Raw genomic sequence first — 228,362 nt, forward strand, 5'->3', positions numbered from 1 at the left:
CTTCCCGTCTCTACTATGTAATTTAAGAGCCAGATACACATCAGACATAACCCGCTGGCGAAGCCTTCCAAAATCGAATTTGATGCTCCTGAAAAAGATGTCGTTTATTTCAGTCCAGATCACCCACCATGACAACCATACCTGCCACAATAATCTCCCTTTTTTTTGTGTCGTAAACTCATGGGACCAATCAAGAGGTCCCGAATAACGGAACTCGGTCGAGTTTGAACAGACGATGCACCCCAAGTTTGAAAAAATAGTTCTAGAACGATCGGGCAAAACCAAAATAGGTGAGTCGTGTCCTCTACTGCCTTCTCGCAAAGAACACATGCTGGGAAATTGAAACCCCATTTTTTTTACATTAATTTGTGTTTGAACACGATCCAGAGCCTGTAACGCCCTAAAATTTCAAACTTGCAAACCTTTCAGAAAACAGGCAAGAGGCTAAAAAAAATCTCTTTCCTTCAGAGTTTGTTTATAAAATCAGAGGAAGACTTCTTTGGTTAATTCATAAGACAAGCTGTCAATTTTGAGCAGATTAGCTAAAAGAACCAAAACTCACAAAATTCGGTTATCCCAAGGAAAATCTGTTACAAACCCAAAACGTCTAGAACCCGAGCTAAGAGTAGAAAGAAGAAGTTTTGAAGCCATCTTGCAATCGCGTCATCGCCCGTGGTATACCTAATCATCACCTGTACCCATAGAATGAGTTAGTTTCGCGAAAAACTAGTAGGTGCACAAGAGAGACTACAAGAAACTGAATTAAGTACATTTAATTCAGTATGCTAAGCAATTTAAAGCAGATATGCAGTTAAACAGGTAAGCAGTGCACAACAAGTAAGCAGTGAAAATGCGTAAGTAGTGCAAACGCGTAAGTAATGCAAGCGAGTAAGTAAGCAGTGCAAGCGAGTAAGTAGTTCAAAGCAAGGAAGCAGTGCAACTGACAAACGCAGCGTACGATCTATTTGATCGTAAGCTGTGAATTACCACGCAACAAGCTTGTTCTCGTTCCTAGAATGAGGTCTTTGCATCTAATCAACATCAGGACATCGTCTGTCGCTCACTACTTTTAACAAACGCTTTGTCCTGAACAACCTTAATATATTCTCATCTCTCAAAGCCTTACGCGGCCAACTGTCATCGGTTATAACTTACCTAAGACGTCATACTTCTCAGAAAAACCCATCCTTCCATAGAAGGTCCAAAACATGATCTAAAATCACTAAAGATCTGATTCTCACATCTGAGTCCTGCATGTAATCATGCTAAAACAAAAAGTCAAAACTATAGATTTATAACTGACTAACTCGAACAATCTCAGAAGATCATCACAGCTCACCATAACTTTTTATGGTAAGCAAAAACACAAGATCTACGTCGGATCACTCGGTCTGAGAGATATACGACCTGACAAGAAATTACCGCCCTAGAGGGTATACCTGGTCTTAGACCATACACTTCCTCACAGGAGTTTACCGTCTTTGCGGCTACCCGTTCGTGGACAATGTACATCCTCATAGAGATTCTACCACTCTAGTCGGATTACCCGATTTGGGAAATGTACAACCTCACACGGAATTACCGCCTTAGATGGTATACTTGGTCTTGGACCATATACTTCCTCACAGGAATTCACCGTCTTTGCGGCTACCCGTTCGTGGACAATGTACATCCACACAGAGAATCTACCGCTCTAGCCGGGTCACCTGATCTTGATCATACATACCCTCACAACGAAACCTTTGGGAAGCCGGTCCCCAACAAATGCCATATCCAATGAAAATCATTGCGATACATGCATCAAAGCAAATGACCGCTCTTAGGGTTGATAGCCACTATTACAATCAACAAGATCAACGCCGGATCACCTGGTCTGAGAAATGTATAACCTCACAAGGAATTCCGCCATAGATGGTATACCTAGTCTTGGACCATACACTTTCTCACAGGAGTTCACCGTCTTTGCGGCTACCCGTTCGTGGACAGTGTATATCCTCACAGAGAATCTACCAACCTAGCTGGCTCACCTGGTCTTGATCATACACACCCTCGCAGATAATCTTTTGGAGATCAGGTTCTCAACAGATACCATACTCAGTGATACATGCATTTATACAATCGACTGCTCCGAACAATTGATCGCTCTTGGGATCAGTAGCCACAATATGGGCACAAGCATGTATATCAACAATATACATCATATTACTTCACATAGTAAAACAAAACACACGATCATCCATTCCTCCAATAAGGTTCCATGAACCATGAACATATTATCACATACTTCCACATTTCTTATCACGTGGCATATCAATTACATCACACAGAAACATACAATACTAAGCATCGTGCTATTGCCACAAGGAACATTGCAATCCTCAAATAAGACCTCAAATCATGCATAAACGACACATGAGAACACACATATATGACAATCCAGATGATTCTATAGGCTAAAAGTAACTAACTCTATCCGACAGTCAAAAAACAACTGAATAAGACAAACACTCATAACAATGCTCGCGATACATACAATTATCATCAAATGACCCAGTCCATCAGCAAGTAATTAAATTAATCGTAAGATATAAATCATTGCATCACAAGCCATTCATAAGCAATCATACGACAACAATTATATCACAATATATAAGCAGCTTATAAGACAAGCAACCACATCAATCATAGTTGCCACCAGTTTGTAGGTTACGAGCTGTATGCAATCACATCAATCATAAGAGATGCAAGCCAACAAGTGCTACACTACAATAAGCACCAAACAGTTTCACAAACGGGTAAAGCAAGTCACATGCTAATATATAGCAACTGACGTAATATTATTATAAGCATTTAACTAGTATGAGAAGCCAGATGTTACTTAGCAAAGAACTGCGTAACCAGTTTAACAAACTAGAGTAACGCCTCGATAGGCGGGTACAACTCAATGAGTAGCATACTGAACTACCGAGCAAGCAATCAACCAGTGTGAACAAACTTTATGTTTCGATATTACTGGCTTGCAGGTACACGTAGGCAAAACGTAGAAACAACTGAAACTAGTTCGGGCGTCTGTTATTCTATGTATTTTCAATAACCCGAATAGCTAGTTGAGTCCGCTCCAAATGGGACGGCTTTAGCCGAGAGAGGATTCCCCAGAGGCTGATAAGCAGTGTCACGGATGCATCCAACTTCTGTAGAAGTGTTGAACTAACTATTGTAGCCCCTTTCTCCTAACTTCAATGACTGAGGCGGCCGTATCAACTGCCCGTAGGGTGGTTGTTAACAACCTTTCCATTGGAGTTTTGTACCGCTCTGTCCTCTCCCTTGACAGACAACAAGAAGTGAATAGGTACGTTAGGGGTTGCTTAACTAACGACCAATTCTATGTTGTGGTCTTTAACCCATTCGAGCATCTTGCCTGTGAAGGTGAATGTGAGGCCATTTTATGTGATTACAGGATTGTGCATTTAGCACTGTTCGAGGTCGCTCGATCGTCTCATCCGATCATCGTAGATGTGTCGTGCACGACTACAAGTACTCTAGGATGAAGGGGGTATAGCTCCTCAATAGGAGTGTTTCACAAAGATGTAATGTTTATCAACTTTACTTTTGATATTCTTTATCTTTTGAAATAGCAGTACTTTGTGCCAATATTATGCATGCGATTTTCTAGAATCTCATCCGCTATCGGGATATCTACATGCCTCGCATGACTCGATATCGGTCTCGATAGATGGGATGTGGGCTTCTTAACAGAACAGTCGCTAAGAAGTTCGTTCGAACCCCCAAATCAGGATCATTCGAGATATGCCGAAAAGGCGAACAGAACCAGCCAATCACATCCTTCCAAATGCTTCGATTTGGGACAATCTTTGATGCTTTTGCGCAGCTCCCTAAATCTCAAGTCTACTATGCAGGAACTGCGTACTCGAAGAGCCAGGATCCTTGCGAGGTATCCTTCCTTAGACGAGGATGTATCGCTCGCTCTCGACTGAACTCTTGTCGCAAGAGGGAGAGTGGTAGATGTCTCTTGCATCCTCCACGATGATGCCTCAAACGTATATGCAAGAGCGAAAACCTGAGCATCATCTGCAATAGCAAAGCAGTAACAACACATATGCAAAAGCAAGAGACTAGGCGCGAAGCGCGATGGCAAAGTAAAGACTGTAGGCAGGAGTGCAACGCAAAACCTTTGCGCGATGCTCGACGACAAAGTAAGAGACTGTAAGCAGGAGTGCAACACAGAACCTTTGCGCGATGCGGGACAACAAAGTAAAGGACAAGGATCGTGAAACTACGTCATTGAGTTAAGTGCGTACTCGTATATATATATATATATATATATATATATATATATATATATATATATATATATATATATATATATATATATATATACGAGTACACACTTAAATATGTATATATATATATATATATTTAATTGTCCTTTTTAGTTAATTGAACTCAATTCAATTGTCCAAGTCTTTTGTACAATATTTTTCTAGCCTTGGGAGTTACAAGGTTGCTCGCGTTTGCGAGTGTAAATGATGGACGACTTGGGTTGCGGAGCGCGAGCAGGATCCGTAGCACTAGCTGCAAAAGTAACGATCTTAGCAAGCTAACACCAAAAATAGAAGGTCAGGGGCATTGCCGTCATCTTGACGTAAGGGAAGCAGAGGCAGGGGCATTGTGCCCTTGCGCACCTGCTATAAACGCAAGAAGCAGGGGCTACTGACCTGCTGTCAGCGGACTACGAGGAGGCTTCACCCTGCCTGTCGAAAAAGCAAAGAGGCAAGGGCTTGGTCCCTGCTTGACGAACACGCAAACAAGCAGGGGGCGAAGCCCCTGCCTGATGCCAGGGAAGAGGGAGCAAGGAGGGGGGCTCGACCCCTCCCCTGACCAATAGAGGGAGGAAGGGGGTCTAGGCCCCTTCCCAGCGAAACACGGGAAAGCAGGGAGGGAGCCGACCCCTTCCCTGCACAATAAACAAGTAGGGAGGGGCTCCACCACTCCCCGCTAACCAAAACGCAGGGAAACGACAGGGGCTGACCCCTACCGACCTATCCGAACATAGGGAGGTGGTAGGGGCTCGACCCCTGCCCACTCAATCAAGAAAAAGAGAGGGAGACGACAAGAGGGCTTCGCCCCTACCACTGTTTCTGAACTCAGGGAGGTGGCAAGGGCTCGAACCTTGCCAACCTACCAAGAACCCGAAGAAAGGAGGTGGCAGGGGTTCGACCCCTGCCGACCTGCCTGAACAAGAGGCAGGCAAGGGGCCTTGCCACCCTACCAACCATAGCACAAGGGTCACCTGAGAGCCCCCCCCCCCCCCTTTGCTTGAGAGGAAGCGACGCAGGCGGCAGCCCTGCCACCTGTCGAAAAAGAGAGCGGGGGCGACAAGGGCTTCGTTCCTACTGACCTGCTAGAGCATGCTGACGACAGGGCCTCACCCTTGTCGTCCCTCCGAAGAAGAGACAGATCAGGAGGGGTGCTCGGCACCACCCTCATGGTAGACCCAAAGCGAGAGAGAGGTAAGGGAAGGCACGACAGGGGCCACTGGCCTCCTGTCGACCTTACAGTGAACGTAGAGAAAGAGGGAGAGAGGCGTAGGGGTTGGAAACCCTTGTTGACCGAGCAAAAACACACGACAGGGGGCGTCGCCTCCTGTCGGCTCTTCGAAAGGCGAGAGGCAAGGGCAAAAGCCCCTGCCAACCAGTCGGACACAGGCGGTAGGGGGTGTCGCCCCTTGCCGGTCTGCCGACTGAAAATGAGAAGAAAAGGGAGAGAGGAGAGAAAACAGGAGTGTACCTGGAAGTCGGCGGCATCGGCGATGGCAGCATCAGAGGGAACAAAGGCAGTCAACGACGGCAGCGGAGGGGGTCTCCGGCGACGGTCGTGGATGCCGAAGGTGGTCGGCTCCGGCGGTGAGTTCCAACGAGAGAGGGTCGGGGGGGGGAGAGCAGAGAGATGGGAGTCTGTCGAGGGAGAGAGACCGAGAGAGTGACAGAGGGGGAGAGGATGTAGAGACTGAAAGACGAGAGGGGGAAGGAGGTTTCGAGAACCTCCCCCCTTCGTCGCTGCGTGCTTTTAAAAGCACGCAGCCGACCTATCACCTGGGTCGGATCCGACCCAGATCCAAACATTTTTTTTCGGGTTATTACAGAGCCACTAGCTACGTCAAAGCTTTTGCCCTTGGAGCGAGCCCCTTACCCCACAAACAATCAGTGGGAAACCAGTCCTTCCCAGATAACAACAAGGAATGATAAACTTGCTTCATGGAAAACCTATCTCCGCTCGCCATGGCCCAGTGAAGCCACGAGCGGCCATGGACATACCTAAGATCCATGCCACTGAAGGAGCGAAGTGTCTTCCGCCACTCCAGCCAGAGGGACGAATGACACACTGAACTGGGCGTCGAAAGAAGGGAGTCAGGTAGACTACCATATTTTTTCCTAACAAACGTACCCCAAGGAGATGGAGACGTAGAAGCAACTCAAGCCCACTTCAAGACTAAAACGATGCTCCTCTTTCTCAGAACCGGAATCTCCAAGACGCCTCGCTGCTTCGGGAGAACGATCTGCTGCCAAGAAACAAGTGGGTACTTTTTTGTGAGATGCATTCTCAGACCAAAGGAAGTGCGAAAGCAAGCGGTTAATCGTTTGTTCTACTGTTGTCGGTATAATGGACATGCTCATACAAAAATCTGGTAATCGGGCCAAAACATGATGAATTAGCGTCAATCGTCCCGCAAAAGATAAATATCGGGCCTTCCAAAACTGCAATCTCCCTTGCACCTGCTCTATAGTAGACATCCAAGACGAAGTTTCCGACGGTTGCATTGAGTGCAACGATAGACTCAAGAAATTAATTGGAAGGTCTGATATCGGGCAGTTGAAGATCCTTGCAGCAGCCGATTGGAGAAGAGGGTCAATATTGAGTAAGATCAGAGCGCACTTACTCTCATTCAGGCGAAGACCCGAAATTGCAGCAAAGACTTTGAATTGTGTGACCAACAAAACCAAGAATGCTCAAGGAATCCAAGAAGCCTGTTTGTTCTGCTCTTTTCATGAGAATAGGTAAACCTTTTGCCGCGATATTAAAAATGATAGGGGCTAGGGGACAATCATGTCGCACACCTCTAGCCAACTTGAATTCTCCCCCTCTCAGTCCGTTGATGCAAACTGATGACACAAATTTCGTGACCAACTCCTTAACCCATGCTATAAACCGGCTGCAAAACCCCATATTTGTTAGAGATTCAATCAGAAAATCCCATGCCAGACTATCATAAGCCTTATGAAAATTCAATTTTAGCAAGAAGTACGGTGCTCCAGTCGACTGTAAAGAGTAAAGAAGCTCAGTTGCACAAATAAAAGACCCTTGCACACTTCGATATAGAATAAAAGCCCCTTGGTTCAAAGAGACAAACTGATCAATGACATCGTGCAACCGATTTGTAACGTCCCAGAAGTTCGACTTGAGACAAGTAGATTTGAATGAAATTGCCTTCGAAAGTCAGAGTTTGCAACAAAGATTTTTAAAGATACCAAAGGTTTTAGATAAAAGCACAAATCGATTCTTCTGAGCACGTTAGCAAAAAGTCCCAGCACAAACCTATTTCCTAACTAAGCCAAACAATGAGCAAAAGATAAAAAGAGTTTATCCATATAAAAATGTTTAGTCTGTACAAAACAAGGGGAGTCATCCACCCTTAATAACAAAAGTACAAAACCCCCAAAAAAGTAGCTAGAAAGCCAACGAGAGAGGTGAGACTTTGATCATGTAGCATTGCACCGCCGGCTGTCAGGAGAGCCTACCTGTCACCTACACTCATAAAAATGGGGTCAGTCCTGAAAATTGGTAGGTGCGCGAAGCGAATAAGATGAACAACAACTAATTTAAAGCATACTCAAATCTAAGTAGATAGAAACTGATCCAACAGGTAGTAAGTAGGTGAATAACAAAGCTAACCAGAATATCATCATGAGCTCAAGCAGGCTAGTATTACAGTGATAACAATGTAACTGTAAGCAGTCACAACAAGACTTATCATGCATACCTTCTAACTATCGCAAGTAACAAACTAGTAGCAAGGTAAAATTGACAGTCAAAAACAAGAACGAAGAACAATTGTGAGCATGCCATATTGTGTTCTGATTATTAGTTGGCCATTGTGGGTACGCACAATGTATAAAACGTAGAAATAGTCAAAATTCATTCGGGGGTCCATTATGCTATGTATTTTAGTATACCCCGAACGACTGACTGAGTCCGCTCCTAAAGAGACGACCAGTGGCCAAGCGAGTAAATCTCCAAAGGCAAACTAGACCCAAAGATGCATCCAACTTCTGCAGAAGTGTCGAACGACTACCACCTAGGATACTTATGGTAACGTCATTTTTCTTACCTTTGATGACTGGGAAAGCCGGACCTTTGCCCGTAATAGCCATTAATGACCTGTCCATCGGAGGTTTTGTACCATCCATCCCGAACAAGCACGATGAGTGGTTTTTCTTCATCATCGCCTTGCTCTACATGCTCTGGTCTATTCGACCTACTCGAGCATCTTGCCTGTGAAGGCGCATGATTATCATTTAGTGCAATGTCCACAATTATGCTTTCTTGCACACCATGAGGCCTATCCACCTCGTGCTACTCATTGTAGCATCACATATCATCGCCAAGAGATGCGACTAGGCTGATAGCCACGGGCCACAAGAAGGCACTCAAAACAAGCTAAAAAACTGACAACAATCTCTAAAGATACCTACCAAATAGAAACAATAGCATGATCACAATTTATATAGTGCAGGCAAGAAGTAAAGCAATAAGAGCATAAACAAGAAGGTCAAGCACAAGGCCAAGGCGCGTAAAGCCCGGTGCACAGAAACTAAAGTGCTGAAACATAAATAGCCAAGGCGCATAAAGCGCGGGGCGAAAGAAAGTAAAGTGCCAAAAAGTAAGAAGGATAAGGATCGCAAAACCGCGTACTTATCATACATGCACAAAAGTATTGTCTTCCATATGCTAATGCCCACTTCTCTTTTTTTACATATAAAATACATCTTTTCTCAAAAAGAACTCAATATGCGGCAACATCGATGACTGAAATTCCTCAAAGACTATGAATTCACGCTTTTCTATCACCCTGGTAAGACGAATGTCGTAGCAGATGCCCTTAGTCGCAAGATTGTTGGCACTCTGGCCAGCCTCACTGCACAATGGAAGCTGATGGAGGATTTCGTCAGCTGGAAGTCATTCTTGGCTGATCCCGAAAAGATTAGATTGTCATGCCTGACGATCCATATCGAGATCATTGATCGCATCGTAGTCGAACAGTTCAAGGACCCCCAGAACTTGGAATTAAAGGCTCGTGCCGAAAAGGATGACACTTTCTTCCATTTAAAAGAAGATGGGGGAATATGGATGGAAGAAAGGATCTGGGTTCCAAATAACCCTGAGCTGAGAAAGGAAGTACTCCAGGAGGCTCATAATAGCAAGTATACTATCCACCTTGGAGGTATAAAAATGTTTCGGGACTTGCAGAGAAAGTACTGGTGGAGGGGTATGAAACGTGATGTTGTTACGTTTGTCTCAAAATGTTTGATCTGCCAGCAAGTAAAAATCGAGCATCAACGACCTGGTGAAAAAATGCAACGGATTGAGATTCCGGAATGAAAATGGGAAGGCATTATGATGGATTTCATCGTAGGATTACCTCGATCTAAGAGACAACATGACTCAATATGGGTGATTGTGGACAGACTCACCAAGTCTGCTCATTTTCTGCCAATCAACACTCGGTATTCAACTGAACGATTGACAAAAATCTACGTTCGAGAAATCGTCAGATTCCATGGAGTGCCGATATCGATCATATCTAATCGTGACCAGAAGTTCACCTCTCACTTCTAGGAGTAGCTTCAGAAAGCTCTGGGGACGAAACTCATGTTCAGTAGAACATTTCATTCCCAAACAGATGGACAATCAGAACGAACCATATAGACTCTTGAAGATATGCTAAGACTCTGTATGCTGGAATGGAAAGGTGATTGACACTCTCATCTAGCGTTGACTGAATTTGCTTATAATAATAACCACCACGCTAGCATTGAGATGGCACCGTATGAAGCCTTGTACGGGCGACTCTGTCGATCACCAATCCATTGGGGCGAAGTGAGTGAGCGAACCTTGGACTCGCCCATTGTGTTGCAACATTACACTAAGCAAGTTCACATGATCAGAAAGAAGCTACTGACTGCTCAGAGTCGACAGAAGAGTTACGCAGATCAACGACGTAGGGAGCTCACTTTTGCGGTTGGAGATAAGGTTTTTATCAAGGTCTCTCTAACAAAGAGTGTTTCGTTTTGGAAAGAAGGGGAAGCTCAGTCCCAGATTCGTTGGTCCCTTCGAAATTCCGAACCGAATCAGAGAGATTGTCTACCGAGTAGCATTGTCACCGTAATACACGCAAATACATGGTGTATTTCACGTGTCAATGCTTAGAAAGTACGTTCATGATCCTTCTCACGTTATTCAACATGAAGATATTGACATTCGAGAAGATATGATGGTGGACGAAAGGCCAGTAGAGATCATGGACCGACGGAAGCAAGTGCTCAGAACGAAGGTCATTCCTCTTGTTAAAGTGAGGTGGCAACATCATGGAATCAATGATTGCACTTGGGAGCCCGAAGCTGATATGCGGGATAAGTATCCTCAGCTATTCACTTTGTACTCTTAGCTGAATTTCGCGGATGAAATTCCTTTAAGGGGGTAATGATGTAAGACCCACAATTTTTCAGAAAATATCTTAATAAAATTCATGAGGCATTTACTGTTAAAAATAGCATTTTTTTTCAGAATGTGAAATGAATCAATTCCTGTGAGCCAGTTTTACTTAGGCTATTCATCGATTCGCGAATATATGCTCAAACACTCTGAAAGCCATAACTTCCTGCCTGAACGAAATCAAAAGATTTTCTCCAGCCAACTTTCTTAGTTACGTCAATACGAAGAGAATGACGTACTTAGAATTTTTCAGAAAAAAAATCGCCGAAAACCCGAAATTTTTGCGGGACCCACGAAAATATTGGTGGGACCCACAAAAATATTCCGTAAAAAATATCTGGTGGGACCCACAAAAATATCCCATGGAATATCCATGTGGGCCCCACACCAAGGAACCTCTTGGTATTAAAAAGAAGCCAAGGGCATAAAGGTAAAGGAGAAACTTGGGGGCCAAGTTTCATTTTTTATAAATAAAGCCCCTCCCCTTTAGAAAAAATCGTCCCCCCCCCCCCCCCCCCTTTCTAGCCTTCTCTCTCTCTCATCCTTCCTAAAACCTCTCCTACCTGACCTGGTCTGAGCCTGCCTGACCTGGTCCTAACTCACCTGACCTAGTTCAAACCCAGTTTACTTGACTTGAACCTAGTTAGGTTTGAAGTCAAAGTCAAAGTCCTTTTTCGTTCGAAGTTCAGAGTTGATTCTTTTCGAAGTCGAGCCTCGTTCGAAGCATTTCGGAGCCGTTTTTTCCACGATTTGAAGTAAGTTTGCTTCATTAATCCATCTCTCTCAAGTATTTGAATGTTTGTATATAGCATATACTTTCTGAAGTAGTATCTTGCTTTAGTTTTTGGTTGAGCCCCTTTTGGATACTTCGGTGTTCACCTGCTCACCTCGTAACTATCGGCGGATATATATGTTCAAATACGCATTATATGGGTTTTTAAAAATGGTATTTCGCCTTAGTTCTTGGTTGAGCCCTTCATAACACTTCGGTGTTCACCCGCTCGCCTCATAACTATCGTTGGATACGGATTTAGGTGTATATTTGTTGATTCTGCCGACGCGTCTTATATCACACATGCTATGTAATTTACTTTTGTCGTCGCGTCGTATGATGCCAAGACTCCTGTTTTCTGCAATTTTCGATTGATGCACTTTCGATTAAGCATTTACTTATGTCGTCGTGTTGAAAGACACCAAAGCTCCTGCTTTCTGCAAATATATATGTAGAATATTTCGTTCGGTTAAACACTCTGAACAATAGTATATGCATTTCTTTACGCCGTTGCTGTATAAAGCACATGCTTCTGCTTATACTACATATATGGCGCGTAAATGAGCGTTCAAATGGAGATCAACTCCAAATCGCCAATGTGATTCCCTTATCGCTCCTCGTTCAAGATTCTGCTTGACGAATAAAGTTTCTATTGGAAAGGCTTCGCTTTTTGGCAAAATGTTCTTTACGTAAAGACTAAGTGATTTACGTATGGCCTGGCTATGGCCCAGGGTTCCTGCAACCTTGATGGATGCAAAGTACGCACAACAGTGCGCATCCATTTCCCGAGTTAAGCGTAGCGATTTTCCACCAAAGAGGGGAGATGCCGCTGAAATGGATAAAAGAAACACACACTTTCTCCGTTAAAGAGAGGAAGTGCTGTTGAAATTTCTGAAGAAGTCAAGAATGGCTCAAAAAGAACGTAGTAGGATACTCTGTCATACAGCAGAATGCTACCCAGTTCATGAAATGCCTTTTACAACGTAGAAGGGTTCGTCGCACCACTGCCGATAGAGCAGGGGAGGTGCTGACGAAATGGTTGGCAAAAGAGTTGTCGGAACCAGTTGAACGACATAATGATGGTTATTGATGGAACGATGCCAGAACGGCTCGTATCCTTGTGCCTACGAGGGCACCTTGCTCGTAAGGGTCATTGAGCCAGAGTAGAGGTTGCGTCTTAACCAGGTTTGAACTTGTTGCGTAAAAATACATCGAGTACCCGATCTATTTAGATCGAGTCTTATGTATGCTCATTGAGAACGATTACACAACCAGACCTGTAAGGGCCGAAGAGCCGAAGTGTGTTGTTTCCACCCAGAAGAGGTGTAATGTTCGTGGTGGCCGTAGTGTCAATGGCGGTGTTCTGCATGCATATGAATAAGACTTAAGGTCGCACATACCCCGCGGTTGAAAATCGTGTTAAGAGTACCCCCTTAGTTGATGACTGTGTTGGGGCAGACTGAATGAGGTCGGGTACATACTTCCGTAGTGCTAAGGCACTGGCTGCCTAAATGACATGCAAATATCTGTCCAAGTAATTGTAAGACTGGCAAACCCCTTCAGGAATTATGCTCTTTATGGAATGACAGTGATGGTACAACCTTGAGTGACACGTATTTTACTTTGGACCTGATAGAGTCCACGATAGCCTCAGTCACTCATGGGTTTTGGGGTCGTGGTTATCCTTAAGATCTAAGGATTGAACCAAACTACTGCAAGTACATGATGCATTCAAATATGGGCCTAGTAGGGTTCTCACAGGTTAAGCACACTGCCCTACTATGGATAGGGTCAACAGGCCTCTGGGTATCTAAAATACATAGAATAATCAACCCCCAGAACGTTGAGTTGATGCTCGGACAATTGCTTCGCCCGCGTACCAACGGTGGAAGAGGTTAAATATCGAAACAATGCATTAGCTTAGGTTCAGCGATGCTTGAATGTATGAGTGTATGGACGTTGTTGAGTCAGTCATGCGTAACTTTTGTGAATGTGTCATGATCGATATACGACTGGGCAAAGACCCGTATTGTATCTGCACGGCTAAGCGAAACTCGAGGAGTTGTCCTTAGATGTGTGGGATACATATGTCTCAAGTATGAAGACTTGAGCTAAATATCCTTTTGAGACCCGAAAGAGCTCAAGGCTAAGTCGTGAAGACTTAAACAAATGTTCAACTCATAGCCCTGAGGAGGCTCTTACGATATACGTTAAGCCTTGGAGGCTTGAGCGTCATTATTACGAACTGCGACCCTGAGTGGTCTTCGCATTTACTTGAGTTAAATGGATACGTGATTGTTTGCTTATCAGACCATCAGTGGTTCTGACCCCGTTTAATGGGGATTTCAGGTGTTAGACCTTCGTAGCGATATGCGAAGCAAGACGACATCGAGTTCCAGGGTTTCTATAGATAGAGTTGTACTGCTTCTTTTTATTGAACCTATACTACTTTTCCAAGCAGTAGTGTTGTAATAAACATGTGGTTTTCGATAAAATGAAACTTTGGTGGTCAATGAGTTGCTTGGCCACATACCTGTAATGCGTTCGGGGTTTTCTAAAACTGACGACTCATTATCGTTTGATTCCACTGCTAAAAGTTTTTCTAAGTTCCGCTGCAAAGAAAAAAAAAATCATGAAAATGGCTATCTCCCCTTTTTCACATTGAGAGCCCAAACATGCACGATAACAAACAGTGCATTTTCGGAAGATAACACTCAACATTTTAAAAGCATTGGATGCAAATGGCTCTCTCCTTTTTCACTTTAAACACAAAGAGGGTATGGTTTAGACATAAAGCTCCATTTGTGTCTAAACATTTTAAAAGTTTGCATCAAAACATTGTTGCGTCCAAAACAAACCTCTTTTGAGGTTGGCCCGTACAACAACATGCGGTAGGGGCAGAGCCACAAAGCGGCGAGGGGGGCACATACCACCTCTTCGGCCTTTTGAAAGTGCCTTGAGGGGCCGGGTCCCACCAATAGGGTGCTCTTCGTGGACCGGATTGATGCTCTCTCACGACTCGACTCTCTCTACTACTTTTTAGAGAGCGGTAAATACAAAAAAGGCGAGCTGGACAAACCTGCCTCAACGAGACTCATGAGCTCATTATATAAATAAATATATATATATATATATATATATATATATATATATATATATATATATATGTGTGTGTGTCTGCGTGCCCGTGTGCATGCGAACATGTGTGAATAATGAATTAAATACATCACCATAATTGTTTGTTTTTTCTAACAAATTTTAATTTAATTTATTAGTATATATTTTCCCAGTTTAGTATACAATGGTGCGCACTCCTCTCTCTCTTTCTCCCCCACCCTCCCTCCGAACCTAAATTTTTGGCTCCGCCCCTGCCTATGGGTTGAGCCTGTCATACTGATTCCATTACAATTGCCACATGGATGACCTTACATCCACCAAGTATAAGTCCCTTGAGACTTGGGTCAAAGACGGGTGGTCGGTGGGGCTCATTATCCTTAAAAAGAAAGGAAAAATTTCATATAAGGGCCTACCTTTGGTTGTAATTTTAAATACAAGCTTTACATTTATAATTTTTTTTTATACAGGCCTGACTTTTGTTGATAACTGTCAAAAAAGGCCTCCAGTTAAATAAATAATGACATGTAAGAACATGTGAAAATTTCTAGTTTTCAACATTATCCTTTTAAGTTAAAAAATATTTTTTACTTTTTATAAAACAATAAGGATATCATTGTAGTTTAAGGAAAATGGTAAAACATTTTGGCAGTTGTCAGTAAAACTGAAGCCCATATCAATAAAATAAAAAATGTGAGGTTCATATTTGAAATTATAACTAAAAGGTGGTCCTTTAAATAAAAATTTTCCTAAAAAAAAAGAGTTACAAACAAAGTAGTTTTAAAGTTACTTGGTTTGAGTTAGTTACTTGGTTTCAAATCTTAAAGACTCGAGATTTGTTTTTTGAACTACTTCGAGAGGTTGGTGGTACAAAGATTTCAAGAATACTATTTTTTGAGAGTCACTCTACGCCCACCAACTAGAGTATTAAGTAGAGCAATCAAAGCCGATTTTTACGGATAAATAAAAGCGAATTCGTAGTCCTTTTGTTTACTTCATGAAACTAATTTTGAGCAAATTGATAATAATAATTTGTCTTTCAAGTACGAAGGCTCACATCCCTTTATTTTCTACTTGTTTTAAATAAAGAGAATTTACAAAAAGTTGCCTAAGTTTTAAGGTGTTTACAAAGAACCGCCTAATGTTTGGTAAATTACAAATAACTGCCTGAGTTTACAAAATAATTTACGAGCAAACACCTCCTTCGTGATAATGAATAAAGAATGTTAAAATAAAGACTTCTTTATCCTTATTTTCTCCTTCTCTCTCTCTCTTCCTACCATTATTTCGTCATTTACCCTCTCTCTCTCTCTCTCTCTCTCTCTCTCTCTTCTTATGGTAAGATAGAAAAAGTAGAAAGAAAGAGATAAGAAAGTGAAAATTGTTTCACTAAATATCAATATTTTTTTTCTTTTTAAGAGTAGAAAAGTCTTTTTACATTTATCTTATGTTAATTATTGTGAAAGAGGTACCTGCTTGTAAATTATTTTCTAAAGTCAAGCTGTTACTTGTAATTTCTCAAAAATTAGGCGTTTGCTTGTAAATACTTGAAAAGTTAAATGATTTTTTTGTAAATTTCTCTTTAATAAATTGCAAAAATATACGCGTGTGAGTGTAATAGTTCAAATGTTCAGCTGCTTCTAAGATGTCCTTGTGGAAATTACGGTGAAAGAGTGAGAAAAAAGAATATTTTGCTTCTCCTGTTCCCTTCTTTTACTTTGAATATTCTGACTAAACTGCCCCTGAGTGACTTATGAAAATGACAGAAATGCCATCTCTCACATTTAGTGGGACCGAAATTTGAGGGTTTGATCCAATGTAGTCTACTTCAAATTTATTATTCGTTGATTTAAGATCTGTTTTTTATTTAACCAAATTTGTAGATTTTTAGTGAGAAATGACTTATCATTCATGAATTAAAATGCACGAATTACAGATTCTTATTGTAATTCATGCATCTTTCAGATAAGAGCTTCTATTAAAATTCATGAATTTGAAATTTTAAAATTTAAGATCTCAAGATATCAAATCAGTTCAGAATTGAAATCTAAGACGTGCAAACACAACTTTAGCGGGTCACTTGGGTCTGATCCTATTTTTTCTGAAATGTTCTTTCCAATAGATTTAATACTAAACTTGTAAACTTTTCCTGCAGTTTGGATCATGCTGGACTCACATGTTTGTGATTTTGAATCTGTTTAGATGTGTATTTGAAACCAAGAAATGGGTCCAGTGTATTTGCTTTGCTTATAGAAGTTCTGCTCATCTGATCCATGGTGTTTAATTAATAATGGTAGAAGAGCCCACTGGGGGAGCCACGTTTGGCTTAGGGTGGGCACTTTCCCACCCTAAATTTTCAGTTTGAAAAAGAAAATAATGAAAATTAATAGAGAATGACCCTCTAAAATTATGGAGTACCCCCGTAAAATTGTAGAGTGCCCCTCAAGTTTTTTTATATTTTACCTTTTTCTTTCTTTTTGCCCTTAGAAAAAATCAACTTCAATTCATAAAAATAGAAAAAAATAGAAAGATATATATGCCATTTACTTCTTCACAAAAGTGCATTTACACATTTTTTTAAATTTTAAATTTAAGCCTACCTTTTTCTCAAAAAAATCCACTTAAATACCTCTTTTTATTGTGTTAGTAAATTTTTTTGTAGTAGACAAATAAAGAATAAAATTCTTCTTTTTATATAATTGATATTGAACTCTTGCCAAGAGCGTTGTCTTTATTATCAATTCTAGAACTTTATATTTAGTTTTATATAATAACTACTTGATTTTTAAATAAAAACTTAAGAAAATCCACCTTCTCTATTTGTGAATATTAAACCATTAGATTATCATTTTTAATCTAAAAACAATTGAACACACGTTATTTTTTCAAAACTCATTCTAAGAAAACCTGTCATTCTATAATTTTTTAAAGTATTTTCAAAGAAAATGTTGGATATGTAAAGGCAGAGAAAAATGGGATTGAGTTCCTCTAAATACATATCTGTGCCCCTCTAGAAAAAATTTCTAGCTCCGCCGCTGCTGGAAGACTCTGCTTCATGATCACTAGGACCATCATTAATGCATTACGTAACTTCAAACCAACTCCACCTACTATCTCTTACCAAGTTTCATTATTTGACATAATTTTGAAAGCTTCGCCCAACTGTTAAAAGGATTTGAAGAGAGGTCATTGAAATCTAGAAAGGTTCAAGTACAAACATGGACCTACGCTTCTCTGCGCTCCATCAATTCTTTTCATCTTTGTTGGTTTCATAACTTTATCCTCGATGATATGTAGATATGAACATACAGCCGATCTAGAAGGGAAAATATGTTAACTTGGCAATTCCCGTAAAAAACAATGACTTGTATAATGCCAAAAATTAGGTTTCTCTGCGCTCCATCAAATCAAGTTTTTTGAAAAATTTGGGCGAACCAAAGCAGGATTCTTACCAAGTAAGCAGGAATGGACACATTTATCCATTTAGACTCGATCAAAAACATGTTGAAGTATGTTTTATTACAGTAACTAGATCTCTCTCTCTCTCTCTATATATATATATACATATATATATATATATAGAGAGAGAGAGAGAGAGAGGAAGGGGTATATCTCCGACCACTTAGGTCAGGGACTAGAACCAAACTCCTCAAATTCCACATTTAATATTTTTAACTTAATCTAAATATGATGATGAGTTTATCATTACTTATTTACTACAAAACATGCCTTGTTTTGAGTTGACTTTATAAAAAAAATTGATTTTTTACCATCAAACTTTTGGTGTCACATGAGCCATTGATTTTTTATGACTCAAAAAATATATTTAAACTTGAAAAGTGACTGATTTAATGTGTTTTCGACTAAATCAAATTCAAATATCACATTTACAATGTTAGATTATACAAAAAAATACATTTACATATGAAATTAAGGCTATCATTCAATCCTTGGTCTGGTTACCCTGGTAAATGAGTCAGGAACAGTCGGACCTCCTACCGACAGGCAAGTCCCATCTCCCAAACAAATCTCAAAGAGAGAGAGAGGTAATGAATTATAAACACTCCTATGTATTAAAGTCAATGATCCAATCAATATGACGTGAGTTGTGTAAAATAGTTTTCCAAAAAAATGAATGGCAATAGTTGTTTTGAGTTTACAACTTTCTTTTCAGATTGCAGTCTTCAAAACCATTGATAGAACCTGATCTAATGATTGTAATGAGTACATTTCAGTGCCCATATATTTTAATGTTCATATTTTAGATGTCTAGATTGGATTTTATATGGTCTTAAATTAACAATCTTAATTTTTTCAACTCATATATATATATATATGTATATATATATATATATATATATATATATATATATATATATATATATATATATATATATATATATATATATATATATGGGTTCATCAAATTCCATTTTGGGACTGAATGGTTCAAAATCAAACTTTATCAAAATACCACTTATTTTCAAGATCTTTGTTCAAGCTTTTTTGGTCTTCAACTATCTTTCCTTGAAAATCAAACCTTTAAAATACCTTTTAAAAAGCCATTTTATCCTCTCTCTTTTTCAATACAATTTCAAAGATCTAAATTTAACTTAAGAAGGATATCTGATCTTGTGCAAATCTCTTTGTTCATTTTTTCAAAATATCTTTTCAAAATTCATGCATCACTTTGCAGGGCTTGTGATGAGAAAATCATCATATAAGTCTATCTTCATAGACTTTACAAAATCTTGATGGCCATTCAGAGCTCCTCCTTTTCAAAATATTCTTCTTTTATAGAAAATCTCTCTTTATTATCCTTTTTCTAAAATTGTCCTTTCAATTATCTTCTATTTCCAAAATCATTCTTCAAAAATATCCTTTTTCAAAATTAGGACTTAAACCATTCTTTTTCACCAGGTCTTTTCAAAACATGCATTATCTTTTGACATTTCATAAAATGCCTAAAAAATTCAAATAGGCCCCTCAATCTTCTAAAAATTACCTTCCAAATGATTCTTAAGTTTATTCTTTAAACTTTGAGATTTTGACTTACCTTTTCAATCTTTTCAAAACAACCCTCAAAATTCAGCCCTAAATCTTTGGCCTGAGATGTCCCTATACTCTGAGGTCACCTTTAGTTTTCAACATTATTTGTTTTCAAACTTAGGTCATTTTCTTCATGTTTTTTTACACTTGCACATTTCTTTTCCAAACATCATTCATCATCATCCATGCCATGCTTTATTGAATTTCAATGTTATCTTTGCATTTCCAGGATCTTTAGGATAATAATTAGACATGTCAACGTATAAGGCTATCATTCAATCCTTCCCCTGGTAAATGAGTCAGGAACGGTCGGACCTCCTACCGACAGGTAGGTCCCATCTCCCGAACAAATCTCACATTTAAAATCGGTGGTGAGTTTTTAGATTAAAATCTTTTAAAAAAATGGTTATGTTGAAGTGCAGACATAAATTTTTTTGCATGAAAACCGTTTTGGCGATCGTGATGGGGTGCCATTTTTCTCTCTTTTCCAAAATAGTGATCACCCAGTTGAAATACAAAGCAAAAAATAAATTTGCATGAAAACAAAAGTGGTATGTGTGAACCTGTCCTATCTGATTGAATCCTAGTCTTATATCTTTGAAGTGTCTAATAATTATTCTCTTATGCTGACTTTATATGTGTGAACCTAGAGCCTTAGGTTGCTACCCCAGTCAGCACTTGCATTTCATACAGGATTTAGGCATGGTTTGTTATATGTTCTTCTATTCTTTGTTTACAAACAGTGTATGCAAGTGTTTTCCCTTATTCTCTCATTTGATTCTCCATCGTAGGCCATATTACATTAGGGTCAAGTTGTTTTTGTATGTTGTGCATGCTTTTAAACACCTCTTTACCTATGTTGTCTCGGTCTTCACATCGACGGGCCTACCCCAACGCATCAGTCTGAGAATAGGCCTTACGACTAGGCCACCTGTTTGGGTTGGAAAGCCCCTTTACCAGTACTCAAGGCATTAGTCTAGGTATATAAGCGGGTGCTCAAGGAAAGACGGGAGCCCAACCCTAGTTTGCCCTCAAAGATGGCCTAAATATGCCACGTACGTCGAACTTCGGTTCGGGTATGTAGGCATACCCTGATGATTTCATTTCCCTTTTATTTCTAAGAGTCCTATCATCTTTTTAAAAACATTTTGCATGCTAGGACATGTCTTAGTGAGTGTTGTGATGCGCATCCATTGTTTTGTGCAAGTAGGTCTTGTCCTACATTCTCTCTTTGTTTATTCTTAGCAATATGGTTTTCTAAACTCGTCTGATAGATAACCAAGGCCTCCTATTCTTGTTTTCAAATCCTTCTTATTTCAAAAAACATTTTCCATCTCAAATTGTCTTTTCTTTTCTCAATCTATCTTTGTCTCAAAAACCAAGTTGTTGTCCAAAATTTCAATTCCTCAATAGTCTTATTTCAAAATTCTTTTCAAAATTTCTATTTTCAAAAATCTTATTTCAAAAATTTTCTTTTCAAAATTATAATTTTTTCGATTTTCAAGAACTTTCTTTCCAAAATTCTCATCTTTGCAATTTCTTTATTATAAGGCCTCCTTGTTCCTAACTATCTCTTCAAAAGTCTCCTTATTTTTTAAACTATTCTTTCAAAATTTTCCAAATAAGGGAAGTTGAGGTCATTTTCTCAGGGCAGATTTTTCGAAAATTTCTCAAGACATTCATTATTTATTCATTCTTCAATCCTTTTGATTCTTTCAAGTATCATCTATTCTATCCTAATCTTCCTTTTAAATCTCTTCATTCTTGAGTTTCAAGGGCTCTCACAAGACTTTCCAAACTGCTTCTCTCATTTTTGTCTGGGATCCTTGCCATTTTTTTAAACAAGATTTCTTTAATTTTTATTCTTATTTTGTCTAATTAATATTATTTCTTTCTTTTCAAAGGAGATATTATTATATCATGGACTCAAGCAAGAGGAAGGCGATTGTTGACGACACTAATAAGGGTCCCTGACCTCGTAAATGTGGGAGAGCTAGAAACTATATCCACCTTTTTACCCCATCCTACCAGCTTAGGAGCCCTCCAGTCCCTTTCTCTGACAAACTGACCTCGCCTAGTCCTGAATATACCTCATCTAGTCTGGCATATTCTCCTAACCTTGAATATATCTCACTTAGCCCTAGATGCTCTACATCTAGCCCAGGGTATACCCCAGCTAGCCCTGAGTATACCCCTTCCACACCTCCTCACCCTTGGGGCCCATCTTGGATAGGAAAGTCTAGTCACCCTAGCCTACTCCCTCCACTTTATGAGCCTTTTTTAAACCCCACACCTCTTGAGGTCATTTTCCTTGAGGAGGAGCCTATTCCCTCTGCCGAGCTCGTAGAGCCTCCTACCTTAAGTTCCCCACAAATTATGCCTGCTTCTGCCCATCATGCTTCACCCAACCAAGGAGATCAAAGAGGGAACCTGCCTATAGAGGTGTCTGAAGTCAGAACCCAGTGCAGCTAGTTTAGGATCCGAGGTGTTTGAGGTGATCGTCCTCGACGATGACTAGAGATGGAATGAGGGAGCCGTCTGGTCCACTTCGTAGTTTGTGGGATCGTTAGAATCCCTTTTCTCTTGTAATGGACTTTCGTGCTTGGATCCAGGATATGCTAGCATTGTCCTTTCTCTTTTGTATATCTTTCTTGTTATCAATGCAAATTCGGATTTGAACTTTATTCTTGGGCACTATTCATTCTTTGTACACAATCTTCAAATTTTTTTTTCTAGCAATTCTTTATTCTTTCAAATTCTTCAAATTTGTCGTTTTCTGATTTAGGGCATTCCACTCTTCTCAATGAATCTTTATCATTTCCAAACTCTTTCTATTCTTCCTAACTTTGGACATTCATTTTTTTTATCTTAGAATCTCACTCACTTCATTGCAAGAAAAAGTGAGGACCTACAAGGGCCAGCTCAGAATCAAGGCAGATCGCCAAGAGTTTGCAAGGGCAGGCAGATTACAGTTTTTCAAGTCAGTCAGAATGGAAGACAAGGCTAGCCGTTTTTTAGCTACTCTGCTCGATGCTGGGTCAGGAGGAAACACCAATATCCAGCAATGTATGATTCCTTCCTAAAGATGATGGGCAGAATCCAAGAAGAAAGTAGAGACTTTCGATCTCAAATCAATCTTGAGAAGAACTTCACCAAAAGACCTTGAATCAACTCGTTAGACGGAAAGTATACTGATGAAAGGGAAACCCAAGCCCAAGAAGTCCAAGAAGTTCCAGGAGAAAGTTGACCTGGAAAAATCTCGATGCAAAGACCTTGAGAAGAAAATCAAGGATGTTATTGCCCGAAGTCGAGAGAAGAGGATCTATTCAAGGGCTGATTTTTATCTCGAAGATGATGATTTAGGAGAGCTACTTCTCAAATTCATCAAATTTGATGGCAGTGGCGACGCTAATGCTCATTTGGCAAACTTCTTCGTAGAATGCCATCGCTTTCGAACAAATGATCGAGCTCTTTTTCGGTGTTTCCCGCATAGCCTCAAAGGAGTTGCCGCCAAGTGGTACTCAACGTATATCAATCCCTTGGAGTTGAGGGAATTTGACAAGGTTATCAATTTGTTCATCGAAAGGTTCCCCTATACCAAGGCATCTACTACTATTCTTCAATTTTTGAATGTCAAGCAACAAGATGGTGAATTTGTTCGAGCCTTCATCCACAAATGGTGACTGGCTTATATCTAAATGCAGAATCCCATCGTCGAAGATGAGGCCCTTTATATCATCTTTGAAAACTTTTCTCAGGCTATCCAGAGCCTGATTTCCATGATGTCAGTTACCACTTTTGCAGAATTGATTGAAAGAGCTGAATGGATAGAAGCTCGATTGGAAAGAGGAGCCTATAGTGGAGTTATCTTGGAGCCTCCTCGAGCTCTTGAAAGCCAAGCCAGCATGGCATCCTCTTTCCAGATTAATCAAGGTTGAGATCGCAATCCAAAAAGCAGCCAAAACTGCCATAGAGAACGACCTAGGTCACAAGGCTCGAAGGCAATGCTTTCCTCCAATGCCAGAAAGCATCACAAAAGGCACCCCAACTAGGTCTCGAGGAGGCAATTCACAACCCTACAACAGCCTCTTGAAAAAGTGCTAGAATTCTTTGTTGACAACCACATAATTCAACCTCCTAAGGGTATCAGTCTTCCCATGATTAGGAAATAAAATGAACCATTATGTCATTTTCATCAAATGAAGGAACATACTCTAGAAGATTGCTTTGTCTTCAGGAATCTTGTTCAAGACCGTATAGACAAGAAGCTTTTGGAAGTGATAGAAGTTACCGGCAAGCTAACTCTAGTGCAAATCTTCTCTGACAGAAAGCCTTTGTAGATGTCCTCTTCTAGCACAAACACTTCTTTCAACAATTATCTTGCAACCTTCCTTATTTTTCTCTACTTTTATGACAAAGAATCTCAGTGAATGACAATAAAAGTTTGCCTGAGAATTTGTCTCTACCTTGTTATTTTCATTCTATTCTTATGGTTTTCAGAATCAGTCAAGCTGACAAGGATCCCTATTTTCCCTTTTCAATTTCTTTTAAAACTACTTTTTATAAATGCTAGAATCTAATTTTCAACAATACCTTTTCCAAGTTTCTTTGTCAATCTTGGCATTTTCTTTTATCTTATCTATAGTTGATGTACTTTGGGTGCCCTCGAGCATCTTTTTATTCTTTTCAACTAATATTTTTTGTCCGCATTTATTTCTTTTTTTTGTGGTCTCTTTTGAGACCTGGGTACATTGGTGTGGTCTCAATCGAGACCCAATGCCCTTCGATCTTTATGTCCTTTTCTTCTTTCTCTTTTTTGTGGTCTTATTTGAGGCCCAGGTCCTTCGTGTGGTCTCAGTAGAGACCTGGTGTCGCTTCAGACAACATTTTTTATTCAGGATAAGGGATAAACATGAATGACTTTTTAAGTTCCCTCATATTTTACCAATTTTTCTTTGTTGATTGAGGAATCTTTATATCAATCCCTCCCCATTTAGGTTAAGGGGGTAAACCTGAGCCCTCCTCTCACTTCTTGATGGAGAATTGTCTTTTTCCTCATTCGTGAGGATCCTTTTCCAAAACATCTTTCATCTTTTCAATTTGTGCTTTCAAAAAACCTCTCTTTGGGGATAGAGAAGTCGGGTTTTCAATCAATCTTCACACCTTTTGCTTTCAAACTTTCCAATCCTTACACAAAGTATAGGACAATGTCCTCTCGCCATATTCTCTGGAAGTGGCGATCCCATTTCAAACAATCAAACCTTTTAACAATGTTCAAATTCACAGTTTTCAAGGTTGTCAACCAAAGCCTTTGGCAAGGTTGCCTACCCTGATTCCTCTCTAAGGAGTGCTTTTCCAAATGTCAAGTTTTCAAACCAGTTTATCACTGAGAAACCCTCATTGGTAGGGAGGACCTGGACGCAGATAAGTTTTCTCTGTGATACAATTTCATTTAGGCCACCGCTTTTCATCGAGACTCCCAATTTCAGGAGAATTCTGACGACTATTCATCATCTCGTTGATACAATCTTTTGATTACACTTTTCAAAAAAAACTAATTTGGGGGAAGGATTTTGCAAAAAGTATGTTTCTTTGATACAATCTTTTCATGGTTGTGCTTTTCATTGAGGACCCCACATTCGTAGGGAGGGTCTGGACACTGGTCCGTTTTCTCTTTGATACAATCCCATTTAGGCTGACCGCTTTTTGGCGAGATTCCCAGTTTTGGGAGAGTCTTGACAGGGATTCAACGTCTTGCCGATACTTTCTTTCGATTACGCTTTTCAAAAAAACCCATCTCGGGAGGTCCCTGATGAGAGATCGCTTTTTCTGATACAATCTTTCTACAGCCGTGCTTTTCAAATGAGAAAGTTTTGACTAAAACAATTTTTTCTTTGATACCAAATTTCTACTTTTCTTTGGCCACCACTTTTCAGCAAGATTCCTAGCTCTGGGAGAGTCCCGATAGAGATTCAGCTTCTTGTTGATACAATCTTTTTTTATTACGCTTTTCAGGGGAACTCGTCATGGGAGGACTCTTGATTGAGACCGTTTTCCCTGATACAAATTTTCTACCGGCCACCTTCTCAAGTGAGAACTCTAGTTTTGGGAGAGCTTTGACGAGAGTTCGTTTCTCTTTGGAATGCAACTTTTCAAACCCATTCAAGGATTGAGTCCAGAGCTTCTCTTTTAGGGGAGAAAAGAGGAGTCTATCTTTTTGAAGCAAAGAATATTCATATTGCATGTCTCTATCTCATTCCCCTTGAGAATTGAGAGGTTATTTTTGCCAACTTTTGCCAAAATCTTTCTATCATTAGGAATTCAAATTTCAATCACAATGATTTCGAATATCTTTTCTCCAAATTTCAAACATTTTCACATGGACTTTCCTCTCTTGTCTCTAGTATTTTTCTAGAAGCGTGAGGTCTCTACAAGAAAATGAGAAAACTCAACACTTCTTCATTAAACCAATGTTGAGGACTTAAAGAAGATTTTCAGTATAACATGTAAGAAATATTCAACAAAGTTGAAAAGCTTAATATGATTTGGCAATAATTTTTGGTAATTAAACTTAAGCAGAGTAGTTTGCTAGTAGTCAAGCATGTTGATGCGTAAGGCATGCGAGGCGTAAGGAACCTGAGCAAATCTCTTGTGGCCCTACAGATGGATGGGAGAAGAGGGGAGCAAAAAAAAAATCAAATCAAAAATTCAAAAGCAAAAGCAAACACAAAAAAGGTAGTCAAGAGGCCAATGAGCCCAAATGAGAGGTGCACCAAATCAAATAAATTGCCCGAAATCATACGGGAACAAGTGAGCCTGCACGAGGATAATTGCAAAATGAAGGGTATATCTTCAAATAGGAATGAGTGCAAAAATGAATTCATGAGAGGTGCACTTAGCAGAAAATAGGATTGGTCAGGCGCGATCCATTCTGCAGGAAGGTTCACAAGAGATGAATCAGGCGGCCCCATGTCTAAACATCAAATGTCAAGGCTCGAGAAAATCTTCACTGCCTATGTTCAAACCCCTTCAATTATTGTCAATCCTTGTTATGCTTTAAAGATGCTAAGGACAATTTCCTCACATTTATGCTCAGAAAATTTGGATGATTCTCTCCAGAAGTTCAATGGTGAAAGTGTGAATGCCATCTTCACTCTGGTAGGATTGTCGCTTTAGAGGAGAATACTCTGGCCAAAAGGGGATAAATCTCCTGCATGTACGAGTACTTTCTTTTCAAACATTTGAAAATGTTTCGCTTTAAGATGAATTTCCTGGCCTGCTTGGAACATTTGTTTTAGGGGCATTTTTGGCAAAGAATTGGCAAAACTACCTTCTTATTTCTCAATTCGAATGAGAATGTGTGCATCCTATGCAATATTCTTTGGGATATTCTTAGCTATGCCAAGAGTATCCTCCTGTCGATGTTTACTTCAAAACGCTTCCCCACCGGCATTCCCGTTCAGGTTAAGGGGTAAACCTGAAATCCTCGAAAGAGGTCTTTCCAAAAGCTTTTGCCTTTGTCTCATTTGTGAGACACTTTTTAACTTTTACTTTTTAAAAGCTTTTGCCTTTGTCTCATTCGTGGGACACCTTTTAGCTTTTACTCCTCAAAGGTTTTTCTTCCAAAAACCCGTCTAGGAAAAGGGTGCAATCCTGAGTGCTTCTCACAAAGTGCAAACCCATTCAAGAAAGGGCTATATAACCTGAGCAAACATTTTCAAAACTGCAATTTCTCCTCGCCCATTCAGGAAGGGGCTATAAAACCTGAACAAACATTTTCAAAATTTCAATTTTCTCTCCGCCCATTCAGGAAAGAGCTATAAAACTCGAGTAAGTTTTTCAAAATTATTTTCTCTGTCCATTCAGGAAAAAGGGTATAAGCCTGAATTAACCCATTCAAGTTAAGGAGTCGACCTGAACTTCTCATTCAGGTTAGGGAGTAGAACCTGAAAGTCCATTCAGGCATCTTTATTCCCAGTCGAGATTTCCTCACCCCTAGTCAACTTCTTTTACCGATCGAGGATATCTCACAATTGCTATTTCCATTTTCATCTTCTTCCCATTCCTCGTTAAGGATCCTCACCACTTATTGATTCGTGTTTAGCAATTGAGGTTCCTCAAACTGGGGCATTTTATTTTTGTTTTGTCCTCACCCCTAGACAAATTGGTTTTGTCTTCCTTTCAAAAAAAAATTGGAGTGTTTATTCTTTGCCACTAAGCCCGGCTGCCACTAAGTTCGGCTTTCAACCGGCTTAGTAGCAAAAAGTGGCATCTCTAAACACCTTAAAATTTTTCACCGTCACTAAATCCTCCATTTCTGTCAATAAAGCTCCCTACCATCACAAAATCTCTCGGTCTTGGCTTTTATGATGATTTTTAGTGATTTTCACTCATTTTTACTTATTTTCAGCATTTTAGGTTATTTTGTCCTTTTTTCGTTGGTTGAAGCATCATTTTATGTGTTTTTCTTCATTTTTAGGTCATTTCATGTCTTTTTTGACTTTGTGTCTCTCATCTTAATCAAACTCACAAATTTCTTTATTTTCATGCTTTTCTAGGTTTTTCTAGCTTAATTCCTCTTATTTTCTTCATTTTCTCGTTTTCAAGTCAAAATAACCATTTTGCCCCTGCTTTCGAAATGCACTACTTTTAAAAAATCCTAGATCCTAACTGAGGCCTTGAAACTTTCAAAAGTATCAAGTTTTGAACCAAAACTTGGCCTAATGACCCTATCTTTTGACCAAAATCTTGTTTTCAAAACCAAAAAAGATTAAAATGCCCTTGTCTCTTGGTTTTCGATAATCAAACTTGCAAAAGCTTTCAAATGCCTTCTATATGCATGAGATTCATGCGAAAAACCTAGTGAATCAATGTAGTCTACATTTCCAACTATTTTTTATTCAAAATTATCTTCAAAATCCAATTCTATTCGAATTTCTACAACTTTCAGGGTTAGAAGGACAGAACAATCATTTCTACCCTAATTTCCTCAAATAGCCTATGATTGATAGTAGTTCGTGGTTAGAATCTCATCTTTGGGATTGGATATTGAAACAAGATTTTAAGATCCAAATTTATTCAACAAATGGGATTTGAAAATCATTTTATCAAAATGGATTTGCAAACTGAATTTGAAATTCAAATCACATCAGCAAGTGGATTTTGAAAATCCAAATCACATTAACAAGATAGATTTGAAGTTCCAAATTACTTTCACAAATTGGTTTTGAGAATCCAAACTTGAGTAATAAATCGGATCCGAGACTCAAATTCAATTAAGAAACTGATTTTGAAATCCAAAGTCCTTATTTAAATCGGATTTGAAACCCAAGTTTCAAAATCCATTTTAAAAATAGTTTCAAAATCCAAATCCAAGATACAAAATGGATTTGAAATTCAAATTTCAAAATACATTTCAAATATGGTTTTAAAATCCAAATCTGAGCTTTAAATCGAACCCGAATCTTCAAAACAAATTTCAAATCCAAAATGTTATTTCAAGTCTCAATTTCAAATTCGGATCTTTGAAATCAAATCTGAATCTTGTTTCAAATCCAAAGTCCATTTAAATCTTCAAAAGCTAATTTCAAATCTAATCCGGATTTCTCAAGTCAAATTCAAATCAGAATAACAAATTCAAACCCAAATCCAGTTTTCACTTCCATTTGGCTCTTCAAAATCAAAGCTAAATCCAAATATCGTTTTTTTAAATCTTGATTTGGATTTTAAAATATCCATTTCAAAACCCCAATTTTCAATTTCAACTTCCAATTTCAAGTTAATTTTTAAAATCAAATCTTTCAAAAATCTAAAACCCATTTTAATTTCAAAGTCTAAAATCTAAAAAAATAATAAAAAATTAATTAAAAAGATTTGTTATGTTGATGGGCCTCCGGCGGGAGACCCCCGGTCTCACGCTGCTAGCGTGAGACCCGCCGGCCCATTCTGCCTTCCCCTTTTCCCCTCCTCTCGTGACCTCCCTCTCTCGAACCTCCCCGTTCTTCCTCTTTTTAACCCCCTCTCTGCTCTCCCTCATTTTTGGGATCTCTCTTTCCCTCACTTCATCTCTCGCATCTCTCTTTCTTTCTCACTCTCATTCTCTCCCACCGGCCGCAGCGGCTGCCGCTACTGCATTCCCCCTTCCGCCTTCTTCTTCCTCGGTTCTCCCTACCGCCGGAGGCCGCATTCCCTCTTCCTCAATCCTTCCTCTTCTTCTGTCCAGCCCCACCATCGGCCACCTTCTGCCGACCGCCCACCTGCTCCCAGCTTTCTTCCCTTCTTCTTCTTCAGCTTCTTCTTATTTCAGCCGAACAGGGGCTGCCGTCCATCTTCCCAGCCGGTCTCCCCAGCTGACCCCCGCCCCCCCCCCCCACTGGCAACCCAATCCCAGCGACCGTGGTGGCTCCAGCCAGCAGAGGCTCCTCCTCGGCGTTGAATCGCAGCTGCCGTCACCGGCCCAGAGGCAGCACCCCTTCAGCCGACCCCTGTTAGCAGCTGCTTTCCCTCAGTCACAACCTGTACATCCACCGCCGGCCACTCCCTTTTCAGTCACACGGAGGCTCTTCCCATCCCTCTCCGGTAGCAGTAGTGGCAGAGCTCCAGCAAACATTACTATCCCCAACAAAGGGCACACTAGAAAGCACTCTAGCATCTCGCCACCTTCATCGCTGCTGCATCAAGTGGTTTTGGGTAAATCATCTGATCCGTCTGCATCTTTTGATTCCTCATTTCCTCGTCAGTGTTTGTATTTGGACTTTCATTCACTGCCTATTCTCTATTTCTATTTCCTGTTTGCAATATCAATGACGACGGTGTGTTCTCTGATCTGCCCCTCCTTCTTCTTCAGTGTTGCGCCAACCCCGCAAGAATCAGACCAGCAACAGCAGCATGCTGCTGTCGGCCTGCTTTGGCTGAGCCAGCCAGGCCAGCGCTGGCCTAGCCGGCGCCGGCCAGGCTAGGGTCATGTCTGACCGGCACAGGTTGGGCCTGTGCTAGGACCGGACCTAGTAGGGTTTTGGTTCCATTGGAGCCATACCGTGCTCCTTCGGGCCTGGGTCTGAACCCAGGCCAGGCTGGATGAAGACATCTGTGGCCCGGTCCCTCTTCCTTTTATCTCTTTGTCTTTAGTTTAACCATCATCAGCAACATTAGCATAGTGTTAGCATCCTCCGTAGCTTGCATATTATCATGGTTAGCATGGTCATTAGCATTGTTAACATCTTGATTCGCATGTTACCATTAGCATGATTAACATCGTCTCGGTATCTTCGTTTTTTTAGTTCACATACTTCATTAAATTAGTTATCATCTTCGTATCCCATTTAGCATTTTGTTAGTCTTTTAGTTAATTTATTAGCATAGTTGGCATCTTATCACTTTAATTAGCATTGGCATGCCTAACATTCCATTAGCATTCTAGTTATTATATTAGCATTAACACAATCGACATCCCATTAGCATTTTAGTTAGCATGTTCATGTTGTCATGGGTAGTATACATCTTGAAACAAGGTGGAGGGCACATTACTCATGATTCGGTTGTCATGCCTTTTGGGTTTGTAAGGGTGGAGGAAACAAGGTGGAGGAAACAAGGTGGAGGGCACATTACATCTACCATTAGGTTGTTAGGATTTGATTCTTTGAAAATTTTGAAAAATCATAAAAATATAGATATGTCAAATCATCAAGTTAGTTAGGATTTGATTCCCTTTTATTTTTGAAAATTATAGGAAAAGAGATAAAATCATGATTAGTTAGGATATTGTCCTCAATAGTCATGTGACTAGTTGGAATCTTGTCTTAAATCTTGTCTTAAGCATGTGTTTAGTTAATATATTTTCTCGATAATCATGTAATTAGTTAAGGATATTTTCGACAATAATCATAATGATAATAATGGTGGTTTGTTATGATATTCCAATAATGATTATCTTACATGACTAATGCCACTAATCTTTGTTGTCTTTGATTGTGTTTTCTCTTTTTGTTATTATTATCATTTTCCCCTTTATCTCAATGTAAATTTAAAAACCTAAAAATAGTGGAATACCTTTTACTTTTCTGCATTTAGGATAGGTGGCTGAGCATATAGTTTACTTTAAATAATTCCATGTTAATATGTTCATGCATGTCATGTCATCATGTAGGCTAGTTTGCTTCCTTGCATTAGTATGCATAATTTATACTTAAGAGGTTTCTTCAAATTTGAGAAATACTCTTAAACACATAAGGCACCAGTCTATGGTTTAACATGATCACAATTTGCATGAAATTCTCCTAAATATTTAGGCACGTATGCACCCACATGCATCCTTTAGAAGCTTTAATTAGGGTTATGCTAACCCCGCATAAACGGCATCAGTATAGATTCAGGGATTAGCCTTAACCCCAGTTAAGACTTCTTTAGAACACCCTGCACACACTTGCACCTAGTTTTAATAAACTTTAGTTTTAAAAAACCGGCATTTTCCTTCAAATTAGGTCATTTCATCATGGCATAGCATGATTTTGAAAATGATTTTCAAGTTCTCTCTTTCAAAATAACCTCTTTTTAAAGGTGTTCCTCATTCTCAAACTCAAATTATCCTTTCAAGAGAGAGATTTTCAACTTTCCCTCTTCAAAATACCTTTGCATGAAGTATGTGCAAAAGATTTTATATTTTTTTTAAGTTAAACCTTTAAAATTAATCTTTCCAAGGTGAATTTCAAGGCATTATTTATAAATACCTTCATTTTAACATGATTTTAAAGGTTACTTTCTAAAATCAATCTTATTTTTCACTTGATTTTAAAGATAAGATATTTCAAATGCCTTTTGTTCCAAAATCTTTACAAGATAAGGATGGCTTCCAAAGATTTTCCTTCTAAAAAGGTGATTTTCAAAGACATTTTCAAAAGAATTTTGATTTTGAAACCTTTTTCAAATTCTTCTCTAATATTCAAGAGTTCTTTTTGAAATCATCTCAAAATCATCAAATTTTTTATTTTCAAAATCAAACTTTACCAAAATACCACTTATTTTCAAGATCTTTGTTCAAGCTTTTGGTCTTCAACTATCTTTCCTTGAAAATCAAACCTTTAAAATACCTTTTAAAAAGCCATTTTATCCTCTCTTTTTTTTCAATACAGTTTCAAATATCTAAATTCAACTTAAGAAGGATATCTGATCTTGTGCAAATCTCTTCATTCATTTTTTCGAAATATCTTTTCAAAATTCATGCATCACTTTGCAGGGCTTGTGATGAGAAAATCATCATATAAGTCTATCTTCATAGACTTTACAAAATCCTGATGGCTATTCAGGGCTCCTCCTTTTCAAAATAATCTTCTTTTATCCAAAATCTCTCTGTTATCTTTTTTCTAAAATTGTCCTTTCAATTATCTTTTATTTCCAAAATCATTCTTCAAAAATATCTGTTTTCAAAATTACTACTTAAACCATTCTCTTTCACCAGGTCTTTTCAAAACATGCATTATCTTTTGACATTTCATAAAAAGCCTTAAAATTTCAAATAGGCCCCACAATCTTCTCAAAATTACCTTCCAAAAGATTCTTAAGTTTATTCTTTAAACTTTGAGATTTCAACTTATCTCTTCAATCTTTTCAAAGCAACCCTCAAAATTCAGCCCTGAATTTTGGGCCCGAGATGTCCCTATACTCTGAGGTCACCTTTAGTTTTCAACATTATTTGTTTTCAAACTTAGGTCATTTTTTTTTTACACTTGCACATTTCTTTTCCAAACATCATTCATCATCATCCATGCCATGCTTTATTGAATTTCAATGTTATCTTTGCATTTCTAGGATCTTTAGGATAATAATTAGACATATCAAGGTATAAGGCTATCATTCAATCCTTGCTCTGGTTACCCTTGGTAAATGAGTCAGAAACGACCGGGCCTCGTACTAACAGGAAGGTCCCATCTCCCGAACAAATCCCGCATTTAAAATCAGAGGCGAGTTTTCAAAATAAAATCTTTTTCAAAAATGGTTATGTTGAAGTGCAGAAATAATTTTTTTTGCATGAAAACAGTTTTGCCGATCGTGATGAGATGCCATTTTTCTTTGTTTTCCAAAATAGTGACCACCCAGTTGAAATACAAAACAAAAAATTTTGCATGAAAACAAAAGTGGCGATCACGGTGGGACCTGTCCTCGTCTGATTGAATCCTAGCCTTATATCTTTGAAGTGTCTAATAATTATTCTTTTATGCTTACTATGTGTATGTGTGAACCTAGAGCCTTAAGATGCTACCCCAGTCAGTACTTGCATTTCATACAGGATTTAGGCATGGTTTGTTATATGGTTTTCTATTCTTTGTTTGCAAACAGTGTATGCAAGTGTTTGCCCTTATTCTCTTATTTGATTCTCCATCATAGGCCATATTACATTAGGGCCAAGTTGTTTTTTATGTTGTGCATGTTTTTAAACACCTCTCTACCTATGTTATCCCGGTCTTCACGTCGTCGGGCCTACCCCAAGGCATCAGTCTGAGAATAGGCCTTACGACTGGTCCACCTATTTGGGCTGGAAAGCCCCCTCGCCAGTACTCAAGGCATCAGTTTCGGTATATAAGCGGGTGCTCAAGGAAAGACGGGAGCCCAACCCTAGTTTACCCCCGAAGACGGCCTAAATATGCCACGTACGCCAAAGTTTGGTTCGAGTATATGGGCATACCCTGATTGGACTCCGATGATTTCATTTCCCTTTTATTTCTAAGAGTCTTATCATCTTTTTAAAAACATTTTGCATGCTAGGACATGTCTTAGGGAGTGTTGTGATGCGCATCCATTGTTTTGTGCAAGTAGGTCTTGTCCCACATTCTCTCTTTGTTTATTTTTAACAATATGGTTTTCTAAACTCGTCTGAGAGATAACTATGATCTCTTATTCTTGTTTTCAAATCTTTCTTATTTCAAAAAGTATTTTCCATTCTCAAATTGTCTTTTCTTTTCTCAATCTATCTTTGTCTCAAAAACCAAGCTATTATCCAAAATTTCAATTCCTCAATAGTCTTATTTTAAAATTCTTTTCAAAATTTCTATTCTCAAAAATCTTATTTCAAAAATTTTCTTATAATTTTTTCGATTTTCAAGAACTTTCTTTCCAAAATTCTCATCTTTGCAATTTCTTTATTATAGAACCTCCTTGTTCCTAACTCTCTCTTCAAAAGTCTCCTTATTTTTTAAACTATTCTTTCGAAATTTTCCAAATAAGGGAAGTCAGATGTCATTTTCTCAGGGCAGTTTTTTCAAAAATTTCTCAAGACATTCATTATTTATTCATTCTTCGATCCTTTTGATTCTCTCAAGTATCATCTATTCTATCCTAATCTTCCTTTCAAATCTATTCATTCTTGGGTTCCAAGGGCTTGCACAGGACTTTCCAAACTGTTTCTCTCATTTTTATCTGGAATCCTTGCCATTATTTGCCAATTTTTTTGCCCCTATTGGGAATTCTGAAATAAGTGATTTGGAAAATGATAGATTTCAAAAGCAAATTTTGGTGAAAACTATTTGAAAAACTCAAATTCTCCCAAAGATGAGATTCTAACCACGAACTTGTAATGAAATGGTGGTCTTCAACAAATGCACAAATAACTCACAAACAAGTGTCTATTGGAGACACTACAAGCATGACCCTTGAAAGGGTATAAAGGGAAGAACACTTGAAAAATAAATAATACTTTATTCATGAACAAAATGCTTAAGAAGCATGGTTATATACATTGAAGGGGTTCACCCCTATATATACAAAACAATGGGAGAGAGAGGAGAGCTCATTTTGAGCTCTCCAAAAAGAGACGTTGGATTCCAACGTCTCTTAATATAGCTGTTGGACTACAGTCCAACAACATTTATTATTATAGCTGTTGGACTATAGTCCAACAGCATTTATTATAGCTGTTGGACTACAGTCCAACAGCTACTTGCACAGTCAAGTTCCAACAGGAACTTGACTGGATCAAAATATCTAGTTTCTATTGAACTAGATGCTAAAAAAGAAAATAAAAAAATAGAAAAAGAAAATATAATAATATTAAATAATATATATATATATATATATATATTGCAGTTTACATTTTAACACTCCCCTTCAAACTTACGGTACAATGAGCGAAAGTTTGTCTAAGAAGAAGTGAAATCTGGGAGCAGCGAGAGGCTTGGTGAAGAAGTCTGCTAATTGATATTCTGATGTAACATATGGCAGATCAATGGTTCCATGTAAGTATTCCTCTCTGACATAGTGACAGTCCATCTCAATGTGTTTAGTGCGCTCATGGAATGTCCGGTTGCTTGCAATGTAGATCGCACTTTTGTTGTCACAGCACATCTTTGAAGCTTGCGTTGCTTTAGCTCCCATATCTGCTAGCAATCGTCTGAGCCAAACAACCTCCATAGTGGTGGTTGTCATGGCTCTGTATTCAGCTTCGGTGGAGGAAAGAGAGACTTTCTGCTGCTTCTTGCACCTCCACGAAATTAAGGTTTCACCTAGGAACACACAAAAACCAGTAGTTGAATGTCTATTATTGGGATCACCTCCCCAGTCAGCATCAGTATATGCAATTAAATTTAATGAAGATGAAGCAGACAAGAAGAGTCCTCGTGAAAGAGAGGATTTTAAGTATCTAATAATACGCAAAATCGCTCCCATGTGCATGGAGGTGGGAGCATGCTGAAACTGACTAACTGTATGAACCGCATGAGTTATATCTGGCCTAGTAATGGAAAGATAAGAAAGAGCTCCAACAAGTTGTCTATAAGGAGTAGGATCATCAAGAAGTTCTCCATCATCAATTTTCATTTTAACATTGACAACTTCTGGAGTGTCTACTTTCTTATCATCTGTAATTCTAGACCTGGAAACGATATCAAGAGCAAATTTAGATTGAGATATCAAATACCCCCGAGGGGAATAAGCAACTTCAATGCCTAAAAAATATCTTAATAAACCTAAGTCAGTCATTTCAAAGTGAGTTTTAAGAAGAGATTTGATATTTGCAACTCCCTATTTGTCGCCTCCGGTGATGATCATATCGTCCACATAGAGAAGAAGAATAATGATGCCTGCATCAGATTTCTTAACAAACAAAGCAGTGTCAGTTAAACAAGGTTGAAAACCAATATCAAGCATAACATGACTAAATCGGTCATACCAGGCTTTTGGAGCCTGTTTAAGACCATAAAGAGCTTTACCCTTAGGGATACTAATACCAGGTGGGGCTTCCATGTATACTTCTTCAACGAGATTCTCATTCAGGAAAGCATTTTTGACATCTAATTGAAAGATAGGCCATGTTCTAATGGAGGCCAAGGCTATTAAAGTTCTAACAGTGGTCATACGGGCCACAGGAGCAAATGTTTCTTCATAATCGATGCCATACTCTTGGGCATATCCTTTTGCTACTAAACGGGCCTTATATCTTTCCAGGGTCCCATCACTTTTGGTTTTGACTTTGTATACCCACCTACAACCTATAGGTTTCTTACCCGGAGGAATATCTTGTATCGTCCAAGTATTGGCCTTTTCTAGTGCATCCAATTCTATTTTCATGGCTTCTATCCATTCTATATGATTTTTTGCTTGAGAATAGGATGATGGTTCAACATATGATTGTATTAATGTAATGGCGGCCCTATACGTGGGTGAAAAAGATTCATAAGACACAAATTTTTCTGGAGGTTTAGAGATTCTAGACGTTCTTCTAGGTGGGACTTCAGAGTATTTTTGTAATGCACATGGAAGATTTTGCTCTCTACGTCTTGAATATTGTAGACTAACATCCCTATGGATTTGCTCTTCATTATCATCATTTTCAACAACAATAGGACTTTGATCATTGTCAAGGTCATATCCAACATCACATTCATTGGATTTTGAAGTTAGATCAATTAAAAACGAGTATTCAGTGACATCCTTGGATTTTTCAAATTCAAAGAAGCTTTCTTTTTCCAAAAAAGATACATTTCTTGACACATATAATTTGTCATTTTGAAAATCGAAACACCTGTAGCCTTTTTGATTATCAGCATATCCTAAAAAGGCACATGGGATTGCACGAGGAGAGAGTTTATCATTTCTGTTAGTGAAAACAAAACATTTGCATCCAAAGACTCTTAATCTAGAATAATCTGGAGTTAAATTAACAAGCTTTTCTATTGGAGTTGTATTCTTTAATGAGGAAGATGGCATCCTATTAATGAGGTAGGTGGCAGTTAGGACCGCTTCAGCCCAAAAACTTTTTGGAACTTGATTTGCAATTAGCAATGTCCTAGTAGTTTCCATAATGTGCCGATGTTTGCGTTCGGCTAGGCCATTCTGTTGTGGAGTGTGTGGACATGATCTTTGATGTGTAATACCATGTAAATTGAGATAGTCTTTGAATTCGTTGGACATAAATTCTCCTCCTGAATCAGTGCGAAAAACAGAAATATCATTTTGAAACTTATTTTTAACCATTTTATGAAATATTTGGAAGTTAGCAAAGACATCAGATTTATGTTTAAGAAAATAAATCCAACTATGTTTAGAAAAGTCATCAACAAAAATGACATAATATGTATAACCACCTTTAGAAATAACTGGTGCGGGGCCCCAAACATCCGAATGTATTAACTCAAGTGGTCGTGAGGAAACAAAAGTTCTACTAAGAAATGGTAACCTTTTCATTTTGCCAAGACTGCAGTCTTTACAAGAAAAATTTTCAGAATTACAAAATTTTTCCAAACTTGGAAAATATTGAATTTTAGACATATGAGGATGGCCAAGCCTTTTGTGCCATAAATCCAATTCTAATTTCTGAATATTATAACAAAATGCATTCTTGGGTAATTCCAAAAAGTCCATGTAATAAAGTCCTCCTTCTCTATGGCCTTCCCCAATCAGCTTCCCTGACTGGCGATCCTGTACCCAACAACCATGAGAAAAGAAGGAGATATTACATCCATAATCAGATATTTGCGAGACAGATAAGAGATTCAAATTAAGTTTAGGGATATATCTAACTTCTGGGATAAAAAATCTTTTGGATTTTTGAAGATTTTCAAAACATCCTATTCCTTTTACTTCGAGAGATGTGCCATCGGCTGTAAAAACCTTTGACACACTTGAGTCATTTTTAAGACATTCGGATAGACTATTAACATTTGGGGTCATATGAAAAGAAGCACCAGAATCTAAAAGCCAAGGAAAGTTACCTGGACTGGAGAAAGATGCAACTGCCGCTCCAGTTGAGGCTTCGGTTGAGGAGGATACCCCTTTGAGAAGAGGTTGAAGGATTTCCATCAGTTGAGCCATAGACACAGGTGCATCTTGATCTTTTGACTCAGATTCAACAGATGCAACTCTTTTTTCTTCTCTTCTTTTTAACTTTGGACATTGAGGCCTATAGTGCCCCGGTTCATGACAATGATGACAAATAACTTTTCTTTTATCAAAGTCGCCGTTTTGCCTTCCAAAATGAGGCAGCTTGTAAGTACGAGTATGATTCCCCGGTCTAGATACAACTAAAACGAAGTCATCATCAACTTTTGGAGTACTTTTTCTAAGTCTATTTTCCTCCATAGTGAGCTCTTCTATAGTATCAACAATAGAAGGAATTTTTCCACGATGTAAAAGGGCCGATTTGGTGGATTCAAACTCCGGCCTTAGACCATTCACAAATTGATAGAAATGTTCCATATCGAGTTGCTTTTGGCGAAGCTCGATGTCTTCGGCACAATGCCATTTGGGCTCAAGAAGAGCCAACTCTTCCCAAAGTTCGGACAACTCATTATAATATTCTCGAATAGTTTTATCTTTTTGAGTCATTGTCTGAACTTTATCTTGTAAATTGCATACATGTGCAATATCTTTAAGGGAATACATGTTTTTGAGGTATTCCCAAGCCTTATCGGCATGCTCAAACTTAGCTAGACTAGAGCATTTTTTAATGTCTATGCTATTGATGAGCCATGACATAATTTTTGCATGCCCTATCCTCCATTCTTTCCATTTCTTTTCATAAGTGGCTAACGCCTTACTCTTCTCTTCTTCCGTTAGAGGAACCTCTTTATCACCCTCTTTCTTGGTAAGAGATAGTTTAGGTTCCAAATCGGAAACATCCACTATACCCCATAAACCTTTTCTCCAAATGTGGTGCTTCACAATCGAAGCCCACATTACATAGTTAGTATCATTTAGCTTCATATGAATGATGGTGATCTTATCATTGTCATCCATCTTTTACAAGGGTAAGAGAGGAATAAATAGGAGGAGAGAGAGAGAAAAATAAAAAGAAAAGAAAAAGAGTAGACAAAGGAATAAGAGAGGATACAAAACCAATTTTTTTTTGTAGCACAAGTTCGCCTTTCTTCAAACAAATCTTCTTGAGCCAAGAACAAGGTGATGAAACACCTTTTGTAAATGTGGCACGGAAATCGAGGCGGAAGCACTTCAAGATCTAAGGATTTCGTAGCTTTGATACCATGTAATGAAATGGTGGTCTTCAACAAATGCACAAATAACTCACAAACAAGTGTCTATTGGAGACACTACAAGCATGACCCTTGAAAGGGTATAAAGGGAAGAACACTTGAAAAATAAATAATACTTTATTCATGAACAAAATGCTTAAGAAGCATGGTTATATACATTTAAGGGGTTCACCCCTATATATACAAAACAATGGGAGAGAGAGGAGAGCTCATTTTGAGCTCTCCAAAAAGAGACGTTGGATTCCAACGTCTCTTAATATAGCTGTTGGACTATAGTCCAACAGCATTTATTATAGCTGTTGGACTACAGTCCAACAGCTACTTGCACAGTCAAGTTCCAACAGGAACTTGACTGGATCAAAATATCTAGTTTCTATTGAACTAGATGCTAAAAAAGAAAATAAAAAATAGAAAAAGAAAATAATAAAAGAAAAAGAAAATATACAACAACAACAACTACGCCTTCATCCCAAAACAATTGGGGTCAGCAATATGAACCAAAAAAGAAATTCATTTTGGGTCTTCCACATGAATCCTTTTCCTCCAATCATTTCTATCCAACGCCATGTCCTCGGTGAGGTTGTAGAAATTCGAATAAAGAAATAATAAAAGAAAATATAATAATATTAAATAATATATATATATATATATATATATATATTGCAGTTTACATTTTAACAGAACTACTATCAATCATAGGCTATTTGAGGAAATTAGGGTAGAAATGATTGTTATGTTCTTCTAACCCTGAAAGTTGTAGAAATTCGAATAGAATTGGATTTTGAAGATAATTTTGAACGAAAAATAGTTGAAAATGTAGCCTAGATTGATTCACGGGGTTTTTGGCATGAATCTCATGCATATAGAAGGCATTTGAAATCTTTTGCAAGTTTGATTATCGAAAATCAAGAGACAAGGGCATTTTAGTTTTTTTGGTTTTTGAAAACAAGATTTTGGACAAAAGATAGGGACATTAGGCCAGGTTTGGTTCAAAACTTTATACTTTTGAAAGTTTCAAGGCTTGTGTTAGGATCTAGGATTTTTCAAAAACAGTGAATTTCAAAAGCAGGGGCGAAATGGTTATTTTGACTTGAAAATGAGAAATTGAAGAAAATAAGAGGAATTAAGCTAGAAAAACCTAGAAAATCATGAAAATAAAGAAATTTCTGAGTTTGATTGAGATGGGAGACATAAATTCGGAAAAGACATGAAATGACTTAAAAAATGAAGAAAAACACATAAACGCTTGAACCAACAGAAAACATGAGAAAATAACCTAAAATGTTGAAAATAGGTGAAAATGAGTGAAAATCCCTAAAAATTGTCACAAAAGCCAAGACCGGGAGATTTTGTGATAGTAGGGAGCTTTAAACCCTGAAACCCAAACCCAAACCCAAATCCTATAACCTTAAAACCCTATAACCCTTAACCCTAAAACTTAAAAACCCTGGTAATGCACTTAAAACTTGGTATTTCGTGAGCAACATATGCACCTTGTCTCCAAACCCTAAAAACCTAAAACCTAAAACCCAAACCCTAAATCCTAAAAACCTTGGTATTTCATGAGCAATGCACTTAAAACTTGGTATTTCGTGAGCAACATATGCACCTGCCCTCCAAAGGCCCATCAGTGTTTCACACATGACCACTTCACAATTTAATGAAATTTAAATGACATCGCAAATTTTGGTGAACAACAATCACACTTAGATATTCAAATTTGTATTCACGGTACAACATCAATGCATATTCATAGCAAATAAATGAATGCACATTGAAACAAACAAAACAATTTTACCATGCCAACCGAAAATCCAAACCTTTTATAACCAATTCGATTAAACATCTATTAGGTTCCGGTTTGACCAAATATCCAAGACAGATCAAATGTACTAATTTCTAAAGAGAAATCAGATTTAATAAAATTCATATTGTAGGATTGTAGGGTTTCCTAGAAAATCAGATCTCAAATAAGTTTTCAAACCAGAATTTTTAATACCCCTGAATTAGATCAGACTTAAAAGGGATATAAAACCAACCCATACTAACAAAATGAGGTTCAAATAACTGATTCAGATATAACATAATAAATAAAAAATATCAGATTTATTAGACCTCAACTAACCTTTCACAATGCAGTTTTAACATGGACAGGTGTGAAGGATAGAATAAGTACATCTTTAATGTATGAATTGGATTGTGCAACAAATAAAATTGAAACCTTATGCTGACAGACTAATCTGATCAGGTTCATGCTCACAGTTTACAAGTCGCGCATATGCAGACTAATCTCTCTGTGCTGAAAACATACAGGGACAGATTTAAGTCATTACAGATAAGCAAAATTAATGACTACTAACGTCTGGAAAATTATCATACATCAACAGATTTTAACAATTGACTTACATGAGCAGATTTATCTAATTGTTTAAGCACTACCAACACACCTTGATCTGCTGACGTGCCTAAATCAGCGTTAGCACCACCACACCCTGACGAGTTTTAGTAAAAGAAGTCTATCCAAGTTCAGCACTGAAAATAGTCCAGAAAAATGGGTAATTGACAATTTTTTTCCTAGTCAAGATTTTAAATTCAGACCTATTCAGACATCTTTTTCTTAAATCTAAAAAAATGATTTTTTTTATATCAGATGTACAGGTCCAAACATAACATAGATGTTGATATGACTGTGTAATAAAAACCCAGATTCACGTACACAAGCATTGATCCATAGATTGAGTAAAAATGTCTGCATGAGTTCTGTCAGGAAAAGATAATCCCAGATTGAAGCAAATCACTTTGTTTAGCAAGGGCTCATATAACATAGATGTTGATATGACTCATGTTTGGTAAGAGTTGACTCATACTCAATTGGCTCTTTTTCCATGTAATTGAAATGTTAGTACAACATGCCTTTTTTTGAAAATCAACTGTAATGGCTCATATAACTTACATAAAATCATGAATTCTCATGGTTCATACTTGCATTCAATCATCCACAAGTTTCACAGGTACTATTCCATGCTCATATAAATGATTAGATCAAACCATCGAGCTAGGGTTCACAAAGCCCTATAGGCCATATGGATGCGTATATACGTAAGGCCTGGGAATTTTGATGTGCTAACATAAATTTGACTCAAGATAGAGCCAAAGTTCATACGTACTACACTAATATGAATTGAATATCATATTGTATGTAGAATGTGACTTATGTTCACTTATATGCATGATTTATGTGATACTTGGATCCTCCTTCAAAGGCAAAGTGTTCATAAAGGGCTAATAATGCCAGAATAATTCTGAAAGATAAAACAATGCATGCTTACACACATACTTAAAGAGATTTGCCTTCTTAGGTGAAGTGTTCATACGAGCAAGGGGATTCGCCTTCATAGGCAATGTGCTCGTAAGCACCAAAAGGGCTAAAGCAATACCGGATGAGAGAGAACATATAACTAAAACATTAAATGTTAGTTACTCTTAAGGGGTATGAGGGCACTCGATGCCCATAAGAAGCACATGAAATAATAAAACACTTGTTAAGAAAGAAAAATCTTGTGTCACCCATCCAGGTCTATACCTACCTTGGAGAGGGTAGGTGGTACAACTTCGTTTGACATTGTTGTTAATGAAATATGCTCTTTGAGTGACAATGACTCGAGGTTTCTGGTCATTAGAGGTAGGGGACAAGATCTATCACAAGTATATCCTAGGTTGGCAGTTTTCACACTTCTTCAGAAGGTTAGGATGCATCTTTATTTTTTGCCTAGGCTAGATTACTCTCTCATCTATTGCACGGTCTTAGATGCCACTCGATTTTACCCATGTGAGTACCTACAATGTGGGTTAAATATCAAAACATAAGATTTTTTTGCTCACACTAATTATTGAGTTACTAAACTTAAAGCATGTTTTTTCTTTTGATTAATCTATGCATACAATTGAATTGTCTTACTGTTTAGTTTTAGAATTATGTTTCTTTTCATAGGTTTCTGCATATCTATCGAAATGTATAATCTAAATTCACTATCACTTTTAGACTTGTAAATATTATATTGTAAATGTTAAATATTTTGTTTTTACTTGGATTTGGTATGGATTCCTACTAGGCTTTTACAAGTCTGACCTTTTTTATGGGTAGATGATTTCAGGTAAATAATATGACGCAGAGTGGATGCGGGATGCTACGACGTTGTTGACAAGCCAATCATTTTTCTTTCTCGGGGACTGAATTCAGATGCATGATATTATTGTTGGTTTTGTAATATTTCGTTCTTTGTAATAAAAGTACTTTATATGTGTCATGTTATCCACATTCTTAGTTTAGTATAATCGTTGTTAAGTAGAATGTAATTCGCTTGAGGTTTTAAACCCTGTTTTGAAATGTTTTCACTGTTGTTTCTAAATATAAAAGAAAAGTTTTAATTTTCACATAATTTTAAAAAGGGTTAAAATTTCAGGGCATTACAGTAAATTCATACATAAGTGAGTCATCTTCACCCACATGACAATCTTACTGTCTTCATGCTTATGGTTGGGGCGACTCTGGCCCTAGCAAGGGCAATTGTAACTTCCAAAATTTTAACCCAAAAAGTATAAATTTTTTTTGTTGGTACTATTATGTAATGGTGCAACGACTTTACCAATGATTACGTTCCAAGCACTAGGTGACCCACTTATGTGTACACGCAAGTGTGTCTTAGCTTCCTAGTACTAGTTCAACTACAGAACTACCGAAAGCAAACAGATTGATGATATTACATAAAAGAAACTGATATTACATAAAAGAAACTCGTTATAAAACCATAGAAATATTATTTTTCTTTTTGGTTAATTTTAGACGGGTTACATGTATTTAAATACATCACATTCAACCATAAAGTAAAATAATTGGTCCACACGACACCCTTGCAAACACTCCATAATTGCTCATTCATTACTTATATTTATATGAAAGTAAGGGGGTCAATAGACAACACATTACCAAAGCGTGTATATAGAATACCAAGTATGCATATAAATAACATTAATTCAAAATAAGGTCATGATAAACATAACAGTTAACAATTCAGAAAATACTTTACCTGGGGCACCATCAATTGCACATTAATATTAAATACACGGTTCAATCTAGATATGATATTAATGTAGTTGCATAATTCAAAGTGTTTCTAATCAACTAATGTATTGTTTCTCATGTTTATCAACCCTATCAGTTTTTCGAAGGGTGTCTCACAAAATAGATAAGACTACTCGTGTTTATTATGTTGTGTTTTAGTTTTTTTCTAAGTGATTGAATGAGTCGAACTCACTAGGAGTAGTCCCAGACTGAGAGAAGCTCTTCTAGTGGCTACAACCAAACATGATCGATCCTACACTTCTGCAAAAAAAAAATGGACATATAGCCTAAGACTAATATTTGGTAATCCTGACCTCCTAACTCTAAGGACCTGGGGACCAACCGAGCTATTATCACTCAAAGCATTTTTAATAATTCAATGGTCTAGGGAGTTTGTACCACATACCCTCTTCAAGGTAAACCTAGGCGTCCTGGTACAACATACATTTGTGAGGCATACCTGAAATCCTGAGTTAGGGTTATTTTTATTAGGTCCCATGTCACTGCAGCTATCTTATAAGGACAACTCATTGTATCAAGTATGTCCTGGTTCTCATTTGAAACTTCAGCTCAACATGCAATTATGAGCAACCATGTGCACACATATGTTTTTTCATAGTCTAATGCACAAATACCTATATGACATACTGTATTGACATTTAAATTATATGCCTCATGCAAACATATGTTGCACAACACAACACTATGTGCATTCATAATCCTATGTGCATCTCATACACACATAATGCATGCCATAACATCATACATATATCATAAACATACTATGCATCATGAACACATATAGTTTATCATAAACATATGATGATCCTTAAATTATAATAAGCATATCATTCTTATTTAAATATGTAACCATCTCATGCATTCAATTTAGCCTTATAACCGAAAATTATAGCATTTGCATAAATATATGATCATAATCAAGTACATGTACATTTAACACCATTAGAAGCATACACTGTACTTAAACAAGTAGTGTGTCCTAGTTCAGTCATGGACATCGTCCATGTCTAGTTGCTTCATCTTCTGAACCATGACATACATGCAATCATGAGTTCCAATTGATAACTGTATGCACATAATTTATAAGTTGATGTAAATTTTGTCACAACCATAATACTTTGCAATTAATTCAACATTTTTATAGTGTATGCTCATATATGTTAGCTAAATACAATAAAAAAACCTTGTCTCATACTCATTCATATCACAGAGAAATACATCACTTATCGAAACTAATTTTTTGTTCATTAAACAAACCTGTTTGGTTCGGTTTTACCGAAGAAGCATCAACCAACAAAAATCCAGAATGAGTAAAATTCTGTATTTTTTATTGTAGCCAGATGGGCATGTCTGACAAAATCTTCCACATAAATTAGGTCTAAACTTCATGCCATATGGGAATTGAAATTTACACACTATAGCTTGTTCTTGTTTTTAGACACACTACAGTTTGAAAATTATAGGTCTCTTAAACCAATTTTTGTGATTTTTAATTCACAAACTAGAATGACTCTGAGCTTAAAATTGTTACAGTGCCTTCATCGGTAGGTAAACTAACATTGATAAAAAAATTGGCCATAAACATCGACTATATTAGGAAAAGTAAAATCAACAAGACTGTGTAGTTTTTACAGAATTTCTGTTAGGACCAAAATTTTGCTTTGACTTGTAGATGTATTTCCCAGTCCAGACCTCAAACAAACCTTTTATTTTTTTGAAACTTTCAGTGTCTGAAATATATCTCTAAAATTTAAGATTTTTTTAATTTACCATTTGCGAGAACCAGTAAATTCTTTCAAACTGGTCGAAAAATAATTTACATAACTGAATGAATTTTAACTACATATAATTGCATTCATGTATTTCATAAAGAAACAACATAAGCATGCATCCTATTGATTTTTATTCAGCATAACATTGTTAGAAAATAATATATATATGTATATACTTGAATATATATATATATATATGCATACATATACATACTCTTCTTAATACAAGAGTATATATATGTATATAAGTATATGTATATAAATACATATTTAAAGTATATATATATATTTTTGTAATTTTTATTTTCTTATTTCTATAATTTCTCATTTTATTTATTTTGCTTTTTCAATTTTTGTTCTCTTTTTGTACATAGTCAGTAGCTGACTGTGTACAGTGTACAACAGTCAGCCACTGACTGTGTACACAGTCTGTCCAATAAGAGCCGTTGGGCTGATTCCCAACAGCTCTAATTAGAGCTGTTGGGAATAGCCCAACGGCTCTTTCAAACTGTAATGCATTATAGATAAGGGCAATGAGTCTATTGTATGAATATATGAATGAAAGGGTTTTATCCCCTCATTGCAATAACACAGTGCATTTGAAGCACTTGTTCTAAGCTTTTTAATGCTATTTTATTGGCATATGTTTTGAATATCAAGTTATTTGGAAACTTGATTGTGTGTGAGACTTTTCACAAACATATCATACATAAACATGCATACATCAACCTTAGAGATCATATTTATAATGAAATTTAATTCAAGATCAAATTCAAAATTCATGGATTTCATATAGCTGATTTTTCAAAAGAATGCTTTTGTAAACCAAAAAGTGTTTTCCACCGAAGTAAATTCTATTATTTATTTTTTTAATCATTCGAGCATATCTAAGACCAGACCATCAAGAATCTAATTAAACACATGTTGTACATGAATAATGTAATAAAAAGCATGGATCAAATTATACCAATCGGTTTTAGTAAAAATGAATTTCTAAAAACATATATTTAAAATTCCAAAAATAGTTTTTTACAAAACCACGTGTTAGAGGTTGGATTCGACATCAACCTCAATCTAATCATGGGTTTGATATAAAAATATACATCATACATGCATCAATATACATTCAATGTTCAGTCCCAAACCGATTTTAAGAAAGAGACATGAAGCTCTCCAAAAACTATTTTTCCCAAAATTGTTTTTGGAGAATTTGTCTTCCAAGAACACTATGATATCAACCCCACCGATATGATGGGCTAATATATATATGTTGCTGAGTATATGTTGATCATCAACAACATGAACATGCAACCTAATATCTTGTACACAAGCCAAGGTAAGTGTACCTACCTTGAAAAGCCAAAAAAGACGAAATCGAACACCGAAACAAGATTATGCTATTGTGAAGAGTTTCTCCTCTTCGTTGAAGACCGACTTTTGATGTGTACACATTCTATAGAAGCCCAATTAGTTCTAGTCCAAACCTCCAAGGCTCCTCCTAGGGGTGTGGGTTTTGGCAAAGAAGAGAGAAAGAGGCAGAGGTAGAGAGGGGGAATAAAGAAAGAAAAGTAGTGGGTGTGTGTGTTTGAGTAGGGGTTTATATATACTCTCCCTTTGGATCTCCTACTCCTAATGGTAAGCCTCTTATCCTCTATATGGATTCCTAATTGACTTGGGGAAAGATCTCAGCCAATTAGGTTTCCTAATCCTTTAAAAAAAAATTATTTTATTTATCTTTAGCTTTTAGTTTTTTATTACTATTATTAGAACAAGGAAGGTAAGGGCATCCCACCCCCTTGGGAATTCATATGCATATGGGAGTCCATACCATATAGACTCTCTTTTATATGAGAGGGCACAATCTAAAGAGGATCTGCCAAGCACAAGAGACCAACACAAGAGCATATTTGCTCGAAAGGTGGGTACTTTGCAAACCCACAACTTTATCATCCTTCACAAAAGCTTGAGAGAGAAAATACAAGTCTAATTGACTCTCCCATACTTGAAGGTGCACATCCATCCAGCTGAATCCAATGCAAACTCTCTGCATCATACATAATGCAAATGTCACGCTTCACCTGTGAGCTTGACACACAACTGGTAGAAATATTGGCTTGCCCATATTCTCTTAACCAACTAAGCAATAACCTTGTGCTTTTTCTTATCATCAACAAGATATCCCATATCACCCTGTCAACAACTTTGTTTTACGCTCGGTTCACCACGCTTCAATTGTATACATACACATACATGTGACAAGCCAATTTCTTAGACTCTTCTAATGAATACTACCCTCTTACAGTGTGCACTAACTCAAAGGCGTAAGTCATCATGAATCTTTCTACTATGATACCGTTATCATGGGCATAAAATTTTCTGCGAGCCCGTGCAGTGCCAGATTGCCTAGTCTAGCTAGCCTAACCAAAGGCCTCGCACAAACTCATTTATCTATGCCTTACACAAACTCATTTCATTAGCTCTGTGCACCGTCTCATGCACAACTGTTACGCGGAAGCTGATCAAATACATAACTCCATGCGTAACTGTATGACTCAAGCAACTTGCTTTGCACATATTTTCTTAAGCGCATAGCTACCGTGCATCAATGAATGCACAAAGGGGTCTTCATCCAAGTTCCAGGAGGGGGCAGCGCACACACCCTTTCTAACACAACCAAAATCCAACAACACTGTTTAACTCAAATCTCCAAAGACATCTTTTGGTTCGCTGACATACTGTTTAACTCAACAACACTCAACATTTGTGCTGCCACCATCTAGGGATGGCAGTGGACCGGGGGAAAGCGGGCCCCGCCCCGCCTCACCCAATTTGGACCAGGGATGAAGGGTATGAAATGGGGATGGAGGCGGGGACGAAGGTTAAAATCCATCCTCGTCCGGGGGTGGAGGCGAGGATGGATGTGCACTTTTCCCCGCCCCGCCCCGACCACTTTTCCCCACAATATCCCCGCCCCGCCCTGCTTCATCCCCGTTTGAACCGGGGATGGAGGACATGAAACGGGGATGAAGGCGGGGGTGGAGGATAAAATCTTGAGGCGGGGCGGGGGTGGAGACCTTGTCCCCCGCCCCGCATCACACCAACAACTATACCGTTGACTATCGAATACCATGCTACCACTGAACGCCACAAATAACTTAATGCATACCGTATGTACATTCGATGTGTTTTTCGCAGGAACCCGCGGCTTGTTGGTCCAAATACGCTCTAGGCTTGGTCCAAACCAGTTTCGTTATCGCGAGGGTTTGTTCCTTCCTTAGATTGACGGAAGGGCTCAAGCCCACGTGGATAAAGGCAGCCAGACTATTAACAGGTGGCAACACTTGTACGAGCCCCACGCCACGCGAAGGAACGTGGGGAACTTTGACCGTCCGAGTTGCGTCTCTCTCTCTCTCTACCGTCGTCACCGCTCACCCTGCGTTCACCCTTCGGTGATCCATCTGTCAGCGCAACTCAGGTGTAATCTCTCTCTCTCTCTCTCTCTCTCTCTCTCTCTCTCAAAATAAAGGGTTGGGGTCGGGCGGGTGCACATCGTAGCCCTAGAAAAGTACGTCCGTTTCTCTGTTGTGCGAGATTGAACCCACGATCCCTGCTTTCAACCAAACCAGCCACCTCTATTGTTTCTATTGCAGTTTAATCGAAGGTTAAAAGGGCGTAGAGTTGCTGATTTGTGTGGTATGAACAGAGAAAATAATATGATAAAATAATGATCCCTTGTTACAGGTGAAGGTGGTTGATTTCCGGGTCAACAGGAAAAAAATAAGAGAACGAGGAGGAGGTAGACTTCTTGTGTTTCTCTTGAGTTTCACAAAGAAGAGGAACAGGATGGCGAGGTTCCGTGGGAGTTGCGTCTTGCTGCTTCCTTTGTTGTTTGGAATTATGGTTTGCGTTAACGCGGGCGATACCAACAATGTCTTTCAACCATGCGATGACACCCTGATCCAGAAATCGGACGGATTCACATTCGGGATTGCCTTCGCCTATAACTATTCATTCTTCTCCTCCGATGGGACCCAGCTTTCTCCATGCGATCGTCGCCTTTCCCTCTCTTCTGCTCAGGTCGCTGTATTCAGACCGAAGGTCGACGAGATCTCCCTACTCACCATAAACACCTCCACCTTTAGTCCGGTCGGTATCCCTTCCAACCCATGTGAAATCGTGAGAGGTTTTGATTCATGTTTGTTTATGCAGATGTCTGATTCATTTATTGGATTATTGCTTTTTTCGCACTTTTTGAGAAGGACCACAATTCAAAAGGACGTTGATTGTGTTATTGCTTAGCGTGTGGGTTGTGTGTTTAAGAAATGCACAACATTTGGTTATCTGCATTTTATATGTGACATACCTCCTCCCTCTGCCCGATATGGTTGGACGAGCGACGAGATCTGATATCATTTTCTCTTGTCAAGTGATGATCCTATTGCTTTTGTGATAACAGAAGATTTCGCATTTCTCCTTTTCCTTTCTATTTTCTTCCTTGAAGAAAATCATTCAGATGGACTTTACCGCATACGGGCTCTGCTTTGTGGAATTTTAATAGATGCATATCATGTGTAAAGGAACTTAGTGACTTTGAAACCTAGATTTGTTTTCTTCAAATCTGAGAACATACCATGTCAAAGCATAACCGCCTGACTTGTTTTGAATCCCCACCTGTTACTATGACAATTCTCTCCATTAAATCCTAAAATGTGTTTCCATGATTCACATTTGCTTTCCTAATATCATGTAAATGTCATTCCTGTTTGGTTTAAATATTCCATTGATTTCTACAAGTCTTTCTCTCCCATCAATGTGTTTGTTCATGAGGAGAGAAACTAGGATGTTCCTATTTGGTTGTCTTCCCTTGCAATCATATGCTATCTAACATGCATGCTTCAAAGCTGTATGTACGACCATATCAATTATATCGAATTTAGGTTATGGTTCTGGGTGTTCTGGGATGCTGTTGTAAATACACAAATTATGTACCAGACACCATGCAATATATACTTCTGCATATATGTTTTACGTTTTTTATATTCTGTTGTTTATATTTTCATGAAGTACCCTATCTGTAATCTTAAAAAACTTATACACATGCAACACAACCAGCTGGGCCCCTGCACCCTTCATTTGGACACTTAACCGTGTAGCCATACTTGTATGTGAGTGCTGTAGCTAATTGTTCTTTCAACTTTTTATTACATGTTTTAGCATTTTTGAGAGCACTGTTGATAATTATATTGCTTGCATGAGGGATTCCCCTCAAAAAGTTAAACACAAAAATGTGAGATGGTAAATATATGGAATACTTTGCTTTGCTAGATATTGTAAAAAAGCCATGTTCTGCCCTGCAATGTCTATGACATCATGCTTTGGATGCTTTTTTTTTTTTTTGAAAGGCAAGGTGGGGTTAGGCAGACCCCCACCAGTTATTATTCAACGCCCCACCACAAGGAGACGTGCACTGACAGCTCCTACCAACCATGCGGAGCCCTCATTGGTATTGGATACTTGTTTTAAGACATATGCATGCAATACTTTTTTTGTTGGATTACATTTTATCTTAGAAGTTTTTGCATTTATACCTATGTTACTCAGACATTGACACATGCCAATGTCGGACTCAGTGAGTCTTGAAAAACTATATATATATATATATATATATATATATATATATATATATATATATATATATATATATATATATATATATATATAGAGAGAGAGAGAGAGAGAGAGAGAGAGAGAGAGAGAGAGAGAGAGGGCCGATTTTGTAGGCAATATACTCAAGGTTGCCACATCCAATTGCTTTTTGTGATATGAGCTGGCTTGCTGATTTAATCGGCACCAACTCCTTGGCAAGGCCACGAAAGGCCTCCTCCTTTTCTCTCTCTCTCTCTCTCTCTCTCTCTCCTCCTGTCTGACAACCATCATACCTGTCCGGTGACCAGACGCAGACCCTTGTCCTCCTTGCAGCCTTCCCATGCCATCTCCTCCTCCCTTGGTTCAAGCCCTCCCCAAGCCATCACCTTATGCTAAGATGAACACTTTCCTCCTTTGGTCTCAACGCGCCCTGTGCCATTACTGCGCAAGAACGTCTCTCTCTTGACGATTTTGTAGGACATCATCGTGAAACTTTGATCATAACCCATACAAAGAACAATTCAAAAACTGCAGAGATAAACCGTTCTCAGCAACAAAAGATGTAGAGGGAGAGAGAGAGAGAGTTTAGAAAAATTCCGATCCCTTGGAAGAATTTAGTGAGATAACTTCCTTTTGTATAAATCCCTACGTTTATTTGTTGGATTTTTGGGTGGGTATCAAAAGAACCGGGTCACATTAAACCGGTATGCCCTAAATGGAAGAAGATGGTGGCTATGTCTACTACTTTCCAATCAACCAACGAGGAAGGTCCATCAACTTCCAACCATGCTACTTTGTCTCTCAATCAAATTGTGGAAGCTCTTCAACCACTCCTCAAGGGATCCGTTTCCGGAGCCGCCATGACCACCTTCTCTCCTCCCGGTAAGTTTCTTTGGCTCTTAGACTCGGGTGCATCCTTTCATATGACTCCAAATGTTTTTGCACTTTCTAAATACTCAAAAAATTTGTCACCCTCTTTTGTCTCTACCGCGGATGGGGCTTCTCTTGAAATAAAAGGAATTGGTGATTTTGAAAGACAAGGTTTTTCTATTCTTAAAGTTAGATTTATACCAAAACTAAATTTAAATTTAAATTTGTTTTCCGTCTCTCAACTATCGGATCATGGGTGTGATATCAAATTCTCATCAAATAAATGTTGGATACAGGATCGCCGGTCCGGGAAGTTGATTGGGGAAGGCTCTAGGAAGGGAGATCTTTACCTTATGGAATTTCTTCAAATTCCAAAACCCTCTTTTTGTAATGTTGCCCAACATAAAGATATAAATGTTTGGCATAAACGCCTTGGGCATCCAAATATTGTCAAGCTTTCTTATTTACATTTTGCTAAAACTTTATGTAAAGACAATTTCAATTATAATGATTGTATTCTTGGTAAAATAGGAAGCTTACCTTTTGGACAAAGAACTATGTTTTCAACTAAGCCTTTCGAAATTGTGCATTCGGATGTTTGGGGACCGGCATCCGTTGTATCTAAGGGAGGTTTTTCGTATTATGTTATTTATGTGGATGATTTCTCAAGGTATAGTTGGATATACTTCCTCAAACATAAACATGAGGTTTTCTCTACTTTTAAGGTTTTTCACATGATAATACAAAATCAATTCAATAGTAAATTACAAATTCTTAAAACCGATCCTGGGGGAGAATATCTCTCAAATGATTTCAAAAGTTATATTGAAAATAATGAGATTGTTCATCAAAGGTCTTGCCCCAAAACTCCTCAACAAAATGGGTTGGCCGAACGAAAACATAGACACATAATTGAAACTACAAGAACTTTGCTCATTTCTCAAAAAATTCCAAAAAGATTTTGGGCCGAAGCGGCTCTTGCATCGGTTTATCTCATAAACCGACTTCCATCCAAAAACTTGAATCAAATATCTCAATATGAAATCTTGTATAAAAAAGAACCCGATTACAATAGGTTAAGAATTTTTAGTTGTAAATGTTTTGTTCTCACCGATAAAAATGATAAATTATCTCCCAAAGCTATTCCTTGTGCGTTTTTGGGATATTCGGAAACACAAAAAGGTTTTAGGTGTTATGATATTAAAAATGATAAACTATATGTTTCGAGAAATGTAACCTTTTTAGAAAACATGAGTGGTTTTGAAGAACACAAAACTCATGAAGATAATGTCGATTACTCTTTTTTAGTTTGAACTATTATCTAGAAATGAAGATTTTTTTAGCGATGATGAATTGAATGAGAATGAGGATATAAGTGAAAGTATTCCTCAAACCATTCATGATGAAGAATAAATGATAAATGAACCAATTACCTATACACACAGAGATAAAAGCACTTTTAGAAGTGCAATAGAGAAATATAGTGACCTTAGTGAATCTTCCAACCACTCTCGAAGAACTGAAAGATCTAGGAAAAATCCTTCTAGATTTATATCCTATGAGTCTTTTTCTCCAAAGCATAAGGCATGTCTTAGTGCCATTCACTCATATCAAGAACCTAGAAATTTTAAGGAAGCTAAGGAAATGATAGAGTGGAGGGATGCCATGGACAACGAACTTAGAGCCCTCAACAAAGCCAAAACTTGGGTTTTTCAATGTCTTCCAAAAGGAAAGAAAACAATAGGATGTAGATGGGTTTTTAAAGTCAAAACCAAGAGTGATGGCACTCTCGAAAGATATAAAGCCCGTCTTGTCGCAAAAGGATATAGTCAAGAATACGACATCGATTACGAAGAAACCTTTGCCCTCGTTGCACGAATGGTTATTTTAAGATGTTTGATCACCATTGCATTTATTAAAAAATGGAATATTTACCAAATGGATGTTAAAAATGCCTTTCTAAATGGGGACCTTAATGAAGAAGTCTACATGGATGCTCCTCCTGGTATGAACGTACCAAAGGGGAAAGTCCTTCGTTTGCAAAAAGCGCTTTATGGTTTAAAACAAGCCCCTAAGGCTTGGTATGATCGATTTAATGATGTGATGGTTCAAGATGGGTTTACCTCATGCTACACTGACACTGCTTTGTTCGTCAAAAAGTCTAATGCAGGAATTGTGATTTTACTGTTGTATGTTGATGATATGTTGATAACAGGTAGTGACATAAAGGGCATCAGAAACATTAAAACCACTTTAAAAGAAATGTTTGAAATGTCAGACTTTGGGTATTTGACTTACTTTCTTGGTATCGAGGTAGCCTACTCTCATAGAGGCTATTTTTTGTCTCAAACTAAACTTGCTTGTGAGATTCTTGACAGATCAGGTATTACTGTGAGACCTCTGAAATTGTGGGATCAAAAATGAAGATTGATGATGGGAAACCTTTGGAGGATCCTACCCCCTACCGGCAACTTGTGGGATCTCTAATGTATCTTAGCATCACAAGGCCGAACATCTCTCATGTCGTGCATACTGCAAGCCAATTTCAGCATGCTCCTACATCCGTTCATATGAGTGTCGTTCTCCGAGTTGTCAGATACATAAAGGGAACTTTAAACAAGAGCGTTTTTCTTTCCTTATCTTCTGAGTTAAATTTAATTGCATATACTGACTCTGATTGGGGAGGTGACCCAAATAATCGTCACTCCACTACAGGCTTTTGCATTTTTTTAGGTGAATTCCTGATCTCATGGAGATGTAAGAAACAACAGAAGGTGTCTCTATCGTCCACCGAAGCAGAATATCGAGCCATGGCTTCCACAACTATGGAGATTGTCTGGATTCATCAGTTGTTGCAAGACATGGGAATTTCAATTCAAGAACCCACAAAGTTGTGTTGTGATAATAAGAGTGCAATCTATATTGCTAAGAATCACATTTTTCATGAGCGAACAAAGCATATTGAGATGGACTGCCATTATGTCAGAGAGGCATATCTACAAAAAGTCATCGATCTTCCTTATGTGACTTCAGAATATCAGTTGACAGATTTCTTCACCAAGGCGCTTTGCTCTTCAAGATTCAACTTTCTCCTTAGCAAACTTTTGGTCATTGTGCCCTAAGTTTGAGGGAGGGTGTTAAATTGTATCTCTCTTATGTAAATATTTACATATATATATAAAGAGAGATACATATACATATATACATGATGTATATATGTATATGTATCTATCTTTATATATATATATGTAAATATATATATTTCTCTCTCTTCTTGTAAAACCTGCAAGGGTATTATAGTCATTTCCCTTCTTTTGCGCATATTCATAATTATGAATATGTTGTAATATTTTTGTACTTTTACTTTTTCTTCTTTTCTTTTCTTTTTTCTTTTTTCTTTTTTTGTTTGACTCAAGTCAACTTGGAGGGGGCTCAACACTAGCTGTTGAGCCTCTCCAACAGTTAGAATTCTAACCGTTGGAGGGTCTCCAACAGCTAGTGGAGCCCCTCCAAGGCTCCTTGCTTGCTTATAAATAGGGGAGTTCCGCCTTTGTAAAAACCACTTCTTGGAGCTTTTGTTCTCCATTCTTCTCAATAAAATTCTTTATATTTTGTATGCCTTTGTGCATTTGAGTTTCTTTATTGTACCTTGGTGTACATTTGTTCTAAGTGTTCTTGTGCATTTGTGCACATTGGTGGTGTTGTGCTTATCGCACACTTTATCTCCTTTTTGAGATATTTTCACAACCACCCGGTATGTATTCTTGGATTTTAGATCCGGGAGCATCTTTTCATATGACTCTCCATGAAAATGCTTTAACCGATGTATGCACCAATTCAAAAATATCTTGTGTCTCTACGGTCGATGGGACTTTTTTAAAAATAAAAAGTATAGGAGCACTAGAACCCAAAATTTCTCAATTTTTTTTGTTCCAAAAGTTAGAGTTCCAAAACTAAACTTAAATTTTTTTTCAGTTTCTCAAATTGCCGATCATGGATGTGAAATATCTTTCTCATCTAATGGTTGCTTTGTGCAGGATCTCCAGTCCGGGAAGCGGATTGGGCATGACTTTAGGAAGGGAGACCTTTATTTTATGGATTATTTGAGTCTTTCTTCAGACTTATTTTGTACATATGTCCAAGACAAGTGTTGAAACTTGGCATAAAAGAGTTGGACATTCAAGCTACTCAAAAATGTAATTTTTTTCTTTTGAGAACAAATTTTGTAAAGAAAAATATATGACATGCAAAGATTGTATTCTTGGGAAAATGAAATCTATTTCATTTCCAACTAGAACCTTTGTTTCAACAAGACCTTTTGAATTGGTGCACTCGGATGTATGGGGTCCATCTCCGGTTAGGTCTAAGGGTGGTTATTCATATTATGTAACATTCATTGATGACTTTACTAGGTATGTATGAACCTATTTTCTTAATTTTAAATTGGAAGTTTTCTCTTTTTTTAAAGATTTTTGCATAAAAGTTAAAAATCAATTCCAAAGAAATATATCTATTCTTAGATTCGATTCGGGTGGAAAATATCTATCTAATGATTTTCAAAATTACCTAAAGTTAAATGGAATTTGTCATTAAAGATCGTGTCCTGGAACATCTCAACAAAATGGGCTAGCAAAAAAAACCATAGGCGTGTTGTAGAAACCGCTAGAACATTACTTATTTAATAAATCGTATGCCATCATCCACTTTGAAAAATATCTCTCATTATGAAAAACTTCTCAACATGGCACCCGATTTCAATCGCTTACGTGTTTTCGGTTGCAAATGCTTTGTACTTTTACACAAAAGAGATAAGTTGTCTCCAAAAGCAATTGAGTGTGTTTTCCTTGGATACGGTGAAAATAAAAAATGATATAAGATGCTTTGATTTCAAAAATGACAAACTTTATGTTTTCAAAGATGTGACATTCTTAGAAGATGAAAATGGTTTTGAAAGTCTTGATAAGAAAGATGAAATTGACTATGTATTTTTGTATGATCTTTCTCCAACAGAAGATATGCATCCTAGTAATGATTCATTGAATCATTTTGAAATAATAGATGACACACATCATGAAAATTCTAATATTGAAACATCGCCAAGTAACAATGACATCATTGATAACTCTAAAAACCTTCAAGTTTATACTCGGCATGAGCAAAATAAACCTATTAGTGCCTTCAAAAAAATTTCTCAAAACAATGAGTCTCTAAAAGAAATCTCTCTTAGACGATCTACTAGAGAATCCATTCCACCAAATGGGTTTGTGTTCTATGAAACACTAACACCTAATTATAGGGCTTGCTTAATAACTTTACACTCCCATCATGAGCCTGCACATTATAATCAAGCCAAAAATATATCGCATTGGATTGAAACCATGAATATAGAACTAGATGCTCTTAAGAAAGCTGACACTTGGGAAATAGTTAAACTTCCTCCCAACAAGAAACTTATTCGATGCCGGTGGGTTTTTAAAGTTAAAACTAAAAGTGATGGAACTTTAGAACGATATAAAGCAAGATTAGTAGTTAAAGGATACTCACAAGAATATGGTATTGACTATGAGAAAACCTTTACACCCGTAGCTAGAATGACTAGTGTTAGAACCCTAATAGCTCTGGCGTTAACGAAAAAATGGCATATATATCAATTGGATGTTAAAAATGTCTTTCTTAATGAAAAACTAAATGAAGAAGTCTGTATGGATCTTCCACCAGGATTTAACATTGAACAGGGAAAAACTCTTAAACTTTTAAAAGCATTGTATGGTCTTAAGTAGGCTCCCAAGGCTTGGTATGATAGATTTAGTGATGTCATGACTAGTCAGGGTTTTTGTTCATGCTATACTAACATTGCTCTCTTTGTGAAAAATGTATGGACTAATATTGTTATTCTTCTATTGTATGTAATTGATATGATTATAACAGAGAATGATCAAATTGGTGTTCGTAATGTTAAAAATATGTTAAAAGATAATTTTTATATGTCTGACTTAGGATTCTTAAGATATTTTTTAGGAATTGAAGTTGCATACTCTCCCCAAGGATATATACTTTCTCAAACGAAACCTGCTGCAGATATATGTTCTAAATCTGAAATTTCAGATGATAAGAAGGTGGAAACTCCTGAAGTGATCAATGTTAAATTTAGATTGGAGGATGGGATTCTTCTAGAAGATCTCACACTCTGCAGACAACTCATTGGCTCTCTCACCTATTTGTCCATTACCAGACCAGATATTGCTCATGTTGTTCAATTTGCTAGCCAGTTTCAACATGCTCCTACAACTGCTCACATGAGTGTTGTGTTAAGAATCGTCAGATACATCAAGAATTCCATCACTAAGGGGTTATTTTTATCCTTATCCTCGTCATTAAATTTACTTGCTTATACTAGTGCTGATTGGGGAGGAAACCCTAATGATCTTAACTATGGTTTTTGTGTCTTTTTAGGAGATTCTCTGATTGCCTCGAGATGCAAGATGTAAAACCTTGTAAATTAAAAAAAAATCAAATCTAGATCCAGACCCAAAACACACCCCGTGCTTCTATTTAAGCATGAGGGGGGGGGTCCCCTTTTTCTCTCAGGAGCCCCCCTCTCTCGTTCTCTTTTCCCGATATCTCTCTCTTCCCTACCCTCTTTCGACCTTGACCTACCGGAACTGGAGCCCTCCCTGCACCGGTGACCTCCTGATTCCCCCTCTCTTCGCCGACATTTTCCCCTCGACCCTCCCATCTCTGTCTTTTTCCCCTCTTGCTGAGGCATGACTCGAGCACCTCCTTCGCTCACCTCTCGACTCCTCTCTCGCTCTCTGGTGCATCACCGGATGTCGCTTCCCTCAGGTACACGCTTCCCCCTTCTCTTCTCCTGTTCCCTCTTTCCCTGTTAACCCAACAAGGGAGGGGCGCCGCCCCTCCCTGCTCCCTCTTTCCCCTCTATGTTATGTAGTTGCGGTAGAGGCATATTTGATGGTTATAATAACTATGCTAGCTGTGAAAATTTTCAGCCGCGAAATTCTTCCTACACCAAACCAGAATTTCAACAACAACAACTTTAGGTTCAATTTCATGAAAAAATCAATGGAAGAAATAATATTGGCAGTACGGGCGTATACAACTCTGCTTACCAAGGTGAGAAGAGCGGTGCTAATGAGGTGGTGGTGAAAGGAAACAAGGTTCTCCAAAATATATTCACCAAGAGAACAAGGTGGACACTTAAAGAGTTTTACCAACATACCAAACGAACACACACAAGACATAAAATGGGCTCACACACAAACACCCACTAAAGGGGCAAACACAAGGAATAAAAAATAATATTTATTGATCAAGACCATGCAAGAAGCATACTTTAAAGAGGGACTATGTGTAACGACCCCAAACTGACCATCAAAAATGTAGTTTTTTTCTTTTTAATCATTGCGGAAAACATCCTAAGGATTCAGGGACATAGAATAAAAATTTAATCCATGAATTAAAATTGAATTGACTTAATCAAATAGTTTTAATGAAGATTCACACAGTTTCCAAAGCCAAAAATAGACTATCTCATATACTTTCGAACCCGGGCCAACAAATCATAACCCTCGTGCTCTCCAGCTAGCTGGTCTCTCCATCATGATGCTTCAATACCTGAAAAAGATTTTTAAAAACCGGGTAAGAATCGAAGTTCTTGTACAAGACCCTCTCGAAATCCAACATTAAAGAATTTAACATAGATCAAATCAAACACTGGTTTAAGGGGACTCTACAACTATCACCCATTTAGAACATTCTTGCAATATAAGCATGCTAAATTAAACATGTAGGGATACATGAATCAATGTAACATGCATGAATAACCTTTTTAAGTTAAATTATCAATATTTCTTTTACATGCATGTTCTTATTTAATACACACAAATTTTAATTTTCACTTTCTTAAAACCCGCAGATACTAAAAAAATAGGCAAAGTTCTTGAGGTTCAAGGCAGTTCCAGTGATAGCTTAACACACAAATTGTTTTTTATTTACTAGGTCCTACACTCGCTCCTTGACCGACGTCAAGAATTATCACCATCAATCGGAATATTATGAATCATCACCTAATGCTGAGACGACAAAGAAATTAGCATCCATTGATGCTACTTTCTTGGTATATCAATAAGTACAACTGAGTCAATACCACCCCTTCAGACAAAGTGACATAAGTTTCCTACAACCGTGGCCAAGAACATGAACCACACATCGGGTTCTTGGGGACAACAAATACATACGGTGTTTAGTGTCCTCACTGTACCCCATAACCGCCATCCAAGGTATCCACCCTTTCAAAGGGGACATCAAGAAAGAAAATTATTACATTGTTTGGTTTATTTTACCTGTCTGAATTAAATTTAGAGTCATGCAAATCAACTTCTATTAACATATTCGGGCCCTTGCCCTGTCACTTTTAAATAATACCAAAAAAAAATCTTTTGCAAAATATTTTCAGTTTACCATTCCATGAGCGACACGTGCTCCTGACCTCAAAAGGCCCATTTGTGGTCCACACGTGACCACCATACAATCTAATAACAATTTAAATGTTATTGCAAATTTCAGTGAACATATTTAAATTGGTATTCACTATGCAACATAAATGCATATTCACAACAAATAAATGAATGCACATTAAACCAAGCAAACCTGATTTATCATAACAGCCAACAATCCAAACGTTTGTGACATACCAAGTTCAGCATCTAAAAATTCCAAATTTGTTTAAATATCCAAAACAGATCAGATTTGACAACTTAATAAAAAATCAGATTTTTAGCCAACTAAAAGCAAATTCAGGATACTTAAAAACAGATTTATACTTGCAGCCGATATATATATATATATATGCTGAAGAACGTAGAAAAACATAGGCATATATACATGTTGAAGAATGTAGAAAAAAGCACGTACATATATATGTTCCAGAATGCAGAAAACACAGATATATATGTTCAAGAACGCAGAAAATCGCAGACATATATATGTTCAAGAACGCAGAAAAACACATACATATATATGTTCAAGAACGCAGAAAAACACAGACATATGTATCTTCAAGAATGCAGAAAAACACCGACATATATATCTTCAAAAATGCAAAAAATCGCAGACATATATATATATATATATATATATATATATATGTTCAAGAACAGAAAAATGAAGGCATATATATTTACTACGAACCCTGTCAAAGAACGCAAAAATATATATAACCCTACTGCGAATCCTGTTCAAGAACAAAAAAAAAAAAAACAGGCCTATATATATGTATACCTGCTGCGTATCCTGTTCAGGAACAAAAAAAATACGGACATATATCTGCATATATAAATGCAGATTTGAGTTTTCTTAACCCCATGCGATTCAGACCGAAACTCTCGAGTTTGCTGTCAATATATATATCAAATCAGATTTCACTGCTGGTTCTGCAAAAGAAATGTAGATTTTTATCTTAAACTCAATTTTGTAGATTTTTATCTTAAACTCAACCACAGATTTAAAAGTTTATAAATCCACTATGTACTCGGTTCAAGAATGCAGACATATATATATATATATATATATATATATATATATATATATATATATATATATATATATATATATATATATATATATTTCTGTTGGGAATGTAATGAAGTGCCAAATGAGAGAGATGAAATCTCCAAGAGAAAGCACGCACATACACAAGAGGCCACAAATGGGCAAAATAAACCACAAAAAGTGGTCAAACACACAAAGAAGTAAAAAAATATATTTCACTCATAAAATGCTTCATAAGAAGCTTGAAGAATACATGGGGTCATGCCCCTTATTTATACACAACAAGGGACCCAAGGAGGGGCTCCCATAGAGTCGTTGGAGCCCCTCCAACGGTCATATTTATGACCGTTGGAGGGGTCCAACGACTCTATGTGGACCCCTCTCCAACAATAAAAAAAGGAAAAACAAAAAAAGGTAAAAAAGAAAAGGAATAAAGGGAAAAAGAAGGAGAAATCATATCTAGAATATGCGTGTACATGTGAAATGACAGAAATACCCCTATCGGGTATTTACAAAATAAATATATATATTTATATATGTAGATAGACACATAGACATATATATGATAATATATATGTGTATGTGTCTTAATCTATATATATAGATATATATATGTATATACATCATATTTTAACACCCCCCCTCAAACACACGGTGAAATCACCGAGAGTTTGCTAAGGAGGAAGTAGAAGCGAGGCGATGGCAAAGCTTTGGTGAAGAAGTCCGCCAACTGATATTCGGTAGGAACATATGGGAGTTGAATGGTGCCCCGTAAGAACTCATCACGAACATAATGAGAGTCCATCTCAATGTGCTTTGTTCGTTCATGAAATGTGTGATTGCTAGCAATATAGATAGAGCTCTTGTTGTCGCAACACAGCTTTGAAGGAGTTGAGAATGAGACACCCATATCTTTAAGTAAGCTTTTTAACCATACAATCTCAGTTGTGGTAGTGGCCATCGCCCGATATTCTGCTTCGGTAGACGAGAGAGAGACTTTATGCTGCTTCTTATACCTCCAGGAGATAAGTGACTCACCAAGAAACACACAATAACCTGTGGTAGAAATACGATCATCGGGGTTACCCCCCAATCGGAGTCAGTATACGCAAGTAAAGTAAGATGTGAAGAAGAGGATAAGAATACTCCCTTAGTTATGGAATTTTTTAAGTATCTGATAATCTGCATTACTGTTGCCATGTGAATAGTAGAAAGAACAGTCTGAAATTGGCTTGCACTATGAACTGCATGTGAAATGTCAGGCCTGGTGATAGATAAATTTGTTAGAGATCCAATCAATTGACGGTAAGGCGTGGGGTCTGCTAAAGGAGTGCCATCACTGGCTCTCATCTTGGCATTAATCACTTCTGGAGTCTCCACCCTTTTGTCATCTGTCAGCCCAGACCTAGCAATAATGTCAGAGGCAAGCTTCATCTGAGATAGGACATACCCCTTGGGGGAGTATGCAACTTCAATTCCTAAGAAATACCTTAGAAAACCCAGGTCAGACATATCAAAATTTTTCTTAAGAATATTTTTAATAAGGTCAATACCTTTCTTATCATTACCTGTGATAATCATGTCGTCAACATATAGCAACAAAATTGTTATGTATTCATTAGAAGATTTAACAAACAAAGCAGTATCTGTGTAGCATGAGGAAAAACCATTATCAATAACTACTTTGCTAAAAAGATCATACCAAGCTTTTTGTGCTTGTTTAAGACTATAGAGAGCTTTGTTCAATTTTAGAATATTTCTTTTCCCAATTTCAAGACCCGGCGGAGGGTCCATAAGAACTTCTTCACACAGAGTTCCATTTAGGAACGCATTTTTAACATCAAGTTGATATATCGGCCATTGCTTGATGGAGGCTAAAGCAATTAAGGTTCGTACACTAGTCATTCTGGCTACAGGAGCAAAGGTTTCTTCATAATCAATCCCATATTCTTGGGCGTAGCCTTTTGCAACCAAGCGAGCTTTGTATCTTTCTAGAGACCCATCACATTTGGTTTTGACTTTATATACCCATCTACACCCAATTGCTTTTTTTCCTAAAGGTTGAGGAATAATGCTCCAAGTTTGGGCTTTGTTAAGAGCTTCTAATTCGATTTTCATAGCTTCAATCCAATGTGGATGATCTTTAGCTTCCTTGAATGAGGTAGGCTCATGATACGAATGTATTAACATAAGACAAGTCCTATAATTCGGAGAAAAGGATTCATAAGACACAAACTTTTGTGGTGGCCTACTAGTACGAGAAGTTCTCCTAGGTGGATTGTTGTCAACAGATTCTTCTAAAGAGAAGTCTTGAGAGTATCTATCAATAGCAGGTTGATGTTCATTTCCTAACCGTCGGGTATATACATTTATATCATTAAGGTTTTCAGTTTGGGAAACGTTATCATGTTGTGGTATATCATTATAATGTAAGATGCCATCACAAGTAGTATCACAAATAATTGGCTCAGGGGACTCAATTCTAGGAGCTAAGTCAAAAAGAAAAGAATAATCGATGACTTCCCTAGATGTGTGGATATCGAAACCATTTTGTTCTTCAATAAAGTTTACATTTCTCGACACATACAGTTTGTTGTTTCGAATATCATAGCATCTATAGCCTTTTTTATTCTCACCATAGCCAATGAACACACATTCAAGAGCTTTAGGTGACAATTTATCTTGTCCTTGACTAAGTACAAAACATTTGCATCCAAAGATTCTTAGTCTATTAAAATCTGGAGTAATTTTAAATAATTTTTCAAAAGATGAAACATTTTTTAAAGAAGAAGAGGGCATACGATTTATAAGATATGTTGTTGTAAGAAGAGCTTCGGCCCAAAAGTTTTTAGGAACATTTTTAGACACAAGAGGAGTTCTTGTGGTTTCAATTAAATGTCTATGTTTCCTTTTCGCAAGACCATTTTGTTGTGGAGTTTTAGCATAAGATCGTTGGTGCAAAATTCCATTTGTTTTAAAATAATTTTGAAAATCTTTAGACATGTATTCACCTCCCGAGTCAGATCTAAATATGGCTATATTGTGTTGAAATTGATTTTGAACAAGAACGTGAAATTCTTTAAAATTAGTGAAGACATCGGATTTATTCTTAATAATGTAAACCCATGTGTATCTAGTAAAGTCATCAATAAAAGAGACATAGTAAGAATAGCCCCCTTTGGACATAACGGGTGCCGGTCCCCATACATCGGAATGCACAAGTTCAAAAGGTCTTTTTGACACGAAATTACTATGTGAATATAGAAGAGAGTGAATTTTCCCAAGAATACAATCATTGCATGTAAATGTATTTGTATTACAAAATTTTTCCAAAAACGGAAAAAGGTATAACTTGAAAATACTAGGGTGTCCAAGTCTCTTATGCCAAGTCTCAATATCTTTAGATTAGACATGATTACAAAATGATTTGGATGGCAAAGACAAAAAATCCATATAGTAAAGGTCCCCTCTTCTATGGCCTTGCCCAATCCGCTTCCCGGACCGGAGATCCTGCACATAGCAATGGGTTGGTGAAAAAGAGACATTACACTCAAAATCGGTAATTTGAGAAACGGAAAAAAGATTTAGATTAAGTTTTGGAATAATTCGGATTTTTGGAACAAAAAATTCTTTGTTTTGGTCATAAATTTTCTCAAGATCTCCAATGCCTTCAACATTCAAGGATGTTACATCGGCGGTGGATACATAAGATTTAAATTTATTGAGACTTGGTTTTAACAAAAGTGATGCATTTGGAGTCATATGGAAAGAGGCACCCGAGTCAAGAATCCAAGAAGTCATACCTGGAAAGGAGGAGATAGCGGCACCGGAAGTGGAAGGTGAAGAGGATGATGTAGAGGAGTTCATCTTTATAAATTGTTGAAGAGTTTCGGTTAGATGAGCAATGGACTCCTTTATGTCACCATCCTTCTTTGAATCTTCATTGATGTTTGGAGGAGTTTCCCCCACGGAAGCCACCTTCCTTTTGAATTTAGGGCAATCCGGACGAATATGGCTCGGTTCATTACAATTATGATAAATAATTTTTCTTCCTCCACCATTATTCTTCCAAAAATGTGGTGGTTTATATGATCTAACATTGTTGCCGGGTCTAGACACGACATGTACTTCATCAACATCTCTTTTTTAAGGCCAAATGGGTTTCTTCTTGACATAAGTCGGCCAAAATGTCACTTAGAGGAGTAGAGGCCCTATGAAGAAGAGATCCTCTAAGTTGCTCAAATTCAGGACGAAGCCCATGAATAAATTGAAAGAACCTTTCTTTTTCTATTTGCTCTTGTCTCATGACAATAGCACTTCCTTCCCATTGCGGTTCGAGAAGAACAAGCTCATCCCATAAAGAGGATAGAGCACTATAGTAGTCTCTAATACTCATATCACCTTGCTTGGTAGCTCTTACCTTCTCTTGTAGAAAAAAGTGCCTAGCAAGGTCTCTTTGGGTGTATATTCCTTTCATAAAAAACCAAGCTTCATTAGCCTTTTTGAATTTTGCAAGATTTGCACAAATCTTCAATTCGACATTATTCATGAACCATGCTAAGATTTTAGCATGCTCACTTTCCCAATCTTTCATTTTTGAAGAGTAATCAAGAATAGCTTTTTCTTTTTCTTCTTCATTCAATGCTTTTTCTTCGTCTCCTTCAAACTTGGTTAGCTTCAATTGTGGTTCCGGAATGGTTCCACATACGTAACCCCAAAGTTTTTTTACCTTTGAGATTATTTTTCATAGCGGCCGCCCACATGCGGTAATTGGTCCCATCCAAATTGAATGAGAGATCGATTTTTGCATCTTTGTTGGCCATTTATAGAAAAAGAGTATTGAGACAAGAGAGAGGAGAGATATTACTTGTCAAGAGAGAATCCGATGAAGCCTTCTTCAACCAAGGCTCTGATACCATGTAATGAGGCTCTGATACCATGTAATGAAGTGCCAAATGAGAGAGATGAAATCTCCAAGAGAAAGCACGGAAGCACGCACATACACAAGAAGCCACAAATGGGCAAAATAAACCACAAAAAGTGGTCAAACACACAAAGAAGTAAAAAAATATATTTCACTCATAAAATGCTTCATAAGAAGCTTGAAGAATACATGGGGTCATGCCCCTTATTTATACACAGCAAGGGACCCAAAGAGGGGCTCCCATAGAGTCGTTGGAGCCCCTCCAACGGTCATATTTATGACCGTTGGAGGGTCCAACGACTCTATGTGGACCCCTCTCCAACAATAAAAAAAGGTAAAAAAGAAAAAGAATAAAGGGAAAAAGAAGGAGAAAGCATATCTAGAATATGCGTGTACATGTGAAATGACAGAAATACCCCTATCGGGTATTTACAAAATAAATATATATATTTATGTATGTAGATAGACACATAGACATATATATGATAATATATATGTGTATGTGTCTTAATCTATATATATATATAGATATATATATACATCATATTTTAACAGGGAACCCTTGTTCAAGAACAGAAAAACGCATAAAATAGAGAACATATATATATTTCTGTTCAAGAACGCAAAAAACACAGACAAGAACACATAAAACACAAACATATATATGTTCAAGAACACAAAAAACTGCAGGCTTATATATATATATATATATATATATATATATAGAGAGAGAGAGAGAGAGAGAGAGACACACCTGCCTCGTACCCTGTTCAAGAACAGGAAAACGCAGGCATATATATATATATATATATATGCAATACAAAAAGTATGTATTGCTAATAGCAGATATGAAAAACAACACCTGAAGTTACAAAGAAGAAATGAAAGGGTTTAACGTAAATCCAAGAAAGCCTTTAACTAATTATAGGATCAGATCTGAATCAGATCTAGGTCAGAAAGAAATAGGGAAGAAACCCAAACAGATTTAAGGAATGAGAAAAAACCCAAATCAATTTTCCCTTCTCTTTGCCTTTTTTTTTTAAATAAAGGGAATAACCCAAAACTGATATTAGGTTTAGGTTTTGATCAACAAAGGAGGAATGTCACAGCAGGGAGAAAAAGGAAGAAAGAAGAAGAAAAGGAGAGGAAGCCAAAGATCTTTGCAGACTTACATGAGTGGGGAGATTAAGGCCCTGTCGTGCTCTGATACCATGTAAAATCAGGTCACTGCACAAGAGGGAAGGTGAGGGAAAGGAGAAGAAGGCTGCAACAAATATTCTCCACACCCTACCTCATGGGTCGCGGGCTTTTTTATATCAAAATTAAAATACATAACAATAATACCCCTGATAATATACAAGATAAAATTTACATAAGAGGTGCAACAATGAAAACACTAAATACATGAAGGGGCGTTACACCCAAACACACCATTATGGATCTGGATCCAGATCCAGAACATCACGTCTCAATACCATCCCTGGTACGCTCACTTGGTTGGGGCCTTCCTCTGGAAGTCTCCCAAGGCCTGAGATCATCACTGGCTTCTCCCATAGCGCCTAGTGCATAGTTGATATTCGGTCATCTTTTCGGGAGCCTCACGAACAATCTGAGCCTTTTCCACTCAAGTGCCCAGGTCTACAGAGGACCCAAGATCACGTGTAAAGAGACACAACTTCACTTGAGCTGCCATTGTTGCGGTTTCACCCAAACATCCCTACCTTGAGTTGGCTTGAGGCTCAAGAGTAGCACATTGCGGACTGCTGTCTTTCTCCTAAGGGCGCAACACATGTGTGTGTGTCACAGTCACAAATTGTTGTGATTTTATCATGAATTTTTCTTAAAAAACTGGGTATTCTATTGTTCTTTTAAAAACATTGGCAAGTGATGCCAGGCTAAGGGTGATCTAGCATTAGTCCTGGTCTAACTGCTATTGAGCCGGTAGGCTATTTGGTTTTACCGCTTTCTTTTATATCCTTACATCTTAAGCATCTTAAGGATCTTACATTCTACTCGAGTTCATGAATTAGGTAGAAAAATTGCTAGTGTGTTGCTCTTTTGGTAGGGAACTTTCCTTCTAGTCATTTTATCCAGGTGCTATTTATCTTTGTTTCCTTCGTGTTTCTCGGATAGATTGACTTTGCCTCTTTTCAACTAGCCTCGCTTTGATGCTCATCTGTGGGGTTCTGGAACATACGCAACTTCTGTCTGGTGTTTGGAATGTTTATAGATTATAAAACTGCTTCGGTGGTGTTTTGTTATCTGCCTGTATTTGTAATTTGACTTCCATCGACTAATTTGTCTTTGTTGTAGGATGGCGTTGGTGGTTATATGGTGGCATTTGCTGGTCGGAAATATGCAGCACGCTCTGTCCCTGCATTTGTTGCAAACAGCAGCTACGCCGTTACCAGCTTTACATTGGTATGGTTTGGGTGTTGATGGAGGGCTATAATGCCTCAGCTTAGTATGGTTATTAGCATCTGATGATGTGTTCCTATGCATATTTGCAGGTGCTTGAATTTCAGAAGGGAAGGCTCCAAAACTTGTATTGGAAAAGGGATGGCTGTGCATCATGTTCAGGGAAGTCGAATTTTGTTTGCTTGAACGGGCAAGACTGTGCTATCAAACACTCGGACTGTAAAAACCAAGGGGGGACGGTCGATTGCAGTCTTGGCATACAGCTGGCCTTTTCTGGTACGGACAAGCATTATACTGCTCTGAACTCATGGTATGAAGTAAAAAATCTACGACAGTACTCTCTATACGGCTTGTACTCCAACCTGAAGAACTCTCTCACCAGCCAGTACAACAATTTCTTTTAGACAGCCAATGCGGCTTCTCAGCTCGGCAGCTGAGTGATGACGTGTTCTTCCTTCTGTTTCATGTATGTGGTGTGGTTATTGGTGTCTACGAACGACTTTCGCTTGTAATCTTTCTTTTCTTGCTAATTCATTTGGCAACTGGTTTGAGTTTTTCAGTATGTTTTTTTATGAGAATTTCTTTCTTTTCTTGCTAATTCATTTCGCAACTGGTTTGAGTTTTTCAGTATAATTTTTTATGAGAATTTCTCCTTGCGTATCTTGTTTACTTTGAGGTTGGTCTGTGTTGCCTGACTCGGTTCAGCGTGCTAGTCGGCTCGAGTAGTGTGATCCATACAAAATTCAGACTGTGTTGTCATCATTTCATGTTTTTTTTAGAGGGTTAGGCAGACCCCAGTTATACAACTATACCAATGGGTTTTGAACCTGAAACATCCCAACGCAAGGTGACGTGCACTAGCTGCTCCTACCAGACAAGCCGAGACCCCGTTGGTTACATCATTTCATGTTGCCATAACTACAAACTACAGATATGCTTTTGATATTGGCTAAAAAAGATGGTGTTTGGGAAGCAAATTTTTATTACACCGAACGTGGCAGCGGCCAGCTGCAATCATATTTCTTAAAACAAGATGTGGGTCAAACAGTTAGTGATTTGGTTTTCTCATATTGAAGTGTTTAACATATGAAAACGACCGTCACCGGTTTAGCTCTAGGAAGGCAAGTGTCTCGGGCTTGAAAGTGAAAGACCCCCGTGACACACCCTGGTGCTCCCCAACACCGAACGCTGGTCTCTTGAGTGCATTGTGAATGCATGCAAGCAGTCACTCTACAATCACATAAAGAGAGAGAAAGTAAAGAGCAAGAATGCAAGAACTTCTTATAGCCAAAATAGAGCGTGTACAAAGAGGTCTTGTGTCTCTTGGTACACAGGGGCTCTTAAGACAAAGCTCATTACAACACTTAAAGATGGCGAAGAGGTATTATATCAAGTAAACAAAGTGAAAAACTTGGTCTGGAACACGTTCCTCCACCTAAGTTGGTGCCGTTTTTGGCATCAATCGGATAGTACTCCTCCATGAGATGGTGATGCTTTCTCATATTGAATGCTTTTTCCCAAGTTGCTTCACTCTTCGGTACTTCTTTCCATTGCACCAAATACTTCTTTACTTCATTGATGTAGTTGGAGTGGTTGAGGATTACTTTTGGTTGTTAAGGGTGTGTGTTGTAGAATAGGAGCACGTTGATGTATGCTCCATTGTGGATCTTTTTTGTCTTCATGAAATGACTTCAAGTTGAACATGTGAAAGATTGGATGCAACTGAAAATTTGTTGATAGGTCTGACTTGTACACCAAGTTCTCAACGTGTCCTGAGATAGTGAATGAGTCATCATTTTTTGCAAACGAGGCATTGGTGGTGTCCTTAAAAGATAGTTGTGTGTTCGGAAAAGAGCTTCCCCAATACTATGAGAAAACCAAATTGTGTTCTTATCATTTTTTTTTTGGGGGGGGGGGGGGGGGGATTTTGAACCTGCAACATCCCAACACAATGTGATATGTAATATGTACTGGCTGCTCCTACCAGACAAGCGGAGCCCCTATTGGTTCCATCATTTCATGTTGCCATAACTACAAACTACAGATATGCTTTTGATATTAGCAAAAAAGATGGTGTTTCGAAAGCAAATTTTTATTACACCGAATGTGGAAGTGGTCAGCTGCAAACATATTTCTTAAAACAAGCTTGCATGTTCGCTAAAAGGACACCAAAGGGATGGTGGACAAGGCTAGCTAGAGGGGCGGTGGTCATCACTCGCCGGAGGTGGAGTTCCACGGTTGGGAGGCAGCGAGAGTGAGAGGGGAGATCCGGGGTTAAGTGATAAAGGCAATGAGAGAGAAACGTAAGGGGTGAATTGTAATGACCCCAACCAGCCCTCATAAAAACAATGATTTTTTTTTTAAACAATTGTGGAAACCAACCCAAGGATTCGAGGTCTCACGGATTTAATATATCAAACTACCTACCAAACTGTGCATTGAATCAAATGAAGAATAATTCAAACTTTATTAATTTAATAAAAATGTTAAATAGTTTAGGACACCAAAATCGTCTATCTCAGTAGAGCCACTGTGTCATGAATTAGAAACCAGTCACAAGGCTCACAGTCTCCAGCCAACTAGTTAGGATATCACTGAGCATCCAGGCATGTAAAACAGTTTTAAGAAAACAGGTAAGAACCAAAGTCCTTTGTACGAAATTCTCTAAAAATCCAAACAGTAACTCACCATTCATGTATAAATTTTAGAAAAATATTACAATTAACAACTTACCAAATTAACTCACCATTCAAGCACTTAACCAAATATCATGCAATAACAAATATTATACAAAACAAAATAAACATGAATGCATGAACTAATGTTGAATAGTAAATATGCATGATTCAATGCACATGCATGAATAACTTATTAAGTTGTTTATTAGAGTTATTTTTGCATGCATATTTCTATTAAATGCACATAAGTTTAATTTTCATTTTTTCTTAAACCTGCGGATACTTAAAACATGCTCAAGTTTCTGAAGTCCAAGTTAGGTTCTAGGTTCCACACATGTTCCTTGACCGATATCATGAATCAATATCATTCATTGAAACATTATAAATCAACATCTAATGTCAGTACATAAGGAAAATCAACATCCACTTATGTTACTTTCTTGGTATACCAATAACTGTAGTTGAGTTAACACCACCACCCTTAGGCAAAGTGGTTGAATCTTCCTAAAATTGTAGACGGGAGGTGAACCACCATATCATGTTCTGGAGCACAATCGCATACAGAGTTTTAGTTTCCTCACGGTCTCCCATGACCGTCATCCAAGATTCTTACACTATGGAAGGGATATCAAGGAAGACATTAATTATAATGTTTTATTTCTTTTACCTTTTAAAAAAATTTCAGGTTCTTTACAAAAGAACCGTTTGGCAAATCCACATGCAAAATCGATGTCGAACCTTGACTCACACAATATTAACAATGCAATTAATTTTGAAAAAATATTAAATTTTTAGAAATAAATTTTATAATGCATAAATAAAATTAACAATAAGTAGAGCAACTGATGCTCCTAGCCTACATGGTCCACAATGGTTCGCATCTGACTACCGACACATCTCAGTAGTGATTTATGCATCTTTGCAAAATTTCAGTGAACATGCAACGCACTCATTATTTTCAAATATGTTTACAATACACATTCAAACACACAAAATGAATATATATAAGGCCAAATGCATATGCATGTTAGTCGATGCTCGCAAAACACATTAACATGATCAATTCCATGCATAACCAATCAAACATGCATATATGATCATATTTGTATAAACATCATATAAATTTCAGATTCATGTTTATTTCTTATTGGACCCTAAAACAAAAAATGGTTTATAACTATAATATATATTTTGATTTTTACTTCAAAAAATTGCCCCAAGCACAGGGTCCTAGCCGTGCTTCCTGCCATACTTATGATCACTATTCTGTCAACATAAAACTATGAGCCCCAGGGAGTCACCAAGCTCCGGTTTACTAAAGAGGTAACACCTATGGAATTTGAACCTAGACTGCCCTTCAAACAGCTCAGGCCCCTTCGGTCTCTCTCTCTTTGTGTATAGAGATATGGAACCCTATCATATAGGGAAAACGTGCCAACCCTAGCCACTAAGATTTTTTTGGGTGTTTTTTCAAAATTCTGATGTATTCAACGTGATTGATTTCCTAGAAATTGACACGTTGATTTTTAAACCTTATAAAAACTTATCCATGTATCAGAATCAAATTAATGGGCACTTAGACCACAAATTTTTGATAGAAAAGTGTGATTTGAGTAATAAACATTAATAAAATTCACGGGTTGTTAATTGTTGAACCTTATAAAAAACTGCCTGAATGCTAGAATTGGATGATTCAAGAGTAATCTGCTCATTTAGATTAAAAAAAACTCACAAATCTATGTTTCTACGTGGTTCATATACTTGCACCTTTTCTCTACTCTATGTATATACATACAAACATATGTATACACATTCGTGACATATGTATATAACGTAACATTTTTTCATATAATTCAATGGAAAAAACCCATATCTTACATTGGCTTGCCCTCCGTTTTGTAAAACTCGAGACATCCATTTTTACCTTGGGTTAGCGCACTCTTGTGCCCAACACATATGTCATGGTAGTAAATAGTCTAGTTTATTCAGGCATTAAGTATCTGGAGTCCAACACGTCTTGTATATGACCTAACGAGGGCAGGGCAGCTCTGGTGGCAGTGAACTTGTGGCAAAAAGAAGGAAGAGCGACGAGCAAGATGGGTGCGGTGGCGGCTAGGCTCTCCTCTTTGATCATCTGGTGTGTTTTGCTATTTGGGGTCCTGTTTATCGTTCAGGTCAAGTCTCTCTCTCTCTCTCTCTCTCTCTAATCTTTTACCCTTTTATCTTGGATTCCGTCGGTTTATTGGGTTTTCTTGGACGTGTATCTGTTATCTTTATCGACGCCCCAAAAGATCGATTCCAATGTCGTCTCTTTCTTTTCTCATGTTTATAGCTTGTGACGAGAGATTTTTTTATTCATCATTTTTTCCTACGGTGCAAAAATCTCTACAACTCCGATGTGAGATTTCAATATTCATGCAAAAATCATATGATCCGAAATCACACATTTAATGTAAGATTTCAAATCTCACTGGTTGGAGAGAAACCAAATCATATTTGACTCAGTTTCTCACACCAACCACCTTTTTTTTTGGTTGGGCATGAGATTTGGGGCCATATGAGAATCACTCTCATTCAAATGAGAGAGTGATTCTCATGTGATCGAACCAAACATGCCCTAAGTATCCTCTTAGTCTGATCTTCTAAAGTTAAGCGTTTTATATGGTGCTCTTCTCATCAGTATGCACTTATATTATAAAATTTTGTATTTTTCTTAGTATAGTGAAATACTTCTTTTGTTGCTGTCATGTGGATGTATGATTTGGTCAAACCACATAAATCTTGTGCCTTGTGCTTTTGTGCATTGTTTTTCTGTTTTCTTGTGGTTTGTGTTTTTGATATCTTGTTGATCACGGGAGTAGGGACTGTGCCTATTTCCTTGTGTTATGGTGGTGTCGTTTTGGGATTTTGCTTTACTATGTTTCAAGATTTCTGTAGCTGCTAAAGGGATAAGTTTATTAAGAAAATAAATTATACATGGTTTCTTACTATCATATCATATCTCAATGTAAATTTTCTTTTTTCCCTTAGGGCCAACTTGAAAGAGTCTTGACAATCTTTCTTTAACTTATTTCTAATGAAACATCCTTTATTATTTTCATGTATTATTCTATCAACTTCTTACTTTTCCTATCATTGGCAATGTGTTGCAAAGCATTTTTGATGTCCATGGTATTCTCAGTTTCAAAAGTGTTCTTATGAGAGACATATTTCCATCCATCCATCTTTTACATGTATTTGGTTGGTTTTATCTGATTCATTGTAATTCTTTTGCACAAGTGGTTGCTGAATGTGTATATGGAACTGAAACTCTTTCAGCTCTTGTACATTGACGTCTATAGCAGGGTTTTAAAACCCGTGACTCGGGACTCGACTCGTTCTTTATTGACTCGTGACTCGGCAGGTCAACTCGGTGACTCGGACCGGGTTTTGTTAACTTTTGATTTTAAAAGAAAAACAATTTATAATTTGTCTCAAACCATGTTTTTCAGTAAACAAGAGATCCTTGGGTTGTGTTAAGGCATGTAATCACTGAAACTGGGAGAGAGATGTGACTCTTTCTTAGGTTGCTTTTGAATTGATAACAATTGGCATAAACTAAATTAGCTTGGTTTTTGCTTGTATTACTTCTTGGGTTTGTCATTTTCCAGTTAAACCATTCATAGAGAGCATTAGCATTGAAAAATGCATAGGCTGATCTCTGCCAGACTATCTCACAGGAATATTCGCAACTTACCAGTTACCCTTGTGTCATGCCCCTTTATACAACATTCTTAATGAAAAATTGAACAACAATGGCATGCCATGTGTCCTTTTTGTTGTCCATGTGACCATATATAAATGTACATCCTTGACAAATGAACAAAGGTCATTAAAAGCAACTAATGCTGTAGCAAAAAACTCTACGATATCCTGCTAAATAGCCTTCAAATTTCTTTTTTAGACAAAGGACTATGGAGTAAGTTGAAGAATAACTATGGTGTAAGTTGAAAAATATGAAATTAAGTGGCATGACAAAAATTCTTGAAAGAGATGCAACATATAAAATCCTGGTTGTTCACTCCCAAACAGAGCTAAAACTCTTTTCCCTATGAACACTGGCTCCTAATGTTGTTTCTTATGAATTAGCGGGATTTTTGTATTTTGATGGTTCTGTGCATTGTCAAGCAATCAAGAACTTATGTGAAGCTCTGTTGACATTTGTCTTATTGGTAGAAATTTATGAAAACGTTACGAATCCTCTCTTGAGTGACTTCTAGCTACTGGCTACCACAAGGCCAATTACTAGTTTCCAACATATACTTAGTTCCTTAATTTTATGCTTCTGATAATACACGATGAATATTATAGTTGATTATGCTATGATAGTGATACTTAGTACCTGTTACGAAGTTAACACACACACACACAAGGAAGATCCAAGAGCACACATACCACAAATCCAATGAGCACATCAGTCCACCAAATCAGCCAACACAAGGACCACTAAGGACACACTCACAAGAGACCCTAAGGGTCTGTCTGATTGCTTGTCCAAGATTGGACAGACCCTTAGAACATAACAGACAAAACATATGTTCTATCTGTAACAACCGTACTTCGTCCCATGTTTGTTTCAACTCAAATAAAAAATCAAATTTCAAACATCCCAGAACTCGCCCGAGTCAAGTCGAGTGAGGCCTGAGTCAATTCGGAGTCTTGTCAAGCCGAGTTTGCCTTGTCGGGTTGACTCGTTGGAGGGCCGAGCCGAGCCGAGTCAACGAGTTGACTCGGCAAGTTTTAAAACCATGGTCTATAGAACATAATACACAACATTTCCATCATAGGGAAGTGGTTCAATTGAAGTTTAGAATGTCAAGCTATGTCACAGGGATTCGGCTAGCAGGGTGCCGCACCCGCGTCGACTCGACTCGACGCGGGTGCGGTCAACCCGACCCTGGGTGCGTTGACCGCATGGTCATTTTGGTCCATTTTTTTTGTTTTTTTTTTTAAATTGCCCTATGAAATGGGCTGTGGAATTTAATTTTTTTTTTGCCCGGGCCAAGGCCCAGGCCCAAGCCCAGGATAATGATCATTCCATCGTCCTCGTATGTCTTTGGACTTACGTGACGTGGTCGATGTGACCTTTCATTTTCAAAGAAACGTTTTTTGTTCGACGCTTGGGAGATTGACAGGCGTAACGCGACAACTAGTCACTGGTTGTATGTATGGGAAGTCCCTCCTTTTTGTTTTTGCTTTTGCTTTTGGACGACGCTTCCAGCTTTTTGAAACGAAAAAGCCATGGAGTGCCAGGTTGTCACGCGCTCTGAGCCTTTCATTTCAGTTCAACACTCCAACCAAACTCAAAATAGCTCTTTGTTTTCTCCTGGCAGACTCACTCGACTCGACTATAGTATATAACTGGTTCTTTTGGGTGACTCTTGAGTCAGACTTGCTTTTAATAAGTTAGTCGAGCATTTGAAACAAGTTAGTCGAACCTACATAGTGCGTACTCAAGGCGGGGCGACTCTTGACCCACTCAGAAGTCACCAAGGTTACACGGGATGGGTATTTGCCTTTTTAACAGGGCTTGGATTTTGAGCACTAGAGTTGGCCACTTCAACTCCCCATGCGAGTCCCACAAACACCATCCTCATAAGGACAGCAACTTGTGACACGCACATTCCCAAGTTGGATCGACCTGCATCGGGGGGAACCCCCGGACCCCCCTTATATATATTTTACATTTTTGCCCCTGCCGCACCCCCGCACCCGGTTTTTTTGGAAATGCCGAATCCCCGCACCCGCACCTGCACCCATGTGACATAGATGTCAAGCTGTTGTTAGCCTCCCACTTTCCCTTGAAAGATCTTCCGTCTTTGTGGCATTTTCTGAGAGATGAGGTTAACCACTAACATGAATTAGACTGTTTAAAGCATGCAGTTAATTTCTAACTTGATATTTAGTTTTTTTTGACTTGGTGATTCAAGTGCAGAATGCTTACAAGGTAATAGCATTGGTGCATTACAATAGTTCAATTTTACTTATTATATATGGTCAATCAATTGTGGTGCCTATGCATTCGCCAAAGAAAGTAGGTTTTACATGGGTGAAATTTGGACCATAAACAAATATTTATGTAGGAAAATAGTGACGTGCTAAACCTATATCCAATGGAACCAAATACACCACCTCAATTCTAAGCATTGGGTTAGAAAAGATAGTCATGTCCAATTGGAATATGCAAGTCAATCATTTTTTCTTAGTCCACATCTGAAATATGGTTGGATTCAAGCAAAATCTCTTTTCTAGTTCCACACCTAATTATGTAAATTTCAGAAGTAATAATAATTTAGACGATCTTATAAAATCAATTAATTACATATGAACCATGGGCACAAATATTAGCTGGTGATTATGTTTTTGTTTAACATCCAATAAATTGTCAAAATTAATATGATTGGTTTACTTATCACATCATGCATTTTATGCTCACTGTATGACTAGTAAATACATTGGTTATAATATCTTTGTATATCTTTGTGATATTTTAAAAACTTAAAAGTTTAACTGTCAACTATATTATTATTTTGATTATAAAATTGAAGATTTATTGGGTTTTTTTCTAAGATAAAAATCCCTTTTTAAGTTGCTTTACTGGTATAATGTTGATGTCATAACTTAGTTGAAATCATTTATTGATGTAATTTATTCCATAGCTGCAAATTTTGTTCTCGGCAATTTCTCAGTGAGGTTTTGTCTTAGGAGTTTTTTTCTTAGGACAATCTTGCAAAAAATCTTGGATGTTTAAAAAAATAAAAACTTAAATAAAAATTGAAAAGGATAAGCAATAATAGGTTTTTAGCAGTTTTGCTTTTATAAAAACATAAAGTAACAGTTAAAACAACTTTTAAAAATAAAATAAACAAAACTAGCAAAAATATATACTCAAAATACGCACAATAAGATTTTTAGAATATCATGATATTATCAGGATATTTATGTTATAACCGATATTTAAAAATCTTATGATATTTTTTCGTTAATAGTGTCTGAAGTTTTTTTTCTCTTAAATATCATAATATTTACAAAATATCAGCGATGTATGGGCTGTGATTTATTCCATGGCCAAACCTAGAAACTAATCTATTTTTTCGTTCGTCCAATTTGAATACCTCTACAAGGTAGATGTTAAGGAATTTGTGTTGTTATGACAAGTCATTGAGTTTAGGCTTGGAAAGGTTTTGTATTTTTTTCATAAATTATAGGCATGATTGGAAGCAGAAGCATCCCATCTTTCAAAAAGAAGAGGATGATTATTCATATTTCGTTTTGTTATAAAGGTGATGGAATGGGGGGCCATAGGCGGAAGTCATAAAATTGGGTGATTTAGCATATCTACTTCCAATATATCACTGTTGGGCCACATCATTATGTTATTTGATTCAATATATACAATCCAATTGGAATTGGATTTAGTAGTAATCTAATATACATAAAATGCTCAACTTGAATAGATCCAGTTTAATTCGACCCACTTAGTGTGAGGACTTTTTGTCCTAGCTGGGAATTGTTCCCTTGTCTTTTATGTGACAAAAAAGATACCTTCTTGTGAAAAGTGGAGCACCATATTTAATCTTGGTTTAAAATATAAGATTACCTTCAGATTCATACTTGATCAAGGATGTAACTGCTTGCCCTCAGCTTGCATATAATAGGGTGCTAATGAGGTCAGTTATAGGTTGACCCTTAGCCTGAATTGGAACAGTTGACATGTGCACCACAGATCATAATCATGGGGATCACCTATATTTTGAAAATACTGCAATATTTTTTTGTTACATTGGAAGAGTTTGAAGCAACAATATCATGATCTTTTCAAGGTTCACAATTTAAGTATAACTCTTGGTCTTCATTTTTATTTCTTTGCCGACATGAGTGTTAAGGACAAAGAAACTAGAAAGGTATTAGGTAAAGGAAATAGAAAGAATATTATGATAGATATGAAGGTATCATTCAACCAAACAACCTGGGAGAAAAATTTAGTCAGCTCTTTGATTATGATGTACAGCAGCCCATGAATGGTTAGCATGTGGAAAGTGCACCCAACTTTTTGCAGTGTGCCAAAAAGTGCTCAAAATACTGAAAACATTAAGAAGCTGATGATATTATACAAGAGACATGCTAAGTCTATTTAAAATAGTATATCAAATACTCCACTCTTTACCCAATCTAGTGAAGAATTCACCCAACTGACAGGTTGTTTCGTATGACAATTCTTCAACGGACTTCCATGTTTTCTTATGTGATATTTCAAGGCCAAAGAATCATCAACTTCATGTGATGGAGCCAGACTATGGTTGAAGAAGTGAAGCCATGCATTATAATGATTCCTGGGATGTTTAGGCCAAAAGACAAAAATGTGGCTAGAAGCATGTTTATAAAGTTAAATACAAATCCAGTGGGAGATAGAAAGATTCAAAGCAACGTAAGGATCTAAGGGTACAATCTGTTAAATTGTAATTTATAAGACAATGTATTTTCTATATATATTTTCTATATATAAAAGAAGATACATATACATATATATATTTCATATATGTATATGTATTCATCTACTTGTATATATAAAATATATATTTCTTTATTGTATTGGCTGTAGGGGTATTTTAGTCATTTCTACATTTTACGCATATTCATGTTTTTGAATATGATTGTAATTCCTCCTTTTTATTTTTTTATTTTTGTAATTTTTTTCATTTCTTATTTTTGTTTTTTTTATATAATGTTTTTGTACACAGTCAGTGGCTGACTGTGTACAGTGTACAACAGTCAGCCATTGACTGTGTACACAGTTTTAAAAATATAGACGTTGGGCTGATTCCCAACGTCTCTAATAAGAGCTGTTGGGAATAGCCCAACGCTCTTAAGTATGCTTATAAATAAGGGCTATGTGAGCCCATTGTATGCAAGTATTAGAGTAAGGAGTTGTCTCCTTAAGCTTATAAATACTGTGCATTTATTGCACTTTCTTTGGTGTAAAACTTATAAACACTGTGCATTTATTGCACTTCTTTTTGTGGTGTAAAGCTTATAAACACTGCATTTATTTTGTGTATTGAGTATTTGAAGTATCAATTTATTTGAAAACTTGATTGTTTGCAAGGATTCTTCACACAACAACATGGTAGATTACGAAGAAACTTTATTCCAGTTTTGAATGTAGTGTGTGCATTATTTTATCGTTGGTCATATCATATAATGCGCCTCTTCATCAACTTGGTTAAAATGCATTTCTTCATATAGAAGAGGAGGATTATATGGGGAAACTTATAGGATTTTACCAAATCAAGGATATATTGAGCAGGAGGTTCAAAATGAAAGATCTTGGTAATTTAAAGTACTTGGTGTTGAAATTGATATAAACAAGGATGGTCTTGTTTTGACACAACATAAGTAGACTCACAATCTTCTAAAAAAAGGCTGTGATGGTTGATGGCAAGACTTTGATAACGCTGAGTCCCATTAATCAATAGCTCAGCTTGAATGATGGTGAATTATGTGAAGATCCTACAAAATTTAGGAGTATTGTTGGTATGATGCAATATCTTACTTTTACTTGGCTAGATGTAGTCTATGCTGTGAATCAGGTATCTCAATTTATGCATCAAACCAAAACAGGTCACATGGAGGCCTTAAAGTGAATCTTTTGCTACTTAAAAGGATCTCTTGGTGATGGGTTTATTTTAAGAAAAGAGGCCAGCCATAAACAAAAGGCTTTTGTACGATCAAATACAGAGGCTGAGTATCATGCAATGGCTGCAACATCCTCAGAGTTATCATGGATAAGACACTTATTATGTGACCTGAATGAAAGGGTTCCCAGATCTATTTATTTTGTGACAATCAAAGTGCCATTAAAATTTCTTTGATCCTTGTGCATCAACATATACAACTTGAGGGAGGCTATTGACAAGTGACCCTGGTTCTGAATCTGGGTAATCCAAACTGGATCCAGATTTGGGTAGTCTTGTTACTTTATGTATTTGTTTTTGTTATTCCTATTTTACCCTGCCTTGTGTAATGTCTATATGTAACTAACTTGGGGTATTATTGTAAATTGGCTGTATTTGTAATTGAATCATATATATGTAAAAGGATCTCACGATATCCTCACATTGAGAAAATGTGATTTGAAGAAACCCCTATAGATACCTAAAAATGTTAATCCGAATATTATTAAGCTCTAGATTGTTGATGAGCTATATAACAGGGATTCGGCTAGCAGGGTACTGCACCCGCATCGACGCGACTCGACGCAGGTGCGGGTGTGGCACCGGGTGCGATCAACCCGATCCTGGGTGTGTTGACCTTACCCAGGGTCATTTTGGTTCATTTTTTGGATTTTTTTTAAAATCTTTTTGCCCACGCGCCGAGGGGAACCCCAGACCCCCTATATATATTTACATTTTTGCCCCTGCCGCACTGTTATCGTCGCAAAAATTTTCCCCTTCCCTTGCGGGAGAGAGAGGAAAATTGCTTTCGCGAGTCAAACTTGACCGGATTTTGGAAAAATTGTTTTGAAATACTCGTCTCCGTTTTTGAAAATAGCGGGAAAATCCATGGGATGGGGCTCGACCTGTCGGTACGAGGTTCGACCGTTCCTACCGCCTTTAACAGGGGTAATCGAACCAAGGACCAAAAAATGTGCTTGACTTAGTTAAATCATCGAAGTCGTGTTCTATCCTAAATGCACAGAGAATTCAGGCATGTGTTATGAGATTTTGTAAAATGTAAGTTGGAAAAATATGATGTATGCTTAGAAAACATTTGGAGTTGAAAAGCATTTCTCAGAAAAAATATGGAAATCAATCTCTCAGGAAACTCAGATGAAAGGATTTGGAAATCACCAGAAAGTTTATGAGGTGAGAAAATTATGAATGGTTGAAAATCCTGGGAAAGTAGAAGTAATTCTTGAGAAAAGATGAACATTTTTTAAAAGGAAAATATTTGTCAGGAAAACTCTGACTTTGAGAATTTTCTTGGGAAAATGATTGAAATTTATGGAAAAATTCTTTGGAGAAGGAAATCAAAACTCAGGAAAATGAAATCCTGAGAATCTTGGCCTTGAAATATTTGAAAATCAATTTTGATTCTTAAGAATGATAAAAAACCCTTTTGAAAATGAATCTTGAGAAAATAATATTTTCTAGGGAAAATCATGGGAAAACTTGATTTGGAAAATCCAACTTTGAAAAATTTCAGAGTTTCTTGAAGAATCGATTTCCATGGAATGAAATTTTCTCGAGAAAAGGCTAGAGAAATGCAGGTGATTTCATGATGTAAATGATTTGAATGGATGAATGTCATTTTGAGCAAACATCTTTTCAGGAAAATATGCAATTTTAAAACTAAGTAAAATTATCACATATTCCGACTGTGGCCGTAAATATGTTTATAATTTACTTAGTTAATTCTAAAATATTTGATAAAATAGAAGGTATGCAGTGAAATTTTGGAAGATAGCCTAAGAGTGTAGGCTCAGTGTGACTAGTAGGAAGATGTTGAATCTGGGTTTCGTCCATATTCCGACTAGGGCCGTAAATATGGACTCTACCGAGTTCAACTCTCTAAGAGTTGGTGCTCATGCCATTCGTGTCCATCCATAGTGGTTTTGAAATATAATGTATGAATCACATATTCAGGATATTACAGAAATTCAAACTATATGAAATGCATATTAATCTAAGCAGAAAAATAAATATTATTCCAAAGTTTACATTTGACTGTTACATTGTTGACAAAAATAAAAATATAACTAAATATTTGATAACTCCAAAAGAAACCATATCTTCCAGATTTTCTTGCAAAAATGAGAATTAGTACGAGAAATACGGCCTACAAAAGATAAATTTACAAATGTTACATTAATAAGAATGCCTACTGGAATATATAATACAATGGCTAAAATATGACTGAAATGCCTATGTTAATATCTAGGTATCATGCTTAAACTTAAATGAGCAATATATACATATATTTCTAAATGCTTAAATTTATGCTAAATGAAATGTGGTAATGGAGATGTATTCACAAGAGAAAATATCTACATAAATGCTCATATATGAAAGCAAGTGTATATGAAGGGATCCACATATATATATATATAAGTATATATATATACACACACATATATATATATATATATATATAGATATAGATATAATGAGAAAATATACATAGTAATTGAAATTCCATATGTACATAGATCAGAAAATACAGAGTATACACAGTTTCTGCACATGATTTCGCAAAGCCATAATTCCCAAATTATAAACTATTTCTCAGTAAAATGTGGTATGGAGATTCCCTGTATATTAATAAATGAGCATATCGAAGATGGTACAGAAATCATGAATGGATATTGACATATCCATCCATGAATATGGCTCATTCTTAAGACTGCACACCTGCAGAAAAGGGAATGGGTATGGATACAAGGTGCTACTGTAAGTGATAGCTGTGTCAATAGGTGAACTATGGCTAAAGTATACTGGTGAAGGGTAGCTGTAGATGAGCATCTTAGTGCCATATGGTAATATGAACAAGTAGGGCAGGGATGTTGTGAATGTTTGGCCTACAGGGACAACTTATGTAATAGCTGAAATGAGCAATGGAATTTACAGATGCTTCCCAATAACATAGGTATAAACCAATCAAGACCAGAGTTACCGGAAGCGCCTAGCTAAAAGGGGAAGCGCGCTTCCCCGAAGCGCGCTTCGGAAGCGCGGAACGTCGCGCTTCCGAAGCGTGGGGGGAAGCGTCCCCCTTTTTTGGGAAGCGCGCTTCCCTTTAATGGGGGACGCGTTTCCCTTTAATGGGGACGCGCTTCCCTTTAATGGGAAGCACGCTTCCCCCTCGCTTCCCCCACGCTTCCCCTGTTTTTTTCAATTTTTTTGTATTTTTTATTTTTTATTTTTATTTTTTTCGCTTCCCCCTCACTTCCGAGACGCTTCCTATGTCGCTTCCGAGACGCTTCCTAGGTCGCTTCCGAGACACTTCCCGAATCGCTCCTAAGTGGTCCCCCGCTTCCCCGCTTCCTAAAATTTTGAAAGTGCCTCGCTTCCCGCTCCCGCTTCCCGCTCCCGCTTCCTCAACTGGCAACCATGATCAAGACATCTAAACCACTATAAACAGCTGGTTTACCAGGAAAATAAGATAAAGTTTCAACCTACCAGTATGCATATTCTAGGATGATTTCCAACTAAAGAGAAAAAAAAATCAATGTATACAAACAAATGGGAAATTACAGTTATCATCCGCTATCTTGAAACACTCCTGAGACACTTTTGAGCAACTAAAAGTCTGCCAAAATATTATTTGAGGAACAATACAACCAACGCCAGCCAAAATGAAACTAGAGGGATATCAATCAAACTGCTATAACGTCAACCGAATCTCCAGCCAATATTATTTTTTAAAAGAGAACGATCATAAACTTCATCATAATGCAATCATCGAGATGGTTGATGGGATATGGCTCAAATGAAGTGCCGGATACAGGTTGATTCCTGCAACTAATTTCAGTAGTCAACCGCCAAGGGACATTTCATCAGATTGAAGGTTTCAATACATGGATGCATGTCCATTTGCACTGTTAGACAGCCATGACAGATTTGTCTTAGAGATATGAGCATTCTTATGGCTGTAGCATAGTTTTTTTAGCTGCTGTAACAGAAATTTAATAATGCTAGTATGAGTATATCTAAATGCAATGGGCGATACAACAGAGGCCGAAATCAAATCGGCAATGACAACACTCATACATATACTCCTGAATCATCAGTCCCAAACTATAACAAGCATAACGTCCAACAACAGGTTGATGAATGATAACCAAATCACTCCTCCTGACAGTATATCAGAATGATATGCCATTCAAGTAGCTTTTAGCAACATTCAGTTGATAAAACACACAGAATTAATCCTTTCTTATAAGCTATTCTCTAAAAAATAAATAAATAAGAAAAAGTCACTGCCGTGACCTACTGCCAATGAAAATACAAGTAATCTTAAAAACATGGTTTATTACATAAGGTTTAAGGGGAAATGAGGTGCGGGAACAAGATGAAAGAGGCGTGCTGTGTTAAAATTCTGAACATTGTGAGAAATATACCATCGTGATGTGCAGAAAATTAATAAAACACAGAAACAAACAGGAAGAAATGAAGTTCGAACATTTGGAAACAGAGATACCAAATCATTATCATGAATACCATCACCTAAAGAGATTGGATTTCTGCAATGAATAAGATATATCCGAGCCAGGTGATAAAATTTTTTTTTTGCGAATACCATGTTAGAGCAAAAGAGTAAATCACATGATATATGTTGGCCTCAGCTGCAATAGGCCATTGATATTATTGCAGAGCATGTAACATCGATGCTACTATTGGTAGTTCAAGGATAAACAGTGTTGCGTTTTGGGGTGAATCAGGGAAATAAGGAATGAGAAAAAGTAAAAAAAAAAAACCAAAGAAAAACGGAATAGGGAAAGGGGAAATAGCACCGATCAAAAGGGGAATGGCTCACCGTGAACCAGAGGAGTCGATTCTTCTTTGGGTTTGCAGATTGAATGCCTTCCAGATGTCACCTTTTAAAAAACCTCGAGGTTTGCTGGAGTCGTGAGTTCTTCTTCTGCTGGAAGGAAGGAAGCAGAGTAATAAAAAAAAAGATTCCAGCGAAAAAGGGGAGGAGATGCAGTCGGCTTCCCGCTAGTTGGGGGGAGAAGGGGCGATCCTGGGAAATGGCTGATGAAGTCTGTGGGTCCTGATAGCAGAGCAAAACAAAAAGAAAAGCAATGGAGAGATCGGGTTCAAAAAAAAAAAAACGCAGATTGGCCCTCCTCTTCTTTCCATACCCAAATCCCCTTTTTAAAGATTTTCGAACCTCTTTCTAAAAAATCACATTTTCCTTTTGGAGTTCCGTTACAGTTTTTGAAACTTTTGAAAATCCGTCGTTTTGGAGGGGGATGAAATCTTAGGTTTTTAAAAAAATTTGGGTTCATTTACCTAAGGTTTAGGTAAAATGAATTTTTTTAGTAATGTTTGTCTACGGCGCCATCTAAGGCTGCTGTTATAAAAATAAGATAAACGGGAGTTTTTTTTTTATGGTAATGCTACCACAATCGGTTTTAAAATCTTTTTGACATAAGTTTCATTTTTGATTGGAAAATTTTCCTAAATTTTCTTGCAGGGAGCTCCAGTGGGGCGCCACCTGTGTGTGGGCCCACTAACTGTTTTATAAGATGACTAACATAAAAAAAATACAAATAGGATTTTGCAAAATTGGTGCCATCTCAGGGTGGGTCCCGTTTGAAACTAAGAAACTTACTTGAGAATCTGAGTGAGATGCTAGTTCAAAGGCGGGTCCCACACCATTTATTTGAAAACAAAAAGCAGAATAAATAACTTCTTTTTGGAATTTTATAATACGAGATAAAACTTTTGTCTTTTTTTTTTCAAGAATTTGGAAGAAAATGGTTTTTCAGGACAAAAAATATGTATATAAAGAAAATGCAGAAATTTTGTAAAAGAGATTTAAAGTCTTTTTGCAAAAAGTTTTGAGATTAAATCTTCTAAATTTAAAATCATGTTCCAAAATTTTAAAATCAACATCAAAATATCCAGATTGCTTTCCTGAGAAAAACTTTTGTAATTCAGAGTCCTGGAGGTAAAATGGGAAGAATTGGCAATTTTGAAGACCCAGGGTTTTGAAATCAATTTTAAAAAGTTTAAAACTCAAATCTGGATTGACAATTTTGAAAATCAGGAGTTCTGGCTCTCAAAATGACATGCTGTGCAGTGAAATGATGTGAAGTGTTCATGCAATGCTATGCAAAGACATGTTCTATGAAATGTCATTCTGAATCTAGAATTGGAACTCTAGCTTCTTGTCAGGAATAGGATTTTGAAAATTTGCAGTTTGAAGATGTTTCTGAACCTAAATATAGAAATTTTGAGGCTCAAGAATGAAATTTCAGACTTTCTGCAAGGTTCAATCTCAGAAATTGACCATTTTGCCCTTCATTGATTCCGGAGAACTGAAATGTGCTGATTGATGGAGATATCGGGAAGGTGAGTGAAAATTTGGGGTGTTTACACGCACCCCCGCACCCAAGGTTTTTGAAAGTGCCGCACCCCCGCACCCGCACCCATGTGACATAGTTGATGAGTTTCCTAATTTAGATTTGATAGGTGATCCAAATATCAAAAGGTCCATTTTAGGATATGGTGTTTACTTGGACGGTAACCTCAAATTATGGAAAAGTAAGAAGCAAAGGAGCATAATAATTAAAGCATGGAAGCATGCCTTAGTAACTATTGTTGTAGAAATAATTTGGATAAGAATGACACAATGAGTCTGAATAATAAGCTACAAGATCTACCATACTTTGTGATTCTAAAAGTGTGTTAGTCTTGTCTTCTAGTTCTATGTTGTATGAGAGGTCAAAGCATTTTCAGATATACTACCCACTTTTTACAAGAGAAAATTGAATGTGAAAGAGATGGAACCGAAGTTTATCAAAAGTTCAAAACAGAAGACCAATTTGTGGGTGTATTAATGTGGGGCTATCAAGAGATTGACATAATATTTGAAGTACGAGGTGTACTACATGACCTATGTACAACAATTGTATGATTTTTTTTTGCAATCAAAGGTGTTACTATTTGTTCGCTGGTACCACTACTTAAGTGTACCAAAATTATATTTTTTGTTTAATCTTATGTATTTTTGGTCATACCCCTTGAGTGGCATAATGTAATATTCTTTCACATTCGAAACACACTTGCAATTTCCCTTTATAGAGTTTTTATTTTAAATAAAAGAACACCGGTTTTGCCCCTAACCTACTAGCTATGTCACATGGGTGCGGGTGAAGGTGTGGGTGTGGGTGCGGGTGCGACAATATATATAAGGGGGGTTCGGGGGTTCCCCCGGTGTGGGTGCAAGCACAACTACGAAACCCAACACCAAATGGGAGTAGGAGCACTTCTCCCTGTGGTGGGACGTTGCATGTTCAAAACCTCATTTGTACGTTAAATAATAACTAGTGGGTCTGCTTAACCCCAACTGGACTTAAAAAAACCCATGAAACTGTCTGACCCAATTGTATTGTTAGGATCTATACACAAGGCAGGCGTTAGGGTGGGCCGCTCAAGAAATCCCATCTATGAGACTCTTAACTTGGTCATCTTTTCCATCCAAGTTCATCCAGCGCATAGAGTCGTCCGACTCAATATCACAATGACAGTTGTGACTGAACCGTGAATGGAAAGTGTAAAGAAAAATATCCATAAAGCCCCTTCTTGCATAAAACTGCAGTACCATCCCTAATGGCTTGTGGTGGGGACCAAACCAATCACATCGCTTCGTTCTACGTGGGTCCCACATAAAAAAACACACGAGGCCATGTGGTTGGTCCACCGGTAGAAGCATCCAGACATGATTGTCTTCGCAGCGATAAGCATTTTGGGATACGATGGTCATTTTGGAAAAAGAAACGGCAGAGAACAGGTACCCCAGTTGCCAACCATTTTCCCAATAAAATGAGGAACCACATATATATATATATATACACACACACACACACAAAGAGAGAGAGAGAGAGAGAGAGAGAGAGAGAGAGAGAGAGAGAGAGAGAGAGAGAGAGAGAGAGAGGCCATGGCGCCAACTCAGCAGGATGGGAAGCTGGAGGAGAGGCTTCTGCTACTGCCCAAGTCAAGGGGAGACGAAGCCACGACGTCCGCGGTGCAGGTGGACCATGGTGGTGGTGGGGCGTCGTTCCCCGGGGCGGTGCTCAACCTGTCGACGACCATCATCGGCGCGGGGATCATGTCCATCTCGGCGACCGTCAAGGCGCTGAGGGTCGTCCCCTCCCTCCTCCTCGTCTTCTTCCTTGCCCTCCTCTCTGACGTCTCCATCGAATTCCTGCTGCACTTCACCGACTCCGGCTCATCCACGTCCTACTCCGGCGTCATGATCGAGTCCTTCGGCCGCCTCAGCTCCCTCACTCTGCAGATTGGACACAATTTTTTTTTTAATAAAAAAGTTGGACACAAATGACCCTGGGTGCGGTCAACACACCCAGGGTCGGGTTGACCGCACCTGGTGCCGCACCTGCGTCGACGCCGGTGTGGCACCCTGCTAGCCGAATCCCTGTGACATAGCCTACAAGAGAATATTAGGGGCCAGTGGCTGGAATACTTTCTTCGACTACCATATCTAGGATGGATCAATATGAATGGTTGGACTGATTGCATTTATGCGCATATACTTTCTTTTTTCTAACTTGATTAGGTCTCTCCTTTTGCAACCAACTATATTTTAGTAACCTTTGGTCAACCTTTTCCCCTTGTGCAGATGACAAAGAAGTCAATGTTATGTCTTTGCTCAATAAAGGTTGTACAACTTGCCATTTTCATGCCATCTCCATAGCCAACAAATGGAAATTTCCAACTAAATTAAGACTAAGGCTTTTGGCAATCATTTCTATCCATTACTTCTAGTTGTGGATTGGTGATAAATGGTAGTGTGTGTGATTACTTGATATCGTCGCGTATCAAGCTGAGTGGTTTGTGCCTGGTTTATGCTTATATTTTGAGCTCCAATCTATCTTGCGCTAGGTTGTGGTCTAGCTCCAAAAATAGACCTAGATCAGGTTGGTTGATGCCCATCCATTTAGTTGGTTCAGACAACTTGCAAGTCACTGTCAGCACTGCTTGTTTGGGCCAATGTTATTAGTATCATATCATATTGCATGATACAATATGGTGTATCGATGTATCGGTAGGAGAACCAATATGATAACACTCATGTATCGGTAAATTCACTATTATTGGTCTATATGGGACCATATCATATAGGAGTGTATCATACAATACACTCTGTATTGTGCAAGTCCTTTTTCTTTTTTTTTGTTAAGATTTCTGGCATTGGAAAAGTGGTGGATGGCCACTTATGGGGGTCATTTTTAAGCTTCCATGGGTCATTTTGACCCCATATTTTTGTATTCTCCCTCCCAAACCTCATTTCCAAGCCTAGCCATTTTTGTGGTTCAAATCAACCCTAAAATTTATACGAGCTCTAGATGTGTGATTTACCCTAAAGTCACCAATTTCCATCCTAGGTAACTTTTTTTTACCTATACCCCTTAAAACCGAACCTTAGGGCTTTGATTGAAGGCGTTTGAGCATGGCTACATCAGGAGACTTGGCATGGGACCATTGTACACCGGTTTATGAAGGGAATATCTTAATTATTACAACTATTGTCAAATGGAGATTCATGGGGGCATTTTGAGGTTGAAGCTTTATTTTACATGCACAAAGCAAAATGTGGCTGCGAGCATGTCTATCCAACTACCAGATGTGAAATGGCGTATGAATGAGCTATTGCAGGAGAACCAAAGGAAGAGAATGAGAAAACAAGAATTAGTAGAAATTGGGGGTTCGACTATGTCCACATGTGCTTTGTGAGGAGTTTGTGGAGGCAACTAGTAGCGTCATAGGCCCTATTGAAGAGGATTTAGAGATCCATCAACAACATAAGGAAAAGAGTATGACAAGAGGAACAAACAGCAGTGGCGTTGGTCACCCCTGCCACTAGCAGTTGGGGAAGGAGAGGAGGAGGGCGGGGATTTACGAGCTCAAGGCACAGGATTAACAATTATTTCCTGCTTAGGACGACCTTAAGAGCCTAACTAGATATATGTTCTACCATGGACTCTAAGCAAATGATCCAACATGCAGACTTAACATTGGGGTGGGGCGCTTTTTTTATAATACTTGCACACCCTTTAATGCTGCAAACTCATATCACTTTCAGGATATGGCTGATGTCATAACCACTATATGAGCTGGTTATAAGATGCCCTCATTTCATGCATTGATCGATAAGATTTTGAAGCAAATTGTTATAGAGGTGAAGCAATGGCGTGGTGAGTTCAGGGAGTCATGGAATAGGTTGCATAATCATGGTAGATGGATGGATGGACAAGAAACAATGAAATCTAGTAACTTTTTTGTTTCTTGTCTTAAAGGTGTAATGTTTTTGAAATCTGTTGATATGTCAAACATGTCGAAGATGCTAGATGAGTTGTATGCTATTTTTAAGGAGGATTTTTGCAACTACCACAGGTGGTTGAGGATGTTATACACAGAGTTACCGGAAGCGCCTAGGCAAAAGGGGAAGCGCGCTTCCCCGAAGCGCGAAACGTCGCGCTTCCGAAGCGTGAGGGGAAGCGTCCCCCTTTTTTGGGAAGCGCGCTTCCCTTTTATGGGAAGCACGTCCCCCTTTTATGGGAAACGCGCTTCCCATAAATGGGAAGCGTGCTTCCCCCACGCTTCCCCCACGTTTCCCCCTCGCTTCTCCCTCGCTTCCCCATTTTTTTCATTTTTTTTCGCTTCCGGTTCGCTTCCAGTTCGCTTCCTAGGTCGTTTCCGAGATGGTTCGGAATTTTCTTCTAAGTGGTCCCACGCTTCCACGCTTCCTAAATTTTTGAAAGTGCCTCGCTTCCCGCTCCCGCTTCCCGTATCGCTTCCCGCTCCCGCTTCCTCGACTGGTAACTCTGGTTATACCTGATAATGTCGATGAATTCATTACTGATAATGCAACAAACGTTAGAGATGTTTGAATAAAGTTGGGGGATGAATATAAAAGTTTTGTTTGGTGTCCATGTGCATCACATTCCATTGATCTCATGCTTGAAGACATTGGTTAGATGCTATGTCACAGGGACTCGGTTAATAGGCCGCCGCATCCGCGTCGATGAGACGCGATGTGGGTGCGGGTGCCGCACCAGGCGTAGTAAAAAACCCCTGGGTGCGAGTCATTTTGTTTCAAATTTTTTTCTTTTTTTTTTGTGTCGGTGAAAGGCAGGGAGGAGGAGAAGAAGAGAAAGACATAGAAAAAGAGGAAAAACGAAAAAAAGAGAGAGAGGTACCTTCTTCTTACTCTCAGAGGGAGAGAGACTGTGGTGGGGTGAGGGTTACGATGAGAGAAGAAAAAGAGAGGGAGAGAGGGGCAGTGGGTGAGGGTTATAAAGAGAGAGAAGAGAGGGAGAGAGAGAGGCGGTGGGGGTGAGGTGACCTAGAGAGAGAGAGAGAGGCATGGGGGTTACGAAGAGAGGGAGCGAGAGGTGGTGGGGTGGGTTTATCGAGTGGGAGAGAGAGGTGGTGGGGTGGGTTACCAAGAGAGAGATATGTAGGGGTGGGAGTTACGGAGAGAGGGAGAGAGAGAGAGGTGGTATGGTGGAGTTAGGGGTGTCAATGGGTCGGGTTTACCCGGACCCGACCCAGACCAAACCCTATACGGTCTGGGTATGGTGATAATTGACAAATAAGAAGACCCAGGTCTAGATCCGAAGGTCCGATTAATACATGGATCTGGGTATAGTTTTTGAAATTTTATAACAGACACGGACCAGTCCCAAGTTCGGATTAAGACCCACAATTTTCAATGTAAAAATGATAAAAAATATTATTTTACTGGGTATGGTTCATGTAGTTCTTATCAGGTTTTGGTATAGTTTCTCTTATAGTAGACCCGATTAGACCTGGATCCAAATCCGATACCATGCCCAAAAATCTGGTCCAAGTCTGGTTCCACCTGGGTCCGAACCAAACCCGACCCGTTGACACCCCCTAGGTGGAGTTAATAAGAGAAAGAAAAGAGGGGTTTGGGTATGAATCTAGATCCATATTTGATCTAGATCCAAACTCTCTTTCTATCTCTCTCTTTCTATATATATAACCCTCTCGCACCCAAGTTTTTTTTAAAGTGCTGCATCGCCACACGCGCGCACCCACACGTACCTATGTGACATAGGTTAGATGGATGCCATTTTTGAGATCATTGAGATGTGCAAGAAAGTTACAAAATTTATTTATAATCACTTTGGGATGCTAAACTTGACGAGGAGATTTGCCAAGGGATGTTTTGACTGTATAGGGCCTTGTCATTCATCAAAATGAATTGAAGCAAATGTTTGCTTCAGATAAGTGGAATGCTATGAAAATTCATGTTGCTGTCTATTTCTTAAACCCCACTATGAAATTCTTCCCCACGTTTGTAGAAGATTATGAAGTGAGGAAGGGTATCCTAAACTCCATTGAGGCTCTAAATAATGATCATAGTATGCAAGCAAACATTCATTTGGAGTTAATAAGTATACCCGATGGAGGTGGACTTTGAAAGGGCGAATGCAGACCAATTGCGTGACTCATTGTGACTAGGCATGCATTTGAAATCCACTGGTATTTAATTATGTATTTTTGTTTTGCAAGGGCTAACTCATGATTTTTTACTTTGCATGGTTTAGATCAACGGTGGAATAGGTTTGGAGGAGTTGCTCCTATATTATCTACGTTTGTTAGTTAGCAGTGTTTTCAGTTTTGTTTCGAATGTGTTACTGGTGTATGCATATGCTTAATTATTCATAATGCTTATATTTGTCTTCATTTTTTTCTATTGCATTCTATGATTAATTTATTTTCTGAATTTTTCTGCTTTTTGTGTTTTTAAATTTTTGTGATTTTCTCAATATTGGTTTGGGCTAAAGCGTGGGCTGGGGTTTTTAGGCCCTTGGCTTCGCATGACCCTTCAATGGGTCAAGCTAGACTGGCCACGTATCACATGTGGGCTGGTTTACCTATTTCTTGTCTATATTGCTTGGATGATGCCACCATATTATTTCTCCATTGCTTTCTTTTCTAAAAATAGGGCTACTAGCATTTGAGAGAGAGAGAGAGAGAGAGAGAGAGAGAGAGATCTTTCCATTTATTTAAGAGGTTATGATATTTCAATATCTCTCTCTTTGTGAGGTGCGTGGTCCAAGTGTGTGCACATGCTATGGGGGGTTTTGTTAGAACCGAAAGCCAAAATCCAATTTCCACTACCATGGTTTATGTTATTCTTTAATGCCTAGATTCCCATATGTGCCCTTTTATGTGTTTTTATTTCACATTAAAGCACATAAAAGGACTTTTCTGGCATCTTACATATATGTGCTGTTATTTTGAATATGCTTATGGATAGAGTAGTATCTATTCTGTATTGTTTATTCAGTTGTTTGGAGAGTGGCACTCTAAATATCTCTCAATGTTATTTTAGATTTCTGTTTATTCATAACTAATTTGCCTGTATACAATATTGTTTTGCTAAATTTAGTCAACCTTCTTTTTATAGTTTTTTTTTCTTGTAATTGTTGTCTTTGTTTGAAATGTTGAATTTGCTTCCTTGTCTTTGTTCTTCTCCTCTTAAACAGTCAACTAAGCCTAATTGAGAATTTAGGTTGTCTATTTTCTTTGTTATATCAATTAATTGGTTCTATCATGAATTTCATAAGTTACTATTTGAATTAAGACCACCTTGATTGTATGTACTTGGTCTACGCGACAATTGTTTTTCATGGCTTGAAAATGTCATCACATTAGGGCCGTTGTTACTTTTTTGTTGTTCTTCTGTGTTTCTTTCTCAGTACAAAACATTTTGACTCTTCATGTAAGGGTTCACTTGAAACATCTATATTGGTTTTGTGGTCATCAAATTTGTTCATAAACAGAAACATGTGAATTTTTCAGGGAAAAATGGGAAAGGAGGACTTGAAAGAAGTAACTCACAAAGTTTACTTTGACGTGGAGATTGGTGGCAAGCCTGTAGGTATGCTTTTTTTATGAAATCATCAATCATTTTAAGCTTTTATTATGGAGATATCACCAATTCCCATGTAAATATAGTAGACTTCAATATTCTGGTAGCATCTCCAATAAACGACTTTCCCCCTATTGAAGTTAAGGTTTACTAGTGGCGTTCATAAGCTATATTTTGTTAGCATGGGTTTCTGAATTCTTACAACTATATTGGATGCTAGTTCATGCAAATGTACAGTTAAATGATATAATTGATAACCATTTTAAGTGGACTTTGGGAAACATGATGGTGCTTCTGTTATTATAGGTTTTAATAATATAAAAAGTCCCATAAATTGCCCAATGCCCAAGAGGGCACTGCTCATCTGGCTAGGGTAGGGCTCATTACATCTCAAGTTGAAGGGGTGTCATGAGTTCGAAACTCGGGGTGCCCTTGCTGTGCAAGGGGAATCTAGGGATTTATGCTGACGGATGTTGCAAACAGGATGCTGGTCAACCTATTGTACCTTTTGACAAACAGAAAATCAATGGTTTTATCTCGGTTATCCGAAAAAAAGACTCCCATAAATTAGAAATTTAAAATACCTAAATTGCCATGGATTTTAATTTTTTGGAAGGGGAATTTACGTATCTTTGTGTTTTTTGCTTTGGTCGTTTGGAATGGAGAAGGGCTAAAAGGGAAGAGGGTTGAGAGTGGATTGTCCTTTAGGGGCAGGAAAAGTTTCATGGTTTTGAACATAAAAAACTCAATCACACAAGTTTGGCTATTCAATACTGAAAAGATGCTCATACTTTAGTTGAGAAATGCTAGTGTTGCTTAGATTCTAATTTGTAGTGTGTGTTGGTGATGTTTGGGGCGTTACAAGGATTTTATGTCTAGGCCTAATGGATTTTTTTGGAAACAAAGGTTGTGTGGTGAAGGAGATCATACAAGAAAGAATGGTGACAAAATCATTAATTGGTAGACAGTTGGGTTAGGGAAAGTGGTTAGACCCTTGATATTACTTAGTAAGGTCATGGTGTTGCAATTTTACCAAGAATTGTCCCTAACTTATAATCATTTAAAATGGTTTTCTTTGTCAGGCAAGGGGTGGTATGCAACTAATATATAGAACAAAGTCTTATGTCGACCCTTAGAGGGGTTAACCAAGATGGAGATAAACTTCATTTGGAGATGGGAAAGAAATGTTTCTTTATGGATTCCTTCATGCTTCTAAGTGCATAGAGATGGTTCATCATCTGGAAAATCCCTTGATTGCACCTCAGTGGAGGTAGTTGCACTGACTAGAAAAGTTGTTGTTTGTGTCTTCTCAAGTGAGACCTAAAGGGTTGTATCTAGTGGGGTTGGTCCTCTGTAATCTCCAAAGGAAGGACTCCTATTTTGCAAGCTAGTCTTTTTTTTTCACAAGGGTTTAGCTGATTATTTCTTTCTTTTTCTTACTGTCTAAATCTTTATAATGGTTTGGGGAATTCTAGCACAGTGTTGGAGTTAGATCTTGTAATATTGTACTTGTTGTGGAAAGGATGGAATCAATTGACTAGTTTTGTTTTTCATATATGACTGGATTGGATCTTAGAACAAATCTTGGGTCGACAATCTATAGTTGTTTTTCCTTTTCTTTCGATGAAAAGCTCAAAGCATAGGAGATCTTTGGTATCATTTAATATTGGATTAGGATCGGATCCTCTTCGTCACCTTTGTGCATAGGAGGATTATTTCTGTCCAAGCTATAGTCACCGAGTAGCAGAGAATGATTCATATGAGACAAAATGAGTAGGAGGAAGTCATTACGGAGTACTACGATGGACATGGAGTGGGGCGAATCCCTGGCTGGTTGTTCATAATCAATAGGTGCATTTGAACTTGGTCAAAGAAGATCCTCCACTCTTGAGTACGCTTCTCATAAAATGGCATGGACTCAACTCCAGTTATTCTCGTACTATATGTCATAATTCCACTCTCCTTCACTTCTACGTTTTAAGTGAAGGGGACAAGAAATGAGAAATCAAGTTAATCTCCAATATTTTCCTTTTCAAAACAAAAATATGACCTTTCTTTCATAAATTCCATATCTTTTTTGACAGTGGGTCATACCACTTATAGTGTCACATGGGTGCGGGTGCGGCGATGCGACACTTTAAAAAAACTTGGGTGCGGGGTGCGGGAGGGCACAAATAAAAACATTATATATATATATATATATATAATTTTTAAGTTTTAACAGTCAACAACAGTATCACTAATGAAATAAAAAACAATTATCATAATATCATCATGCATGCAATAAATCAAATTACAATCTACAATTCTATTCTACGTCATAAAAACTAACACCATAATTAAATCAACCTAAATATATTATAAAAATAATCAAATAAGTAAAGCAGAAAAGAAGTAAATTATATAGTATACTAACAAAATAAGCAAACAATGCATAATTGCATACCAAAAGTATATCCTACACAATGTATATGACGATGATGTAATGAATCCTAATAATTTTCGGCTTCATCATCAAATGCATCATAAGAAGGAAGACTGGGCTAAGATAAATCCATGTTTGTAATGTTTAAATCATGCTCTCTTTCTAAGTCACACTCTTTTGGGTTTACATCCCAAAATTTGGATGATCTTTGTCTGCATTATAAATCCAATTTGAAAATGTTAAATACAAGTATATTTAAATGAAAAAACTAAAAAATAGTCAAATAACTAAGAGAGCAATTAGTACCTGTATTCATCATTGGTTTGCGAAAATAGTTGAAGATTAGAATGAATATATACTAAATCTTTTGCACACTTGGCGGTGACTTTGTTTCTCTTCATGTTGTGGATTTGGGAATATGTGCTCCAATTTCTTTCACAACTGGATGAACTAGGAGGCTTAGATAACAATCTTAATGCAAGACGTTGGAGAAGAGGTGTTTCTGATACAAATGTTGACCACCATGTGATAAGATTTATATTCTCCTCCTCTCGTCCATATAATCTCGAAGATGCAAAATTTTTAAACTTTTGTGTGACTTGATTTAGAATATATGATTCTGGATAAAGTTTTGTCATACACATATTTCTATGCTTTGATAGCTCTGGGTCTAAATTTGGAGGGACACGACCAATACCACTTTTTTGCATAATATTTTGGATTAAGAGAATGTGCCATTAGGGGTGGCAATCGGGTCGGGTTGGTGGGTTGGCGTGTCAGCATACCTCAACCCGAACCCGACCCATTTATTAAACGGGTCGGCTGTGGCAAACACGAACCCGACCCGTTTAATAAACGGGTAACCCGACACGACCCGCCAACCCATTTAATAAATGGGTTGGGTCGGGTAAACGGGTTTTCAGGTTCGCGGGTCGGGTTGGCGAGTTGACAGATCGGGTTGGCAGGTAGGCATGTTGACGGGTCGGGTTGGCGGGTTGGTAGACGGGTTGGCGGGTCGGGTTGACCCACCCGCCTAACCCGTTTATTAAACGGGTCAGCCGGGTTGGCGGGTTGGCATACCCCCAACCTGAACCCGACCTGTTTAATAAACGGGTTACGCGGGTCGACCCGTTTATTAAACGGGTTGGCTTAAGCCCAACCCGAACCCGCCTAAGAGGCGGGTTGGCGGGTCGTGTCAGAAATTGCCACCCCTATGTGCCATGCAATGCAAATGAGTGTTGCTCTTATCCCATCGTCTGACTAAAATTGAATGAATATGGTTAAAAAATTCTGAATAATTCAATGTAAGATTTTTTCCTTCATGCTTGAAAACTACAACTTCAATTTTTTCAATCATATTATCCCATATTTCTTAAACTTTGTGGAGCATGGGCTCATCCTTATCAACTTCTCTCAACATTTCCCAAATAAGTTGCGTAAATTGAAGGAAGTATATGATTTTATCCAAAAACTCATCATCAACAATAAATTTCTTAATTTCTTGAGACTTGACATCATCATCAGCACAATAGAATGTCCAATTCTCATCCGTCACCATGTTAACCAAAGCATTCTTCATTTCCTTAATTCTCTTCACCATCACAATGATGGGCGCAAAACGTGTTTCAGCGACCTTCAACAATTTCAGGTCAAAATGCCTATTAAATATAACATTAACATGATGATAGTTGACAACAAAATTCCTAATGCTTTTAACATTTTTTTTAATTTCCCAATCTATGAATATAGAGTATATGCTGGTGAATTTTCTTCTTCTTTAGGGTTGCCGATGTTCTTGAGGGCCAAATTCAAGCTGTGTGTTACACAGGGAATCAAAAAAATATGAGGATACTCACTCTCCAAACTCAATGCGGCACTTTTACAAATTGGAGTATTGTCTGTGATGATTTGTACTGCTTTTTGATCACCCACTCCACTTTTATAAACAACCCCTTTAAATACTTTACATTTTATATATACTGGGCTACTAAGCAAAGAAGCAATAAAATTAATTAGTGGACGCCTTTGAATATTTGTCCACCCATCAGAAACAATGGAAACTCTATTTTGTTCTCATGAATATTTTTTAATTTCTAGCAATCTCTCAACATTTGCCTTCTCTTCTGCAAAAAGTGTGGTTTGTAGTTTTTTTGAGCTTAGAGGTATATAGCCACTCAAATTATAATTTGCCAAAGAAGTAACTAAATCCTTCAAATAAGGATTTCTAGCTGCATTAAATGACAGTGAATTAGAATAAAAATACCTCCCTACTTTTTTATCCATCTCCTCCATTCCATATGTATTGAATGATGTTTATATCATTCATGTTCCTCTACCTCCTCAACCACTTTTTTTTAGCATATTTTTGGTGGCTTAAAAATGATACACTAATTGCACAAAAATCACTCATTGTCTTCCTTTTCTCATATTCATCTTGTATTTTCTTGTATTGTCTTCGCATTGCCTCACCAACTCTTCTGCATTCTGAAATACCACGTCCTAGTATCTTCGACAAATGAGCCTTAATTCTTGTGTAAGACCCAACAAAATCTCTTTCACAGAGCTTGCATCAAAATCTCTTCTTTTCAGCACCTCCTCTTTTTTTTTTTGCAAGCTTATCTACATGTGCCCATAGTAGCCCCCATCATCACATGTTGATAAAGAACTTGAATCAACACTCTCACTGCAACTACCAGCAACATTATCTGCAGAACTCATACGTGGGGATGAGGATGATGCGAGTCCTTTCCCTTTATCCATCATTTTTGTCTTGAAAACAAAAAAAAATGTTATATTAAAATCAATTATGTACACAATCAAGATTGATAATATTGTGTGCAAGGTCAATAACATATACAATAAGTTCTAAAAAATATAGTAGTAGTATGTATAAATAAATACCGAAAGGTACCGAGAAAAATATATAACAATAACATTAATGCAAAGTGGGCACTCCTAAGCATGGGATTATAAAAAATATATATAAGTGCAGAGTTTGCAGACATATTTTTTTCACTTAACTTGAACTACAAATATATTCTTCATAGCCTATTTAGTGAAAAACATGCATTAAATTAGGTGTCTTTTATGTTTAAATGGGTTTCTAAAGAGATCCAATTAAAATTAACATTCTATATTGCAACAAAACTTTGTGATAAAAAATCAAATGTTTTGGTTGAATTAATTCGATATCAAAGCATATTTTCTAGTAACAAGCCATGATAAACGCATCTACAATACACGCATGTTCGGATTTAGGAAAAACACCAACTATGCTTTCTTTTTTCATTGGTGTGTGTGTGTGTGTCACAAATATCACCCACATTTTTAAAATACTGCGGTAAATTAGTGATATTTTCAAATGACAATATTATAACAAAAAATACTATTTATTATTTTAAAATATTATCTATTTCTTGTTAAATTAATTCGGTCCAAACCATGTTGCTTAGTAAGCAATTATAAACATATCTACATGTTTGGATTAAGCATTAAACACATGTAAATAAGACTTTTAAAGGAATCCGATATATATATATATATATATATATATATATATATATATATATATATATATATATATAAGAACTGAACATATTTGGCCTCATTTCTCGTGTTGCCTTATTTTGGCCCATAGTTTTGAAGTGTCTTATGATAGAACTGAACCATTAGATGTGTTTAGCATGCTCAATTTAGTGAGAATCGACTCTTGGATCATGATTTTTTGATGAAAAAATATGTTTTTATGAAAAAAGAAATCTGATACCTTCATACTTCATAGCCATTGATTTTGATTCTTGAATCACCGGAAAAACCTGTATACAAGTCAGATTTCGGCGATCCAAAAGCCGGTTCCCACTAAACAAAACCCATATATCACATCTATGGTGTTGAATGTGAGAAAAAATACCAAAAAACTATGATTTTGAGCAGCGTATTATGGGGAGAGAGAGATTGAAGGAGAAAATGAGAGAGAGAATGCGTACCAGACTTCGGTGATTGCTCGAGGTCATCGCCGACATCAGGGTCGGGAGACGGGTCGCAGCTACGGGGTCGGGAGGATTAGGGCAAACAAAATTTGCCCTAATCCTCTCAACCCATTTCATCGGGCTTTTTTTCTAAAGTCCAAAATTTGGATATTTATGACCCTGGGTGCGTTGACCGCACTGGGTGCCGCATGGTGCGACCCTATTCCTAGGATCTATGGTTGGGTTCCGAAAATTTTTTGTTTTGTCGGGTAGCAGAATGATATTCAAGCTCAAGGCCAATCAAGTCTCGCAACTCGCGACATTGGGCTCGAGTAGTCGGTTTCAGCATGAGTGTGTGAAAGTGTGCAAACCACAAAGCGTAAAAACAACTAACGCAAGAAGGATAAAAGGCTTGTTGGACAGGCTTCGTCTAGCCGGAGTTAGGGATACAAGTTCAATGCACAGGCGCGCAGGCCCGGTTTACAAGCTCGCAAGAGCCACCCTTAGCACACGCATGTGCCCACTCAAAGGAATATGAAAATAGCTAGGGAGGTTACAGCGAAGAGGCTATTGTTGGCAGCAGTAGGTTGCAGGACTACAAAGTGTAGGGCGTGCAAGGTGAAATGAAGTGAGGATCTTCCACAATAGTACTTAGATCAGCAAGAGAGAGTGTCTAGAGAGACACTTGAACATAACCCTTAAAAAGGGTATAATGAGAACAAAAAAAGAAATAAAAATAATCTTTATTGAAATGATAAAATGCTTAAGAAGCATTGAGTGAGTTTACAAGAGGGGATGCACCCCCTTATATAGAAGAGAGAAAGGAGAGCTCTTAAGGAGCTCTCCTTGTAACCGTTGGACTAGTCCAACAGTTATAAATGTAACCGTTGGATTAGTCCAACAGTGAAATCTGGGAGCAGCGATAGGCTTTGTAAAGAAGTCTGCTAACTGATATTCTTAAGTAGCATATGGCAGATTAATTGTCCCATTTAGATATTCCTCTCTGATGTAGTGACAATCTATTTCAATATGTTTGGTGCGTTCGTGGAATATTCTGTTGCTTGTAATGTAGATCGCACTCTTGTTGTCACAACACATTCGTGAAGTTTTTGTTGCTTCAGCTCCCATGTCGGCAAGCAGACGTCAGAGCCAAACTACTTCCATGTTCTTGGTTGCCATGACTCGGTATTTGACTTCGGTGGATGAGAGAGAGACCTTCTGCTGCTTTTTGCACTTCCACGAGATTAAAGATTCACCTAAGAAGACACAGAAACTCGCGGTTGAGTGTCTGTTATTGGGATCACCTCCTCAATCAACTTCTAATATATGCAATTAAATCAAGAGAGGAAGATGAAGACAAGAAAAGTCCTCGTGAAAGAGGACTAGATGTATCTGATAATACACATGACTACTCCCATGTGAACAGAAGTGGGAGCATGTTGAAACTGGCTTGCTGTGTGAACATGTGCTATGTTTGGTCTGGTAATGGATAGATAGGAAAGTGCCCCGATAAACTGTCTGTAAGAAGTAAGATCTTCAAGAAGTTCTCCATCATCAATCTTCATTTTAACATTGACAACTTTTGGATTGTCTACTTTCTTATCATCTGCAATTCCAGATCTGAAAATAATGTCAAAAGCAAATTTAGTCTGAGATAATAAATATCTCTTACGAGAATAGGCGACTTCAATGCCTAAAAAGTATCTCAATAAACCTAAATCAGTCATTTCAAAGTGAGATTTGAGAAGTGTTTTGATGTTTTCAACTCCTTGTTTATCGCCTCCGGTGATGTTCATATCATCTACGTATAGAAGAAGCACAATAATTCTTGCATCAGAATTCTTAATAAACAAAGCAGTGTTAGTCAAACAGAATTGAAAACCAATATCAAGCATAACACGACTAAACCTATCATACCAAGCTTTTGGTGCTTGTTTAAGGCCATAAAGAGCTTTTTCTAAGTGAAGAGGTTTACCCATAGGAATACTAAGACCTGGAAGGGCTTCCATGTACACTTCTTCAACTAGGTTTTCATTTAGAAATGCATTTTTGACATCCATGTGAAATATGAACCATTTTTTTATGGAAGCTAAGGCAATTAAGGTTCTTACTATTGTCATACGAGCAACAGGGGCAAAAGTTTCTTCATAATCAATACCATATTCTTGGGCATAACTTTTGGCTACTAATCGGTCTTTATATCTTTCAAGAATGCCATCACTCTTGGTTTTAACCTTATAAACACATTGACATCCTATAGGTCTCTTGCCTAGAGAAAGGTCTTGAATAGTCCATGTAGAAGCCTTTTCAAGTGCATCTAACTCAGTTTTCATGGCTTACATCCATTTGATATCATTTTTGGCTTGAGAGTACGAAGATGGTTCCTCACACGAGTGAATTAATGCAATGCCTGCCTTATATATAGGTGATAAAGATTTGTATGACACAAATTTTCCTGGAGGCCTCAAGACTCGGGATGACCTTCTGGTTTGAATGTCAGAATATCTTTCAAGTGCACATGGAAGATTAGGTTCTCTTCGTCTGGAATATTGTATACTCGTGTCTCTATGGACTTCTTCACTGTCAACGTTATGATCAAGATCAATAATGCCTTGATCATTATCAAAACTATGGTCAATATCATATTCATCAACAGATCTAACAAAAAGGAGTACTCAGTAACTTCCTTTGGTTTTTCAAAATCAAAGAAGCTTACTTTTTCTAAGTAACTTCCTTTGGTTTTTCAAAATCAAAGAAGCTTTCTTTTTCTAAAAAAGCGACATTTCTTGATACATATAATCTATCATTCTTGAAGTCAAAACACATATAACCTTTTTGATTTTCTGCATATCCTAAAATGGCACAGGGAATCACACGAGGAGAAAGTTTATCATTTTTGTCCGTAAATATAAAACACTTGCATCCAAATACTCTCAGTCTCGAGTAATTTGGAGAAAGTTCACAAGTTTTTCAATTGGAGTTATATTTTGCAAAGAAGAGGATGACATTCGATTAATTAGATAGGTGACAGTTAAGGCAGTTTCTGCCCAAAAATCTTTTAGGACTTGATTTGCTATTAGTAAAATCCTAGTGATTTCCATAATATGGCGATGTTTACGTTTTGCCATCTCATTGTGTTATGTGTGTATGGGCAAGACCTTTTATATGTGATGCCATGTAAGTTAAGGTAATTTTTAAAATTTATGGACAAAAATTCTCCCCCCGAATCTATGCGAAAAATGGAAATATTGTTTGGAAACTTATTTTTAATCATTTTATGAAATGTCTGAAAGTATGAAAATACTTAAGACTTAGGTTTAAGAAAATAAATCCAAGTATGTCTGGAAAAATCATCGACAAAGATAATATAACAGGCAAATCCACCTTTAGAAATTATTGGTGCAGGACCCTAGACATCCGAGTGTACTAATTCAAGTGGTCTTGAAGAAACAAAAGTTTTGTTCTGAAATGGTAATCTTTTCATTTTGTCAAAGATACAATCTTTATAAGTAAAAATTTCAGAATTACAAAATTTTCCTAGATTTGGAAAATGTTGGATTTTGGCTATATGTAGATGACCAAGTCTTTTGTGCCATAACTCCAACTCGATTTTCTGAATGTTATAACAAAAGGTATTCTTTGGCATTTTCAAAAAATTCATGTAATAGAGTCCTTCTATATGGCCTTCCCCAATCATCTTTCCTGACTGACGATCATGTACCCAACAACCACGAGAAGAAAAGAAAATATTATAACCATGGTCAGATATTTGAGAAACATATAAGAGATTTAAATTTAATTTGGGAATATATCTGACTTTTGGAATAAAAAAATTCTCAGTTTTATGGATTTTTTCAAAAAATTTTATTCCTTTTATTTCTAGAGAAGTTTCGTCAGCTGTAAATACTTTTGACACACTTAATTTATTTTTAACATGTTGGGTTAAACTTTTATTATTTGGGGTCATATGAAATGAAGCACTAGAGTCAAGAAGCCAAGGGAAGTTACCTGGATCAGAAAAAGATGAAGCAACTGCCCAGTCGAAGCTTGAGATGAAGGGGAAGCTCCTTTTATGAGTGGTTGGAGAATTTTCATTAGCTGAGCCATAAAAACTGGTGCATCTTGATCTTTGGGCTCTGATCCAACAATTGCAACTCTCTTTTCTTTGAGTTCTTTAAGCTTGGGACACTGAGGCCTGTAGTGTCCTGGTTCATGACAATGATGGCAAATAACCTTTTTCTTGTCATAGTCATCACTTTGTCGGTTAAAGTGAGGTGGTTTGTACGAGCGTACATGATTACCTGGTCTAGATACTGCTAGAACAGAATAATCTTCGAACTGTGGAATATTCTTCTTCATTCTGTTTTCCTCCATAGTTAATTCCTCTATAATATCGACAATAGAGAGAACTTTTTCCTGATGGAGAAGAGCCGATTTAGTTGACTCGAATTTCGGTATTAGACCGTTTATAAATTCGTAAAAATGCTCCATATCAAGTTGCCTTTGACAGAGCTCAATGTCCTCAGGACAATGCCATTTTGGCTCTAAAAGAGTCAATTCTCCCCAAAGTTCGGACAATTCATTGTAATACTCTTGTATGGTTTTGTCACTTTGGGTCATAGACCTAACTTTTTCTTGAAGATTGCACACATGTGCAATATCTTTGAGGGAATACTTCTTTTTGAGGTATTCCCAAGCCTTATCAGCGTGTTCAAACTTAGCAAGACTAGAGCATTTTTTGATGTCAACGCTATTGATTAGACATAACATGATTTTTGCATGCCCTATCCGGCATTTCTTCCAACTTTTTTCATAGTTGGCCAATGCTTTGCTTTTTTCTCCTTCAGTTAGGAGAACCTCTTTATCACCATTTTGGTGAGGACTAGTTTAGGTTCCGAATCCCCTTTCCCTATATGTGGTGCTTCATTATCGAAGCCCGCATTACATAATTTGTGTCATTTAATTTCATTGGTATGGTGATTTTATCATGATCATCCATCTCTTACAAGGGTGATAAAGAGAGAAAAAGGCGAAAAAAATAAAGAGAGAAGAAAAGGGAGAGAGTAAGAGAACGCAAACTCAATATTTTGTTGCAGCGAATCTTCCTTTCTTCAAAAATAACTTTAGGAGTCTCAACCAAGCTGATGAAACACCTTTGCAATCTTGGCACCAAAAAACGAGGCAAGAAATCTTCGTGATATAGGATGAACCTTGCTCTGATACCATGAAATGAAGTGAGGATCTTCCACAAAAGTACTTAGATTCGCAAGAGTGTCTAGAGAGACACTTGAACATAACCCTTAAAAAGGGTTTAATGGGAACAAAAAAAGAAATAAAAATAATCTTTATTGAAATGATAAATTGCTTAAGAAGCATTGAGTTTACAAGAGGGGATGCACCCCTTTATATACAAGAGAAAAAGGAGAGCTCTTAAGGAGCTCTCTTTGTAACCGTTGGACTAGTCCAACAGTTACTTTACTAGTTAAGTTCCAAGTGGAACTTAACTAGTTAAAGTTGTCTAGTTCTATTAGAACTAGACACTAAAAAAACTAAAAAGAAAATAGAAAAAAATACAGGAAAAATAAAGAATAAAAATACATAAATATATATAATAATAATATGAATATTATATATATATATATTATATTTTAACACAAGGAGCAGGTCGTCCAGGGTGTGGTTGCACTACAGAGGGTGCGGTGCGACAGTGCGCAGGGTGCGGTGCGACAGTGCGCAGGAGCGTGGGCGCAGTGCACTGCGCGGCAGGGTGCGCGCACGCCTGCGGGGTGCACGATGCACAGGGTGTGCAATGTGCAGGGCGCGCAGGGACAAGGGCGCAGCGCGGCAACGTGGTGTGCAGAAGCAGCATGCTGCTAGTGTGCCCAGTGACAGGGTGCGTGTAGCAGACGTGTGCGCATTAGTACAACACAAGGCAGACTTGCAAGGGCAGCGCAGTGCGCTATGCAAATGCATGGGGAGGATGCGATGAGTGCAGTGCAAAGCAAGTGGTGAGGTGTATTGACTTGCATATGCACAAGGGAAACAACTCTGTAGGGTTTGAAGCCCCCAAAGGCTATGGAGTCGCGGGTGACCCATGTTCTTCCGGTCTGTTAGGAGCCTTCTCAGCAACATGCCGTAATCCGACAATAGCGTAGGCACCTGTAGGGTGTTCGTACGCTAAAGTAGCGAGTCAACAAGGCCAACTCGAAAGCGATGAGTTACTTGCGATGGTATTTTCGCATAGACGATGGCTTCACCGCGCAAGATGTACAAACTCAATGGAGATAAGTGCTTACCGGAGCGTAGCACTCGTACACGGTTGAATGATGAGCTTCGAAACCTCTTTTGGTGTTTGATCAAAGGAGATAGTGTTTGATCAGCCTGTTGCTGTAAACCTCTTTTGGTGAAGGGGGAAGAAGAAAGCCCCTAGACAGTCGATCAGTTCCTTGGCTCACCGGGTGTACGCCTACTCCACCAACATCGATGATCACGCGCCGCCGATGGGCCAAGCAGACCCAAGTGTTTCGCAACACTTGCGTGAGCCGAAATGGCACAGTGAGAAGGATCTCACGACCTTGTGCTGAAAAGCCTCTTCAGCGGAGGGGAAAAGAGAAACGTCAAGCAAGACAGAAGCCAAAGGCAAATTTCATATATTTCAAAAAGCATCCTTAACATACTATATTCATGGCTTAAATAAGCCTTCTTGGAATTCAAAATCTCAAAAATAGGAAAAGGCGCCAATTGAGAGAAACATGCCCAGCTGGGGCAGCAACTGTCGCCGCACGCTGCAAGCAGCAGAGGCACATGCGGCGCCTTTGCCGCACCATGCTTGGCGCAAAGCGCTGTGCGGAATGCACGTGTTCAAAATTCAAACATTGTGGCTGGCACACGTGTTGCACTCCCCGTTGCACGCCGCGTGTGTGTGCGCAATGGTGGCCACATGGGACAACGGTTTGGGCCTTGGGCATGCGCTGAGAGGACGTGGCCAGTTGGCCTTCTATGGCCGCTCCACGTGTGCGGGCATTTCGAAGGTTGAGCTCCGCCTGTCACAATGCGGTTTAAGTATCGCAGTGGAGGCACACGCTGGGGTTGCAATTGACCCCGACGTGGCAAATCCGAATCCGACGCAACAAGAAGGGGTTGCTCTGATCCGAAGGAGGGTGTGCCGACGTTCCATGGAGTCCGCGGTAGTCCGAATGAAGTGCAGACGCATCACGCACCCGCACGCCTACCCGCACTGCATCGCATCGCGTCAACGGGGGTGCGACACCTGGTTGGTCGAATCCCTGTGATATAGCACTTATATTATTTTTGACTCTTCAGATACCCCAAGAAGTGACATTTTATTGTTTTTAAGAGACAATTTTTCTCTGATGGGGTGGAATAAAAAAAAGGCATGTACTTCTAAAGACCCTCAAGAAATCATAGTCAGGCTTCCTTCCATCCAACTTTTCAGATGGTGTCACTTTTTCAAGCACACTTGATGCCATACAATGATTCAGATGAATTGCCACTACATCTTGGTTACACAACTAGCAAATGAAGAGCTCTAGTAGTTTCTAGAATGTGTCTATTTTTTTTCTTTTCACAACACCATTTTGTTTAAGAGTATAAAGACACAATCTTTAATTAATAATTCTCATTTTACAAAGAAAATCTTAAAATTTGCTTCTAATATATTCTCCCACTAAATATGAGTACGTGATTTTAATTCTAGCAAAAAAATTGAATTTCAACAAGTATGAAATTTTTTCTAAAAATTTAGGTAAATCTCTTTTATATTTCATGAAATATATCCATCTAAATTTTGTATAATCATCTATAAAAGTAGCAAAGTATATTGAACCTCCTTAGAACTCAAAGGAGAAGGCCTCCAAACATCATTTACAAGATTAAAAAGAAAAGAATGGGACGACTCCATCTACCTAGAAGGAAAGAACAAGACCTTTTTTGCCCGCCTACAACTCTCATAACATCTGACATGATCATACTCTAAGACAATAGACTCTCCCCGTATATCTCTAGACAAAATACATTGAAGCCTGAAACACGAACACGACCCAACTGTTGTTGCCACAACACTGAATAATCCAAAATTATGGCTCCAAGTTTCTTCCTTGGTGTCCCTCTGAAAGGGTGGGAACCTTGAATAGCGATCATGGGGGACCCAGATGATACTAAACACCGTGTGCAATTTTTGTCCTCAAGAACCCAATGTATGGTTCATATTCCCGACCACGATTGTAGGGAACTTTTAGTCACTTTGCTTGGGGGTGTTGTTGTTGACTCAACTGTAGTTATTGGTATACCAAGAAAGTGACATAAATGGTTATGGATTTTCATTGACTTCTCGACATTAGGTGAAGATTCTTAATGTTTTGATGAATGGTGAGGATTTCTGATATCGGTCGGGGAACAAGTGTGAAACCTAGTAATTAAAATGCAAATTGTGTGTTAAGCTATAACTGCGAACTGTGCCTTGAACCTCAGAAACTTTGCATGTTTTGAGTATCTGCGAGTTGTGAGAAATGAAAAATTAAATTTGTGTGTATTTAACAGAGACATGCATGAACAAGTAATTTTAATAAATTAATTTAAAAATTTATTCATGCATGTAGCATTGATTCTTACATCCTTAAATGTTTAGCATTAATTTCATGCATCTCCAAATGTTTCATTTAGCATGAAATTATTGAGTGCATGCATGAACTACTTAAATAGTAAGTTTGTTTTGATGCCATGTTACTTCTGATTCCTTTAAATTCGTGCTTGATTTAATTTATGTTATTTCCTTACTGTTGAAAATTTAGAGGGTCTTGTACGAGAACTTCGCTTCCTACCCGTTTTCTAAAAATATTTTTTAGACATTGAGGCTCTATGATGATGGGATTGACTGGCTAGAGGACTCGAGGGTTATGAATATGGTGGTTTGGGTTCTAACGGTTATGGATGTTTTGACTTTTTGTTTTGGGAACAATGTGAAACTTAATTGAGACTATTCAATTAAATTTAATTCAATTTCAGTTCATAGTTTAAATTTATTCTATGTGTGAAATGGTTGATGTGTTGTGAATATTAAATCTGTAATGTGTCCCTGGTCCGTGGAAGGTTTTCTGCAATTGTTAAAAAAAATCGCATTTTTTTGAGGGTCAGTTTGGGTTGTTACAGATACAACAGTCTAACAAAATCCAATGACAATACTAAAGCAAAAATAGACTGCTAAAATCAGAAACCAAGAAAAATTTCCCACAAAAACCAAAAACAGCCCAAACACTAAAATATTCACATGTGAATCTGAATAAAAAATATTTCACTTATTTATGGCTGTAAAATTGGATGATATGTAGGCTGTAGCAAAATCTCAGTCGACTGCCAGCCAGCAGAGTGCCAAAACAATGATAAATCTCTCAAAACATCTCAAATTTCCACACCAGATATATTCTCTATTCACTCCCAAACTGTGAAACGACCTGAATGGAGGTGATTCCACACACTGAAAATCAGAAATCTGAGTGTAGTTGACAGATTTCTCAATTCTGGTCTAGAACCTCACCAAAATCCATAAAATCTTGAGAAATTTGAAATCTTACCCAAATTTCGTGAAATCAGATTCATAATTCTTCTAAAACTGAACACTAGTGTATCCCCAACTCCAATCTGGGAATCGATTCAACTGCAGACTAAGCATCAGCCAAGAGGATGATGTCAGCAATTATAGTCACAAGTCTCGATGCTGATTAATTGGATTTGATGTATGAAGCTTCCACACTCCCTCCAATGCTCAATGAAATCCTCTTGCTGCAAAGCTCTGATACCATATTAGCACAAGGAGGAAGCAAGAAGCAAGAAGCAAGATACTCTGTTCCTTTCTATTAGGGTTGAGATACAACATATAGGGGTTTCTTTTACCATCTTTTCTTGGACACAAATACCCTTACAACATGGGGATATTACAACAAGGCATCAAGTAGCTAAAACATGATAGATTTGACTGTATGACATTTTACCTACTTTAAATCCAATACAAAGACTTTATTACAGTACACTTTCATCTATCAGAAATTTGATCTCAAAGTGTGTTTCGAATTTAGTTAAATATTGAATGGAAGTGTATTACAAGACATTGCAGGGGCAAATCTTTGCTTATTTCTTTTGTTTTTTCCTTTACTTGCTTGTTGTTTTGTTTGTGGTTCCAAGTCTAGGCCTATATATTCATTCTTTTTTGCTCACTCATTTTTTTGGTCTGCTGTATGTGATTCAAATTTTAGACTAGTTACATTGGATCCAAGCAACAATCATTAGTGATATTTTGGTTTTTGGCATTCTATAACTCTTATATATGATGTATCATGCTTGTTGCTTTAGATCTAAGTCACTTATATTACTGGTATTCTAATTTTGCATTCTATAACTTATGCATGACATATCTCATGGTTTTTCATAGGTCGAATTGTTATGGGTCTTTTTGGTAAAACTGTGCCCAAAACATCAGGTAAGCTTCAATAGTGTTTATACCCTAAGTTGTCCCTTATTTGCATTTTCTCTATCTTGTCCAATCTAACAGTCTCTCACAATCATATAATACTTGATTGTCATTATTGTTCTCATAAGAGAACTATCTAACGCCCAATTTCTGAATTGCTAATTATGCAGAAAATTTTCGAGCTCTTTGCACAGGTATGCAATGTTTGGCCTTGTAAATTTTTTTATTGACATTTGTTTCTTTGAGCTCTCTCTCTCTCTCTCTCTCTATATATATATATATATATATATATATATATATATATATAAAACCTCCCTCCCACACTTACATGTTCAAGGGAAATGATGTACAGCCCTAACTGACATAGTTAACAATTTAGTGGCACATTTTTTGCAGCTGAACAAAATGGATGTGCCTATGTGGCTAGAATCATTTCAAAAGAAATGGCGGTGAAGAAAATCAGTGTTACTTCACCTTGGAAAAGTTAGGCAGTTCTGCAACAGGTTCATAGCAGAACCTTGAAAATAACCAATCATAAAACACAAAGTGCACTGTCATTGACTTTGCACCATTTAATACCCAACTCTCTAGCAGCTGTCCAAGACTGATGTTCTTTTAGTAGGTGCTGAACATGTCGAGTAACTGTCACTTTGTAGTGTTATTTTGTAGAATGATCCTCCTGTTGCCATGGATCACTCTTGCCACTTTTATATGTCCTCCAGGTGCCTTCCATTGACACTCTTGATGCTGCTTTTGCATAAGCTTCCCGAAATATAAGTAGTACATACTTGTGGAAGGTTCCCTTAGTTCATCAAGATCTTCTAGCAACTGCTGACAAATTAAAGATATCGACAATATATCCAGCCATTGTCCATCCAAAATTCACCCCATCTTCTATGCGCTGGCAATGAAAACAAGAGCTTCAGCCTCATCTTCACTAGGAAAAGTTTATTATTTTGAGATTGTTTAAATGGAATCTACTTGGAAAAAATCAGCTTTTTTTAATCAAATGTAGATGAAAATATGAAAATTAACCATTGCATTGCATGTCATGTTTGGTATATGTTGTGCGGCGCGAACCCTCTGTTGCTTTATGTTACTGGTCATGACATGACAAGCAAGCTTCATTTGGCTATTGTGTGTTGAAGATTTATTTAGCTTCTCGCTTATCTTGATTGCTTCTACTTAGTTTGCAATAATGGCTTTTCCTAATGGCAAGTGACCTTGTTTGAGCTTCCAACTTTTGTGTTCAATTGCTGCAGGTGAAAAGGGTACTGGGAGGAGTGGGAAGCCTCTTCACTATAAAGGGAGTTCATTCCACAGAATCATTCCCAGTTTTATGATTCAAGGTGGTGATTTTACACATGGGAATGGAGTGGGAGGAGAATCAATATATGGAAGCTCTTTTCCTGATGAGAACTTCAAACTAAAACATACAGGACCAGGTAGAGTTTCTGACATCTGGTAGAGAACTGTGTTAAAATATATATTGTTGATATACAGTATATATACTAGCTAGTATGTATCATACTATTTAGCTAGTGTATGTATTAAATATATTATATTAAATATACAATGATTTTCTGTATTTTTATTTTTGTTTTTTATTAGTTGTACTACATAGCTGTTGAACTAGCTATTGGGAGTGCCCCAACGGCTAGTCCAACAGCTAGTTTGACTAGCCGTTGGGCACTCCCATCTTCTAGTACAGAATCCCCATTGTAAACTCACTCTTTTGTGAGCTCTATTACGAGTGAAACATTATTATTGTTTATGATTGTTGTTCTTGCTCTTAGTTCATTGTATTGCCCATAGTGGCTGTTTGTATTGCCTATATTGGCTCTTGTATAACCCTTAGTGTCTTGTGATCTTGGCTTATAGCCTCTTGTACTTGTGTTTCTATATTGTTTTGTCATTTCATTTCAAACTGGTTCTGTTAATCCATTCCAAGTAACTTTCTAGGTTTTCCTCTGGAGCTGCTTCACCACATTTATAGTGAACGGTGAACCTTTTCTGCATTCTGTTATTATGTTGTAAGAACCTATGTGCTTATTAGGTTGCAGTTTTTTAGTGCCAAGAGTAGGTTCCTTGTCGCTAACATCTTAAAAGAGTGAATGCCCGTTTACTCTAATGGAGATTAAATTGCTACAACATATGGTAGATGTAGAAATCTCTCGGCTACTCTCTGCTCTTTTGGGGTTATCTCCTGAATTGCTATTTTGTGATACAGCCCACAAAAAAGTGTCAGCTTAAAATTAATTATGATCACTAATTTGTTACACTGGTAGAAGGCTACCTGATAAACATTATAAACTAGAAATATGATTTGTCACCATCATGCAAATAGTTACTGTCAAACCAGTTGATGGCAGTTGGTCAGGTCTCAGAATTGCATATAAACTTATACACACCAGTTCTAGGATTAAAGATTGGCTGAAAGAGACTACGGATGTGGAATTTCATCAAATGAGGAAGGGCTGCTGAACCTGCAAACTATTAGCTCACGGTACTCTTGAATAGATAAAGACAGAGAGGTCATTGTGGGGGGTGGCAGCCTTGAGGAACAAACCAAAGTGTAAAATCTAGGGCTGGAGTGATTCTACATTTTATATCCATGGTTATGTCTAAAGAATACCAGAAATAACCCTACTAATATACAATGTGCTACAATAGTGTCATGTCTTCAGTAATACATTAATACTACAAACTACCATACATGTTTAACAACCCCCTCAAGCTGTGAATGGTGTCATGAAATCCAAGACGCAAGAGAAAAGAGATAGCAGTGCATTTTACCAAAAACAAAAACAAACACAAAAATAGTAATTTAATTTTATTAATTTTTAAAACATAAATATATACAAAAAGTTAAAAACCCATTCTCACTATACTTGCACTCAATACATACATCACACACATCAATGACATCATGCACACACTATACTAACACACCCCATCACTCTCTCACTCTACACATGGCACACACTCTTACATAGGGACTAGCCCAACAACTAGTTGGAGGAAGGTCCAATGGCTAGTTTGACTTCCTCCAACTAGTTGTTAGGCATTGTCCTAACAGCTAGCTTGGTCATCCTAAAAAATAATAAAAAGCACATTGGTCGTCTTAAGAATGACCAAAGAAAAATGAAAAATAAAAAAATATTAAATACAGAAAATCCTAACTTTTCCTAGAAGTATACCACAAGTACATCAATGCTAGGACCCAATAGGTATACATTGAGTATACCTAGCCCATACAAAAATAATACACAATAGGTATACCATTAGTATACCTTCAATACAAGAAGAAATAGAAAAAGAAAGAAATACAAAATAAATATCTATAAGTACACCACAACATACTTAGATATATACAATCAATGCATTCGTTATATCTTAACACACTCCTTCAAACTTGCGGTGGGCCATCTAAAGTTTGCAAAAACAAGATAGTTCTTTAAATGTATCTATTAACCATCTTCATGATAGGACCTTCAAGACATCTTCAAAAAAGAAACTTCGATAATTATTAGATCTCCGTCTATAACTTCTCATAGGGTCCTGTAAAGAAAAAGCATCACAAGACACCAACTACAACAAAAGTGTTATCACAGCCAATGTTTTAAGTATCGGACTATCGTTACTAATGGAAACAACGATACAATACACACTCGTATCACGATACAATTGTGTATCGTACGATACACATTCAATGCACTTTAAAAGGGTCGAATCATAAATTTTTTTGGGGTTTTAAAGACCTCTTGAGGGCCGACACTCATTTGTGTAGAGGCCATTAGAGGGGTCCACACACCATAGGGAGTCGTGAGAGCGATTTGAGGGCCGATTCGATGATAGGATTTTTGCGGTTTGCTCTAATAAAAAATCTCTATTATGATCAAAATTACAAAACTATCTGCTGAAATTAGGGATTTATATCAAAGTAGAAATCAGGCTCCACACTTCAACAAAAATGACATAAGATGATCCAGCATGGCAACGGAGCACTCAAATAAGTGAAAACCGATTGAAAATCGAGTGCAACTATTGGCATGATATTTTTATTTATGTAATATGAAAGTATGAGTCTTATAGCATGTTTTTAATTGCAAGATATTTAATATTTTGCATTGTTCTTGTGAGATAGTTGATGTTTGTTTGATGATGTTTTATGCCATAGAGACATAAATGCTTCATATGTGATTTTATTTGTTGTATTTTGTGCAAAATGGTAAGATTTTTTTTAGAAATTTTGCTGTTTTTTTCATGGTTTTTTAGATTTTTTAGAAAATTTGTATTAAAAAATTATGATTTTTACGATACTATACATATCTTATTGTGGGCCCGATCGATACAGCCTTGATCACAACAAAACTTTTGAAACAAAATAAGTTTCATAGAAAAACTCAAATTAAAAATAAATTTTATAATACTTATTAGACTAATATATGGAGAGATGATGGTCAAACACATAAAAACACAAAAATACAATATATAGAAAATACGAGAAAACATAAAAAATTCAAAAATATAAAATTTTGAAATATAACTAAAATACAATAAACCATTCAAACATGAGACCAAAGACCATTAAGATAAACATGAGGAAAAAAATATCATGACACATTGAAAGTAAAAAGCATTTAAATAACCATAACCACAAAATTTTCAAAGATACAAGAAACCGTACATCAATATCAAATAATATTGACAATCATGCACAAACAATGTTCCAATAGCTTAAGCTAACATTTCATACAAAGATATAAATCATTAATAATTCTACACACCTACAAAAATTAGTCAATATTTAATAAGTTTAACATTAAATGAAGATTCCAAATTCTTTAAAATGTTACAAAAGCTCAAAAGAGTACACAACCACATACATATACCAATGTGTGCAAGATAAGGAAAATGGACTTTTTCAAAACAAACAATTCCCACAAGAGATACTTGAAAAACTCATAAGCACAATGAAAAAGATTTTAAAATCCTTTATACAAAGAAAACAGTTTTTTCTCAATATAAAACTCTAATTAGTAATAGTTCAAACCCAAGATAAAAAAGTCAATAAGATAAGAAAAATGTTTGGTCGCCACAATCAATCAGAACACAATCACCCTAATTAGCTACCTCAAAATCCAAGTGTTCCAACGTGCATGTAGAAAAAAAGATAAAAAAAAATGTCAGCAATAACCATACTAGTGACCATACACCAACAAAACCGGCTATCTAAACTGACAATTACATCAGCTAGAACCAAAAGAGGTGCACATAACTCACCTTACAAATGGCTATAAACTGACAACACTTCAATCAACAAAATCCAACTAAGGTGCACTCAATTCACCTTAAGAAGCAAAGGATAAATTGATAAAAACAACAATTCTAGTTCCAACTAATAATAACACTCAGAAAAGAGGCCAGCTAGGAGCAAAGGGAAATAAAGCCCTTTGGTAAAAACCAAATCAGCCAAAACAATGGGAAGGCTAAAAACCTATGTCACATGGGTGCGGGGATGCGGGACTTCCAAAAAACCTGGGTGCGGAGGTGCGGCAGGGGCAAAAATATAATTTATATATATATATATAATTTTGAAGTTTTAACAGTTTAACATTTAACAATTAACATTGTCATAATATCATTCATCATGCATGCAACCTAAATATCAAATTTTCAATCAAATAAGTAAAGCAATTACATAAATCAACCTAAATATCAAAGTAAAGCATAAAAGAACTAAATTACATACCAAAGTATATCGTGACAAAGTAATGGATGTTAATAATTTTCTTCTTCATCATCAAATGCATCATTAGAAGGAATACTGGGCTCCGCTAAATCCATGTTTGTTATGTTGAAATCATGCTCTCCCTCGAAGTCACACTCTTCTGGGTTTACATCCCAAAAATTGGATGTTCTTTGTCTGCGTTACAAACCCAATTTGAAAATGTTAAATACAATACAAGTATATTTAAATGAAAAATAAGATATAATCAAATAACTAAGAAAGCAAATTAGTACCTGTATTCATCATTGCTTCGCGAAAGTAATCAAAGATTTGAATGAACATATACTAAATACTCTGCACGCTTGCTGGTGAGTTTGTTTCTCTTCATGTTGTAGATTTGAGAATATGTGCTCCAATTTATTTCACAACAAGATGAACTAGCAGGATGTGATAGCAATCTTAATGCAAGACGTTGGAGAAGAGGTGTTTTTGATCTAAATGTTGACCACTATGTGATAGTATCTATATTATCTTCTTCTCTCGCGAATAATGCCGGTCCATATAATCTCGAAGATGAAAATTTTCCAAACTCTTGTGTGACTTGATCTAGAAGATATGCTTCTGGAAAAAGTCTTGTCATACACATATTTCTATGTCTTGATAGCTCTGGGTCTAAATTTGGAGGGACACGACCAATACCACCAACCCGCCACTTATTTGCATAATATTTTGGATTAAGAGAAAGTGCCATGCAATGCAAATGAGTGTTGCTCTTATTCCATCTTCTGACTAAAATTGAATGAATATGATTAAAAAAAATTTAATCATCCAATGCAAAAAAATTTCCTTCATGCTTGAAAACTTTAGCTTGTATTTTTTCAATCATAATATTCCACATTTCATAAACTCTGTGAAGCATGGGCTCATCCTTATCAACTTCTCTTAACATTTCCCAAATAGGTTGCGTAAATTGAAGGAAGTATACCACTATGTCCCAAAACTCATCATCAAGAATGAATTTTTTAATTTCTTGAGCCTTGATATCATCATTAGCATGATAGAATGTCCAATTTTCATCAATCACCATGTTAATTAAAACATTCTTCACTCTTTTAATCTTCATCATCATCACAATGATGGATGCAAAACGTGTTTCAGCGACCTTCAACAATTTCAAATCAGAATGCCTACTAAATATAGTATTAACACGATGGTGGTTAAGAACAAAATTCCTAATGCTTTTGACATTTATTTCTAAATTTTCAATCCATGAACATAAAGCATATGCTTGTGAATTTTGTTCTTTTTTGGGGTTACACATGCTCATTAGGACTAGATTTAAGCCCTGTGCTACACAGGGTGTAAAACACAGTTTAAAAAAAATAAAAAATAAAGAGATCGGACTCGGGTCGGGTCCGGATCCAACCCGTGCCCAGCCCCTTGAAAACTCCTTTTTCAGAGGGGCTGGCAGCCCACGGCAGGGGGGTCTCCAGCGACACAGGGGGCGGGCCCTGTGTGCGCCCCCTCCTTATTAAAGGGCGAGGGGAAAGGGGGGGGGGCTTACGAAGCTCCACCGACCTCCGACTCTCTCTTTCGTCTCTCGTCTCTCTCCCTTCTGTCTCTGCTCTCTCTCCCTTCGACTCCATCTCTCCCTCGTTCCCTCACTCTCCTCCCCTGCGAGCCCCGCCGGCGACGTCCCCTTCTCCGACGAGCTCCCTTCACGGCAGCCACTCCCTGGCGACCTCCTTCCCCTCGGCAGCCCAGGTAAACACCCCCCCTCTTTTCTTCCGTTGGTTCGCCGGAAGGCCGGCAGCCCCTGCCGAGCCTTCCTCCTCTTTTTCGACAGGCAAGGGGCTCCGCCCCCTTGCTTTCCTCTTTTTCGACAGGCAAGGGGCTCCGCTCCCTTGCCTTCCTCTTTTTTTGACAGGCAAGGGGGCTCTGCCCCCTTGCCCTCATCTTCTTAGCAGGCAGGGGGCTCCGCCCCCTGCCCTTTCCACCATTCCGGCAGGGGCCATGGCCCCTGCCCTTCCCTTTCATGTAGGGGCCGATGGCCCCTACCCTTCTCCTTAAGAAAGGAGGCAGGAGCCGAAGGCTCCTGCCTCACCACTCAAAAACCGAGCAGGGGCCAATGGCCCCTGCCCCTCTTTTAACCGACAGGGGCCAGAGGCCCCTGTCTCTTTTTCTGTCGAGCAAGGGCTCGGCAGGTGCCTTTGGCCCCTGCACTCTCCCCCACCCTATTCATTTCCTTGGCAGGGGCCTTCGGCCCCTGCCCCTTTCTTTTGAAAAGCTGGCAGGAGCCGAAGGCCCTTGCCCCTCCTTTTGAAGACTCCGCAGGGGCCACCCCTGCCCCTCTTACTGTTTTCACGGCAGGGCTCTGCCCTCCTTTAGGTATCAGGCAGGGGCCGATGGACCCTGCACCCATCTCCTTTAACGGCATGGGCCATTTTTTCACTGACGCAATACCTATATTCATTTAATGCATGCTAAACTACGTACTTTTGCAGTGTTACGCAACGGAGCCCGTTCGCGCCCCGCGAACTAAACCGACAATCACTTACGCTCGTAGACGACCTCCTTCTCGCAATACCCCAAGGTAGGAGAAGTTGCACAAGGACTTAAATAATTAAATCAAGCTTAAATAATTAAAGATTGAAAGGACTTAATGATATATTTATATACATATACATATATAAGTACACTTTTAAATCAAGGATGCGGTTTCGCGATCCTTGTCCTTTGCTTTCGCATTTCCTATTTCTGTTGTTGTCGCGCTTTGCGCACATGCTTTTGTTTTAGCAATTACTACTTACTGTCTTTTAATTCAAGGACGCGGTTTCGCGATCCTTATCCTTTGCTTTCGCATTTCTTGTTTCAGTTTGCCATCGCGCTTTGCGCCCAGGCTTTTACTTTCGTATTTACTGCTTACTGTCTTTTAATTCAAGGACGCGGGTTCGCGATCCTTGTCCTTTGCTTTTGCATTTCCTGTTTCCGTTTGCCGTCGAGCTTCGCGCCCAGGCTCTTGCTTTTCACATTATTGTCTCTCGTTTTTGCCTTGCCATAGACTCAGTGTATTCGGGAGGAATACCTATTCTACTTTTTACCCGATATGTTTCGGGAAAACCCTTGATCTGGGGCAAGATCAAGTTGTTGGGTGATGGGTTCATTTGTGAAGCCCATTTACCAAAACCAGTGTCGTGACTTGCATAGCACCTAGACATTGTGTCATCAGTTGTCAGATTCGAGAAAATCACAAGCCATATGTTGGCAAGTTGTGTGTCGTTTCGAAAGATTTGAAATGTTAGAATAGCTTTTTAAAAACATTATATCTTTGCGAAACACACTCCCGAGGCTCCTATTAAGGACCTGTACCCCTTTCCTCGTAAGTGTGCTCTTAAACATGCGAGGCATGTTAGTACTACGACGACTGGATGAGAGAGTCTTATGACCTCGATTAGTGCTTTGTGCGCGTTGTTGAAAAAACATATAAAAAAAATGAGATCACCTTCATAGGCAAGATGCTCATTTCGGTCTAATGGACCAGAGCATGAAGAATGAGGCAACGGCTAAGAAATCTCGTCGCGCTCAATTCAACCTAGCTTCGTCAAGAGAGAGGACGAAGGGTACCAGTCATCGGAGGTTAGGGGGGGGATATGGGCTACATAAGTTAGCCTAACAATTCTGCAGAAGTTGGATGCATCCCTATCAGGCCTTGGGGACTTACTCTCTCGACCATTGGTCGTCTCCATAGGAATAGGATTCAGTCAGCCAACCGAGGTATCTTAAAATACTTAACATAATGAACACTCGGCTTGGTCTCGGCTGTTTCGACTCACGTGCCATGTATGTACCCGCATGGCCGGTTATCAAGTAATGACTAAATTGAGCATGCACACCCTTTTTAGTTTGTTGTACTTAGCTTATTCATCCAGTCTATCTGCTTAAGTTTTCTCGTTACTACCTGCTGCATAAATTATCTATGCCTAATTTAGTTCTTTCTGTCATTGTACTCTCCTACTAGTTTTTCGCAAAACTAACCCATTTCATGGGTACAAGTGACGATTAGGTGCATCAGGCAATGGCGCGACTGCGAGATGATTTAAGGATCTACTGTTTCTGCTCGTAGTTCTTCTCCTGGACATTTTGGTTTTGATACGGTTTTCCCTTGAGAAAACTCAAATTTTGTACAAACTTGATACTCTCTTTAAATAGAAGAAATGGTTTCCTAAGTATTATTGCAGATCGTCCATGGTAAATCTTTGTTTTCTCGCTAACGTGCCCAAGGTTGTCAAACCTGTCCTTTTTCTTTTAAAGAAATCGTTTCCGCTGATTTTAGAAATAAACTCTGTAAAGAAAAGGAATTTTCCAATTATTTTAAGGAAATTATATGGTTCGAAATTTTGGGGCGTTACAACTTGGTATCAGAACAGATCAAAACAGTGATTCTTGGTCATCGAGCATCCGCATCGCGCTGTAAGTAACTTAATTTCTCTTTTTTCTATACTATTAGACTAGAGTATACCTTACATGAGTATTTGGGGTTTTCTTATTTAAAGAAAATGAACCCTCCGGATGGTGAGAGATTGGGACGCAGAAGAGGCGCAAGAAGAACACGCTGTCGTTCTGTAAGGGGCAAAAGTTCTGTGGTAGGAAGACTTGAGCGTTCGACTACCGGTTCAGATCATTGGACCAACAGACCGCTCCCTCTCACTTTTGCGGATTCGTGGGGCTTTACGCTTCCGGATACCTACCAAGCACCGCTAGCCGCGACATGGGCAGCAGTGCACTTTCGGGAAGGAAGTCGCATACCAAATCATGTCTTAGTTAATCGACACACTTCTCTGGAATCCTCTGAAGCAGAATCCTCCTGGCAAGCCTAGATGGGGTGCGAATTCTGTGGTGAAGAAGGATATACGATAGATAATTGCCAACTCAGGGAAGCATACGATAGAAGGGCAACTGCAGCACAAGATCTGGAAGACACAACATCCTCAGTCCAGGGTACTTATGACACATCATCGTGTGATGGACAAATTTTACCCCTAGAGAGTGCTCAGGACGTCGCTCTACCCACTCTTATGCCTTCCCCCAACTCACCAATATACACACCAACCCCAGACTCACAGCAGTACATATCAGATACTCCGGTAAACACTCCGGCTTCACCGCTGTACATATCGGATTCCCCGGTGTACACACCAGCTTCACCGCAATTCATACCGGATTCTCCGATGTACACTCCGGCTTCGCCGCCCTATGCACCGGATGCCCCGCCACATTACTCCCCCACTACTCCTCTTCACGGGCAAGGAGTCCCGAATGAAGATTTGCATCATTTTCCTCCTCTGCGCGGGTTAAGGCGCACGGGTATCGCAAGAGAGTACTTGAGGAAGTACTTTCATCATCCCTAAAATGAGATAAAACTCGTTGGTTTTTGTACCCGTGGGCAGTTTTTGTTTTTGACTTTTTGTAAGTGCCCTCTTATACCAGCACTGCTGGACTTTTTGTAATCTCTATTACTCGGAAATACGATAACTTTTTTTGATATTTTTCTTCTCTTTCAAGTGTTGACTTATGTATCGTCTGGTTATTTAAAGGATGGTTTGAGGGTCGAACGATGGTTCATCTGACGAATGGTCAGATCAGCGGGGATTCATCATGGATTCCCTGAGCGCATTGGCTAGCGCCATGCGAAATCAAGCGCACAACCAAGTACCTACTCCAGAACCAAGCCACCATGCGGCAGTATTGCTTGAAAAGTTCTTAAAGCTCGATCCTCCAACCTTCGCAGGCAAGCCCGGCCCGACCTCGATGTAGTTGAGAATTGGATATTGGAAGTAGAGCGAGTTTTCCAAGTTTTGGTTGTCTCAGAAGACAAGAAGACTCTTTATGGTACTTTCAGACTTTTGGGTGCCGCCCGCCATTGGTGGGACACTACTCGGAACATACAGTTCCCGACAGATTCGTTTATTCCTTGGGAGGCCTTCAAAAAGGCTTTCTTGGAGAACTATTTTTCTCCTCATGCAAGGGAGAGGAAAAAGGTGGAGTTCTTGGAACTTTGCCAAGGCACGTCAAGTCTGGTGGACTACATCTCCAGATTCCAAGAGTTGGAGCGTCATTGCCCTAACTTATTCGCAGATGATAGGGAGCGGGCGGGGAAATTCATCCGCGGGTTAAAGGAAGGACTCTGACCAAGGGTCCTTAACAGCATGCCATCGACTCTCTCCGCAGCTGTTGCTGCAACCACTCTTCTGACAGAGGATTGGGAACGCTCCAAGAGCACCCAAAGCAAGAAGCTACCCGTTGCGGGTAGCGATCAAAAGAAATATCCCTCAGGCGGTCAAACCAAGCGACCGCCCTTTTTCGTAAACAAGGAAGGTGGAAGAAAGCAATATCCTCCTTCCAAACGTCAGCGTCCTCAGGGCAACCCTCTCGCCCGGTAGCAGGCGGGCGATGTCCGCCCCAAATGCGGACGACCTCACCCCGGGCAAGCATGCCCTCTTCTTACAGGCGGATGCCTGTACTGTGGCAAGATGGGCCACTTTGCTCGCGAGTGCCGCAAGAAGGCGGCTGACGACCTCAGACGGAATAGTGTGTAATGAAATATGCGGAAAAGTAAAGAGTGCACTAAGCACTTACAACATCTACTAATGAACAAACAAAAAAGGGCTAATACCCAAACCCACAAGAGACAACACAACATAAAAATATAAATGTCTCTTATTGAAAGAGAGAGAGCTCTCAAGAGTGAAAAATACAAGAGGGGTTCACCCCTATTTATACACAAAAGGAGAGGAGGAGTGGCCATATGGCCTTAAAAGAAGAGCCACCTAGGGGCTCCCATGGAGTCGTTGGGGGCCCCATCGACTCCATGGTGGGGCCCCTTTTAGGTGGACAAAAAACCAAAAAAATAAAAAGTAAAAAATAAAAAAAGAAATTTACAAAAAGAAAGAAAAGAAACAAGTACCCCTATCGGGTACTTGTGAAATGACTAAAATACCCCTATCGGGTATTTTAGATTATACAAATATATATGTATATAAATATATACATATATATGATTTACATATATTTTAACATAGTGGAGCACCTCTGCTCCCCCGACCACCGCCGCAACAACAACAACATTCTTACCAGGCGCAACAACCACAATCCAGCGGCCAGAAAAAAGCACCGGGACGCGTTTACACTGCCACGATCGAACAACTGACCAAAGGCGAGCTTGTGCAAGGTACCATCTTGATTGCTAACCAAGCAACTTTTGTACTGTTTGATTGCGGTGCCACTCATTCTTTTATTTCCGTAAAATTTGTTGAGCTCTTGCACGTACCTGTAAGTTCGTTAGATAATGCTCTCAACGTCTATAACCCGATTGGGAAGAACACTATTTGTGCGACCTACGTACCAGCTTTGGACGTGGTCTTGGCGGATCAACATTATCCGCCTGTGTTATCCTTCTAGATATGACCGAATTTGACGTCATCCTAGGCATGGATTGGCTGCACAAGTACCATGCCAAAATCTTTTGCCATGAAAGCAAGATTGTGTTATCTCCACCAGGGATGCTTAAGGTGGAATTCAAGTTCGTGAAGGCAGTCCGTGCAAGCAAGATGATTTCTTCACTAAAGGCACAACATTACCTGAGAAGGGGATGCACTGCCTTTTTAGTCAGTGTCGTCGAGTCCGAGCCGACGCAAGTTTCGATTAGAGATCTGGAGGTGGTTCGGGATTTTCCGGACGTCTTCCTAGAGGAGCTGCCAGGACTTCCCCCACCACGAGAGGTTGAATTCAACATCGAGTTGCTACCGGGTACTGCGCCAATTTCTAAAGCTCCATACCGTATGGCGCCAGTCGAGCTCGAGGAACTCATGAAGCAACTACAGGAGTTAATGGATTTAGGATTCATTCGCCTTAGTGTCTCACCTTGGGGAGCTCCTGTTTTATTCGTTAAAAAGAAAGATGGATCATTGCGGTTGTGCATCGACTATCGAATGCTCAACCAGGCCACGATATCCGTTATCGCGTATCGAAGATCTGTTCGATCAACTGCGGAATGTCAAGATTTTCTCAAAGATCGACCTTAGGTCAGGATACCATCAACTCAGAATTAAGGGATATGATATCTCCAAGACGGCTTTTCGAACCAGGTATGAGCATTTCGAGTTTACTGTCATGCCTTTCAGACTCACCAACGCGCCTGCAACCTTCTTGGACCTCATGAACCGTGTGTTTAAACCCTTTTTAGACACCTTCGTCATCGTGTTCATCGATGACATCCTGGTGTACTCGGAGACCTGGGATCAACATCGCGAACACCTGATCATTATTTTGGAAACCTTGCAGAAGGAGCGTTTGTTTGCTAAATTCTCTAAAAGCGAGTTTTGGCTCAAGGAGGTTATGTTTTTGGGACATGTTATATCCGAGAAAGGCGTATCCGTAGATCTTGCCAAGGTGGATGCCGTACTAAATTGGCAACAACCGAGGAATGTTCGTGGCATCAGAAGTTTCCTTGGATTAGTTGAATATTATCGAAGATTTATCCAAGACTTTTCCAAGATCTCTCTACCTATGACAAAGCTGCTAAAGAAGGAGGCTAAGTTCGTATGGGACGGTTCGTGCGAAAACAATTTTCAGTTGCTGAAGGAACGACTTACTACCGCTCCTATCTTGGCCTTGCCTTCAGGATAAGGCGGCTTCGTGATTTATACTGACGCTTCCGGGACAGACTTGGGCTGCGTCCTAATGCAGAAACGCCTCGCGACAACTTAAGATTCATGAGAAGAATTATCCGACTCATGACTTGGAATTAGCGGCTGTGGTGTTCGCATTGAAGATTTGGTGACACTACTTGTACGGGGAACAATTCGAGGCTTTTACGGATCATAAGAGCCTCAAGTACTTGTTTTCACAGAAGGAGCTAAATATGAGGCAACGACGGTGGCTAGAATTTCTCAAGGATTACGATTTCACCCTTTCCTACCATCCAGGAAAGGCGAACGTGGTAGCTGATGCTCTCAGCCGTAAGGCTTCTAGCATTTCCGTCAACCTATTATACGTTGGTTGGAAGTTGATTGAGGATTTGGTTTCATGGAAACCGTTTGGAGTCTCATCAAATTCTATCAGTCTTTCTAATCTGATAGCTCAACCTGAGCTATTAGCCAAGATCCTTGCTGGGCAAAAGACTGATGCGCAGTACGAGAAACTGAAGGCTCGTACACAGCAGACCGATACTCCTTTCCGACTTAAGGACGATGGAAGCATTTGGCTCAAAAATCGTCTTTGGGTCCCAAATGATCCCGTTTTGAGAGACGAAATTCTCGAAGAGGCCCATAAATCGAAATATACGATTCATCCAGGAGGCACGAAGATGTTCAAAGACTTGCAACACCGGTATTGGTGGAGCGGGATGAAGCGAGACGTGGCCGAATACATCTCTAAGTGTTTGACTTGCCAGCAGATTAAGATCGAGCATCAACGACCTGACGGAGTGATGCAGCAGATGGAGATCTCACAATGGAAGTGGGAAGACATCACTATGGACTTTATCGTCGGTTTGCCAAGGACACGAAGAAAGAACGATGCGATTTGGGTGATCGTTGACCGACTCACCAAATCGGCTCATATCCTTCCTATCCGTATTAGTCAGTCCTTAGGCAGTTTGGCGGATCTCTACATTCGTGAGATTGTGATGTTGCACGGTGTTCTGGTATCTATCATCTCCGATCGTGATCCGAGGTTTACCTCGAGGTTTTGGGGACAACTTCAAATCGCTTTGGGTACGAATTTAAAGTTCAGCACCGCTTTTCATCCTCAGACAGACGGACAGTCTGAACACACAATTCAGACTTTGGAGGACATGCTGCGTGCATGCATGATGGACTGGAAGGGAGAATGGGATTCTCATACCAGTCTGGCCGAATTCGCGTACAACAACAGTTATCACGCTAGCATCGGGATGGCCCCTTACGAGGCCTTGTATGGAAAGCCCTGTCGTTCGCCTCTCTACTGGGACGAGGTTGGCGAGCGAAGGATGGAATCTCCTTTAGTGCTACAACACTACACTCAGCAGGTGCAGATGATACGAGAGCGACTCCGTACTGCACAGAGTCGGCAGAAAAGTTACGCGGATCATCGTCGTCGAGAGCTCACCTTCTCGATAGGAAATATGGTTTTTGTTAAGGTATCTCCCACAAAGAGCGTTTTTCGTTTTGGGAAAAAGGGAAAGCTAAGCCCTAGATTTGTCGGACTGTTCGAGATCTTGGAACGGATTGGTGAAACAGCGTATCGTGTGACTTTACCTCCTCAGTACGCTCAGATCCATAATGTTTTTCACGTATCCATGCTTCGGAAATACGTTCACGACCCATCTCACATCATCCATTATGATGATGTAGACTTTCAGAAGGATTTGTCTTTCGAGGAAAGACCAGTCGAGATCGTTGATCCTCGAGAGCAAGTGCTTAGATCAAAGACGATATCTCTTCTAAAGGTGCGTTGGAAGCACCATGGAATAGAGGAATGTACTTGGGAGCCTTACTCTGCTATTAGGGAGAAATACCCTGACTTGTACCTTGATCGATAAGTTCAATTTAATTTCGAGGACGAAATTATTTTAAGGAGGGTTGGATGTAAAACCCAGTTAAATTTTTTTTTAAAGAGATCGGACCCGGGTCGGGTCCAGACCCGACCCGGATCCAACCCGTGCCCAGCCCCTCGAAAGCTCCTTTTTCAGAGGGGCTGGCAGCCCACGGCAGGGGGGTCTCCGGTGACACAGGGGGCGGACCCTGTGTGCGCCCCCTCCTTATTAAAGGGCGAGAGAGGAAAGGGGAGGGCTTACGAAGCTCCCCCGACTCTCTCTCTCATCTCTCATCTCTCTCCCCTCTGTCTCTGCTCTCTCTCCCCCCGACTCCATCTCTCCCTCGTTCCCTCACTCTCCTCCCCTGCGAGCCCCGCCGGCGACGTCCCCTTCTCCGGCGAGCTCCCTTCATGGCAGCCACTCCCTGGCGACCTTCTCCTCGGCAGCCCAGGTAACCCCCCCCCCCCCCCCCGCCCTCTTTTCTTCCGTTGGTTCGCCGGAAGGCCGGCAGCCCCTGCCGAGCCTTCCTCCTCCTCTTTTTCGACAGGCAAGGGGCTCCGCCCCCTTGCCTTCCTCTTTCTCGACATGTAAGGGGGTCCGCCCCCTTGCCTTCCTCTTTCTCGACAGGCAAGGGGCTCCGCCCCCCTTGCCCTCATCTTCTTAGCAAACATGGGGCATATGATAGAGTACCTAGGGACGTTCTCTGGTGGACAATGATGAAGAAAGGTGTTTCTCTCATGTACATTAGTATAATTAAGGATATGTATGAAGGAGTAGTAACCAATGTCCGCGCTTGTGGAGGTGTGACAACCAATTTTCCTATAACGGTTGGGTTACATCAAGGATCTGCTTTAAGCCCTTTCCTATTTGCTATAGTGATGGATGAGCTTACGAGATCAATTCAAGAAAATGTGCCATGGTGTATGTTGTTTGCTGATGATATTGTTTTGATTGATGAGTCTAGAGTTGGGGTTAATGCTAAGTTAGAATTATGGAGACAAACATTGGAAGCAAGAGGTTTTAAGTTGAGTAAGAGTAAGACAGAATACATGGAATGTCGGTTTAGTAAGCAACGAAGTAATGATGGGAGTGTAGTGAAGCTTGGTGAGCAAGAAATACCGGTGGATAATTGTTTCAACTATTTGGGATCTATCATTCAAAAGTATGGAGAAATTGATGGAGATGTAAATCATAGGATAAAGGTTGGGTGGATGAAATGGAAAAGTGCAACTGGAGTGTTGTGCGATCGTAGAATGCCATTGCGGTTGAAGGAAAAGTTTTATAGGACGACTATTAGGCCCGCTTTATTATATGGTACGGAATGTTGGGCTGCCAAGAGACATCATATTCAAAAAATGAGTGTAGCTGAGATGCGTATGCTGAGATGGATGTGTGGAAATACAATAAAAGATAAGATTCGGAACGAGGAGATACGTAAGAAGGTAGGCGTTGCACCCATTGAAAATAAGATGAGAGAGAATCGTTTACGTGGTTTGGATATATTCAGTGAAGGCCTAATGATGCTCCAGTTAGAAGGATGGAGAAATGGAAAAATATATTAGTTAAAAGAGGTCGGGGTAGGCCTAGGAAGACATGGATGAAGGTGATAGGAAAGGATATGAATGCTTTGAACCTCACCGAGGACATGGCATTAGATAGAAATGATTGGAGGAGAAGGATTCATGTGGAAGACCCAGAATGATTTTCTTTTTTGGTTCATATCTCCGACCCCAATTGTTTTGGGATGAAGGCGTAGTTGTTGTTGTTGTAGAGCTTAGGTGCTTAATGGGTTTTTCTGCTCTTTCAGTCTTTTTTTTGCAGTTCCAACCCCATGGGCATGGTCGATTTATGAGTAATTCACACTTGGATCATGTGTTTTCGATGAAAAAATGATATTTGGAGCCTCAATTTTTTAAAGATTTTTTACTGTTGATTTTCGAACCTTATAAAAACCCACCCGTGTATCGGAATCGAACACTTCAAGATCTGATCTCTATAAAATCAGGTACATAAATCACATCTGTACGGTCAGAATTGAAAAATAAAACGAAAAAACCCATTAATCACGTATCGTTAAGCATATTTCATTAAGCACCTATGCTCTACTCTCTCTCTCTCTCTCTCTCTCTCTCTCTCTCTCTATATATATATATATATATATATATATATATATATATATATATATATATATATATATATTTTGCCGTGTCGTACCCGTACCCAGGTGGCATAGCTTTGAATGCAAACTGAGAAGTGTTCCTCTAAAATACTTGGAAATGCTGTTGGTCAAAGGGCATCAGTGAGGGATAGAATTGTAGTGAAGCTAAAATCTTGGAAATCTTGGTATTTATCTTGGTTATGTACATGTTTGGTAGTATACCAACTCTACTGGTATCCCTCTTTATGATCCCTGCAAAGATAAACAAGAGGACTTCTCGATTTATGATGTCCTTCCTTTGGAAGGGCTAGTCGGTTGGAGCATATTCAACCTTCCTACAAATTTGTTGGGTGGGCTGGGTATTGGGAGATTGAAAAATTTGAGCATGACCTTGGTGGTCAAGTGATTTTGGTGTCTTAGTGCCAAGGAGAAGCTATTTACTGGGCTAATTAGAAGGAATTATGATCGGAAGAATCGGCCATGCACATGGATGTCTTATAGTAGGTGGAAACAAGTCTCTAGTATGTTGCTCGGCTGGGTGGATGTTTTTGAGAAGTTTGAAATTTGGCTAGGCTGGGGCGGTTGCAATTTATTATTTTGGGGAAATAGCTGGCTGAATGGCCGAAGTTTGGCCTTTAAATATTCAGGGCTATATAGATCGACTAGAAAGCCCAAATTCTATGATGAAAGATTACTGGAAGGAAGGTGGCTGGGTTCTTAGGCAGTACTTCAAAAGACAATGAATTGGCAGAATGGTCTAACCATGTGAAGCCTTCAGCAACTATCAAACCCTAAGGTGTATCTGGATGGGGTTACTTGGGATATAGTAAATCGAGGACCTTCACTATTGCTTCATTCTACTGCTCGTCAATTGAATCTTGGTTGGAAATATTTCTCAATATGCAATTTCAGGACCAGGTCCTCCTTCCAGAACCATGAGATTTGTGTGGTTTGGGGTCTGCATCCAATCTAATTTGAAGGGTTTTCAAACGCCTAACAGGTGTATCCTTTGCTGTACAGAGGAGGAATCTTTAACACATTTACTCTTTGTTTTGTGTTTTTTTTTTTTCAGAAGGGCTTTAGTTGGGTCCAATTTAGCTGTTGAAGTGGATGATGCATCGTGGCTTTTCAATTTAACTTTTGTGGTCACCAAAGATTAGGAGCTGCTAGCTATGGCTATTCATTTGATGGTGTTGGTTTTAAATCGGATGATGGAATGCCTGGGGGAGAGGAATAAGCAAAACTTCAGTCACTTGAGTGTCAATTTAGTTCATAGAATTATTCAAATGTGGTCTGTAGTGGCGATAATAGGTGGCCCAGTTTGGACTTCTCTTGGTTGGGACCGTTTTTGCCCAACAGAATGCTTGTTTGAACTTGGCCGGTTACACTTACACCTTGTCACCTTGCACATGCATGCTGATTGTAATCTTCATTATGAATGACTCCTGAGCAAGGTGTTCTAAAGTTCTTGTAATATTCATGAATGTTGCTCTTCCTTAATTTTTTTGCTGCAGTTCTATGTGGAACCCCAGCTATCTGTTCTCTGATACCCTCATGTGTGTGTTGGTTTGCAGGTCTTCTGTCAATGGCTAATGCTGGCCCAGATACCAATGGATCACAGTTCTTCATCACCACTGTCACAACTAGTTGGTATGCTTATTACAGTCTTTCTGGATCAGAATTGACATGTTAAACACTTTTATGCTCATGTTCCTGTTGACAGGCTGGATGGCAAGCATGTTGTATTCGGCAAGGTGTTGTCTGGAATGGATGTAGTTTACAAGATGGAAGCAGAGGGCAGACAAAGCGGCACACCCAAAAGCAAAGTTATCATTTCAGACAGTGGTGAGCTGCCGCTCTAAATGCCTATGGCATGTGACTTTAGGCATCCCTATAGCAATAGATTAATAATAAGTTGTATTGAATTCAACCGCATATGGAATTTATTTGTGCCCTGTTTGTTCCAAACAGGTTTTCATACTCGTTTGTTTGTTGGTGTGAATGACCATTTGTACTTCAATTTCCTCTCTTTTTTTCGCAAAGAGAACTGCTATTATGGTTTGGACGGGTTGATAGGTGTCATGTAGACCGTGGACCTGAGACCATTTGTGTTTCAATTATGATGCCAGAAAATACTGGTTCTCAGTTATTAAGGGGCATGGGTAAGACAAAAGTTGGATGCGGAGGGAGGGCTGTCAATGCTTAAGCTAAAATATGTTAAAATCATTGCATGATTTTGAAGCCGTTTCCAACAAAGAAAAAAGCCTGCATGCTGCACTCCAGGAGCTGATGCCTGGTTCCAAAAACTGTTAAGGGTTCACTATTTGCAAGTTCAAATCCCAATGGTATAGTTGTATCTGGTGGGGGTCTGCCTAACCCCAGCTTTCTCTGTGGAAAAAAACTTTGGGTGTGGCATGTGTGCTTTCAAGCGTGCTTTGACCTGATAATCAGGCCTCTTGATATGTCTCAGATGAATGGGATGCCCCGCCACCTGCTTTTTCCTCTTTCTTTTCGAATCCTGTTGGTCAGCAATGGGTTATTGCTATTGGATTTCTGTTTTAGAACCCATCAAAATTCTATCCTTACCTCTGTTTTCTTCTGAGGGGGCGCACTCTTCTCCCTCTGAATCCTTTAATGTTAAGGGATCACTATTTGGAGCATGCATAAATTAAGGCTTGTGATCTGGAGTCCCATCAAAATCCTTTTTTTGTGTGAATCTTTTGGTGGTGACAAAGGGGCATTGAGAAGTCTGTAGTGTACATTGGGGTGAGGTTAGGGCCATGTTGAAATCCCTCTTTTTTGCCTCGTAGAATTTGGTTTTTCTCTCTGCGTGTGCTTCGGTAGCAGGGGGAGGGACCGTTGTGCATAAACAGTGCCTTTTGCATGAGGGCAGGATCATTGATGCTGAAAAAGATGGCCATGTAATCTTTTAAAGTCTTAGAGCTGGGTGGGCAATCTTGCCATAATAGTGCAGGTATTTGGATGTGTGCAGATCACTCGTGTGGTTAAAGGTCGTTCACACATTTTGAGGACATTTGCAAAAATAACCAAGAAAATTTCCCACTCAATCGTTTACTTGACAAACTGTAGGAGAGGAGCATCAACTCTACAGTGTCAAATAACTCAGCATGGGTCTCTTGGCTGAAAGCAGTCCCCAAGGAAGGGGGCAGATAAATTCTGTTTATCAAAGTTTGACTCATAATGTGCATGGATTGGCTATTCTTGGACTTTTGCCTGCTGATGATGTGGGTGTTTTGCTACTTATTCCACTAGGCAGAGGGGAGCAGAGGGTCACAGGACCAGATCTGAGTTCTATTCCTATTTTTTGATGTTTTGCTGTAATTTTTAGTGTTTTGTAAAGTTACTGTTGATAATAATGGAAGGGTGCCTTCCCCAGCTTCTTTCATCGAAAAAAAAAGCCTGCCAACAGATGTTTACAGGTAGATATTCGACTCATTGGCAATATCCCAGTCAGGTGGTTTTCCATCCCAGATGACCTGGGTGCCTGAAACAACCAGAATCTGTTTGTGACGTTTGAACCACACCACCACAAACCCAAAAAGGATAAAGGATCAGGTCAGAAGAGCCATACCAACAGGGGCTCCTTATAGATGCCATTAATATTGGCGAGCCCTGCCAATGAACAGCTTTTTGTGAGCCACCATTTCACAAGATTCTGAAACCGCAGCGGAAGTGGAGGAGCCAGGGTGTGTTTAATGATCCTACTCTTCTAATTCTTTTCTCCATTATTTTGTCCTCAATGTTATACCGTTCTGCATAGTTTTCTTCAATAAGGGAAGGGGAGGGGGGCTTCCCCCAGCTTTCTCAGCCAAAAAAACGGTGGAAGCCATCCAAGTGGTGGGCATTCAATCCATGACATCTTGGTGGCATCGAAGGAGCCCCTCCCAGTAACAGCGTGAGGAGCCGCCTTGAACAGATTCCAACTCCCCGGACGATTGAAATGACTCACCATTAAACAGAACACTATAATTCGTTCTAATTTGGAAAAGGCCAAAACAATCTGCAAGTGGTTTTGGTTCATGACTTCATATAGACGCAGAAAGAACAATTTACACAAAAAAATTTAAAAAAGAAAAGAGAGTGCTACAAATGATGCCTTCAAAAGCACCATATAGTAACAGATACAGAAGCCTAAGTAATCCCCTGAGTCAGTGGGGCCCAGCAAACACCGTCTGCTGTTTTCCAGCAACCTTTGCTTTTTTACTGTATCGACCAAAGAACAAAGCATAAATAAGCCTCTTGCGACCGCACTTCCACCAAAGAAATCCAGGCGCCCTCTTCTTTTTCTTGATCATCATCTCTGAAAGGGATGCTGTAATGAATTAGCTAATCGAACTCCACATCGAAACTAAGATCAAGAAAGACAACGTTTCTGTTTAGACCATGTATTTTAAGACAAATCATTCCAATTCAGAGGAGCCCATACATCTTAGGACAATTCACAATAAAGATGGACAGCACAAAGTGAACATAACATCAACTTCTACAGAATTAAAAAAGTCATAATGCGATTCCATTATTTGATCAAACATCTAAATGGCCTCGACAGGTTGGACTAGAAAATAAACATTCTTTACAATAAAATGAGAATTTATATCTTAATCTTAATAAAGTTTTCCTTTTGCTCAAGGAAAAAAAAATTATGCCCATGAATTTCAAGTATATTAAATGGCTCTGGAGCAGGAAACAATCAGGCAAAGGCTTCAGAGCCGCTGTTATGTAGGGCCATCAGGCTCATATAAAGGTTGCACTCAAATGCTTTTTAACCAAAATTGACACCAAATGAAGCTGAACACTGGCATCTAGAGTAGATAAAACTGTAAAAAATGTGCTTTTAAGAGACAAATCACGAGTAAAACCACACAAGCATAGGCAGATAAAAGGCAAGCACAAGGCATTTCCTCCTGTCCGATTCTAAACATTTGTTCTTAGGAAGAAAAAGGTATGAAACACTTATACATGTACATTGTGCTTTGGTTCCTAATGACTATGCAATTATATATTCATTGTTGACATGTTCAGAAGGATCAGGGTGCAGCTGTAGAAAATAAATCACAACGTTGTTAGCTGTCTCCAGAATCTCAAACTAGCTAGTATCCTCAAATTTGATGCCCTAACATGGAAATTACAGTGTAAAATCTCATTTTAATGGTATCTTTACAATCCTAAACATCCTAGAAATGCAATCATCAAGATAGTACACGTTATTATAAGAAAAATATGGGAATTTTAATCATACATATAATTCAAGGAGTATTGAAGACACTTGTTCCTTGTTTCATTCCATCTTTTGCATACTGTGTCCTAAGAGAACAAGTGACAAGCTAAACCAGTAAATCCATGAAATATTTCTAGATTCTAGATGTATAAAATTTCCATTATTAAAAGAAAAACAATTTTCACATGGTGGCTACTCAACATTTAAAATAAAAAATAATGACTAGTTAAAAAGCTCAGAAAAAACTGATTCTTTTATAGAATAACACTACAAAGAAGCTGAATGTAATCTAACATACATGAACATATATTCACTTGAAGTCAGTGTATGAATAACTTGATCTAATTTCTAAAGGGATAGGCTAAAAGTGAACTATACATCGGACCAAGCTAGATAAATATGACATGAATATAATTGTTGTTTAAACCAAAAAAAACTGAAAAATAATATTTATTCCACAATAATAAGGCTAAGTAATATACCCAGAACAAAAAGTAATATTGCTACTTACTCCTGCCATGCATAAGTGATGATTCCCACAGTGAGCGAACTCTGGCATAGCTTGCTTCAAGATTTGACCAAAACTTTATTTGAATGTCCAGAACTTCAACTAGAGTTTGCAACCCCGATTTGGAGGGCATGATGCTATCCATTTCAAATATAGGACTTTCACCAAGGAGGACCTTCACAAAGTTTGCAATACGTGTGTATAGCAAGAATCATTTCTTCAACAATAGTAACAAGAAAAAAGAAGAAAACTTTGGATGCATTTATTTGATCTGAATCAAGGTGCAAGCCTACAGAATAAGATGCTGGGCACGCCATGAGAGAGTCCATGTCCCAGAGTCCAGAGAGCTGATTATACATTTCTTAGTAATAGCTAAATACTTCAGTAAAAGAAGTTAAGGCTGCATGCTTAAACAAGATACCTTGCAGCTTGATGTTTCAAAAGAAACAATAGGTGCACCAAAATATCATTTGAAAGCAGATGTCTGGATCAAGAAAAAGATCATGAAGACCATATGAATAGGCATTTTCCAAGGTAATACACAAAAAAGTTTAACTTTCTCTCAAGAAAGTTTACTGCTTTCAAATTTAACTTGAGCACACATAAAGTGTCTCACAGAATTGACAGTCCAAATAATATCTGATCAGGTGAAAGGAAGGTAAATTAGTTTCACTATAACCTTTGAAAGGTTTGAACATCATCCACGGGCTTATTTCACAATGGTGTGTATACAGGTGGCAAGCCAGCCAAATTGATGGAGAATGTGTAAAACAGCTATGCTGCAATCTAGGACCATTGGTCAAGATAACATGGCACTATCAATCCAGCAACCACATTAAACTTATAAACATATTCCCCTTGGGAATAAATGTTCTTTTCTTTTATTCTGGCAACCTTTTCCAAGAAAGTGCCAAAGGACACCTAAATCTTTAATGTCAAACATGTAATTCAAATACTCCAACTACAACATCCCTGTACACAAGTGGAATAAAGATCTCATCATTTTCTATAAATAGGATTTGATCCTCACAGCTTCTCATATAACACCTTTCAAATTGGCACCACTAAAATTATCAAACCACACAGGTTGACCTTACTTCATATGACTTCTCACGATCCAGTCTCCACCTTAGGACTAAAACAAGAAGGAACATTTTCCAAGGAATTCATTTTTCATATCAAAATGTTGAAGAATCCAAACTTCACAAAAGTTAGGTAGTGTTTCAACAAGCAAAAGTTTCTTCTCAGCCCATCTGATAATATTGGGTGTCACTTTAGGAAGCATTGATTACAGCTCCCTACAAGTCCATTGGTCCTATACATTGCAATGAAATTTCACTTGTCACCATCTATCAAGACATACTTATGTGGATATTGTAGTGTCACAAGACATAAAATGAGTAATTAGTATCATAAATACTCCTTTCTTTGCATGGAAGTCATCATCTTGATGAACGATAGCTAGTTAAAGTCCAATTTCCAGTAATCAAATCCTGATGGACTGGTATAATAAGCTTATCAGACTTTCTTCAGTCAGCATGAAGTCAAAAAAATGGTGAGTCAACTACACTTCGCAACAATAAAAAGATAACTGAATTTAGTTGGAAGTTACACAGCAGAAGCAAACATTCAGACTTCAGACTGACGAGTAGACTGAACTCACCCAAGTGCAATCACTCAGTTGGCTTGCAAGGTTAACATACATCCATAAACCATATGACATCCACAAAATGGCAAATTGAATTAGGTGATATCAGACAACTTAAGCACAGTGGACCACGTTTTTTTTAAATAATAACGTTTACGAATGTTTCACCATAAACTTCTATCCAAATATTTTCATAAGAGAACATTTTAATATAATAAAATTCAAGAAAGACCATAAGAACCCAAAAGATTGGCTAGAAAATATACAAGGTACATGGTGAATGGATTGAAACATGACCAACAATTCTATGCAGAAAAAGCAATAAGAAAAAATAATGAACAATTCTAGACAGAAACTACATGACAAAACAACTTACAACCAGCAATTTCCACATAAAGTAAACTAAACACTTTCTGTCATAAACAGAACTATAAAACTGAGCAAACATAACCACTTTCCAAATTATCATATCCTTTCCAAGCAATAACAAACAATTATTCTTTCTACTCATTTATTCATTATAAGTACCTTTACCACGGCAGTAGCAGAAGACGATATCGAACGTAGATTGTACCTGTTGATACAATTAAAAAAAAGCAAAAGTTTTAGTAAAATATTAAATGCAATTGAATCAAATATTAAAAGTTAAAACATACCCTCCTTCAAGAATAACAAGCAATTTCCCATTGGATATACCCGTCAACATATGTGCCAACTGAGCAAACCCAGTTGGGGTCACCTGTAGTAGATAAATTCTCTCCAATAAAAGAGCTGCTCAAGGAAATCATAATGCACACACGTAAAATCAAGCCTAAAATAAAAAACAAAACATAACATACAACCTCATGTATCATTCTGAGGCTACAGAGAATATTTATATGGAACCATGACCGTAAGAAAAGTTTCAAAGTTTGATAACAAAAACATACTTACATCACAACAACCAAGGGGATCACCTCGTGCAGCATCAAATCCAGCAGATACAATGGTCAAATCTGGAGCAAATTGCAAAGCTGCAATTCAATGACCAAGGCCCATAATCAAGTCATAGACTATAGAACTAATTCAATGAAAATAGGCATTTAAAAAGTCTAAACAAAATTCAATCCAAGGCAAACACTTGGCAAAAGACAAAATGTGATGGAGTGTGGAGCCTGATATAAATCCCTAATTTTTGGAGGGTATTTCTGTAATTTTATCCTAAAGATTATCCTGAAGAGTTTTACTCTAAATAGGTCTCTCTAGACTCCTATTTAAAGTAGGCAATCAGCCTTCTGTAACGTGGTTTTCCTCAATCTGAATAAAGAATCTCAGTACGGCTGTGGACATAGCAACTCTTGCCGAACCACGTAAAATCCATGTTTCATGTTCGATTGTTTTTTTTCCTCTTCTTCTCATATGTTTCTTCGATCTATCAATAGTGCGATCTATCAATATTGTATCGTTCCCCAACAAAATGTTGCAGGGAAAGACAAAGAACGCAGCATAAATTGAATCATCATTGTTCCGTCCCATCTACATGGGGTGGTCCTTGCAAAATACAAGTCCAACCCATCCTCCCAATTCCTTCAATATGACATTCTCAATATTTGTACTAACACTAATTCTGTAAAACCCAAGAATTTAAAAAAAAATCCCCCCCCCTCCCCGTTCTTATTTAAACCCCCGCAAGGGGAGGGGGTTTCCTTTTACAGAAAAACAACCCTCCCCCCTGCGCTCCTTCTCTCTCCCCAATACCCTCCCCTTTGCATGACATCCGTGAAAAGAAGTGTATTCTCCAGCCACGGGTCACGGGTCTGGAGATCCAGACCCGTAACGTGTCATTAATGGCACTGTGTAATTTACCTTTTTGTAATAAGGGTACTTTTGTACCCTAGTCTTATATTTTTGTATGTTATTATAAATGAGATCATATAGCAGCCGACCCTGTGTAATTTGGGGTTATCAGTTTTTATTTTCTGCTCTCTCTCTCTCCCTCTTTCCCTGTCTCTCAGCTCTCACGAGTGGATCAAAAACTAACATGGTATCAGAGCCACGTTACAGGTGAAGCTGGAATCGATCCAAAAAGGTACGTCTTAAAGATCCCTTTCTCCTCGATATTTTTTCTTTCTCCTAAGTCAAGAAAATACTTTTGTTTTCCCCAATCTCGTCAGCCCCTCTTTTCTGGTTTACCCAAGTTCAATCAGATCTGACATTATTCAGATCTGACGATACAACAACAACAACAACAACAACAACTACGCCTTCATCCCAAAACAATTGGGGTCAGCGATATGAACCAAAAAAGAAATTCAGATCTGACGATATTAAAAAAAAAACCTTTGCTTTTCCCTAATCTCGTCTGCACCTTCTTTCATCTCGCATTTGTTTCCATCTCCAGACAATGATCAGATCTGACGTTAATCAAATCTGATCATTTCTTCTCCTTCTTGTCTGAGTTACACAGTTAAATATCTCTTACATATATTTTAATATCTCTTCATTTTGTCCTTCATACACTTTGCTAGTTGACTTTGATCACAGCGTGACCTAATCATGCAATCGGGTTTTGTTTTGATACAGCTACACTTCATTATGTCCTTCATACACTTTGCTAGTTGCCTTCATACACTTTACTAGTTAACTATACTGCTTTTCATTTCACAGTCGTGAATTCATATTCACGACTTTCATATTCAATATCTGACAAATATTTAATTTCTGCTTCAAATTCAGCCATTGTCGTCGGCCATTGATCAGAATTAGTTTCTGCTAAAAAAAAAAGGTTACAGAAACTGTAGATAGACTGTGCTAAATACATTCTTAATGCTGTAAACCATGGATTCACTTCCTAGTTAGTCAGTTCTTTCTTCAAGCTCCCTCAGTCAACTCGTGTCTGAAAAATTAAACAATGGTAACTTCTTGACTTGGAAGAGACAAATCATACCTTTTATTAGGAGTCAGGATCTTTCTGGACATCTGGATGGATCTATTCCAGTTCCTCCTGAATTCATATCACAAGAGGAAAGGGACAATAAAGGGGAACCTACTACAGTATATGTTAGAAATCCTAAATTTGTGACTTGGATGAAAAGAGACCAAGCGCTTGTTGCTTATATCACATCTACACTGTCACAAGAGGTACTTGTAGCAATTCCAGATGACTGTACTGCCATGCAACTTTGGAACAGACTTGTTCAGACATACTCACAGGTTTCTCAGGCCAGGATTATGTTTCTTAAAAGAGAATTTCAAATGTTAAGAAAGGATTCCATGACCATCATGGAATACTTGAACAAAATGAAGGTTATCACAGATCAACTAGTAGTTGTTGGAAGTACAATAACTGATAAAGATTTGGTACATCAAACCCTCAGTGGATTGGGACACGACTATCATATGATTGTTACTTCCTTGTTATGTTTACCTGAGCCGCCCAACTTCGAAGATCTGTGTGCAAAATTGTTACAATATGAGATGAACCTAAAGGGATTTTCTGAAGAATCATCTATGCATACTGGGGCACAAGAAGTTCTTGCTACAGGGATTACTTATGCACGAGGACGAGAAAGCTATGATATCAAGGGAAAATGAGGACACGGGAGAAGTGGTCAAGGAGGTCGTGGATTATTACCTATACCCAACACATATTCCAATCCACAAAGACTGAGGCCAATTCCTACTTGCTTTCTATGTAATAAGAAGGGGCATATCAAAGCTAACTGTTGGTTTAATCCCCAAAATAAAGGAAAATCGACACAAACTGAAGCAAAAAGAGGCACAGACAGTACAAGGACCAGCGGAGAAGTAAAGGAGTTATTGTTGTCAGCTTTAGCAGAATTGAATCTAAAACAAAATGAGCAAGGTACTTGGTATGTGGACTCTGGCGCGGCGACTCACGTTACTGGTGATGCAGGTAAGCTCCTAAAACTTGTTCCTTACATTGGTAAAAGCAGTATAGTTACTGGAGATGGATCACACCACTCTGTCTCTCATATTGGAAACTCCATTATACCGCTGTCTGAATCTTCTATCAATCTTTCAAAGGTTCTTTATGTTCCTGAAATCAAGAAAAACATCGTTTCAGTTTCTAAACTTGTTGATGATATCAAAGCCTCAGTTGAATTTACTCCCTCTTCTGTTCTTGTCAAGGATCTCTGCATGAAGGAGACGTTCGCTAGAGGAAAACGGCAAGGCAATATGTATGTTTTTCAAGAAGATCCTTCAGCACATATTCGCTCTGCAGATCCAAACTTGAAGCTCCAATCATCGTTGCCTTCTGAAAATTCCACTTGTGTCTTCAGTGTCTCTGAAATCAATAAACCAAATCTTTGGCATGGTCGTCTAGGTCATTGCAGTAGTAGTTTCATTGAAAAGCTTGTTTCAAATAACCTCATTCCCAAGTCAAGTTTAAGAATAAATGTCGATGACAACAAATGTCCTAGTTGTCTCTTATGAGACTATTTGTTCTGATGTTTGGGGGCCTGCTCCAGTTGCTTCCATATCTGGAACTAGATATTACCTTTTGTTTGTTGACAGTTATTCTCGTTATTCTTGGATATTTTTCGTGAAACACAAATCTGAGACCTTCAAGTTGTTCTGAAACTTCCATTCCTTTGTCAAAAACCAATTTTCTGAAAACATCCTTAGTTTCCAATGTGACGGAGGAGGTGAATTTTCATCCATTGACTTTACTAACTTTCTCCAAAGTAACGGGACAAGGAAAAAGGTGTCTTGCCCACACACACCTCAGCAGAATGGGATTGCTGAAAGAAAGCATCGCCATATTGTTGAGAGTGCGATGAGCATGAAGCATGACAGCAGTCTCCCGATCACTTTATGGACAAAGGTTTTTCATTCTGCAGTTCATGTGATAAATCGTTTACCCATGACTATTTTGGAAAACAAGTCTCATTACTTGTGTCTTTTTTGTGTACATCCCAACTATCATGATTTGCATGTGTTTGGTTGTCTATGTTATGTTCATGTTGATAGTTCAAAGAGACATAAGTTTCAGGACAAGGCCCTGAAGTGCAGGTTTGTAGGCTATGCCGATGACTATAAAAGGTACAAGTGCTATGATCCGATGAGCAAGCGCATCAAAATATCAAGAAATGTCATCTTCGATGAATTGAATTTTGATTGTCGATGTACTAGTTCCTCAGAATCACAACTTGAAGTTGAGGCTTATCATCCTTGGTTGAATTATGAATTTCTCTCCGGAACTAGTGAGGTTTGCTCGAACTGTACTCAAAAGAATAAGGAATCTATGTCTGCTGATGAAGTGGTTGCTCATGAAAATACAGACCCAACTTCGAATTCACAAAGGTATAAAGGTTTTGTCTACGCTCGCCGAGAAAGAGAGCCGCCCACCATAGTTAATTCAGAAACAGACAGATCCTCCACACCCAACATCACTGATAATAGAAGATCGACACGAACTCGTCATCCAATTCAAAGATGAGTCAGTTATGAAAATTTCTCATTAGATTTTCAACTCTTTCTAACAGCCTTGAATAAAGAAGATGAACCCACAACGTTCTCTCAAGCATCAAATTCCAGAAGATGGATTGAAGCAATAAATGAGGAGATGGAAGCTCTACATGAATGTGGTACGTGGGATGTCGTATCAAGACCACTTGACAGAAATGTTGTTGGTTCGAAATGGGTGTACAAAATAAAGTATAAACCAGATGGGTCTATAGAGCGCTACAAGGCGAGACTTGTAGCCAAAGGTTTTACACAGGAGCAAGGACAGGACTATGATGAAACTTTTAGTCCAGTGGTGAAGATGGGAATAATCAGGATTATACTTTCTTTAGCTATTGAACATCAATGGACTATTAGCCAACTTGATGTGAAGAATGCCTTTCTTCATGGAAATTTGAGAGAAGAAGTATACATGGAACAACCTGGGCTACGCAGAAGGCGATCCTACAAAATATGTATGCAGACTAAAAAGGGCGATATATGGATTGAAGCAGGCATCCCGATCTTGGTTCGACAGTTTCTCTGTTGAAATTCAAAAATATGGTTTTAAGAAATCTCTTCTTGACCATTCCTTATTTATCTTTAAGAACCAAGACACAATTACTCTGTTATTGATATATGTAGATGATATCATCATCACTGGCAGTTCCAATGAGCACATTAAAGAAGTGAAACGTCTCTTGAATCAAAGGTTCAAAATGAAGGACCTTGGCAAGCTACGATACTTTCTTGGAGTTGAAGTCGACAGTACTTCTGACGAGATGACTCTCACCCAACATAAGTATACCATTGATGTTCTAAATAAAGCGGGTATGAAAGACTGCAAGGCCTTGGGAACTCCTAGTGTCCTTCATCAAAGGCTTAGGTCTCAAGATGGGGATCCTTTTGATAATCCCACACAGTATCGTAGCATAGTAGGTATGTTACAATATCTCACCTTTACTCGTCCAGATATAGTCTACTCGGTGAATCAAGTTTCTCAATTTATGCATGCACCATGTGAAGGGCATATAGAAGCAGTTAAACGGATACTTCGATACCTAAAGGGAACTGTTGGGGATGGCCTCATATATCAGCAAAAGACAAATGGGCAAAATGCACATGAGATCATTGTTTATTCTGATGCGGACTGGGCAGGAGATCCAGATGAACGCAGATCGGTACCCGGCTATTGTGTGTTTGTTGGGATGAATTTAGTTTCTTGGAGTAGTAAGAAACAAAAGGTTGTTGCCAGATCCAGTACAGAGGCAGAATATAGGTCAATGGCAGCCGCCACTGCTGAAGCTACTTGGATTAGACATTTACTGACAGAAGTAGGGGAATTGATCTCTCGATCACTTCTTTTGTGTGACAACCAGAGTGCCATTAGTATGTCTTTTAATCCAATCCATCACAGTCGTGCCAAACATATTGAAATAGATCAGCATTTTGTGAGACAAAAGGTAGAAGAGAAAGAGATTGAGCCTGAATTTGTACGAACCACAGATCAGGTGGCGGATATATTTACAAAAGGATTGACGAAAGACAGATTTTGGATGTTAAAAGGCAAGTTGTTCATGGTCCAAGATCATGCACAACTTGAGGGAGGGTGAAAAGAAGTGTATTCTCCAGCCATGGGTCACAGGTCTGGAGATCCAGACCCGTAACGTGTCATTAATGGCAGTGTAATTTACCTTTTTGTAATAAGGGTACTTTTGTACCCTAGTCTTATATTTTTGTATGTTATTATAAATGAGATCATACAACAGCCGACCCTGTGTAATTTGGGGTTATCGGTTTTTATTTTCTGCTCTCTCTCTCTCTCACTCACTCTCTCTCTCTCTTTCCCTGTCTCTCAACTCTCACGAGTGGATCAAAAACTAACAATCCGACCACCGCTGAAGCCCTCCCTACCCCGGCGACCTCCTGCTCCCTGCTTCTCTCTCCCTTCTGTTATCTCCCCTTCTCTGCTGGAATCGGATCCCCGCCGGGATCACCTCTCGTTCGGGCTTCCCCTCGCCAGAGATGCGTGCCTTGAAGGTATGTGCACCCCTCTCTTTCTTTCCCTCTCTCTCAAGTCAACCGGCAAGAGGGTGTGCCCTCTGTAATGAGATATTGCGGAAATATAAAGAGTGCATACAAGCACTTACAACAATGAATAAAAGAGACAATATCACAAGTCCACAAAGGGACAATACAAGCACAAGCCTTTAAGAAGGCAACAATATAAAAAGCCTCTTATTGAGAAGAGAGAAAGCTCTCAAGAATGAAAAATATACAAGGGGTTCACCCCTATTTATACAAGAGGGAGAGAAGGAGAGGCCAAAGGCCTAAAAAGGAGAGCCCAAAAGGGGGCTCCCATAGAGTCGTTGGGAGCCCCCAACGGTCACATTTGTGACCGTTGGGGGCTCCAACGACTCTATAGTTGGAGCCCCTTTTGGTCCTAAAAAATAACAAAAAAGAATTGTAAAAAATAAAAAATACATTTTATCAAAAATCGAAAATAGTTGTTTTCTAAAACAACTATGTGAAATTACAAAAATACCCCTATCGGGTATTGATGTAATATATATATATATAAGAGATACATTTTAACACCCTCCTGCCATCACTTGGGCTTTTCGGCCGGCGGGCAGAGGCACAACCCCTGCCCTCCCTCTCTTTTTCGGCCGGCGGGCAGGGGTGCGGCCCCTGCCCTCCCTTCTCTGTCAGGACGGCAGGTGGGGGCGTAGCCCCTGCCTCTTGTTTTTTCGACAGGTAGGGGTGAATCCCCTGCCTCCACCTGATTTTTGTTTTCCGACAGGCAGGGGCGAATCCCTTGCCTCCTTCTGTTTTCCCTTTTTCTGTAAGGGAGGGGCGCCACCCCCCCCCCCCCCGACCCGTTCCCGCGTTCTCAAGTTGGGGATGGGCTCAACCCGGTAGCCGAGCCCACCCCACCACCTGCCCCTGCCCTCTTGTTGCTAGGCTCGGTCCCTTGCCATGGTTCGGGTCGGGCTCGACAGCCAGACCGAGCCTAGGTCCTTGGTCAGATCTAAGCTTGGGGCAAGGCTCAACCTAGAAACTGAGCCCACCCCCTGCTTTCCTTTTTGCCGAACTGAGCCCGACTCGGTTAGGGGTTCAACCGAGTCCGGCTCGGTTGAGGCCTCACTGGCCCAATTGAGCTCGGTCCTCGCCGATCCCAACTCGGCACAGTCAGCCGACCCGAGCCAGGGTTGGGTATCGTCCTTTGCGACCCAAACGCAATGCCAGCGCGTGATTCCCTCTTTTCTATTTTTTCACAATACGACAAACCATTAAGCACACTTCATCGACACAACGAACTCCACGCGCGCACCAAGGCACAAACCACTTATCACCTACACTCGGAATCATCAGTAAAGCCGACATTCTTCGAGGCAGGAGAAAGTTGCACGATGAACAAAAAAAGGACAATGCTAAAACTTGTAAATAAACATAATTATATATATACACGCTTTTAACTCAAGAGCGTAGTTTTACGATCCTTGTCTTTTTTTTCTTTGTCATTTACTTTGCCGCAATGTTTTTACGTACACAGGCTTCTGCTTACGCATTTATTTAGTTCGATATGTGGTTTCACATATCGAGCATTGTTTTATGTCATTTACTTTGTCGCAGCGCTATCATGTTTACAAGCTACTGCTTACGCATTTATTTGGCTGAGGTACAGTTTTGTACCTCGTGCATTGCTTACACATTTATTTGGCCGAGATACGGTTTCGTACCTCATGCACTACTTACGCATTTATTTAGACGAAGTACAATTTTGTACCTCATGCACTTATGCATTTATTTAGCTCGATGTGCCATTTCGCACATCGAGTCTTGCCTTATACATTGTCGTTGCGCTGTAATGTGCACATGCCTGCGTTATGTAATATATGTGTTATTCGTACATATATACAACTTTGTAAGGTAAGAAGTAGCGTAGTCTTCCCTACCTTGTATCATGCTTGCTCTTTACAAAAGACACAGATTAGCGCATGTGCGCTAAAACTTGAAAGAAAAGAAATTTCTTGCATGAATCCAGCATTCAAATATGCATAGTTTTGAAAAGCAAATTCGAACACTTGAGAGTTGCCTAATTGCAACTAAGTTTTTCTCAAACCGGCACAATAGGAAGAAGTGTTTACAAACTTCGGTTTAATATCCGATATGACCCGGATATCCTCGGCTGGGAGCATGGGAATGTAATTGGGTAGGATTTCTTCTAAGAAACCCATTCCCCTTTTATCGTAAGCAGTATCGTGAGGCATGCACGGCATGTTGATACTACGATAATTGGACGAGAGATTCGTGACAATCTCGTAATATGCAAACCAAAGTTACCGGAAATGCACATGTACTAGGGGAAGCGCGCTTCGGAAGCGCGAAATGCGGCGCTTCCGAAATGCGTGGGGAAGCACATGAAAAATATAGGAAGTGCATCCCCCTTTAAAGGGGTACGCGTCCCCCTTTAAAGGGGTATGTGTACTCCTTTAAAGGGGTACGCGTACTCCTTTAAAGGGGTACGCGTACTCCTTTAAAGGGGGACGCATTTTTTAAAATGTCAAGTTTGCCCTTTTTAAAAAAAAAGTAACACGTGAAAAACAAAAAATTTAAAGAAAATCGTTTTTGAATAAGGGCAAAATGGATATTTTCAAAAAAAATCGTAAAGATAAAAAAAAAGAAACTTAGGGTTTTTGTTTTTTTTATCTGACTCTCTCTCTCTCTCTCTCTCTCTCTCTCTCTCTCTCTCTCTCTCTCTCATTTTCGGCCACCGGCGACCTCCTCCATTGACGTTCGACGACCGGCGACCTCCTCCGCCATTGACGTCCGACGACCGGCGACCTCCTCCGCCATTCACGTCCGGCGACCTCCTCCACCGACGTTCGACGATGTCTCTATTCAGGTATGCTCTCTTTTCTCGATTCTCTCTCCTCTGTCATTTCTCGTCCCTCCGTTGTTGCTGTTTGATTTGCATCGAGTCTCGATCGAGCTCGATGCGTGCTTGGTTGGAAATGAATGGAAAGAAATCGATGGGTTTGATTGGGTTTCAGCTGGCACGTTGGCGATGCTGTCAGTGTGCGTTAGATATATGAATTTTTAAGATATCTTGGTGACATCGATCGATTCGTATCAGCGAAGCAGGATTTCTGCGTCGATCATTCACAGGGAGTCACTTTGCTAACTTCGACGCTTGGTTAATAGCAAAGTCGCAAATCTCGTTATTGGTATTTTCTCGACGGCGAATGAAAATATTGCAATAAATTGAAGAAATTTGTTTTTTTTTTTTTGTGTGTGTGTGGGGGGGGGGGGGGTGGGGGGGAATCAATGTACATTTAAAACTTGAAAATGTATGAGAAAACACAATAAAAGCATTAAAATATAAAAATATAGATATCATGTTAATGATATTGCAACAAAAACCATGATATGTTCAAAATGTCTCATTTTTTGTGGGGGGATTGTATTTGTTTCTGAAGATCTTGCGCTAAAACAGCGTGGCTTAAAAAATCCTGAAATATTTTTGTATGGTTAATAGATATGAAGTGCATTGGGGATTTGGGGGGTTACTAGTTAATTGGGCGACCCCACACTATTGTGTGTACTCAGTTGAGCTAAGATTGGGCTTGCTTAGGTGCAATGTTTTTTCCACTCTTCATTATCTTGTTGGGTCTGCATTGTCACTTGCAATCTTGTTTTAATCAATTAACCAGGAGAAATGTCTAACTAGGAAATAATGTAGCCTAAGGAATTTGGATCATGTTGGTTGTGTTAATGTCTTCATTACTCCCATTCCTTTAGTCTAAAATATCCTAGTATGTGGGTGGAGGTTTGTCAACAAAATATACAGGAATAAATTATAAGGAGTTTTGTCTTTTTTCCTAATGAGTTAATTTTGGATGTTGGCATGCATTTTGGTGTTAGGAAGATACGTGGAGGAGCTGTTGTACACAATTAATTGGATTAACACGAGTTCCTTCTTCAGACCTGCGGCTTAATGAAAATATACATGCTTTCCTTTCGCTTCTCATTTGAATCATATGTCGCTTCCTTCTTCGCTTCCTAGGTCGCTTCTGAGACGCTTCCTGGTTCGATCATAAGTCGTCCCGCGCTTCCCGCTTCCTAAAATTTTAGAAGTGCCTCGCTTCCCGCTTCCCGTATCGCTTCCCGCTCCTGCTTCCTCGACTAGCAACTTTGATGCAAACTGCACATTTATATAAAAGTGGTAATCACACAAATGGTGGTGATCGCCTTCACAGGCAAGATGCTCGAGTTGGTTTAAAAGACCAGAGCATGTCAAATTAAATTAAAATGATTAAATCTTTTTTTCACAACACATTAAAGTTGGGGTTTCTTTCTAAGAAACCGATATCTTTCTCATCGTAGTAGTATTATCGGAAATGCACGACATGTTAGTACTACAATGTTGGATGAGAGGTTTATGGTAACCTCGTAACGTGCAAAGGTATAATGATGAAATAAAAAACACATAAATGGTGATGATCGCCTTCACAGGCAAGATACTCGAGCTGGTTTGAAATACCAGAGCATGTAGAATGAGTCCTCAGTTAAATAAAACCTGACATACTCATTTGTCTCTTTGGTTCTGTCAAAGGAGATGATGAGATGGTACAAAAACTCCGATGGATAAGTTGTTAACCACCCCTCGGGCAAATGACTCAGTGTCTTTAGTCATCGAAGTTAGGGGACGGGGCTACCAAATATTATCCTAGGTGGTAGATCCCATGGACTTCTGCAGAAGTTGGATGTATCCCTTTCCACGAATGCCTATGGGAAATTTTCTCTTGGTCATTGGTCGTCCCCATAGGAACGGACTCAGCTAGCTGTTCGGGGTATAAAAAATACATAGCATAACAAACCCGTAGACATTCTCAGTTGTTTCTAAATTTCTCATGTGCCTACCCTCAGGACAGCTAATATCAAAATAAAGTTATCATATTCATTTTATTTATTTTGACTTGCATACCACGAAAAAAATAATGTATATATTAGTTTGGGTTCTGAATTTTGTTAGCATGCTCATTTTGCTCATTGTTCGGAGACATCTGATAATATTGGAACGATACAGAAACAAGATTAACATGCTTATCTTTACTTGTGTTAAATTGCATATCATGTATGAAATAAAGCATGTGTTAGTTTTGTTCTAAATTGTTATACTTGTGCACCTGTCAGTTTTTCATCAAATTGACTCGTTTTATGGGTACAGGTGATGATTAGGTCGGTACGATAAGCGATGGCACGATGACTCTTTCCCTGACGTTTCGCTCTTGAGGACATATTTTATAATTTGGTAAAAGGGTTTCTTTGAAATTTTACTTTTCATATAAACTTTAAAACCTCATTTTGAATCTATTTGGTTTCAATGAATGTACGGAGTTATGTATCCGTTGTGCAAAAGAAAGGTTCGCAAGTAATGCGCCCAAGGTCCGTTGACTTGTTACTTCAAAACATCATTTTCTGCTGAATTACTATTTAAAACTCTGATAAAGGAATGATTACAAGGCTTTCAATTTTTTTCCAAAAAATTATAAGTCTCGGACTTTGGGGGCGTTAGAAATTCAGGTCTCCTCGTGACAAGTTTTTTACCATGTTAAATAACATCCCACCCTCTAATCTTTTAAACCCTTGTTAGTGTTATACTGTTACATGTAAGCTCTCTACAACATGATTATTCTTATTCCTTTATCACTCTAGATGTCCACCCTCACATGTATCTCAAGTACATGCATTCTCTTTTTTGTCATTTCTTTGTAAGTCCAACGCTGCCATAAAACATTTTGATTGCAGTTTCACAAAAATGTGTTTTTGATAATGTATGCAGTTAATTATCTTCAAATTTGATATTTATCCTGCAAACAAGAATAGAAAAAGAAGAAGAAATGAGAGAGCTTAGGGAACACTAGCGAGCCCCCTCTCTTTTGCATATTCTAACTTTTATTGACTAACAAAACTAGGACAAGTATGACCCTCTTAAGGGCTCTTACAAAACTGGACATGTATGGCCCTGAGGCCCTCTTTGAAAAAGGTGTTTTAGGTGTATGGGTCCAAACCTGACCCACAGCCACCTCCTGTATGTACGTTTTGTTTTGTTATTTTTTGATTCGGATCGGGATATTACAATGGATCCAGACCCATACTGTACATTCAAGTATTAATATACATTTTAGGTCACGATTTCTGCTGAACAGAAATCGTGACAGCTGCAACTCTCTCTCTCTCTCTTCTCAATACAGGTATTCTAACATGGTATCAGAGCCAAGATCTATCTGAGGGTTGAAGAAGGTTTCCGTCAGGTGCGACGATCGGAGATTTGAGGTTTTTCGTTCCTCCCCTTCTACTTTTCTTCCTTTCTCCTTCTTTTCATTTTTATTTTTGTTCTCTCTCTGAAATTTTCTGTGCACCCAACCCACATCTCACGTGGGCTTGAGATTCACGTCGCTCATCTCTTCCTGAAATTTTCTGTACACCTGACCCACATCTCACGTGGGCTTGATCTCTTCGTGGTAATCTGAGATTCACGTAAACCCTGTTTACGTGAATTCAGACTGTGCAAAAAGGGCAGATTCTTTTCCACGTGAATCGCTGAAATCGATTCACGTGAAACACCAAATCGATACATGCTTTAGATCCGCCTTTGTTTGGTATCACTTGATTTGTTTTCTTTGTCCGATCTTCTCTTTTGTATCTGTTTTGCATATCCAAATATACCAGTTTTTGTTGTACGTTCTTCTTCCCAGACTCTCATTTTCTACATTTACCTGAAAACGTATCTAACGTGTGAAATTTTCTTTTCATCACGTCAATCTCAAAAAATTTCAAAAGTGTAAAGAAAAGTTCACTGTTCAGCCTCAATATTTTCTGAATCTGACAGGCTGCGGTCTCCTGTTTATTTAAAAAAAAAAAAAAAGAGGAGACTGAGCACTTCGTGAACACTCTTGTTGAATTTTATTTCTCAATGGATCCTTATTCTTCTCAATCGAATCTTTCTTCAAGATTTCTCAATCAACTTGTTTCTGAAAAGTTGAATACCTCAAATTTCTTGATTTGGAAGAGACAAATTATTACTTTTATAAGGAGCCAAGGTCTCTTAGGTCACCTGGATGGAACCACTCCAGTCCCACCAGAATTTGTCCTGAGAGAATAAAAATATGATAAAGGGGTGAGTTCGATCGTGTATGTCAAAAATGCAGAATTTCTCAACTGGGAAAAGAAAGATCAATCAGTTGTTGCATATATCACATCTATCCTGTCTCAAGAGGTCCTTGTCATCCCTGACAATTGTACAACATTGCAACTCTGAGAGCGACTAGTTCAGACGTATTCACAGGTTTCACAAGCGAGGATGGTTTTTCTCAAAAGAGAATTTCAGTTGCTAAGAAAAGATTCCATAACCATCATGGAATACTTGAACAAGATAAAGATTATCACAGACCAACTTGCAGTTATAGGATATGCGGTAAGTGACGGTGACATGGTGCAACAAACTCTGAGTAGATTGGGATCCGATTACAATATGATAGTTACTTCACTATTGTATCTCCCTGTCCTTCCTACTTTTGATGAGCTACGAGTTAAACTGATTCAATATGAAATGACTCTGAAGAGTTTCTCTGAAGAAACACACATTCACACAAATTAACAAGAATTTTTTGCCACAGGAGTGACTTATGGTAGAGGACGAGGACGAGGAGGACAAGGGCGAAGTGGACACGGAGGACGTGGTCTGCTTCCCACTCCCAATATGTTAACTTATGCGCAAGGACAAAGATCCATCCCCCACTTGCTTCCTTTGTAACAAAAGGGGGCATATCAAGGCGAATTGTTGGCATAATCCAGAAAACAAAGGAAAGGGTCTACAGACAGAAACCAAAAGAAAGTTGACAAATATAAGAGACAGTGAAGAGATTAAAGATCTGCTAATATCCGCTTTGTCAGAGTTAAAATTGAAGCAGAGTGATGAAGGCACTTGGTTTGTCAACTCAGGGGCAACAACTCATGTGATAGGTGATGCAGGTAAGCTTTCTAACCCTATTCCTTATTTTGGAAAAAGTAAGATTGTCACTGAAGATGGATCCCACCATCCTGTTTCTCATATTGGAAAAATTGTTATTCCCATGTCATATTCCACTCTTAAACTTTCTGATGTTCTTCACGCTCCCGACATCAAGAAAAATATTGTCGCTATTTCTAAACTTATTGATGATAATAATGCTTCAGTTGAATTCACTCCCTTCTCTTTGCAGATCAAGGACCTAAGCACGAGGGAAACATTCGCTGAAGGAAAGAGACGAGGCAATATGTATGTTTTTGAAGAAGCTCCATGTCATTCCGTCTGTCTTGTTCATCTGGATTCGAAGTCTTCATTAGAGTCGTGTTCATCCTCTTCTGCCAATATTTTTAGTATTTCTGAATATATTGTGGGAGTCATTTTATTGAGAAACTTGTCTCTAATAATCTCATTCCAAAAGAAAGTCTAAATGGGGATGAAAGAAGTCAGAAGTGTCTCAGTTGTTTTTCATGCAAAAGTCATGTATTGCATTTTCATTCCATTAATAAGAGAGCTTCAAAACCTTTAAAGATAATTTGTTCTGATGTATGGGGACCTGCCTCAATTGTTTCTGGATCTGGGAGCAGATACTACTTAATCTTTGTTGATAGCTATTCTCGATACACTTGGATATATTTCATAAAAAATAAGTCGAAAGTCTTCTCTTTGTTTCAAAATTTTCTTTTCTTGGTTAAAAATCAATTTTCTGAGTCCATTCAATTTTTTCAATGTGATGGAGGTGAGGAGTTATCTTCTCGTGACTTTATTTTTTTTCTTCAAAATAACAGAATAGGAAGAAGGGTGTCCTGCCCACACACCCCACAACAAAATGGGATTGTTGAGCGAAAACATAGGCATATCGTTGAAAGTGCCATGAGCATGTTTCATGACAGTAACCTTCCCATCAACCTATGGACAGAAGCCTTTCATTCTGCCGTTCATGTGATAAATAGACTGCCTATGGTTGTTCTGAAAAATAAGTCTCATTATTGTCTTTTTGGAGCTTACCCTAGTTATCACGATCTGTGTGTCTTCGGATGTGTTTGTTATGTGCACATTGATCAGTCTCTGAGAAACAAGTTTCAGGACAAGGCTTAGAAGTGTAGGTTTTTGGGATACGCAGATGATTACAAAGGATATAGGTGTTATGATCCAATCAACAAGCGCATCAGAATCTCAAGGAATGTTGTCTTTGATGAAAAAAAATTTGATCATGGTACTGACACAACGGATATGTTCCCCAACACAACTGAAGTCTACCATCCTTGGCTGAGTTTAGAACGGATATGCTAGTTCCAATAAAGCATGTTCTCCAGATTGTGTACAGCAAGAAGAAGAGATATTTGAGAACACTGGGACATCGGGGTCACAGAATGAGGAGGAAGCACTACCATTCGTACCGGGCAGATACAAAGGCATTTCTTATTCTAGACAGAGACTGAAAGTATCAAATCATCCAGATCATGTTTTAGTCACTGATCCTATTCCCTCTCATACTCTTGAAGTCAGAAAATCAAATCGCATACGACATCCCATTGACAAGTGGGTCAATTATAACAACTTCTCCTTGGATTTTCAGCTCTTTTTAATTGCACTCAATAAGGAAGATGAGCCCATTATGTACTATCAGGCAGCCACTTCTACCAAGTGGGTAGAAGCCATGAATAATGAAATGCATGCATTGCATGAATGTAGAACCTGGAAAGTTGTTCCCCGACCACCTGACAAAAATGCTGTCGAATGCAAATGGGTCTACAAAATAAAGTATAAGCCAAATGGAACCATTGAACGATACAAGGCAAGACTTGTGGCAAAAGGATTCACCCAAGAAGCAGGGCAAGACTATGATGAGACCTTCAGTCCCGTGGTGAGAATGGGAACAATTCGAATTATTCTTTCCCTGGGTGTTGAACATGGATGGAAGTTGAGTCAGCTTGATGTGAAAAATGCATTCTTACATGGGGATTTGAATGAGGAAGTCTATATGGAACAAGCTCCTGGATATCAAGAACAAAATTGCAAAACACATGTGTGCAGGCTAAAGAGAGCTATTTATGGTCTAAAGCAAGCATCTCGCTCTTGGTTTGATAGCTTCTCACTTGAGATTCAAAAACATGGATTTGCTCGTTCCGCATTAGACCACTCACTATTTATTTTTAGAAGTTAGAATGTGACCCCTCTACTATTAATTTGTGTTGATGATATTGTCATCATAGGGAACTCTGAAGCTCACATCCAAGAAGTAAAAGATTTACTAGGTCAGAGGTTCAAGATGAAAGACCTTGGTGCCCTGTGCTATTTTCTTGGTGTAGAAGTTGATAACCAGGCTCATGGCTTGACGCTCACTCAACACAAGTATATTGTGGATGTTCTCAGCAAGGCAGGCATGAAAGACTGCAAACTTCTAGGAACTTCAAGTGTGCTTCACCAAAAACTCAGTGCTCATGATGGAGATCTGTGTGACGACCACACCAGGTATCGCAGCTTAATAGGAATGTTGTAGTATCTCACATTCACTCGATCTGATATTGTTTATTCAGTCAATCAAGTGTCTCAGTTTATGCATGCACCATGTACTGGACATATGGAAGCGGTTAAGAGGATACTTAGATATCTGAAAAGAACCGTTGGGGACGAATTGATATATTCACCGCAGTCATTAAGCAAGAATGAGCGTGAACTTATTGTATATTGTGATGCAGACTGGGCAGGGGATCCCAATAAACGAAGATCTACATCAGGATATTGTGTCTTTATTGGAAGAAATTTAGTCTCTTGGAGCAGTAGAAAACAAAAGGTTGTTGCTAGATCAAGCACTGAAGCTGAGTATAGATCCATGGCTGCAGCTACTGCCGAAGTCACATAGGTCAGGCATCTCCTAACTGAAGTAGAAGAAACGATTGCTCGCTCTACCTTGTTGTGTGACAATCAAAGTGCTCTCAACATGCCATTCAATCCAGTTCACCACAGTCGTGCTAAGCATATTGAGATTGACCAACATTTTGTAAGACAAAAAGTTGAAGAAAAAGAGATTGAGCCTGAGTTTGTCAGCACTGAAAGACAAGTTGCAGACATATTTACAAAGGGCTTGACAAAAGATCGTTTTTGGATGCTTAAAGACAAGTTGTTAATGGTTCAAAACCATGATTAACTTGAGGGGGGCTGAAAAAGGTGTTTTAGGTGTATGGGTCCAAACCCGACCCACAGCCACCTCCTGTATGTACGTTTTGTTTTGCTATTTTTTATTCGGATCTGGATATTACAATGGATCCAGACCCATACTGTACATTCGAGTATTAATAGACGTTTAGGACACTATTTTTGTTCAGCCGCAACTCTCTCTCTCTCTCTCTCTCTCTCTCTCTCTCTCTCTCTCTCTCTCTCTCTCTCTCTCTCTCTCAATACAGGTATTCTAACACTCTTAAGGGCTCATATATTAACAAGGACTTCCTTCAAAACTCCTCAAGTTGGGTGTGAAAACATGTATCATTCCTAACTGCATATGAGCTCAAAACGCCTCATTCAATTAACTACTATAGTAAAGATACCGGCAAGCCATTCTTGGTTCTTACATGGGGAACTTTAAAGACCCTTTTTTCTATCTTTTCCCATATGAAGTGACAAGCTATTCCAATATGCTTTGTTCTCTCACGATATACATGATTAGTTCATACCAATTGAAATCATAGCACCATTCCTCAAACACGAAGCTATCAACAAAAGAGCTTGTGGTTGAAATGCACAAGTTCAAGGAGTAACGGGGTGAGACACAAGTCCTACCACAACAAATCCTCAAAACCCTTCAAAAGATGATGGGTCGAGTCTCTTAGTGGAGATATGTTGAGCATCTCTTCAATGCAACATAAGGTTGTGATGGACGTGCACCAAGCCCTAATGTATGTTGGTGAATTATGAGCTTCATCCTTCTGAAGATGAAAGAACCCACGGATATTTTGGATACTCCAAAGGAGGAGGCACCGAATTGAAGGATAGCTAACCACACCTTGACAACAAGGCATTTGTGGAACAATGATTTAGTGTTACAATTCGCCGAGTGCAGGGTTTGATTCAAGTTTGAGTTCAGGGAGTTTCAATTCAGGTTTGAAGTCCTATTAAAGTCTTGTGCATCTCATGCATTTGGAGTTTGTGTTTAATGTTTAGGTTGGATCACAGACCCAGTGTTAGACATTCAATTAGAAAGGGGTCCAGGGTTTAGAGTTTGGCTACTTAAAATTCTATATATTAATGCTTTGAACTAATGAATCAAAATTACTCTTTTAGTGGGAAACCCTTCTCCTTCAAGAGAAGGAACCCCAAGGCATCTCCTATAGTGTCACCCCCCCCCCCTTTTTTCGAACGTCCCTCTCTCTCCCATTGTATATTCTAAGTTGGAAGTGATGCCCAACTGTTTGGAGTTGCTAGTTGCCAAGAAACTAGTCCCTTGGATGTGAAGCTTGCTTCACATGCTTGGACCTTGGTTGTCAAAGGCGGCGACTAGGTGGCCTAGGCGACCTAGGATTTTGGGTTTAGGCAGTGGGACCCTATTTTACCGCCTAGACTTTAAGCCTATTATTGTCCAACTTTTTTTCAAACTTGGTTGACCAAGTGGTCAACCAAGCCAAGGTATAAAAAGGGGAAGGGCAGTACTCTCTCTCTGTTTGTTGCAGCAACAAGAAGAAGAAGAACAAGGTATGCTCCTCTCTCTCTCTCTCTGTTTCTCGAGCTCTCACTCTCTCTTTCTCGGTTTCACACTCTCTCTCTCTTGGTTTACTCTCTCCAGCCGCCTCTCAACTTTCTTCTCCCCCCCCCCCCCTTCCTTTTTTTCTTTTTTTCCATCTACTCTTTTCCTTTTTCCTTTTGTTCATCTTCTTCATGTTTTTTTCTTCTCTTATCTTGTTTTCTTTTTTTTTCTTGTTTTCCTTTTTTTTCTCTTTTCTTTCTTCCTTTTTTTCTTCTTCTTTCTGTTTTTTATTCTTCCTCCTCTCTCTCAGTTTGCTCTCTCATGTTTTTTTCTTCTTATTCCTCTCTCCCCCCGTCTTCTTGTTTTTCTATAGTTTATGTTTTCAGTTATATATATATATATATATATATATATATATATATATATATATATATATATATATATATATATATTTGCGTGTAATTCATATATAATCTGTTTTCTTATCTTTTTCATAGTTCCCACCAAGGTTGAAAGTCTTGTATCAACCCGTATCGGTTAAGCCTAAAATAAGATACCTATTGTATCGTATCATATTGTAAAAAATCATAAATTAAAAAATAAATCTTAAAAAAAGCAAAAATTCTAAAAAATCATAACACATGAAAAAAATGATGAAATGCACAAAATGCAACCATAAAATCACATATGAAGCATTTATATCCCTATGAGCTACATAAGAAATTATCAATCATTACCTATCTCATAAGATCAATGCAAAATATTAATAGGTTTCTTTTTTACCTTAACCCACTTCTTTGAGTGAAAAAATGGTGGAAATACACTCTTAATAAAATCGCAAAAGCCATCTTCCTTCCGCATAGATCGGTCCCCAAATCGCTCTCACGGCTCCTAGGGTATGTGGAAAACTCTTTAATGGCCTCTACACAAATGAGGGAGTGGACCTTCAAGAGGTGTTTAAAACCCAAAATCACGAAGTTGCTTTTCGGCCCTTTTTAAAGTGTATCGACACAATATCGTATGATACACCCTGTATCGTACATTACGGTATGATACAAGCATGTATCATACAGACATGATATACATTTGTATAGCGATACGACTGTGTATCGTATTGTTTTTTTAAAAAATAACGATACGTATCGTATCGTACGATACAGACAAAATCCCACTTCACATGCACACACACACTCACATGCAGATGCTGATGCACACATGCATATCTGTTTTCTGTCTAAATATATATAATTATATATATTAACATATTATAAGCATATATTATAATATTCTGTATTTCAGTTATATATTATATATTTCTGTATTTCAGTTATTATAATATGTATATTATATTTATTTTGTGTTTGTGTGTTTCATTTATATATGTGTGTGTAATTCGCATATAATCTATTTGTATATTGTTTATTCACATTGTTAGTTGTAAGGTTTGTTCATTCAATTGTTCATTTATTTTTAATCTTTTTTAGTAGGTTATTTAATATAATTGCTTTACAATGTTCGACGACATGTTGTATTTTGTCTATTGCTTTGTTGATTGATTTTATGTTGTATATATGTTTGTTATTAATTGTAACAGTTTGTTTACATATTTTGTGTATTTTTTTAAAAAAATTATTTGGGGTACCGACAAGTCTGCCTAGGCCCCACCGCCTAGGTTCCGCCTACTGCCTTTGACAACTAAGGCTTGGACAACAAAATAGCTTGAGCAACAAGCTAGAGGAAAGGTCCCCAGGTTAGGTTAGATGTAACTCGGTTCATATTAGATACTCCATTTTTACTCCTATACCAAATCCGATTATATACCATTTGTGAAGGAGAGCATCCTCAATATGGTTGTATCCTCATACCTAGAGCCACATCCATGTGACTTGCGAACATAGGGATAAAAAATTGAATCATTATTGCAAAAATAACACATTGATCATTGAGCAAACTAAAATAGTGCATCAATACAAGAGCTCGATATATCAAAACCAATGTAACTGCCACCTGCAAATAAAATTTACAGTCACAACTACCATATGGAAAACTTGGAACTTATTTGGAGCACAAAGGAGATTGTCTCAACATCACAAAGAGTTTGATAATTTATCTAGATAGGGATTAAAAATATTCTAAATAATTTACATGAATGTCACAAGACACCAAAAATAATTATTTCCATCATTCAACTTGGACCCAAAGATGTGTTTGTTTGCCTAAGCAGAAATTTAGAACTTGAGAAATTGACCTATTGGAAGAACAACATGCTCGAATGCAAATACATAGTCATTATCCCCAATTCCCCCCCGTTTCCAGGGAATATTGACAGAGTATCCTTCTGCACCGAAGCTTCCTACCTGCATTGGAAATAGGAAATAAACATTAGCAATAACTACACTAAGAGATCAAAGGATCAATCATGTGTTTGTGGCTCATATAATTTTACACGCTTATAAAAAAACATGGAAATGAAATTACATAAAACTAGATTAATGAAATCAACCCAATTTGCATGTTACATGTGTTAAAGGACAAAACTAGCACATGCAATTGTTCAGCCCTTTAGGACCACATTTGTGTTGTTTTGCAGCAGTTTCATCCGGTCTTGATCGATACAAGTCTGCGGACAAGTGTTATATAAAATTGTTTAGCTTAATGAGGATGTCAGATAATTGAACAGATTGTGCGAACAAGTGTTATCTAAAATTGTTATCTTTCACCTTTTCCTTACAAAATGAGAATTGATATCTATGTGTTTTGTTCTCTCACGATAAATAGGATCAGATGCTATTTGGATGGCGGCTTACTGTCACAGTATAAGGAAATGGGAATCTTCTCCTCTAACCTCAATTATGTTGATAGACTACAGCCATAAACCTTCGCAAATTCCTTGTTTCATAGTTCTATACTTAACTTTAGCACTAGATCAAGCCACAACTGCCAGCTTCTTGTTCCTCCAGGATACCACGTTTCCTCCAACAAAGTGTAAAATATACTCAAATGGACTTTCTATCTTATAAGAAACCTGCCCCATCCACATTAACATATCCTTCAACATCAAAATGCCCATCATCAGATTACAAATTCCCCTTCCGGTGTTCTGCTTCAAGTAGCTTAAAATACAATACATAGGATTTACATGTGCAACAGTGAGAGCCTGTGTCACATGGGTGCGGGTGCGGGTGCAGGGATTCGGCACTTCCAAAAAACCCGGGTGCGGGGGTGCGGCAGGGGCAAAAATGTAAAAAAAATAATATATATATATATATAAAAGGGGGTCCGGGGGTTCCCCCGACGAGGGTTTTTTCAAATTTCATTTTATATACAGCTGCACGATAGCGCAGCCATCTCGTCAGGAGAACAGTGAATACTAATAGCCAGCAAGGCTACCACCATCATTATCATTTATTATGGAGAGAGAAAATCCTTTACGAAAAAGAAGGATCAGCAAGGCTACCACCATCATTATCATTTATTATGGAGAGAGAAAATCCTTTACCAAAAAGAAGGATCAGGATTGAAAAGGCAGGAGCAGCAGCAGCTGTCAGCAAATTTTTTTTTTTTTTTTTAATTCGCAGCCCATTTCATAGGGCAAATTTTTTTAAAAAAATCCAAAAAAAAATGAACCTAAATGATCCTGGGTGCGGTAAACGCACCCAGGATCGGGTTGACCGCACGCGGTGCCGCACCCGCGTCGAGTCGCATCAAAGCGGGTGCGGCACCCTGCTAGCCGAATCCCTATGACATAGGTGAGAGCACAAAAAGGACTAACCACATTAATAGCACAAGTAATATCTAGTCTAGTAATAGATAGATAAGTTTACCTACCAATCTTTAATACTTTCCAACTACTTCAAATTCATCTTCTTTACTTTGACCCAACTTGTCATTTTGCTCAATTGGAGTGTAAGTGAAAGACTTTATATAATCGGCCTGCCAATATTGCTGGCCCTATAAGATAACTCAAATGATAAAAAAAGGTTTACATCATGTACATTTTCAAAATTGAAAGTAAAAAATATGAAATCATAAACATATTGATAATTTTAAAACATTATAAAATATTTTCATTTTATGGCTATTAAGAAAGGGAAGAGACGTTTTGGAGAGAGGGAGAGTCTCTTCATTTTATGGTCATTAAAGAGGGAAAGAGAGATAGACAGACGTGTAGAGACAGTGTTATAAATATTAACTCATTATTTTTTAAAAAATTACAATCTGCCATGTAACTTTTATTTATTCTTATCAAAACTCTATACAAATGCCCATGCAAATTTCTAATTATGTTCTCAACTCACATCATAACTCCGCCTGTGTATAACTGTTTAGTTATACACTGCCGGTCCCAAGCCCGGATAAAGGAGGAGGGTTGTGGTAGGCCTGTGACAGCCAACATAAAAACTTAGTCATACCCTATGAATATGAACCAATATGAGAATTTCGTTGGGGCGTTCCCTACTGAGCGACGCGTTGTACTCCTCTATAGGCCCGGAGGCAGTGATAAATGGGCAAGGGTTGCTAGGTCGTCGCCCGGAAGCGACGCGTCACACCGGCGCCCGGGTGTGGTGTCAAATAGGCAAGGGTTCCCTCACTTTGTTGGACGGGTGGGGGTAAAGAAGTTAGTCCAAGACCATAAAATTAGGTTAGCCACTTGGAACATAGGGTCTTTAACTGGTAAGCTGGTAGAGTTAGTAGATGTTATGTGTAGGAGAAAGATTGATATTTTATGTCTACAAGAGACCAAATGGGTAGGTGAGAAAGCAAAAGTGATAGAACCTTGGGGATATAAGATTTGGTATACAGGAATAAATAGGAATAGGAATGGAGTAGCGATTGTTATGAGTCGTGAGTTTATAGATAATGTAGTTGAGGTCCGTAGGAAGGGTGATAGGATTTTACTTATTAAATTAGTATTAGGTACGGATATTATTAATATTATTAGTGTTTATGCACCTCAAGTAGGTTTAGATGATTCCACTAAGCGTCAATTTTAGGAAGATTTAGATGGAGTAGTACAAGGGATATCTTATGGAGAAAGGCTTTTCATCGGCGGTGACCTTAATGGGCATGTAGGCATTAGTAGGGATGGATTTGAGAGTATCCATGGAGGCTATGGTATAGGAGAAAGAAACGATAGTGGAGAAAGGATTTTAGATTTTGGTTTGTCCTATGATATGATCTTAGCAAACACTTGGTTTAGGAAGAGGGAGTCTCACCTAGTAACATTTAAAAGTAGGGTTAATACGAGTCAGATAGATTTTTTCCTACTTAGAAAGAGAGATAGGGGTTGTTGCATCGAATGTAAGGTTATATCGGGAGAAAGTGTAGCTACACAACATAGAGTCTTAATTTTAGATCTTAGAATTAGACAATGCCGCAAAAGGGATAGACATAGGATAGATCCTAGAATTAAGTGGTGGGCACTGAAAGGAGCTAAACAAGGAATGTTTGTAGAGCGGGTAGTTAAGGAAGTTGATTGGTATCTCGAGGAGGATTCAGAATCTATGTGGAATAAGATAGTGGGTGGCATGAGAAAGGTGGCTAAGGAGGTATTGGGTGAGTCTAAAGGCGGTGCACCGCTAGGTAAGGATACATCGTGGTGGAACGAGGATGTCAAATTAGCTATTAAGGTTAAAAGAGAGTGTTATAGAAATCTAAGTAAAAGTCGTGATAATGAGAATTTGAAGAAGTATATGATAGCAAAGAATGAAGCTAAAAAAGTAGTTCGGAACGCGAGGGATAAGGTATATAAGGAGGTTTATGACAAGTTAGATACCAAAGAGGGTGAGAAGGATATTTATAGGATTGCAAAAATGAGAGATAGGAAATCGAGGGATCTGGGTATGGTTAGATGTATCAAAGATGAAACGCAAAGGGTTTTAGTCAAAGATGAGGAGATTAAGGAAAGATGGAAAGATTATTTTGATAAGCTATTTAATGAAAGTCATGCTCAGGATCTTGGAGACTTTTTCATTCCTTTTCATGAGATGAATCGTGACTTCATGCGCAAGATTCAAAAGAAAGAAATTGCAGAGGCTTTGAAGAAAATGAAATCAAGAAGGGCAGTTGGCCAGGATGGTATACCTATCGAGGCTTCGAAATGCTTGGGAGAGAAAGGTTTAGAATGGTTGACAAATCTTTTTAACAAGATTTGGCGGACAAATAAGATGCCTAATGAGTGAAGGAAGAGTACTTTGGTGCCTCTATATAAGAATAAGGGTGATATACAAGATTGCACAAACTATCGTGGTATAAAACTCATGAGTCATACTATGAAACTTTGGGAGAGGGTGATTGAGTCTAGGTTGAGGAAGGTTGTCATGATATCGGAGAATCAATTTGGTTTTATGCCTGGAAGATCTACTATGGAAGCTATATATCTTCTTAGACAACTTATTGAGAGAAATAGAGAGAGGAACAAAGATTTGCATATGGTTTTTATTGATTTGGAGAAGGCTTGCGATAGAGTACCTAGGGACGTTCTCTGGTGGACAATGATGAAGAAAGGTGTTTATCTCAAGTACATTAGTATAATTAAAGATATGTATGAAGGAGTAGTAACCAATGTCCTCACTTGTGGAGGGGTGACAACCAATTTTCCTATAACGGTTGGGTTACATCAAGGATCTGCTTTAAGCCCTTTCCTATTTGCTATAGTGATGGATGAGCTTACGAGATCAATTCAAGAAAATGTGCCGTGGTGTATGTTGTTTGCTGATGATATTGTTTTGATTGATGAGTCTAGAGCTGGGGTTAATGCTAAGTTAGAATTATGGAGACAGACATTGGAAGCAAGAGGTTTTAAGTTGAGTAAGAGTAAGACAGAATACATGGAATGTCGATTTAGTAAGCAACGAAATAGAGATGGGAGTGTAGTGAAGCTTGGTGAGCAAGAAATACCGGTGGATGATTCTTTCAAATATTTGGGATCTATCATTCAAAAGTATGGAGAAATTGATGGAGATGTAAATCATAGGATAAAGGTTGGGTGGATGAAATGGAAGAGTGCAACTGGAGTGTTGTGCGATCGTAGAATGCCATTGCGGTTGAAGGGAAAGTTTTATAGGACGACTATTAGGCCCGCTTTACTATATGGTACGGAATGTTGGGCGGCCAAGAGACATCATATTCAAAAAATGAGTGTAGCTGAGATGCGTATGTTGAGATGGATGTGTGGAAATACAATAAAAGATAAGATTCGGAACGAGGAGATACGTAAGAAGGTAGGTGTTGCACCCATTGAAAATAAGATGAGAGAGAATCGTTTACGGTGGTTTGGACATATTCGACGAAGGCCTAATGATGCTCCAGTTAGAAGGATGGAGAAATGGGAAAATATATTAGTTAAAAGAGGTCGGGGTAGGCCTAGGAAGATATGGACGGAGGTGATAGGAAAGGATATGAATGCTTTGAACCTCACCGAGGACATGGCATTGGATAAAAATGAATGGAGGAGAAGGATTCATGTGGAAGACCCAGAATGATTTTCTTTGTTGGTTCATATCGCCGACCCCAATTGTTTTGGGATGAAGGCGTAGTTGTTGTTGTTGTTGTTGTTATTGTTGTTCTCAACTCACATCATAAGAATGTCAATTAAGAAAAAGTTATAAAGCAACCAATTTTTTGCACTTGATACCCTTATGCTTTTATAATATTTAGGGTATATATATACACTCCAACTTTGAAACTTCTTCCGCATCACTAGATCATCCTCACAATCTACATGCATAATAAGTACAGAGATTTTCTCTATAAAAGAGTGATCATTTACACTTCTGTCATAAGCACACTGAATAACCACATTGAACAACTACCAAGCTGAAATTATCAAATCCAAAGTTATTAGTATTGTATTGTATTATATCGTAGTATCGGCAGAGAAACCGATACGACATAAGGCCCATATCATAGTTGGTATGATTATCGTACCGATATGACATGACTAGCACGATACATGTGTGTATCTTACAATACACCTTGTATTGTCTGAGTCGGCTCCTTTTTTGTACTCTTCCGTTGCCAAAAATGTGGCGATCGGCGGCTATATTTTTAGCCGCCAAAGGTCATTTTGACTCCGTTTTTGCATGTTCCCTCCCCAACCTTTTTTCTAAGCCTACCGACACTATTTTGAAATCAAATATACCCTAAAAATCAGGGCTTTTGCTAGATCCGAGCCTTAGAAGTGTGATTTGCCTCAAATCTCATCCATTTTTGTCCTACTCAATATTTTTTTGGCTTATAACACTCAAAACCTAACCTAAAAGCCTCCGATTTCCATCCTACACAATCATAGTGGTGTGATTTACCCTAAATCTGCTTATTTCCATCTTACATACACATTTTTTAACCTCTAACCTTCAAAATCGAGTCCTAGGGGTTTGATTTGTGTGAGATTGAATTTGGAGAAAGGCTTAAAGCTTCAGAATTAAGGGTAAACTCATTTCTTTTGATGTTTTTATTTATTTATTTTTTGTCATTAGCCCTTTTTTAAGACCTAGATGTGTTGATGATATTTGTTTTTTGCTTTTTCATCTTAAATCACCTATTTTTGTATCCTTAAACATCAAAATTGCACGTTAAAGGTCTATGGATAGTGGAGGTTGTGGCTCAAATGATCCAGCATGAAAATATTGCAAACTAGCGGATTTAAAGACAACTTTAAAAGGGATAGTAAAGTGTAACTTTTGTAGTTTTGTAATGCATGATGGATTATATATAAATTTAGATGTCAGATCATAGGGCATCACAACTCCACTGTACGATTATGTACTCATTGTATTCCCTCTAATGTTCGTATTGATTATCTTACGAGTCTCATAGAAGATGATAAACAAAAGGCATAAATACATGCAACATTCATTGGAGAAAATTTGTCAAAAGTTCTTCCTGATTCAGAAGATGAATACGAACCATCAATATCTCAAGCTAGTGAACACTTACACTGCAACAATTGAAGAAAATCATTGAGCTGATATATATATATATATATATATATATATATATATATATATATATATATATATATATATTCAGATCTTTAGTTTGTAACCTTGTATGAACTTTCTTGATCTTATCATTGTGTTATATAAAGTAGTAAACATTTTAACTTTGGTATGCAGTGATATTTTATATAAAGTTTTAATTATTTGCATTTGTGACAAAGTTTTATTTTAAGTTTTAATTATTTGCATTTGCCCCACCAGATCTAGGCTATTGATGAATGAAAGAATTTATTTCTTCCATGTGACAAAGTTGGAGGAGTCCAACTTGTTAGTGACAAGTTGGTTTAGAAATGATGAACTCAAAGAAGGGTTTAAAGAAGTCATGGCAAAGCAGAAAGGACAAAAGAAACAGACAATAAAACCAGATTCAAGAAACAGACAAAACCAAATAATCATGACATTTATCAGATATGATAACAGTGGGAATAAGGCTGTGAAAGCAAAAACTGAAGTAACAAAAAGAAAATAGAGAAAGTAGAACATAAAACGAAGACAAAATGGATTAGAATAATAACAAAAGGCATAACTAAAGGAGCACAAGAAATAGAGAAAGGGTAGAATGCAAGAGGAAACAGAGAGCTCAGCTAAAAAGAAGCCGCCAGTTTTGTTTTTGTGCAAAAGGAACAGATGTGACACCTTAAGAAGATGACATCAGATCTAACTTATATCAGATTCCACCACCACCACCCCTTTTTTGTTGCTGATAATATTCTTTTCCTTTTTTTTTTTGTCAAAGCTGGTGCAATATCTCCTTTTTTTAGACAAAAGAGATGAAGGAAGAAAGATTAAAAGATATAAAGGGAAAGAAGATGTATTGAAAGGGATACCTTTGTAAAAGGAGATAGGGAAGAATAAAGAAGATGTGGAAAATAAGGAACAAGAAAGAAGATATAGGGAAAAAGGAGAAAGAAGAGGAATACTTAACTTGGATTAGAGGAAGGATGGTTCAGCACCCTTTGATTCCTTAGATTGATGGGTCTTATCCTCACCCCTCTCTGATACCATGTGGAAAATCGTGCCCTGCAGAAATATGAAAAGAAGAAAGGAAGAGAAGCAAAAGAGAGAAAGAAGCGGCTACAAAAGGAGACATCCCAATGAGGGAGGCATCCTCCTAGGTATTTTGTATCTTTGCTGGACAGAATCCCCTGTTAGTAATACATGAACTCTTTAGTCCCTACATAACCTGAATGACAAATCCTTAATACTATTCAGCTCCAGGGTTGAAAATGTTGCAAGGTCCCAGGATGGCAATTAAAATCTCTAAAATAAAAAGGCTTTAAGAGACTGCCCGCAGATCATGTGTACATCCTTTGCCACTTCAAACCAACTCAACAAAAATAGGCAATAGAAATGAGCAAATTTAAGGATTTAACCATATACATCCAAAAGAGAGATTGCACTAATGAGAAAAAATGTGTGCACTATCTCGCAATTCCAATATATCAGTCATCTCTGTGCTGTAAGAAAATGATGAAGTGTCACATGATCAACACTATGCTTTAATAAAAACAAACATCATTTGCATAAAATTAGCTGACTGTAATAACTTTTTAGAACAGCCACTAGCAAAACAAAAATGTAAAATTGCTCAAATGGATACCTCGTCTGCAGCCCCGGTGCCTGGATAAAACCGCCCATCCTCATATCTATGTAAAGAAATATAGAGTACCTTCAAAAACATTTCAAGTCAGAATGCAACACCCAAAGTTTCTGTCAATCAAGATTCCAGAAAAGCAAGCCAATCAAAACATGAAATCTTAACTGATAAGCTCTGGCATAATGGAAAACTGATTAAACAAACAAAATTAACAAGAAACATTTGATGTTGGAAGAAAGATAATTTGCTACAAACAAAAGGATAGCATAAGATGGATTTACACATGCGATAGATGGACTAAAACACAATAATCATATTATGAAACAGGAAACAATATAACCAAAAAGATTGTGCAGGAAAAATGAAAGCCACAAGGCAAAGGAAGTAACCGCAATTGAATAAGAAGTTGAAGTAGAAGAATAGTTACAAGAAAAACAAAATTTTTAAAATTAAGACTAAAATGTCTAAGTCAGACTCTCACAGATAATCAAATAATTATTGATTGGTCATCACAGTTGAGATAAGTTCATTGCAGCAAACCAATTGCTGCAACCAGTGCAATCCATGGCTCTGTGTTGCAGGTCAAGATCAATTTAAACCAGGGTTAGTGGAAGCGCCTAGCTAAAAGGGGAAGCGTGAAACGTTGCGCTTCCGAAGCGCGTGGGGAAGCATCCCCTTTTTTTGAGAAACGTGCTTCCCTTTTATGGGAAGTGTGCTTCCCTTTAATGGGAAGTGCGCTTCCCATCACGCTTCCCCCTCGCTTCCCCTATTTTTTCAATTTTTTTGTATTTTTTATTTTTATTTTTTCGCTTCCCCCTCCCTTCCGAGACGCTTCCCAGACGCTCCCTAGGTCGCTTCCGAGACGCCTCCCGAATCGCTCCTAAGTGGTCCCACGCTTCCCGCTTCCTAAAATTTTGAAAGTGCCTCGCTTCCCGCTCCCGCTTCCTCAACTGGCAACCATGATTTAAACACGGACCTTCCTGAACCATTGTAGCAGTTGTGATACTGCTATTTCAGAGTAGATAAGATACTCTGAATGAAAAGGAAAAAATGAAAGCGATCTTCAGAAAATCTGACCATTACACCTACCTTTCTTACGAATATATAAAGTTGATCACATTCAGAAAAGGACTGAAATTGTTGCATTCAACTTTCTTTTTCAAAGGATAGTAGACAACTTTCATGGCCAAACCATGATCAATAAGCTTATCGTATTCAGAAATTCAATTGAAAAAGCCTCTCTGTTTAAACAGAGCCTTCATGCCTTCTTCCATGACAACTTCACACAGTAGTTAATGGTTGCATAAGGTTAGCCTAGTTTTTTATTGCTTTTTACAAGAAATGGTATGGCAATTGTAATTTTTTTTTTTTTGCACTATGATGTGATCGCCCCTCCTCCCTACTCTTCTCTTCACTCTGTCTTCTTTCTTTCTAGTTCCCCTCATTTTGCTTCCTTTTAACCTGCATGGATCAATGACATGGAGAATCCAACTTTTTTGACAAATGACTAGGGCAATAAGTGAGTCTTTAGAGATAAAACTTATAAATTTTGATTTCTATCAGAGTTTGAGCAGGCAAAAAGCATATAATACATTATCATCATCATTAAGCCATATCCCAACTACATGGGACTGGATTGGTGAGTCCCATTTTTTCATTTCTGTCTATCTAGAGCAACAATTTCTGTCACTTTACAATCCTTAACGTCACCTCTAGCTACCTCTCAAATCTTCAGTGGTCTTCCTCTTTTCCTAGTTTCTTTCACTTGTATCATGTCAATCTTTCTCACAAAAGCCATGATAAGACTTCGTGCAACATGTCCAAACCATTTTAAACGACATTCACTTATTTTATCTTTTATTGGTCTTGCTCATAAATGCAATCTGATATATTCATTTTTAACTTTATCCTTTCTCGCAATCCCAGACATCCATCTTAGCTTATGCATCTCTGCAACATGCACTCTAACTTCTTGTCAGTTCTTGGTCGTCCAACATTTAGCCTCATGTAATAGTGTTGGGTCTTATAGCAATCTTGTAGAAATGTCCTTTAAATCGTAGAGGTACTCTTTTATTACATAACACCTCACTGGAAAAAACATACAATACATCACATAATATATCATATAATATAGGGCTATAAGGACTCAAACTGTAGGCCTTCTTGGATAAACAGATCAAACTGATTATTATTGAAATGGCTTTCTTGGACATATGCGGACTGCAATAACTCCACTACAAGCAAGTTTCTACATTACCAGTGTCAGTCACAAGTAACTAGCCATTGAACTTTTGTCATATCCTATGAAATGAATCATGTAAGCATGTAAAAATTGCAAGTTGATAGGTTTTAGTTACAAATAGGAAGATGGACAAACATGATTCATAAAGTTACCTACATGTAGATGGGTTGGTGGTGATGGCAACAATGAATAAAGGGCATATGGACAGAAATAAAGGACTTCCTAATATTCAGTGTATCCAAGGATTGACAAGGGAGTGGTTCGAGAAACACAAAAACAAGACCTTCTGAGTGGAACCACCAGAGAGTTCATCTATGTTTTTGCTACATATGATCTTTTGGCACGCGAAATTGTGTTTCCTTATGTATGTCTATTTCCAATGTCTATAAAATTACATGCCTGCATCTTCTTTGACACAGCCTATCGATGATTGCACGTGCAACAATTGACAATATAGGGATGACAATGTGCCCATGTAATAGGCCAGGACAAGATTCTCCTAGAAGCAGTAATGAATCCCATTCAATGTTGTTTCCTTCCAGTCGAAACAATAATCATTGACAGCTATGTAACACGGAGTCTTCTAACAGGGCAACGCACCTGTGTCACACCCGCATGGTGCGACACTTGGACACGGCTTCCTTTGTGTCAGGTGAAGTCAACCACAACGAAGTCCATTTTTGTTCCAAAAGTATATTTGGTTAACCCTAACTAAGTCCAATTTTATCTAATATTATATATATAAATACATAAGTGTGCGCGCGCACACACACACACACACACACACACACACACACACACACACACACACACACACACATATATATATATATATATATATATATATATATATATATATATATACATATACCCCCGCACCCAACCTTTTTTAAAGTGCCGCATCGCCGCATCCACACCCGCACCTATGTGACATAGATTGACAGATATAATGGAAACTGTATCATAAACCCTTTTAGAACATGACAAAGGACTTCGCCAACAGTCGGATGCTAAATCTGAAGAATTCCTTGTTTCTTTTTCTTAAGTGGAAACTTGTAGAGCACATGAAAATTGGTGTCAACATTAACAAATTTAGATATCTACTGTTAAACCACCACAGTTTGCCACCAACCTGATATCATTAGGTAGCAACTGCATGCTAATCCAACATTTATGGGAGTAGTCTTTAATAAAGTATCTCAGCATATAGTTTATATTGAATGCGTAAACATTAGTTGTTCAAAGCAGAAACCAAGTCTGACCTCTATCATCAGTACACACACTCCAGTGACTCTTCCCATCATATGCAATCTCCAAAATAACTTCTAGTACATGCAACCAAATAGCATAATAAAACGGAAAGTGAAACAATACATTCCAGACTATTATTGAGGCTCACCGATCGGTTTCCTTCAAAAATCTCTTGGGTACCATTACCATGGTGCACATCCTGCAGTTTCAGTAAAACAATTAAACTATATAAAACACCATGGTGTACTTTTCAAAATAAAGAGTCAGTAGCACACATAGAGTAAAAGAATAGAATTAAACCATGAAACCACATTCACAGACCCAGAGAGAAGAGTAACTAAATATTACCCAATCAACAATTAACACTCTATCTGCACCTGCAGCTTGAGCGGCTAAAGCAGCCATTGCTGCATTATTGTGCAAACAGAAGCCCATAGCTTGTTTCACACCAGCATGGTGTCCAGGAGGCCTAACCTGACTTGAGACAAGAAGAGACGGTTGAAATTAACCAGACCAAACCTCAAAGAATTCTCTCTCAAAAAACATCATAGAGAACATCACATATTCAACCTACAAGTGCAAAACCATTTTTGGCCTGTCCATGCATAATATCTGAGGCAAGATCTGCACATAACCCCGCTGCAAGTCGTGCAGCACGAGCTGAATGTTCATTGGCATATGTATCAGGTGTGAAGTAACTGTCACTCGAAAAAGAGGGGAAAATAGTTTAACTTCAGTCACTTGAAAGTTGAAACCTATGCAATCATTTTAACCATGGGTGAGCATGATAGGACTGCAAAAAAAGTAAATAAAAGTTCAAGTCTCACAGGTAACGAGGGCATAAGTGGTACCCCATACAACAGAAGATAACTACAAAACCAAATCAAACTAATCATATCAGAAATTAATAATGTGATAAAATAGTATTGTGCTAGATCCAAGGCAAAGACTCCTGTCCTCCAAAGACTATTATAGCTCTCCATCCAGTCGTGCCACCACGCAAGAGCATGCCATAATCTCCACCCTTTACCAATTCTATATCCCATTGACTCACCCATTTAGATAAAATGGCCCGTCCAACGGAACCAATCCCTTCACAGAAGATTCTCCATTTCAGCCATGCCAAATTGAAAAACTTCAGAAAGAAAAGGAACAACCAAAACACATGGAATGCTGTGAACATGCTTCTCATATAATGGATACCCTAGAGTTTACCATTGGTCAACAGCAAAACAAAAAATTCCACAATGGGTCCTAGAGCCAAGAACTTTTAAATTAGGCTGCACTTTATACTTATCCACAATGTGTTGTCCACTGTCAAAAAGACATGGACATAAGGACGTGTGATGTGGGTTCGACTTGGAAGTTTGAAATTTGTTAGGAAAAGAAGGCACGAATTTTTTAAATTTTTAATCAATAAAAATTTATTTTTTGATTTTTTAAATATTATAAATACATTTTATTGAAATAATACTTAAAAGTTAAAACATTAAAATTATTAAAATATTGCCCGTACGTGTCAGTGTCCACGTGTTTGAGCATGTCTGCTCATGTTATCACGGACACCATCAAAATAGCATGTCCCTGTTGTTAAAATATATACATATATTCATATACGTATATATTTGTTTATATATATACATGTAAATGTGTATACATATATATAAACAAGAAATATATACATTTACATGTATATATATTATGTTCCTATGATTGTAAATTAGTAAAGACCACCTGAGGCATTTTCTCACTATGTAATAGGAGCTTCTATGTCACATAGGTGTGGGTGCGGATGCGGGTGCAGATACGGCACTTTAAAAAAACTTGGGTGCGGGGAGGATATATATATAATTTTTAACAGTTTTAAGTTAACACTGTGTATTTGTGTGCATTTATGTATTTATATATAATACAGATAAAAATAGACTTGATTAGGATTAACCGAATCAACTTTTGGATAGAAATGGACCTCAGTGTGGTTGACTTCACCTAACATAAAGAAAGTTGTGTCCAAGTGTCGCACCCACCTGGGTGCGGGTGCGACGCGGGTGCGGTGCCCTGTTAGAAGAGTCAGTGTGACATAGGAGCTTTCTATTAGGGGCAGCATTGTAATCTTTTTATTATTATTATTATTATTATTATTATTATTATTATTATTATGTTTGGTGTCCACTGTCCCTTTCATTAATGTGAAAGGGAATTTTTGTAAACAGCCAATAGAGCTGTTGGGAGATCCCCAACAGCTCTATTGAACTGCCTTGTGGTCTATTTAAAGAGGGTTTCAGCCCCTCTTGTTAATGTTTTCCTTAAGCATTTTATAAAAGAATTATATTTTTTATGTTTGTGTTCTTGCACTTTATGAGTTTTGTTTGCTTAGCCCTTTGTGGCTTATGGTATTTAGAACATTAGTGGCTTTTGTGTTTGTGCACTTTTTGTAGCCCTTTAGTGGCATTGTGTTTGTGCACACTTTATTTCATTACATGGTATCAGATCCCCTTGGTGTTCTCACTCTTGGGCATTGGTGATTGTACCATTGAAAGTGTTCATAGTGCTTGGCGTGATCGAGCTGGTGGTGATCACGTTTATCCTCAACCATTCTCATTTTCTTTTCTCTTATCTTCCTTCTTCGTCATGGCCGAGAAAGATTCAAAGATTGATCTCTCCTTCAAATTGAATGGCTACTCTTAAACTCACCAAGGAGAACAAGAGAAAGTTATTAATGAAGAAGAAAGTGAGGAAGCCATAATTGAATATCAATCCAAAGTTAAAGATTAGAAAAGTGAAATTTTGGCATGGTATGAGCAATGTTGAGCTCAAAATTTGTGTCAACCTTGCAAAATTTAGAAAAGTCAATGAGGCTTGAAATTTCATGAAGAGTATGTATATCCAAAAAGACTTAGCAAGGCAATATTTTTTGGAAGAAAAAGCAAGAGCTACTAAACAAGGGGATATGAATGTACCTAACTATTTTAGCACATTATCCCCTTTATGGGATAACTTTCCCTTCTTAAACCCAAATGGGTATTCGGTGTGGATGTTGTGGAGAAGGAACATTTTTTTCAATTTCTCCATGGTCTTCGGCTGAAATTAGAGTAAGTTCGGTCATCCTTATTACATAGGACATCCTCACCACCTCTAAATGAAGGTCTTGCCATAATATGTCAAGAAGACTTGTTTGTCTATGATGAAAGAGGTTGATGAAGTTCATGTTTCAAAATTGAGAAACAACTTGAAGACATATAAGCCTCCTCGCTTTTAGAAGCCTAACAATGAAGGGAAAAAAATTTATTTGTCATTTTTTTAATGGGCCGGGACATATCAAACCCAATTGTCCTAAGCTCAAAAGAAATGTGGCTTCCATTGGAGAAAGATCCTTTAAAGCAATTGAAGAGCCAAAGAAGGACGAGAGCCTCAAGGAATCTATTACGCAATTAATGGAAGCCCATCCACATCCGGTGTCGCGATCTCATCTCCTCCCGGTATGTCTTTTTGGATTCTTGACTCGAGTGCTTCTTTTTATATGGCCCCTCATGTCTCTCTTCTATTCAAACAATGAACCAACTCTTTTAAATCTTTTGTTTCTACCGTCGAATAAACATCCTTAGAGGTTAAAAGAATTGAAAATTTAGATAAAATTTCAAACACATCAAAAGAATTTTATGTTCCAAAAATTAGAGTTATTCCAAAATTAAACTTAAACTTTTTTTGGTTTCCCAAATTTTCGATCATGGTTGTAGAGTTTTTTTCTCACGCATCGATTGTTATGTATAGGATCTCCGATCCGGGAAGCAGATTGGGCAAGGCCATAGGAGAGGAGATCTCTACTATATGCATTTTTTGTCTTTATCATCTAAATCTTTTTGTAATCATGATCTGTCTAAAGATGTCACTTGGCACAAAAGACTATTTAATCACCCAGATGACTAAGTTATGTCTCTTTCCATTCTGGGAAAAAATTTGTAATGAAAAGGAATTTGTTTGCAATGATTGTATTCATGGAAAAATGCATTTTCCTTTTCCTAATAGTAACTTTGTTTCTCAAAGACCCTTTGAGTTAGTGCATTCGGATGTATGGGGACCAACACAGATCATGTCAAAAGGAGGATATTCCTATGTTATTTTTGTTGATGATTACACTAGATATTCTTGGATATACTTTCTTAGGTTCAAATATGATGTTTTCTCCTTTTTTAAAGAATTTTATATGCTTATCAAAAATCAATTTCAAACCAATATATTTATCTTTTGATCTGATGCGGGAGGAGAATATATGTCAAATGAATTTCAAAATTATTTAAAGCAAAATGAGATTATTCACCAAAGATCTTGCGCAAAAACTCCTCAACAAAATGGACTTGCGGAGAGAACACACAAGTATATTATTGAAACAACTCGAACCCTACTTATTTCCAAGAATATTCCCAAGTGTTTTTGGATCAAAGTTGCACTTTCCTCAATATCTTATTAATAGAATGATTTCTTCTCTTAAAAATATCTCCTTTTGAAAAATTGTTCAAAATATATCCGATTTTAAGAGATTAAGAGTGTTTGGATGCAAATGCTTGGTTTTTTTCAAGGAAATAATAAACTTTCACCAAATGTCGTGGAATGTGCTTTCATTGGATATGGTGAAAATAAAAAAGGATATAAATGTTATAATTTCAAAAACAACAAATTTTATATTTCAAGAAATGTGACTTTCTTAGTAGAACAAAACAGATTTGACAAATTTGAACCTTCAAAGAAAATTGATTACTCTTTCTTATTTGATTTATTGCCTAGAAAGAATACCCAAGTAACCATTGATTGTGATAATACTTAATACGTTGATGAAGAGATTTCTCTTGATGGGGATAATTCTCTTAATGATAAAGATAACTCTCTTAGTGAGAATTTTTCTAATCAGTTGTGGGTTTATACTCAACGTGAGGGTGAAAGCAAGGTTGTCAGGCTAGGAAGCAGAAGCGGGAAACGATATGGGAAGTGATTCATTTTAAAATGCATAGGAAGCAAGAAGCGAGGAATAAAAAAAAGAAATATAATAGTTGAATTGGAACCAAAATGAAACACAAATAAAAACTAAAATAAAAGTGACATTAAATTTCATGTTTTTTTAGTGTAAGAATTAATTTTTTAACAAAATCTATAAATGATGGCTACCAATTTAGAGAAAGCACATGGAAGTGAATGAAATAAAACACATAAAAAACAAGAAAAGTCGAATAAGAGAACATATAAGAAGAATAGATAGTGTGTGGAAAGCATAGGAGAAGCGTGGGGGAATAGAGGTTCTCATCAAGTTTCGAAAGCGAGGATTATCGCGCTTCTGAAGTGAGTTTCCGAGAAACGAGATTCCCACCTATCTAAGAAGCTTTCGGTAACTCTGGGTGAAAGACAACAAAGTGCTTTTCAAAATCATTCACAAGGTCAACCATTAGGAGTGTTTTAGACTGCCATGTTTTCACCTTTTTGTTCCTGATGAATATACCTCTTTGGCACTCTCTAGTTTTTGTATATGGCCTTTTGGCTTACAAGTTGCTATAAAGAAGTTTTATGCATCCTTGCTCTCTCTGCATGTGCATACTCTTGCTTCCGCTTGTGAGTTTGCTTGTGCACTTAAAAGGCCTGCTTTCGGTGTTTGTGACTACTCGAATCTAAGTCATGGGGGCCTTCGCTTCTAAGCCCGTGACAAATTGGTACCAAAGCCTTGTGGATGCTGGGATTGACACTAGCACCGAAAAAAATATCATGGTTGCTTCAGGTAGTATGGTTCCTCGTGAAGAAGAGTTTATGGTCGATAATCGTGTCCCAACTATTACGCGTGATGTCGTCGAGCTGACGTGGAGAAGTTGGTTAATGGGACTTGTGCTGCTTTTATGGATCTCAACCTGAAGATCAAAACTGCAGTAGAGAGGGTGAAAGACTCTGTGAAAAGTCTTACCACTAGATTTGGGGATTTGGTGGATGATCTTGCCACCAAGTTCGATGATTTGCTAGGACAGTTCAACATCATGACTACAAAAATGGATGTTGCCCGACAAAAAAATGACTAGTTGGAGAGACAGTTGAGGACTGTCCCAACTGGTGGAGTTGCAGTGCATGTACCTGTGTATCATGTCCAGGTATCTTCAACAAATGAGCCTTCACTCTTGTGTAAGACCCAACAAAATCTCTTTTGCAGAGCTTGCATTGAAATCTCTTGTTTCCACCACCTCCTTCTCCAGTTTTTGTAAGTTTATCTACGTGTACCCATAGTGGCCCCACATCATCAATCCCACTACAACTATCAACAAAACTAGCAGCAGAACTCACATGTTGGGATGAGGATGACGCAAGTCCTTTCCCTTTATCCGTCATTTTTATCCTAAAAACACAAAAGAAATACATTCAAAATTTTAAATCAATTATACAGACTGACATTATCTTGATATAAAATCACCAAGGAGGGGAGATTTGCCCCTCCCCTGCCAAAAACAGGGAGCATGGACGGGGGCTCGACCCCCTCCCCTGCCGAAAACAGAGGGGGCAGGGGGGGCTCAGCCCCTCCCCTGCCGACCCAACAAGAGGGGGGGGGGGGGGCTCGGCCCCTCCCCTGCCGAAAACAGAGGGAGCAGGGGGGGCTCAGCCCCTCTCCTGCCGACCCAACAAGAGAGCGAGAGGAGGAGGCTCGACCCCTCCCCTGAAATCAAAATGAGCAGGATGGGGGGATCGGGCTCGGGCCCTTCCCTACCGAAAATAGGGAGGGGCTCAACCCCTCCCCTGCCGAAAACAAAGGGAGCAGGGGGGGCTCAGCCCCTCCCCTGCAAACCCAACAAGAGAGCGAGAGGGGGGGCTCGGCCCCTCCCTTGCCAAAAACAGAGGGAGCAGGGGGGGCTCAGCCCCTCCCCTGCCAAAAACAGAGGGAGCAGGGGGGGCTCAGCCCCTCCCCTGCCGACCCAACAAGAGAGCGAGAGGGGGGGCTAGGCCCCTCCCCTGCCAAAAACAGAGGGAGCAGGGGGGGTGGCTCAACCCCTCCCCTGCCGACCCAACAAGAGAGCGAGAGGGGGGGCTCGGCCCCTCCCCTACCGAAAACAAAGGGAGCAGGGGGGGCTCGGCCCCTCCCCTGCCAACCCAACAAGAGAGCGAGAGGGGGGGCTCGGCCCCTCCCCTGCCGAACCACCTTTAGAGCGAGAGGGCGCAGGGGGGGCTCTGCCCCTTCCCTTGCCGATCCAACAAGAGAAAGAGAGGGCGCAGGGGGGGATCGGCCCCTCCCCTGCCGACACAAGCAGAGAGCGAGAGGGACGTACCTGCGATGAGGGAGAGGAGGAGCTTAGGAGGTGGCGTCGGGAGGAGAGGGCTCGAGCTGAGCTGCGCGGGAGAGGAGCGATTTGGGCAAAAAAAAAATTGCCCTAATCACTCCTTTTCATAGTGTTTTTTTTTAACGTCCGAAATGTGGACGAAAATGACCCTGGGTGTGTTGACCGCACCCGCGTCGCGTCACGTACGTGGGTGTGACACCTGCTTTGCCGAGTCCCTGGTACTTATATATATATAAACATTTATATGTGTCCCATTAGGGGCAACATTTTAATCTTTTTTTATTATTATTCTGTTTGGTGTCCCTTTCACTAATGTGAAAGGGCATTTTTGTAAACAGCCAATAGAGCTGTTGGGGCTCCCCAACAGCTATAATCATAGCTGTTGGGAGATCCACAACAGCTCTATTGAGCTGACTTGTGGCCTATTTAAAGAGTGTTTCAGCCCCTTCACTTGTTAATGCTTTCCTTAAGCATTTTATAAGAGAATTATATTTTTTATGTGTTCTTGCTCTTTGTGAGTTTTGTTTGCTTAGCCCTTTGTGGCTTATTGTATTTATCCCATTAGTGGTTTTTGTGTTTGTACACTTTTGTAGCCCTTTAGTGACATTGTGTTTGTGCACACTTTATTTCATTACACCTATGACAGACTGTCAAGAATAACCAGCAGAAGTTGATCATCCTGAGAAAAGGGCTGGAGAGACTTTTAGAACATTCTTATGGAAAGGATAGCAAAAGTTGAGAGGCATTCCTCAGGCATGTTTCAGCTTGTCAAATGGCAGTGACCTAGGTATTAGAAGGATGGGCTTCCCTCACTTAGACCCACCTCCTGAAGCTTGGTGGGCCCGACAGCATCTTTTGATCTGACAAGGCCCTTGTCACATCAAAATGGTTTAATCATGACTTAATCCATGGTTATTAAGCCAAACCACTTACCACTTTGTAAAGGACCAAACTACCCCCCTTGTGGCCTATAAATAACCCAGGGGGCGGTTTTTCAAAAAGGAGAGGATGTGTCCTCTAGTGTCCTATATTGTCCTTAAGTGTCCCTAGAAGTCCCTATGTGCTCCTTTTATCCCAAAATTGGCAATAAGAGTTCCCAAGAGCGGATTTGATGGATCTGATGGTGTGCCGTGGGTGATTCTCCAGTGAGGCAAGGTTTGATTCTTGGTGGCATCCCCGCTCCCCTTTTCACACCGTTGCTTGCTCATCTACGGTAAGCGTTCAAAAATACATGACATTGCTTAGCAGTGCACACGCACGAGACCCTCGCTTAGGAAACTCCATAGTCTCTGTTGAGACACTCACGATTCGCTAACAGCACTAGAGGCCTTCTAGGCCACCTTCTCTTTCCAGCAAATTCCTCTTCTTCGTGCACACCCACCGTGTGCATCTCTAAAGTACAAGCAACTCTTGGTGCTTGCGCTGTGCCCTTTACTACGTGCTCTACACTCCACCGCATGCACACACGCACCCCTTCGCTTCACCCTGAGTGCACACGCGCGTTCTCTCCAATTTAGCATGTGCATCACTTGCAGTTTTTGTGCTCCTGCTACATGTGCCACCGTGCACCTTTTCAGCGCTAGTGTCCGCTCACTGCACGCACTAGCATGCCTATAGGCCTTAGAGTGCTAATACCATTTGCGCCTACTTGCATTCCCTTGCACACTTGTGTGTGCGCCTTTGTGCCTTTTTACCTGCGGCAGGTCAACCATCCAACGCACCTAGTTGTGTGTTTCCCTTGTTTGGCTCAAGGAACACACTCATGTTGCACCATTAGGCTGACAAAATTTTCATGTATGAGCGTATTGTAACGATAAGCACCTGTGTGTGCATTTGTGGGCCAAACCAAGCCTTGTAACCAGGCCTGTGGGCCTGCATACTTAAACTTGTAATCCTAGCTCTTGTGCTAGACAAAACCCCTTCTTGGCCGTTGTAATTTTCCATCCTTGTGTGTCGCATGATTGATTGCTTAGCTTAGCGTGAATCATCCGCTGGCTCCACCCCTAAAGCGTGCCCAAGCACGTAAAGCGCTTAAAGATATCGGTCTAACATTAGATTACCCATCCGCTGCTAAACATTGGAATGAATCAGGGCCGACAATGGCTTCACCATCTGGATCTTGGGATCACCCTGGGCAGGGCGTACCAAATGGCAGTGGTTTCAATGTCTAAGTAATGATGATTGGTGGACTTGCATTATTAAGTGAAATCTAGTTTAGAAGGTTCTCAATTTCTTGGAGGAAATTTACAAATAAAAAACAAGGTCATGTATATAAGGACCGGATTTAAGGACTTGCCCTTGTTTTGAGATATTACTGTGAGCACCCCTATATTAGAAAGAGATCCTTTCTTAACCAATCCTGTTTTCACAGTATTCTTATTTGTTTAGTAAAGCATTTCCAGACTGCAAAACAAGTGAAGTGAATTGGAAGATAATCTAGGTGTCTTCTATACCTTATTTTGTGGACTTTTTAGTACAGAACTTGTCTTCCCAAATCCTCCAGTTAAAGTATATGTTTGCAGCACCTTTTTTTCAATTAAGTGGCTCCATTACAGTCAGGATCCTTCTTTAATGGGCCATTTGCGAAAAAAGTCAAGTATGAAGCAGCTAAAGCATTCCAAAGTAACAGCATAATCACTTCATTTGGTAGAAGACTAATGTAAGATAAAGGTGAATGAGCGAAAGAAAACAGCTCTGTATACCTTGACAGCATATAGCTAGTTGCTTCAATGGCATTAACATGCTCCAAAGAGTGGATCTGCAGTTCCAGGTTCAGCACTATAACACACATTCACAAACTTTAAAATGAAATAAAATAAAATAATCATGATATACATAAACCAAAGTGGGTTGAACTTTCCATAGTTTGGTCTATGATGCAAGGAAAAATCACAAAGTGGTCCACCAACTTTTGTTTTTACCTTTTTTTCCCAAAAAACTCCCAGACAGCAAGCATATTTTGATGAATTTTGACCTTTCCAAGCATAAATTTTCCAAGAAATTTTATGCTAAAACATGGTCCAATTCATGCAGTAAGCAATATCACTTTTCTCTATTCACTGATAATGTCTCAAAAGGCATTTTCTTACCAACCCAAGCTCTTCACGGGTTATCTCTCTGGCAGGAATGGGAGAGCATCTTCCTGGAAATATACCTAAAAAGAATCAAAGAAAGTTACATCCAGCTCAGATGAAGTTAAACTCCAAGAAATCAAACAAGAAGAAAACATATAATAAATATGTACAAAGACATTCACATAACTGCATGCACATAAACACATAAAATGTAGTGGCATTGGCATGGGAAATAAGAAGACAGTTTATACCGGCCACAGCAAGGCTGGCAGCAATGGCTCGAAGACGATCTGGTCTTTCTGGATGGGGGTGAGATTTCTGCTCAACCTGTCAATAACAGTTAATTTCATTCAACGACCTGAAAGCAACTTGATTTGTGCCAAGCAAATCACAGACATTCAGTGTAACTGCAGCAATTAAAGAAAATGACACTAATAGAATCTCTTGTTATACACTTGAAATAGTTAAGAGGCACATGGTTGCACAGGCCAATTCAACAAAGTTATAAAAAACAAACATTTTACAGTAATAAGTATACAACGATAACATAATTCTTCTACAAGTGCTTCTCCAAGAAAAATTTCAGATTTAGTCTGTTTTTCTGAAAACGTGGTGGAATGGTTTCATTCTCAACGACTAGACTGTATTTGGTTCGTTAAGATACTTCAAACACTCCAATCCCAAGTATCTTAATACAAGGAGGCAGGTTGAAGCAATTTCATGGATATCATAACTGGGAGTCTGAAGAGACTATTAGAAAAAGGTTCTCGTATATGATCTCTAGGCAATTTATCTTCAAAAATTTGACAGCCTTCATTGTTAAGTTGTATATATATAGGTGTATATACATCCTTATATTCCTATATAGTGTATATATATACATATAAATATGTATATATATGTTTTTATATTAATGTAATAGGTTATACCCATTAAAGGTATTTTGGTCTTTTCTGTTTATGTAATAGGCTGTACCATTAGGGTCACTTTAGTCTCTTTGTATTTTAAATTTTTTGGTGTCTTTTCTTTTGTATTATGGGCATAATGGTAAATAACCATTAGAGCCATTGGGAGCTCCCCAACGGCTATATTTATAGTCGTTTGGGAGCATCCCAACGGTTTTTTGTTGGCAATTATGCCTATATAAAGGGTTTTACACCCCTTGTTATATTATGTTTGTCTCAAGCACCTCTTCTTCTATAAGATTTATATTTTTTATGTTGTGTTCTAACTTCTATCCCCTAAGTGTCTCTTGTGTTTGTATTCTTGTATTGACCCATAAGTGTTCATTGGTTATGCACCTTCTTGTATGCTTGTAAGGCTACAAAAGGCATCTACTTGTGCATTTTCTATTGCATTACATGGTATCAGAGCCGTGGAGCTTTTGAAGTGGAAGAGTGTGGTGAACAAGATTGCGTGAAAGTGATTTGAGTGATCGGAGACACTCTTGCTTCGAAAAGCTCGCCATCAACATTCTTCACCACCTATCTTTTTCTTCTCTTTTTTTCTTTTCCTAATCATGGAGAATAAAGAAATTGTAACAGTTGTCTCCATCAAGTTTGATGGGACCAACTACAATATGTGGGAGACCGCGATAAAAACAAAATTGGTTGGAAAGGATTTGTGGCAATATGTTGATGGTTCCATACCGGAACCTCAACCTATTATCACTAAATCTATTTTAGGCAAAGATGGGGTGACCAAAGAAGGAACTCTGAAGTGTAGTGAGAGAGAGAGAAGGCACTCTTGGAATATAAGAAAGCCTTCAAAGAGTGAAAAGTTTACCACGTCAAAGTTCTTTCCCTTTTTATGGGAAACATGTGTGAAGAGCAGGGTGAGAGTATACTTGAGTTTGAAATAGCCGATAAAGCATGGGTCTTCATCAAAATACACTAAAAACGATGTCGCTGACAAATGGGATTTATGTGACCGGATCCATAATTGTAGACAAGGAGATAAAAACAGTTAGAAAATATTATGGCACTCTCAAAAGATTGTGGGATCAAATGGCAAAGATGGAACCTATATAAGATACTCCCAATGATGCTTTTCAAAGGAAAAATTAAATCCTTGAAGAACAATTTTTCAATTTATGAAGGGTCTTAGACCCGAGTTTGAACAATTTCGGGTCACTATTATCCACCAAAAGAAGATTCCAACATTGCATGAAATTCTAGTCAAAGTATATATGAAAGAAACTAGACTGAAAACCATGTCTGAATCTAAGGAGATCAAAGATAACTTATTGGTTTAATCTAAACCCGATGCCAACACAAATGCATACAAGCCTCCTCTTTTCACCAAAAAATAACTTTGGGAGGCCATGGAGTGATGATGAGAGAGAAAATTATTTGTCATAATTGTGGGGAACCAAGGCACATCAAGCCGTATTGCCCTAAACTCAAAGGAAAGGATGAGAAAAGAGTGGCCATGTTAGTGCTTCTTAAGTGGATAAGAATGCAACCAATGGAGATTCCAAATCTATAGGAAACATGTCATTGTCCCAATTGGTGGAGGCTCTACAACTGCTTCTCAAAGGCTCATCTTCCTCCATCACGGGTGTTATGGTTTCCTCTTCCACGGACCATGCCTCCCAGTAAAATTACTTGTCTCTTAGATTCCGGTGCATCTTTTCATAAGACTCTAAGACTCTGAATGGTTGTGAAACTAATTCGATTAGATTCAATGTTTTTACCGTCAATGGTTACTCTCTTGACATAAAAGGAATTCAAAATTTCAAAAAAAAAACAAATTTTTCTATTTCAAAAGTTAGAATTGTTTCAAAACTCAATTTAAACTTTCTTTTTGTCTCTCAAATAATTGATCATGGTTGTAGTATCTCCTTCTCATCGGATTGATATTTGGTGCAAGATCTCTAGTCCGAGAAGCAAATTAGGGAAGGCCATTAAGAAGGAGATCGCTATTACATGGATCCATTGATTATTCCCAAGGAAACTTTTTGTTATAATGTATAAAAATTGGATATACCTTTGTGTCACCAAAGGTCAGGTCACCCTAGCACATCCAAATTATTCAATATACCTCATTTGAGAAATTTTTGTAATGAAAGTTTTTATTGTACTTATTGCATTGTTGGGAAAATGAGAGTTATTGATTTTAAAGAGATAACTCTTTTTGCTCTCAAACCTCTTGAATTAGTACACTCGGATGTGTGGGGTCTGGCGCCTATTACTTCAAAAGGTGGTTACACATATTATGTGATTTGTGTAGATGATTATTCCCGGTAAACTTGGATTTACTTTCTTAGGCACAAATATGAAGTATTTGAAACTTTCATAATCTCGTTAAAAATCTATTTAAAACAAATATTTCTATTTTCCACTCCAACTCAGGGGGAGAATTTATGCCAAATGACTTTAGAAAATATTTAGAGACCAATGGTATCTTACACCAAAGATCTTATACCAACATGTCCCAACAAAATTGTTTTGTTGAAAATAAACACACACATAGTAAAAACAACTAGAACCCTGCTTATTTCTAAATATATTCCAAAAGAATTTTGGGCCGAAGTTGCGCTCATCGTTGCATATCTTATAAATATTATTACTTCCACCAAACTTCAAAATATTTCTCCTTATGAAAAACTTTATAAAACTTTTCCTGATTATTTCAGATTAAGGACTTTTGGATAAAAATATTTTATTATTACAAATAAAAATGACAAACTCTCCCCTAGAGTGATTCCTCGTGTTTTTCTTGGTTATGGTGAAAACAAAGAAAACAAAAAAAGATTTAGATGTTATGAATTAAAAAATGATAAACTCTATATTTCAAGGAATGTGACTTTTATAGATCATGAAAGTTTCTTTCATATAAATATGCCTAATAAAGAAAATGATTACTCATTTCTAGAATTGGTTCTCAAAAAGTAACGCTAAATCTTTGAATGTTGATGTTGATGTTGAACCTCAATCTAATATCCAAGGTGGTGAGCATCATGACATAGAAGAAAGTGAACCTCTAGTTATCCAATATAGGAAAAGAGGAGATGATAAGCATCATAGTGCTCTAGAAAGATAATCTAGTATAGAAAATAAAGAACCAAGTACTCTTAGAAGGTCAAACAAAATACCTAGACCACCAAATAGATTTGTGTCATACAAATCGTTTTCTCCCCAGTATAGAGTATGCCTAGCTAAGATATTTTCCCACTTTGAACCTACCTACAACCAAGCTAAAAACTATCTAGAATGAATAGGTGTCGTGAATGACGAATTAGAGGAGTTAGAAAAATCCAAAACCTGGGAACTAGAAGATCGTCCTAAAGGGAAGAAAATTATAGGTTGTAGATGGGTTCTCAAAGTAAAAACCAAAAGCAATGGTTTCTTAGAAAGATACAAAGCTAGGCTAGTGGCCAAGGGTTATTCCAAAGAACATAACATATATTACGATGAAACATTTGCTTTTATAGCTAGGATGACCTCAGTTAGAACCCTTATAACTGTAGTTGTTGTTAAGAATTTGTCCATTTATCAAATGGATGTCAAGAATGTGTTCCTAAATAGCGAGTTGAAAGAAGAAGTTTGTATGGACCCACCATCTAGATATGGCGTTCCTACATGAAAGGTGTTTCACTTAAGAAAGGCCTTCAAACAGGCTCCTAAAGTCCGGTATAATAGATTTAGTTTGGTTATAATTAAGCTTGGTTATAAAATCATGTTATACTGACATTGCATGATGCAAGTATTGTTATTTTACTTCTCTATGTTGAGGACATGATCATTACTGAAGGAGACAAATAGAAAGTTAATAACATTAAAAATATTCTTAAACGAAATTTTGAAATGACTAATTGAGGGCTTCTTGGGGATTGAAGAAGCTTATTCCCTTCGTGGTTATTTACTGGCTCAATTCAAGTTTGCCACTGAGACTACTGATAGGTTTGAAATTATTGATGAGAAGAGGGTAGACACTCTGAAGTAATTAATACAAAGATGAAAATAGATTATGGAACACCCTTGGATGACCCCTCCCTACCGAAAGATGGTTAGGGCTCTCACCTATTTAACTATCATCCGACCTGACATTTCTCATGCAGTGTATACAACAAGCCAATTCCAGCACTCACCTACTATCGTGCACATGAGTGTTGTTTGAAGATTATTCGATATTTGCAAAATTTTGTTTCTAAGAGACTTTATCTTTCTCCTCTTCACTTGAGTTAATTGCATATTCTGATTCTAACTAGGGAAGAGATCCCAATGATAGACGCTCAACTACTAGTTTTTGTGTTTTTATAGGTGATTCACTAGTATCCTGGAAGTGTAAGCAGCAGAAAGTGTCCCTATTATCAACATAAGTTGGGTATTATGTCATGGCTATCACGACATCAGAAATTGTGTGGTTTGTCGAAAGATATGAGGTGTATATGCAATCACCCTTCAAGTTGTGTTGTGATAACAAAAGCGCCATATACATAGCCGACAATCACACGTTTCATGAATGAACCAAGCATATCGAGATAAATTGCCACTATATTCATGAATAATATCTAAATAAGACTTCACGAAAGTGATTTCTTCTCTTCGATTTCATTTCTTACTTGAAAAACTTTTGGTGATATCATTGTAAGTTTGAGGGAGTGTTGAGTTGAATATATATGTGCATATACATCAAGGTTGTATCGTGTTGTAACCCATATCGATCGGGTCCAAAATAAGATACATATCATATTGTAAAAAACACATTTTTTTAATAAAAAAATTTCAAAATTTCTAAAAAATATTACAAATCAAAGAAAATTAATACAAATTCTAAAAAAATCATAACACATGAAACAATGATGAATTACATAAAATTACATATTAAACATTTGTCTCTATAAGCTGCATAAGACATCATCAAACATCAACTATCTCACAAGAACAAGACAAAATATTAAATATCCTGCAATTAAGAACATGTCGCAAGACTCATTCTTTATATTACATAAACAAAACAAAATAACTAAGTTTACTTGAGCAAACCGCAAAAACCCTCTCCCTTGCGCACGGATCACCCCCCAAATCACTCTCATGACTCCTAGGGTGCATGGATACCCCTCTAATGACCTCTACACAAATGAAGGAGTCAGCCCACAAGAGGTCAATAAAACCCTAAAAAAAATATGATTCAGTACTTTTTAAAGTGTGTCGAAGGTGTATTGTACAATACACCCTGTATTGTACAATACACCCTGTATTGTACAATACAAGGTTGTATCGTACGATACATACAATACAGATACGATACACACCCGTATCGCGATACAAGTGTGTATCATATCGTTATTTTTCATAGTAATGATATGTATCATACTGTATCGTATGATACAACATTGATATACATAGTTATATACCTATATAGAGTGTATGTATATATATACATATAAATATGTATATATATATATATATGTTTTTTATATTAATAGATTATACCCATTAGGTGTGTTTTGGACTTTTCCATTTATGTAATAGGTTGTTTCCTATGTCACATGGGTGCGGGTGAGGGCGCGGGTGAGGGCGCGGGTGCGGGTGCGGGTGCGGGTGCGGGTGCGGGTGCGGGTGCGGGTGCGGGTGCGGGTGCGGGTGCGGGTGCGGGTGCGGGTGCGGGTGCAGGTGCGGGTGCGGGGATTCGGCACTTCCAAAAAACCCGGGTGCGGGGGTGCGGCAGAGGAAAAAATGTCAATATATATATATATAGGGGGTCGGGGTTCCCCTCCCTTACGAAAAAAAGATCAGCTGACCTGCTCGATTTTTTTTTAAAAAAAACAGATGTCTGTCAGCAACTGACAGACAGCTGCTTTTAAAAAAAAATCGAGCAGCTGACAGCTGCTGCTGTCAGCAGCTGTCTGTCAGCCAGCTGACAGAGCTGCTTTTTAAAAAAAAAAATCGAGCAGCTGACAGCTGCTGTCAACAGATTTTTTTTTTTTTAAAAAATCGCAGCATAGGGCAAATTTAAAAAAAAAAATCCAAAAAAAAAATGGACCTAAATGATCCTGGGTGCGGTCAACGCACCCAGGATCGGGTTGACCGCACTCGGTGCCGCACCCGCGTCGAGTCGCGTCGACGCGGGTGCGGCACCCTGCTAGCCGAATCCCTGTGACATAGGTTGTTTCCATTAGGGGCACTTTCATCTTTTTACATACTTTTTATATCTTTTTGGAGTCTTTTCTTTTTGTATTGTGGGTATAATGGTAAATAACCATTTGTTGGCCATTATGCCTATATAAATGGGTTTACACCCCTTGTTGTATTATGCGTGTCGCAAGCACCTCTGCTATAAGATCTATATTTTTTATGTTGTGTTATAGCCCCTAAGTGGCTCGTGTTTGTGTTCTTGTAACCCTTTAAGAGGCAACTATTTCTGCATTTTCTACTTCATTACTAGAAGAAATGTTATGGTGTCCAAGACCTCCAGCCTCACGGCCAAAAGGAGGGCCAAAAGAAAGTTCTTCCATCAAATAACAACGACAACAAATAGATATTTTAATCAATTGGTGCTGATATTTCATTCCTTTGCTTGAAGCATATCACAAGTTGCATAAATCTCTAAAGAAGTGTGGTTTTGCTCTTAGCATCTCCAAGCATGTCAAGAAGCATGGTTTATGTCATCCAACTAGCATTCACTTTATGGTACTGTTTTACATCAACCTGTAAATGTGCCTTCATGCGGTGCTCATCACCAGCCATGGAAGACAAACTATTATGCAACAACTCATGCTGAATATGCATTGGCTTCATTTGGGTGGTCAAGTGACACAACCATGGCCACAGACAATTGCTCAGTCTAATCTGTCCCTGAAGGAAGTGGGACAACAATCTACGGGGACCGAAACAATCCACCATATCCTCATCCCAACCCAAACAGGAAAAGGCTGCATAAAGCATGTGGCCTTCAACAAACATCTTTATGCATTAACCAGCTGCTGTCCATAATCTTTAGGGCTTGCAACCATCTAATCTGGAACCTAAATGTTTACTACAACTTTTGCTCTTTAACAATGTTAGAGACCCCAGAGTGACGCGAGACATTATTTTGAGCACGAAGGGCTAGCCATTATTTTCATCACGGACGTTTATGTGACTTCTACATAAAGGCTCAACCATATTTATCAGTTGCTCAATGGAAATGTATGGAACCCTTCTATCAAATGGCGCTTCCATTTTATCAAATTATGGAAATACCAGAGTTACCAGTCGAGGAAGCGGGAGCGGGAAGCGATACGGGAAGCGGGAGCGGGAAGCGAGGCACTTTCAAAAATTTAGGAAGCGGGGAAGCGTGGGACCACTTAGAAGAAAATTCCGAACCGTCTCGGAAACGACCTAGGAAGCGAACAGGAAGCGACCTAGGAAGTGAACCGGAAGCGAGGGGAAGCGAAAAAAAAATGAAAAAAATGGGGAAGCGAGGGGGAAACGTGGGGGAAGCGTGGGGGAAGCGTGCTTCCCATTTATGGGAAGCGCGTTTCCCATAAAAGGGGGACGCGCTTCCCAAAAAAGGGGGACGCTTCCCCTCACGCTTCGGAAGCGCGACGTTTCGCGCTTCCGAAGCGCGCTTCCCCTTTTGCCTAGGCGCTTCCGGTAACTCTGGGAAATACCTTAGTCACGACAATTGATATGAAGCATCAACCTGGGATTTCATAAATTACTGTGGATAAAAAGTTTGGTGGCTGATGCAAATGGCACCTCATGCTACAAACACACATATGAATGCATGCAACCCTCAGATTTTCTCTGCACAACCATAGGCATTTTAGTAAACTCAAATAGGAATATGATTTCCTTCCCCCTTTTCCGATTAGGAAACAATGAAACGTAGTTGAACTCTTAATGATTCCAATATCTTATTTATCAATAACATGCATTCCAAAACTAAAACAAGAAAGCAACAGAAAGGTGGCTGGATCAAGTTGCTTCTAAAATCTGCAAATGTGTTATTTGACAACTTGGATCCAAGAAAACATAACAACAACAACAACAACAACTACGCCTTCATCCCAAAACAATTGGGGTCAACGATATGAACCAAAAAAAGAAATTCATTTTCTCAAGAAAACATAAGCCATGAGAAAATTCTTTTAACATACCTCCGAATGAAGTAGCATTCTCTCATCAAAACCAACTAAAGTGCAATTTTTTAATGGTGACTGCTGAACAGAAGGTTCTACACAAACACAAGACAGCGTGTGAAGTGAAAAAAAGGAAACTGATAGTCATCCATTTCCAAGGAGAAAACAAAAATAATCTAGCATTGGTAAGAATGAAACCTGAGGAACAAACACATTTTAAGAATGAAAGGAAGAAGCTTATAAAAGTAAAGCAGGGCCAAAAATCAATTGTTACATAATGCGCAGCTGCTGTTATCGAAAATGATAGACAGCATCTTCAAGCCCTAATATGCCAGTGACAAATGTGTTACCCTAAAAAAGAACTCACAAAAATTCAAATTTAGGCTGCTCAGCTGGTGTGATGGAAATGAGATTGAACAAGCAAATAAACAACATTAAAATAAGGGGAAAGAAACTTAACATGAAAAATTAAGAGCAGTCAAAAGCAGAGAATAAGACTGAATTTTCTTATTTTTCTCGTCAACCTAGGGATACAAACATAATCATGCGCTAAACAACATGAAAAGTTAAGAGCATTCAAAATCAGAGAATAAGACTGAATTTTATCATTTTGCTCATCAACCAAGGGATAGGAACATTCTCACGATTCACGAGCTAAGCCACTATATTCTCCATTGGCAGAAGAAATTAAGTACAGAAGGAACTAATCATTGAATAGCTTCAAGAGTGCAGAAGATCAGCAGATTTTTTCATATGGTTGCTAGCACCAGGTGAAACACGGAGAACTTGAAAATTGATGAGACTCAGAGAAAACATACACAGGCACAGATATATTTTCTCACTTGGCAGAGAGGCCATGCACACCTTTACCAAACAAAGCATCAGAAAAGATGAGCTGTTAAACACCACTTTGACAAAGAAATTGTGACCAGTGCCAACAACTCCCCCCCACCCACCATATAATTTTTCCTGCTTCGTTTTCCAAGATTTCTAGGTTGTTGGCAAAGAAGATCTAATACCAACATTCATGGAGCTTTACCAGAGCATTTCTCATAAAAGAAAGCCTGAATTTTCCACGGAAGCTGACTCTAAATAGTTGATCTTAGGTGCATTTACCTCAAAAATAATATTGGTGAGGCACGACTGGACAACTATCTATGTTCGTAAACTATCTGGTCAGTAGTTTCTCTTCATTCCATTTACTGCAATTTCAGCTTCTCTAATATTTGTCCCTTGATTAGGATTGAAATTGGTTAAGCTCACCTTTTTAGTTAACTTTCCTCAAGATTGACTCAACAAGCTACTATAGGTAAACCATCTTTATCTGGAACTTCTGAATAGACATAATACAGTTAACATGGTCAAGTTTTTCTGATCCTGGTCAGCATCTAAATATTTTTGCACCATTTACATTTTATCTTGTGTACAATTCATCACAAGCTTCATGTTTGGATTCAGTCAGAACCTTCTTAGCAGCCTTATTTGATTTTCTATCTCTCAAAAAATTGACCATACTTCTTATCTTTCATCATTCTTTAAAATATATTTTATTGTCATTAGGATATCTCCAAGTTCCAAACTCTGAAACTCCATGAATATGAGCTTTGCCTCTAAACTAGTAGGGTTCTGACTAACCCCAGCTTGCCTTTCAAAAAAAAAAAAGGAATGGAAAGAGATAGAGACCAGACGAGAGAGAGAGAGAGAGAGACGAGACTCTCGACAAAGACAAAGAGTGTGAGACGAGAGAGAGAGGAGAGAGAAACAGACAAAGAGAAAGAGGAGGGAGAGAGACAGAAGAGAGGGATGAAAGAGATAAATACAGACAAAAGGAGACGAGCGAAAGAGGAGAGAGAGAAAGACAGACAAAGAAAGAGACATAGGAGGGTGATAATGCATGAGATGCGTAGTATTTTATCACAAATTCATGCATTTATATTTGATTTTATGGCTTAAGTACCCGTGTTGTGATGTTTGAGGTGCAAAGAGGCTTCGGTTCGAATTTCACGTGAAACTGAGTCAAAACGAGGGAGATAGAGCGACTTCAAGGTAATTGGATCAGTTTTCAATGAAATTTGGATCCAAATCCGACCCAAAAATTCCACCATGGACCTTGGATCAGATCCAAGTCCAAATCTATCTAAGAACCCAAGATCCAAGGTGAGAAAAGACCAAACCACCCTCAAAAGTGGCGCCTAGAATAATTTTATAGTTTAGCTGGTGTTTTGAAAATAGTTTTTAACATAAGACTGTTTTAGGAATTGTTTTAAAATATTTTGTTTAAAAGAAGGGTTGCAGCAACCCTAGTAGCCGTCCAGTAATCCTTGGGAAACCTGCCCCCTCTTCCACCTTGTTTTTCCACATCTTTTTCTTCTCTCTTTCTTCTCCTTCTTCTCTTCCTTACATCATTTTCTTATTCTTTATCTCCTCCACCTCCATCAATTTTTTCTTCGTATTTGGTGTGTGCTTCGCTGGTTTCTCGTTGTTTTCTGCAAGAACATCGTCTTGGAGCAAGAACTCAAATGTGGTGTAGTTCTACCACTTACCTCCACCGTTGGCGGCCGAGACTCCTCTTCTAGCAACCGCCAACGTCTCTTTTCTTCTCCACCGTTCTTCCCCTTTGACAACTCCACTCCGGGACGTGTTTCAGCAAGAGGGCTTCGAAGTTGCAGCGAAAAGACATGGGTATGTGATTCCAAGGAAGGCGGGACCGCTCTCTTCTTCTTAGAAATCGTCGAACAGCCCTTGAGGTGAGTCTTCATTCACTGCTTATAGTTAGGCATAGATTTAGATAGTTTCATTGAGTCTTAGGATTTTAGTTTGTTCTTTTGCATTGTAGTTTAGGCTTTAGTTTTAATTTCGATTAGTCTTCCTCTATTTTGCATCCTAGAATAGGTTTCATTTAGTTGTAGTTTTCTTTTATTAGCATTTGATCTTTTTTCTAGCATAGTCGGCACCTAAGGTGAAGACCTTAGGTCCGACCGTGAGCACCTATTTAGCCGTGAGGGCTGGTTAGGTGGTTCTCGACCAAACTGTGGTCTTTGAACCTAGTTTAGGTTAGTTTAGGATTACTTTATTGTTGATTCTAGGTTGGAGTAATTAGATTTGCTATTGTTTGTAGTTAGATTGAATTTTTCATAGATTAGGTTTGCTTTATTTGAATTCGGTTAAGCATAGGATAGATTGTTTTTATTTTAATGTGAATCTGGGTAGTTTCTTAGGTTTCATGCTAGATTAGGTGTTGCACTTATTACTTTCTGATGTAGGGTCCTAATTGCATTAGATTTTAGGTAAGTTTAGTTAGAAGGGTGCCTTTCTTGTTTAACCCGTTTAAGTTTTTAGAAACTTTTCTAGTTAGCATTTTCTTTTTCAAAGACTAGTTTCTAAATTTTAATTTGTATATAAAAGGCAAGTTGTAATTAAGTAGGTTCTGTAATAACCTCAATTTTTGATAATTTATTTGTTTAAAAATAATGGGTATTTTTCTAAATTTGGGCCTCAGACCCGTTACCGTTATCGGATCCATAAAAGAATCCGTAAATAACCCACCATTGGTCCATTGGTAATGTTAAATTACACTTATAATACTAATTATTAATTAAATAAATAATTAATAGTATTTATAAGAGAAAAAAATTAAATAAAATTTAGTATATAGGGTCGGACCCACTGAGGATCCGGCTCGGACCCGGACCCGATTTCACTTACAAAGGGGGGGCGTAAAACAGAATCGTGCCTAGGGCACGATTCTTGAATGGAAAACAGAAGGGGGAGGGGGGTTACGCAAGGCGTAACCAACCCCGCGCCCCGCGATAAAAGGGGAGTGTGGAGAGGGGTCTCGCCCTCTTCCCTCAACCTCTTCTCTCTCTTCCCCCATCTCTCCCCGTCTCTCTCTCTGTCTGGGTGCGCGCGCCGGAGGAAAGGAAGTCGCCGGCAAGCCGCGGCAAACAACAGCCGCACCCCCTGTCACGGTAGCAGGGAAGGGCGACTCCAGCCTGCTCGTTGCTTCCGCCACGGCAGCCTTCGATCGCCGGAAGGATCGCCGGAAAAGCTCCAAACAGGTACGGTTCTTCATTGAATCTTGGGGAGGGATCGAAAAGGGGTTCGATTCCGTGTAAGGGTTCGAGGTGAGAAGCCACGGAAATCCTTTAGATGGACACTTTCTTGGTTTTCAAGAACCAATGGGGTCTCTGCTCCACTGGAAAGAACAGCGCAGTACTCTTTATTGGGTCGCTGCGAGTTCGAATCCCAATGGTATGGTTGTGAAATCGGTAGGGTTCTGTGTTTTCTTGCTGGTGTAGGTACATAGAACCCATTTTCTTGAACTCGGTGGGGGCGATAAAACCCAAGTTTATCAAGAAGTGGAATTCAAATCTTGGTTGTACCAAGTAATGCTATACAGAGTTTCCTAAGTTTACCTGTCACTATTGTTGTGCATATATTGATAGGCATAACGGGGTTTTGGAATTTTCCGTAACCCTGAGGGTAGTAGGTTAGCAGAATATAATTTGAATGGTGGAATTTCTGTTAGCCGAATCTTTTAAGTCTATTTCATGTAAAATGTTCAGAGTAGGGTTTATAGAACCCCAACTATGTAAATCTTTAAATCCTTGGATCGTTGACATCTTCAGGAGTCGGAAACCAAATTTAGTTACAAGGAAACCTCTCTAACTTGGATGCAGCAAAGATGTTGGTTGCCGACTTATGCATTTACAATATCATTAATTAGGGTTATTATAAGATGAGAATTCATTGGTGAATTTGAAGTTAAATCATGCTACAGTGAGCGGTTATATTTGATGTTTGGTCTTATTGGACATGCACAGAAATGTTCCAGTTCTAGGTATGAGGTATTTATGTGGCTTGTCCTATTTGGGAACTGGTAATGTTGGATGTAATTTGCAGAAGAGGTCTTCTATTTTCTAAACACCTAAAGAAATGATATGTGTGGTACTGATTACTTTTCATAAATTGCATGCTTATTTCTGCTCTCTTTCATAACTTGTGGAAAAGTTGGGGTTCTAACCTAGAAGCTCCTTATAATCATGGTGGCATCCTACACGTGCATTATCTAGAAATAGAGTAATAGTGAGATCTCTATCAATCAACATTAGAATAAGCAATTATCATCAGAGTGCTTGTAGCATCAGCTGGGGGACATCAATAATAGTAATTTAACCTACCAAGTAACCTTTGGCATTAGCATGTGCCTGTGCCATACACATTTAGCAACCAAACTTGGGGCATGCATGTGTTCTTTTCAAACTTGATTAACTATATGTAACTGGAGGGGGTACTGTGAGGAACTAGCAATGCTGTAATATTCCTTAAGTCGAGGAAATGGATCATACACTATAGAGGTAAGGCTACAACTACAAAGTTGTGACAGTGCTAGCAGCTGGTTTGTGATCAAAGCATCTATTAACAGGATGTGTCTATGGCATATTTGTGGTTATTCATAAGTTACATATTGGCTGGTACTATCAAGAGGGAATTCGATTGTTATTTAAACTGCATATGTGAGGGTCGTTTCATGTTGAACTGAAATTGATAATCCTATCATGAAACTGCATCTGTGTGGGCTTGTTTTCCTTTCACTTATGATTTGACTAAGGTATATTCATTTGGTTATCATATGAATAGCCGATGGGGTTATATGCTTTGGAATATGAAGTTCAATATAAAGTGACATTGAGAGTATTACTTGCTGGACTGAATTGGCTATACTTCTAGCTAGGAGGTTGGCGGGTCTGGGATTGGTAAGCCCGACTAACTTCCTTAGCATATGGCAAAGCTTACACTTTTGCCCAGTAATCATGTAAATGTTGTTTTGTTGTTCATCATACTAGTTGTGAAATCTGGAATGTGAGCATGATTTGGTTATTGATAATTCTTCTTGAACATGTACACTTGATTTATATGTGAAATGGTACATATACACTCACACACTTAAAGAAACCATGGATTGGTTAATACTCATATGTGATGTAGGTAACACACACATATTGAAAATGCATATGAATGAATTATGACATGCATATGTTTGGGTTTATATTTGCATGAATATATATGCTTTTGGCATTTTAGCTTAGTGCTATAAATGAAACACTATTTTGGGTTTTGTTATGAGATGCACTGATGGCCTAATTGGACCATCACCGGCCTGGAGAGCCGTGGGTTTGGTTTTCTTTTACACATGTTTTTAAAAGCATCGCTTAAACCACATAAGATGGTTTGGCACATTACTACACTGTTCTAATGGTTTATACGGGCTGGAGTCCCGAATGGGTCCCTGCAAGGGAGGATGCGGGGTTTTCACTTTACTTTTGCATATGTGTGGCAAACTTAAAGAATGGACTTAATTAAAAATATAATGAATAAGAACAGTGTAATAATTATGTTCTTGGAGCCAGTCCAACTAGTTGTTGGAGCAGTCCCAACCGCTATACATCTAATCGTTGGGGCTGGACCAACAGCTAGTTGGGCCAGCCCCTTGTGTCTTGGAGTGCCTATTTAAAGGCACTCCCTCCCTTGTAGGGATGGCAGTGGACCGGGGCGGGGCGGGGGACAAGGTCTCCACCCCCGCCCCGTCTCTAAAATGTAACCTTCATCCCCGGTCCACCCCCGTGACGGGGGAAACTTTGGAGCTCCACCCCCACCCCGTCTCAACATTCTAATCCCCACCCCCGCCCCGTCCCCGTCCCCGCCCCGTCCCGTCCCCGTTTCAACCGAATCACGTAGTCAACACAAATCTATTGTACACAACATATACAAAACTCAACCACAGACCCGTAACAAAACGATACAAAACCGATAAACGATATTTTAAAAACCCTAATTCCGCTATAAGAGTTATGGCACAAATCGGCTTAGAAAGAACGAAACGATATCACAAGCCTAAGAGAAGCGAAGCAAAGAAACAGGAAGACGGTGAGGAGAGGGGTCGGCGACGACGTTGCTCCGACGATGCAAGGCCACAGACGGGGAAAGGAAAAAGAAAAGAGGGAGGAGATGGCACCACAGAGGAGGCTCACGGCAGTGGCACAAGGCAGCGGCAGAGATGGAAGGAGGGAGAGATCGTGTCGGCCAACGGTGATCGGTGTCGGCCAACGGTGGTCGGCGACGGCCAACGGTGGTCGGCGACGGCCAACGGTGGTCGGCGACGGCCAACGGTGGTCGGCGACGGCCAACGGTGGTCGACGACGGCCCGGCTCTAATGATAATGCGGATGGGGAAGGGGAAGAGGCGACGGCCCGGCTCGGCGGCTCCAGGGTTAGGAAATTGGGGAAGGGAGTTAGGGTTAGTAAACAGTAAGAAAAATATAAAGGGTTGGGGGCGGGGATGGGCCAGGGGCGGGGATGGGCCGGGGGCGGGGATGTGCCGGGGCAGGGCGGGGGAACGTGCCAGTCCATCCCCGCCTCCACCCCCAGACGGGGATGGATTTTAACCTTCCTCCCCGCCTCCATCCCCATTTCATACCCTCCATCCCCGGTCCAAACGGGGCGAGGCGGGCCGGGGCCCCGCTTTCCCCCGGTCCACTGCCATCCCTACTCCCTTGTATTTCTTAATGCTTGCTGAAAGCATATTTGAATAAGAGATTTTTTTTTACTTGTGTTCTTGATCTCTTTTGTGTCAGCCCTCAGTGGCTCATTGTATTTGGCCCATAAGTGGCTTGTGTATTTGTTGATGTGCGCACTTGTGGCCCTTTTGTGGCATTGTGTTTGTGCATTTGGTATTTCATTACACTCCACTCTCTTTCTCTTTGCCTCGCTCCGATTGATCTCCGGGATCCCATGTATCTGAAGCATCCCATCCAAGCGAGCATTCTCCTCTCTACATTACTATGAACCCCACCCCACCTCCAGATGGCCAGCATCACAAGGGTCCATGCACACTTACATCTGAAAGACTGAAATTGTACCCTTTCGATGCTAGGTAAACTTTTGTATCAAGAATTTTGTTAAACATCATATTCAATCTTTGGTCCTGAAGTATTGCTCTCATAAGAAAAATAGGCTTCAGACCATTTATTTAGTAGATGAATGAGATGTACAGAAACTGGTCTATGACATTAAAACAATTCAAGGCCTATTCACGATAAAATTTATCAAAGACATCATCTTCAAAAGTAAAACTAACAAGAATCAGTTTCTGGTAAGATTTGATTTATATAGTGCCTTATAAAGTGATTGCCTAAAAAATCAAAATTTGATGAAGTTGCTTGTGTATCTCAGCATTTAATGCTGACAATTTTTCTAAGTATTAATTTGGATATACGAGATACATAGAACACATGTAATTTCATAACCATTTGTATGTATAAACATATGCAAATTTCTCCATGTAAATCTATGCTGATGATGATGATGTATAATTATGTCAGTGTAAATGTACCTTGATGAGCAACAATTCCTTCTACCTCAATGGAAAAACCTTCCAGTGTAACAGGAGATGCAAAGAACCCCCGAGTAAGGATCTGGGATTCCTTGAACTCACCACAGACCTGCAGAATAATAGCATTGCTAAAAATGATAAGAAGGAAGACAGGACACGCATTTCAACAACACAAGAAGTCATCTAATGAACTGATAAATATCCAAATTCCAGCAAAAAATGCGTGGTACATCGCAGTGGAGAACATCATCAATGTTTGGCATGGTACAGTTGATGCAGAACCACTTCTCACTAACAAGGGACTGCGAATGAGGCTCCCAATCACTATCGTCGTCATCGTCATCTTCAAGCTGATCTTGTTGGTTATACAAACTGATAAGATCCTGCAAGGTACTGTCGCAATGTCTTCTCATCCGTCGTCGCACTGACTCGGTGCAGACTCCATCGGGGGTATCAGAGACAGGGTTCTCTCCAGGAAGGACACTGAAATCACCATCTCTCACACAAATGCCGCATGAATCAGTTTCCATTCCGGAACCTTCCCCAACTTGCTGGATGCACCAGCTGACGTTCTCGGCTGTGTCATCGTCGTCAAACGCCTCCAGTGGCTTCCCTCCATTCCCGCTTTGCCGCATAAAGCCGTTGCCTTGCTCCGTTGCCGCAGCCCCATTCCTCCCACGACGGGACCCATCAAAAGCAACCGCTTCGTCCTTGCGACGGCGATTCTCATTCGCATGCGAAGAGCTTGCGAAGTCCATGACAATCCTAAACGAGAGAGCGACTCCTCGAAATCATGCAGTAAATCTGGCTGTGCACCTAAGACATATGCTACTATCATTAGTAACGTACTATCTGACAGGGAAAATTTACAATATGAACTCGAGGGGAAAGAAGAAAATGAATGCGATAGCAACAAGCAGGTACCTCTGGCTCTTCCCTTTGGGGTAAAACAAAAAACAAAACAAAATACATATAACAAAGCGGAGCACGAAGGTCTTCACTCTGCCTGAAATACTGATGGCGTTAAAGAAAGATATTGATCAAGAAGGAAGATGAATAAAACCCTAGGTTAGGTCCAGACACCCACAATACCACCGATCCTTGACGGCTACGAACACGGATTAAAAGAAAAACAGTCGATGTATGCATGACTATGGACTCACCCGAAGACGCAGACAAGGCGGTCCTGTCTGAAACCCCAACCGCCAGAGCGGGTCCCCTCCCTTTTCGCTCTTGAGTTCTTCAAGTTCTTCCCCCTCCCCTGCTAACTTCGGCCGTTGGGTCTCGCACACGATACAACCAATGATAAATGACTATTCAGCCCACCCACAAGAGGACCCACCCTTCTGCGCCGTTTGGTTTGGACAGGGCTAAAACATTCTACGCTTTACAAGTAATTCACCTTTTTGGACTTCATTATAATCTAAAATTTCCTGAAAATATAACATCACAATAAATAACCAACGGGGCTCCGCTAGTTTGGGAAGAGCAGTGAGTGCATGTCACCTTGTCTTGGGACAATTCCAAGTTCAAATCCCATTGGTATGAGTTGTACAACTGGTGGGAGTCTGCCAAAACCCAGCTTTCTTCGTAAAAAAATAAACATCACAATAAATAACAATATTTTATGGCTACGAACATGCTCACCTATATTCGCCTTCTTTTTTCCTTTTCTCATCAACCTAAAATACTATGTCACATGGACACGTAGTTTTGGTGGTGTCTCATTGGGGACACAAGCTGACACGTAGACATGAAAATGGTGAATACAAACAACTTTTTAATATGTTTTAGAGTATTATTTTAACAAAAATGTTTTTTATTTGCTAAAAATAAAAAAAAAGTGTGCCCTATACTCCATTTACCAAAAAACAAAAAATAATCTTATTGTACGATAAATAAGATGTATTTCTTTAAATGCCCTAAAATTTTTAAAAACTTCAAGTTGTCCAAAACCACAAATAGAAAACTTTTTAGGACTTTTTTACCCTTCGCACAAGTCAACCTCACAAAGTTCGTGTGATATATCATTTCGCCTATCCACTAAGGCAAAACCTCACTTAATATTCGCAAATATCCTAACAAAATTGCATATTTTATACCAAAGTCATAGGAAACCGTGTAAATCTTCTTTCATTTTCTTTAACCATCAATTAAAAGTATGCTGTCACTTATTTTTTTGTGATCTTCATAAAACATACAAATATAATTTTATGTGAACCTCCTTATTATTATAACTTCGCAAATGCCTTAGTAAAATTGCATATTTTATACCAAAGTTGTGAGAAATCGTGCAAACAACCTTGATTTAACAGTCTGTTAAATGTATCTTCGCACCTATTTTTTTGTGATCTTCACGAAACACACAAATATAACTTATATGAACTTCATCATGATCGTATTCACAAATAACAGAGTAAAATCGCACAATTTATAAGAATATTGCATATCTAAATGTGCATAAAGACACAAATATGTTACTAACTACACAAATATCTAGTACCTATAGAATGTGATGTTCTTTCATGATTGTGGTTTTCTATGGTATAAAAACTGACACCCCAGGGCTATTTTCACATTTTCTAGGGTTTATTTATGATTCACAACTTGTTTGATCATTTGCAAAGATTTGATGACTTTTCTAACAACTATTTTTTGCCACTCTTTTTCAATGATTCATCAGCAATACTTCATCGTTGTATTTCGACGAGGTTGTGTTATCCTTCGCATCATCTTCCCCAATCAGGTCGAAAGGTGAGTTTCATATTATGCATATTTTTTTATTTTCATTCTCAACTTTTTTTAGAATTGAACATCATATAGGCCCATGTGTATTTGTGTGGTAGTTTGTTTGTATTATGTTTTATATAATATTTTTCACGTGATTTTTTGTTTAGGGTTTACCATATTGTAAATGTTTTACGTGTGTTTGCTTGTCCTTTATTTATTTATTTTGTATTTTTTTATTGGTGTAATGGGCTTATGGTTGATTGTGTTTGTTTAATGCGTATTTATTTTCTATGTAGGTAGTTAATGATGGCCTTAATATTTGTTAAACTATACTATTGTGTCTCTAATGATCGTAATTGGAGATCTTTAGTGGTTCCAAAAAATATTAGCTTTAAAGAATTCATGATTATGTTATATCATAAAACCATATATAGTAAAGAGTTAGTCAACCTCCAATATGCTTATTCTTTAAAGACAAGTGACGAACAATTGTGGGTAATTGTTTTTTACGATGATGATGTAAAAACGATGTTATTTAGTGGTAGCATTTACGTAGTGGTTCACATATTGCAACAATATGCACTTGGAACATCCCAAACAGTGAACGATGTTGATGTCTTAAATAATGAACAATTATAATGTTGTATACGTTAAGGGCATGCAGTTGCCTAAACTGAATAGAAATAGAAATGTTTGATGTGCAAACAATAAAGAACTTTCACAAACAATTGATAGTGTATGTAAACATAGGATCACTACAAAAGATATAGAACCATGTAGGAAGTATGGTGCTAGTGATCGTCATCGCAACAATGTGAATGACATCCAGCCTTCCATGTCTAAATTCAAAGCTAAGTACAAGTTGTTGGACATTGGAATTTACATTTTAGATATAAGTGTGGTGATGGATGTGATATCTTCATAGTTAATCTTGAAAGTTAAAAATGTATGATTGTTACATGCGTAGAAGTAAATGATGAGACAATGAATTTTGATTTGTTTTGTGCAACCAAACTGTCAATTAGTGGCAGTAGCGATAATGTGGATGATGGAGAATACAGTGATAGTAGCGACGATGTAGATAGTGATAACAATGTTGATGCTGATTATATCATCTCTAGTGAGCCATACTTAGAAAAAATAGGTGGTGATCAAGACATTGATGACATGGGGCAAATAATTAAAAATGATACACTAATGACATATGTAAAGCCCAAACCTTTGTATGTGGTACAAGCTATATGAGCATTTTTGGGGCAATATAATTGTTTTATATTTTTATGTTAATAATTAGATTTTACTAGGTCCTCACTCGATGGATTCTCTTTCAATGAAGAACATTTGGCAACCATTCATGCAGAGACAACTCAATTGTGTGAGCAATTGCATAACAAAATACTTCATGATTGTGAATGATTCTAGTGGCTATCAACAGAGTCAAACAATCTAGAAGTTGCTATTGACAAAAGGTTTAATGATCTTCAATACTATCATGATTTTTTAAAGGTTATGTGATCAAGAATAATTCTAAAGTAAAATTCATGAAAAATTGTAATAACAGAGTCATTGTGGTATGCACGAGAAAGAACCTACAGATTATAGTTGATTGTATCTGAAAGATTCATTACACAAAGAGCAATGTTATTTTAAGTAAAAAAGTATCAAAGCAAGTATACATGTGGTGAATCATTGGGCAACCTAGTAGTGAAAAGAGTGTCTTTCAATTGGATTTTAGGTGTAATTCATTAATGCTTGCATAATAACTCAAAGATCACTTTAAGAGAAATCATGAATAAAATTAGTCACGAGGAAAGTGTGAGGATTACATATAAACAAGTATAACATAGATAATAATTGGCCAAGGTGTCATTATATGGTTCATTTAAAGAGTCCTTCAATGTGCTTCTCACCTATTGCCATTATTTGATAACAACTAACTGAGGATCAATGGCATACATTGAGACTGATAAACGACATCAATTTATTTTCATGTTTGTATCCTTCCTTGCATGCATCGATGAGTTTTTAAAAGGATGGCATTCACTTCTTATTTTATATGACATCTTTATAAAAAGAATATACATGGGTATATTGTTGTTGTCCCATGATATCGATCATTGCGGTCGAATGTTTCTGATTACATTTGCAGTTGTGGATAATGAGTCGATTGAATCATAGGCATGATTTTTGACACATATGAAGGCACAGTTGGTACTCTATGAAGATGACATATCCAAAGCTAAAGCACAATTGATAGTTATCTCATATAGGCACATAAGGCTACATGATGTTGTTCCCTATACATGGCCAAATTGTCATGTTGGATTTTGCATGAAGCACTTATCGAAAAACTTTAAACATAAATTTAGGAAATCACTCAATCAACTTTGGTGGAGCGCAGTCGAAGCACCCACTAGACAAAACTGCAATTATTTTATTAAATATATTCGAGAGCAATGGGAAGATGCATACAAGTATGAAACCAAGGACGTAAAAGAGAAACATTGAGCTAAGAGTCACTTTTCAGTTAGAATGTACAAGTGTTTAATCTCTAATATAGTAGAGAGTTTTAATGCGTAGATCCTCACAATACATGACAAACTCCTAATTTTTTTATTCAAAAGCTTTGTCTCATGATAATGAAATTTTTTGAAAACCAAAATAATAATTGGCGTGACATGCCAGAAATTGTAGTGCCTAAGGTAAAACAAAACAAAACTGGAGCATGGTAAGAAAGAAGCACAAAAGCTACATGTGCAAGTAGTATATTGCTTCATCATCGATACGAAGCCTGTGAATGATGTCATAGTTATAATGTTGATCTTTAGAAACATTATCACGCACAAAATTTTTTTTTTTTTTTGAAATGTGTTTTTCTTTTACAAAACATAGCAGAAGACTTTAAACTTTGAGACAATCCCATAACCAAATTGAAAATAACGTAGGATAGCAAATACTTCTCAAGTTTGGGCAAAATACATATATCATTCATGAAAGTTTACAAAATTTGGAACTACAAATATCATCCAATAAAAGTTTACAAGTTCATGACCCAAAATCCTCAGAAGTAGTTCAATCCATTTCCTGAGAGTCCTCAAATCTTCGTGCACTACATCATTCGATCGCCTATTAAGTACCTAAAAAACATTTAAGGAGGAAAGAGATAATTCGACGTCGTAGTATAATCCTGTATACTCTACCTGATTTCTAGCCAGTACCATACGTAAGGCAAAAATATGAAAAGTTTTCAACACTCAAGATTATAGGCGGAAGGAGTCAACCCCATGTCACTCAATCTAAATTTTTTTGTGCACATGAGCACCATATTAATTGATTTTTTTTTGCATACAACCACCAATTCAAATATAGAATTTATGTACACATGAACATCAATTCAAATCTGAAAATTCGGTGCACTCTTTCACCCATGTAAATCTGGAATTTTTGTGCATGGTTTCACATATTCAAATCTAAAAATTTTGTGCACACTTGCACATATTCAAAATTGAAAATTCTATGGACACTTGCACATATTAAAGTTTTAAAATTATGCACACATATTCAAATCTGAAAATTTTGTGCACACTTGCATATTTTCAAATATGTTTTTTTTTATAAATATGTATTCTATCAAATCTGGAACATATGTGCATATGAGTACAATATCAAAACTAAATTTTATCATAGACATGCATTCTATCAAATCTAAAATTTCTATGCCCGTGAACACATTACCAAAACTGAATTTTAATTGTCATATACATTTCATCAAATATAAAATTTTTATGCACATATACACATCACCAAATCTAAAATTAAACACCATGTTAATTTCATATTTATATAAATTTAAAATTAATCATATAATTAATTTTAGATTTGCATGAGATATTATCTCAATTCTCAAATAATGAAACATTATTTCAATATGCATTTAAAATTAGGATTAACAAAATTTCTAATTTTAATATACATATAAAAATTTAATTTGAGAAAATCTTCAATTCTAACACATGAATTAATTCTAATTTGCATGAAACATTATTCCAATATGCATTTAAAATTAGGATTAACAAAATCGTTCATTTTAATATGCATATAAAAATCAAATTTATGATTTATTTTATTCTAACACATGAATTAATTCTAATTTACATGAAACATCATTCCAATATGCATTTAAAATTAGGATTAACAAATTTTTTTAATTCTAATATGCATATATGAACCGAATTTAGGAAAATCCTTAAATTCAATACATGAATTACTTCTAATTTTCATGGATTTTGATTTTAATATGCATTTAAAACATAGATTTACATAAAAACTTAATTCTAGGATGCATTTAGAATTCATATTTAGCATGCTTTGAATCCCTACAACAATACAAAGAGTATTCTCTGCCTGTTATGTAGAATTTGAATTCTAAGAAAAATCAAGAGAGAACCTCCTCTACCACAACAACAACAACTACGCCTTCATCCCAAAACAATTGGGGTCGGCGATATGAACCAAAAAAGAAAATCATTTTGGGTCTTCCACATGAATCCTTCTCCTCCAATCATTTCTATCCAATGCCATGTCCTCGGTGAGGTTCAAAGCATTCATATCCTTTCCTATCATCTCCATCCAAGTCTTCCTAGGCCTACTCCGACCTCTTTTAACTAATATATTTTCCCATTTCTCCAATCATTTATATCCAATGCCATGTCCTCGGTGAAGTTCTGTCACTTTTGCTTTCTCACCTACCCATTTGGTCTCTTGTAGACATAAAATATCAATCTTTCTCCTACACATAACATCTACTAACTCTACCAACTTAATAGTTAAAGACCCTATGTTCCAAGTAGCTAACCTAATTTTATGGTCTTGGACTAACTTTTTTACCCCCACCCGTCCAACAAAGTGAGGGAACCCTTACCTATTTGACACCACACCCGGGCGTCGGTGTGACGCATCGCTTCTGGGCGACAACCTAGCAACCCTTGCCCATTTATCACTGCCTCCGGGCCTATAGAGTATAGCGTGTCGCTCAGTAGGGAACACCCCAACAAAATTCTCATATTGGTTCATATTCATAGGGTATGACTAAGTTTTTATGTTGGCTGTCACTGGCCTACCGCAACCCTCCTCCTTTATCCGGGCTTGGGACCGACAGTGTATAACTAAACAGTTATACACAGGCTGTGAGAACCTCCTCTGCCAAAATCATGAATTAGAGAGGAATAAGAGGGTGTGAGAGCCTCTTTCTTCAAAACGTGAATGAGAGAAGGAAGATAGCCTTCCTCTAAATTTGTGAGTTGAGAGATGGTCTCTTCCTCCAAAACTCCAAAGAGAGGGGGAGATGAGCGAGTGAATTCTTCCTTCTTCAAGGTGTGAGAGTGATAGAGAGCAATGAGAGGGAGCTCTAAAAAATGTGAACTAAGAGTGAGTATATGCCTTGATCTTGAAATTAAGAGATCAGTAAAATTGAGGGTGAGAAGCAAGGTAACAAATAGTAGAGAAATTAAGGTTTGGGTTTATGGTATGGACAAGAGAGAGAGAAGGGAGGTTGACTTTTGTGAAGAGGGAGAGAGCTAGGGGTGACAACTAGGGAGAGTGGAGAGAGAGGAAGAAGCTTCTCCACTCCTTGATACTAGAGTTTCCCTAAGTGGTGGTCCCCACCACCATTATCCACTAGGGGATGTCACTAGAGGGGAGAGAGAGAGAAAAAAAGATTCTCCTTCCTTCCCACTTGCCCTAAGTGATTCCATCCACTACTTGCCCCCACTTGGGCATACGTGCCCTCCCACTTTGGGTCTCCTCCCAAGTGGATCCAAATCAATTCCCACATGGGTCGACCCAGACTTGGGTCCCCATCAAGGTCCAAGTTCATTATTTAGACCCAATTTAATTTTTAATGGTTTTCTTAAAAACCCTAATTAAATTAAGAAATGAATTTAAATACAAATTATTATTTAAATGTCTTCTAAATTCTAGATTAATTTCTAATTTAAATATAATTCCAACTAAATGTTAATTCAATTAAATTTAGCAATTAAATGTTAATTTAACTTAAAATCAATAATTAAATGCCAAGTAAAAATTTAAACACAATTTAAATATCAATTAAAATTATGCACCATTTTTGGGCAAAATTCTACTTTTATTTACGAATAATCATGAAAAAATTAATAAAAAATTATCAAATTTTACAACATGTGATGAAGATGCACATGAATAGCGAGAGTATTGATTGTAGTAAAAATTTGAAAAGTGAGTGCATTTACCAAGTTTGGCAAATGAGAATTGATCATGCATCCTTGATTTAATGAAAATTCAGAGTACTACACTACTATGCATGTGGACTTTGTGCAAGATTATTAGCATATGATGATGCCCTATAATATGATCATAGAAGAGTAATATGAAACCCCATGATTAAGGTTGAAAATGTTGCATGTAGTACAACAACAATGAATGTCATATAGATTAGCAGTTTCATAAGAAACTTAAGGCTGGAAGTTGTTGACGAGCAATAAAGCTTAGATTTTGCACATTGTGCCGGATATTTATTTGCATATGATGATAAATAATCATCATAAGTTATGCACCCTATGGTTAACTTGTATGAATGTGTGAAGAGATATTTTTATGTTTTGGAAGCTTTATGCATGGTATGCAACATCATAATATTCACATTTATGATTGTTTCGATCTGGATATATCAATCCAAAATGATTAGGTGATTGTTAACCTGATAAGAGTTAAAGCATTTTGCATGTGACGATGGTACACATGTTTAATTGCAATGCGTTAAAATAGCGAGTGATGAATTATTATATCCACATGCATGTACAAATAATAGTTCAATTCTTTCTTTTTTAACGCATTGCAATTAAGCAACATGTACATCATCATTGCATGCAATATGTTTAACTCTCATCAAGTTAACCACCACTTGATCATTTTATATCGATATATCCAGATCTAAACAATCATAAATATGATTATAAAAAATATGAATACCAAAATATTGTATACCAAGCATAAAGTTTACATATCACCAGATCCATATAATTATATGATTTAATATAATTTACAGAAAGAATGCAACCTAACAGATATGAGTCATGGAAGGGGTTATTGAGTTTAATGAGATACTATCTTTAAGTTAGTGATGAAATTAATTTAATCATCTACAAATCCCTATATAAGACTATGATCAAATGAGAATAGGTTGTCATTAAGTTAGATGCAGCCTATAAAACATATTAAATTATCTTAACGAGCCTACCTTTCACGTGGCTCTTGGGGTTCCATTTGTGAGAACCTATAGTCACATTGGATCCAACATACCTATATGCTGATATATCAATTATGATCAAGCACATTTTGGGATCCATTCCCATCTATTTCATGTCTGTTTTCCATCTTCTATTTAAGGTGGAGAAGGAGAGAGGGTGTTGTGTGTTCTCTCCGAAACATAAATTTGCGTGTTCCAGTGTGTACGGGGGAATATCTTGGGACCCACAATAATTCATATGCCAATGTTGCCCATAATGACTTTATAATAAAATAACATATAAAAAGGTAGATATGCTTTTGACAAAAATGTCCTCCTATAAGATAGATATGCGTTAGACAAAAACGTCCTCCTGCTCCCCGTAAATAGATTTGCACATCCCGCCTTTGTTTTTAGCTTGTGTTACAACACATGGTCGCCTTCTCGTTCCTGTCTTGTGTTAGATAGAAAAAAATCTCGGGTTCATTCCTATCTCGTGGAGATAACTATAAATCGAATGACTGGTTCGATCATTGGTGGGCGTCATAGGGGGATTTGTCGGCCATCACTTTTTACAGTCTTCTATTCTTCTTCGTTTTCGTTAGGCAGTATAGAAAAAAGCAATGACGCAAAAATATTCCAACAATTGCCATTAAAGCATCGTGAGTACCTTTCCAAGTCATCATGCTATTGTTGAAGAACGTATGTCATCGTGAGTGTCATTAAGGCGTTGTTTTGTTATTGCAGGTGGATTTTATCGTTTCGACGGTTGGAAACTTGAAGATATTTGTAAGGCGGTGGGATCTGTTGACAAGAATGCTTGGTTATAGATGCGAGCGAGGGCCTCTACCCCATATGGTATCGTTCATTCACTCAGTATATACAATGTAACGCAAATCATCGATTTATGAGATATTGTTTTGTTTGTTAATATCGATTTTTAATATATTATATTGAATTGTCGTATATCGATTTGTAAGATATTATGTGTTTTCTAGTGTCGATTTGTGAGATATTATTTTGTTTGTTAATATCAATTTGTAATATATTATGTTAAATTGTCGTATATCGATTTGTAAGATATTATATGTTTTCTAGTATCAATTTGGGAGATATTATTTTGTTTGTTAATATCGATTTGTAATATATTGTGTTGAATTGTCGTATATTGATTTGTAATATATTATGTATTTTCTAGTGTCAATTTGTAAGATATTATTTTGGTTGTTAATATTAATTTGTAATATATTATGATGAATTGTCGTATATCAATTTGTAAGATATTATGTGTTTTCTAGTGTCAATTTGTGAGATATTGTTTTGGTTGTTAATATCGATTTGTGAGATATTGTTTTACAGGTCATGAATTGCAACATAGAAGGACGTATGCAAACCGGAAATATGCACAAATACCATGTTATATGGGAGGGAGAAGAACATCAAAAAAGGAAAAAAGCACATGTTACGTATAATGTTGACAACAGAACAATTGAATGTACGTGCAAAATTTTTGAATTCAAAGGTATTTTATGTTGTCATGCATTAAAAGCACTTAATCAAGAGAAGATACAAAAAAACCTGACTCATATTTAATGTGAAGATGGACGAGACAAACAAAGATTGAACTGTTGAATACAAATAATGTCAGTCCATTTGTTGTTGATGAGAAGTGCCACATAACCTCCTGTTACCATCAACTATGTAGGTCACTTGTGCATATTGCAGATTTGGCATCAAAAAGCGAAGAAACCTATGTATATATGGGAAAAGTGTCAAGGAAATTACTTGAAAAAGTGCAGTTAATTCATCATCAGTCTGTTGCAGCTCATGAAGACCAATCTAAGAAAACGAGATCGAACAACGTAGGTGAAAATCACGCTTTCTCTGATCCTTATGTGAAGTTGCGCCTAAGCATAAACATCATCTTCGATAAGTCAAGAGTAAACAATATAGATTATGATGAAAATATTCACCTAGCAAAGGGTATCAAAAGGAAACATGCCTCTGATCGCAGTCGTCGGAGAACAAAGGGTGCACTAGAATTGGTTGACAATAAAATGTCTAAGAAACAACCAAGCCCTTCGGATGAACAAGTATGTAATACAATATATTGCTTTCTATGTAAATTGTATTACGTGCAACTTATCAATATCTAACTTGTCTAATTTTCAACATGCAACAATACCCTACAGACGTGCACTACAATATTGGAACCTGCAATCCTCCCGACCGGATTGAGTGAAACAATGGCATGAGTTTTATAAGTCTTTTGGTATGTAAGAATTTTGGGAGGATGTTTGCATTTCTTGTTGAACTTAATGTATTGTCTGATATTGTTCTATTTTATGACATGCTCAGTTCAATTCAAAAAAATCGGACGGAACACAGAAATCACGTGTGGATTCTTCAGCTACAAAATAGTTGTAGCATTTAACTTTCATTAGTGTAAATCATTGTAATGTTTGGCATTTTATAATTCTTTGTTGTAATTCTATAATTCTTTGTTCTAAATCGATAATTCTTTATTGTAAATCGATAATTCTTTGTTATAATGTAATAATTCTTTGTTGTAATTCTACAATAGAAATCATACTACAAATATTTTAAAAATCGACACTAGAAAATATATAATATCTTATAAATCACTATACAACAATTGAGCATAATATATTACAAATCAATACGGCAGTTCAACATAATAGCTTGCAAATCGATATTAACAAACAAAACAATATTTTATAAAAATTGGTAGAAACGATTTGTCCTATCGCAATTTACACAATGATTGGTAAAAGGCGAAAAAGAGAAAAAACAACAACAAATCGACACGATGTTTATTGATAGCAATATCGTAAATATGTAAAATATCCTATAAATTTGCAAATCGATAACTTATCTTACAAATTAATATAGAAATTCCTATTGATAGCTTAGAAATCGATATTAAGAATCAGCATACAAATCAATATTAAGAATCAAAGCAATATCTTAAATCGATGTAATATCCTATAAATTCATATTAGACATCGTGTTAGGAAGCAATATCTGCAAATCGATGATACAATATCATAAAAATCAAGAGGAAAATTCCTATTAATAGCTTAGAAATTGATATTAAGAATAAGCATACAAATCGATATTAAGAATCGATTTGTAATATATTATGCAATATTATATCGATTTGTAAGATGTTATGTGTTTACTAGTGTCGATTTGCAAGGTATTTGTATTATGATTTTGAAACGTGTGCCTCTAGAATTTACATTGTTGCGATTTGCGCACTTGAGGTGGCGATTTGCGTAATCAACACACGTGTGCCAGGTGCGTAATTTTGGTTTTTGGATCAATGTAAATTTTGTACACAGTCTTACAAAATTTGTATACAAAGTCTACAAAATCCATTACAAATGTTTGTACACAAAAAAATTGTCATGTTCGGAAAATTGAATGTTGAACAAAAAATTGCTATCTCTCTCTCCCTAAGTAGTAGAACGTAACCCTCTTCACGTTATCCTTGAGAACAAGTAGACGTGTAAAACGACTTCCACTTACTCCCAGGGGCCTCGCGTCCTTCGTTGCTTTCTAGGTAATCTTGCAATTTGGTTTTTTGTATCCTCCGCAATTAGAAAATCCATCATTTTTTCTCATAGTTCTGTGCGGAATCCAGGTATATCATCATGCAAAAAAAAAAAAAATGAAAGTCAGACCAATATAGAAATGTAGTCACCAATAATATATGATAATAAAACATGTTTAAGTGTGCAACATACAACGGTGAATTTTGGTTCTCGTCTATAGTATATTGCTTCAATATACTTCATTACAAAGTCGCCACAATCGAAGCTATTATTTTGTAAAGGAGCATCCTCTACGACGTGAAGACTCTATGAGCCAATGACGACACTCAACATGTCTCTGAAAAATCCAAGTTGTTGTTTATGCAAAAGCAAGTAAATTCTGGTCTACGGTATAAGATACAATAATCTTATAGAATAAAAACTTACCAAATGCACAATGTCACGATCTACACCACCGTTAAAGTCCAAGGAGTTCTAAAATCATATTTGTTGTTTTCGTACATCCAACACGTATAAGACCCAATGCTTTTTTGATTACCACAATGTAGGAATCAATATCTGCAAATCGATTATATAATATCTTACAAAATCGATATGGAAATGCGTATTGATAGCATAAAAATCGATATTAAGAATCAACATAGAAATTGATATTAAGATTCAGAACACTATCTTAAATCAATATTAGGAATTAGCAAAGAAATCGATATTAAGAATCAACATAGAAATTGAAATTAAGATTCAGAACACTATCTTAAATCAATATTAGGAATTAACAAAGAAATCGATATTAAGAATCAGAACAATATCTTAAATCAATATGAAAATTCCTATTGATAGCTTAAGAATAAATATTAAGAATCAACATAGAAATCGATATTAAGAATCAAACCAATATCTTAAATCGATATTAAGAATCATCATAGAAATCAATATTAAGATTCAGAACAATATCTTAAATCGATATGGAAATTCGTATTGATATCTTAAAAATCGATATTAAGAATCAAAACAATATCTTAAATCGATATGAAAATTCCTATTGATATCTTAAAAATTGATATTTAGAATCAAAACAATATCTTAAATCGATATTAAGAATCAAAATAATATCTTAAATCGATATTAAGAATCAGCATAGAAATCAATATTAAGAATCAAAACAATATCTTAAATTGATTTGGAAATTTCTATTGATATATTAAAAATCGATATTTAGAATCAACATAGAAATCAATATTAAGAATTAAAACAATATCTTAAATCGATATGCAAATTCTTATTGATAGCTTAAAAATCGATATTAAGAATCAAATAAAATCTTAAATAGATTTAACATCTTACAAATCGATATGGTCACAAACCTTTTCACTTGACCAAAAGTCTGCCATTTGGTCATCGTTACCCCAGTATTGTAGTCCATATAGAAATTCAACCACGTATGGCATTCGGCGGACGATACTCTGTTGAACGAAACAATAATAATAGTAAATTTAAAACACGAAGGTACATTAGTAAATCAAAAAAGAAAATAAACATATAAGATAATCGATATACCATAAAATAAGGGGTGACGACGCAGACCGACATGGTTGTTTCCTTGCTTTGAATATACATGACGAAATCGTGTATAGTCTGTTTACAACAAATATGCACTTGTTAATATACATACCCATGGCATACGTAAATGTATAACTGATAGTGGTTTCATACATACAAAATTACTGATAGTCTTTCCTTCTGCAAATTCATCTCGCATCCGATCGATGTTATCTTCGACCACTTTGCTGAGTTTTTTGGCACCTTGTTTTGTGGATATTGCACTGAAATTAGCTGAATATTTAATAAATGAACTGTAGCATTATATTGCAATTCCTTTCTACAGTACACAAAACAAATCAAATATACGTCATAAAAAAGATGAAGCAGGTTAAAGGAATTGGAGGTACCTTTTTTTGTGGATGTTCGACTGAATTGCAGCGTCCTTCAACATCGATACAGCTTTTGCAATGAAGGAGGTTAAAGAAAATGTCGATTTTTATGTTCGTTGCTCATGAAGCAGTATAGAAAGGCTCTGGTTCTTCTTTAAATGAAACGTCGCATGTTCCTTGCTCTTAAAGGAAACGTCTTGTGTCCACATTGTTTCACGTCTCGCCCATTTTCAAAAATCATGTACAAAGAATATAATAAATAAATAAATTACATTATGCATTAATTAAAAGATATCATTTCATTTGCTAGTATCATCTAAACGACGTTAGTACGTGAAAATGAATGACACATTGTTTTCCTAAACTCTAGACCCTAAACCCTAAACTAATGTTATGACACGTTCCTTGCTGTTAAAGGAAACACTATAAATAATAAACCCTAAACCAGTAACCGTTTAACGATTGAGCAAACCTACGTATAAATTATGGTAACTTCATAATCGCTATATGTAATAATCGCTATACTGAGTAATCGTTATTGCAGGAATCACTATACATAATAAACTCAAAACTAGTAATCGTTATACGATTTAACAAACGAAAGTACAAATTATGGTAACTTCATAATCGCTATACCTATTAATCGCTATACTAAGTAATCGTTATCACAGAAAATACTATAAATAATAAACCTTAAACCGATAATCACTATACAATTTAGCAAACATAAGTATAAATCATGGTAACTTCATAATCGTTATACCTAGTAATCGCTATATTGAGTAATCGCCATTACAGAAATCACTATACATAATAAACTCAAAACTAGTAATCGCTATACGATTTAGCAAATGTAAGTACAAATCGTGGTAACTTCATAATCGCGATACCTATTAATCACTATACTAAGTAATCGCTATCACAGGAATCGCTATAAATAATAAACCTTAAACTAGTAATCACTATACGATTTAGCAAACATAAGTACAAATCATGGTAACTTCATAATCGCTATACATAGTAATCGCTATATAGAGTAATCGCTATCACAAGAATTGCGATACATAATAAACCTTATGCCAGTAATGGCTATATAATTTAGCAAACATAAGTAAAAATCATGGTAACTTCATAAATCGTTGTTGTTTCAAACATACAAATTGTTGTTTGAACGTTCAAATCGTTGTAGAAATTGCACCCTACATAGTACATATCGTTGTAATGTTTGGAATACATACGTAAAGGAAACTTGTACAATTTTTCAAACTTAAGTTTTGTAATCTTATCGATTTTTAATTGGCACTTCTGCGTTACACTTATTAATGAAAGAATTATATAATTACAACAAAGAATGATAGAATTACAATATAGAATTATCGGGATACACAAATCACATAGTATGTTTATTCATTGACACTTTATGACTCAGATGGACATACAAATCGTCTCTTTCTTTGCCTTGGTGAAGTTTCTTTATTCGGTGGCCTCTTCGTTCCCTTGATCTTATTAAACCCACTGGTAATCATCTCTACCAATGACCGAATTTGTCTCCCCAAATTCTGCATATCCTTCCGTAACTCCTTATTCTCCCTCTCCAGCATCGCTAACCTTTTGTCGTACAATACCTTATCCTTTATGAGTTGTGTTTGCTCCTTATCGTGTACTGCAACAAAGGGAATCATAGTATCCATCAAAGGGACACAATGGGCATTACGTCTATGCTGGAAGATGACATGCTCAGTGACAAGAGTGACCTTACTTTCAGGTTGCTTCTCCTCAATCTATCGATTTCGATGCATGGGTTGCCAATATTGTTTTAAATAGTTGGGGTCATATTGTCGTTCTTTATAATCATATGGTATGACACGAACACCTCATTTGTTCAAGCTATACAATTTTTTCTTGAAGCGTTCGTGCCAATTCATATTCTTGGCCCCACCACTATTCATCTTCCTTTTCAATACCACGGGCAATTTTGGTATCGACTGTCCCAAGCCAGCTTGTAGGGGTACTCCACTACCATGCTGCAACTCGTCTTCACATTTGCTAAAGAGCCAAATATTGCAGACAGAACGTCTCGCAACCTCAGCAACAACCTCTTCATCCTCATCCTCCCCATCTCCATACGGTCTCCACACAACCTGTATAATCGAGATTGCAGTTTAGATATATACATAATTATTCATGCAAAATGCTAAATGCGATAACACTTTGTATTAAGGAAGACAAAATGCTGAGTGCGATGATTACTTAAGAATGCTAAATATTACAATGATTTACGCTAATGAAAGTTAGATGCTAAGGAGATAACGATTTATACTAAGGAAGACAAAACCCTAAAGCGATGATTACTTAAGAATGCTAAACATTACAACGATTTACGCTAATGAAAGTTAGATGCTAAGGAGATAACAATTTGTACTAAGGAAGACAAAATCCTAAAGCGATAATTACTTAAAAATGCTAAACATTACAACAATTTTAAACCATTTACCTCATTTAATTGCAGACCATCTAAAATAAACTGAGCATTATCCTCCTTGACATTTATTGTAGCCCACTGGCTGATCTTAGGAAAACCACAAACTGCAGAGCCACACTTAGGACGCAAGGCGACAATATGCTCCCACGTCCAGGCCTACAAAAATAATATATTAGTAAGACCACAACCTTCAACGAGATTAGTCTACAAGTACTAAATATGTAATAAACAAATACCTGAACAAATGGCCAAAACCCTTTGACGGTTTTCGTACCCTTACTCGCACGGTAAAGTTGACTGTATAAGTATGTGAGCATAGCAACACCCCATGCCCAGTTGTCGACTTCATCTAAGTCTTCCAGGAATTATAGCCACAAGTAACTTATTCTTGAACCAGAACAATCGAAAAATAAAGTAATTAAGTCCAAAAAAATAAAGAAGAAAGCTGCGCAACTCTTGGTTAGCTGCTTCAAATGCACATGCAGCGGACTGACCTTCCCATTTATTACAGAAAAAATAAAATTTCATCGATGTGGAATTGCTTCCACCAGAAATACACTCATGTCATTCTTCCATCGACATTCCTAGAAGGGCCGTGCACTTGTCCCTTGGGTTATATATTGAATCCCGTGTTAAGACAACACTTTTATGGCACTTAAGATCCGTAATCCATGCCACATCTTCTAGGGTCATGGTGATCTCAAAACCCCCAAACTGGAACATGTTCGTGTTATCGTTTCACTTATTGGCAAGGTGGGTCATGGTGTTCCAGCAATTTTCAAAATAATGTTAGTCCAGAAGGTCGCCGAAGTGCATCTTTCGTAATCGGTCCTTCTGATATTCACTCAGCTTTCTGTACCATGACAGAACTACATGCCACTGACACCGCCCTTTCAGCTTTTCACCTGCTGCTATGCTTCTCTTCTGACCTGCCTGTAACACAAAATATCAAGTCACAATTAGTCCCATTATACATAGTAATTGCTATACAAAATAATACCTATCATAGTAAATAGTGGTCGACTGGATCGATTTGCGTATCAACTCACTTTTAACAAACATTATTTCATTTGCTCGTATCATCACTATACGATTTAGAAAACTTAAGTACAAATCGTGGTAACCTCATAATCACTATACATAGTAATCACTATCATAGTAATCACTGTCATAGTAATTGCTATCACAGTAAACGCTATACAAAGTAATCGCTATGCATAGTAATTGCTATACAAAGTAATCCCTATCGTAGTAATCGCTATATAAAGTAATTGCTATACATAGTAATCGTTATTCATAGTAATCTCTATATATAGTAATTAATCACTATACATAATAATACCTATAACAATACATTGCGACAAAGAGTAGCGATTTACGTACCTTGGTCACACTTTTATCCTCTTCTTCCCCTCCCTTCCACTGCTTTTGTACTTCTTCCTTCCTTCGCTCTTTAGCGTCCATCCTCTACTTTTTCCTTTTCCTTTTCCTTTCCCTTTCCTTTTCTTCCTCCTCCTGTGTCTTTCTTTCTCTTTCCTTATCTTCCTCGTCCTCCTTCTCCTTCCTTTGCCTTTCCTTCTCTTCCTCGTCCTCATTCTTCTTCCTATGTCTTTCCTTCTTTTCCTCGTCCTCCTTCTCCTTCCTTTGTCTTTCCTTCTCTTCCTCCTCCTCCTTCTTCTTCCTTTGCCTTTCCTTCTCTTCCTTATCCTGAATATGCTTCCTTTGCCTTTCCTCTTCCTTCTTCTTCAATTGTCTTTGCTTTTCTTCCTCCTCCTTTTTTTTTCAACTGTCTTTGCTTCTTTTCCTTCTCCTTCTTCTTCTTTAATTGCCTTCGCTTCTCTTCCTCCTTTTCCTTATTCTTCCTTTGCTTTTCCCTCTCCTCCTCCTCCTCCTTTTGCCTTGATTTTCTTTGCTTTTTTTCATTATCCTCATTCTTTCTTTGCTTTTGTTTCTCTTCATCATCCTTCTTCTTTTTCATCTTTATTTCTTCCTCGTCATTCTTCACTGGATTATCATCTTCAATATCTGATGGATTAGGCTCCGCTCCATACTTTACCAGCTCTTGCTCCCTTTCTTTATCGTTCTCAATCATCATTATTTTGTAGTACACTTCTAATTGCTCATGCAAAGCATACTGTTTGACGATTTCGTCAAGAGTCATACCTTCTAACGATGAAGTGTTTCTTCTCTTACGAATGTAAGTCATTGGTAACCTGCACAACACAAAAATATCATTGTAAGATTTAGCAAACCTAAGTACAAATCGTGGTAACTTCATAAATTATAAAAACACATGGTTACACAAAACTCACCGAGACGGCAAAGGGTGCTCTGACAAAAACACACAACGACAAAGATTTTTTGTGAAACATTTAGGGGAAAATATTGCGAGGAGCTCCTTTTAGAGCAGAAGAGTTTAATGCTTATGGGACCCGCCAAGGATTTTATAATAAAATAACATATACTTTAAGCTATTTACGTTTTAGGCGATTTACGCAATGACGACTTTGTTGGCCACAACAATTTGGGTTATGGTTTAGGGTTTAGGCATTAGGGTTTATGTTTTAGGGTTTAGTAATATATTATGGGTCATACATGTAATTAAATCGCTGTCACGTGAATCACTATCGTCAACAAGTATAAATCACTATTGCATCAAACGTATAAATCGTTCCTGCTTTAAACATACAAATCACTTCTTCAAGTGTACAAATCGATGTAGAAATCATACCTTTCATAAGTACATATCGTTGTAACGTTTGAGCTTCAACAATAAACATTGTTGTACGATTTAGCAAACTTGAGTACAAATCTTGATAACTTTATAAATAATAAATCGCTACTGTGTTAAATGTATAAATCGTTGCTGCTTTAAATGTATCAATCATCAATCATAAATCGTACAAATCGATATGAAAATTCCTGTTGATAGCTTATAAATCGATATATAAAATCAACATACAAATCGATATGGAAATTCCTGTTTAGGGTTTATGGTTTTAGGGTTTAGGTTTAGGGTTTAGGGTTTAGGGTTTACAGTTGAGGTTTAGGGTTTTAGTGTTTAGGGTTTAGGGTTTAGGGTTTAGGGTTTAGGGTTTAGGTTTAGAGTTTAGGGTTTAGGGTTGGGGTTTAGGGTTGGGGTTTAGGGTTAGGGTTTAGGGTTTAGGGTTTAGGGTTTAGGGTTTAGAGTTTAGGGTTTAGGGTTTAGGTTTAGGTTTAGGTTTACGGTTTAGGTTTAGGGTTTAGGGTTTAGGGTTTAGGGTTTAGGGTTAAGGTTAGGGTTTAGGTTTAGGATTTACGTTTAGGGTTTAGGTTATGGTTTATGGTTTATGGTTTATGGTTTACGGTTTAGGTTTAGGTTTAGGGTTAGGTTTTAGGTTTAGGGTTTAATGTTTAATGTTTAAGGTTTAAGGTTTAGGGTTTAGAAATATATTAAGGGTTTAGGGTTTATCATTAGGGTTTAGTAAGATATTAAGGGTTTAGGGTTTAGGGTTAGGGTTTAGGATTTAGGATTTGGGTTTAGTAATAAATTATGGGTCGTACGTGTAATTAAATAGTTGTCACGTGAATCACTATCGTCAACAAGTATAAATCGCTATTGCATGAAACATATATATTGTTCCTGCTTTAAATGTACAAATCACTGCTTCAAACGTATAAATCGATGTAGAAATCATACCTTTCTTAAGTACATATCGTTGTAACGTTTGGGCTTCAACAATAAACATCGTTGTACAATTTAGCAAACTTGAGTACAAATCTTGGTAACTTTATAAATCATAAATCGCTACTGTATTAAATGTATAAATCGTTGCTGCTTTAAATGTATTAATCATAAATCATAAATCATAAATCGCGACAATGATTTGCCTTTGTTACGAAAATATGTGTCATTCATTTATAAAAGAAACGTCCTTTCACATCCTGCTCGTTGTAAAAAATTGATATGCCTTGTGAGACCTGTATTCCGGTTGAAAATATTGGAATAGTATAACGCAAATCGCAGTTGTAGTAACATACTAGCGATTTGAGAGATTTTGTTTTGTTTGTTAATATCAATTTGTAAGCTAATATGCTGAATTTTCTTATCGATTTGTAATATATTATGCGATATGTATATCGATTTGTAACATATTATGTGTTTGCTAGTGTCGATTTGTAAGATATTTGTATTATGATATTGAAATGTGTGCGTGCAACATTTACATTATTACGCGATTGCGGTGGCAATTTGCATATTCAAATCGCTATTCTTTTAGGGATTAAAAGTGAAATCGCTTCACAACGTCGTAGCTGTCATTAAATCGCTGTTACGTGAATCGCTATCATGAACACACATATACGATAAGTCATTTTTTTTATTGGCATGGTAAATAGCAACTCGATGCATAGTATAGTGCGATGCAACTGACGATCAAGATAAATAACATGAAGAATGATGTGCATGTAGATTTAATTTTGCATGGTCGGCAGGAAGAAATCCTTTTGCCTTATGAGTGCGCATAGTTTTTATTCTCCTCCTCCTTCTTCCTTTGTTTTTCCTTCTCTTCGTCGTCCTTCTTCTTCTTCTTCTTCATCTTTAGTTTTTTCTTATCTTTTTTCGTTTGCTTTTCATCTTCAATATCTGATGGATCAGGCTCCACATAATAAATATCCAACAATTTGTTGCTGTCTTTTTCATTTTCAATGTTCATTATATTTTGGTACTTTACATAACCCTCGTATATATCAGATTGGAGGATGATTTCTCCAAGAGTCATCCCCTCCAACGGCGAAGGCTTTATTGTCTTACGAATTGTAGTCATTGTTAACTTTCACAACACATAAATTTAACCGCATCATTAAATGTTACAACCGCCACCCCAAGTATATATTATTACAAATTATCACATTCGTTACACAATCACCATCATTACAAGTCATCACAATATTTAGTTTCATTCATAGTACGATTTAGCAAAATTAAGTACAAATCGAGGTAACTTCATAATTACACATCGCTACTACATCAAACGTATAAATCATTGCTGCTTCAAACGTATAAATCGTTGTACAAATCACACCCTTCATAAGTACATATCGTTGTAACATTTTGGCTTCATAAGTGAACATCGTAGTACGATTTAGAAAATTTAATTACAAATCGTGGTAACTTTATAAATCATAAATACACATGACTACTGCTTCAAACATATAAATGGTTGCTGCATCGAATGTACAAATTGCTGCTTCAAATATATAAATCATTGTAGAAATTGAACCCTTCATAAGTACATATCGTTGTAAATCATAAATCACTACTACATTAAATGTATAAATCATTGTTGCGTTAAAAGTATAAATCACGAATCATAAATCGCTACTGCTTCAAACGTATAAATCGTTGCTGCATCGAACCAATTGCTACTACATTAAATGTATAAATCATTGTTAAATTCAAACTTACAAATCGTTGTAGAAAATTAGCCTCCATAAGTACATATCGTTGCCTTTCACAACTCTTGCCTTTCACGACTCTTGTTTCAGTATGAAAATAGGTGTTATTTAGCATGAATAGTCAATTGTAAGATTTAACATTCAAATTTACAAATCGATTTGTTTACATAATGAAACTTTACACAAAACTCACCCAAATGACACAAGTTTTGCTAATCGGACAGTGGAGGAGAAACACCTAGAAGGTAGATGCGGCCGATGGTGGCAACGGTGCTTCGACGACAGCAGATAACAAAAAGAGGTGCTCCGGTGGCAGCAAAGGACGACAAAGGGTGCTCCCGTAGCAGCAGACGGAGTCAAAGGTTGCGTCGTCAAAGGGAGCTCCTGTTACAACAAATGGTGCATTGTCAAAGGGTGATCCAGAACGTTTAAGGCGACATTGCGAGAAGCTCCTGTTAAAGCAGAGGAGTTTACTTCTTAGGGCGAAAACGATGATGATTTTAATGCCTTTGGCGGGAGAACATTTTTGTCCTTTGCTCGAAACGTTGTTTTATGGCGCTAATGGCGGGAAAGGGTACTTAAGTCTTTGCAAACTCTGGCGAGAGAACATTTTTGTCTTTTACTCGAAAAGTCGTTTTATGGCGCTAATGGTGAAAAAGGGTACTTAAGTCTTTGCAAATGCACTGGACTCCGATGGCGGAATGATTCGAATCGGGGCCTTCAGCTTGGCACAGGACCCCGCTAAACACATGGGATACCACCTCGGTGGTATACTGCGACTCTATCTGTGGAACGGTATCACCCCTGGTCAAATTGGAACAGGTTACCATGTACACCGATCGTGGTGGTCTTGGCATCGGGAACATTCACCATGTCGGTGTTGGCTACTTTGCAATGACGAGAACCGGCATTTGATGCTGCTTTTTAAAATCCAAGTATACAGACATCATCAATCGTCATGCTCGGCTGCCTGGATGGGGGCATTGGGGATGCCTTCACTGACAGAATGACATTGGACGATTGGTTGTGTCGCCGGTGCTCTAAAGATGGTGTTTTTCCTTCATCTATGTGCTACTCTCCTTTGCTGCCACCAGATGTGTCAACCCTTCCTGCTGACTCTATTTGGGGACCCGTCCTTTTGGACCGAGTCCAAATGCATGATAATATGCGCCGATGGGATTGCAAATGGATACTCTGCGCTATGTGTGATAGTAGCGAGGAAACAGGGTGGGGGGGATCTGTTTTGGCAAAGATTTTTCTCTGTCTGGCAACTTTCCACGTTGCACGTTGATGGGGTCTCGGGCCCGTGTGTTACTTATTGGCCCTCCTTTGATTAGTAGTAATAAACGGTGGGCTTACATTTTGGAGATGTTAGCTACTTACTACCTGCTGGTGTGCATGCGCGGAGGAACTTTCGATCATTTGATGGCACTAAATCCCCTTGTTCCTGTATTTTGCAGCATATTCTAGTCGATATTTATCATAAGGTGAGCTTAAAATGGGGATATGGGAGTCTGGATTGGCTACAACCAATTTTGATTGCTCCTCTATTTTGCAGCATATTTTCATTGATATTTATCATATGGTGAGCCTAAAATGGGGATATGGTAATCTGGATTGGCTACAAGCCTACAACCAATTTTTAGGGGAGGGTGGTGTGTTCTCCCCGAAACACAAATTCGCGTGTTCCGGTGTGCACGGAGGAATATCTTGGGACCAGCAATAATTCATATGCCAAAGTTGTCCATTATGATTTTATAATGAAATAACATATAAAAAAGGTAGATATGCTTTTGACGAAAATGTCTTCCGATAAGATAGATATGCGTTGGATGAAAATGTTCTCCAGCTCCCCGTAAATAGATTTGCACGTTTTGCCTTTGTTTTTAGCTTGTGTTATAACATATGACCGCCTTCTCGTTTCTGCCTGAAGAGTTGTGGAGTCTGATTCAAAGTTTTTGCCCATGCAGGAAGGGGGGTCTGGGGGGTATCCCTCGGCACGGGTCCTTGCATGGTCAGCGGGTGGAGGTCCAGGAGGGCCGCCCCTGGCGGGGGGGGGGGGGGGCAGTGCCCCCTAGAAATATATTTTTTGGGGCTTATATTTGAGACTTGGTTTCTTATGGATCAGACTTAACTTGTTTAGGTTTAGGGTTGTTGCCCTTATAAATTTTTTCTTTTCTTTCTCTCTTGTAACTGTTGAAAAGAGCAATAAGATTTCTCTCTGAGCGGTCGTAGTTTTTTTTATTCTTTCTCTGTTGAAAAAAATGATTTATAGTAGAAATCAAATCAAAGAGTAGCGATTTACAGTAAAAATCAGATATAAGAATAACAATTTATAATAAAAATAAGATAAGAGACTAGCGATTTACAGTAGAAATCAGATCAGAGAGTAGCGATTTATAGTAGAAATCAAATAAAAAAGTACCAATTTATAGTAGAAATCAGATCATAGAGTAGCGATTTACAGTAGAAATCAGATTAGAGAGTAGCGATTTACATTAGAAATCAAATTAGAGTAGTGATTTACAGTAAAAATCTGATTTGTACTGTAAATCGCTATTCTCTGATCTGATTTCTACTGTAAATCGCTACTCTTTTATCTGATTTTTATTATAAATCGCTACTCTTATATCTGATTTTTACTATAAATCGCTACTCTCTGATTTGATTTATACTGTAAATCGTACTCTCTGATTTGATTTTTACTGTAAATTACTACTCTCTTATATGATTTCTACTGTAAATCACTACTTTCTGATTTGATTTATACTGTAAATCGCTACTCTTTGATTTGATTTTTATGGTGAATCGTTACTCTCTTATCTGATTTCTACTATAAATCGTTACTCTCTTATCTAATTTCGATTGTAAATCATTACTCGCTTATCTGATTTCTATTATAAATCGTTACTCTACTCAGTTTGACGTTGCCATTATTATCTCTGTTGTAAATCGTTATTCTCTGTCTACTCAGTTCGATGTTTGCACCCTTGTATCATAATGAACAATAGACTGAATGATGATTTTTCTGATAGTTCAACTATTTCTCACAAACAGACGACGACAAAGGGTGCTTTGACAATAATAGACGACAACAACGACAAATAGTGCTCTACGCGACAGCAAACGACGACAAAGGGTGTTCCGACAACAGCAGACGACAACAA

General features: G+C 38.1%; 3 protein-coding genes and 1 long non-coding RNA gene across 7 annotated transcripts in view; 3 read left to right on the forward strand and 1 right to left on the reverse strand.

Annotated features, from left to right (window-relative positions):
• Positions 1 to 44,468, forward strand: part of LOC149828100 (uncharacterized) — a 92,353-nt gene extending 47,885 nt beyond the window's left edge. Inside the window, exon 3 of the long non-coding RNA XR_016434238.1 lies at positions 44,355 to 44,468. This is a non-coding gene — a long non-coding RNA (uncharacterized LOC149828100). The remainder of the gene's footprint in view (positions 1 to 44,354) is intronic.
• A 5,984-nt stretch (positions 44,469 to 50,452) lies between these two features.
• Positions 50,453 to 71,138, forward strand: LOC149828101 (Expp1 protein). 2 transcript variants are annotated; one of them, XM_090017374.1, is made up of 4 exons: positions 50,453 to 50,590; positions 50,857 to 51,261; positions 70,436 to 70,543; positions 70,633 to 71,138. In XM_090017374.1, exons 2-4 carry the CDS (start codon positions 50,959 to 50,961, stop codon positions 70,942 to 70,944), a joined length of 723 nt encoding a protein of 240 aa, XP_089873500.1. In that variant the 5' UTR covers positions 50,453 to 50,590; positions 50,857 to 50,958; the 3' UTR covers positions 70,945 to 71,138. The 2 variants fall into 2 exon arrangements, with proteins under 2 accessions (XP_089873500.1, XP_089873501.1); XM_090017375.1 differs by lacking the exon at positions 50,453 to 50,590 and adding an exon at positions 50,626 to 50,776.
• Positions 71,139 to 75,235: 4,097 nt separating this feature from the next.
• On the forward strand, positions 75,236 to 134,275 carry LOC149828102 (peptidyl-prolyl cis-trans isomerase CYP20-1-like). Its single transcript, XM_090017376.1, has 7 exons — positions 75,236 to 75,392; positions 96,840 to 96,918; positions 113,747 to 113,794; positions 113,956 to 113,979; positions 115,048 to 115,230; positions 133,825 to 133,900; positions 133,974 to 134,275. The coding sequence occupies exons 1-7, from the start codon at positions 75,315 to 75,317 to the stop codon at positions 134,110 to 134,112; spliced, it is 627 nt and encodes a 208-aa protein (XP_089873502.1). The 5' UTR covers positions 75,236 to 75,314; the 3' UTR covers positions 134,113 to 134,275.
• A 2,006-nt stretch (positions 134,276 to 136,281) lies between these two features.
• HDA15 (histone deacetylase 15) lies at positions 136,282 to 203,053 on the reverse strand. Of its 3 annotated transcripts, none has more exons than XM_090017378.1 (17): positions 202,938 to 203,053; positions 202,005 to 202,590; positions 201,775 to 201,883; positions 193,402 to 193,478; positions 184,565 to 184,640; positions 184,329 to 184,393; positions 183,942 to 183,997; positions 174,516 to 174,639; positions 174,290 to 174,415; positions 174,090 to 174,140; positions 170,452 to 170,520; positions 162,098 to 162,206; positions 140,579 to 140,640; positions 140,302 to 140,384; positions 140,174 to 140,219; positions 138,001 to 138,172; positions 136,282 to 136,571 (listed from the first exon to the last, which is right to left on the reverse strand). In XM_090017378.1, the coding sequence occupies exons 2-17, from the start codon at positions 202,530 to 202,532 to the stop codon at positions 136,420 to 136,422; spliced, it is 1,905 nt and encodes a 634-aa protein (XP_089873504.1). In that variant the 5' UTR covers positions 202,533 to 202,590; positions 202,938 to 203,053; the 3' UTR covers positions 136,282 to 136,419. The 3 variants fall into 3 exon arrangements, with proteins under 3 accessions (XP_089873504.1, XP_089873503.1, XP_089873505.1); XM_090017377.1 differs by having other exon boundaries at positions 140,579 to 140,658; XM_090017379.1 differs by lacking the exon at positions 136,282 to 136,571 and having other exon boundaries at positions 137,993 to 138,172; positions 140,579 to 140,658.
• Between the last annotated feature and the right edge of the window lie 25,309 nt (positions 203,054 to 228,362).

This window comes from Nuphar pumila, chromosome 9 (genome assembly GCF_984573655.1).
Source record: "Nuphar pumila chromosome 9, dmNupPumi1.hap1.1, whole genome shotgun sequence".
Lineage (NCBI taxonomy): Eukaryota > Viridiplantae > Streptophyta > Magnoliopsida > Nymphaeales > Nymphaeaceae > Nuphar > Nuphar pumila.

What these genes read in the sequence shown, in the direction of transcription:
- LOC149828101 (XM_090017374.1), top strand. Translation starts at nt 50,959, where the DNA reads ATGGCGAGGTTCCGTGGGAGTTGCGTCTTGCTGCTTCCTTTGTTGTTT. An exon ending in ACACCTCCACCTTTAGTCCG is followed by an intron (nt 51,262 to 70,435) that starts GTCGGTATCCCT and finishes TCTTTGTTGTAG; the next exon opens with GATGGCGTTGGTGGTTATAT. An exon ending in CCGTTACCAGCTTTACATTG is followed by an intron (nt 70,544 to 70,632) that starts GTATGGTTTGGG and finishes GCATATTTGCAG; the next exon opens with GTGCTTGAATTTCAGAAGGG.
- LOC149828102 (XM_090017376.1), top strand. Translation starts at nt 75,315, where the DNA reads ATGGGTGCGGTGGCGGCTAGGCTCTCCTCTTTGATCATCTGGTGTGTT. An exon ending in TTTTCGAGCTCTTTGCACAG is followed by an intron (nt 113,980 to 115,047) that starts GTATGCAATGTT and finishes CAATTGCTGCAG; the next exon opens with GTGAAAAGGGTACTGGGAGG. An exon ending in ACCACTGTCACAACTAGTTG is followed by an intron (nt 133,901 to 133,973) that starts GTATGCTTATTA and finishes TCCTGTTGACAG; the next exon opens with GCTGGATGGCAAGCATGTTG.
- HDA15 (XM_090017377.1), bottom strand. Translation starts at nt 202,532, where the DNA reads ATGGACTTCGCAAGCTCTTCGCATGCGAATGAGAATCGCCGTCGCAAG. An exon ending in CCAAAAATGGTTTTGCACTT is followed by an intron (nt 174,416 to 174,515) that starts GTAGGTTGAATA and finishes GTCTCAAGTCAG; the next exon opens with GTTAGGCCTCCTGGACACCA. An exon ending in GCACCGGGGCTGCAGACGAG is followed by an intron (nt 162,207 to 170,451) that starts GTATCCATTTGA and finishes TTTCCAATGCAG; the next exon opens with GTAGGAAGCTTCGGTGCAGA.